At 35.0% G+C, this 288,358-nt stretch overlaps 2 protein-coding genes across 2 annotated transcripts; one reads left to right on the top strand and one right to left on the bottom strand.

Annotated features, from left to right (window-relative positions):
• Window positions 1-3,684: 3,684 nt before the first annotated feature.
• CysRS-m (cysteine--tRNA ligase-like protein, mitochondrial) lies at window positions 3,685-204,173 on the top strand. The gene is made up of 14 exons (XM_090393279.1): window positions 3,685-3,744; window positions 16,473-16,811; window positions 25,569-25,619; window positions 39,901-40,018; window positions 60,402-60,579; window positions 68,182-68,395; window positions 89,992-90,125; window positions 96,719-96,850; window positions 118,459-118,597; window positions 126,037-126,256; window positions 139,709-139,820; window positions 154,887-154,999; window positions 168,725-168,808; window positions 203,912-204,173. Exons 2-14 carry the CDS (start codon window positions 16,543-16,545, stop codon window positions 203,999-204,001), a joined length of 1,854 nt encoding a protein of 617 aa, XP_090249405.1. The 5' UTR covers window positions 3,685-3,744; window positions 16,473-16,542; the 3' UTR covers window positions 204,002-204,173.
• Window positions 204,174-218,658: 14,485 nt separating this feature from the next.
• LOC150106682 (uncharacterized) lies at window positions 218,659-284,692 on the bottom strand. Its single transcript, XM_090393280.1, has 2 exons — window positions 283,475-284,692; window positions 218,659-224,862 (listed from the first exon to the last, which is right to left on the bottom strand). The coding sequence occupies exons 1-2, from the start codon at window positions 284,630-284,632 to the stop codon at window positions 224,548-224,550; spliced, it is 1,473 nt and encodes a 490-aa protein (XP_090249406.1). The 5' UTR covers window positions 284,633-284,692; the 3' UTR covers window positions 218,659-224,547.
• Window positions 284,693-288,358: the final 3,666 nt, after the last annotated feature.

Below are 288,358 nucleotides of genomic sequence, written 5' to 3' on the forward strand. Positions count from 1 at the left end.
TGCCTACTCGTCCACTTAATTACAACTAAGTTTATACCCCCCTCCTGACCTTGGTTACGCAGTCTGATACGACCACTCTTAAGAAATCTCTGACCACTTTCCAACTACTGACATTCTTTCCTTGTAGCTTCTCAAGCCATGGCACTATTTCAAGATGATTCCTGACTCTCTAATAATCACTAGCCTTATAATTGAACATAAATCCCTTCTTGAAAGAGAATTTCACGTTTGGCATCTTCCCAGAACAAGACTACATGGCCACTCTCTCCAAATAGAGGTAGGGTATCAATCTTGGTTATAGATGTATCTTTTAATATTATTCCAGATATCAGATCAACACTCTCAAAACGCTTTCCCTCTATAACATGATGTTTCATGCAATTAAATGTAATTACCTATTTTTCGCCTTTTATGAAGCACTTTTTTGTACCTAAAATTTATCTGGAAATTAGGATGCGTCCTATAAGCAGAATGCGTCTTATGAACCAGTGTGTCTTATACACCAATGTGTTTTTTTGTGTATACCCAGTTACGGTGCGTCATCGCCTGTCAGTTATACCAGATCTGTTTGAATAGTTGCCCGGTCTTTAGCGGTCACGCATTTCAACTAGTAATAAATACATTATTATATTTAATTTTTTTATAACCCATGGATTCTACGAAGCACAGACATAGCTATACAATTGCGTTTAAAGTACGCAAAAAAGAATGGCAATAAGGCAACATAGTGGAACTTTAGGCCTCTGCCAACAGAAAAAATGGTACGAACTTGGAGGAAACAAGAAAAGCAATGAATTGAAGCAAATTCTAAAAAAAAAAAAAAAAAAACCCACAATTCCGCAAAATGGTCAGAAATGGAAAATGAATTAAACACTTGAATAATGGGTCAAAGAAGTTCGGGTTGCTGCATATCTACAAAAATGGTTGTTCAATGAGCAAAATTATTGGCAACATAAAGAAATATCATCAATTTTACAGGGTCGCCATCATGGTGTTTTAGAGTTACGAAGAGAAATGATTTATGCATGTGTGCATTATTATACGTTAGATCCGTGGTTCCCAACCTTTTTCCACTTGTGTACCCCCTTTTAAGCCCATTTCTAAAAATTGTACCCTTTGTTTTTAAAATAGCGGTATTTCATTATTGTTCCATAACTAACGTTTTTCATTTTGTTTACTTTACATGTTTTTCCGCCATTACTGATTATTTTTCGTGTACCCCTGAACTGCCCAGCAGTACTCCTGGTGGTACGCGTACTACCGGTTGGGAACCGATGTGTTAGATTTCTAATGATTTGATGATTTTTAAGAATAATTTATATATATATATATATATAAATTGTAATTAAATTTATTATTATTATTATTATTGTTGTTGTTGTTGTTGTTGTTGTTGTTGTTGTTGTTGTACGAACATTTCCATGTACTCCGAAGACCCACAGTGAGAGACCCAAACTCTCCATACAATCTATCATACCGCTCACTGAACCCATTTACAGATAAAGTACAGTACTCACAAATGATACTGGCAACCCGTTCAACCCATTTACAAATCTCCAAGCAAAAAAATCTAGTCTTCACACCCCTACTAACCACACCTTTATTCGACGTGGCCTCTTGCGTTGAAACATTTCCAAGTGTTGAAACATTTCCTCTACATCACTCCTATAAAAAAACCCTTTAAGCAACTTAAATGTTTCTATCATATTCCCTCTCTTTCTCCTATCAACCAACTTCTGCAATCCACACACACACACCCTGAATCCATCGTCATAGAGAACATTCCACAGACCACTCGCTATCTTGTCACTGGCCTCTGAATATTCTCTACTACTTCATAATCTCGAAAAAATCCAGGAGAAAAGACTTGAGCACAGTAATCTAGATGTGGGTGTATCAAGGCCTTATATAGAGGAATAACAACTTCATCTTTACTTGTTAATGTGTTCTGCAATAGCCAAGTAATCTTATGGGTTACTTTTGCACCCTTAGTAATATTTCCTCTAAACTTTAACTCTCTGCCTACCACCATCCCTAAATCTCTAGCTTCATCTATTTCCTAGAGTACAGTGCCATCAATGTGATACATGATGATTATAATTATATTATTTATAATTTATACTTTATTATCATAATAAATATGAATAACTTTACATTTCTCCACATTAAACTGACACCAATTATCTTTTGCTACTGACAGCCTATTTAAATCGTCCTGCAAGCTCTCCACGTTAACAAAATTTCCTTGATTAACTATTACTCTACCTAATTGTACGTCATCAGCAAACAACTGAATATTTCCTTTCAGGTTATTTCCTATACCATTATGCACGAATTAAACAGCAATGTCCCAACATCGAACCTTGCGACACTTCACTAATCACATGTTTTCTGCTCGATTCTCCCCCTGCATATCATTTTCTGATATCTGTCCAGCAGCCACCCTCTTATCCACTTAACCACTGTTATATCCATCCCCATTTGTTCTAATTTGCGTAAAAGAGTTCCGTCTGATATTCTGTCAAACGCCATGTCAAAATCCAGCAGAATTATCGTGTAGCCATTTCCTTTATCCAACTCTGCTGTTACTTTATTATAAAAATGTAGTAAATTATTTCGGCAGGACTGATCCTTTAGACAGCCAAGTTTTCCCTTCATACAATATCATATTTTTATCCACCCATTCTTGAATTCCCTTTATGATCAATTTTCACCAATCAGAGGCATCTTAGTTATGGATAGCTCTTCTGATCCTATGACCAGGTCAAATACTCCTACACCCCTAGTCCCTCTCCATCTCATGCTGCCTCAAGTAATTATCTCTTAGTATGTGTATATATTTCATTTCCTTCCTGCCATGTGATTCTTTCTTCCTTCCAGCCTATATCCCCATAGTGAAGTCCCCCATAATAATAATAATTAGACCTGTACTCATTGTATTAATTTGCTGATGCATGTCTTCCAGATCATCCGTGGACCTCCGTGGCCTATAGCAACAACCAACTGCATATTTTGTTTTACTGGCCTAAACTCACCAGATTGCACTTCAAATGAACAATCACCCTCCCGCTTATCTGCTATTCTTTTTGGCTGCAATTCATCCAATATCATTAGCAGTGGCATGCCTACTATATGTGCAATGTGTGCAACGCACACAGGCGCCAGGATAGTAGTAAAGGCGCCAAAGAGGAGGAAATACTTAAAAAAAAAAGTTTTTTTAAAGTGATTTTTTTATTGGCGGGAGAGGGTAGGGGCGCCAACTAAAGTTTTGCACACAGGCGCCGGACACTACAGGCGCGCCCCTGATCATTAGCAGTTCCCCTCTTCCCCATTGTATTTTCTCTATCTTCCCTGAAAATACTAAACCCTTCACATTCTGTCCTTGTAACCACATCAACTACTTAGTCAAGTCTCACTGCCTATAACTTTTGGCGAGGCATAACCAATGCCAAAAACTCGTCCCTCTTGTTCCGGATACTCCTGGCATTAGAATATAGAAACTGCAGCATTATCTTTAATTTACTTTTCGCAATTCAGAATGATGAATGGACAATAATTGTCTTCCATTTATCAATGCATGCTGCTTGTTGCTTCGAGGTGATATCCACTGCTAATAGTCAAATTAATTGAAAATATAACAATGCGTTTTAAATTCTCATTTCTGGAAGGGCGCTGTTTTCTCATGTCACATATTGTACATAAGCTGTATTTGGTTGATGGCTAGTTATTTTGTGGCGATATAAGGTGAAATGACGTAATGTAACTGATTTTTTTCTTCCTTCCTCCCCTTTTAGCAGTGGTATATATAGATATTAGGAATTAATTCATTGATAGCCGACGTAAGAATCAAGCACTATGCTTGCAAATGCTCTGTACTTCTTGGGATGTTTTCTCGTTTTCCTCTTTCTCCACATGGCACTGATGTGCTGCATATTCTGAAACTTTTCGTGTGTGTAGTTAAATAAATAACATTAAGGAGGTTTATCAATTTGGTAAAGGCTTACTTTACCAAAAGTAAAGGCAGTATGACCTGATGATAGGAGCTTTTTTTTTTTAATATGCAGAATTTAAAAAGATACTGTGGAAAGCGTGAAATTAGTTTCCCAATTTTTTGAACAGGAAAAGCGGGTTATGGAAAAATGCAACTACCAAAACTGTGGAAACCGTTTCCTAAATACTTATCCACGTTCTCTTCTTTATATATATATATATATATATATATATATATATATATATATTAAAAAATACAGACGCATTCTTTCTAATTGCATTTTTAATAGTTTTACATGCTTTATAGATGCTTCTTTCTGCAGGTCAGTTACTATTTAGTTCTTTAATTTTGATGTAACAATATAGAAAACAGTGGTGTATAAAGTAATATAAATAAGAATGAAGTGAACTGGAGCTTCTCTAAGACTGGCCTGTTTCATTCGTCCACTCTGGTTTCTTTCTCCCATTGGATTATAGTTAAGCTGACCATATTTCTTTGAGACCAAAACAGGAGATTGGGATGGCTAAAACGAGACGGGGGTTATGTAATATTCTGTATTCATGAAAAAGTAACATATTGAGCTTACCATTATTCTTCAGTGACAGAATCCATACAAAAATTTAGGCAGACTTACAGTCCCCCCTTTATTTCATGATGTGCCATGAAAATTTCTCCAATGAAATGATCTTGCACAGCAAATTTCGGTCTTTCAACACCTTATCATATAAGAAGTGTTATCATAAGACTTCTTACACTCCATCACACAATTTTGTCTGACAACTAACATAGCTCTCATTGCCTCTAACATTTAATCTAGATTTCTCCTTTGACCACATACTGTTCATAACATAAAATAATCTCTCAACAGATGCTGTACTTTCTGGAAGACAAAGAATAAACCCTTCAATATTACAAAAGTCTTGAAAGTCTAGGCGTTTTTCCTTCATTTCAGAAAAAAACCTGTCTCCATCTATCAGATATAGGAATGTTTTCGTTACTCCATGTAACCAACTGCCTCACAGTTATAGATTTCATGAGGGTCAAATGATCCACAAACGATTATAAGTTATGAATAATAATTTATGATTGACCAATATTAAAGTATATTTATAGTTTTTATTAAAAATGGGACAAAATTGACATTTTTATTAAAACGACGGGGACGGCAGGGAAATGTGAAAAAAAAAATACGTATAGTCAGCCTATTTATAGTTCATCTTCCTGGCTACTCTTACATGGTCTTCCTAATTTGTTCTGTATTTTTCTGTTGTTTGAATTATTGGTATTTGGTTTAGGTTTTTCAGTATATTTTCATTTCACATTTTACTTAGTCTTGTATAACAATAACTTGCTATTCTTCTCATATAGTTCATTTTGATTGCAGTGATTCTTATCTCTTATTGTCTGTTTATTCTGGTTTTACTATGTTTATATTACTATGGTTAAAAATAGGTTCAAGATGGCTTGGTATATATATATATATATGTGTGTGTGTGTGTGTCTTGGTTTTATTGACTATGAGAAAGCCTTTGATTCACTTAAAACTTGTGCAATACTTAAAGCATTATGAAACCAACAGTGGAGGAGCCCTACATCAGAACCATCAAATCAGCATACACCAATGCCACAGCAGCAATTTATTTTAATGGAAACTGTCTACTGTGGGAATACAGAGAGGTATAAGACAGGGTGACACAATATCTCCAAAATTATTCACAGCATGCCTAGAAGAAATATTCAAACTTCTTGATTGGGAAGGGAAAGGTCTGAAGATAAAGAGAAGATATTTAAGCCATTTACACTTTACAGATTACATAGCTATCTTTACTTCAACTGCACATGAATTACAGATTCGTATCCATGAGCTCCAAATTGCTAGCAGAACAGCAGGCCTAAAGATAAACCTGAAGAAGACCCAAGTTATGCTCAATAGCTATGTCCAACCAGAAATAATAAAAATCAGTAATGAGGAAATTAAACAAGTAGATCATTACATATACTTAGGACAACAGATATCAATGGAACAAAATATCATGGATGAAATTAAAAGGTGCACGATGCTTGGGTGGAAAGCATTTGGAAAATTGCATTCAATATTCAAAAGCCAACTACCATTATGCCTGAAGAGAAAAGTTTTTAACCAGTGTATTCTTCCTATACTGACATATGGCTGTGAAACATGGACACTGAATGCAAAGGAAATTCAAAAATTAAGAACAACACAATTTAGTATGGAAAGAAGTATGCTTGGTATCACAAGATTGGATCACAAAAGGAATACATGGATAAGAAATTAAACCAAAGTCTCTGACATCATAGGAAGAGTGAAACATCTGAAGTGGCAATGGGCTGGTCATATTGCTTGAAGACAAGATCAGCGATTGACAAAAGAAGTACTGGATTGGATTTCACATGAAAGGAAAAATGACCACAACACCGACCTAAATCACTGTGGATTGATGATATCATCAGATTCGCAGAAGTGACATGGAAAAGGAGAGCCATGGACAGAGAGTTTTGGAGTAATCTTGGAAAGGCCTTCATCCAGCAGTGGATAGACAATGGCTGATGATGTAGAAAGTATTTTTACCTTGGGTATAATAAATGTTAAAAATACCAAGCAATTTTAATCCTGGTTTTACTCCATTTCCCAAGTAAGTAAACAGACAAACAAGTTAAGTTTGCGCCTGCAAGTGATGCAAATCTAGCTGATCCTACAGGTAGTGCAAGACCAAGGCAACTCGTGGTAAAGGTGGCATAAGCTCTGATCACTAATCTTAATATTTACCCTTAATGCCAAAACACATCTCCAAGAAGGGGATGTATGATGTTTTGTATTTGCCTTTAATACAAAACATCATACATCCCCTTCTTGGAGATGTGTTTTGGCATTAAGGGTAAATATTAAGATTAGTGATCAGAGCTTATGCCACCTTTACCATGAGTTGCCTTGGTCTTGCACTACCTGTAGGATCAGCTAGACTTGCAGGTGCAAACTTGACTTGTTTGCTTACTTGGGAAATGGAGTAAAACCAGGTTTAAAATTGCTTGGTATTTTTAATGGCTGATGATGATGATGATGTATATATACACAAGGGGATTATGGACTAGAAAACATGAAATTATTTTTACCAGGTGTATGGATAGGTATCTAAATATTCCTATAGTTAGAAAAAAAAATGCTGCTCGAAAGCATAAAATTGGCTACTATATTTTTACAACTCATTATGAATGGATCACTACTGTTGACATTTTGAGTGGTGGGTAATGTGAACTTTGCCCTTCAATAATGTTGACAATAGTATTATAAAGAATGTATTTCAAATATAGCATTTTTCTATAGGGACTGACATTAATGAAAGCAGTTGTAATATTTTTGGATTCCTCCTGTCATGAAGTGTAGCCGCGGTGTTTAGATTACTTTTTTTTGGGGGGGGGGGGGAAGACTAATAGGTGCTAGTGAAACTGGTAACATATTTTTTCAATCAGATTTTGCTTATTATTTTTATGGGACTAATTGTGGGAGAGCAAGCACACAACCCACTCAATGTCGTCTACTTAATCCTCCAACTACACACTGCACCATTTAATAATAATGCAATTTTGTTTTTTTGATTCCTGGTGCCTTGAAAACACGAATTTTGTTAATCTTAAAATTTTATAATAGCTACTTATAGGACCCAAAATAAAATATCAATTTGCTTTTCATCTTATGTTACAAGAATATGATAGTTTTTATAGTCTAAAAACCATCACTACTCAAAAAAAAGTTATTAAATAAATTGCTGTTCTCTGAGAACTAATGTGTACGACAGTAAGAACAGATTCTACCTATTAAAGTTTCATGTAAAGAGAATCTAGAAAGTACTATGCAGGTAAACATGATACTTATTTGCATGTTACTTTCTAGATTCTTTGTGCATGTGGATAAGCATGATACCTTGTGATTACAAGGTTATTATTGACCTTTAGCTAAGTTTCATCACATTTGTCTGCTAATGAAGTGAGTTAGGTGATGTAACCGACAGGGTTTATCATCTACAAAAAAGGCAAACTGGCCAGAGAACATGCATAATTAACAAACATAATATTTGGCCTTGCGGTGTCAATTGCTTCAGCCATAATTGCTAGTGACTAATAAGATAAGGTTGTAACATATTGAATGGCTGCAATACATGTAGATATTTCGTGTGTGTGTGTGTGTGTGTGTGTGTGTGTGTGTGTGTTGATCTAACTGTCCTTCTATTACTTTGTTGATGAGAAAAAATCACTACTCTAAACCTCTGGTTTAAACTATAGGCCAGCCTCGTTGGCAGAGTGGTTAGCATATCCACTCTCCATCCATCAGGCTGTGGTTCTGAATCTTACTATGGGACAGTGATGTTTGTGATTGTAGGTGGAATTCTATTCTTCTATTGTATATCCAGTGTGTAAAACCATTGTCCCTCTTATTGAATACTGAAGTGACTTGAAAAAAGTTCCATGTTTTGGTTTCTAGGCAAGGTTTCCAGATTGGCTAGGGTTGGCCGAGTGGTTAGGTGTATCTGCTCTCCAGCCAAAAGGCTGCAGGTTCGAATCACAAACATCCATGCCTATGGATGTTTGTGATTGTCTGTGAAATTACTAATAGGGCAGTAAATGGCATTCATGTAGATCAGGGCTCTCCAACCTAAGGTAATTGGAGGGCCGCATTTAAAAAAAGATTTATCTGAGGGCCACATCCACTGCATATCTAGTAGTTAGTGAGACAACCTCGATAGCTGAACAAACTAATCGTGCACTCACATTCCCCATGAGTGCCCAGAACATGACATTAGAACAAAACAGTGCAAGAACGCTTCTTTGACACATCTAATATTTGAAAAACAAGTGGGTATGTAGTGATGTAAAAACACCAAATAAAATAACCAACATCAAGATTATCAATTAGTGATAGAATTAAAATATCTAATATGCATTCGGTTCAAATTGTTATTTTATTTTTTCGCTCATGAAAATCAAAAAACCCACAGGTGGGCCGTACGAAATCGCAATGAGGTATGCATGTGGCCCGCAGGTCGTGTTTTGGACAGCTCTGATGTAGATGATGCGGTTCGCTGTCATTGGTGGATTGGATTGAGTGGTGGAGATGGAGAGTTGTAGAGTAGGTGCCTTCCCTCAATGAGTCTTTGGACTCCTTGGAGGCATCAAATAATAAGAATAATAATAAAAAATATTATTATTATTATTATTATGGGCAACTCCAGGGAGTCCCCAAATCATGTTCATCACAACTATTCGACATTCATACAGTATCTATCATACCTTGCCTTAAACTCATTCACTATCACAGCATCCACCACAGACTCTGGCAGCCCATTCCACTCATTCACCACTCTAAAAGTAAAGAACCCAGCTCTGACACCCTTACTAACCACACTTTTGCCCAGCTTCCATGAATGTCCCCTAGTCCTCCCACAACCAGCCCTGTTCTCAAAAATATCTTCTGAATTAATTTTATAGAAACCTTTCAGTAATTTGAATGTCTTCTCTGCCTATCTGCTAATTTTTGCAACCCACAAATCCTCAACCTGTTCTCATAAGGTTCATTCCACAGACCTGCTATCATCTTGGTCACTCACCTCTGGATCCTCTCAACCTCCTCCCCATCAAGAAGAAACCTAGGTGACCAAATCTGGGCACAGTAGTCGAGATGGGGTCTTATCAAGGCTCAATACAGAGGAACAATAACATGCTTGTCTCTGCTTGTCAACGTATTCTTCAGCAACCAAGTGATTTGATGAGCTGATCAAATCAAAAATAGCAAAATATATTATTATTATTATGTAACACCTCCAGGGAGTCCAAAGACTCATCGAGGGAGAGTGTGCCAACAGCATCGAGCAATTGATCCCCTTCCAACTACTAACCACGCTCAACATATAAAATGAATAAAAATAGAAAAACAAAATCCTTAGCTCACTCATAATGTTAATGTACTGTATATTTATGACACAAAGATTATCATAAGTATACTAGTATGGCCAGAGGACACAGATCGATAATAGACTGTATAATGGTAAATAATAAATTAGCAAAATCTGTTAACCGCTTCCTGTTAGTCTCATTAATTTGATTTCCTCCATGCTGGTTGAGAATTATGAAAGCTAAAGAAGACTGCTTCAAATTCAGTCTTAAAATGCCAATATAAAGATGTTTTTAAAAGAGAGTCAAAAACTTAGCAGAAGATATACAAATCAGTGAATCAATTGAAGAATGGTTAAATATTTATTGTATTTATAAAACTTGTTGCATTTGAAAGCTTAGTAAAAAGAAAAGATGGCATTGTAAAAGAGGTCTTAAATAGCTGGATGGGCATATTTCTAGGATTACAGAAGAGAGAAAAAATGTTTTCTTGAGGTATTTATCAACCAGGTCAATTAAAAATACGATTGAATCTAATAGAAAAAAAAACATAACTAAAAGAAAAGTGAGGGAAAGATACAGAGAAAGCTAGAATTTCATATCTCATTTAGAGAGAGAGAGAGATTTAACAGAATTCATTCAAATAACTTATATTATTCCAAATTGAGAAACAACAGAGAATGTAATAATCAATGTGATTGATAAAGCTATGGTATTTTCAGGATTTTTGTCAAGGCTTACAGATTTCTTGAATAAGAATGAGATAGAGAACAACCACCATAATTCTGGCAGAAGGCTATAGTTATTCCAGGATAGATATAAATAAAAGGCAACTGCAAAGACTGAAAATTATTGTGGAAGAAGTCTTCTCGATGCTGGTTACAAATTATTATTATTATGATTCAGACCACCATGGAGTCACAGGACTCTTTGTGGGAGGCCCACCCTAAAAACTCAGTCTATCATGCCACTCCTTGAACCCATTAATCATTCATACTCTCACCACTCTATCAGGCATTTCATGGTTAATCCATCCTCCATGCAAAGAAACCACTCCTTATCCTCTTGTTCACAACTTTCTTTTGTAACTTCCAGCAATGGCCCTTGTCCTCACTCCTTCCCCCCCCCCTCCCGTTCCACCAAATGAAAGAATTCCCCAGTGTCAACCATGTAACTACCTCTCAACACTTTAAAAGCCTCACTCTTATCATCTCTCTTTCTATTTACCAAACTCTACAGTCCACATTCCCTCAGCCTATCCTCATAACTAACATTGTACAGTCCATATCATCTTTGTTATTTACCTCTGCACTCTTTCCACAGATAATTTATCTCCTTCATATTCTGGGGACCAAATTTGAGTGCAATAGTATAGATGTGGTCTGATCAGTGCTTTGTACAATGGAATGACAACTCTTTTATCTCTGCAGGTCAAACGTCCTTCTCAGTATTGCAGCAATCTTCTGGGTTGCCTTCACCACCTTTGCAATATGTTCCCCTGAATTTCAGGTTTCTATCATTCATCACCCCAGATCCCTTGCCTTCCTCACTTCCTGCAGTACAGTTCCTCCAACAGAGTATGTAGCCTCCCATTGATGTATCCAAACTTCAAGATTTTACATTTAGCTGCATTAAACTGATACCCCATTCATTTGCCAATCTGTCCAGTTTATTAAAATCCTCCTGTAGTGCTACTACATCTGCACTGTTACTAATAACCCTTCCCAGCTTCACATCATCTGCAAACAACTGAATATACCCTGAAATCCATTGACAATGTCACTGATGTAAAGGTTAAACAATATCAGTCCCAGTACTGAGTCCTGTGGGATCCCACTTGTAACCTTCAACTTCCTTGATATCACTCCCTTATACATAACTATGATACTATCAGATAGCCAATCCTGAATCCAGTTCACAAACCTGACATCTAAACCCACGTGCTGCAACTAAAACATCAGCTTATCATGAGGTACCCTGTCAAGTGCCTTTTGTAAAATCAAAAAAAAAAAAAAAAAAGGCAGAATATGCTTTTCTCTCATCAACTGCTGTTGCCACTTTATTATAAAAGGCATTCAGATTACTAAAATAAGAGAGTACCCCTTTAACAAATCCATGCTCACTCTTGCCGATAATATTACCCTTATCTACCAAATGCTATAAATGATTCCTCACTAATTTCTCCAAAATCTTAACAACTGCTGATGCAATGGTACTATCTTACCCTCTTTCCACTCCTTGGGCACCTTTCCCATGGCCAGACACATCCACTAAAAAGCCTAATTAATGTCAGTTTCTTTAGCACATTCTCTCAAAAACTTGTGGCAAAATCCCATCCAGTTCTACTACTTTATTGACATTCAAATTACTCAGTATTTGAAGCACTCTTCTTGCACTTCTAAACCTCGAACCTGCCCTATCCCTCTAATATTAAACCCACTTCTCCAGGATAAAATATCCAAATAAAGTGTTCATTGAACAACTCTATTATGCCCTTTACATCAATCATGCTATTCCCATATTTATCCAACAATGTCATTCTTCCATAATCATTTCTCCTCCTACTGGCCACATAATGAAAGAATTCTTTAGGATTTTCTTTGGATCTCAGGGCTGGTCTTTTCTCATCTTCCAGTTTTGCTTTCCTTATCATACTAAGTCACTTAGGCCAGGAGAGTGACCATAAATGGTCACTCTCCTGGCCCGAGTCTTTTATTCTTCATGCATCTGTTCTCCACCCCTCTCCTTATATCTCTTCCATAACCTCTTTTTTTTTTTTTACCTGCAATTCCCATTTGACATTGTTTGTCATCCACTTTACACCAAATTCTGTTCTCTTCTTCTCATGGTATACAGCTTACTATTGCTGCTAATAAACATTTCTTCATGAGTTCCCAAACACACATGATATCTCTCCCTTCCAATTCCTCCATCCATGGAACTGTCCTGAGCTGATATCCAAGACTATTATAATCATCTGCCTTATAATAATTCTGCATACATTCCTTTCTCTTTGATATGTCTATTCATCTTCCAAGTCAAAATCACATGGTTACTCTCTCCAACTGGGGGGCAGAGATACCATCTCATTTATAATCAAATCTGATGCTATGACCAAATTTAAAACTCTTGAATTCCATGTGCTTTCTACTACACATTGTGTAATGCATTTGTCCTTCAAAAATTACAGAAATTTCATTCCCTTACTACTACATGCAGTTTCCTCTTCCCAATTTATAGTACTGTAATTAAAATCTCCCATTACAATCATTCTTTTTGCACTCGCCAAACTCAACTGCCTAAACATTTCCTGCTCTTCACTCTCTATGCTCCCTGGCTTATAGCAACACCCCACTAAATATCCTCTTCTGCCCACCTCCTTCACACTATATGCTTTCAAAATCATTAGCGCCATTGCCCTCTAAATCTTCCACTCTTGATGACTTCCTGTCCACTCTGAGGGCACAGTAAGTCATCACTTATTGTAAGCATTACTCCACCATCACATTTGCCCTTTCTATCCTGTCAAAAAATGCTATACCCTGCTACTTCTGGTCCTGTCAGTATATCATCTTCTGTCAACCATGTCTCAGAGATCCCAAATAATCTTTAGACAGGCTGATGCGATCAGCACTACAAATTCGTCTCCTTTATTCTGGATACTCCTGACAGTATAAAGAATCAAAGCGTTGCCACTGTTTCTATACCTATCATTATCCCCTTCTAACTCCACAGGATTCAGCATTGCCCGATGTATTCCCTTCTCGCAAGTGCCTATGCCCACAAGAGGCCACTCCCTCCTACCATCCATCCTGATATAGTTTCCCTGTATTGGCACACTGACTCATTCAGAAAACAGCAATCTCTCTCTCTCCAGATGCCTGCATCCTTATTCAAATACAAGCCATCTCTTGCATGCAGTTCTTTTATGTTTTCAAATGCCTTCCAAGCATCCATGTTATCCAAGCCTCTCTTTTGACACATTCTGGCTATTATATTATTTGTTATTGATGCTCTTCTCTGCAGCTCTGCATTATCATACCTGGGTAACACACTCACTATCTTCCCTCCCTCAGTTTTCTTCTGTACAACCTTAAGCATGAACTTAGATCTCTTGCCACCTGATTCACACTGTCTCTCAAGTTATTCATACCCACTATCACAATCATCTCATCCACCTTTTCACCTCTCTTAATTTTCATAGTCACACTATCTATCATTCCTCCAGGCAGACACTCCTCTGGCATTCCATCTTATACACCTTGGATCATCGAGTCTCCATACATTATACCTCTTACCATTCTGTTTCTTCTTGCTCATCCCTCATTCTCTCTCCTCTAATTCTTTCTTTCTTTGTTCCTCCAGTTACCTGTTGTCTTATCTCTTCATCCCTGGTTCCAGCACCATCTCACCTTTCATTCCCTCTCTTTTACTGGTTATCCTATTCTCTTCCCCTTCTATTATTCCCATAACTCTCACTCTGATTTGCTTTACATTTGTTGTTTCCATTCACCTAATCTCATCTTTCACACTTCTCAACTTGTTCCTGATACATTCCACTTCTTCTTTCAGCATATCTCTCTCTCTTTCTCTCTGCAAGCTACCTACTCTTGCTCGGCATTCATCCTCCCAATTAACACATCTTCATAAACTTCATGATGTTTCAAACCTACTACATTCTATACTTTTATTTCATTTAGATATTTTTTAAAATATTTGATATTATTTGATTTCATATTTATTTTATTTAGATATATAAATATATTTAAAAATTATAAAAAAACAACAACTAGAGAGTCATTACAAAGATAAGATAGGTGACAAATCACATGAATTCTGTAAGAGCAGATATTGTGCAGAGGGTTGCTTTTCTGTGAAATTTCTGTTTGAAAAGCATAAAGAATTCAACAACTAACACAGATAGCATATATAGATTATAGGAAAGACTTTGATTGTGCAAACAGAAATCTACATTTAGAAACACTTACTGATGATGAAATCCCAAACCAAATAATATCAATCTAAAATCTTTATTGATACAACCTCATAGCAGTCAGGTTTGGAAATGAAATATCAAATTGGAAAGTAATAAATCATGGCATCTGACAAGGCTGCCCTTTATCACTACTACTCTTTAATTTGTATATTAATGATACAGCAGAAGATTTGAAGGGGGAACATTCAGTTGTTTGTCTTTGATGCAATATTAGGGAGGACAATAGTTGATAAAGGTGATGTAGATATCTTACAAGATGTTTAAATAAATTGGCAGTGTGGACAAAGGACAGTTGTTGTCAATTCAGTGTTGTAAAATGTAAGGTAATGCGCTTTGGAATGAAAAGATTACACGCTTCATATCATATTGATGGTATTAGTTTACAGGAAGTTGATTAGGCTAGGGACTTGGGGATAATGGTGGACAGAGTTTAAGTTCAGAAGACATGTTGGAAAAGTTAGTAAAATAGCTCAAAGGATCTTGGATGCTGAAGAGCACATTAATAAGTAAAGATAGAGTTTAATATTCTTCTTTATAAGGCTATGAAATATGTTGACTGCTGTGCATAGATTTGGTCACCTGCATTTCTTGGGGATTGGGAGGTGGTGAAGAATATTCAGAGACGAGTGACCAAGCTGATAACAGATCTATGGAATGTTCCCTATGAGGATAAATTGAGAGTGTGCGGGTTGCAGAGTTTAGCTGACAGATAGACGGGGATATGATAGAAACTTATATAAGTTACTAAAGGAATAATCACAGAAGAAATTTTTCAGTACATGGGGTGTAGGGGAAAAGCAAAGAGTCACACTTATAAGCTACTATCTAAGAGTGCTGTTAGTAGGATGTGGTGAATGAGTGGAATGGATTGCCAGAGAGATGGTTGTGAGTGCCCCAACAGTGAATAAGTTTAAGGAGATGTATGATAGGTATTGTGTTAATGGATAGATGGGTCTCCCATGATGAGTCTTTTGACTCTATCCCGTGCCCATATAAATAATAATAATAGTGTATTGTTCATATTTCTGCAATATCCCAGTTTCATTACGTTTGACCTTGAGGAACATAATTAAATATCCATTAAAATGAAATAAACAGTTGTCATTGGGCAAGATGTGAGTGTTAATTGGCATATCATAATTCTTTAGCTATTGAAAGAGCTCTTTCAATAGTGCAGCTGCACTATCTAGTGTAATTTTTTACTTATTCTATTTAAGTATATTAATGTTGTGAATAAAATCAAGAAACATATCTGTTTCTTGATTTTATTCACAACATTAATCATGCTATGATTTTTCTAGCATATCTTTGTAACTGTTTGAATGTTGATGATTGAAAATTTGTATTTCAAAAATAGTTTTGAAATAATGTTTTTTATATATATATATATATATATATATATATATATATATATATATATATATATATATATATATATATATATATATATATATATCTTTTTAGTTTTATAAAAAATTAATAAATAAAATTAGCAATTTTTATGAACATATAATTTTGTGTCATTTCTGATTACAAATATGGATAGTTAATAAAATATAAGTGTGGTTTCTTTATAAATAGGATTCCAGTGGCATCAAGTAAATTTTATTATTTTCTGAATTAAAAAACAAACAGCAAAAAAAGAAAAAAAATGTGTGTTCAGAACATTAGCCATGGTCGTCTGTTTTTGACATTAAAGAAGAACAAGATTTCATGCTGTTGGTCAGCTTTAAGGTCTTGGTTAAAACTATGTCGTTATATATCATCTACAAATATAGTTTCATGTAACAGTGAATGGACAATTGGTAAAACAGTTCAATGGGAGCAACCACAAGGTTTTGAAACGGGTATTCAAGTATACAACACTGCAGCTCAGAAGAAAGTACCATTAATTCTACCCAACAAACATTTTGCTACTTGGTAAGTTTCTTTTACATGTATAAGTGTTGTTGGTTATTATTCATAACAGTGCTTTATGGTATAAACCATACCAAGAGAGGAAAAAAATATATATATAATTATTGAACTTGCTAATATTTTGCTAGTTTTCTACCAGCATCTTCAGAGCACAAGTTATAGCTGTGATAAGCACACAGCACTCAACTAGATAACTGCAAAAACAATTCAGATTTTAACTGAAAAAAATGCCCTAACAAGGTACCCTCTAGAGGCTGGATAGCCATAAAGTTAACTTAAAGCAGAGGCTATCTGGTCTCAGAGTGACTATCTTTGGCAAATTAATGCAGCCATACTTGTTGGGATTGAGGGAGTGTTTCGTTGTCAATGCTGATTCATAATATAAATTTGTGGTATGCAGTGCTTATTATTATTTTTTTTTAATTTTGATTCCTTTTTCTTAATTTTATATTTTTGTTGCCATATTGTTGCAGATAAGTGCAGTTCTATTCTGTAATTAATTTTTTCAAGAACTGAAAAAAATTAAAAAAAAAAAAAAAAGTAAACAAAATGTGTGTTCTGGCATGTATCAACTAACCTTTGTTAGAGCGCCCACCTGTTAATGACATGATCATGTTCAAACTGTTTTGCATTAAACTAAACATGACTAGAATAGATTAATATTATGCTGGCTACACATTCATCTTATTAAACTTTTCTTTTCTTATTGAAAATTTAAATTTCATAATTTTGTATGTATATTGGATTCATATAACTAAAAATGTATTAAATAATTAAAAATAATTAATAATTAAAATAAAAAAAATTCACATGTTTTGTAATTTATGATAATGCAATGTTAAAAAATAAACACCTTTATAAGTATTCATGTTTAAACGAAATATTATACCTTCTTACAAATGGCCTTTTTCCCGAGAGGGAGTATGCCAGTATTACTAAAATTTTAAAAGAGTACTTGGATATTGAAATTTTGGGAATCTCTGATCTACATAACATAGCCAGAGTATTGGTTGATGTATTGAGTGTTTGGTTTAATTTTCCACAGAAATTGGCTAATGGGGTGGGAGTAGGGATAGGAAATCCATTGCAGTCTCATCTAGCTTGTATATTTTTCCTTTCCATGAAAAATAACAGGAATAAACGATGAATCTGAATAATTCAAATATATCAGAGCTTTGGTCAGAGGTGCATTGGTAAACAAGGAAGTAATGTCAAAACTGACCATAATGTCAGAATCTGTTAGGATTGGATTTTTTTATTAATGTTTTAAAATGAAGGGCATTTTTAATGGTGTGAGGTAGAGGTGGGCAAGACAAGATATTTAGTGGGGTGTTGCTACAGACCCAGGAGTACAGAGGGTGGGGACCAGGAAATGTTTAGACAATTGAGTTTTGCAAGTGCAAGAAGAATGATTGTTATGGGAGATTTTAACTACAGTAGTATAAACTGGGGAGAGGAAGATGCATGTAGCAATAAGGGAATGGAATTTCTGGAATTCTTGAGGGACAAATGTCTCAGGCAACAAGTAATAGAGGGAACAAGCGGTTCAAGAGTTTTGGATTTGGTTATAGCATCAGAGAAGTTGATAATAACTGAGATGACATCTCTCCCACCAGTTGGAGAGTGACCATATGGTTTTGACTTGGAAAATGAATAAACATGCAGGAGTATCAAAGAGACGGGAACGTATGTGGAATTATAAGGCAGGTGATTATAATAGTGTAAGACGTCAACTTGGGGAAGTTTCATGGGGGGGGGGATTGGAAGGCTGGGATATCATTAGTGCGTGGGAAATGATGAAAGAATATTTATTAGCAGCAATGGTAAGTTGTATACCACGAGTGAACAAGAGGACACAATTTGGAGTAAAGTGGATGTCAAACAATATTAAACAGGAATTGCAGCAGAAAAGAGACTGTGGAAGGAGACAGGAGAAGAGAAGATGCATGAAGAGTATAAGACACAAGCCAGAAGAGTGACTAGTATGGTAGGGAAGACGAAACTGGAATATGAGAGGAGATTATCCTAAAGATTCAAAGAAAATCCTAGGGAATTTTTTAGATATGTGGCTAGTAGGAGGAGAAATGACTGTGGAAGAATGATATTGTGGGATAAAAATGGGAATAGAGTGACTGATGCAGTGGACATAGTAGAATTGTTCAATGAACACTTTATTGGAGTATTTCATCCTGGAAGCGTCAGTTTTAATGCTAGAGGGATAGGGCAGGTTCAAGGTTTAGAGGTACAGGAGGAGAGTCTGTTTCAAATACTGAGTACTCTGGATGTCAGTAAAGCTGAGGGACTGGATGGTATTTCACCATGAGTTTTGAGAGAATGTGCTAGGGAACTGACAATGCCTTTGACCTGGCTTTTCAATGAAAGTTTGGCTGCTGGAAAGGTGCCCATGGAATGGAAGGAAAGTAAGATAGTGCCATTGCATAAGGGCGGTAGCAGACTGGAACTGTCTAATTATAGGCCAGTTTGTGTGTCATCAGTAGTTATTAAGATCTTGGAGAAAGTAGTGAGGGACTGTATACAGCACTGGGCAGATGAGGATAATGTTATCTGTGAGAGTCAACATGGATTTGTGAAGGTCGTTCTTGTTTAAGCAATATGCTAGCCTTTTATGATAAAGTTACAAGAGCATTACATGAGGGAAAGGCATATACTGCCATTTTCTTAGACTTAGCAAAGGCATTTGACAGGGTGCCACATGATAAGCTGATATTTAAGTTGCAGCACATCGGTCTGAATGTCAGATTGGTCAACTGGATTCAGGATTGGCTGTCCGATAGGTATCAGAGAGTTGTGTATGGTGGGGCAGTTTCAAGGAAGCAGAGGGTTACAAGTGGGGGGTCCCACATGGCTCAGTACTGGACCTATATTGTTTAACCTTTATATTAATGACATTGTCAGTGGATTGCAAGGGGATATTCAGTTGTTTGCAGATGATGCGAAGTGGGGAAGGATTATTAGTAATAGTGCAGATGCGGCACCCCCGCAAGAGGATTTGAATAAGCTAGATAGATGGGCAAATGAATGGTGGTATCAGTTTAATGCAGCAAAATGTAAGGTCTTGAGGTTTGGGAAACATCAATGGGACACTGCATGCTCTATGGGAGGAGTTATACTGGAGGAAGTAGGGGGAGACTAGAGATCTGAAGTTGATGATTAATAGAAACCTGAAATTTAGGGGACACATTACAAAGGTAGTGAAGGTAACACAGAGGATTGCTGCAATAATGAGAAGGACACTGCCCTGCAGAGATAAAACAGTTATCATTCCGTTGTAGAAGACCCTGATCAGACCACACTTGGACTATTGTTCTCAGATTTAGTCCCCAGGATTTGAAGGGGATAAATTAACTGTGGAAAGGGTACAAAGGCGGATAACAAAGATGGTTTCAGGGCTGTACAATGATAGTTATGAGGATCGGCTGAGGGATTGTGGACTGCAGAGTTTGGTGGATAGAAGGAGAGGTGATATGATTGAGACTTTTAAACTGTTGAGAGGTGGTTACAGGGTTTACACTGGGGAGTTCTTTCGCTTGGTTGAACAGCGGGAAGGAGTGATGAAAAGAGGCCATCCCTGGAAGTTACAAAAGGAAACTGTGAGCAAGAGGGTGAGGAGTGGTTTCTTTGCATGGAAGGTGGTTGAACCATGGAATGCATTGCCTGATGGAGTGGTGAGAGCGAGAACGGTCAATGAGTTCAAGGAGTGGTGTGATAGACTTTGTGTTTCTCGGGAAGGACCTCCCATGATGAGTGTTTTGAATCCATGGAGGCCTGAATAATAATAATTATAATAATAAATGAGGAAGAATTGCCTGTGATTTGGATGAATGTTTGGCCAGTTTGCTGGTGGGACTGTCGTTGTTGTCAGCTATTGGAGACCCAGGGGAAGATTGGGTTGCTTGTGACATTTTAGAAACCACATATATCTGGAGTGGTTTAACATGATAAGGATTGCTTTTTTTTTTTCTCCTTAGATATAACTTTTTTTTTAAAAATAATTTATACAAATTTGCTTTTGAAATTTGTTAGGATCCCAGTGAATGTGATAAATTATTATTATTATTACCCAAGCCCCCCATGGAGTCAAAGACTCATCTAGGAAGTCATTTTATCATACACACTGCTCATCATACCATGCTTTAAACATACTCAAATTCTCTGCAGACACCACACTCTCAGGCAAGGCAATCCAATCATTCACAACTCTGCATGAAAAAAATCTGCTTCTCACTCCCTTACTCATAAATGTGATATGTAGAGGAGTATTTACGAATATTGCTTATTTTTGCTACTATATTCTGTTTAATTTGCAATGGCAGTTGCATTTTCAGCTTTGGTTATAATTATTTTTGTGTTGCTATATAACTTTTTAGTGCTAATATTTCTTTAGGTGGAATGTTGCTCTGGGAGGTTTTTGGATTTTGTCAGAATTCTGGCCACATCCAAATGAATATTATGATCCGCTTTGTGGTTATCCAGTCCCTATAAGATGTCTTGTTAGGGCATTTTTTTGTTACAATTTGAATTGTTTCTACAACTATCTAGTTGAGTTCTGTGTGCTTGTCACATTTGTAATTTGCGTTCTGAAGATGTTAAGATGTTTCTACAGTTGCCTAGAAGCCAGCAAAATATTAGTAAAAAGAAAGATTTCGGTATTGCGACCACATGTTTATTAAGATACATAAAAATAAACAAACCGACAAGGTTCGTTTGTGTTCGTTTGTATGTCGTTTGACTTACATCTTCAGGGGTTAAAGGTAACTAAAAGTTTAAACATAAATGATTAAATTACTCAAAATAGTCCATTCTATGATGTTATGGCCATCAAACTGATGGCCAGATGGGAAGATCAGGGGAAATTTGTATGAACGAACACCAAAAAGATGTACAAAAAAGGAGAGAACACAAATCAGGCCTAACATCCCACACAACTTCCACTGGCCATAATGTACCCTGGCCTAAAACGAACATGTCCTATATTGAAAAAAAACTGTTTCACAAGGAAATTTAAAGAAGCTGCTAATATGCTTAGAATTCCAATACAATGCAACAAAAACCATAGCCTATTTCTACACCAAGTTTGGTCAGCATTGATAAAAAATATACCTGTCAAACCTCGGACAGTGTGAATGTGAACAATAGAACGTGACAACATCCAGTATTGTTCAAACTTATCATGCACAGATTCTGAATTCGGATTTTTTAATTTAATGAACAGTTAGATGGCCATAACATCATAGAATGGACTATTTTGAGTAATTTCTCATTTCTTGTGTTTAAACTTTTAGTTACCTTTAACCCCTGAAGATGTAAGTCAAACGACATACGAAACTTGTCGGGTTTGCTTATTTTTATTTATCTTAATAAAGATGTGGTCGCAATACCGGAATCTTTCTTTTGAACTGCTAACAGAAACCTATGCCTATAATTATAAAATATTAGTCAGTTCAATAAATTAATTATATTTTTTTCTCTAGATGTTGTTTATACTGTGAAGCACTGTTATGAATCTTTTATATATTATTATAGTTATTACTTTAAATTTTTTAGGAAATGATAGAGTATACTAAAATATTAATTAAAAAACTTCAATCAATACTTTCCTATATTTTGGTAATGTTACATTGCCATCTTCTGGGAACATAAAACTATGATATGGTGATAGATTTAGTGTAATCTTTTAAGAAGGTGGGGGAGGGGGTTGTAGTTATCTGGTTTTAATATTTTCTTGATTTTTTGGGGGTTGTAGCCATTGGCTAAGAAGGTGTTATTAATTTTGCCCTATATAGGGTTTTTATAATCCTATATTGTTGTAAGGGGGGGGGAGGTGTGATTGTTGGTGAATGTATATACCTGTATGGATCGGTTGTCTGTAAACAGAGAAAGCAAGGGATCCATCAGGCTGGTGTGTAATCAGAGTGTCTAGAAAAGGGAGAGTGCTGTTTTCTTTTTCCAAGGGGAACTGGATTCTGGGATGTTGATAGTTTAAGTGTGTTAGGAAGTTGTGGAGTGTGTCTAAGCCATGTGGCCAAATAGAGTACATATCATCCACGTAGCATAGCCAGACACTAGGTTTTTTGTGGGGACCTGAGTTTTCTTCTATTATAGTTATATTTCCACTGATCTAGCATGTATACTAAATTCTTTCCCATACCTATGGTCTATACACACACAACCAAGTCTATCATAGCTATTATCCTCAGTATGTTTTCTACCTAGTCTAGCCTAAATACTGTTACAACTTGAACAGTGCATAAACCTTTAATCTCTCACTAAATCGTTTACAGCTTTCAGCACATACAAACCAGTAGTTAAATTCTAAACGAATAAGCTCTGGGGGGGGGCCTTTAAAGTAAGGATCATAAATGTGACTATTGCTAGATTGTCGCAACATTTTCTTAAAATTTTATTTATTTATTCTGGTGGAGTTAAAGTTATCAGGCCTTCTTTTCCACACTACCAGAAACATTAAATACAAATACAAATAGAGATACAAATACAAAATTAAAAATTAATATAATACTTCTTGCATATTAAAAGATAATTAAATTTAAGATAACATTAGGTTATATGATACACAATGCAAAACACACGGCACGTAATTTCGTGAACTAAAGAGTTCTGTTCTTCTACAATGTGTCACAATGAATTCTCACTTTCTTCTAATAATTGCTTCTGCACTTTTGTGAGATTTGGTATCTCTATATTTGTAAATTTTCTTTCTAAGTTGCTTTTGTTGGCATTGTTTAGACCCTTCCCCTTTAATACATATTAATCCATTTATCCCTCTGATGCTAAGTGAATACCTTGATGTGAAGAACTTGCGTCTAGGGTCTGTACCTCTGCACATGTTATACACCCCAAGCCTCCGTCCTTACAAAATAACCAGTTGTATTTACCTTTGAATGCTATCCACTGGTCAAGTGTCCAGCAAGTCTGCAAATCTTTCCTTTCGTTCAACATATTAATATTATCACATTGCAACTGATGGGAATCCTGTGTTTCTGTGGATTCGTTAGACTTCTTTCTCTTCAGAAACTACAAATTAAAAAAAAAATTATAGTTATGATACTTCCACTTGTTTTGTATTATCACTCTCATCCAAGCTATTTTTCTGTTTAAAGAAAGTACCAATGTACTTATCCATAGTTGAAATAGTAGGCTTACGTAAACACAAAAATATTACACGATTTCTTTGTGCTTCTCATAATCATGAGCTCTGATAAACAACTGCTAGTTCAATTGTTGGTTAGTGACAGTGTTGCCAACCAGAAAAGACAAAATATCGCTATGAGTCTGTCAAAATTCTGCTACACTACACTACACTGCAATAATGTTTGCTTGTCAATCACTGAGACAATGAGAAGATAACGCTGAGAGAGAGCTGCTTGTACAATGAATCCTAATTTTTTTAAAAACACAAGATATTTTATTTTATTTACATTTAAATAAGTGATTTTTTTTTTTTTTTGTGTACCTCAAATGTTCAAATAAGTGTCAGCCATACTAGCAAGTGTTTCTGCTAGTTTAGCTAGAACATGTATATTCTAACAAAAAATTATAACTTGATTTCCTTCATATCTTATTAATATTATCGCATTAATAATTAATGCGATAATATTAATGTTATTTTCATTTGTTTAATGTATATATTATTATCTGCACATACTGACCATATAATATTACTATTATATGGTCAGTATGTGCATATTAATTCTCATTAATGTATAAGACACTGTTAAAATAGAAAATATTTAAATTTAAGAGTAGGCGAAAATATTTTAGTTATCATTACAAGTACTAAATGTTTTCTAAAAATTTTTCTAAAGATGTCTTTGAGCAAGTTGGATGGTTCAAATTAAACAAGTGAAGTGGAGATAATAAAATATATAAATGCTCATGCCTTACTCTGGCATGAGCATATAATAAAAGTTTGTGTGTGAAGTATCATCATAGCCACTCTTTCTAACACTGCTCTTTTTTTCTTCCTTTCAAATCAGTGAGACCTCTGCTGCTTATGCTACTCTTCCTTCTGGCATAGTAGATAAGCTTATTATAACTTTTTAAATCCAGAGTTTAATTAATATATGGTAAGACACAATTGTGGTATTTTGCTAATTAGACTCAAAAATTAGTTCTCTTTTTAATGTAGGACAATATACGCATCTCTTAGGATGTGTGTATTGCTTATAGTGAAGTCAGCATCATTAATTATAAAATACCTAGTCATGATGCACTTCATATGCAAATTTTTGTTGTTTGCTTATACTGAGATAAATTATAATTGCAAACCAGAATATAATTTCTCACTAAGTAATTATATTTTCTAAATATTTGTAGAATGCTTAAAGTTGGCTCTCACTATAGCAGACTTGAAGGGATTGCAGGAATAGTTTATTATAGTGAATTTCTTTTAGTATTTTGTACCTATGTAGTTTTGGTTAGGACTTATCAGTAGTTGGTTATAGCATAATGAGAATCACCTGTGTTAAGGAGCCTTATTTAATTTCCTTTTTAATATTTCTCTTATAATAAAATTATAACTTATATCAAAATAAATGCGCTTTTGTTACTTTTTTTGATCTTCCTAAAAGAAGGGGAAAAAAATTGTTTATCCCAAGATGATTTTCTTCTCCCTCCATTAATTTTTTTTATCCGGAGCTAGATGTTATTAGTCTTTCTCTGTGTCTCTTTTATTTAGATAATTAACAATTGATTTTTGTCTCCTTGTTTATTTTTTCATAGGTACATGTGTGGACCTACTGTGTATGACGAAGCTCATATTGGACATGCATGGTCAGTATGTGCATATTAATTGTCATTAATGTATAAGACACTGTTAAAATAGAAAATATTTAAATTTAAGAGTAGGAGAAAATATTTTAGTTATCATTACAAGTACTAAATGTTTTCTAAAAATTTTTCTAAAGATGTCTTTGAGCAAGTTGGATGGTTCAAATTAAACAAATGAAGTGCAGTTATCCCCCCCCCCCATTATGACATGATTGGGTCCTGAAATTGTCATTTAAGTAGGCCATCATAAATGGAATAACTGTTACACAGACTGAACATCACGAATTGAAGTTTCATTCCAGAAAACAGTTTTGAATTATATAATACTTCACTGAAATATACTCATAGGATGCATTCCATAGAGCTCTCATAATCTTTCACTTGCCTCTGGATCTTCTCCACTACCACTTGATCCCCCATGGAATTCAGATGACCAGATCTGCATACAGTAGTCCAGATTTGGCCTTATTAATGTTTTATTTGGATGGAGTGGGGGGGGGGGGTTTGCAGTGAATTATCTTGCTCTCTTTCCACTCCATTGACACCTTCCCACTACTGAGGCTGAAATTAGATAGCTTGGTCAGACATGGACTGATATGTCATCTAATCCTGTAGCTGTGTTCACATTGAAGTTCTGCAATATCCTGAGCATATTCAATTAATCAGCCACTATTCTCCCATCAGTTAGCCACATTGGCCATTGCAACATCACCACCTAGATGGTAGACTCTTGCACAATGCTCACTCAGTAATTCAGCTATTTGATTTGTTTCTGTTACCTCTCTACCATCAACACTTTTTGAAGTCATTCCTCCTTTTACTTGCCACATTGTGAAAGAACTCTTTAGCCCCCCAACCGGCCACGACGTCTATAGACATTCAGCTAAATCTGGATACGAAGCTCTAACACCCATTGAATAACATGGATAGGAAGTGCAATTTGGTGTCACTATTTCATCCACATCGGCCGGTAGGGAGGTTAAGATTTCTTTTGGCTTCATCAGCTAGCTTTCTCTCATAATTACCTTTGGCCTTCCTTACCATACCTGTCACCCTTCTTGACTGTGCACTGTACTGCTTATCACTGTTTTCTTTATACTCCTTCCACAACTTTTTCTTTGTTTGCATCTCCTGCTTAATGATACTATTCATCTCTCCCCATCATCATCATCTCTTAATGATACTATTCATTCACCAACATCCCCCCCCCCTCCAAGTTCTTATGCCATGGCACTGATGAAAGCTGACTCCTCAGCTGGTTATAATCACCTGCTTTATAATGCCACATATATCCTTCTTAACAGAAAATTCTTCATATCTGGCAATCTCCCAGGTCAAGACTATATGATTGCTTTCTCCAAGTGGAGACAGAGTAGATATGTTGGTTATAGTTAAGTTCTCTGATGCAATGACCAAAACCAGCACTTTTGAACCTCATGTCTCTCCATTACATGCTGTCTCATATAATTATCTCAGCAGCTATATAAATTCAATTTTCTACCCTTCCTGCCACCATTTCTCCTTCCAATTTATGTCCTCATAGTTTAAATCCCCCATAGTAATTACTCAACCAGCACTCATAATGTTAATTTGCCAGTGCATGTCATCTGAATTCTCTGTTACCCCTGGATTGTAGCAGCAACAACCAATTATATAGTTTGTACTGTTGGTCTCTGTCTCACATTAGATAGCCTGAAATGAACTGCCCTCTACATCCATGTTTTCCTGATATACTTCAACTCTTTTTGGTTTAAATTCCTCTGCTATCATTAGCAAAACTCTCTCTCTATTTTGTTTCTTCTCTCCTCTCTGAGGATGCTGTATCCTTTGCATTCTGTTCCTATGACTATATCATCCTTGGTCAACTAAATCTCACTAATGCCTATAAGTTGAGATTTGGCCAAGTTGAGCTAACTGATGCCAAAAACTCCTTGCCTAAACTAATATCTGAATACTTCTGATATTAGTATACATAAAATGCAATCCACTCTTCATCTTACAACCTTCTGTACACCTTATCTTGTGTTTCTTATCCCACTAAAGTTAAGAATCAGGGGTGCTACATTTAGCATCATGTGATCACTTTTCCATTTATTTGCCTATAGGTTGTCTGGACCCATGCTTACATGCATTCTCCCCCTCCTCCCAATTCTAGTCTCCCTGATTGTAGCTCTCCATCTCGGCTCACCTCTATCTACTGTGGTAACAGACTCGCAGCTTTTACTTTCTCACTCTTCTTTTTCGCTTGCACTAGCAACGCTTTCATATCTTCTTGCCTACTACACTTGTAACCTGCTAATAGCAAAATAAACATCTCTTTCACCTTCACTTTCTGCATCCTTACGGCATTAGTAACATCATTAATCTTAGCACCTGAAAACACAATTTCTTGCACTCTCCTTATCAATAAATTACCATACAAAATTCGATCCTTATTCTCATGCTTTTGCTCTTTCATACTCTACTTTTTCTCACCTTGTATCTTGCTCTCTTCTTTCACTTCTGTGCCATATCATTTGCCAGGTGTTTTGTCAACCACATCTGATACTCCTCATTCTCTCTCTCTCTCTCTCTCTCTCTTGCCATATACCGAAAAAAAAAAAAAGTCTTCAGTGTCAATCCTATAAAATCCCTCTAATAATCCATATGCGTCTATCATATCTCGTTTTTTCTGCCTATCATCTACACAGTCTTGCCATAAAAATACTGTTACAACCCCCTCCATGCTGCCCACAGAATTGTGCAAGCCCAGTTCCATTAGTGGCATAGTGTACATTCACATGTTTATCAATAGAGAGAGAGATGTCTAACTGTATTGGTTAACATGCAGTGGGAAGATTATGAGAACTGTGTAACTGTAATGGCACTCACAAGGTTGGAATGCAGCCACCTGTTATTTTCAATATGACAAAAACACTCAGGATCAGTAGGGCGTTTATGTATTGGAATATTAACCATTATAATGATACAGAAGATGTATCTGACTACCAAAAAATACGTCGATCATGCTACATTAGGATACAACAGCTTGTGAGGGATGTAAAGGTATACCTCTGCTGTAATCCTGTGAGAACATAGGAAGTGATGTTGCGAGAGATGAATGTTTTGCAGAGAATGATGTCACGTGTACTAGCTGATGACCTGGGGATGAGAGCTTATCATCATTTTACTGGACACTTCCTGACACCACAACTTATGAGGGTGGTCAGAAAAGTTCTTTCCCTAACAATAAAAAAACGAATTTATAATTTCAAAATTATTTTTATTTTTCAACATAATCTCCCTTAAGACTAATACATTTATTCCAGTGATGTTCCTGCGCCATTATCCCATCTCTTTAGTGGTTCTCAGTAAGATCTGCAAAATACCCCCCCCCCCCTACAGCTGCAATGACCTCTTGATTTGAAGAACAATGCTGACCAGCGAGGAAGAGTTTTAGTTTTGGGAAGAGATAGAAGTCAGAGGGAGCCAAATCTGGGGAATAGGGTGAATGTTCCAACAATTCATAGTGCAGATCCTTTAATTTTTCCATTGCCAAAACACCTTTGTGGGCAGGTGCATTGTCCTGATGAAAGGATGATTTTTTTCTTCTGCAAACCTGGTTTTTTCTCACGAATTTTTTCGTCTAGTTTGGTTAAAAGATCGGAATAATATTCACCAGTTATTGTTTTATTTTTCAAGATAATTAATAAACAAAATGCCTCTAGCATCCCAAAACACTGATGCCATGACCTTTCCTGCTGATGGAAATGGAACCAACTTTGTCTTCTTTGGCACTGAACAACTGGCTTCTGTTCACTATTTTGGCTGCTGTTTGGATTGTGGTGTGTAATGGTGAATCCAAGTCTCATCCATAGTAATAATTTGATGCACAAAATCGGTTTTATTCTTGTTAAAATGCTCCAAGCACTGTTCAGTGATTTTCATGCGAGTGCGTTTTTGATTTTGATCTGCTGTGAACAAGCGCGGCACCCATTTTGCGCAAAACTTTTTCATTTGCAATTCTTCATGCAAAATATATCCTACACTTTTTTTGAAATGCCTATAGTCTCAGCAATTTCACGCACACTGATTCGCTGGTCATCCAATACCATATTGTGCACTTGATCAATGATTTCTCATGTTGTTACTCTTTTTGGACATCCTTCATGTGGATCAACTTTAGGTCAGTACGGTCACGTTTAAACTTCGCCCATTTCTTAATTGTTGAAAATGAAGGAGAAGAGTGCCCATGAAGTTCGAATGAATTTCTTTTGGTGTTAAACCTTCTTTTACAAAGAATGTTATAACTGTAAGATACTCAATTTTATCCATTTCAAGGGATACAGACAACACTTTTGCTTCAGACAGCTGTATAAAACAAACTACTTGATAGAATGACTTGCAATTTTGCATCGATGCTTATCTAAGATGTACCAACTTAGAAAAAAAAAATCTTGCTGATAGTGTTGCCATCTATGGTCGAGGCTGGGAACTTTTCAGACTATCCTCTTATATTGCAGAGGGTGATAAATTGAAAGGCACTTCTTTGGCAGTACATGAGCAACAGACAGAGATATCCTCTTCACAGAGATGAGAAGTTTCACCACTGAAGAGTCATTTAACCTCCAAAACAATCAGGTATATGCTCTGGATGGTTACACAGCACTTGCCATAGTACCTAGGATTCAGAGAGGTCATTACTCTGCATCAGTGTTGGTTTAATGGGTGACATATTGGGGGGGGGGGGGTAATCCAAGTTTCATTTCTGTAAGAAAGGGGTCAGATTCTCTGCCAAAGTGTATCAAACCATGCTGGAACCTGTGGTATGGCTTCTGAACGACACCGTTTCAATATCCGAGGTGTCAAAGGCACATCTGGAAAAAATATCTTAGAAGAGTAAAACAGTAGATATAAAATATTGGAATATTGATAAGTAATAGACCAATTTGGAGGAAAATTGTTGATATGAAATTAATAATAATGTAAAGTTAATCATGTAGTTCATAATAGCCTTGAATACCTCTTGAGGTCCATATCAAGAAATTGATTGATGACGATATGTTATTAGAAGAACACGTAAGATTACAGTAATAACTTTTTAATTAATAAGGTACAGATATTTCATACTAAAACTAATAGTACATCTTCAGTGTCACACAAACAGTTATAGGAATGGAATACAAGTAATGAACATTCGGTGGATCACCTATTAAAATACAATTGTTGCCGCATGCTAGGAAATGATAGAAAATAATTAAATATATATAAAAGATAATTGTTTCTTTTATTGATTACATAAAATAAGTCTCCCAGATCTTTGAGAGAGAGAGACAATCATTTTAGTTTAAATTCAGTCGGTGTAAAATAGTTTCACAACTTTCTTTAAGAAGGCGTTCATATTTGAACCTGCATCAAATGGGGAGAATAGTTTTATTCCACTGGATATTATGAGTAATGTTAATACTGTGTTGACCAGACTTCTGATGTTTATTGTATTCAATATAATATTGATGTTCTTTAATTCTTTTTCCACAGAACAGCCAGCTTGTCCAAAATTAGAAACATCACATTCACATGGTATTTGGTAAACTCCAGCCAAAAGATAGCGATGACAGTTTATCTTTCATAGAAGGCAATAAATAGGAAATTTTGTTGATAGGAACATACGTGAGAATCAACAAAAATTCTACCTATGGGTTCTGAGATTCTTGTGAAGCTATTTTACACCGACCGAATTTAAACCGAAACGATTGTCTCTCTCTCTCTCTCTCTCTCTCTCTCTCTCTCTCTCTTGAAGATCTGGGAGACTTTTATTTTATGTAATCAATAAAAAACCAATTATCTTAAATATTAATTAATTATTTTCTATCATTTCCTAGCACACGGCAACAATTGTATTTTAATAGGTGATCCACCGAATGTTCATTACCTGTATTCCATTCCTATAACTGTTTGTGTGACGCTGAAGATGCACTATTAGTTTTAGTATGAAATATCTGTACCTTATTAATTAAAAAGTTATTACTGTGGTCTTACGTGTTCTTCTGATAATTATACTATGCCACAGGTACCTCTAAAAATAAGGATGATGATATGGGGAATGATTTGTGGGAGAATATCTAGTTATTTGCTGATGATGGAAACTAGAGATGACACTAGTTAGTAAAGGTGATGTGGATATCCTGCAAGATGGTTTCAATAGATTGGCACTGGGAGCAAAGGATAAGGTTGTCATTTTAATGTAGTACTTTGGGATGAAGGGATTACAAGCTATATTACACTGAGAACTGGACTGATGGAAATTGATGAAACTAAGGATTTTGGAGGTGATTGACTGGGAGTTGAAGTTCAGAGAGCATTTTGCAGAAGTGGACAAAATAAACATAAATAATAAATAAGCAAATAAAAGTGTACTAAATCATGTTTATTGGAATCTCCAATGGAATTTAAAGACTCAAGTTTCAACACATGAAGCCCACACTAATCAGAAGACTGTTCTAGAGCAGGGGTCTCCAAACTACGGCCTGTGGGTCAGATGCGGCCCATGATATGATTTTATCCGGCCCGCCAATTGGATTGATTTTTCATAAGAATCTGCGAAGACAAACACGGGATGTTGATAGATTTCAAATGCATTAATTAAAATTGTGTTCAAAATATATTCCCGAATAGCAAAAAGTAACCGTAATCCAAGTTACGGTTTTTCTGACTGTAAAAGGCTGGTTAAAATGGACTAACGAAGAAAAAAATGTAAAAGAATTCAAAACGAAATAAAAATGTTACATCCGAATAAACTTTTTTTTCAACGAAAAAAATTTATGTCGCACGAAATAAGAACACTTAAAAAAGTTGGTAAAAACACGGTTAAAATGAACTAACGAGCAAAAAACGAAATAAAAACAAAATTTCCCGATCTGTATTCATTGACAGAAAACTCGAAGTTATACAAAATTAAAAAAAAAGTTGCATGTAAATTGTCGTGTATATTCGGTTGAAAAACTAACGGCTAGCAAAAATTTAAACAAATTGTTTCATGAACGGAAAAAAATGAATTCGGCTATTTCAAAAAAAAAAAAAAAGTATCAGTTCGTGCGTAGAAATTGTCGTGATAAGATTTTTTTTGATCATCATCAAATTCCTGACATGTACCCTCAAGGGGTGTACAGGATATGATATTACTACATGAAAAATTTACATCATTACTAACCTCTTTTCTATAATTTTCCTCCAAATCAATCTATTACTTGTCAAGACTCCAATATTATCATTATCAGAGCTTATATTTTTATTGTCTAAGGCACATTGTACCGTATCAATCCACCTATATCTCGGTCTTCCTCTGGGTCGTTTTCCTGCCAACCTGGCAGAGAACACTTGTTTTGCTAATCTTTCCTCACCCATTCTGTTTAAGTGACTATACCACCTGAGATTAGCTCTGCTAATGCATTCCTGGATGCCGACAATGTCAAGTTCTTTCCTAATATCCTCGTTTTTAATATGATATTGCCATTGATGCCATCTATTCACGCCTCTAATCTTTCTCAGGTCTCTCATATCTGCAGTCTCTAGTCTTTGGTCAAGTGTTTTACTTCTGACCGAGCTCTTTATTTTTACAAAATGTTTTTTGAAATACAAAAAATTTTATAATTATTTATAAATTTATTCTCTTTTATAGGGTTAACATGGATAAGAAAAAGAAAAGTTGATCGTGAATGTTGTGTGTTTAATGAAGAATGGGCGTAAAATTCTTCTTCATACAATCGAACTTGAAGGATAAAGCTGTATGTCTCATTTGTAAAGACACTGTTGCTGTGCTGAAAGAATACAATATACGCCGGCACTATGAAACAAAACACGCTTCAACGTTTCTGCAATTTAGAGAAAAGGAGCATTCAGATAAATTTGAATCATTATGTCATTGTTTGCGTTCTCACCAAGGCTTATTTATGAAAGAAAACTCAGAAAATGAAGCCTTAACCTTGGTAAGCTACAAGGTTGCTTATGTGTTGGCTAAAAAAGGAAAACCATTCATCGATGGCAATATCATCAAAGAATGTATTGATGGAAACAGTGGCCGAGTTAGGCCCAGAAAAACTTAATATTTTAAAAATAACAAGTCTTTTGCCAAATACTAATGCTCGTCGGGTCGAAAATATGGGAAATAACATTATCCAGCAAGTTGTAGGCAAAGCACAATGTTTTAGTCGGTATTCTCTCGCACTGGATGAATCAACTGATGTTTGTAATACCTAGCAACCCGTAGTATTTTTTGTGGCATTGACGATGAACTTAATGTCACACAGGAATTAGCTTCACTCTGCAGCATGCATGGTACTACAACAGGAGAAGATATCTTCATAAAAATTCAAAAAACACTAACAGAATATAGAATATGATTTGGACTGGAATTGTCTGCAGTGCGTGACAGTTGATGGAGGAAAAAAAACATGTTTGGTATAAAAATGGGGTTGGTTGGGCAAATCACAAAAGCTTGTGAGGATGCAGAAATATCAAGACCAATGTTTCTTCACTGTGTTATCCACCGACAATCACTTTGTGGAAAATATGTTGATATGAGCTGTGTCTTGAAACCTGTTATTTCTATGGTAAATTTCATTCACTCTCATACACTTAATCATTGCCAGTTTTTCATCTCAGGAATGAAATTGATATATTTCTCACCGAGAAAAACCGTTACGAACCACTTTTATCATATACCAAGTGGGTTTGGAAATGGGTATTTTTTGCAGATCTGGTGAACCACATGAATAATTTGAATTTAAAGTTACAGTGTGAAAATTAGTTTGTGATTTATTATCTCATATCAAGGCATTCAGAGTAAAGTTGATACTTCTGGAAGGCCAGGTTAAAAATTGTAACTTTGCTCATATGCCATACTGTGCAGAATTGCATAAAAATGGTGAAGCAGAATTTCCTTTCTTGTTTGCAAATTTAGTCATTTCAGATCTTAACACTTTCATTGCCAAGCTGAAAATTGGAATTTCGTGTGTTGGCCAAATTTTTTTTATTTTTTTATTCAGTTAGTAACGTCCACGTGATAACGCGTGATCGGCCGTTTGGTGAGAACTCGCATCGCGTGATATCGTTCATTGCCAAGCTGAAAATTGGAATTTCGTGTGGTGGCCAACTTTTTTTTATTTAGTTAACGACATCCACGCGATAACACGTGATCGGCTGTTTGGTGAGAACTCGCATCGCGCGATTGGCAACGAACGTGTTAAACAACAATTTCAGAAGCGATTTGATGATTTGGACACCAATGCTGGGAAGATAAGATTGTTTCAAAATCCGTTTGACTGTGTTGTTACTGATGTCCCAAGTCAACTTCAAATGGAAATTATTGAACTTAGACAAATGAACATATTAAAGATAAATACAAGGAAGGAAACTGGATCGATTTTTATAAATTTCTGAACTCTGAGCAGTTTCCAAATTTGAAGAAATTTGCTTGTAAATTTATCTCTATTTTTGGGACAACGTATCTTTGCGAACAAACTTTTTCCCGAATGAAATATATAAATATATATATTAATAATACATTAATTTTGCCCCCCTCCCACACACAGTTGATCCTCTTCTGTCTGAAGGTATAGAGTACTACAAAGAGCATGCTACTTCTTTTGATCTCTAGTACCTTGGCATATTCTATCTTACTTCTCTCTCTCTCGATGTATTTTGGCTACTTCTCTCCTATATCTACTTAGATCTTCCTAAAAAAATCATTAAAAATACATCACTAAGAAGATATGTCGTTACGTTATCAGACTAAAAAATACACTGTTCCTCTAGCTAGACACAAACTGAGAAATGTATTCTTCTCATAGAGTTCCCACTCTTGTGTGCTCACTCACGTGCATGCACACACACACACATATCAGGACATGAGCCATACAGGGATATATTTGCTTTTATGAACCAAATATTCTGTGTATAGTGCTCAGTTTCATAAAAATACTTTGCAAATTAATGAAAGAATGACATATGAATAATCCACACACACACACACACACACACACACACACACACACACACACACACTAAATAATTTGCTCCCAGATAATTGAGAGAACATTGTGTTTTATTGTCTCTGTCTGTTTATGCATGTGTTTGTCTGTTTGTGTATGTGTAAAGATGACATGAAAACTCAGTTATAAATATATTCTAGATGTCTAGAGTTGATTACTTTGAAAAAAGTTAAATGATTATGAAATAGGCAGCAGCAGAACAGTGGTAAAAATATCCAGCAGGTAGCTATTCAATGAGTGCATCTCAGTATTAGAAGTAGAAACATCTTTCTGAATGCGAAACTGTAGCTGTAGTGTAGGACTTCCAACCAGAAATGTTCAAATATACAGGCAAATGTTTTATGGTATATACACTGCATACTGCTGAATGATGATTAGAGTAGAGCTTTCATAGTATCTACCTATAAATGGAGAAAAAACTGAACACGAGAATTACAGAGTAAGTTCTTTACTTGAGTGTTCCACTTAGAAGAAATTCAGTATGTTTATTCAGATAAAAAATGTCCTGAAGACTTGAAATGGGCTGTCATTATCATTGTCTCCACTTCTCCATCCTGATATTTGTTTGCATTTCACTATTTAATATCGCCTGCTATTCAAGAAGATTTTCCTCATATTTTGTTTTGAATACTATTTCTACTTTTTCTTTTTCCTGATATTATTGTCTTGAATATAACATAGCATCTTGTATTTGTTGCTTAGAAAAATCTCTCCTGCTTTTGTCACCTTCTTCATTTCTGTAACACTTGTTATATCGATCTGGTGTTTATACATTTCTTCTGCTACTTCCATTTATTTTCTATAAATGCTTCTTATATTGATTATGCTAATCTTGAACTCTGCTGGTGAGTTCAAGATTAGCATAATCTTGAACTCAACTGGTGGATAGAAATTACTAACAAGTAAATTAACAAAAGTTAGGCCATAGATTCCTCAGAGATAAATTAGAACATAAACCATATTGTTCATCATCAGTATATGAAATAAGAGCTGGAATTGTTGCTTATAGTTCTAAAGTGAGAGTTTGCTGGAGAACTTGAAACAGAATTTATGTAGATTGAATGTGTGATGTCCATATTCTTGCGATTTTTAGGCCACCGTTATGGTTTAGATTAGGATGGTTGATTAAAATTTCATAGGCTTCCTTAAATTTGTGTTCATACCAGGTTTTTGTATGATATAAGGAACCGATACTTTTCCAGTTTGGTGTAGAGTGTTAAGAGTGTGATCTGAGATGTCCAGTTTACCAAAATTGTTAAATTTTGTGTTGGTTGTGTTCTTTTTTTGCAGATTGGAATGGTGCATTCACTTTCAATATAAGGCAAGTTATAGGTGCACTGAATTCAGTATACCCTAGGGTGGACTTTAGAAGGGAATCCTTAGAGTTGAATGTTTTTTTTAATTATAGATGGTGTAATCTATATTCTTTTCATTTTTGGATATAGTTTTGTGAAGAATTTTATTGATGGTGTTTTTGCTATAGCTATTATTTTTAAACATATTGATAATAATCTGTAATTCTTGCTTAAGAGCTTGCTCATTCGATCAAATTGTTATATCTCTGTTTTTGAGGGTATTAATGACTCCAAATGTTTGTCAAGTGTGATGGTAAGAGTCAGTATGTATCGGCCACTACGTGTGAGATTTCGATCCTACACAGACTGCCTGAGGAAAGATGTGACAAGTACATCCAGGAAAGAAGTAAGTTTTGATTTAGATTATTCATATTTGGTCTTTGTATATTTAATAAACACAAAACTTATTCTTATATAACACCATCTATTTAATTCAACTATGTACAAGAATGCCTACTAGTTTCGCTAGCCTACTGTCTAGCTTTGCCAAGACTAAAAAGGTGAACAAAAAAATAATAAATGCAAAAAACAAACAACTAATACAGAACCGTTTACAATGGCTAGTACACCAAATTTAACAGTTCGCGTGACAATGTGTAGCGAGATGCTTCAGTTATTATTGTGAACACGTTACATAGTTTTTAGCATACTGTAGTTCCACTAAACTTAATGAATTAATCAGATTTTTCCATATATCTTTTAATACTGCTCCTTGATTTCAGTTGAGGTTGTTTCCTGTTCGTAGGACCACTGCTGCTTCTTTGAATATTCTGGATCTGTAATCATCCTCTATATATGTCATTCAGCTGTTTTCCCAGTCTATCACGTGGTTAGAAGTTGAGAAGTGATGTGCCTGAGATATCTGCTCTGTTGTGATTAACATCCCCAACGTGTTCCTTTTGTCTAATTTCCAGGCTTCTTGAAGTTTGGCCAATGTAGGAAAGTTCACAAGTACATGGTATTCAATAAACACCTGCATATTTGAAAAATGGAACGCTATCTTTAGGCGATCTTAAAAATTGTCTAATGGTTGTAGTAGGTTTGAACACAACTCTGATGTTGTAAAGCTTTAAAATTCTAGCTATTTTGGTGGAGACTGAACTAACATAGGGGATGACAACTGATAAAAAGTACTGAGTAGCTATTCTATGTTGTTGGAGGTTATTTTTATAAAGCAATTTGTTGATTATGTTCGAAGGATAACCATTTTGAGAAAGTGTTTTCGATATTTGAGAAAGTTCTGTACGAACATCTTCTTCATCTGTGACTATATTTTGGGCTCTATTCCATAACATATGGATGATGCTGTATTTTTGTGTATGATGATTGGAAGCGAAATGCAGATACCATCCAGTATCTGTTGGCTCTTTTTATATATAGTAAGTTTAAAATTATCATTCTCTTGTCTTTTGACCAGAATGTCTAAAAAAGGTAGTTGTTGATTATTTTCCAACTCCAAAGTAAATTTGATTTTGTTATGAAGCGAGTTGATTTTATTTAAAAACACATATAAGCTTTCTATTTTTTCTTTCCTAATGATAAAAACATCAACGTATCTCCACCAGATTGATGGTTTTGGAACAATATTGGCTAGAATTTCATTCTCTAGTTTTTCCATGAACAAATCCACACGTGGTGGTGACAGGGGACTGCCTATGGCCAGATCCACCAATTGTTGATAAACGACGTTGTTGACTTTAAAGAAACTGGACTTCAGGCAGTGATTGAAGAGTTGTGTGATATCTCTAGGAAAGAGATCCTTTATAATGTTAATGACCTCCTCAACTGGAACGTTCGTGAATAATGAGACCACATCCAAACTGGCCATTGTCTGTTTTTGAAAGCCTAACGTTCTTGAGTTTCTCAACAAAGTGTTGAGAGTTCTTCAAATAAGACTATTTGTCTGATTTCTCCTTTAAGTAGGTTGGTAGGTATTAAACAGATGGTCTTATATAAGAATAAGTTTTGTGTTTATTATAAAGTAAGTTTTGGTTTTCAGTTTCAGTGGCAAACTGTATGCATTCATGTTGTTTGTTCTGACTGCCAAACTTTAAATGCATTCCTCAGCCACTGGTAAACCATTGAAATTGAAAACCAAAACTACTTCCTTTACTTGGATACATGTCACACATCTTTCCTCATATAGTCTATCCCACACTGTTTGCCATAAGCCCAGACATATCGGCCAATACACACATGCTGACTCTTACCACCATTTTTCACAAAAATTTGGAGTCATTAACACCCTCGAAAACAGAGTTATAAGGAAGAGAAAAGTTTAGCAAAACAGTTTGATGACAGTAAAAAGATCCAGAATAAGACCAGTATCTAGATGGATTGATGCAGTTAGTAGTGCCTTAAAAGACCAAAAAATATATAACATGTTAGGTCACCAACATTGCTAGGGATCTGACAAATGCTAAATTAATTTTGACAGAAATTGTTGATGGGAAAACAGCAGTTATGTAAACTTACTTATGTAGTACTATCATAATATTCTCTACATGTATCTCTTGATGAAGAATGTCAGCAAATTATAATAATTATCATAAATGCATGTATTAAAGTAAAGAATCTTCTGGTATTCTACAGAAAGATTTCCCTTTTTGACAAAAGCAAACGAATAACCTTTCTGCTGATTTCTGTGTATTTACTGTGCACTTTTGGAAAACCTTTACATTTTTTTTTTTTCAGTTTGCCTGGAAATGTTTAGCAGGTAGTGGTGGTAATGAAAATCATTCCAAATAGAGGCTAATTAGAATGCCCTTGGCATTTTTCATTATGATTAAGAATTCTGTATAAAAATTATAAAATTATACTTCCAAATAATCCCAATACAGAAGGATGGTGTTTTTTGAATCCATACTTGATTTATTTAAATATCCTATATTCTATTTGCAGCACATATGTCAAATTTGATATAATTAGAAGAATACTTGAAAAATTTTGCAGTATAGATGTTGCATTGCTAATGGGAATTACTGATGTAGATGACAAGATTATTCACAAAGCACAAGAGGTAGGATTATTATTTTCTTTTTTTAAGTATATAGTGTATACAAATATATGATGAAGTCAGTTGGCACAGCATTATATTTCAGAAAGCAACCACCTAAATTACAGCACTGTGGGGTCCTCCTTTGACCTTGATCACACTTTTTACTTTTCTATGCCTACTCTTCACTAGTTTGTAATAACATCAGTCAGGTATTTTGAATCTTTCTTCAGCATGGCCAACAGTCTATATATTATTGTGGGTCATGCTGGTCTAACCTTAACCCAACATGCTTCATTCACACGGTGTTCTGTTAGGTTGAGAGTGTGATTCTGCAAGTCATTCGAGATTTTGCACATGGTTTTCTTCATTCTGTGTAGCTGTTGTACCTTCAGTATCACATTGTCATGATGGAAACCTGAGGATTGCATATCTAGAACTGTCGCATGTTTGCTAGTGTTCATCATTCCAGACAATACAACCAGATGTCTGAGACCATAGCAGGAGAAACAGTCTTGATCGTTATATTTCATCCTCCAGATTTCACAGTTGCTGTGGCACTTGGGTACAAGATATATCTAAAATTTCTGCTACAGTTTCTATGGGACTGAGACTGTTACATAGAAACTGCCTCTTTACATATTGTCCTATTACTAACTCGAGGTCCCTGTAACTTCTCTATTCAATTATTTTCGCACCAGACTGTCAAGATTTCTGCCACTCCCTTTCAATCAAGAATGCAATCTGTCACTTCAGCCAAGCATTTCTCAGATAAAATTACTCATTACTCTCAAATTTCCTTTGGTTGATAATTTTGCCTATAGTTAATTTTATGTGGCAGTCTTCTGCCAGCATCATGAATTACTGATATGGCATCGTATAATAACTGTTGAATCAGTAAGTTCTTCTCCATTTGCTACCAAATGGAGAAGAACATTATACAAATGTATACATTTGTATATTCAACTTAAGGGATATATTTGCCTGATACAGTCAACTCTTGCAATATCGAACATTGCTATAACTCTCAAAGGATTGTTCCCATTTTCTTTCACTTATTTAATAGAAATGGTTGCAAAAGTCATTTAGATAGAATGAACATATTCTTAAACACATAAGAAAAAGCTTAATTCATTTGTGTAGTTGTACTGTTAATTATTGGATCTTCACATTTTTTTCAGGCAAAACTGCATTGCATTACCAATACAGTGCTTTGTCCCTATTTTATAACACCACCTTTTTCATTACCTTTTTTTTTTACCACCAGTTTCACTGTATTTATAAAAATGTGGAAGAAAATCTTGTAAGATATTTTGATAAAAATCTTACCACATCAAAATGTGGTTAAATTTTTATCAAAATCTTACATTTTGATAAAAATGTAGAAGAATGGCATATATTGTGCCCTTTAATTGGAAAATAACCGAGTTCAGGTCTTGTCATGATGAGAGGAATCTTTATATGGACTTTTTTCAGTTGAAAGTGAGTTAGTTGATCTCATATGGAGGTAGCAGGATTTTTTTCTCCCAGAAACTTGGGGCATTCATCCTCCGTCAACAGAACCATCTATCATCCACTATTGAGTTTGCAATAGATGCCTTTGTGTGTTGATTGTAGTTGTATTTAGTGGAGTCCTCAGATTCCCTGCTGGTGTCACATAATAATAGAAATAATATTTTGATAAATTATGTAAATTTTGCTGTATTGTCAGCTTACATATATATCAAATGAAAAGTAATGGGTGTAGTTAAAGAACTGTCTGTGTTTAGCATACATAATGATAATAAAAGAACATTATGTACTCTTTCTCTTTTAGAAAAACTGCTTACTGAATATATATGTATTCGCTTGGACATTAGTTTAGCCCATTGGAATTTTTACTTACACTACTATATCTCATGCGATTTTCATTGTATAAACAGCCTGTCAGTCTAGTCATCACCTGAATTTCTAATTCATTTCCCACTTACTACTGTCTTTGCATTAAACGATATGCACTGCACTTTGCATTTATTGACTAATAAGTGAGAGCAGTTTTATTTAATGTCATGTCTGTGGCTGTATTGTTAATTATCCTGCAGTTTATTATTAATATTAACATTAGACCTGCATGGAGTCAGAGACTCATTGCTGGAGGTACACAATGTCACAAACACAATGCTCATCAAACTATGCTTTAAACTCATTCAGTATGTTTGCATTCACAACCCACACTCAGGCTGTGCATGCCACTTACCAACCACTCTGCATGCAAAAAAAACTACTCTTTACTCCTTTCCTCCACACCCTCCATATACAGTTTCCAGGTATGGCCTCTTGTTCTACTGCCTCTCCAATTCTATGAAAATTTCTTTCATGTCAACCTGATAACAACCTCTGACTACCTTATGTGTCAATCATATCCCCCTCCCTTCCCTCTTCCTGCTCACGAGGCTCTGCAATTTACATTATCTCAGTCTGGCCTTGTACTCCACATTCCAAGACCACTTACCACCTTCATGAATCTTCTCTGGACTGTTTCCAACGTATCCTTGTCACCATGAAAACTCAGCAACTAAATCTGTGCATAGGCCTGATCAAGGCCTTATACAATGGCATCATAACCTCTTTATTTCTGCATGTCAGGATCTTCCACATCATTGCATTGCAATGTGATGTCTTCACAACTTGTGCAATGTGGCCCCTGACCAGATCTCTTATCTCCTCTACTCCTTTAAAGTTTCCCCACCAAGTGTATACTTTGCATCCCATTGTTGCTTACCATCATTGCTTTAATGTTTGACTATTAAGCTGGATAACTAGGAGGAACCCTCCTCATACCCTTTTAAGGGATGCAGAAAACTGAACATGGCTTCTGACCTAATGTCCTTTTCTCATCTTCTCATGGTGAGCCCTATTAGGTATCTATCTACTTGGATAATGAACGAATGAGGATATGGTTGGCGATTTGTGATTTACCCAATCAGATTATATTCTTATTAGCTTAAACCATAATACATAAATGATGAGACACCATGACAAAACTGCATGCTGCAGGGGCATCACTTAATTAAACAAGGCCCCCTTTGTTTTTGTCAACATTAACAGAGTTTATGATCCCCACCATCAACATAAGGAGCATCAATGAAAAAGAAATGGAACTAGTAGAAGATTGGATTGGATAAATTTGGATTTATTTTGGATTGGATAAATATCAGATCCACATAAGGTGTTACTGAAACAAAGAAGACCAAAACAGGTGAGACTCTTTCTAAACAACAAATATAAATCATTATATTCAGGCAGTAATGAACAGGGAAAAGGAGTAGCTATAGTATTCAACACTAAATATTAGAATAGTCTTCTTGAATGGCAGACAATATTAAGTAGAATGATGTAGTAAAATATCAGAACAGGGAATTCGACAGTGAGACTTATTTGTGTATGGAGTCACACAGAAAGTTCTACTAAGGAAGAAATGGAGGAATTTTTCAAGGCATTACAGAAAGCAGCTGACACGATGAAAAGGAAAAAGTTGGTCCTTGTTGGCGATCTAAACAGCAGAGTAGAAAATGATTATCAGTGGTGTAAACTTTTTTTTTTTTTTTTGGAAAATTTGGAGAAAGAAGCAAAGCTAATAGCTCATTGTAAATACCTGCTAGATATCTGTTCATGACATGGAATAGTTATTGTTAATGCCACGTTCCAACATAAAAGTGTGCACAAATTCATATGGAGAGGAGATGCATGAAATAAGAAAAGTCTTGTTGACTATGTTATTGTAATAGTGGTTCTCACATTCAAGACAAAAGAGTATACAGAGGATTTGAAATTTGAAGTTATCACCATTTAGTGTTAATCAGGATAAAATTGAATTTCATATTGAAAAGAAGAGTAAGAATGTTTTAAAACAAATCAGAGTTGAGCAGCTTTCAGAGATGAATTGTAGACTCAAATAAACAAACATTATTCAAGAAAAAATGAAAGATTTTGAAAATAAGAACCAATCCTTGAAGATTCATTGGAAACCCCAGAAAACATTGATTGGTCAGCTAGAGAGAGGCATGTGTTGAGGTTATGTGATATTACCAGATTTCCATGGTGGCATCAGGAAGTTAAAGAGTTAGTCAAGGAAAAGTAGAAAGCATATCAAAAGTTCCTGACTCAGCTTACAATCTTAGAGAATACAGAGAAAAATATAAGAAATGAAGCAGTGTGTAAAACTAGCTAAAGAAAAGTCCTGAGAAGAAAGACTTTGATAAGAACTAATAAAATAGAGATCATCAGGGGCAAAATATCCTAGAGACCATTGAAAAAAAAAAAGCTTAGAAATGGAGGAAAGAGTATTAGAAGGAATCAGAGATAATGAAGGTGAGATGAAAACTGCAGATGAAGATATTCAGTTTTCATCTCTGTTTCAAATTAGACAACTTTGAAAGATTCCTAAACAAAACAATTAGTGACAGGATTTTGGTGCAGTACCCCAAATATGAGAGCAATATTCCATGTTTGGGCACATTTGGGATTTGTATAGAGTTAGCAGATATGAAGTAGTGAAAAAGTACACCAAGTTTTTTGGCAGCTGCAAAAGCTATAGTTGAAATATATTTGTACCAGGAAAGATCGGAGGTGTAGGTCGGTCCAAGAAGGGAAATCTGATCATGTTGGGATATCTGGGTATTGTTAAAAGTAAGGGGAAGGGATGTATGCTCTTTCTTGCAAGAGATCTGACATGACTGAGTTTTGATGGCATTGAAGTCTACAAGGCTATCCTTGCCCAGTTGGGATATAGCTAGGGGATCAGAGTTCAGGCCACTGGTCATGGGCTGAACTCTGATCTCCTGAGCACTTGAGGATTCTGATACTTAGCACTACAGGGTTTGTCAAGCAAAAAGGAAAAATGGATTCTACTGTCATTGGCAAAGCTGTGGAGTGGATTTGTGAGAGCAGATCATTTATATACAAGAGGAAGAAAGTGGGCAAAAAGAATGGAACTCTGGGATACTGATACTTGAGGATTCTGATACTTAGCACTACAAGGTTTGTCAAGCAAAAAGGAAAAATGGATTCTACTGTCATTGGCAAAGCTGTGGAGTGGATTTGTGAGAGCAGATCATTTATATACAAGAGGAAGAAAGTGGGCAAAAAGAATGGAACTCTGGGATACTGCTGCATTAATGGGGAAATCTGAGGATAGGAAACTATCCACCATGACACATGGGGAGCAACCAGTAAGAAAGTTGGCTATCCAGTTGCAGAGTGTGAATGGCAATCTAAGTAGGCTCTTGTATGAAACCCAATTAAATACCTTGGAGATGTTAAGGACAACTACATGAGTTTCTCCAAATTTTTCCATGGCTTGAGTGCAGAGGTGGGTGGTGGAAGCTAGATGATCAGCTGTAGATTGTGAATGGCAGAATATGTATTGCTGATCACTGATTAGTCAGTTGGTCTTTAGGTTGTTCAAGAGTTGATTGTTGATGTAAATTTAAAGAGAACAGAAATTAGAGTAATTGGTTGGTAGTGTTGTGTCCCAATTTACGATTTCTACTCTAATCTTACAAATTCCTTTTTATCTATATTCTTCTGACTTCTATGCCCGAGATTTTACCAAAACTTATACCAATATCTAAGTTATTGCTCCCCGTAGTACCCCTAATATTTGTATTTATACTGCGCCTTTTGGGATATTTAGTTTAGGATATTACATACATAAACAAGGAGAAAGAACTCAAATATATCTGAAAGTGTAACTATTGCAGTCGTGACACTTAACTCGATTCTCAACTTAAATTTTCCGCGTGACTAAGTACAATATTTTCAAGTGGTTATCAACTGCACCATTTATGTTGTCATAAATAGGGAGAAAGTCAATCTCGAATATATCTCTTAGTATTTAAATATTATTGCAGTCGTGACTCTTAATCTCTTTCCTCAACATTAAATTTCCGTGATTAGGTACGATGATTTTAAGCGGTGCATTGGATTAGCAACATCAGACAACTCTTTTATCATTGAACAAAAGGTTTATTAAGTTTCTAAACATGGTACAATTCAAATACTAAACTAAAATACTTATAGACTAACATTAAATTATTACAAGCAATATGGCTATTTGTGATTATGCCACCATACACATTAATTCATAAATTCACCTGATGCGAACAAATTAGATCAATTCACACTATCTGATTATTCATACTGAAGTAGATTAACAAATTATTCACTGCTAACACATACTTGTGACATTTCAATTATTTTATACATTACCTTAGGCATTCAATTCTTAGGATTACATAATTACTTAATTCACACTATTCCGTTATACCGTTAATTGCACTAACACACAATTATGGCATTTAAATATCTTGTGCATTATAACAGACATGCAAAAATACCTTAGGACTCTTAATCATTCACAAATCTTTAACACTAGTCAATCTACACATAACACATTCTATCATATACTAAAGTCCTAGTATAACTTCAACAGTTCTATATTGGAATCATGATACTTTTCACAGACAAATTTCTAGCTAACATAGGTTATGATTTACAGTACCTTTCTTGAGCTTTTCGTATGGGCCTTTATTCTTTTCCAAACGAACCTCTGGTATAACTTCTCGTAACTCTGGAATACTTTAACACACATATATTTGCTCTACTATCAGCAACGAGGACATTGATCTCTTTACAGCTTTCTGCTTTGCATAGTTATCACTAGCGTCGAAACGAAGAAGATCCCTCCTTTTCTAGGCCTCTATGGCAAATTTTCCTTTGCTTCCTACTCGGGAAAACGGGAATCGAAATCCCGCTCACTTTCGTTTCCGTGTTGTGACGAGGAGATATCACCCCTGTCGCCACTCAGGAAAACCCTGTGAACTCCACCAGAACCAAAACCAAACTCCAAGGCCAAAAGCGACTATCCAAAAAGGGTTCCCCTGGGGGGTTACCAACTCTTTTATAGCTGCTTCCCTAATGGCACCTTTTCTTACTTCCTTTCTCCTCCTTCTACTTGTTTTTTTTTTTATCATCGACCAATTAGGGTGGCATTTTCCCACCAAACGTCATTTGATCGGCAAGCCCGTTCTCAATGTTTCAATCCGGGGATCGGCCCTAAGCGATAGCTTTGCTTTTCTTGTGCTAGCCTGATTTAATCCCCTTTCAAACTTTTTCTATGAATTCTACTTAATAACTTAATCTCTCACATAACGTATTTTATGACTCACCCATTTCTACTTATTTACTTAACTCTCTCATTTTTAATCGTATTACAATATTAATCTATACTTTCCTTTGTTAGCTACTTATTTAGTTAGAATTCCTTATTTTAAGTCATATTACAATATTAATACATTCCTTCCTTTATCAGCTACTTTAACAACAACCCTTATGTTTTTTACATTTTACTGGATGCAAGTAATTTTCCATTAAATAATTCATTTTTTTTATGCAGGGGTTTTAATTTATGATATTTATTCTTCATGTTACACCATGATAGCTGAGAATACTATATTCCTAAGATATCAGGTGTAACAGTAGTTTGTTGGTTGATTTTTATCACCTTTCTTTGGGATATGCTGAATTTGGGCCTATTTTCATGTTGTTCTAGTAGCAAACATAACTGGTCAAACATAACTGGTAATTAGTTTAGATGGCAGCGTGACGTTGCCGAAATATAGAAGTTATTTATTAAAGTTATCTTTAATTAATATACTTTATACGCGTTGTTAATTCCGTAAACTAATTACCAGTTTCATGTTGTAGTGTAGATGAATAGGATAGATTGAAGAGGCAATTGAAGAGAACAAGTGTTAGTTGTAGGGGCACAAGTTTTTAATACAGTAGGTGGGATACTATCAAGACAAGATGCCTTGTTTCTGTTCAGGTTATTAAGGATTCTTTCTTGGAAGACTATAAGTGACATGGAGAGAGCATCAGAATTGAGGAACTTTTCCCAAGTCATCAATGCAGGAATTGGAAGAGAAGAGTGATGCAATTAAATTCCTTGTCTTTAGGTGAGGTACCTAGTATCATCCAGATTTGAAAGTGGTGGAAATCTGGGTAGTCAAAAGTTATACCCAATGGCCTTCGCAAGGGACCAGAAAGAGCAATTGCCATTTGGGCAGAAGGCAAATTTGCAATTTGCCCTTTCGAAGACTGATGTGGATTTCATGATGATTCATGAAAATGAGGTTTAGGAGCTGTTGCATAACCTGGATAAGAATTTGTCTATAGGAACAGATGGAATATCAGCCTGTTTGCTAAAGGAATGTTCAGCCGAATTGGATAGGCTTTTCACGCTTTTGTATAACTTGAGTCTCAGCTCAGGAATGGAAGGAATGTATGATAGTTGAATTGTACAAGAGTGCTGCAAAAACTGATGTGTCTAGCTACTGACCCATCAGTATCTCTGGTGTGGTAGTGAAGATTTTAGAGAAGTTGGTAAGAACTAGCACACAGAAATGGGTAGACAAACAAGCTATACTCTGCAAGGAGCAGCATGGGTGTACTAAAGGAAGGTCATGCTTTAGCAATTTTCTTATATTTCATAACAATGTTATGGCCGAGTTGGATAAAGAGAATGGATACACTATGATAATGTTGGATTTTTCTAAGCCATTTGATAGGATACCATACAAAAGACTGTTGCATAAACTGGAGAATATGGGATTGGAATATAAACTCTTGACTTGGATCGGGGGATGGTTGACAGATAGATATCAAAAAGAGTGGTATACAGTGGGTGTGAATCTGCCAGATTTAAGGTGACCAGTGGTGTACCTCAGGGTTCGGTCCTTGTGCCATTATTGTCAAATCTGTACATTAATGACATCAGGCAGGGTCTAACATCAGATGTGCAATTGTTTGCTGATGATGTGAAGATAGGCAGGGCAATCAGGGATGCTACTGACATTCAGCACTTACAAAATGATTTGAATAGGCTGGAAATTTGGACTAACGAAAATAGCTATCAGTTTAATGTTAGTGCGTGTAAAGTTATGCACTTTGGCATGATTAGAGTTCCAGCAGCATATTTATTATATTAGCATGGCTATGCTACAAGAAACTGAGGAGGCAAGGGATCTCGGCATATTGGTGGATAGGAATTTGAAGTTCAAAGGTCATATAGCAAAAGTTGCAAATACAACTCATAGGATAATTGCGATATTGAAGTGAACCTTGACATGTAAGGATAAGGAAGTCATTTTGCCTCTTTATAAGGCTTTGATAAAACCACCTGGATTATTGTATGCAGATTTGGTCTCCTGGGTTCCAAGTGGATAAAGAAGTTGTGGAAAGGGTGCAAAGAAGAGTTACAAAGATTAAGGTCTATAAACATTCAGATTATGGGATTTAGATTATGAGGACAGATTGCAAGCATGTGGATTGCAGACTGGTTAACAGGAGACAGAAGGGGTGATATAATAGAGGTCTATAAACTTTTGAATGGGTGTTATGGGGATATCATCTGATGAAATTTTTCATTATAAGGTGGGGGAAAGAACATGGGGCAGGCATCCATCGAAGTTAAATTTATTTGCAGTCAAGAAAGGGGTAAAAGCTAGGTTTTTCTCCCAGAGAGTGAGTGAGTGGAATAGTTTCCTTTAGGGGGGGTAGTGAATGCATCTAGTGTGAATGAATTTAAGGGAAGGTATGACAGCTGGTTTGGGTGATTTATAGCCTCCCTCGATGAGTCCTTGACTCCCTAGAGGTGTCAGATAATAATAATAATAATAATAAATGCCCAAGTGCTACCCTTTATGCAGAAAGAACTGTGCAATATGTAGTTTGAGCAGTTAAGGTGGACAGTGATTGTTGAGGTTGCCATTTGGGGTTCTGATAAGAATAGTAATTCTGGTTTAGATGACTAAGTGGTGATGATCATTGTTTATATTACTATTTAGGCCACGAATGTTGGTGAAGTGAATATGGAAACTTTTTTTGGTAAGAATTAATGTTGGTGGGTTGTTTGGAGTTTGTTTTTTGACTGGATTTTTTTAACTATTTTTTAGGAGAATTTTTTTGATCCACAGTCAAGTCACATTTCTGTGGGTGGTGATCCATTGTATGTAGCGAGGAAGAGATAAAAAGGAAGAGGGACATGCAATGATAGGTTACAAACTTTCAAACATGCTGCCCACATGAAGGAAATTTGGTCTCTTATCCATGTGGCCTTGACAGTTTTTCCTGCAGCCAATGTATTTGGCTTCATCCAGTCACTAACTGGTAAAATACGTGACTGGATTTGTTGCTAGCTGATTGGGAAGCCTCCAGAATTCGTTACTAACTGGTTCAGTCCCATGCACCAACCAAGGACTGGTCTGCATAACTGTTTTACTATTGTACTCTCAAATGGAAGAGAGATTGTTTGCAGTCTGGAGTCCCCTACAGTATGATTAGCATGTTGTTGAAGTATCACTCTCACTGCATGTGGGAAGAGAAGGGGGACAGAAACTGGAACTCTTGTTCTAGTGACCAAACATGGCTTCAGCCACTTCAGGTCTCTAATAAGCAAGTGGTGGTGGTATTTCACTGAGTGATGAAATACATCTACAACTTAGAGGTGGAGCCAACATTTCCTCCAACTTGGGAAGGTATACTTTTGTGTTGGCATTGCATAACCAGGTTTGTCAGAGCTCTGAAGTAGTAAAAGCTATCAAAAACCCATAATGTGGAAGGGCAACTGGAGTAGATGATTTTGACCAGAAATGCTCAGATATGGAATTATAAAAGTGTTTCATTGGCTACACTATATAATTCAGGAGGCCTGGTCAGAGAATGGAATTCCAGATGATTTGAATAGAGCTCTCATAGTACCCATCTGGAAAAAAAAAAGGAAAGAAAACTGAATATGAGAATTACAGAGGAATTTCCTTAACAAGTGTTTCCTTACCAAGGAAAAATTGTGGAAGGAATGTTTGCAGTGTTGCCACTTTAGCTCTTTTGGAGCTAGATCTAGCTCTTTTTTCCTTCCCTAGCTCCAAAAATTTTAATCTAGCACCTAGCTCCAAATCTAGCCCCTTCAGAACTAGTTTCAGCTCTTTTTAGTTGTTTTTATAACTTACTATTAAAGAAATTGTTTTAAAAGTTTTCCAGATGTTCACATTTGATAAGGAATTGTATTGTACGTTTGGTGGGAGCATTGTACATGTTTCAAACGCATGATGACGTCAGTCAGTCTGCCATTTTGTCGCCTTAAAGTTGATAGCACTGCTACAAGTTAGTCTTTGCACAGTTGATCGCTAGTTATAATAGCGAGTGGGAAGTTTACAAAGACTGATCGTAATTCGTTGCAGTAAAGAAGTAGTAAAAAAGAGTTGTATACCCTTCTTCAAAAATGAGTAAAGAGAAAAATAAAGCTTACAAGCAAATATTTAGGAGGGAGTGGTTGCAAATGGGAATATTTAGTAAATGGTTGTGTGACGTTCCTGGTGATGCTAAAAGGCCACTGTAAGTTTTGCAGATGTGCTATAGCTGCTAAATATTGTCAGCTTGTAAAGCATAGTGAAACTAAGAAACATCTTGCCACAGTTCTATATAAGGCTGTTCCTATTACAAATATGCTTGTGAAAAAGTCTGATGAGACTGCTAACTTTGAAGGTAGATTAGCATTATTTCTTTGTTGTCACTTATCATTCAACAGTTCCGATCATCTAGTAGATCTTTTCCAAAAATATCATCCCAGACAGTCAAATTATGCCAAAGGTAAAAATGCACCAAGCTAAGTGCTCTGCAATTGTAAAGAATATTCTAAGTGAGCATTTTGAAGATCTAATTGCAGACATTGGAGATGAAAATTTCAGCTTGCTAATAGACTAATCAAATGATATCACAGTGAATACGATTTTAGGGATGGCCATCATTTATTATAGCAAGAAATTCAACAAAAGTATGCATACATTTCTAAGCATGGTGGTTCTAGAAAAGTGTGATGCTAGTGGTATTGTGCTGCACTGAAAAAAAAAAGAGCTCTTGGCCAAGAAACTGGACATTAAAAATCTCATTGCGATTGGTACAGACAATGGCAATGTTATGATTGGTGTCAATAATGGCGTTTATGAACAGTTGAAGGCATATATTCCCTCCTTAATTTTAATTAGATATGTATGCCATTCATTACAACTGGCAATGTCTCACACTTGTGCAGAATCTCTCCCAAGAAAATTAGAATTTTTCGTTGCCGAAACGTATAAGTGGTTTTCACATTCTTCTTCAAGATGAATAGCATACAAAGAGCTGTATCAAACTATGAACAAAAATAATGCTCTTCTGAAAATTGTAAGCAATTGTGAAGCAAGGTGGCTCTCCATTGAACCTGCAATAGACAAAATTCTCAGCCAGTGGTTGGAATTAAAAATTCACTTCGAAGTCGTGAGTGTGACTGAGAAATGTTGCAAAGCTCAAATTTTGTGGGAGATGTACAAAGATGAAAGGAATCTGTATCTTTTATTTTTACATCCTGTTCTAGTTCAAGTTCAGCAAGTTAACAAAATTTTTGAATCTAACAGTGCAGATAAGATGAGATTATTTGAAGACCTTTCTCATTTGATTTGCTCTATTGCTAATATGTTAGTGCTACCATCATCCATAGTCGACCCTCTAGAGCAGGGGTCGCCAAACTTCTTTGACCGTCGACCCCTTCAAGAGTTTCTTGACTTTTTATCGACCCCCCTCTATTTTACTATTACGTAATTATAATAGGACAAGCAAAAAAGATGCTTATGTGAGTTTTTAGATTGTTTATTTTATAGTTACAGTATTTATTGTATGTATAATATAGTATATATTATTATATTGGCTTAACGTCAAAGGGATACGTTTTTGTTTTTAACGTCCTTCTTAACATTACATATTTGATAGGAGGGATAAATAATATATAAAATATAAAATTTAATTTAGATAACAAAATAACAATAATACAATCTTCCTTACATATATGAAAATAAGACTTTTATTACTTAGTATACAATTTACTAACGTTGTAAAGGGTGTGCTTCTTTGCCGGGCGGGAACCACTGACATTTGTTTATTGGTAAATATGTTATTTTGGCCTACTTGATTGGCTTCCGTAAGTATTTTCATGACCTTTCTCCATCTTATAGGTTTTATTCATGTCACTGTTCCCACGATTCACTCTTAATTGCATTGTCATTCAGGATGGAGGTGATCTAAGTTAACTGAATTAAATATTACCCATAGATTGATGTCTTATATTTTTCTATCTACCCCTGAGCCCGAATTGACCCCCCCCCCAACAATGTTATATCGACCCCTGGGGGTCAATATCAACCACTTTGGCGACCACTGCTCTAGAGTCAGAGATTGATGACTATTTGGATCCTAATCCAAATTTTGGTTACAGATTTGAAAGAAAAATTTCAGAGTTGATGATAAAAAAGAAAATAACGCAAAATGATGAGTGAAATCTTAGAAGTAGAGCAATACAGTTTCTTCTTGGTCTCTTCAAACAGCTTAAGCAAAGGTTCCCTGAAAACTTGAATATTTTAAGAATGATGTCTTCTTTTTTTGTTGACAATACCTTAAAACATATAAAAGAACCTATTACTCCCATCTTAGAAATAATCCTGAAAACAGAAAAAGATGTTGCTGCTGCTGCATACCAGTACAATACTATCCACTTAAATAAATGGACAAATATAGAAAACATGAGCTATTCTGGACTGAAGTATGAGAATTATTATTATTCAGGCCTCCATGGAGTCAAAAGACTCATATCGTGGGAGGTCCTTCCTAAGAAACGCAAAGTCTATCAAGACTCATCGAGGGGAGGTTATCCCCCCCCCCCAAGAAACACAAAGTCTATCATACCACTCCTTAAACTCATTGACCGTTCTCACCACTCCATCATGCAATACATTCCATGGTTCAACCACCCTCCATGCAAAGAAACCACTCCTTACCTTCTTGCTCACAGATTCCTTTCGTAACTTCCAGGGATGGCCTCTTGTCATCACTCCTTCCCGCTGTTCAACCAAGCAAAAGAACTCCCCAGTGTCAATCCTGTAACCACCTCCCTCTCAACAGTTTAAAAGTCTCAATCATATCACCTCTCCTTCTTCTATACACCAAACTCTGCAGTCCACATTCCCTCAGCTGATCCCCATAACTATCATTGTACAGTCCTGAAACCATCTTTGTTAACCCCCTTTGTACCCTTTCCACAGTTAATTTATCCCCTTCAAATCCTGGGGACTAAATCTGAGAACAATAGTCCAAGTGTGGTCTGATCAGGGTCTTCTACAACGGAATGATAACTGTTTTATCTCTGCAGGTCAGTGTCCTTCTCATTATTGCAGCAATCCTCTGTGTTACCTTCACCTTTGCAATATGTCCCCTAAATTTCAGGTTTCTATCAATCATCAACCCCAGATCTCTTGTCTCCCCTACTTCCTCCAGTATAACTCCTCCCATAGACTATGCAGCATCCCATCGATGTTTCCCAAACCTCAAGACCTTACGTTTTGCTGCGTTAAACTGATACCCCCCCATTCATTTGCCCATCTATCTAGCTTATTTAAATCCTCTTGCAGGGCTACCACATCTGCACTATTACTAATAATCCTTCCCAGCTTTGCATCATCCACAAACAACTGAATATCCCCTTGCAATCCACTGACAATGTCATTGATATAAAGGTTAAACAGTATAGGTCCCAGTACTGAGCCCTGTGGGACTCTACTTGTAACCCTCTGCTTCCTTGAAACTGCTCTACCATACACAACTCTCTGATACCTATCGGACAGCCAATCCTGAATCCAGTTGACCAATCTGACATCCAAACCCATTTGGTCCCCAGGATTTGAAGGGGATAAATTAACTGTGGAAAGGGTACAAAGGCGGATAACAAAGATGGTCTCAGGACTGTACAATGAATATAAAGATGCATCTGGAATGAATCCATTTAAAGAAATTGCTCAGTGTGCAATAAATTTATTAATACTGCCAAATTCTAATGCGGAAATTGAACGAATTTTTAGTTCCATGAATGTAGTTAAAACTAAATTAAGAAACAAGATGGAATTGCCAATGCTGACAGTTATTTTGTCAGTCAAGTATGGCCTCAGCCTTAACAACAAGTGCTGTACAGACTATCATTTACCAGCATCTAAACTTAGTAATATTGGAATGATGGCCACATATAATAAAGCTGAAAATCTAAGTGAGAATATGGATGAATTAAGTGCAGAACCACATGGAAGATGTATTTAGCCACTTATATGCAAGTATCACTTCAACTTGAATAAAGTAAATAACTTAAAAGTATCAGCTACTACTTTTAAAATTTTAGCTTCAAATTTTTATTTTTAACTCCTTTTTTTAGCTCTTTTTTTTTTAATATTTAGCTGTTTTTAGTAATTTTCATTTGGCAACACTAGATGTTTGGTGAAGAACAAGCTGGATTCAGGTCAAATAATGGGTTGTCAGAATCAGATTTTCACTTTAAGACAAATAATTGAGAGATCATGGGAATATTACAAGAACCTGTATTTAAGTTTGGTAGATCTGGAAAAGGCATATGACAAGATGCCAAGAGAAAAGCTGTTGAAAATGATATTTTTTTATATATATATATATATTTTAATATTTCTCTCGCCAACGAAACATTGTTTGCATACAGTACTGTATATTTGCAAAGTACAAAACATACTTATAGTATGTTTTGTACTGTGGGTGGACTAAGGACGTTTTTTTTTATCAATTTTATATTTTTTTTGTATTTTTAATTTATTTTTTACATAGTCCAGACACCTTGCTCTAGGGACCAAACTTGGAGCTCTTTCAAGCTATTTCAGGCCTTCAATAAGTAGGATGGTGATTTCACACTGGGTGATGAAATTCATTTCCCACCTAAAGTTATGGTAGCTTGCTTAGTCTTATTGTTACAGTGCTGTATTAAGTTATAAATCAGTATTTAGAATTGAAAGTACAGGAAAATACTTGGATATTAAATCAGGTGTGAGATGAGGATGCACATTATCTCTACTGTTATTCATCATCTGTCTGGAGAATATTATGAAGGAAAATGGTATGAAATTTGATAAAAAATTAGATATGTTAATATTAGTGAAGATGAGATATTAAATATGGAAATGGACAACAGTTGGGGATCAGTTCAATATATTTATATGGAATAAGAGAGAAAAATTGCACTAAACTAGCAATATACAAGACAGTGTTCAAACCAATTTTAACTTATGGATTTGAGAGTTGGGTTAGAAGTAAAACACTTGATCAGAGATTAGAGACCACAGATATGAGAGTTCTGAGAAAAATTAAGGGAGTGAACAGATGACACCAATGGCAGTATCATATTTAAAACTAGGATATTAGGAAAGGACTTGACATTGCAGGACATTCGTTAGCAGAGCTAATCTCAGGTAGTATATTTGCTTAAACAGAATGGTAGAGGAAAGGTTAGCAAAACAAGTGTTGTTTGCCAGGATGATAGAAAAAAGAGCCAGAGGAAGACCAATATCATTGTTAGCATTCAGGAATATGTTAGCAGAGCTAATCTCAGGTGGTATATTTGCTTTAATAGAATTTGAGCATCTTATTATTACATGACGCCTCCAAGGAGGCCAAAGACTCATTAAGGGAAGACACCTACTCTACAGCTCTCTGTCTCCACCACTCAATCCATCAACTACAGCGAACCACATCATCTACACCAAAACCATCTACTGCCCACTACCACCACTAGTTTTTCACTGACAATCACAAACATCCATGCCCACAATCCGCAGCCTTTTGGCCAGAGAGTGGATATTAACCACTCAGCCAACCAGGCCGAATGGAAGAGGAAATGCTATCAAAACGTATTTTTTACCAGGAATGTAGGAAAAAGACCCAGAAGAAGACCAATATCTAGGTAGATTGATACAGTAAAAAGCACCTTAGAAAGTCGAGATTAATCTGGAGGAAAATTGCTGATCAGAAGTTAGTTATGGTGTTACTTTTTCATGTAGCATCATCATAATATCCTGTACACCCACTGAGGGTACATATCAGGAATTTGATGATGGTGGTTAGCACTAGTATTGTGATAATGAAATTCACATATCCCACACATAATAAAAAAATAAAATAATAAATAAATAATAAAAAAAAGATACCTGTTAACTGGCTTGTATTTTGTTGGATTTTGAATTGTCATCTGCAGAGCACAGTGACTTCTTATATACAGCACAAACAAAAATGAGTATAAGAAACGGTTTAAATTGTAATGACAAAAGAACTAAAGTTCTATGGTGTCCTCTAGTATTGTTTAAATTATAGAAGTTTTTATTTTTATTTTATTTTTTTTACAGTTGTGTTGAAGTTGATCTTAAGATGTCTTGTAACTTCTATATAGAAGATATTATATACACCATCATGGTACACTAGTTTTCTTCTATCTAAATCCTGTGCAAAGAGATATCCAAAGCATAGTTTTTCAGTCCTGACTTGCCATACTGATGGTAGCAAATGTATTTCTAGTATTCTCCAAGACAGATACACAGCTTTCCTGTCCATCCATAGTAGGCCAAGTTAATAACATGGCACTTCAGGATGTGTACTTCCACTGATAGAAGATGGAGTTTGTCCTTTGGGGAATGGATCAAAGTTCCTAGTTTGAATGTGGTGTGAAGGTTATATTTCATTAATTTTATTAGTACTTTTTTTTTTATTAGTACTTTTTTTTATTAATACAACAAAAACCGCAATAGCAAAAATACGTAGAGGTGTAAGACGGGGTGCTCTCTTTCACCCATATTGTTTAATCTGTACATTGAAGATGCAATAAATAAACTGAAAGAACTAATAGAAACTGGAACTAAGATAAATGGAATTGATATTAACTGGCTACGGTTTGCGGATGATATAGCAGTTTTAACTGATAACGAAAACAAATTAAAAGCCACCCTAACAAAGATGGAAGAAATCTTCCACAGTACAGCCTAAAAATTAATTATAAGAAAACAAAATTATTAATTACAAGTAAAGCAAATCAAGTGAAAATAAACCTGGAAATAAATAATAACCTACTACAACAGGTATCCTCTTTTAAATATCTTGGAAGTCTTATCACAGAAGATGGAAGAAACCAATCAGATATTAAAGCACGAATAATCCTCGCCAAAAAAGCATTCTATAACAGAAGAAACATTTTTACTAGTAAAGGACTTAGCATCCAACTCAAAAAAAAAAAGAAGAGAGGCTAGTGAAAACATACATATGGAGCATTGCATTATATGGTTGTGAGACCTGGACTCTAACAAAACAAGACATGAAAAAGTTGGAGGCATTTGAAATTTGGTGCTGGAGAAAGATGATGAAAATTAGTTGGACAGAAAAGAAAAATAATGAAGAAGTTCTGAATATAGTTCATGAAGAGCGGTCATTAATGAAACACATCAATAAGAGAAGAAAAAGCCTAATTGGACACCATTTGAGGCATGAGGACTGATTACAGAAATAATGGAGGACTGTAGAAGGAAAGAGGCCACGAGGCAGACCAAGAATTTCATATATAAATAACATAATGATGCTAACTGGTGCTAAGAGTTATGAAGAGATAAAAAGGAAGTCGCAAGACAGGATGTTGTGATGTGATGCTATATTTACCAATTTTCGGATTGATGCACCAAAGAAGAGAGACTAGCCATTGGCCAAAAAAGGAACAAATAGCCCTACATCTATGAATTTGTTTTGATGATCCCTTACTGTTGGACTAGATGATGTTCTGATTGTTTATGAAGTATCTTCCTCTGTGTGTGCGTGCATGTGTGTGCTTTCTATAAATAGATGGATTATGAGTGAAGAAAATGAAATCAAATGAAAGAAGTGTGACTGTGTGTCAGGAAAGAGTAGACAATTGTTTAATTCCTTTTGTAATGCAAAGAATATTTAATGATGTTGGCTGTTTTTTAGATGGAGTAAAAAAAAATAATATAAAGTATCTTGCCCTCCATGGGGGACAAATCATCCATGTAGGATAGACAAACTAATGGTTTGAAAGTGACTGTGCTCCATATAAAAATTAGCCAAAGTGGAAGAGAGGGAGGAACCCATTGCAGTACCATTTTAAGACAGTTATTTTAAGATAAATTCTAACACAGCAGTTATTTAAAAAAATTCTATTTATACAGCATTAGAAGATTTCCAATTAGGACTTGAGGGCTTTTGTCCATTACAGTTTGAGCTGTTTTCGTTATTGCTGTGCATTGTAACAAGTACTTGTGCTCTGAGGGTGCTGGTTTGAACTCACTGAAACATAAGTCAATTAATAAATATCTCTTATATTATTTATTGTTTTAATGTGGTGTGATATCGCTTCAAAGTAGAGATGAATAATATCCAGTGCTAAAGCCTGTCCATAAAATTGGCTAAGTGGTAATTACATCACTAGAAGAGACTTTTGGACCATGCATGTTTAGAACAAGAGAAAATGGTATATTTTTTATTTTAATCATTTAACAAATATAATTACAGAATTGGAGGAAATTTTTCACGTATATTTTTATAATGTTTTTCATTTCTTTCATTTTATTATAGAATGAAATGTACAGTTAACTCTCACTAAAGCAAACACTGTATAGCAAAAAAAATAAAAAGTCTCAACTAAGCCCCACAGATATAATATTATTCAAGAAAATTCACTATAGCAAACTATTCTGAGGTTCTATAAATTAAAGATGCCAAGAAATTATATTCTTGATTTCATCCTTTATCCAAGTGTAAGCAAATAAAATATGCATGTGAAGAAGTGGCCTTAGTATCCTATAATATAATGCACATATCCATGCAGACACGTATAATGCTATGCATTATGGGAAGGGCTACTACCCAGACTGGTTTTGACCTTTATTGAGGTCTCATTAGTGGGAACCAGACCCAGAAGCGATACCAAAGTTGAAGTAATGCAGGTCATATTTCCATATACAAGTAGTTAAAAGGTGTCATACCTTATTACTAAAATACTCTGAATTAGAGATAGATGTTGAAAGCTTTTAAGGCAATCGATGTGAAGTCATCAGCCTCTATGTACAAGCTTAATCGTAAAGTTACTTCATGTACGAACTTTGTTTGCTTACACTTGGATAAAGGATGAAACCAAGAATATAATTTCATGGCATATTTTAATTGATAGTATAACCAAGTGAAAAAAACTTTCAACATCTGTTATGAGGTTCTTACAGAACCTTTTTTTGCTATTGCAAGAGTCAGTTGTATAGCTCTTTGCTCATAATCAAATACTGATTAAGCATTGTTCTGTTCTGCTTGCATTACTCATACACTTTTTTAATGATGTATTATTGTTATGTGTTACTGATTATTATTAAACTATATTGATTACTTTGGTCTGTGTAATAGCTAGTTTTGACAAACTATAATATATACATTTTTCCCATGTCCTTTTTAGTTACAAGTGGATACAGAGAGTTTGACTCAATATTATGAACAGGAATTCTTTAAGGATATTCACATGTTAAATGTTCTTCCACCAAATATTGTTACTCGTGTTACTGATCACATTCCTCAAATTATAGCCTTTATTGAGACCATAATAACCAAAGGATTTGCTTATGTTACTAATAATGGTAAGTTTTATAATAATAAGAAAAAATTCTTTATTTTTAACACGTTCACTGCCATGCTCCTCAGGCATAGTTTGTTCCCACACGCCAAGCGCTTTTGCGTCTTCAAGGTCACTACGAGTAATCTCGTAGCCGGCTTATCAGACAGAATTTTGTTTCATACGCCAACTACGAGTAATCTTGTATCACCCCCACCCACATATTACATGCGCTGACGAATGTGTTTATTGTGTCTAGTCTCTAAAAACCTTGAGTTTCGCCATGACCAGTAAAAGAAAACTTACTGATAAAGAATTAGAAATTTATGCTAATATGAGCGATGATGAATTTAATGAATTCATCATCGCAAATGGAAGGATAAGAGGGCAGTTCTTTCCATTTCAAATATGCACAAATTTTAAATGGTTGAATTATATAGCATAGGAGGTTGGTAATCGACATACAAGTATATTCATAGTTGGCTTCTGAGGCACATACATAATATACTATATTTAGTTGAAATTATTTCCCTTCTATCAATCCCCCAGACATGCTCTCCACTTTATTCAGAATTCAAGGGCCAAATTAAGGTAATTATACTAAGGGTTAACTCATGTTTGGCATAGGAGGTCGGTAAATTGACATACGAGTATACTCGTAGTTGGCTTGTGAAGCTCATGTATGAACTACAAGTATACTCATAGTTGGCAGCGAATGTGTTAATTAATGTAGTTTGCTTTCAGGTATGTTTTTAAGTAGTATAACATATTGTTTAGTATGTTTTCAGGTAGCATAAAGTGATGTAGAGTCTGTTTCAAGCAGCATAACATTATATATATTTTTTAAGTAGCATCAGGTATTGCAAGCAAACCCTAAAGATGGAGAAGTTTTCTGTAAGTTTACAACTACGAAAAAACTTCTTAAAAAATTGAGTTAGCTCAACATTTTGTTACCTGTATTCGGATTGTTCATATAAGTGTGTGTGTGTGTCGTTTCCACAAATGTCGTTTCCACAAATGACTCATATCACTTTAGTGCTACATGTAAGTTGTTTAGGCAAGGGTTGGGGAAGAAGGAAACTATTGATATTTTTCTTGAATAGGTGGAGATTATTATGGAATGCTTTGTGAGGAAGATTGTTCCAGAGAACACAGGTTGATGGAATAAAAGAGGAGAAGCATATCTGGTGAATTTTTCTATTAGACTGTAAAAGTCTGTTAGGCAGCTACTCGTATTTTAACAGGCCCAGTGGAAAGTGATGGAATGATGAATGACAGTTTGGCAGAGCAATGTCTATAGAAATACCTGTAGGTGTCCTGTTTTTCATCCCTATCTTGAACAAGCCCACAAGAAACTTAAAATTGAGATGAATGGTCAAATGCTAAAGATTTGAAATAAATTTTAGATTTAAAGATTTTAGATCTAAATTTCAGATCTAAAGATTTAAATGCTAAAGATTTTGTCAAATGCTAAACCCAAACCCTAAAGATATGAGGATCATATTGGATAGGACCCTGACATTCTATCAACATCTTAAACACTTGCTATTAAACTGGCATCCCATAACAATATAAGTCTGTAGCTTGCTGCACATCATGGGGAATCCCTGCAGATGTGCTCCAGACTAAAGCTATCAGCTTGGTCTATTATGCCCCAGCCAAATATTGTTTGGCCATATGGTTGAACGGCACACACACATCTCCAAGGTCAATATCCAAATCAACACCAGCATGAGAATCATGAGGGGTACAATGATTCTGTCTTTGATCTCGCTTGTTACTCTTGACAAACACTCAACTATCTCAGAACTAGACAAGGTAGGATTGTAGCATGCTTGCATTGTTGGGGCATCATTCTGACTCTGGCTTGCGATTGCAGAACATTAGCCCAGACAGTGACTCACATTATGTATGAACCCAGTTTACAAGTCTTCTCTGGCAGCCTACTGGAACTAGTGAGCGTGTTGACGAAGCAGCTGAGTGGCTAATGAAATTAGACATAAACATGTGATTCAAGTGAAGACTCAATGTGCAATTATGTGTAATGGTTTATTTTTACACACATATGTTTTATATTTCATATTCTATTTCTTAAGATGGCATTTAATTTTTATTATACCTTGTACCTGTTCTGGTGAACTGGTGCACTCCTATATTGTTCTTACTACTATAATAAGCCAAAAGACTATTTTACCAGCGACATAAGTTAAGTTAAAAGGGAGATGGTAAATCCTATATTTTATAGCCGGGTACGAAAGTACACCAGTTCAGCAATTCTGTAGTAGAGGTATATGTAAGTTCGGTTCACTTAAAACCTTGATATTCCAGTTCTACCTACTCACTGATAAGACCTCAAAGAAGGTTGAAACCGGTCTGGGTAGTGACCTCTTCTCATAATGTAAAACAGTATATATACACCTCTTGGGTGCTGTGTTTTACATTATGAGAGAATATTAAGGTTAGTGATGGAGCTTGCTCCACCTTTGCTTGGTGTTGTACTACCCAAGTGATCACTTACACTTGGGCTCGCCGATAGTTTTTTCGGTATGAAACTCTATGGATTCGATGGATTTCGATCCGAGTTTCGTACCCGCTATAAAATAAAATGGGATTCACCATCTCCCTTTTAACTTAGTATTATTCCTTTTTTTTTTATTGCATTACTCAGATTAGTTCTTTTTATTATTTTTATCATCATCATGATAAAAATAATAGAAATAACTTTTTATTGCTTGTCAAGGTAAATAGGACTAGAGTGGCTTGTTCTGGCCTTAGAAGTCATTTGAATCTCTTAAGAGGACGTCCTGGTTTTTTTTTTTCATGGTTGTAATTTAAGGCTTGTTTTGGTAATCATTTATGTTTATATTTTTTAATTTTTTCTATTACTGATTCCTGGTTTAATTCTTTCGATAATTTTTTAAAATTTCTTTTGTGATTGAATAGAGTATACTTTGCAGTTTTTCTCATGAACTTTATTTCAGCTGTTATTGATCTTTGTTTGTCTTTTTGTTTTATTGTCCAGATTTCACTTCCATACAAAGGACTGGTAGAGCTAACGTATTGTATACTTTTAGTCTGGTTTGTTTTTGAACTAGGTTAGGTTTAAATATAGAATTAATTACACCTGTTATTTTTAAATATTTTGCAATTTTTAGGTTTATATCTTTTTCTTTTTCATATGTAATCATACATCCTAGGTAGTTAAATGAATTCACCTGTTCTAAAATCTTATCTATTACTATTCTAGTTCTTACTGGATCTTGTCCCTTAAAGTCCATTACTTTTGATTTTTCTGTTGATATTATCATTCCATTATCTTTGGCTATCTCATTTAAATTTAAAATATCTTTCTGTAAGTTATCTTCAGAATTTGTAATTATTATTTGGTTATCAGCAAAAAAGGAGTGTATTTAAGTTCACACTAGGAGAAAGTTGAATACCTTGATGGGAATTTTTATTCCATTTTATTATTATTTCATTTAGATAAATATTAAAAAGAGTTGCTGAAAGGGGATATCCCTGTTGGACTACTTGGTTTATCTCTCATATTTGTATTTGATTATTTTCATATATACTTATGATAGCTTTTAGAATATTATTTGGTATTTGTCTTTGTTTTTAATATGTTAAAGAAAATTCTTCTTTTAAATTTGTCAAATGTTTTTTCAAAGTCAATAAATGTAATATGTGTTATTAAATTGTATTCTTTTCTTTTCTCTATTGTTAATTTTAGGCAAAAGGCAGCCAGGTCTATACATGATCGTCCTTTTCTAAATCCATTCTGTACTTCTAAAATAAAGTTTTCAGAATATTTTATTAGTTTGTTATTTAAAATTCTGCTATATATTTTATTATTATTATTATTATTTAAGCCTCCATGAAGTCAAAAGATTCATCGTCGGAGGTCTTTTCTAAGAAACACAATTCTATCAAGACTCAACGAGGGAGGTCCTCTCCTAGGAAACACAAAGTCTATCATACATTGATGGACTTTGCATTGCATTTGAAAATGCATTGACCGTTCTTGCTCTCACCACTCTATCAGGCAATGCATTCCATGGTTCATCCACCCTCCATGCAAAGAAACCACTCCTCACCCTCTTTCTCAGTTTCCTTTCGTAACTTCCAGGGGTGGCCCCTTGTCATGACTCCTTCCTGCTGTTCAACCAAGCGAAAGCACTCCCCGGTGTCAAACCTGTAACCATCTCTGAAAAGTTTAAAAGTCTCAATCATATCACCTCTCCTTCTTCTATCCACCAAACTCTGCAGTCCGCACTCCCTCAGCCGATCCTCATAACTAACATTGTACAGTCCTGACACCATCTTTGTTATTCGCCTTTGTACCCTTTCCACAGTTAATTTATCCCCTTCAAATCCTGGGGACCAGATCTGAGAACAATAATCTAAGTGTGGTCTGATCAGAGTCTTATATAATGGAATGATAACTGTTTTATCTCTGCAGGTCAGTGTCCTTCCCATTATTGCAGCAATCCTCTGTGTTACCTTCACTACCTTTGCAATGTGTTCCCTAAATTTCAGGTTTCTATCAATCATCAACCCCAGATCTCTTGTCTCCCGTACTTCCTCCAGTTTAACTCCTCCCATAGAGTATGCAGTGTCCCATCGATGTTTCCCAAACCTCAAGACCTTACATTTTTCTGCATTAAACTGAAACCCCCATTCATTTGCTCATCTATCTAGCTTATTCAAATCCTCTTACAGGGCTACCACATCTGCACTATTACTAATAACTCTTCCCAGCTTCGCATCATCTGCAAACAACTGAATATCCTCTTGCAATCCATGGACAATGTCATTGATATAAAGGTTAAACAATATAGGTCCCAGTACTGAGCACTGTGGGAACCCCACTTGTAACCTTCTACCTCTAAGATATTGCTCCACCATACACGACTCGCTGATACCTATCGACAGCGAATCCTGAATCCAGTTGACCAATCTGACATCCAGACCCATGTACTGCAACTTGAATATTAGCTTATCATGTGGCACCCTGTCAAATGCCTTTGCTAAGTCTAGAAAAAGGGCAGTATATGCCTTTTTCTCATCTAATGCTCTTGTAACTTTATTATAAAAGGCTATCATATTGTTTTAGCAATATGCTAGCCTTTTATAATAAAGGCAAGCATATTGCTAGAGTGCCCCTTCACAAATCCATGTTGACTCTCACAGATAACATTACCCTCATCTGCCCAATGCTGTATACAGTCCCTCACTACTTTCTCCAAGATCTTACTAACTACTGATGACACACAAACTGGCCTATAATTACACTTCCAGTCTGCTACTGCCCTTATGCAATGGCACTATCTTACCTTCCTTCCATTCCATGGGCACCTTTCCTGCAGCCAGACTTTCATTGAAAAGCCAGGTCAAAGACACTGTCAGTTCCCTAGCAGATTCTCTCAAAACTCATGGTGAAATACCATCCAGTCCCACAGTTTTACTGGCATCCAGAGTACTCAGTATTTGGAACACACTCTCCTCCTGCACCTCTAAACGTCGAACTGCTCTATCCCTCTAGTATTCAAATCAACTCCTCCAGGATGAAATACTCCAATAAAGTGTTCATTGAACAATTCCACTACGTCCTCTGCATCAGTCACTCTATTCCCATTTTTATCCCATAATGTTATTCTTCCACATCCTACTGGCCACATAGCTAAAAAATACCCTAGGATTTTCCTTGGATTAAGAGCCACTCTTTTCTCATATTCCAGTTTCACCTTCCTTACCATATTAGTCACTCTCCTGGCCTGCGTCTTATATTCTTTATGCATCTTCTCTTCACCTGTCTTCTCCTTATATCTCTTCCATAGCCTCTTTTTCGCATGCAGTTCCTGTTTAATATTGTTTGTCGTCTACTTTACTCCATGTGTCCTCTTCTTCACTCATGGAATACAACTTACCATTGCTGCTAACAAATATTCCTTCACAATTTCCCAAGCACTAATGATATCCTGGCCTTCCAATTCCTCCCTCCATGAAACTTCCAAGTTGACGTCTAAGACTATTATAATCACCTGCTTTATAATTCCACATACGTTCCCATCTCTTTGATACTCTTGCATGTCTATTTATTTTCCAAGTCAAAACTATATGGTCACTCTCTCCAACTGGAGAGATGTCATCTCAGTTATTATCAACTCTTCTGATGCTATAACCAAATCCAAATCTCTTGAACGTCTTGTTCCCTCTGTTACATGTTGCCTAAGACATTTGTCCCTCAAGAATTCTAGAAATTCCATTCCCTTATTGCTACATGCATCTTCCTCTCCCCAATTTATACTGCTGTAGTTAAAATCTCCCATAACAAGTTCAGTGTTGACATATTCCATACTGAAATGTCTCTCTGCATAGTTTTCTGTAGCACTGTAGCACTGGTGAATTTCATTCTTCTTGCACTTGCCACACTCAACTGTCTCAACATCTCCTGGTCTCCACCCTCTGTGCTCCTTGGTCTGTAGCAACACTTATACTTAAACCTCTAGAATTGTTAACATCTCTACTACCTTTTTTTAAAGATAGGGATCACAATTGCTTTTTTCCATTCTATTGGTGGGTTACTTGCTGAATAGATTTTATTTAAAAATAATACGAGTCTTTCTTTAAACCTTATTCCTACATATTTATATATAATTCTGAATCTAACTTATCTTCTCCAGGTGATTTTCCATTTCTTGTTTCTTTGAGGCTGATTTGTAATTCTTCTTTAGTTATTTCCTTTTCATTTTCATTAAATGTTTGCCAGTTATCTTTTTTTAAAATATTTATCTATCCACAATTCTGTATAGAAATTCTTCTAATTTCATTTCGGTGTTTAATTTTACATTTTCTTTAGTATCTGTACCTAAATATTTCAAAATCTTAATATACATTGGGTCTTATTTTGGAGGCTTTATGCTTAATAGATGCACCGAGCTACAAGTGCTGGAAAAAGGGACTATGACTGGTGAATGATATTGCAATGAAGTTCTTCAACGCCATGCTCGATTGTTCCATGTTGCTGTAGATGAAGAATTCATATTTATGGATGACAGTGATATGCGAGCAGTGGAGATAATTCTGGAGACCAAGGATATTAATCAAATCGAGTAGCCCAGCATTGGGATGCAATAGGGAGATGCATTTGTGCTCGAAATTCCCCTCCAGAAAACAGAAGGCCTTATCGTTGCTCTGAAGGAGGAGTGATCCAGTTTGCCTCAAGAACTCCTGAATCACTTGGTGCTAAGCATGGAATGACATTGTGAGAACTGCATCACAGTTCAGGGTTGACATATTCCATACTGAAATGTCTCTCTGCATAGTTTTCTGTAGCACTGTACATTAATTCCTTAACCATGTCCTTAGGAAATTTGTAACTTTTGCCAAATACATATTGCAATTTAATTTGTACAAAATTTATAACAATTTTTTTTTTGTAATATAAGTTATTAGTATGCTGGCAATAAATTTATGTCCACATTTGGTTGTAGTCATGAAATTTTTTTCATATTCAGGTAAAAATATGGTTCGTCTGTTTTTTGCACACCAGTGTGTGTGTTTAACAAAAAACACTTGATTAAGCTGATAAATGTTTTAATATTACTTAATTGATAACTTATAGGAAATGTGTACTTTGATGCAAACAAGTATGGAAGACATGGGAAGCTCTCAGCTATCCATTTAAATACAAAAACCTATGGACCTCAAAAACCTGAAAAGCAAGATCATAGAGATTTTGCTTTATGGAAAGCTAAAAAACCTGGTGAACCATGGTGGGATTCACCATGGAGTCATGGTCGTCCTGGATGGCATATTGAGTGTTCAGCCATGGCAAGGTAAGAAAATTAATTTTATCAGTAGCAGAACTAAATATTAAATGATTCATTTACAGTGAATGGATATGTTAAAGGAAAAAATCTTAGAAGTGTAGCTATTTATCCCTCACAAAATGTGATTCAAATGTTCTTATAAGATCCATATGAATTTTATTCAGTGCTTTAAAAAAGATTATATTTCCCATTTTATTTCTGACATCTATTCTGATGAAAAAAATAAGGTGAGCTCAGACTACATGATTGGATTTATAAATGATAATGGGATTAGGCATCAGACAGATTTATAAGAAGCTAAGTTACTTTGCTGTGACAGGCCATTGAGCTTAACACAAAAGGGCGAATGGGATGTAATTCATGTGGTTTAGATGACAGGTACAGTTTACTTTCACTATAGAAGCTTCTAGGGATTGCAGAATAGTTTATTAAAAGTGGACAATGTGCTATAAAGAATTTCTCTTAGAATAGAGTTGCACCTTAGCTATATATTATGAATTTATATGATCATATAAAAGGGCTTTTCAGTCAAAGGTTTTAAGTTGATGATCTCCCAGCAACCCAGATTTTTCTCCATCCTTGCAAACAAACCAGCTAGCGCAATATGTGCAGTTGGTAGACGTAGTAGACTATAGAGATATGCCCTGTCCTAGCAAAATTAGTTATATCAAAGCCAAGTTACTTGGCTTTGATATTTTTGATACTTGATATTTGAATTTGACAAAATGTCAAATTCAAGTTGTGGCCTGTCAAATTCAAATTCTCTGTCTCAAAATGAGAGACAGAGAGAGAGAAAAACTTCTGTATTAAAATTTTCTTGATCATATAAACATGAATATATACCAAAAAAGAATGGAAGGCAAGCATAGTGATCTCGATATTCAAAAAAAAAAAAAAAGTTTAAAAGGAAACCAACTAGTTGTAGAGGAATTAGTATTACGAAGTATATACTAAAATAGCAAACAATTTTGAACAAAAAAAATATGAGAATATCAGAATCTTTTTAGAAAAGGATACTCTATAATAGATGTAGAAACATATCTTTTATAGATTATGAAAATTTGATTAAGTTCTCAGAGTCTTTTATCTCATGTATTAGGCTCAGATATCCTCGATGGTCCATTAATTTGGCTTCATAGAAACCTGATTAATTTTTTGATAGGCTGGTTAAGCCTGTCTACACAGTATTCTCAGGCTGAATTTTCTAAACTAGTATGACAAACCCCCCCCCCCCACAACCACCTCTGTATGAAACTAGCTAGCTTTTTCTTCTTTTAGTTGAAAATTCTTTATGACAGTTCTTCATATCCTAGACATATCTAAATCCAGTTTTTTTTTTTTTCTTTGATCAAACTGCATTGTTACTGTTGACAAGCATAGCATAGTGCTCTTTTTGATATTGCAAAAGGGACATATATTGTTCAATAAATATGTAAAAGAATTATGCCTAATACTTTCTTACAAACAGTATTGAGCATATATAAAGAAAATAAACGAAAAACTATTTGTAAATTAAGCTGTACAGCAAGGGTGATTTCTTTCACCAGAACTATTCAATATGTATAAATATTTATATGCACATATATTAATACTCTGAAATACTTCAAATAATTAGGGCGTAGATGTATTGTTTTTAGGTGATTGGCTGATATTATTAGATATAAAAAGTAATTTAAAAAGAGCAATATATAATTTAAACACTATAATAGAATTTATTATAAACTTTGGTTAGCAGTAAAATAGATAAAATAATAGAACAGATCAGTCAGTATTTTTAGTTACTTGGATGTAAATATCATATGAAACAACAACAAAAAAAAAAAAAAAAAAAAAATCCAAAATAAAAACATTGAAATTTTTACAAGTAATAAGCTTTGTAAACAAAACTCTTAATCCTAATTTAGTGCAAAAAAATTCAAAACAGTATTTTAGTAACACCAAATTACTATGTGAAAGGGAAATTTAAGCTTAGGGTAGGTTAGATCAGTTTATAATGAAAAAAGTAAGGAAAGTACTTCTTTTGCACTCAATGAAATCAGAAATAATTATAAGCTAACCTAACCTAAACTAACCTGGGTGTCGCATGTCGAACCAGAGTGTAGTCGTAGTTTGTCGTGGCCAGATTGATGGAGATGAAAGATAAACGTTGTTGTGGGCCGAGCTTAATGATTATGGCCAGATAAATGAGGATAACAAATAAAAGTTGTTGTAGGCAGATGAATGGGGATTATAGATAAATGTCGTTGCTGTACCTCTTTCCTCATCAATGGAGAAAAACACTGATCAGTTCCTCTCTGATTTTGTACCTTAAGTCACATGTTGTCATTTATATATATATATATATAAGAAGCGATTACAGACAGACATTTTCAGTGCACGAATGCACAATTTCGAATGCAACTGTTAATCACTTCGTAGACAGATGAATGGGGACGGGGATTGGAGAGAGCTAATATCCCCATTCATCTGTCCATGGCATCAACAGCGCTGACATCCCCATTCATGTGCTCATGGATGTTAAGTTAGGTTAGTTTATAATGATTTCTGATTTCATTGAGTGCAAAAGAAGTACTTTCCTTACTTGTTTCATTATAAACTAACCTAACCTAACTTAAGCTATTATAATTTCTATTGAGAATGAAATTATATACAAAACCTATAAACATGTTTTTATTACATTTACCAGACTCCTCTAGAAATTATTCACTTTAACCAGTTAAAGTGATTAATTCTAATTATTCACTTTAACCGGTAATTATTAATAATAACCGGATTTATCACTTTAACCATACCATATATATATATATATCGATCAGAAGTTAGTAATGATGTAACTTTTTCATGTAGTACTATCATAATATCCACCCCCCCCCCCTGAGGATACATGTCAGGAATTTGATGATGATGAGAAAACGAATTCTGGGCAGACCTCAAAAATGCTGTTAGCTTTATGAAAAGAAAAACAGATTAAAAGGCCTATATTTTTGAATAGTGTTATGATGATTTAATCTGAAATTCTCAATGAAGAAGCAGACTCATTACAGAGGGTCCACAGTAATCATCGTCCACACAATACTTATCATACCTTTCCTTAAACTCATTCACTGTCAGAGCACTCACAGCTACCTCTAGTAATCCATTTCACTTATTATCACTCTCCAAGCAAAAAATCTAGTTCACACATCCATGATAGTCTTACACAACTTCCAGGGGTGATCACCAGTTCTCAGTAGTATCGTGGTGTAGCCATTTCCTTTATCCAGTTCAGCTGGAACTATTATAAAATGTTAGTAAATTACTAAGGCAGAACCAACCTTTTGCAAAGCCTTGATACTGACTCTCGAATATTATATTATTCTTCACTGATTCTTGAATTCTGCCTGTAACACCAACTTAAAACACCTTTATCATTTTAATTATTTTTATCAAATAATTTTCTCTTACATAATTTTCATTGATTTGTTAGATATATAACATCTTGAATATATAATTAATGTAATGCAGGATAATTAAAAATTTAAATAAAAATTTGTGAAATTATTTGGGAGAATATAAAGTAATGAAGATGTCTGTTAATAAATTTTTGTGTTTTGTTTATCAAAGTTCATCCCAAATTTGTGTTGTGAGAAACATTGGCTTATCAACTTTACGCTCATGTGGTCATGTATATGGTACTATGTTGTCTGAGGAATTATTATTATATGATGCCTCCAGGGAGTCCAAAGACTCATTGAGGGAGGGGCACCTACTTGTTAACTCTGTCTCCACCACTCAATCTACCGACAACAATGAACTGCAACTACCATCATCATCTACACCAACACTATATGCCACCCATCACCGCCACTAGTATTTTCACAGACAATCACAAACATCCATGCCCATAGCAGGATTCAAACCCTCAGCCTTTTGGCTGGAGAGTGGATACACTGACCACTCAGCCAACCAGGCTGGCATATATGAGATGAGATAAGATTATGAATTTTTTCTGATTGCTTACATATACGAGGGTGGTCTGAAAAGTTCTTGGCCTCAACCATAGATGGCAACACTATTGGCAAGATTTTTTTTTTCTAAGTTGGTACATCTGTCATAAGCATCCATGTGAAATTGCAAGTCATTGTTTTATACAGCTGTCTGAAGCAAAAGAGTTGTCTGTATCCATTGAAATGGATAAAATTGTGTATCGTGCAGTTATAAAAATTCTTTGTAAAAGAAGGTTTAACGCCAAAAAAAATTCCTTTGAAATTCATGAAAGTTTATGGGCATTCTTCTCCTTCATTTTCGATGATTAAGAAATGGGCTACTGAGTTTAAATGTGGCCGTACCAGCCTTGAAGATGATCCACGTGAAGGACATCCAAAAAGAGTAACAACAACAGAAATCATTGATCAAGTGCACGATATGGTATTGGATGACCAGCGAGTCAAAGTGCATGAAATTGTTGAGACTATAGGCATTTCAAAAGAATGGTAGGATATATTTTGCATGAAGAATTGCATATGAAAAAGCTTTGCACAAGAGGGGTGCCTTGCTTGCTCACAGCAGATCAGAAACACACTCGCATGAAAATTTCTGAACAGTGCTTGTAGCATTTTAACAAGAATAAAACTGATTTTTTGCATCGATTTATTACTATGGATGAGACCTGGATTCACCATTACATACCAGAATCCAAACAGCAGTCAAAAAACAGTGGACAGAAGCCGGTTGTTCAGCACCAAAGAAGACAAAGTCAGTTCCATCAGTAGGAAAGGTCATGGCATCGGTGTTTCAGGATGCTAAAGACATTCAAGATAATTAATAAATTATCTTGAAAAGGATAAAACAATAACTGGGAAATATTATTCCGATCTTTTAACCAGACTAGATGAAACAATTTTGTGAGAAAAGACCCGATTTGCAGAAGAAAAAATCATCTTTCATCAGGACAGTGCACCTGCCCACAAAGATGTTTTGGCAATGGGAAAATTAAGGTATCTGCACTATGAATTGTTGGAACCTATTCCCCAGATTTGGCTCCCTCTGACTTCTATCTCTTCTCAAAACTGAAACTCTTTCAGTTTTGGGAAGCTGATCAGCTTTTTTCGTTCTGTCACTGAAAAAAGCTGACCTCGCTGGTCAGCTTTTTTCTTCAAAACGGTCATTGCATCCGTAGAGGGGTATTTTGCAAATTTTACTGAGAACTGCTACTGGGATGGGATAACGGCTCTGAAGCATCGCTGGAATAAATGTATTAGTCTTAATGGAGATTATGTTGAAAAATAAAAATAATTTTGAAATTATAAATTCATTTTTTCATTGTTAGGCTGAGAACTTTTCAGACCACCCTTGTATGTGGTGAAGTTGTCTGCAAGGATAGAAAAATAAGAACGCCATGGTGGACATAAGAAATTAAAGAAACAGTCCTGGAAAAGAAGAAAGCATACCATATAATACCATATAATTTTGAAATTATAAATTTGTGTTTCATTGTTAGGGCCGAGAACTTTTCAGATCACCCTCGTATAAACATTGGATAGTCTTAGGTAAGAAAATTTGATTATAGTTTTGTTAGTACCATCAACTTAAATTTAAACTCATAAGAATACATTTAAATTCTAATTTAATGTTTATCAAGACCAGTTTTTTGATTGCTAAACTGTAAGAGATTGAGGAGACCTTAAGCATCACAAAAAAAGGCCAAATTTTGGACATGAGTTTTGAAAAGAACCTCAAGGTTTCAGCTTGGAAATATAATACTAAATGGATCAAAGCTGTATAACTGAGAGGAGACTTCCACATAGCCTTTAAAGGACTGCGGAGAACCGACCAGGGCTTCTGACCTAATGTCTAATCCTCACCTTCTTGTGTTGCACCCTGTTGGGTATCCACCTGGATACTGAACGAATGAGGATGGGCTGGCAATTTGCGATTTAGCTGACCAAATTGTAATTCTTATTGGCTAAAACCAAATTGCGAAATGATGGTACAACATGACAAACTTTCATGCCGGCTTGGGCATTGCCCGGTTAAACAAGGCCCCTGTTGTTTTCACCAGGGAACCAGGGTGAACAGTGAAAAGTCAGCTACTGGAACAAATCTGAAAAAACACCCCAACTCAACATCACCAGAGTTAAAGATCACTACTATCAACATAAGAAGCCTGAATGGCAAAGAAATGGAGCTAGCTGAGGAATTAGATAAGTACCAGATTGACATAATAGGGGTGACTGAAACAAAAAAGACCAAAACTGGTGAGATCTTTCTGAGCAATAAATACAAAATGTTATATTCAGGCAATGACAATCAAGGAAAAGAAGGAGTAGCCATTGTATTCAACACTAAATATGAGGTCAATCTTCCTGAATGGCAGGCAGTCTCAAGTAGAGTGATGTAGGCAAATATCAAAATGGGAAACTTGACAATGAGACTTATTTGTGCCTATGGTCCCACAGAAGGTTCTACTAAGGTAGAAGTGGAGGAATTTTTTGATACTTTAGAAAAAGCATCTGACACAATGAAAAAGGAAAAGTTGATCCTTTCTGGGAGATCTAAATAGAGTAGGAAATGATTGTCAGACATGCAAAAATATATTGGGAAAATTTGGAGAAAAGAGCAAAGCTAATAATAATGGCAAATATTTGTTGGATTTCTGCTCAGGACATGGACTGGTTATTACTAACACCATGTTCCAACATAAAAATGTGCACAAATTCACATGGAGAGAAGAGGCAAGAAATAAGAAAAGTCTCATTGACTATGTTATTGTTGATAGTGATGTTTTCTCCCTTGTGCAGGACACCAGAGGTACAGAGGATTTGAAATTGGAAGCGATCACTATTTAGTCTTGAGCAGGATAAAATTGAATTTCATATTGAAAAGAATAACATGTAAGAAAGTTTTAAAGTGAATAAAAGTTGAGCAGCTCTCAGATGTGAACTGTAGACTAAAATACACAAAGATTTTTGAATTAAAAATGAAAGAGTCTGAGAACAGGAACCAAACTTTAGAGATTCAGTGGCAAGCCTTGAAGAAAATCTTGATTAATTCAGCCAGAGAGGCATGTGGTAAGGATAGAAAAGTCAGAACTCCATGGTGGACACATGAAGTTAAAGAGGCAGTGAAGGAAAAGAAGAAAGCATATCAAACGTTTCTGGCAAATAAGTCAGCTTGTGCTCTTAGAGAATACAGAGACAAATGTAAGAAAGCTAAACACTGCGTAAAACTAGTTAAACAAAAGTCATGGGAGGACTTTGGCAAAAACATAGAAAATAAATATCAAGAAGGTGGCAAAATATTTTGGAGGTTGTTGAAGAAGCTTAGGAATGGAGGAAAGAGTACTGTAAAAGGAGTTAGAGATGATAAAGGTGACATGAAAACGGGAGAAAAACATATCCTTGAACTATGGAGTAATTACTTCGAGAAATTGCTAAATGAAACAAGCAGTGATGACAGCACTGTGGTAATAAACACTGACAAGGCATGCAGTCAGGAATACATATCCATACTTGAAGTAGAAAAAACTATGAAAGGCTTAAAATGTGGAAAGGCAGCAGGAGTCTGATATTCGACCAGAAATGCTGAAGTATGGTGGTATAAAAGTCTTGCAGTGGCTGCACTGCATAGTTCAGAAGGCCTGTACAGAGGGACGAATTCCCGATGATTGGAGTAGAGCTCTCATAGTACCCATATATAAAAAGGGAAATAAAACTGAATGTGAGAATTACAGCGGTATTTCCCTACTGAGTGTTTCTGGCAAGATTTATGCCAGTATACTTGAGAAGCAGTTGAGAAGAATTGTAGAAGAAAAGCTTGGTGAAGAACAAGCTGGATTCAGGCCAAATAGAGGCTGTCAGGATCAGATCTTCACTTCACAACAAATAGTTGAGAAAGCATGGGAATATAACAAAGATCTCTATTTGAGTTTTGTAGAACTGGGAAAAGGCATATGATAAGGTGCTAAGAGAGAAGCTATTCAATACGCTACAGTTATATGGTGTCAATGGGGCATTATATCAAGCAATACGTAGTCTTTGAGTTGTAAGTCAGCAGTTAGAATTGAAGGAAGTACAGGAAGATGGATTAATGTTAAATCTGGTGTGAGACAAGGATGTATATTATCCCCTCTGTTATTCATTATCTATATGGATCACATTATGAAGGAAAGTGGTATTAAACATGATATCAAAATTGGAGATGTTAATGTCAGCTCTTTGCTTTATGCGGACGATGTTATACTTATCAATAAATCCACTACGAGTGTGCAAGATTCCTTGACTAAATTGAATAACTGTTGTAATAGATATGGTATGAAGGTCAGCAATAAAAAGACAAAGACAATGAAAATAGGCAGAAGCTTTGAAAATGTCGACTGCATTGTGAACGCAGAACCTGTGGAACAAGTAAAACATTTCACCTACTTAGGCACAATTTTTAGTGAAGATGGTAAATTAAATATGGAAATAGACAACAGAATCAATAAAGCTGGTATAGGAAGTTAATTGAATAAATTCATATGGAATAAGAGAGAAATTAGTCGGAACACTAAATTAGCTGTATACAAGACAGTGTTCAAACCAGTTTTAACTTATGGATCTGAGAGCTGGGTCAGAAGTAAAACACTTGACCAAAGACTAGAGACCAGAGATATGAAAATCCCGAGAAAGATTATAGGCATGAACAAATGGCATCAATGGCAATATCATAATAAAAATGAGGATATTAGGAAAGAACTTGACATTGTCAGCATCCAGGAATGTGTTAGCAGAGCTAATCTCAGGTGGTATGGTCATTTAAACAGAATGGGCGGGGAAAGATTGGCAAAACAAGTGTTCTCCACCAGGTTGGCAGTAAAATGACCCAGAGGAAGACCAAGATATAGGTGGATTGATACGGTACAAAGTACCTTAGATGACAGAAATATAAGATCTGATAATATTGGAGTCTTGACACGTAACCGACTGATCTGGAGGAAAATTGTAGATAGGAAGTTAGTAATGATGGATGTAAATTTTTCATGTAGTACTATCATATCCTGTACACCACTTATGAGGGTACATGGCAGGAATTTGATGATGATGATATTTGGTCATAAATGAAATTCTTTATTATGCCTAATACAGCAAAGGTAACCTGCAGTTACTTTAAAAACCTGAGAATAGTAGCATTTCCTCAGTCTTTGCATTGAGTCTCCTTGATTTTGCACTACTTGAGAGCTTCATAATTCTGTTTTCATAGTCTTTCAAGAAACAGCTTTTATCTTCCTTTATCAGACTCTGTAATAGAAGAAATGTCATGCTCAGCCGAACCTGGTTTTTCAGGTTTTGTAGTAATGATATATTTTTATTTTAGTGTTCTTCCAGATGGCTGGATGCTAGTCTTCCCATTTTACTTGTGACAGACCACAAAAACATGGTATTTGATAAACAGCATAAGATAGAAGAAGCAGCTTATTTTTGGAAGAACCTGGAAAAGAAGCAGGCTTCCAAACTGGTTAAAATGCCACCTTGAGATTTATAGAACTCAACAGTGTTCTGAGATGCCTTGAACATAAATGACAGCGATTCAAATACTCTTTCCTACAGAGAGGAATGAGGTATGTAAATATGGTTTGTTTTTTTTTTTTTTTGTATAAAACTGTTGTTCTGACCATTAGATAGGAATATCTCTGATTAGGTTTAATTCTTGTCATAGTGAATGTATGGAATAGAAGGTTTGAACCCAATGAATGAACAAATGTCTGTATGATGCTAGATTTCTGATATGGATAATAATATGAAGAAGCATATATATAGCTGTCTAAGGCAGGACCCACCTTTCATGGATATAGATACGTGTATCTTTTTACAAGTATCTATTTGTAAACTGTAGGCTATATTTGGTTTTCTTAGGATTAGTAGGTTCAAGAAAAGAAATCGATGATTAAATTTTATTTTTCAAAGTGATCTGGGATGATCCTCTGGTGTATAGAAATTATGCTTTTATAAGAAGGCTTATATCTTCCATGGAAATTATTTATATTGCAAATATATAATCCACGAATCTATACTACACAAGAATGGGGATGGATGTTAGAAAGGAAATTATCAGATAGACAACATTGTACATATAGTGGGTTCGCAAAGGTTGGGTGGTAGTTGAACCCTTTGTAATACTTTTAACTTGTTTGTATAATTTATTAATTTCTACATGAAAAATAACTTATGTTAATTGTAAACTCAAAAAACTTAATGATTAACTGAAGAGAAATCCTTTGGTAACAATTCTACATCATCAACAAGTGTGATGTTTGAACTGATCATGGTATCGAATTTAGCTAGATAGTCAAAAATATTCTCAAATAAATAAGTTCACTTTGAGGAATTGGAGTTTATTATAATATTACTTGAGAACCTGTTCTTCCGATGCAATGAATTACACCAGTTGACCACTTGCTTTGCCATCTGTGTGTGTAGAAATAACATATTTAGAATTGCGAGCTTCTTTTATTTGAACTGTCTGAAAATTTTATGTCAGTCAAATATCTTGAAGTAGCTGGTTTCATAGGGAGGTGGCAAGGTTTATTTATTTCTTAAACTTGACAAGCAAGCCTGAGAATGCATACGTTGACAGATAGGATTAACTGCCCTCTCAGATCATTAATTACTGTTCTCTATAAATGTTATTGTGTATGGGATTCATTGTAAAAGTTTTACATATTAAACTACCATCTAAAGAATAAGAATAAATTATTACACTTGATATTTCAGCTTTCATGCTATTGAGGTCACTTCAGGATGATATACAATATATATACAATATATACAAGATATACAATATATACTCCTGAAGATACAGCAGCATAAGCTTCTAAGATATCAACAGTAAACCATTATAATTCTGTTCACTATTTATAAGATGGGCTTGTCTCTTAATGGAGGGAGGGGAAACATAAACAAAATCAGAAACCTTTGTGTTGAATATTACTCTTGAAAGAAACAAAGTTAAATAATCATCATCGTCATCAATTTCTTGATATGTATTCTCAATGGGTGTTCAGGCTACTATGACAGCATTGCATGATTAAGTTTACATTATTAATAATCTCCTATCAACATATCTAACATTTCATTCTTCTAAGAAACTTCTAACTGAATCCATCCACCTAGTTTTGGTCTTCCTCTGAGACTCTTTCCTGCTATCTCGGCATAAAACATCTGCTTTTCTAACCTTTCCTCACCTTCTATTTAAGTGGGAGTCAGGACTAGATCTTGGCTCCCTTCATATGTTGCAGGAGGTTATACATGGTGTTTAAAATGATAATTAAAGTATATGGATTTGTCAGTACCGTTTGCTTTCCCAATAAATATAGAGGGAGCCTTGAGTCCTTTGAAGTGATTCCTACAAACATCTCTGAATTTTTGACACATAAAACACATGAGCTGTATGTAAATTTCATTATAAATTTGATATATGTTATAAAATACCATACTGTAAACTGCAGGCTATATCTGGTTTTCATGATCCATCTGAGAAATGGATCATGAAAATGTGGATGAAGACAGCTCTTCCAGTGAACCTGAAAGCATAGTATATTCTTAGGAATTAGGTCCAGATTTTCAGTTTTCAGTTATGTAAGTACTTCATTTTATAATCCAAGTGGAGTCAAATGATCTCAGGAGAGAGTTTAAAACAAGCTTGGTTTTTTTAAAAAAAAGCTTAAAGTAAGCTGCAAGGTTGAAACCTCTTGAAAAAAAAAAAAAGCCTGAAGATTACTTCATTTTAAGAGCATTTACATAATTTGGAATTATTTTTTTCTGAGTGGTGACTGCAAAATGCAGTCACCACTCAGAAAAAGTGAGGGTTACTCATTGTTCCAGCAAATGGGATTTTTTTAAGGATGTTTTTATAGATTAGTCTGAAGGCTTCTACATGCAAAATAAATGGGTTTCATGAAATATTGTTACTATTTATGTAAGTATAATTTCCAGACAAGACAAGATTTCTCTTCTTGGAATTACCCTGACATCAAGCCTCTCCTGGCATAAACACATCACAACCATTGCATCCTCAGCTTCTAAAAAACTAGGATTTCTCTTTTTCTCAAGACGTTACTTCACCTCTGAACAGTTATTAACCTTATATCACAAATCTGCCCAGCTGTTGAATATTGCTCTTACATTTGGAGTGGAGTCCCTAAAAGCTCTCTCAAAATGCTTGACTCAATATAGAGGAGAGCAATTAGACTTATTAATGACCCATCTCTTACCAACTCACCCTCCCACTTTCACACAGACATTTGGTTTCTGCAATATGTGTATTCTATAAATATTTCCATGGGAAATGTTCATCTGAAATAGAAGCAATAATTCCCCCACTTAGTACTAAGCTCTCGTTGGAACATGTGTTGTTGCTCAACATCCCTTTACAGTGCACCTTGAAGCCGACAGAACAAGTTTCTTTTCCTCTCCCTTCATCCCTGCTACTGCTGTATTGTGGAACAGTCTTCCTCCTGTTGTGTTTCCCAGGGAATGCAATATACAGTCTTTTAAATCAAATGTAAACAAGTTCCTCCTTTCTTAACCAACTACCCATATATGATACTAATGTACTATAGGTTGATCAACCAACCTCTCATATATGGGGCCCAACATGAAAAAAAAAGAAGAAAAAAAAAGATACTGATGCTAAAGAGTGCTGTTATGAAATTAAAAAATTGGCTAGTTTGACAGAGCTAAGTGCCAAAGAGAAAAACATTTTATATTCTTACCTGAAATCTGAAAAAGTTCTGCTACTGCTCCACATTATTACACTCTCTGCAATGACAAATTTTGTTATGGCTGTAAATAAGTGTTGTTTCCAGTTTTAGAAAGTAGAAGTTCTCAAAAATGAGTAATGCTAAGATAAAAGATTTTTTTTTTATTGTCCCACAAATTCATGCACTTTGTGAAGGACAACTTTTCTTTTTTTTCAGTGATATTCTAAATGATACTGAAAAAAAAGTATCATACAAAGCTACCGCTGTCAATTTTTAGGATCTGTTAAAAGTGACATTTACAAAGATTAGAAGAAATGGACTACAGGTATATAAAACAAAAGAGTGCAACAAGTAATTAAAAATCTACTTTTTTGCATTTACATTTGGGCGATTTTCTTTCTCTTAATTCTGCTTGTGTGTTTTCGGTGAGAAATATTGCAAATGACTCCATTTTTTTTTTTTTTTTTTTTTTTTTTTTTTTTTTTTTTTTTTAATGGAGCAATAGGACTCAGGCAGTATGATAGAACTCATATATGCTTACTGATTTTTTAATCAAACAATTGATATCATTTGTAAGTGGAAGACTTCAAGGAAGACTTAAAATTGCAAGTAAATTCACATACACTCATGTTCATAGAAAACTGCATCACTTTACATAAATATAGTTTTTAGTAGTTAAATGGTCATTTTCATTAGTTTATTATTTAAATATTTCATTGTATTGCATCATCTATCATTTCCATTGGTTTCTGTATAATGTAATAGTTGCTGCTATTGCATCAGAATTTTTTATGCTATAAATAGACAGCAGGAGCTAGTTTTTGCATTTTTGTGCTGAGATCACTATGGCTAGTTACGTGCAGTTAATATCTTGCAGAATAATCGTGATTCAAGCTTTGAATCGAGAAGACCTCTTCGTGAGAATTCCTCTCATGAAATAGCTAAATGGACATCCCTGTAGTCAATCTGCTATGGTACAGCTGCTGTCAAAAGTGAAGGAAACTAGATCTGCTGAAAGGAAGAAAGCCACTCTACACCACACCAAGATTGAGCTCTAAAGCAACTATATCTCAAAAACTGCTGTGTGTCATCTGGAGAACTAAAACAGGACCGGGAAGAACAAACCATAGTTGTGGCAAGCTCTGTAACTGTCAGGAGAAGACTCATTCAATGGGAACTGATAGCCAGGCACCCTAAAAAGAAGTCCTTGTTAACCAAAAAAATTAGATTGGCTCGGTTAAATTGGTGCAAAGAGCACGCCAAATGGACCCCTGATCAGTGGAAAAGAGTAATTTTTTCTGATGAGAAAAAACACCAATGGCAGACAGTTTGAAGATGATCAAATTCAAAAATTCAACCCTAACTGTCTGGTATCAACAGTCAATTTCTCAGCCAGTCAGATGATCTGGGGCTGCATGTCATATCATGGTGTTGGTCACTTGAATTTACAAAAGGTTCAGTGAATGCACAAGTGTACCAGAAAATTTTAGAATTGCTGCCTACTATCAGAGACCACTTTACTATAACAACAAACTGCATCTTTCAGGATGACTCTGCCCCCTTGTCATAGGATGAAAATTGTAAGTAATGCTATTATAACTCTAAAATGTACCATACAAATTGAATTTAGTACTTAAAAAAAAGCTTCAGTTTTTGTTGCAGGTTAATAAACAGCTCAGTGAACAGTCGATTCAGGAATTACCGTGGCCAGGAAACAACTCCGTTCTCAACCCAATTGAGAATTTGTGCATTTCAATCTACCAAATGGAGATTGAAATGCACAAGAAGCTGAAAACACTTTGGGAGCTCCAAGAAGCCATTATAAGGATATGGAACTATGAATTGATCCATCGGGAAATTGATTTTGTCAATGCCCTGCTGGTGCCAAGCTGTAATAAATTCAAGAGGTGGACCCACAAAGTACTAGATAGCAAAAAATGAATTTTTAGCTTTGAATATTAGTAAAACTGTGTAGTTGAACTAAATTTTGATATCGGTATTTGTTTTTCCAGTGAAAATAACACTGTCCACTCCATTTTGAAATATTTGCAAATTTTTCACGTTTGTTGTCATTTGCTAATTATGTCACATCTTGTACTAAAAAGAGCCAAATATTAATAAAAATGTTATATTACCTTCTTCATTATTTTTGACAAAATTATTGTGATATTATCCCTTTTCAAATAAGCATTCAAATTTAATTAACCAAAAAAAACATGGTTACATCAGGTAATGCGGTTTGTATGAACATGATTGTATACTATAGATGCATATGAAATGAACATTTGTGTTCTGTTATTTATAATCTATAGAGACAGTATACTTAAGAAAAGTAATATTAAATCTCCAAATTGGGAATGGTAAGCATAGTTATTTACTCTGTGCATAAGACTTTTTTTTTTTTTTAAATTAATCTACTACAAGTTTTCAAGTCTGTTTAACCAAATTAACTGCTCTGACAGATTTGGTATAAAAATCAGTAATGAAAAAAATGAAAATTATAAAAATAATCAGGAAAGTCAGAAAAATGATTCACATTCTGATTAGTGAATCTATTACTTGTCAGCACTTCAGTATTGTTGTTTCTAACATTTTGTGCTTCTAAGGCACTTCTGACTGAATCAATCCACCTTTAGTCACAAGTGACCAGATAAAGGTTCCTCACATCATACACGGGAATTGAATCCAGGTCTTTCCGACCAAAGAGCTTCGTCTATACTGACTAAGCTATGGAGGATCAATGTTCCATTCATCCCATATAATTGTAATGTTTTGAAAAGCTTTTCTTTGGTCACCTTGTTGTATGCCTTTTCCAGATCTATAAAACTGAAGTATAGATCTTTGTCTTATTCGCATGATTTCTCAACTATTTGTTGTGAAGTGAAAATCTGATCCTGACAACCTCTATTTGGCCTGAATCCAGCTTGTTCATCCAGTTTTTTTTCCACAATGTTTCTCAACCTCTTTTCAAGTATGCTTGCATAACTCTTATCTGGAACACTAAGTAAAGAAATTCCTCTTTAATTCTCACATTCAGTTTTATTCCGTTTTCAGTAGATGGGAACTATGTGAGCTCTACTCGAATTATCTGGAATTTGACCTTCTGACCAGGCCCTCTGAATTATGCAGTCTAGCCAATGGAAAAATTTCATACCTAGATATTTAAGCATTTTTGGTTGAATATGTCACATCTTGTACTTTAACCACTTGTGTTAAACATCTATGCCAGCTGCTTTTTCACATTTTAGGTTTCTGATGGATTTTTCTACCTCAAATATTGATATGTACTCCAATTTCCATTCCTGTTGAAAACTATTTACTAATGTTCTGTCACTGCTCATTTCATTTAACAGTCTTTCAAAGTAATTACTCCAGACATCACCACCACCTCTGGGTCTGGCTCCCACTGACTCGACCTCAATAAAGGTCGAAACCAGTCTCGAAACCCTTCCCTTAATGCATAGCATTATACATGTCTGTAAGGAGACATGCTTTGCATTATGGGAGATACTAAGATGTGTGGTGATGAGAGCTTGGCCCACCTTAACCACGAATTGCCTCAGTCCTCAAGATACTTCAAGCGCAAACTTTGTTTCCTTACACTTGGATAAAGGATTAAACTAAATTTATTATAGTCTAACAAACGGGAAAAAACTTCCAACATCTTTCTCTAAATCCAGAGTAATTTAATGATAAGGTGAGATACCTTTTGGCAACTTGTATAGGTAAATATGACCTGTCCATTGCTTCCCCTTAGTATCACCAACTCTGGGTCTGGCTTCCACTGATGGGACCTCAATAAAGGTCAAAACTGGTCTGGGTAGTGGCCCTTCCCTTAATGCATAGCATTATACATGTCTGCAAGGAGATGTGCTTTGCATTATGGGAGATACTAAGACAAGTAGCGATGAGAGCTTGGTCCACCTTTACCACGAGTTGCCTCAGTCCTGAAGATACTTCAGGTGCAAACTTTGTTTGCTTGCACTGGATGAAGGATTAAACTAAATTTATTATATTTTAACATCTAGGATATTCTTATCTTCAGTTTTTCATGTCACCTTTATTATCTTTAATTCCTTTTATAGTACTCTTTCCTCCATTTAAGCTTTTTCAATTACCTCCAGAACATTTTGCCACCTTCCTGATATATATCTTCTGTATTCTTACCAAAGTCTTCTCATGACTTTTGTTTAGCTTCTTCCACACATTGCTGAGCTCTCTTACATTTTTCTCTGTATTCTTTTAGGCATCAGCTGATTTATTTGCTAGGAACTTTTAGTATGCTTTCTTTTTTCCAAGACTGCTTCTTTAACCACTTGTGTCCACCATGGTGCTCTTATTTTTCTATCCTTGCATACCACTGCACCTCATGCCTCCCTAACTGAATCAGTCAATGTTTTCTTCAGAGTTTGCCACTGAGACTCCAAAGTATGGTTCTTGTGTTTGAAGTGTTTCATTCTTTCTTCAATAATGTTCATTATAGTGATGAACCAAGATAATTTCATGCACCAGGCAGACTGTGTGTGATGCCCCTAAGTTTATTTTATTTTATTTTATTTTTTTATTTTTTATACTTAAGTACTTTCTAATAGTAAGTATAAGTTTTTTTTTTCAAATTATTAATAATTTCATAACTTCAATATTTTTACTTATCATTTTTATTCACTCAGATATACTACATAAGAAAGAAACAAACAAAAATGATTACAAACAAAAATTATTGATTTTACACTGTAATTTTAATTTAATCAATTATAATTTAGATATATCTTTATTTTATTGATTTTAAATCTGCAAAAGTTTTTATTCTTTCACAATCTATTTTCTGAGCAACAGCATTTTCAGTAAATAACAAGGCTAAAGAATTTAATTTCTCATTCCCCATTGTCAATTGCAAATATGTTTTGATAAGTTTTAATTTGCTAAAACTTCTTTCAGCTGTTGCTGCCATTATAGGAATTGTCAGCAAAATTCTCAGTGTGACTCATGTATTTGGAAGTATATTCTGCAAATTGCTTGCTTTTAAAAATTGTAAAGTTTCTAATGGCAAATTGATGTTTTCCAGAAGTCAACTGTCATTTTTGAATTTGAAATTTGCAAATCATTATTTTGCAGGCTCTAAGGCCCTAGTGCTGGCCTTAGTTTTGGTGTCCCCTACCTTTGGTACCCCGAGTGGGTGCCCAGTCAGCCTTCCCCTTAATCCGGCACTGTTCATATAATTGAGTCTACAGTTTATCTGTAAAATTTGCTCAACTTTAATTCTTTTTAAAACTCTTTTACATACAATTCTTTCAATGTGATATTCATTTTTATCTTATATAGAAGTGATGATCATTTCCACTTTCAAATCCTCTGTATGTACTCTTGTATCCTAAAACAGCATGAAGATATCACTATCAATAATGATATATTCAGTGAGGCTTTTCTTATTTCTAATGTTTTTTCTCCACTTGAATTTGTGCACGTTATGTTGGAATATAGTGATAGTAATTGACTAGTCTGTCTCATGAGCAGATATTTACCATTATTATTAGCCTTGCCCTTTTCTCCACATTTTTCCAAAATGTTCCTAATATGTCTGGTGGGATTAATTCCTACTCTGCTGTTTAGATTATCAACAAGGACCACTTTTTCCATTTTCTTTATGTCAACTGTCTACTCTAATAGCTCAAAAAAAATTTCCTACACTTTATCCTTTCCCATTAAAGAAGTTTATTTTGCATGTTTGGTGTTGAATGTTATTACCATTACTTCCTTTCCTTGATGATTATTGTCTAAATATAACATCCTATTACTAAAATAAAAAGGCTTCAGTTCGGCAATGCAAAATTACATAAGCAAAGTGGATATTAGATCCAGCATTATTTCAAAGCTGAATGTAGAAACTATAAAAGTTTCATAAGGTAAGTTCGAAACAGCTGTCAGGCCAGTGAAATTATCAAAATGGACCAATAAAAGGCAAATATATAAATGCTTGGGTGACGCCTACATCTTTTAAGTAGTCCACACTAAGGCATTTCATGAATGCCGGGGAGTACCTGTAAGCTCTCTAATCACCTTACCTTTTGAAACTTTCATAGTTTCTACATTTGGCTTTGAAATAATGCTGGATCTAATATCCACGTTGTTTATGTAATATAACATCCTATGCTTATTATTACATAAGATTGCACCTGTTTTTGTTGTCTTTGTCTCAGTAATGCCAATTATGTTTGTGGTATTTTTCCTATTCTTCTACAAGTTCGATTTCCTTTCCATTAATACTCCTCTTAGTGTTGGTTCCTATCTTCAGTTCTTCTTACGGGTTTATTCTTCTTCTTCTCTAGATTTTGAGTTGGAGTTTGTTCCAATTGCTAACTTTTCACTGCTCACTATGGTTCCTTGACAAAAACATCAGGACCTTGTTTAACTGGGCTAAGTCCCAACTGGCATGACATGCTGTACCATCATATGTTTAAACCAATAGAAAGTGCCATTTGTCGGCTAAGTTCCATATTGATAGCTCATCCTTGTTTGTTTCAGTACCCAGTGGATACTTTCTAACAGGAATCACCACATGAAGGTGAGCATTCGACATTATGTCAGAAGCTAATTGGTTTTCTTCATTCCTTAAAGGCGATCTTGGAGATCTCCTAACAGTTATTTTGCTAAGACCCTTAAACGACCTGTAGAATTAAGTGCTAGTTATAATTCATGTTGTAGATTAAATTAGAGTAGATTAGAAAGCCTGTGTAGCTCAGTTGATGTGGTGTTTGCATACCACGGCACTTGACTGCATGAAGGAAGACCTCTTGGTTTCAAATCTAGTCGGTGACTAGAGGAAATTTTTGCCGGTTAGCTGAGTGGTTAGCGTATTCGCTCTCCAGCCAAAAGATTGTGGGTTCAAATCCCTCTGTGAGCATGGATGTTTGTGATTGTCTGTGAAAAAGAGTGGTGGTGGTTGATGATGCTGGTGTGAATGATGAAGGTAGTTGCAGTTAGTGGAGTGGTGGGGACGGAGAGTTGTAGAGCAGGTGCCCTCCCTCAATGAGTCGTTGGACTCCCTGGAGGTGTTATGTAATAATAATAGATTTAATGGAAATGAAGCACAGCACAAAGGAATAAAAGTTTAATTTCATTCCTTTGTGCTCTGACAAAATATTTCATCCTAAAATACATCAATATTTTCTGTCACAGAGATATCATTAGGATTTTTTATTTATTTTGCTTATTTATTTATTATTTTTTTGTTGCTCCCAATCACAAAAGGTTATTTGCTGCAAATACATTTTGTACTGTGGGTCGACTAAGGATTTTTTCTGTTTCTATCGATTTTGTATATTTTTTGTATTTTTAAATTTATTTTTTTTTGTAGTCTGGATACCCTGCTCTAGAGACCAAATATGGAATTTTTTTTTTGTGACTTCTTGCTTCCAGTAAGCGGGGAGGTGGTCTTACACGTTGATGAAATTCATCTCCCACCTAAAGACATCACAAATATCCATGCCTACATTGGAATTCAAACATGCAGCCTGTAGGTTGGAGAGCAGGTATGCTAACCACTTGGCCAACCAAGCTGGATATAGTATAAGTAAGTGAAAAGAATTAGTTAAGGGCCTGAAGTTCTAGTAAAGGTGCCCTCTCTGTTTGTAGGTAGTAGTGTTAGTTGTTGGACAGAAGGTCTCAAAATCAGTTTCTCATATCATGAGGAGTTTCACACATCAGTATTTATTTAGGCTAGGTTGTGTTTTAAGAGTAGTTGCAGATTTCAAAAAAGTTTCAGTGAAGTATAGCAGTTTTACTCTATTTAATTCTGTGATGACTGGTATCCCTGGCCATTGATGTAGTTATTTTTTATGTTATCTTTTTTTTTCTGTATTTTGTTATGTTCTAGGTAGATGTTTGTGTTTTTCCAGTCTGTCTATAACAAACCAGTTTGTGAGTACAGGGAACTTGTAGACTTCTGTAACTTGCGGGGGGAGGGTCATTCTTTTGAGAAATGAGTAAGAATAGCTGCCTTATATGGGATTTAAAAACTATATGAGGATTGCATTTCTTTAGAATTCTGGCTATTTTGAACACTGAAATCCCTCCACAGATTTCTGAACAGTAAGCAGATTGCTACTATTCTTCCTTATCTTGGTATGACCACTCACTCCAAATCAGACTAATCACTATTTTCAGACTAAAGCTGTATGGACAAGAGTTTTAGTCTACCCTTTTAAACATTTCTTAGGCTTTTGCATAAAAATGAAGTTATAAAAATGAATAAATTAAAAACATATTAAGAAATTCAACAGTTTAAGCTGTGTTATCTTTATGTTTGAAACTAATATATCCACTTTATGCAAATCTCACCCTGAGAAGGTTGTAAACCTATCATACATTAATACTGTTTGCTAGATTAAGATTCAGATAATTTAGAAACCATAATAAACAGGGTGATGGTGGTTTCATATTGAGCAGTGAAATTCATCTACTATCTTGAGTTTATTGCATTTCATATTTATTTATTTTTTTATAGTACTGTTTCATGTGGGTATATAATGCGATCTGTTAATTGATACAGAGGAATTTAGCAGTAAACCCAGTAAAATGTGCATAGATCACATTGGTAAAATGTTAGGAATTTAAAAAAAAAAAAAAAAAAAAGAGAGAGAGACTTATCCAATACAGTTTGTAATAAAAAAATTACTTTATGGTCATAAAAACAATAATTCCATATTATTGGTTTATACCCACATATTTAAAACCTGAAGAATGATTAATCATTTCGAATAAATGATTTTTGTATTAATCTATTTCCATTTTATGTATATGCAAATTTTATAAAATCTTAATATGTTTACTTTCTAATGCCTTTAAAAAAATAAAGTTTGTACATTAAGACTCTAATTGTTTCTAGCCACTACTTTGGGCACTCAATAGATATCCATAGTGGAGGAATTGATTTAGTATTCCCTCATCATGAAAATGAATTTGCTCAGTCAGAAGTCTATCATGATAATCCCCAGTGGATTAATTACTGGATTCACACAGGTACATTTAATATTTAAAATAAATGCACCATATTATTAGTATTATTATTAGCATAAAATCTCCATGGAGTTACTCATCACAGCAGGTCCTCACTATCAGGCATGCACGTATACACCATACGTCTCCATAGCTCATTCGTTAACGATGTTGCCCTTTGGTTGGAAAGACATGGGTTTGAATCTCATCTAGGACATGGTGAATCTTTATAAGAGCTTTTCAACTAAAGGTGACTTACTAGCTGGTCTCAGAAGTGGTGGAAGGATTTTATCCTCCCATAAACTTAGTTTTTCTTTTTTCCCTCAAAACAGACAAACCAGTCAGAGAATGCATGTGATTTAAAGACAAAAATTATGATACAACAATAATAGCATTATATTGGTTTCATAAGGTTTCACACAGGCAGGTATGGCACTACCTGCCTGTGTGTGCCTCGCAGTATTTATGTCATCATATGCCAAATAAATAAAATGTTCATCAAACCATGCCTTAAATTCATTCACTGTTTTTGAATTCATCTTTAGACAATGCATTCCACTCACTAGTCAGTCTCCATGCAAAAAAAATTTTCTCCTCTGGTCTTGTCTACCTTTGGTCTCTGAAAAGTATGCGATGACTAATTTAAGAAATCTTGTTTTGTAAATCAAGAATATTGATTTTAATTGACAAGAATATTACAAATTGTTTATAAAATAAATATTCTACTTATTGGAAACCTGAATTAGCTTGAAAGAGCTCCATATTTGGTCTCTAGAGCAGGGTTTTTGTATTATCTAATTCTTGGCTCCCAACCACCATACCAACAGCCTTTCTTAGGTAGGATTCACATAAAAAATAATTATAATAATATTTATGTTTCTGAATAACAAATTTGCTTTGATCAGTATACTCTTGATCAATATTGAAAGTTAAAAAGACATGATATCCACAATTAATCACCAATAAATGAGAGTGACAACTAAGATTACATTTACTCCTCTAACGTGAGCTTGGTAGAGTCTGGATTTGATTTACTTGGTTTAACTGAATATCATAATAAAACAAAATTCCCACTGCAAGTAAATTTTAGGTGTGAATTGAACTTCATTATCAGTGTGAGATCACTGTCCACTTTTTTGGAGGCCTGAAGTGGATTAAGTTGAAAAAGTTCCATGTTTGGTTTCCAGATTTTGTATTTATTTATTTATTTATTTTCCATAATGTAAAATTAATAGAAAACAAAATCGTTACCCCTCCCACAGTACTAAATGTGCTATAGGTTTACAGCTTTTTTGTGGGCATGAGTCACATAAAAAAAAAATAATAAAATTGGGTTATAGACTGTTGGTATAATACAGAATTACAGCTTAAACTTATCATTTCAAAAACATGCATTCAACCATATGGTATGGATGTATATCACCTGTTATTGATCATGGTTCCTCTCACTAGTCAGTCAGTCATGAAAGTAATACTTGGTTATTATTGGAAAAGCTTCAAAAATGGAATCTTTGGATCATTGATTTTTTGCATATTAGAACCTATAGGGAATTGTCTCTGGATAAGTGATTCTCTTAAAATACTCAAGAGAGAGAAATAGCGAGTGTGTGTGTTTGCATATGTGCACACACATGCATGTATACATGTAAGAAAATTGAAATTTTAAAAATTATGATTTTATACAGTAAACCCTTGCCAAGCACAGATTTGCAGAATGCGATTTTGCACATACACGTTATCTTAATTGTTTCCATTTAATTTGTCCAACGCTAGAATTTCATTCATATGTGGTAAGGTGCAGAGCATCAGCCAGCAACCCTGCTTGGCGCTGCCTGCTAGCTGAGTGACCCAGGCCGAGTTGCGATCATTTCACTCACGTTAGCAGAGCTGTAATCATGTATTTATCAGTGTTTATCCTCTTCTCCTTTTGCATTTTTATGTCTTTTAATTTCAAAAATTCAATATGACATCTAAGAGGAAGAATGAAGATGATAAAGCAGCAAAAAAAGACGCTAAGTTTTGACACTATCTCAGAAAATTGAAATTTTAGATAAGTTGAAAAATGGTACACGTGCTTCATCGCTTGCAAGAGAACTAGCTATAAACGAATCAAGCATAAGAACAATACGGGAGAATGAAAAAAGATTCGGTCTAGTGTCAAAGTTTCAGGTGATACTTCGGCAAAGGTTGCTCAAGTTTCAAGAAGAATTCCGCAATTGGAAAAGATGTAAAAAATATTAATAGCTTGGATTGACAATCAAGTAAATGAAAAAGGCTCAGTTGTGGATGGTGTTGCTATTCGAAACAAAGCTTTAGATTTGTTTTCTTTCATTTTAAATAAAGATGGCCAATTGTCAGAGAAAATTGACTTTCAAGCAAGCAAAGGTTGGCTTGAAACCTTTAAGCATTGTTTTAATTTACTCAATGTAAAGCTTCAGGGAGAAGCTGGCTCTGCAGATAAAGAAGCAGCAGAGAAATTCAAACCCCAATTTTTGAAATTCATTGAAGAGAGTGGGTTACGTTCCGCAACAAGTTTTCAATGCGGATGAGACGGGCCTGTTTTATAAGCGAATGCGACAACGAACCTACATCACAAAGACACAAAAGGTTGCCCCAGGTTTTAAAGCTTTTTCACTTTGCTTTTTTGTGGAAATGCATCAGGCGACTTCAAGTGCAAGCCTCTGCTCATTTATTGATCTAAAACGACTCGTGCATCGCAGGGAAAACATTTTGAGCAATTGCCCATTGTGTGGAAGTGGAATAGAAAAGCTTGGGTAACAAAAGCCCTCTTTAATAACTGGTTTGAAAATTCATTCATTAAAGAAGTCAAACATTACTTAGAACAGCAAAACCTGTGCTTTAAAGTTCTCCTAATTCTCGATAATGCTCCAGGACACGATGTTGAAGCCCTCACAACATTGCATCCAAATGTAGAGGTTTTATTCCTTCCACCTAACATCACTTCCTTAATCCAACCAATGGATCAAGGGATCATAAAAACATTCAAAGCCTATTATGTCAGGCATGTTTACACCTCTGCAAATAAAGCACTAGACGAAGGAAAACACGACAGACTAATGGCATTTTGGAAGCGATTCAACATAAGCCACTGCATAGAAATGATTAAACTCGCATGGGAACAAGTGAATTCATCAACATTGAATGCTTGCTGGCATCAGCTCTGGCCAGAAGTTGTCAACAATTTTAAAGGATTTCCATCGATTGAAAATGAAGCCAAAGAAATCATACAAATTGCAAAAGCAATTGGCGGCAAAGGATTTTCAGATATGGAAGAAGGAGAAGTCAAAGAATTATTCGAGAATGACGATTGAGAAATGATGAATGAAGAATTGGATGATCTTGTATCACCAGCCGATAGTGAAGAAGAAGATAAAGTGCCTTTAACTTACAAGAAGTTAAATGAATTGTTAAAAAAGGCACAGGAACTGTCTGATTTTGCAATGGAGATTGACCCAAATGAAGAAAGAAGAGGACACTTTATGAAAGGCATTGAAAAACTCTGCGCTCCTTACTGCGAAACTTTTAAAGAGTTGCATCAGTCATTGTCCCAAGCAAAAATCACTAGATTTTTAAAAAAATAATTGTATGATGTACCTACTTATTAAGCAGTAATAAAAATCCTTTCAATTAACATTTGTTTCATTTTTCCCTTTTAATTACAACAATATTTAGGTTATACTTTCTTAATTTGAACTATGCCTAACACATTTTTTCCATAGAAAGTTAACTTTACGGAACGTGATTTTGCCGTGCATGCAATGTATTAATGACGTAACCCCCGCGTTCGGCAAGAGTTTACTGTATATATATTTTTATGTTGATTATCATCTTATTTTATCTGTAATATGATAAATTCTAATACAACATGTAAAAAACTTATAGAAAAATCATGACTTTGCCACTTAAAAATAATCTCTGTGTGGTGGGTCAACAATAAAATTAATTTTGACTAATTACTTTTTGTGAAATTAACACAAATTAATGACTCAGCACAACATCTTATTTTCTGCAATCAGAACTAGTTTTTTTTATTTAATAGTTTACAAGTTGTTTTGTCAATTTATGTAATTGTGCAAATTAATATTGACTCATGATTGAAATGAGATTTTTTTTTTTTCTGCTTCATTGTGTATCTTCAACACTTAAATATTAGGATCATTAAACTATCGTCTAATTCATTCCTGTATTGTCTTCATTGCATTAAAATAATTTTTTAAAAAAAAATGAGCTACAACAGCAATAAATACAAGCAGATATATAATCATTATCATTATGAGAATGATTAATGAATACACCTAATCCTATATATAACTTTACAGATATAAGGAAAAGCAGTGATGTGATTGAGACATAAAATTTAGAAAGTTTTTTCATTTGGTTATAAAGTGTATCATACTTGACAAGAAATTATATTCAGTTTTAATCTTTTACTCAAGTGCAGGGCTTCCCAAACTGTGGGCCGTGGTCCCCTTGGGGGCCGTAGGTTTTGTTGAGGGGGGGGGCCGTGAAATAATGAAAACAAATTTAAAATCTTTTAAGACTAAGTAGATTTTTTTTTATCTTTTAAGATAAAAAAAAATCTATGTTTAATTTATATTTAGAAACATATTTAATTTTTATTATTTATTATTTCTTTTTTGTTATTTTTTTATATTTTAATGGAAAAAATCACACATTGGTGCAGGTTCACAAATTTTGCTTCCTGCATAATTTAGGCGCTTAATGAATATTAGTAAATATATGCTTATTCATATGAGTTTCATTTCAAAGCAGAAATCTAAGAATTGCAGTTTCAAATATTTCACCTGATATTGGTGTAGCAGTATTGAAACACATCCATCATATTAAATTATTATTAGCCTTCTTTGAGGTTTTTAATTCTTTCTTTATTACTAATCGTTTTACGTTTCATGTGCTTGTACTGCAAATGTACAATAACAATGTATTTATATAAAAATATGAGATAACATGCCATGTCAAATGTGTATGTAAGATGCTAAAAATGTAATATTTGCATTTGATTTTTGCAATATTTGCTGTGTATGTTTTGTATTGAATATAAGTAAAATAAATACTATAATAATGTCTATATATTATGATTTTTTTCGAGGGGGGACCGTGAAATATTTTAATTTTTCCAAAGGGGGCCCTGACATCCAGAAGTTTGGGAAGCACTGCTCAAGTGTAAGCAAACAGTGTTTGCGTGTGAAGTATCTTTATGCCTAGTCTACTTGTATATAGAAGAAGTTGATTTCGCATCAGCTATCTCATTATCCGATAATACAAAGCATTATATATGCCATTGCATTATGGGATACCAAAGCAATTGATATGAAATCAATCCTGTATACTAGTCAGGAAGATACTTCATGTGCAGTCTTTGCTTACTTACACTTCAGTAAAGGATTAAAACAATAATATAATTTTTTGTCAAGCATAATATACTTGTAACCAAGAAAAAAAAAAACTTTCTACAACTATTACTGGTCCAGTATATCTTAATAATATGGTGATACACCATTTTCCCTTGCATGTGTAAAATATATGACTTCTGCATTGCTTCCATTGATGTGGTTTTCATTAGATGTGGTTTCCCACTGAAATGGTTTTGATCATTGCATTATTTAGATGCTTACCAATGGCATGCCACCTACTGATGTGGCTAAAATGATGATGAATAATTGCCCTAGGAGATGATTCTTGTTGGCTCCTTGCAGAGGTTGGTGTTTGGCTTGGTAGTAGGATTTTGCTTGTCATTGGGTGGAACTGAAGCTTTTTCACATATTATCTATCAGAACCACTGCTGAATATTCTGGATTGATCAAAAGTAATGAGTTAGAATGATCCTTTTAGGTCATTCATTGAGGTTAGAATGATCTGAAGGATCACCTAGGTTTTGGAGACCATTCCTGTACTTACACGGGGAAACTGGTCTGGTTAGTCACCCTTCTCATAATGCATATCAATACATTATGAGAGACTTTGCATTATGGGATACTGAAACAATTAATATGAATTTAACAGCCTCTACATTCAGGTATACTAGTTGTGAAGACACTTCACCTACATTTTATTTGCTTACACTTAAGAATAAAGGATCAAAATAAAAATATAATTTCACATTAAGTCTCCTCTGATACTTATAAGTTTCTGAGGCATTTCTTGCATAGAAGATAAGTCTGAAAACTTATTAGTTTCCAGTACTTAACTGGAATGATATTGAGATTTTTTACAGGGTAGGAATAGTCATCACAGTGAACATTATACACGTGTATATACAAGGTTGAAGGAGCAATGAGAAAAGAAGGTATTGCAGAGTTGCACATGAATGGAATTCATTATTAGAAAGAATGCCATTGCATGAATAAATATTAAAGGAATTTAATGTAGCAAAGTATAGCAGTGGCATTAATTTAGTCAGAAAAGACCTTTCAGAAGAATGAAATATCCTGAAACGCTTAAAATTGATATTTGTACTAATAAGTGTTAATTTTTGTCCTATGACTTGCTTATTATTATTATTATAACTGATCACTTAGCATGATCAATAAATTTAGTTCATCATTTACAGCATTTTTTAAAACAATTCTTTGCAGGTTATCTCCACAAATTAAATGATGTGAAGATGTCAAGGTCGCTACAAAATACGCTTTCTATAAAGGAATTTTTGAAAGAAAATTCTGTAAATGATTTCAGAATATTTTGTCTTACATCTCCTTATCGCCACAGTAAGTAAAACAAGAAAGCTTTAGGGAATGAAAAGATTAATACATTTTTTCACTAATTATTCTCAGGATAATTATTCACTATAGTAATTTGTGTTTAGTAAAGGAAGATATGTTTTTTTCAGAGCCAGATTATTGGTAAAAGCATACATACATGCATACATAAAGATTATACAAGAAACACACACACACACACACACACACACACACACACACACACACACACACACACACACACACACACACACATCAGTTAATCAAAAAGGTTTGTGTGGTTTTTCATAATAAAAATTAAACAACTGCAGAAATTTTTATGAACTGTTTTATTCATTAAAATAAGCACAATCTACAGCTCTTTCCAAACAAGATAAAAGTTTGTAAATTCTGCTTTTATAAAACGTTTTGTATTTAGAAGTAATAAACCTAGCAACCTCCACTTCAATCTCTGTTATTTTATTATGGAGCTGCGTATTTTGTATGTAATTATCTAGTGCAAAAAAAAAGGTGATAATCAATCACTTGGAGAATATGGAGGATGAGGGAGTATCTCCCATCCTAAAGCATATATCTTCTCATGGGTATGTTTTGCAGTATGAGATTTTGCATTGACCTGCAAGAATAGCACTTTCTTCTGATTAACTAGTCCTGTCTGTTTCTGAAGTAACACATCCTGCACACACACTCGTTGCATTGAGTAGATCTCAGCTGTAATTGCTTGGCCTGCAGTGAGAAACTCATAGTGGACAGTACCAGCTCCAATCTACCACACAACGCATAGTCTTCTGGGGATGAAGCGGTGCCTTTGAAGTGTACTGAATTGTTTCATGACAACCAATGATAAGTTTGTTTCCTGTTAGAGCACAAGATTCATGGCTCATTTTTATGATGTGAAAGAAGTAAAGAACAAAATGATAGCCAATGAAGTTTGTTATCTAATGATGCATGTGGGAGCCATTTGCTTAGTTTCCTCGATTTTCCCAGTTGATGCACATTAAACATTTGTGAAAGTCCTTGACATGTTAATGTTGAATTATTTTCAACAGTAGCATGTAATTCTTCATTGTTAATAATGGAGGGTCTTCCTCAATATGGTACATCAAGTGATTCATCACCAGAAACAATTTTTTAAACCATTTTAGTGCAGTACGTTCTGCTACTGCATCTTTTCTAAATGTCACGCATGGGATGCTTCCGAAGTCTTTGAACCGAATTTAAATTCATAAAGCAAACAAGTCTGAATTACACCAGATACAACTGACATTTTTAAAGGGTTCAAAGTCACAGAAAAGAGTACACACTAAGTTATAGTGCACCAATTGACTGACGTATCTGTGCCTACATGAAAAATTCTGCAAACCACTACAAAATAAAATGAATCAAACTATTGCTATGCTTCAGCAAGCCTTTAGGGACAATGCTTTAGGTAAAACACAAGTCTACCAGTGGTTTTTCCCATTTCAAAAATGGGAACATGTCAGTTGAAGACCAACCACAATCTAGCTGAGCTTTAACAAGCAGAAATGATAAAAGCAATCAAAAAAGAATTAGAGATAATAAAGGTGATATGAAAACTGGAGAAAAAGATATCCTTGATGTATGGAGTAATTATTTTGAAAAATTGCTAACACAGCGGTAAAAACAATCAACAGACATGCAATCAGGAATACATTCCATACTTGAAGTAGGAAAAAAAGCCATCAAAAGCCTGAAATGTGGAAAGGCAGCTGGAGTAGATGATATTTGACCAGAAATTCTCACGTATGGAGGTATAAAAGTCTTACAATGGCTGCACTGCATCGTTCAGAGGACCTGGACAGAGGGATGAATTTCAGATGATTTGAGTAGAAATTTCATAGTACCCATATGTATATTTATATAAAAAGGGAAAAAAAATTAAGAGTGAGATTTACAGAGGTATTTCCCTACAGAGTGTTCCTGGTAAGATTTATGCAAGTATACTTGAGAGATGGTTGAGAACGATTCTGGAAGGAAAGCTTGGTGTAGAACAAGCTGGATTCAGGCCAAATAGAGGTTGTCAGGATCAGATATTCACTTTAGGACAAATAATTGAGAAATCATGGGAATATAACAAAGATCTATATTTAAGTTTTGTAGATCTGGAAAAGGCATATGACAAGGTGCCAAGAGAAAAACTATTCAAAACACTACAGTTGTATGGTGTCAATAGGGCATTATATCAAGCAATACTTAGTCTTTATTTGAGTTGTAAGGCAGCAGTTAGAATTGAAGGAAGTACAGGATGATGGTTTAATGTTAAATCTGGTGTCAGACAAGGATGTACATTATCCCCTCTGTTATTCATTATCTGTATGGATTACATTATGAAGAAAAATGGTATTAAACATGATATCAAAATTGACAATGTTAATCTCGGCTTTTTACTTTATGCAGATGATGTTATACTTCTAAATAAATCCAGTACAAGTCTGCAAGATTCCCTGATTAAATTGAATAACTGTTGTAATAATTTAGTATCAAAATCAGCAATAACGAGAAAAAGAACAATGAAAATCTTAAGAAACATTGAAAATATCAACTGCATTGTGAATGGAGAACCTATGGAACAAGTAAAACATTTCAGTTACTTAGGCACAGTTGTTAGTGAAAATGGTAAATTAAATGTGGAAATAGACAACAGAATGAACAAAGCTGGCATGGTCGGAAGCCAACTGAATAAATTTATATGGAATAAGAGAGAAATTAGTCAAAACACTAAATTGTGTGTATAGAAGACAGTGTTTAAACCAATCTTAACTTATGGATCTGAGAGCAATGAGATGGCAATTTGGGATTTAGTCGACCAAAATATAAAATGATGGGACAACATGACAGAATTTTATACCGGCTGGGAGTTGCTTGGTTAAACAAGGCCCCTTTGTTTTCTCCAGGGAACCAGGGCAAATAGCAAAAAGTCAGCTACTGGAACAAATCCTAAAACACACCCCAAGTCAACATCACCAGAGTTCAAGATCAGTACTATCAACATAAGAAGCCTGAATGACAAAGAAATGGTGCTAGCTGAGGAATTGGATAGGTATCAGATCGACATAATAGGGGTGACTGAAACAAATAAAAAGGCAAAAACTGGTGATCTTTCTGAGCAATAAATACAAAATGTTATATTCAGGCAATGACATTCAAGGAAAAGGAATAGCCATAGTATTCAACAGTATATATATATATATGAGGCTAATCTTCTTGAAAGGCAGGCAGTCTCAAGTAGAGTGATGTGGGCAAATATCAGAATGGGGAAACTGGACAGTGAGATTTATTTGGGCCTGTGGTCCCATAGAAGGTTATACTAGGGTACAAGTGCAGGAATTTTTTTAGAGTTTAGAGAAAGCAATGAAACAGGAATACACAATGAAAAAGGAAAAGTTGATCCTTGTTGGGGATCTAAATAGAGAATAGGAAATGATGGTCAGAAATACAAAAATATTTTGGGAAAATTTGGAGAAAAGAGAGCAAAGTTAACAATAATGGCAAATACCTATTGGATTTCTGCTCAGGACATGGACTGGTTATTACTAAAACAATGTTCTAACATAAAAATGTGCAGAAATTCACATGGATGGAAGAGGCAAGGAATAAGAAAAGTCTCATTGACTATGTCATTGTTAATAGTGATGTTTTCTCCCTTGTGCAGAGGATTTGAAATTGGAAGTGATCACCATTTAGTCTAGAGCGGGATAAAAGTGAATTTCATATTGAAAAGAACATGTAAGAAAGTTTTAAAGCGAATAAAATAAAAGTTGAACAGCTCTCAGATGTGAACTGTAGACTAAAATACACAAACGTTATTCAAGAAAAAATGAAAGAGTTTGAGAACAGGAAGAAAACCTTGGAGATTCATTGGCAAGCCCTGAAGAAAACACTAATTGATTCAGCCAGAGAGGCATATGGTGAGGTAGTCTGCAAGGATAGAAAAATCAGACCTCCATGGTGGACACAGGAAGTTAAAGAGGCAGTGAAGGAAAAGTAGAAAGCATATCAAAAGTTCCTGGCAAATAAAGTCAGCTTGTGCTCTTAGAGAATACAGAGATAAATGTAAGAAAGCTAAACACTGTGGTAAACTAGCTAAAGAAAAGTCATGGGAGACTTTGGTAAGAACATAGAAAATAAATATCAAGAAGGTGGCAAGATATTCTGGAGGTTGTTGAAGAAGCTCAGAAATGGAGGAAAGAGTGCTGTAAAAGGAATTAGAGATGATAAAGGTGAAATGAAAACGGAAGAAATAGATATCCTTGAAGTATGGAGTAATTACTTCGAAAAATTGCTAAATGAAACAAGCAGTGATGGCGGCACAGTGGTAAAAAAAAACACTCATTGGGTATTCAGTCAGGAATACATATCCATGCTTGAAGTAGAAAAAGCCATCAAAAGCCTGAAAAGTGGAAAGGCAGCAGGAGTAGATGATATTTGACAGCAGGTTTTTTCCTCCTGCAAGCAGGCAAACCAGCCCCGTGAACACACGAGCTACAGCCACAGGATATACCTGGAGGCATAGGGCTAGTCACCTTATCCTGGACAGGTGCAATTTAGAAGAGCTTAAGTAAGCTCTGTAACAGGCCAGTAGGCTTAATACGTAGTAGGGAGAATACTATAGGGTGAGTATGAAGTTGGGTTCTAGTTATAAGCCATTTTTTTTCTTCAGATGCATCCATATCTTTTGTTAAACCATTACTTGGAAGGTGTGCAGTAATTTTGGATGGAATGTTGAATAAAGTCCTTCATGCTGATAAGGATAATTTTTGTGATTCCCACCCATGAAAGGTTATTAGTAAACATGTAGCACATTTGTACCATGGGTGGGCTTAGAGCAGACAGATGTTTGGATCAGAAGTTTATGATCAATTCATTTATTTCTAACAAAGTTCTCAAACCTCTGTAGGTTAAAATTAGTTTGAACACACTCTGGTCTACTTCTTGTTTAGTGCTTAGCAGTGCTTTTTGTAAAACATTCAATGCCTGTACTCATTCTTTTGCAGGAAAGAATTTAAAATTAAAACGATATGAAAACTAACAAATTATTTGCTTACAGTGGCTGCACTGCATAGTTCAGAAGGCCTGGACAGAGGGTCGAATTCCAGATGATTGGAGCAGAGCTCTCATAGTACCCATATATATATATATATATATATATATATATATATATAAAAAAAAAAAAAAAAAAAAAAAAAAAAGGGAAATAAAACTGGATGTGAGAATTACAGGGGTATTTCTCTACTGAGTGTTCCTGGTAAGATATATGCAAGTATACTTGAGAAACAGTTGAGAAGGATTGTGGAAGAGAAACTTGGTGAAGAACAAGTTGAATTCAGGACAAATAGAGACTGTCAGGATCATATTTTCACTTTATGACAAATAGTTGAGAAATCATGGGAATATAACAAAGATCTGTATTTAAGTTTTGCAGATCTGGAATTAGGAATTAGAGATGATGAAAGTTGTTTTAGAAATAGGATGTTTTGGAATAGGAATAACAAATTAAATATTGTAGCACACAGTTGATTAAGCATAAATTTATTGTACAAATATGCAAAAAAAATATGTAAAATGTTTGAAATAATTTTTAATAAAAATTTTATAGAGCAAATATCTTAGCAATAAACAGTAAAAAATGCAAATTTCATTAAGTGATTTGTTGGATACTAGGTAAACTTGTTAAAAGTTAATGAATATTACAAATTTCTAAATGTACCACATCTGTATGTCATGTCACTGTTAATAAAGGTGTCAGTACACCTGGTGTGCAATGTTGTACTGACACCATTGCACACCATCCTAAAAAAAATCACCACTGTTTCAGCTGATGTCTTTCTTATTCTATGCGAATGTATTTAACTATATTCCAACCATATCAGTTTTCCTTATGTTGTTATTTGTTTCCATATTTAATGTGCTATCTTTATAGAAAATTGTGCCTTAAATAGGTGAAATATTTTACTTATTTTATGCTGTTTTCTTTGTTCCTGATTATTTTTTTTCCTTTTTTTTTTTTAATTTTAATCTTTTTGTTGCTGACTTTCATACCAAATTGGTTATAGCAGTTATTCCATTTAGTTGAGTCCTGAAAATTTTTACTGGATTTATGTTGTATAATGCTATCGGGAGGCTTGTATCCAGCTATGGATGAACAAGGTAACATCATCAACATTAAGTAAATAGCTAAGTTGAATATCTCTGATTTTGATCAATGCCACTTTCCTTCATAATGTTAACCATGGATGATGAATAATAATGGAGATAGAATGCACCCATGTGTTACCACCCCTGATTTTACATCCATCTTCCTATATCTCCATAAATTCTAAAATATACTTATTATATATTGCTTTGAATAATATTCCATTTATACCATATGATTGCAGCATTTTGAATAGCTTTTCTCTTGGCACCTTATTATACATCTATTCCAAAATTTAGATTATTGTGATATTCCTATTCTTTTCTCGTTTGTTTTTTGCAAAATCAAGATCTGATAGTCTCTGTTTGACTTGATCCAGCTTCTTCTTCTTCAAGTTTCTTTTCCACATAATTCTTAGTTTCTTTCCCAAGTATACTTACATAAATCTTATCTCTAATACTTACTAGCAAAGTTCTTCTCTAATTTTTCACATTTACTTTTATTCCCTTTTTTTGTACATGGATGCCATGAGAGGTTTACTCCAGTCATCTGAAGCCCAATCTTCTGAATAATGAGTGTAGCCACCATACTTTTATACCTCCATATTTGAGCATTTCTGATCAAATTTTATTATCATGCAACTCCATGGAGACCAGAGATTATCATAGGAGGTGCATAACTAACCATTATTCACAAAATACATGTTGTACATATTCTTGAACTTATGAGGGTGGTCTGAAAAGTTCTCAGCCTAAAGATGAAATAAATGAATTTATAATTATAGAATTATATTTATTTTTATTTTTCAACATAATCTCCCTTAAGACTAATACATTTATTCCAGTGATGCTCCAGCGCCATTATCCCGTCCCTGTAGTGGTTCTCAGTAAGATCTGCAAAATACCCCTCTACAACTGCAATCACCTCTCGATTCAAAGAAAAATGCTAACCGAGGAAGTGAGGAAGAATTTTAGTTTTGGGAAGAGACAGAAGTCAGAGGGAGCCAAATCTGTGGAATAGGATGAATGTTCCAACAATTCATAGTGCAAATCCCAGATCCCAAAACACTTTTGTGGACAGGTTCATTGGCCTGATGAAAAATGATTTTTTTTCTTCTGCAAACCGGGTCTTTTCTCATGAATTTTTTCGCCTAGTCTGGTTAAAAGATCGGAATAATATTCCCCAGTTATTGTTTTACCCTTTTCAAGATAATTAATAAACAAAATGCATTTAGCATCCCAAAACACCGATGCCATGACCTTTCCTGCTGATGGAACCAACTTTATCTTCTTTGGCACTGAACAACCAGCTTCTGTCCACTGTTTTCACTGCTGTTTGGATTCTGGTGTGTACTGGTGAATCCAAGTCTCATCCATAGTAATAAATCAATGCACAAAATCAGTTTTATTCTTGTTAAAACGCTCCAAGCACTGTTCAGAGTTTTTCATGTGAGTGTGTTTTTGATCTGCTATGAGCCAGCGTGGCACCCATCTTGCACAAAGCTTTTTCATTTGCAATTCTTTGTGTAAAATATATTCTACACGTTCTTTTGAAATGCATATAGTCTCAGTGATTTCATGCACTTTGACTCGCCGGTCATCCAATACCATATCGTGCTCTTGATCAATGATTTCTGGCATTGTTGCACTTTTTGGATGTTCTTCACGTGGATCATCTTCAAGGCTGGTACGGTCACATTTAAACTTGGCAGCCCATTTCTTAATTGTCGAAAGCAAAGGAGAAGAATGCCCATAAACTTGTATGAACTTCGAATGAATTTCTTTTGCCATTAACCCTTCTTTTACAAAGAATTTTATACTCAATTTTATCCATTTCAAGGCATATAGACAACAATTTTGCTTCATACAGCTGTATAAAACAAACTACTTGATAGAATGACTTGCAATTTCACAAGAATACTTATGACAGATGTACCAACTTAGAAAAAAAAAATCTTGTCGATAGTGTTGCCATCTATGGTCGAGGCCGACAACTTTTCAGACTGCCCATATATTTACTGACAGAGCACTCATAATTACCTCTGGCAATCCCTTCTGTTCATTTTCCACTCTCCTTACATATAGTCCTCCTGTCTCTATAGTCCACACAATCTTTAATGCCTTCCCCTTGTTCCCCTTCTTGTTATTGATCCTAGTAACATAAAACTCGTTTTCTAGCATATCCCTTTACTTATCACAATTTTATTCACTTGCCTCTGGATCCTCTCCACCACTTCCTCATTACCAAGGAATCCAGACAGTTGTAAATGTCTCACCTATGGCTGCATCAGAGCCTTATAAAAGGAAGAATAACCTTCATTAGTGTTGTCAACTGTTTGACATTTGTTTCATTAGAAGCCAAGTTATAGTGCCAAGAGTGACAGTGTTTTGACGAACGGTTGGTAGTCATGATATTCTTGCCATATGTGATGAATTCTCACTATCAGTCGCTTCAAAGTTTCGAGATAAAACTCACACCATTGACCATTTGGCCAGGTGGAACGAATTCTTTGTGGATAATGCCCTTGGAATCATAGAAACAAATCAGCATTGTCTTTACTTTTGACTTCTCCAAGCGACTTTTTTTGTTTCGGATGCCCCTCTTCTGATGGTCTCCACTCAGCACTCTGGCACTTTGTTTTAGGCTCATACTCAGGACATCATGTTTCGTAACCAGTAACGATCATTTCAAGGAAGTTTGAGTCCCTACAATAGTTTTATTGAGGTCCTTGCAGTGTTCAATTCAATACATTTTTTTGGTCGTCGGCAAACTTGTGGGGAACAAATTGCAAATTCAATTTACAAAGGCCCAAACTCTTGGTCAAAATGTTGTGCACAGTTGATTTTGGAATCCCCAATTCATCTTCAATCAATCTCATGGACATTTTTGAGTTTTCTTTGAAATCACACACTTTTTTGGATGTTAGCTTCGCTCAGTCCAGTTTTTGGACAGCCCAGCTTTTCATCGTCCTCAAGCGTCTCACGACTACTTTGAAATTGCTTAAACCACTCGTAAACTTGAGTACGGGATAAGCATTCATCACCATATGCTTTTTGAAGCATTTGATGAGTTTCTGTAAAACGTTTACCAAGTTCAACACAAAAGTCAATCGCAGCTCTCTGTTTGAAACGCATTTTCCATGTTTGTCAAAACACTGTCACTCTTGGCACTATAACTTGGCTTCTAGTGAAACAAATGTCATAAACAGTTGACACAACACTAATGAAGGTTGCCGCTTTCGACAACAAAATGCAACAGGTGGCGCCACTACTTTCTTCTATTTTTGAAAAGTTTGGTTTCTTTTTGGACAAAGGGTGTATAATAAAAAGTTATAATTAAACAGTATGGTCCTTGATAATAATAATTTCCCAAATTTTTAAAGAGATGCTTATACTTATGGAACCATCTATGTAGTAATTTTTTTTTTCATATTTACGAATTTAAGGACACAAAACACACGTGTTGAGGTGATTATTTTACTTATTATTAATAAAATAACACTTGACGTTTCGACCCCTGTATTGAGGTCATCATCAGAAGCACTTTAAGATTACAAAAACCAGTTATTAAATCTACCAACTATTACTTGCCATAAAGGATTGAGAATCACATTGATATTCTGATTTTTTGGTTTCAAAAAGACATCTTGAATTTTGTCTGAATTGTCATTAAGCTTAACAGAATGAGCTTGTGGATTTTGTGATCTCTGCATCGCTAACAATTTGTCCATATCTTAAATAGCATCAGAATACTGTTTTGTTTTTGTTGACTTTAAAGAGGCTGATCCTATCATGTGTTCCTTTAAACAAGCAATATCTCCACCTTCATATGTCTGTAATTTTCATTTTTATCTATGGATCAGTATTGGTGCATTTATGCAAGTGAAACCATGCATAATGTGAATCCAGTCATGATTGAACTCAACTATAGCACATGCCAACACCAAAAATTATTAAAGTATACGAATACAAATACACAACACGCCATATTCAATAGTAAACAAAGTGAAACTGAGAAAGGTATATGCATGTACCACATGGGTTTGTCAGCCTTGTGGAAGATGTTTAAGTTGCATGTGAGTAATGTAGGCATGTTAAGTAAAATTTTTTCAATGGCCTTTTCAGGATAATTTGTGTAAGTTTGTTTTTGCATGAATGAATAAATAGCAAGCCTTTCACCTCATCACTTGCTTATTGCTCTTTATGCCTATAAGGTGCATGAGGCCATGAGTTTTAGTGTGCCATCCTCTTCGGTCCAGTGCTACTTCTTTTGGTCTCCTCCAGCTCGACCATCCTAGTTTGTTTCATTCTTCGATTACCATCTGGTGGCATGTCATTTTGGATCTTCTCCTCTTCCTTTTACTATCAAGCGCCCATGTTAATGCTGTTCTTGTGTTTTCCGATGTTGGCATTCTCAATACATGGCCTATCCATATCCATCTGCATTTAACTCTGTTGTAATGAGTTTGGTTTTTGTTTTGTTATGTATTTCAATATTTGAGATTTTATTTGGCCAGTAAATTTTGAGAATTCACAAAGATATTTTGTTTGGAAGGTATCAATTTTATTTTCTTGTTTGGTTAATTTCCATGATCCACTTTCATAAAGTAGCAGATTTAACAGTTGAATTAAAAATTTGCACCTTTAAGTTTGTTTTTATATTGGGTGGTTTCCAAATTGTCTGTAAATTTTAAATGCGTAGCATGATTTTTTTTATTCTTATTGCATTGTCCTCGTTGGTACCACCTTCCATGTTGACAGTTTGCTCCGACGTTATTGAAGGTGTTTGTCACTTCTACTTGATTTCCATTTATAAGGATTGGGTCATTCTTTTTACTGTTGATTTTTAATACTTTGGTTTTCTTCTCATTGATGTATAAGCCTATTTGTTGAGCAGTTTCCTCTAACTTTGTTGTCTTAATTTTCATGTCTTCAAATCCAGATGGTAGTAGTACAGTATCGTCAGCATAGTCCAAATCTTCTAATGTGGTGTCAATGCTCCATTTTATTTCAGTTTTCAGGGTATGCCGCATTATCCAATTTATGACAATGATGAAAAGTATTCCAGACATGGCACAGCTTTGCTTAACACCAGTTTTGATGTCAAAACTTTCAGAAATTGTTCCATTTAATAGAATTTGTCCTAAACTTCCATCATACTAATCTTTTATGATATTTATTATTTGTCAGGATTTTGTCCATAGACAATTGATCTATGCTGTCGAATGCTTTTTTGCAAAATCAATAAAATTGAGATATATAGTTGAATTTAGTTCAAACACTCTGGGCAATTATGTTTCTAAGAATAAAAATTTGTTCAGTGTGCTTCTTCCATTTCTAAAACTTTCTTGTTCTATTTCTCAGTATTTTCTCAGTGCTGTTTTTTATTCTATTTATTATGATTCTAGTGAATATCTTTCATGGTACTGACAATAGGCTGATTCCTCTCCAATTGGTGCAATCTGTAAGATCATCCTTTTTTTGGAATTTTGAGTATTTGTGATTCTTTCCAGTTACTCAGAACATTCTCAGATGCCATATGAAATTAAACAGTTTATACGGTATAGTTGCCGATATTTTTAGGTCAGCTTTGAGCAATTCAGCACTAGTGTTATCATTTCCACTTGCTTTTCTATTATTTTAGACCTTGATTACTTCCATGATTTCTTGCTCTGTGATCTCTCCCATGTTTACATCAAATTTGAATTCATTTAGTATATCTCTTTGAAAGGGGACTCAATATTTGGATTTATAGAATTGTGTTTAACATTTAATAATTCTTCAAAGTACTCTTTCCATCTTTGTTGGACTTCTTGTTCTTGAGTTAGTAGTTGAATGTTTTTATCTTTAACCCCACATTCATTCTTCTGGTATGTTCCTCCAAATTGCCTTATAATTTTATAAACTTCTCCAAGATTTCCAGTATCATTTGCTCTCTGAGCAACTTCATCCAACAGCTGATAGTAGTTTCTCTTGTCATTTCTGGTGGAGCGCTTCACCATCTTATGTACTTCTTGGTATTGCTTCTGATATTCTCCACATAATCTTTCCAACTTGGAGTTATTTATTTTCTCTTTTATCTTCTTCCTTTCTTCAATTAGTTTTTATGTATTTCCTGTAATCCATTCTTTGTGTGACTTCCACTCTTATAATATCTTCTGCAGTTTTGTTGAAGACTTCTTTACACTTTTCCCAGTTGGCTTCAATCTTATTTTCCTCATCATTTTTATTTGATTCTTCCAAAACTGAGAATCTGTTCTTCAGTTCATTGGTAAATTTCTCTTTTGCTTTCTTTTCCTTCAATTTATCAATATTGTATTTAATTTCTTATTCTTTCTTAGTTTTGAATTTCTTGCTAGCTTTAATTTAAGTACTGTGGTTAGCAGAATATGGTCTGAAGCTACATCAACTCCTCTTTTGACCCTTACATCTTGTAATGTCCTCTTGAAAGTATTACATATAGCAATGTGATCGATCTGGTTTTTTTGTTTTTCCATTAGGGGAGATCCATGTTATTTTGTAAATTTCCTTATGTTTGAAGATACTACCTCCTATGATGAGGTTAATTCACACAAGGATGTAAAAAGTTCTCCATTTTCAGTTTGTTTGTTCACCACTCGCTTCATTTCCTATAGCATGTTCATCATCTTTCTTTCTTTTTCCTACTTTAGCAGTCATGTCTCCTATCAAAATTAATAAGTCCTGTTTCAGAACTTTTATCAATCACTTTTTGGAGTTGATCATAGAATTGGGCTTTCTCCATTTCTTCAGCATCATTCGAGTGTGCATATGCTTGTATGATAGTCAATTTCATCAACCTCGAGAAAAATCTAGCTTTAATTATTCGATTATTTACTAGGTTCCATTCCAGCAGACTTTTCCTTGCTTTCTCACTTACAATCACTGCAACTCAACAATATATAACACTGTAACGCAAATCAACATAGACATTCATTGGTGGTGACTTTAATGCCAAAATAGGATGTGGAAAAGAAAACAAAAAGTGTATAGGACCACATGGCCTGGGAGAAAGAAATAGAAGAGGAGAGAAATTAGCTGAATTTGCTGCAGCTGAACAACTCTTTATCATGAACACTTTTTTCAACAAATTCCCAGGAAGAAGATGGACTTGACAATCACCGAATGAAGACACAAAAAATGAAATTGACTACATTTTAATAGACTGTAAAAGACTGGTACAAAATGTTGGTACAATAAGCGAAACATACTTCAACATAGATTCTGACCACACTCCTCAGAGCCATTATAAGAATAGACCACAAAAAAGAACAACATATCAGGACAATATCAAACCACAAAAGACAACCCAAACAAATAGACTACCACAAGTTCAGGAAGCATAGAAGAGACCGAATGGACTATTAACCACGTCGCTGTCAATATGGATAAAATACATCACTCCTCTACACTTCGTATCCATCATATGTTTCAATGTAATATTAATTGGATTACAATTTTAATATGCACTTCGCATCCATGGTAACCTGGATATATATATGTCTTGGCTGGTTAGGTGGTTAAGAACTGTTACATTAATGATGACTATATTGACTTTATTAATAAATTCAACGAGTGCAAGAAAAAATCAGAAATTCCTGTGAAACAAAAGAAAAGAGAACGACTCTTATCTCAAACTATAAAACTACTGAAAAAGAGAAAAGAACTGAAGAAATCTGAAGAAAATTTCCTAGAATACAAAATTATCTGTAAGTTACTAAGGAAAAGAATTCCAGAAGACTACAAAGCTTTCAGGTTACAAAAACTAAGAGAAGTAGTGCAGGCAAAAACCAGCCTGAACAAATTAGAGAAAGACTTAAATTTTAAACAGCCAATTCCATCTGTTTTACAGGATCAAAATGGAGAAAAACATACTAATAGAAAAAGGATAGAAGAAATTGTGCAGAATTTTATAATGATCTCTATGCAACTAAGTGCAAAGTTTCAGAACCTATCATTCCAAAAACAAGCAATATACCAGATGTACTTCCAGAAGAAATAGAACATGTCCTTAAGAAAATGAGTAAAGGTAAAGCCTCAGGACTACCAGATTCACATAGTACTTCAAAGAAAGAAAGATTCCAGAGGAATGGAAGACTCAAAAACCATACTTCTGTTCAAAAAAGGGAACAAGGAAGACACAAAAAACTAATGTCCAATCTCTCTACTCTCTCTCACATATATAAAATCATGAACAGAGTAATACTGAACAGAATCTAAAAACACTCAAAGACAACTCCAGTAGAGAGCAGGCAGGATTCAGAAGAGGCTTCTCAATAGATCATATCCAGGTCATTTCACAACTAACAGAAAAATGCAGATAATACCGAATCCCTCTATGTTTCCTCTTTATTGATTTTAAAAAAGCATTTGATACCATAGAACACAATGCAGTTATCAGTGCCTTACTGGAAATAAATGTGGACCCTACTTACATTCACATAATAAAAAAAATTAACAAAAATCAGACCACACAAATAACCCTATTTGATCAACCTATAAATATAGATATAAAGAGAAGGGTCCGTCAAGGCGATCTGATCTCCCCAAATATATTTACCAGCACTTTAGAATACATTCTGAAAAAAAAAAATAGACCTAAACGGTGGAATAAGCATAGATGGTGAAAAACTACAAATCCTTATGTTTGCTGATGATCTGGTACTGATATCCCACAACCCAAAAGACCTAGAAGAAATAGATGAAAAAATATACACAAACAGCAGTAAGATAGGCTTAGAAATGAATCTAGAAAAAACAAAATGGATCAAAAACATCTATACAAGTGACAGTCACCTATGTATTGATAACATCCCTATAGAACAAGTTGACTCCTATAATTACTTAGGACAGACAATAAAAATGAATAGCAATTTATCTGAAGAACTAGCAAAAAGAAAGTTGCATGACTAACATTCAACAGACTAAAAGAAACACTTACTGATCCAAATCTTGACATCTCTGCAAAAGCAAAACTATTTAATAGTGACATTCTTCCATCACTCACATATGGATCAGAAACATGGAACACGACAAGAAAAGAAGAACAGACTCTCAGAATAACTCAGCATGCAATAGAACACAGGATTTGTAACATCAGTAAAATGCAACATGTTAGAAACACGGAACTAAGAAAGAGATCAGGCATAAAAGATGTGGTAACTGCAGTATATGAAAGCAACATGAGATGGGCAGGTCACATAGCCAGACTCAGGGATAACAGATGGACATATAGAATGCTTAGCTGGCAACCAAGAATAAAGAAAAAACCAGGAAGACCACCTACAAGATCGGAAGATTCACTAGTGAAATATATGGGTATGACATGGAAAAGAGAGAGCGGCTCAAGATTGAGATCATTGGAGGCATCTTTGTGACCTGCACTCATGGAGAAATCCGGAGTGAAACACAGGTCCATCAAGGTAAAATATATATATATTAACTATTTTGCTGTTTCAACCTATTTAGACTCAATTTTTATTGAGGATGACATATATATACACCACACACACACACACACACACGAAGAGGGGGTTGGAAAGTTCTGATAGAACAAAAACCTAGAACAAAAATTATATTAAAACAACTGATATAACCACACTGCAACAATCCAACTTCACACCAGTATCCATAAAATATCAATTGAAAAAGGTGTCCAACAAGGAGACTCTATTACCCAAAATCTTTACAGCAGTCCTTCAAGAAATATTTAATAATATAAATTGGACAAACCTTGATATAAAAATTAATAACAGAAACTTAACACACCTAAAATATGCAGATGATATCATAATTTTTGCAAACACTCCAGAAGACCTTAACCATGCTACCGGCCAGGGCGTATATATATGTCCACATTTCTATGGATGTGAAGTGCATATTAAAATTGTAATACCATTGATATTACATTGAAATTTATGATGGATACGAAGCTTTTGAGGATGCATATTTGATCTTTAATGGCCGGTAAGGTGGTTAATATAATGATAGAAGACCTATATCATGAAAGCAGAAAAGTTAGTCTAAAAATAAACAGAGAAAAAACTAAAATCATGTTTAATCATTTTGTAACACCAAAAAATGTAATAATAGAAAACAATTTCTTGAAAAGAGTCCCTTCACACACACACACACACACATATATATATATATATATATACTTAGTTCATCTCATTGATCTAAACTGTGGACCCCAAAAGGAAAGAAATAGAAGAGTTCAACTTGCCTGGAGTGCATTCAGAAAATTGAAAAGCATTTTTCAAAACAATGATGTCCCACTCTATTTAAAAAGAAGACATTTAACCAATGTATACTTCCAATCATCACATATGGTTGTGAAACTTGGTCTTTAACAAAAGCACTGACAAATAAACTAGCTACAACTCAAAGAAAAATGGAGAAGCTGATGCTAGGCATCACATTAAAAGATAAGAAGCGAATCACCTGGATAAGAAGCCGGACTCATATCACTGGCATCATTCTTCACCACAAGTGACTAAAATGGAAATGGGCTGGACATCATGGACCACCATACTAACAAACTGGATTCCAAAAGAAGGGAAACGAGGCTAAAGACATCCTAAAAGAAGGTGGAGTGATGAATTGTGAAATTTTGTTGGGAAAAATTGGTCAACCATTTCTCTACTGCATGTTTGTGGTAAGATTTATTTCTCAAGTATACATGAGAAACGGTTGAGAAGGATTGCAGAAGGAAAACTTGGTAAAGAACAAGCTGGATTCAGACCAAATAGAGGCTGTCAGGATCAGATTTTCACTTTACAACAAACAGTTGAGAAATCATGGGAATATAAGAAAGATCTGTATTTAAGTTTTGTAGATCTGGAAAAGGCATATGACAAGGTGCCAAGAGAAAAGCTATTCAAAACACTACAGTTGTATGGTGCCAATGAGGCAATACTTAGTCTTTATTTGAGTTGTAAGTCAGCAGTTAGAATTGAAGGAAGTACAGGATGATGGTTTAATGTTAAATCTGATGTCAGACATAGCTGTACATTATCCCCTCTGTTATTCATTATCTATATGGATTATATTATGAAGGAAAGTGGTATTAAACCTGATATCAAAATTGGAGATGTTAATCTCAGCTTTTTACTTTACACAGATGATGTTATATTTCTAAATAAATCCATTACAAGTCTGCAAGATTCCCTGACTAAACTGAATAACTGCTGTAATAAATTTAGTATGCAAATCAGCAATAACAAGACAATGAAAATCGACAGAAACATTGAAATATCAACTGCGTTATGAATGGAAAACCTATAGAACAAGTAAAACATTTCAGCCCTTAGACACAATTTTTAGTGAAAATGGTAAATTAAATATGAAAATAGACAGCAGAATCAACAAAGCTGGTATGATTGGAAGTCAACTGAATAAATTTATATGGAATAAGAGAGAAATTAGTCAAAACACTAAATTAGCTGTATACAACAGTGTTGAAGCCAATTTTAACTTATGGTTTAAGATCTGGGAGCTGGGGTAGAAATAAAACACTTGACCAAAGACTAGAGACCACAGATATGAGAGTTCTGAGAAATATTAGGGACGTGAACAGATGGCACCAATGGCAATATCATATTAAAAACGAGGATATTAGGAAAGAATGATATTTTTAGCATACAGGAATGTGTTAGCAGAGCTAATCTCAGGTGGTATGGTCACGTAAACAGAATGTGAGAGGAAAGATTAGCAAAACAAGTGTTCTCTGCCTTGTTGGCAGGAAAAAGACCCAGAGAAAGACCAAGATATAGGTGGATTGATACAGTAAAAAGTGCCTTAGAAGACAGAAATATAAGATCTGATAATGTTGGAGTCTTGACAAGTATAACAGATTTGGAGGAAAATTGTAGGTAGGAAGTTAGTGATGTAAGTTTTTCATGTAGTACTATCATATCCTGTATACCCCTTGAGGGTACATGTCAAGAATTTGATGATGATATATATATTTTTTATTTATTATTTTTAATTGAACTTTTTTTAAAATAAAAATATACATTTTGAATGACTAGAACAAAAATCTTTTCATTTTACAAAATGTTTATTAAAAGAATAAAAAAGGGATTATAAGATGTATAAAATGTATAGCTGGCCTGGTTGGCCGAGTGGATAGCATATCCATTCTCCACCCGAAAGGCTGTGGGTTTGAATCCCGCAGTGGGCATGGATGTTTGTGATTGTCTGTGGAAATAATAGTAGTGGTGGTAGGCAGTAGATGGTGTTGGTGTAGTTGTGGTTGATGGAGAGTTGTAAAGTGGCTACCCTCCCTTGATGAGTCTTTGGACTCCCTGGAGGTGTTACGTAATAATAATAATAACAGAAATGTATCAAATAAGAAAGGAAAGTGTCTCACTTCCAAGTTTCTTGTTTTCTGTAATACTAATATTCAAGCACCAATGAGCTTTTCAATTCACTGACTGATGGATTTTAGTTTTCTCTTTTTTTTTTTTTTTTTTTTTTCTGTAAAAATTATAAATGATATCCTTAGCAACAATGAAGAGGAAATTACATATTCTGTTTTTTTTTTCTGGTCTGTGTATAGTAGATATTTAATAGTCCTCAAGGGTGTGCAACTAATTACAAGTGCTAGTTGCAGTATCAAGGGCATATGTGATGATTGCTTTGTTTCCAGGATAGGTCAGATATGTATTCCAAGGACCTTGAATGTTGTGCAGAAGCTATTGATTCTTTCATTCGGAATTTGTGGAGGTTTGTTAGAGTGTCAGATGTCATGCCATAACCTACACCATATGTGTGCATTTGGTTTTTGTACACCTTTACTTGTAGAGGAGATCCTATTAAAAGCTGGTGGCATAACCTACAAAAGCTGGGTGGCATTTGTAGGTTATGCAGATAGAGATAGATGTGCATGCAGAAGTGATAGAGTTGTAAGTCAGCAGATACAACAATTTAATGAGATACAGGAGGATGATTTGATATGAAGTTAGATGTGAGACAAGGGTACACAGTATCTCCACTGTTATTCATCATCCATAAGAGTTGCATTATGAAGAAAAGTGGCATTAAACCTGATATCAATATTAGAGATATTCAACACTTTAATTTATGTAAATGATGTTATTCTGTTAAATAAATCCAGTACAACTGTGCAGGATTTGATAACTAAATTGAATAATTGTTGTAATAAATTTGGCATAAAAAAAGAAATAAAAATACGTAAATCATATGCAGGAACATAGAAAACTTCAACTACGTTCTAAATGGAGAACCATATCGAACAAGTGGAACATTTCAATCTGTTTAGGCTCAATTTTTATTGAAGATGACAAGTTAAATATGGAAATAGATAATAGAATAAACACAGTTGGTATTTTAGAAAGTCAACTCGTTTTCAAGAGGAATAAGGATGTACTGGAGAGGGTCCAGAGAAGGTTCACTAAGTCAGTGACAGGTCTATGGAATGTGGGATAAAAGAATGGATGGAGGGAATGTAACTTGCACAGCCTTGTGTATAGAAGGAGAGAGGATATGATTAAGAAATACAAGTTGGTGAGGGATTGTTACTGGATTAATGTGGAGGAGATTGGTGAGTGAAATGCATTGCCTGAGAGTGAGGTGAGTGCAGAAACTGTGAATGGGTGTTTAAGGATCTTAAACACAGTTTGATGATCTTTTTGCATGAATGTGTGTTGGTGGACCTCCCACAGTTCGGATTTAATTCCTCATGGAGGTCTGATGTTAATAATAATAAATTTATGTGAAATAAGAGAGAAATTAGTCAAAACACTAAACTAGTAGTGTACAAGACAGTGTTCAAACCAATTTTAATGTATGGATCTTAGAGCTGGGTTAGAAGTAAAACACTAGATCAAAGACTGAAGACAACAGATATGAAAGTTATGAAAACAATTAGAGGAAGTGAACAGATGTCATTATCTCAGATAGTATGGTCACTTTGAACAGAATGGGAGAAGAAAGGTTAGCAGAATAGGTAGTATTTGTTGTCAGGATAACAGGTAAAAATAAAATACTCAGAAGAATAACAAGATCTAAATGATTGATACAGGAAAAAGTGAAGAAGCTCATTGGAAGACTGAAATATAAGATATCTGACAATACAGGAATCCTGACAAGTAAAAGATTAATTTGGAGGAAAATTGTTAGTTAGAAGTTAGTAATAATGTAAACTTTTCATGTAGTGCTATCACAATATTCTTACATCCCCCCCCTCCCCCCTGAGAGTTTGAGGAATTTGATGATATGCTTCATTGATATGATACTAAGATAGCAAGAGATTTGGTTGTTTAACTATCGTGTCTAGGAATTTCCCTGTTTCCTGTCATTCATGTTCATTCTTTTTGAGAGGATTGCTATTTAGAGAACATTTTGCTGGATGCATTTTGTTTGAGAATTACATTGCTAGAGCCTTTGTCCTTTATATGATGAGCATTTATCGAAAGCCTTTTCTTGTAGAGATTTGGATGTTTTTCTTATTTTGATTTTAGGGTTTTTGATTCATTTGTTCCATACTTTGCTTTTTCTCAGGAGTGAAGTTACTTTGTGATACTGTTCTGTTTCTAATGAATATTCTCTGAGTTGGGGTCTGTTCCTGTTAGAGGTGCAAGGCCAGTTCTTTCTAATATGACCCTTTTGGGGACATTAAAGCAACGTGATGAGATGGATAAGTAGATGGATATCGTGTGCATGATTCCATTTTTGTTAATATTGATCTTTGGCAGGCTATTTAGTGTATTATTCATTAATGCTTGTCTTCAGAAACTGCTATATGAGGAAATTTAAGCTGTGTGATGGCTGCCAACAGTGAATTTTCCAGTAACTGAGCCACATATCTCATTATTAGTCTTCGGAGAAATTGATTGGGGGAATGATTTGATACTCTCACTTCAGTCAGTGCTAGTGCTATTGGAGTTGCATCTAGGTGATGTGAGACAGTTTTTTTTTTTTTTTTTTCACTTAGCATACATTATTGTTTATAAGACAGTTTGTAAATCAAAATTTAAAAAAAAAAATCTCAGAGAGAGATGTGGGGGAAACCTATGAATTACATTTGTCACGTAATGGTTATTCCTTTACTGTCCATAAAAATCATGCACTAGTGTGCATTAGACTTTAGTTTTGTTTGTGCTATGAATTTTATGCATGAACTAGTTCATATAATTGTTCAGTGTGAAGAGTCATTACTTGACTCTTCAAACTGAACATATAATTGTTCAGTTTGAAGAGTCATTACTATCATCATTAGATGATGATATTGGCCAAGTTAAATATCATACTTTATTTTAAATACAGTATAATATTTTATATATGCTCTTGCTTTTTATTGCTAGAAGATTCTTTTCTGTATATTATGAGGCTTTCTTTTTCAGTTTTGCATGAAAACTAGCTAACAGGAATTCTAAATGTTATTTTTGATGTCACTTTTTTCCCTCCTCTCTATTTTGCAGATGTTGAATATGATGAAAAAATACTAGATCAAGCAAAATCTTTTCACATAACACTACAGTCATTTTTAAGTCATTGTGAAGATTATGCTAATGGCAGAGTTCTTTGTGGACCTGTGAGTGAAGCCGATTTAATGGAATGGTAATATATCATTTATTGTGTTAATCTGTTAAATCGCAGTTTAAAAAAAAAGTAAAATTAAGTAATTATAAAAATTTTAAATAATTTTTTTTTGTCATTGATGTCGATTAAAATAACTAATAGTATTGTTTTTTATGTTTAATTTAAGGTATGTGGATGTCGAGAATCAAATTAAAATTTAAATTTTTTAAAACTTAGTTCAGATTTAAATTTATTTTAAAATCATTGATATATTCCTGAACTGCTGATAACTATTAGCATTTCAGTTCATTGCATGCCACCAGTGTGCTCTAGCAATAAGACATCAATCACTTAGGAATTATAGCACTTGGAACTTTTCAAAACATCTCCCATCCACTATCCAAAGAATGAACATTTTTTGTAGTAATCGACTTCATAGCTGGTTACCTTAATAATTTTTAATAGGAGCTACAGAAAATATACAGGAAGAATGCAGTCATGAAATTTAGAAGAGCAAGTGGGATAAAATAAGCTGAAATGCTTATTTTTATGTTTATATGGATTAAATTATATAGTTTATATAGATTTTATATATATATATATATACACATTAAATGTTTATATAGAGGTATAAAAATTTTACAGATTGTATTGCTTTATTCAGTAGACTTGATCAGAAGATGAAATCTCAGCAGAGATTCTCACATGCCAGTCTACAAAAAAGAAAAATGAATGTGAGAATTATAGAATATCCTCACCAGAAATTGCACTTGCAAGATTTATACAGTATGTATTATATAATGATCTTAAAAATGCTGAGGGTAGGAAGGTAACCGAATCAGTCGATGTTGTGGAATTACTGAGCGAGCACTTTGCAAGAGTATATCATCCAGGTGGTGACTTTGCAGAAATGGAAGAACCAACAGCTTATACTGGAATTGTGATGAATGAAGTAGAGGTAACTAGTCTATTACAGAACCTCAATGTCAATACATCTGTGGGATTGGATGGTATACCAGCTCGTGTCGTACGTGAAGCGGCCAAAGAATTGTCAGTGCCCTTGACCATTTTGTTTAATTTGAGCCTCAGGACTGGGTCAGTCCCAGGGGGTGGAAAGAGGGGAAAATAGTTCCACTGCACAAAGGTGGTTCCAAGGCTGCTGTTGAAAATTACTGGCCAATCAGCATAACAGGAATCATTATCAAGGTCTTAGAGAAAATAGTCAAGAGGAAAATACAAGATTGGATAGAAGAAAATGGGATACTGTATTGGGGACAGCATGTTTTGTGAAGGGTAGGTCATGCCTCAGTAACTTGCTCACGTATTATAACACAGTGACGGCTGAACTGGATAAGGGTAATGGGTTTACAGTGATTCTACTGGACCTTGCTAAAGCCTTTGACAGGATACCACATGGAATTCTAATCAGTAAATTGCAGCATATGGGAATGGACATAGGGTTGGTGAGATGGATAGGAGGGTGGTTGACGGAGAGATATCAGAGCGTGGTTTACTCAGGAGTAGAGTCCACAAGACGGCCTGTGACTAGTGGTGTGCCACAAGGATCTGTTCTTGGACCACTGCTGTTTAATTTGTTCATAAATGATATAGGAAAGGATCTGAGAATAACAGTTCATTTGTTTGCGGATGATGCGAAGTTGGGTAGGGCAATAGTGAATGCAGATGACATCAAAATTTTGCAGGATGATTTGGATAGATTGGAGGTCTGGGCTATGGAGAATGGATGTCACTTTAATGTGGCAAAATGTAAGGTTATGCATTTTGGGGTGAAAAGATTGGAGGCACTGTGCTCCAGGTGGAACTGTGCTCCAGGAAATTGATGAGGCACGAGATTTAGGAGTGTTGGTGGATAAGGAATTGAAATTTAGGGGACACATTGCAAAAGTGGCCAAATCAGCTCATCAAATCACTTGGTTGCTGAAGAATACGTTGACAAGCAGAGACAAGCAGGTTATTGTTCCTCCGTATCGAGCCTTGATAAGACCCCATCTCGACTACTGTGCTCAGATTTGGTCACCTAGGTTTCTTCTTGATGGGGAGGAGGTGGAGAGGATCCAGAGGCGAGTGACCAAGATGATAGCAGGTCTGTGGAATGAATCGTATGAGAACAGGTTGAGGATTTATGGGTTGCAAAAATTGGTTGATAGGCGGAGGAGGGGAGATATGATTGAGACATTCAAATTACTGAAGGGTTTCTATAAAATTAATTCAGAAGATATTTTTGAGAACAGGGCTGGTTGTGGGAGGACTAGGGGACACCCATGGAAACTGGGCAAAAGTGTGGTTAGTAAAGATGTTAGAGCTGGGTTCTTTACTTTTAGAGTAGTGAATGAGTGGAATGTGCTCCCTGAGTCTGTGGTGGATGCTGTGACAGTGAATGAGTTTAAGGCGAGGTATGATAGATACTGTATGAATGTCGAATAGTTGTGATGAATATGATTTAGGGCCTCCCTCGATGAGTCTAATGACTCCCTGGAGGTGCCCGTAATAATAGTAATAATATAATACAACATGTATTATACTTCTGTAGCGCTGTTTCTGAATTTTAAGATGACCTTGAGTCATACCTTAAACCTTGACCATTCTCTACATGTGGCATTATTATTAGGCTGTTATATTAAGTGAAACTAAATAATCTTGTATCCAGATATCCTGAAATACCAACAAATATACCAGTATTTGGTTTTGAGAGTATTTCAGTGAGAATTAAAATGAAACTCAAAATATCCAATAAATGATCAGTTATAGGGTGGTGCTCAAGAGTTCTTGAGGCACATAGTTTGCTCACAGGTGCAAACTGATGCGTCTGACTATAAACCTATCAGTATCTCTGGAGCGATAATGGTGAAGATTTTGGAAAAGTTGGTAAGAGCTCACTATTAGAAATGGGTTGAGAGAAAATCTATATTTTTCAGTGAAGGATTTGAGTAACTTGCTCACATTTTATTATATATATTTTATTATATTATATAAAGATACAACTTTTGGACTTTGCTAAAGCTTTTGACAGGATATAGCATGGAAAGCTGTTACATAAATTGGAGGATATGAGATTGGATTATAAACTATTAGCTTAGAGAGGATGGCTGACTGAACAGATCTCAGAAAAGTGGTTTATAGGGGATGGGAGTTTATAAGATTTGATGTGACCAGTGGTTGTACTCCAGTTCTTGGTCCATTGTTATTCAGTTTTTATATTAATGACACTGGAATGGATTGACAGGAGACATATATCTGTTTGCTGAGGATGCAGGTAATCAGGAATGCAAATTGATCTGCAGTACTTGCAGAATGATTTGAATAGGCTGAAATTATGGACCTGTGAAAATGGCTGTCAGTTAGTAAATATAAAGTTATGCACTTTGGTGTGATGAGATATCCAGTGACTTGTTATATTGGTGGGATTATGCTAGAAGAAACTGATTGGGTGATCTTGAAGTTTAGAAGCTATATAGCAAATATTGCAAATGCAACTCAGAGGATAATTGCGATGATGAATTGAACATTGATATATGCAGATAAGAAAGTCATTTTACCACTTCACCAGACTTTGATAAGACTTTGTCTGGTCTCCTGGTTTCTGAGATGATGCAGATAGATTTGAGAGGGTGCAAAGGAGAGTATTAAAGGTGATATCCAGACTGTGTAGTGTTGATTATGAGGAGAGATTAAGAATTTGTGGACTGCAGACATTAGCAAAAAGGAGAAAGAGGGAAGTGATGTGATAGACTTCAAGCTTTTGAGAAGGTCATATAGGATGCCAATGGATGGAATTTTTCATTTTTTTTAGAGCTGGAGAGGATAAAGAGGATGAAGAAAGGCATGAGAACTATGCTTTTTTCTCATAGTGCGTGTGATTGGAATTGCTTGCCTTTGGAGGTGGTGAGGGCAGGTGGTGTGAATGAGTTCAAATAAAGATATGAGAGCTGGCATGGGTGATATGTGGCCCTCAATGTGTCCCTGACTCCCTGGAGATGTCTGATACTAATTATCTCATAGTGAAAATGACCCTTAATAAGAAGATGGGCTTCAGTACCCATCAGCTAGTGATTTGATTTCAGGTATATGTCCTACATCTTGGAGATGTAGGACACTCAGTTTTTAACTTAGTGAGCAGCAAACATTCAAAGGTAACCTACTTCACCTTCATGAAGAATAATTGTTTGACAAGGACAATTGGAGTATACCTGTAAGGAAAATAAGAAAACATTCGATTTAAAATCCAGTAGTCTCATCATTACAATCCCCACCATATCATACAACCCAGAATTTTAACTAGTATGAAGGATTTCTAATAATGCCAATAACTAAATTCCTATTAGTTCTCAATTCATCTTGAATGCTAGAGAGAAAGAAAAAACTTAGAAGGATTTTATTTTTTTTAAATCCTTCTAGAGTTTTCTAGAAGGATATGTAACACAGTAACTTTTTTGAAATTTTTGATAAGCAAAGCCATACCTATTCAGTTTGAGATAGTGCTGATAGCAGTATGGCTCACAGATTTCCATAAACAGTTATTTGACTTCTGTGTAAAGGACAATTTAGCTTCTGCACCACATTTTATAGTGGGAAATAATGCCATTCTTTGATAAACTAGACTTTTCTAAACGAAATGAGCGTAATTTTTATGTTCTTTTTCTGCAATTTTTATTTTTATTGAATGATTATTATTATTATTATACAAACACCTCCTAGAGTCAAGACTCATAATCCATTTTGACTATAATTAGAAAGATCAGAAGAGCAAGATGTCCTGATAAGATAAAAAATAATTTATTCTTGATCGAGGATAAGAAGATAGAGAGTGTTTATTTGCTGCTTTGTACAAAGTTCATGGCTGAAATTCTTTAATGTGCCTTCTGGTTTGAAGCACGGTCCCACATATTTGAGATGAAGTAAGTAGGATATGAATACAGGACGTTTGGTATTTTAAAATAATTTTCATGGCTTACACATGTAAGAATTTTATTCAAAAACTGCAATATATTTCATCCAATGTTATGTGATTTTTTTTTAAGACTGCAGCTGAAATATATATATGATTACAAAGGAATAATTGTAAAAAATTGTGTAGATAAAAAGTAATTCAAAATAATCATTATACAGGGTGTTCGGGATAAATTTGACAGTTTCGTAAGGAAAAAGAAAATCTTCTTTGTATCTATTAAATTTAATGAATTGACAAAAAAACATTACAGGCAGAGTTAATTACAATACTATCAACAAGATTTACTCAAAATAACCACCATTAGCATCGATCACAGCTTCAATTCTGCTTCGGAACCTCGAACAAGCTGATGCTACAGTCTCCCTGGGAAGGGCCGCAAAAACTGTTTTAATTTTATCCATTAACTGGGCTTTTGTATTACTGGAAGTGCGATTGGTGTCTTTTTCAACTGCGCCCCATACAAAATAATCCATGGGGTTAAGGTCTGGGGAGTTTGGAGGCCAAACATTTGGACTGGTGAAGTCGTAGAAATTTTCAGACAACCATTTTTGACTTTTCCCAGAGGTGTGGCAAGGGGCCGAATCCTGCTGCCATACATACGGCCTGCCATTGGCTACCCTTGTTATCCAGGGCTTGACTACAGTTAGCAACTCCACGAACAAAGCCCGAATTCCAATGCCAGGGTTCTTCAACACCTGTTCCTGCAGATTTGCGAGGAATTCTGCTGTACGAACGCAATCAGATCGTCTGCTAGGGATCTTTCTTCTTGCTACATCCTCGTAGTCACCATTGCAAGTCTCTAGTTCATGCCTGATTGTTTTTACTGTATTCAGGGAGCATTGGGCAGCAGTCGTAATATCCTTATTTTGATGGCGGGCACGAATCATCATGATACAAGTTATTCTCTTCCATGATTCAGGTGGGTTCCAGCTATCCATCCTTTCTGACATCTTGTATATGAATGAAGAAGGGTCCAAACTTTTAAACGAAGAGAAGTGTGTGTTAATACATGTAACTTACGGAAAAATATAATTAATTATAAATATGTCAAATTTATCCCGAACACCCTGTATATAATCATATTTTAGCTGCAAACAAGACATGAGCTAATATACGCATGATTTATGACTCATTATTGTGATGATTCATGTTTTGAAAGTAGTTAATGGTCTTGATGATGGCTACATAACATTTAATGAAATATATCAGAGTTTTTCAATAAAATCTTGTATATTTTTTGTTTCATCTGCAAGCTGTGAAAGTTATTTAAATATATCTAGTGCACATGTTCCATTAAAAGTATTTATTTACACCATTTGGATGTAGTGGCAAGTCTATTATCACTGAGATGTTGATGCTCATCTATGTTACAGAACCTGTTTTTGCTCATGAAAATATGGAAATGTTATATTTCTTAGTCACTTGGTCACTCAAACAAAGAAAACTATTTTATATCATAGAGAAACCATATGAAAAATATCTCCTCCTCTTCAAAATATCGCCAGTCTTTCATAATCACATATCCTTTTTGGTGTTTATTTCTTAATACAGATTATAAGAAATTTCAAGCCATTTCACAATATTTTCCCATTTAGATAGTACTAGCTTTGCTCTAAAAAGTTAAGGCTACATTACCATGTTGGCTGACATCTGAAACCAGATATTTTGATTATATAGTGAGCATTAATACATACCTATAGGATTTTGTCCATACTATATATGGCCAAATGATAAAATAGAAAATAACTAATTTATTTCTAAAGGCACTCCTAGTTTATTCTTTCTAGAAGACTTCATTGGGTGCATTACACATAAGTGAAAAAACAGAGATACGTCAACGGATTGCTCGTATTTGAATGAATTCTTGGATTAGTTGCATTGTTCTCGTGAAGTGGTCTTGCGACTGCCGTAGCAGAAGAGTAACAATCAGAATAAAGAGTTTATAAAGCAGAACACTAGGATAAGTTATTTTAATTGACAACACAACATTTCATCCTAATTGCACAGGATTTCTTCAGGTGTAAGAAAACTAATAGACAAAACAATAAGGACTGACAAAGATGACAACTATTATGCAGTTATAGAAGAGACTGATGTTATTTTAAAATAACATATATAGTTTTCCAAATCATAAAGCTACTAAGATGAAAGCAAATCATGCTCCTAGTTGAGAGATGCCCATAGCAAGATTGATACCTGTAATTAATGATTTTTTTTTTTTAAAAAAAGCAGATCATATCATTTTTAAAAATCTATTTTAAAGAGTGTTCAGAAATTTGAAGTTCTCAGGCATGGTTTTATATTTACTTGCTTGTTTCATTATGTTTACTTTTTTTATAATGTGTCAATTCAGTAAATCTTTGTTTAGTGCAAAAATAGTTCATTCTATTACATATTTTTATGGAAAATTTTATTCAAAATATTTTTAATTTTTTTTCCAACTTTTACTTATTTTAACTTCCTTAGATATTTTTTTAGGATTATCAAGTAAAATAATTTATTTTTTTAGCCTAGAGGAAACTCGGACAATTGTGTGTGATGCTCTTCTTGATGACTTTAATACATCTGAAGCACTAATAGCTTTAATTAACTTGGTTACTAAAGTTAACAAACAGTTACACTCTCCTCACAAAGGTTGTGCATCTCGAAGTGTAGGTACAATAGTTGCCTGTTCATCATATGTCGAGAAGATCTTTGATTTATTTGGCATTGAATTTAAAACTAGAAAGGTAAAATAACTTCTGATAGTAAAATCTTGCTCACCTAGCATTCTATAACCTAGCATTGTCTAGTAGCCTAGTATTTAGTTTCTTAACTTATATTTAAATATAGATTAAATATAAGTTTATATAAGTATTTATTTATATACATTTTATGGCATAGGATTAAACATGAAATGATGTAATGAAAAATTTTCTTAGTAATCTGATTAATCACGATAGTACTATTTAAACATGTCCTATTTATATAAATTTTTTGAAATTTCTATACAAGTATATTTAGCATAGTTATGGAGCAGCCAATAAGTAATCTTCCTGTTTGGAGAGTGGTGAGTGATTGGAATGCTTTGCCTGAGAGTGTGATGTGTGCAGAGACAGTGAATATATTTAAGGCACAGTATGATAAACTGTGTGTATAACAGTGGACCTCCCACGATGAGTCTTTGACTCCATGGAGGTTTTTATAATAATAATAATAATAATATCTTTCAAATCTAGTAGAAGGAAAGGGTTTACCTTAAGGAATTGTAGGTAAACTGGATAGCTTAGTTGTTGTTCAGAGGAGGGAAACTTATCCTCCATAATAACTCTTCCTTCTGAAGATGACTGCTTGATCAAAATACACACCCACCCACACACACATATACACGCACACATACAGAGAGAGAAAAGATTCTTTTCTGCTCATCATACTTCATAATTCTTTAGGATCATTTATGTGATTAAAAAAAATGTGTGTGTGTGTGTGTGTGTGTGTGTGTGTGTGTATATACAGGGTGTTCGGGATAAATTTGACATATTTATAATTAATTATATTTTTCCGTAAGTTACATGTATTAACACACACTTCTCTTCATTTAAAAGTTTGGACCCTTCTTCATTCATATACAAGATGTCAGAAAGGATGGATAGCTGGAACCCACCTGAATCATGGAAGAGAATAACTTGTATCATGATGATTCGTGCCCGCCATCAAAATAAGGATATTACGACTGCTGCCCAATGCTCCCTGAATACAGTAAAAACAATCAGGCATGAACTAGAGACTTGCAATGGTGACTACGAGGATGTAGCAAGAAGAAAGATCCCTAGCAGACGATCTGATTGCGTTCGTACAGCAGAATTCCTCGCAAATCTGCAGGAACAGGTGTTGAAGAACCCTGGCATTGGAATTCGGGCTTTGTTCGTGGAGTTGCTAACTGTAGTCAAGCCCTGGATAACAAGGGTAGCCAATGGTAGGCTGTATGTATGGCAGCAGGATTCGGCCCCTTGCCACACCTCTGGGAAAAGTCAAAAATGGTTGTCTGAAAATTTCTACGACTTCACCAGTCCAAATGTTTGGCCTCCAAACTCCCCAGACCTTAACCCCATGGATTATTTTGTATGGGGCACAGTTGAAAAAGACACCAATCGCACTTCCAGTAATACAAAAGATGTGAAGTTAATGGATAAAATTAAAACAGTTTTTGCGGCCCTTCCCAGGGAGACTGTAGCATCAGCTTGTTCGAGGTTCCGAAGCAGAATTGAAGCTGTGATCGAATGCTAATGGTGGTTATTTTGAGTAAATCTTGTTGATAGTATTGTAATTAACTCTGCCTGTAATGTTTTTTTGTCAATTCATTAAATTTAATAGATACAAAGAAGATTTTCTTTTTCCTTACGAAACTGTCAAATTTATCCCGAACACCCTGTGTATATATATATATATATATATATATATATCAATTCCTAGAGAATTTTAAACCATTTTTTGTGCATAATTGAGCATTACATGATTTTATTCTATCATCACCTTCCAATATTGGCTACTGATTGTTTTGATTTTACAATGTTTATTTATTTTTCCATCACTTATGCTGTTTTTTCACTTTTACATTGTATTTATACAATGGAAAAGTAAATAACATGTACAATTTTAAGTAAATATGTAAAATTTTATATTCATGGTCAACCATGTTTCTACTCTAAACAGAAGGAACAGCTAGGCAATTCAACATACCTACAATTCCTTAAGTTAGGTCATTCTTTCTATTAACCTAAAAGATATATCATTGGTTCTGTTCTCAGTCTAAAATACTTTAATTGCATCCTACGACTTAATCATGTATATTTGGTATTGTCCAAAAGATTACTTAGGAATACTTTATAATATACTAAGCTTTCGATATGTACTTTCTTGTATAGAATCTTAACAGTTGCAACATGAGCCCCAGGTTCAAAAAATTCCAAATAGGAAAATTTTATACTTGTTGTATGAGGGTGGTCTGAAAAGTTCTCAGCCTAACAATGGAAAAAGGAATTTATAATTTCAAAATTATTTTTATTTTTCAACATAATCTTCCTTACGACTAATACATTTATTCCAGTGATGCTTGAGTCAGTATCCCATCCCTGTAGTGGTTCTCAGTAAGATCTGCAAAATATCCCTCTACAGCTGCAATCACCTCTTGATTTCAAGAAAAACGCTGACCAGCGAGGAAGAGTTTCAGTTTTGGGAAGAGATAGAAGTCAGAGGGAGCCAAATCTGGGGAATAGGGTGGATGTTCCAATAATTCATAGTGCAGATTCCTTAATTTTCCCATTGCCAAAACACCTTTGTGGGCAGGTACATTGTCCTGATGAAAGATAATTTTTTTCTTCTGCAAACGAGGTGTTTTCTCACGAAATTTTTCATCTAGTCTGGTTAAAAGATCGGAATAATATTCCCCAGTTATTGTTTTACCCTTTTCAAGATAATTAATAAACAAAATGCATTTAGCATCCCAAAACACCGATGCCATGACCTTTCCTGCTGATGGAACCAACTTTATCTTCTTTGGCACTGAACAACCAGCTTCTGTCCACTGTTTTCACTGCTGTTTGGATTCTGGTGTGTACTGGTGAATCCAAGTCTCATCCATAGTAATAAATCAATGCACAAAATCAGTTTTATTCTTGTTAAAACGCTCCAAGCACTGTTCAGAGTTTTTCATGCGAGTGTGTTTTTGATCTGCTATGAGCCAGCGTGGCACCCATCTTGCACAAAGCTTTTTCATTTGCAATTCTTTGTGTAAAATATATTCTACACGTTCTTTTGAAATGCATATAGTCTCAGTGATTTCATGCACTTTGACTCGCCGGTCATCCAATACCATATCGTGCTCTTGATCAATGATTTCTGGCATTGTTGCACTTTTTGGATGTTCTTCACGTGGATCATCTTCAAGGCTGGTACGGTCACATTTAAACTTGGCAGCCCATTTCTTAATTGTCGAAAGCAAAGGAGAAGAATGCCCATAAACTTGTATGAACTTCGAATGAATTTCTTTTGCCATTAACCCTTCTTTTACAAAGAATTTTATAACCACACGATACTCGATTTTATCCATTTCAAGGGATACAAACACTTTTGCTTCAGACAGCTGTATAATACAAACTACTTGATAGTATTACTTGCAGTTTCACATGAATGCTTATGACAGGTGTACTAACTTGGAAAAAAAAAATCTTGCCGATAGTATTACCATCTATGGTTGAGGCTGAGAACTTTTCAGACCACCCTCGTATATATATATATATTTATATATAATTATTAATAATTATCCAGAATAACCTAAGAACTTCATAAAATATTTAAATGGCCATATCTGTGATGAACATTATCCAAAGTTAATGCCAATGATACCTGTGGATGTACCTGAAATTTTTTATATTGAAAACCAGAATTTTTCTTACTGTATTTTCTTGGATATATCCACCCAGTAGATATGTTTTTTGAATTTAGTGTACATCTTATTCATTACTTTCACTTTTTTTGAATGCTGATTTTGTATCATTACAACTTCCTTCTGCATGCCTGTGCATTATGGCAGTGTGCAAGGGGATGTTAGTTTATGAAGTTTTGTATATGTGATTCCCACATCCTGTCTGCTAAGAAGATTTATTTATGATCCTCTACGGTATTGAAAAACAAGATAAGTATAATCCTTTCTTTCATAACTTACACGGTGATCAGAATACATTATGGAAATAATGGATACAACTGCCATGTTAGACTAAAACTTTTAGTTTAATATAATATAATAGTATCAGCAAACTCTGATTTTGTAACCTAATAGATAATAATAATAACAGGACTCTAGCTTTGATGTGGTGAGGTTTTTTTTTTAAGCACCAGAGGTCAGGCAAATAGTTTTAATGGTTGATCAATAACTTTAGCATGGCATGTAGATTGTTAAGTTGGTGCATGTGTGTGTTATTTGAGCCTTTATATTATTAGCTATATTATTATTAGTAGTAGCAGCAATACAAGAAAAAACCTCCAGGGAGTCAGGGACTTATAGGGATGCCACATATTACTCACACCATGTCATACCTTCTCTTGAATTCATTCATGCTATTTGCACTCACAGCCTCCACATGTAAGCCATTTCAGTCATACACTTCTCTGTGAGGGAAAAGTCTACCTCTCACCCCTTTCATGAATGCATTCATTCTCAATTTCATTGATGTCGTCTCTCCATCTTCCATAAAATGAAAAATTCCATCTACTGGTATCCTTCCTGTATGAGCCTTTCAAAAGTATTGTAGGTCTCTATCATATCGCCCCTCTTTCTGATGCCTGCTAGTGTCTGCAGTCCACAAATTCTCAATCTCTCCTCAGTATCTGTATTCCACAGTTCCATCATCTTTAAGATCCTTCTTTGCACACTCCCCACTGTATCTGCATCATCTTGGAAACCAGGAGACTAGGATCTGCACACAATAGTCCAGATGAGGATGTATCAAAGCTTTCTAAAGAGGCAAAATTAACTTCCTTATTTACATGTCAATTTTTGTTTCAGCATTGCAATTATCCTCTAAGTTGTATTTGCAATTTTTGCTATATGACACTGAACTTCAACTTAACACGTTGACTGCTGTATGAATCAAATATGATTCACACTACTTTTTTTCAATGCGTTGCGTGAATCATATTTGATTCGCATAAAGATTTTTCTTTCAGGCCACGTAGTTCGCCTGTGATTCATATCTAAATGAAATGCTTATGGGTAATGGAAATTTGGGGCCTGGTAAACAGGTTTATATAGTTTGCGCAGTAGAATTTCAACTACATATACAATAGGTGGCCTATTATAGAAGTAAAAAAAAATTGTAAAACAAAAAGAAGTTGGCTTGGGGATCACAAAATTTTTTAACATTATGGCAGTCAATGTGTTAAACCTATCTCCATATGCAATTTTCTGATATCTAATAGAAAGCCAATTTCCAGTTCAATCCACTAACCCAGTATTTAAACTCATTCATTGCAATTGAAATATCATCTGTTATTATGAGGCACCCTAACAAATGCTTTGTGAAATCCAGAAAAATGATGGTATATGCTTTCCCTCATCAATTTCCCTTGTTACTTTGTTATAAAAAACAACTAGATTAATAAACAAGAGCACTCCTTAACAAATCCATGCTGACTTTCTTTCATGAATAATATTACCATCATCTGTCCAATTCTGTATATGAGCTTTTTCTAATTTTCCCAAAAATCTTAATAGCCAGGAGAAATATAAATTAGGTTATAGTTTGTATTCTACCATCCCTTAGGGACTTTCCTTTTGCAAGATGGCTACAGCTCGATGGCATGTTACCTTAACACATCTCTTTAAAATATGTGGAACTCTAACTGTTATCCAATCCTACTGCCTTACTGACATCCAAAGTGCTCAGTTCAAAACACTGAGCACTGTGTTTTGAACTGAGAGTGCTTAGCATAAAACCTACCATATCAGAATCAAATGCCCTATTAGAGTGATCATTAAATAACACTGTGTTAGAGCAGTGCTTCCCAAACTTCTGGATGTCAGGGCCCCCTTTGCAAAAATTAAAATATTTCACTGCCCCCTTCAAAAAATAATAGAGAGATATATTATTATAATATTTATTGTATTTATATTTGATACAAAACATACACAGCGAATATTGCAAAAATCAAATGCATATATTACATTTTTTGCCTCTTACCGTTTGGTTCTGAAGACGATGCGGGCTGTTCTGGTAAAATATTGAAATACTGTCCTTTTTTTTTGAGTCTGTTTCTGCTTCTTCTGATTGTTTGCAGGAATTTTTTTTATTTTTTATCAGCCACTTATCCATCTCAGGGTTAAATTTTTTAACGTAGAATAGATCAAATAATATCACCACTTACTGATACTGGCACACCACAGACTGATAACATGAAATTAGTGAATATTACCTGAATAAGGGAATCCCCGAACCATGAACATTTTTCTCTTTTGTGACTTTTCTCCCTTTAAGGTAATTAAGCCTAACGTGAAACAGACAGCAAAGGCAGGTTATTAAAACGTGCATATGATTGGTGCGGTATTAACAAAAGATCGCGCAACCGAAAGATAAAAGCATAGCTGACAATTGAGTTGAAATGCTAACTCTCTTCAGCCGAATTCCATATGTGAAACTGCCATAACATTCATTATATATATATATATATATATATTACTTAGTTTTAACACTTTTACGAATTTTAACACGTTCGGTTGAATTTTATTGCTGCCTTGGGAAATCGAACTCGCACACATTTAATTAATAACAATAGTTTTTAGTTAGATACTGTGTTTGCCCATGCAACATATGGTTTTGTTTCAGTCTATACAGCATAGTTTCTGGTTGAGGGGACATGTGATTCATTAATTAGTGTGTTTTTATCCCAGTTGTCTCTAATTGCACTATTTGTTGAGAAATATATTACATAGACTCCTCATACCTCATTCACTGGCATAATAAAAGTACTTGTTTTTATTGCCTCTACAGTATAGTGGCTGTTAGAGAAGGCAAGTTATTTACCACTGCAAGCGAGTTACTATCTCCCCACATGAACTTGTTTAAGCTTTTTTTCATGTGTGAAGTATATGCAAAACTTTTATTAGTAACAGAAAACTAGCTCAGATGACAGTGATAATATAAAATGAGTTTTGATATGTATATAAAGTCAATATCAACAGTCCCTGATTATGAACGGGTGATGAAAGGGACAGGAAGATTTGGAGCTTCCCTGGAGCGCATTCGAAGTAAATACAATTAACCACTGCTTTGAAATGAAACATATGAATAAGCAATATTTACTAATACTCATTAAGCGCTGAAATACGCAGGAAGCAAAGTTTGTGAACCAACACCAGTGTGTGAATTTTTCCATTAAAATATAAAAAATAACAAAAAAGAAATAAAAGTTAAATACGTTTCTTTTAAAATAAAAAAATCTACTTAGTCTTAAAACATTTTAAATTTGTTTTCATTATTTCATGGTCCCCCCCTCAACAAAACCTACGGCCCCCAAGGGGGCTGCGGCCCACAGTTTGGGAAGCGCTGCACTAGAGCATCGTCTTCTCTATTGGAGTCATTTCATTTCTTCTCCTACTGACATAATGAAAGCACTCTTTGGGATTCTCTTTAGTTTGCAGTACTAGTCTCCTCTCAGTTGTAATTTTTCCTGCTTATTACACTAGTCACATCCCTAGCTAGAGCCTTATATTTCTCATGCAATTTTTTTCCATAACCCCTTTTTTCATCTGCAGTTATTTTTAATTTCCTAGTCATCCATTTTATTTCAAATTGCTTAATCCATTCAGTAATTGTGCTAAAATATAGTGCAGCCATTACACAACCCTGTCTTACACCAGTCCTTTTCAGACTATTCTAATGTTGTTGCTGTGTAGTAACACAATTTTTATTTTCTTTATACTTATTTTATTATTCTAACATTATTCATCAAGAATGCCATAACTTGTAATAATCACCTAATGTCTTATTGTCAGTACTGTCAAAAGCTTTGGCAAATCTACAAAACATAGTGTTACACCCTGATATCTTAAGAATATAGAATTCTCAGCTATCATGGTGTAACATGAAGAATAAATAAATTAAAAACCCTGCATAAAAGATAATAGATGAATTATTTAAAAGAAAAAGAAATATTCTTGCATCCATTAAAATATAAAGGTGTTTGGTTGAACTAACTAACAAAAAGAAAGAATATATTAATGTTGTAATATGATATAAAAGAGAAAATTTAACTAAATAAGGCAGAAAAGGATTAGTCATAAGAGATGGTATGTGAGAGGCTAGAGAATTAAATATTAAGTGAATTCATAGAGAAATTTTGGAAAGGGGATTAAGTTAGAGGCTAGCACAAGAAAAACAACAGAAAATCGCTTAGGGTCAATTCCCGGATTGAGACTTCGTTATGGGCTCGCCGATCAAAGGACATTTGGCAGAAAAACGCCACCCTAATTGGTCGGTAAAGTTAAGTCAAGGAGGGGGGGGCGGAGAAAAGAAGTTAGAGAAGGTGCCATTAGGAGAGAGGGTTAGACCCCCCCCCCCCAAAAGGGAGACTCTTTTTGGCTTTTGGTTTTGGTTCTGTTCCAGGAGAGTTCTTCGCGAGCTCTTTCGTATGGATTTCACGGTGTTTTCCTGAGTGGCGAGATAGGGGTTATATCTCCGTCGTCACAACACGGAAACGAAAGTGAGCGGGATTTCGATTCCGTACTTCCTATGTAAGAAGTGAGGAATGCCATATAGTCAAAGAAAAGAAAGCATATTCTTTGTGTTTCAACTCCAGTGTCAACTACGAGAAAGGGAAAGAAGTAAAGAAATCGATGTCCACGTCGCGAGTGGTACAGCCGTTATATAGATGATTCAAAGTGTGTCCTAAGTTACGAGAGGTTAAGACCGCATAAGCATAGTTAAATTCCAAAAGGAACGTAGGAGAAACAGATTATCGGAGAGGTTATACCAAGATAGTTCGATCAGAAAAAGGTAGCGGCCCATATGGAAAATTCAAGAAAGAAAGGTACTGTAAAATATATCTCGTGTTAACTAAGATTCGTCTGTATTAGTTATCATTATTCTAATACTGAACTGTTGAAGTGACCAAGAAAACAATACTAGGACTTTAGTATATGACAGAATATAATGAAAGTAAGCTTACTAATGTTAATATTATATGAGTAATTAAGTGTCCTGAGAATTTTGCATGTCTAATATATTGTATAAGAAAGTTTAAATGCCATAGTTATGTATCAGTGCAGTAAACGGTTTAGTTAATCTAATTAAGTTTGGATAGTTAAATAGTGTGAATTAATCTTATATGTCCGTGTCAAATGAATTTATGTGTTGAATGTGTATGGCGGCATGATCGTAATACCCATTATAGGATCATAGCTTAATTATTTATGATAAGCTAATGTCAGTTTGTAAATATTTAGTATAGCATTGAATTGAGTAATAACTAATATTTGAATTGTACCATGTTAAGGAATTTAATAAACCTTTTGTCCAATGATAAAACAGTTGTCTGAAATTGCTGTCCAATGCACCACTTGAAAAATTACGAACCTAATCACGCGGGAAATTAATGTGTTAAGAAACGAGATAAAGTGTCACGACTGCAACATAGTTTCACTTTCAGACATATTTTAGTTCTTTCTCCTTGTTTTTGTATATAATATCTTAAACTAAATGTCCCAAAAGGCACAGCATAATACAAATATTAGGGATACTAAGGGGAGAATTAACTTAAGTATTAGTAATAATTTTGGTGATATCTTGAGCATAGATAATAGTAGAACATAGATAAGTGGAAATTACTAGATAGAATAAAAATCGTAAAATGGGACACAACAATAGGTATAAGGAGATTCTGAATTCTATATTATGTTCAATTATATTCCTTAAAGTAAAATACATGTGAAGTACAATAATCTAAAACCAACTTGTTCATGCCTTAATTCTTTTGTTTCATTTTTAATTCTATTTATCGAAATTTTAGTATTGTTAGTATTATTATTTATTGGTCTCCTTTCAGTCAGAAGACTCAAATTGCTTCAATGCACAAGTAGCACAGTCATGAAGTTATTTCATGTGCAAACTTTGTTTGCTTACAGTTGGATGAAGAGGAGAATATATTTTCTTGGCATCTTTAATTTATGGGAAGCAATGAGTCTGACTCCACAATACACATCATGCAGTTATACCTTATCTTTGAAACGTTTAGCATTGAAACACTCCCCATTCACTGTGGAAATTCAGTTCACTCATTCACCACTCACCGTGTTAAAGTCTTCTTTTGCATCCCTGAAAACTGCATGATTCTTGTGCAGTTTTCATTCTTCCTGCCACTTTATTTCTCCTTTATCTATCTGATTAGGCCTCTCTCACTAACCTGTATGTCTCAATCATGTCACCTGTTCTCTTCCATCTGCCAAGCTCTACAGAATATCTATATTTTTTAAATGTGGCTCCCCCCCCTCCACAAAACCTTTTTGAAAACTTATGTTACATTCATACTATAGGTAGGCTGAGAATTTTTTTTTTTTGCATTTTTATTAATTTATTTTATTTTATTATTATTATTTTTTTTTTGGAGTTTTATTTATTTTCACATAATTTGGAAACCTTGCTTTAGAGACCATACACGGAACTTTTTCAAGCCACTTGAGGCCTCCAATAATCGGGAGTGGTGGTCCTCACACTAGGCAATAAAATTCATTTCTCACCTAAATTTCCTTAATCTGTCCTCATACTCAACTTTACAGAGTCCCGAGAGTCTTAATCACTCATCTGAACTTGTTTCTTTATCACCTTGTCATTTTGAGTGCCTCAAACTAGTTCTTTTTTCTGAGTTTAATATTGGCCACTTGTAAGTGCCCATCATGCCTACTGCATGAAGCAAAGATAGTGACAACTAATGATAGCAGAGTATTCAGTTCTCACCATTGCAGTGCAGTGTAGTCCAACACTGACAAAACCAACATTAATGTGAAGTGCCACAGTTGCGGACTAGATATCAGCAACACAAAAAAAAAACCTCCTTGTGTGTGATTTCTGTTGTCATTGGTTGCACACTTGCTGTGCAAATATAGATGAATTGGCACATAAACTGCTTACTAATGTGATTAGCCTTTCTTCTGCCTACTGTGCTTCTCTTTGGTGAAATAACTCTTAAGCATGGATTAAGAGTTATTTTACAGCCTAGAGCAGCACCTCATCACTGTTAACGAGACTCTCTCTCCTGCAAAAATCAAAACACTGGAAGCTCGACTACTTGATGACCAGTGCTTCACTGTAAATTCATCCTCTGCTAATAATACACCAACAAACTTCGCAACCTCATTGTGTCATTGGTACACGACTCGATCAAGGATAAAAATAAGAAGCTCGCCATCATTCTCACCTTTCATATAGAAATTGTCCTAAAGGATGATATCATTAAGTTAGTGAATGTAACTGTGATCCCAGGAAAATCATCAGGTGCCACTGGACAAACCAGACAAAAGAACAGATGGAACGAACTTCTTGTACCTTGTAAAAGTGACCTGTGCCACACCGATGAGCACATCAGATTTAATGATGGCATCAAACAACAAGTTGAAAGGCACTTCCTCCCAATTGTGTATATGAGCCTGCTCAGCAGGAACAAGGACATCAACTTTGTGAATAACTAGGAAAAAAATGCCAAACTTGTGATGATGGTTGGATCATTGACTACAAAAAAAAAAAAGTAATATTAGTGCAGAATTCAAGTGCTACTACTAGCTACTATGAAAAGCAGAATATTGACACTGCATAGGAAACATACATGATTCAAGTGGTGAATAACAAAATCAAGTGTTCACTTCCATCCTCAGCCTATAAATCCTACCTACTTTTCCTGACAGAAACTCAAATTTCAACCCCCTAAAGTACTACTTATCTCAGGTTTCCCAGCTACGCTCTTTGAACTCCTTTTGGTTTAAGGTGGCATCTATGCATATGTTCAGTCCGATACTCTGCCAGAGAGCATCCAACCTAGAATCACATGACCTTGATCTTCTTTGTCTGAAAATCTCTCTACCTCACTCAGTCAAATTCATTGTCTATCTCTGTTGCTCTTCCAATGCCACCAGCCATTCTGAACTTTTTGACTTTCCCCTTCTTATGGTGATTTTCCCAACAGTAAAGTTATCCCCCTCAGAGATATTAACGTTCACAACACTAACTGGCTTTCCTCCTCCAATAGCACAGGACAAACAGATAGAGAGATGCTTTCAAACTCCATTAGTTTCCTTCTTGTAGTCATTTCACTTGGACATAGTTGCACTGACTTGGGAGCATCATATTCCTCCAATTTATACCACCTACAAACATGTGACTCATTACATAGTACAATGCAATGCACCTTGACCATTGGGGGGGGGTGTCCATTGACTTCTCTCCACGCAGTATATGTATAATGGGAATTGAATAAGCAATTTGCTATTGATTGGTAGCAGCAAGTTATATATAGACGATAGCAGAATCTCGGAGAGGAAAGTGACTAGTGACATGCTCCAAGGGATCTGTTATAAGTACATGACTCAGAACAGATCCCTTGGAGCAGTTATGAGTCATTCACTGTTAATTAGATGTATTTTATCTTCATCATAACAGATTTGTAGAATCAACTAGTGTGTTTAATAAATTGACTTTAATTATTGCTTTTTAACTTGTATGCTAATGAAATTGGGAGAGGTTTTAATGGGGATATGCAGTTATTTGGATGATACAAGGTTGGTGAGAACTATGAGAAGTACAGTTGATGTTGCCTTACAGGCAGATTTGAATAGATTGTGTAAGTAGGCAAGTAAATGGAATGTCTGGTTCATTGTTGAAAAGCATAAAGTTTTGGAATGCAGGATGGGATGATGGGTGGTAATATATTGCAGGAGATGGGGAAGATATGGAAATGATAATGGATAAGGATCTGAAAATTAGAGTACATGTTACTAAAATTCTGATGATATCATGATGGATTATGGCAATGATGCAAAGACATTGACATATAGAAAGAAAGAAATCATGGTTCCCTTTTATAAGGCTTTCATCAGGTTGCATATGGATTACTATATGCTGATTTGGTTACTTAGTTTTCAAGTAAGTAACCACATATTGGATATATTGGAAAGGGTCCACAGAGGATTGACTACAGCAGTTTCCAGTCTCTGGAATGTGCCAGTCTGTGCAATATGTAGAGCTTCGTGGCCAGTAGAAGGGGAAGTAATGGAGGCGTATAAGTTGGTATTAGATTGTTAATATTAATGTGTGAAGCAATTTTTCTAGATCAGGAGTGGGTAAGCAGTCACAGAACATGAGACCATCCATGGAACCTGTATAAGGAGAGAGAGAGAGAGAGTGTGTGAGCAGGTTTTTTTTTTTTTTTGTATGGAGGTGGTTGTGAGTGGACTGCATAGCCTTGAAAAGGTATCGAGTGCAGAAACATTTAATGAGTTTTAAGGCACAGTTTGATGAGCTTTGGGAGAATATGACCTCCCACAAAGTCTTTTAACTCCATGAAGGTCTAATGATGATGATAATAATAATAAATCTAATTGGTATTACTTGCACTTATTGATTAATTTTAACTCAGAATAATGCATTTTTCTATTCCTGCAGAAACTTCTGTCATCTAATGATTATTATGCAAGAACACTACTTCAAGTTATGGATGGCTTTGTAAAATTTCGTGGAGAGGTGAGATCATGTACTGGTAAAATGAGGAAAATAGGTAAATTTTTCACATACTTGATCATTACCATCACAAAAAAAAAAGTTTTGCTCTTATTGATGTCATTTTTTAATTTATATGGTAAACAATAAAAATTATAAACTGGAATTATCATATATATATATATATATATATATATATATTAATAAGAATAGTGTACTGTTAATTAGATATATTTCATCTTCATAACAGATTTGTGGAATCAACCAGCGTTTTTAATAAATTGACTTTAACTAGCTCTGTCATATATGAACATAAACATCCTGTCCATTTTTTTTCAAGATGAAATCAGGCCTTCTGATCATGTGCTAGAAAGATACTTGGTTGCTACATCTTTCGAAAATATAGTATAAAAGAAAATTTATAGAAGCATCTTGCCATCATCAACAACCCAAAATCTCAACAGAAATGATTGTCTCAGAATTTCAAAGATGCACATTCAGTACCTTCAGTAAGCTACATTACCCACACTGCCAAGATAATGAGACTTCAATGGGTGCATGAAGTCTAGATTCATAACAATGAATCAGAATGTACTAAATACAATTTCTTGTAGGTATGTTACAAAACTTGCTTTAAAATGTGAAAGAATTTCTTTCACATTTTAAAGTGAAAGAAATAAAGTGTTTCTCCTTTTTTGTTTACTCTTGTGACAAGAGTGAACAAAATGGTGGTAATGAATGTGAGTTGGAAGAACTTAGATGAGCATTAGCGAGAATGAAAGAGTGAAAAAATTGTAGAGGATGAAATTAGGATGTGAAGAAGCAGTACACAAATGAATGAGAGAGAGAGAGCATTATTATGGAAAAGCAGATGTCAAACATGCATGGAGATTAAAGTGCCAGAGCTTCCAGTAAAAGACATGTTTTCTGAGTGGTACAGTGAGATAATAACAGAGGCTAATTTCCATGGAAAGAACGAAGGAGAATCAGTTAGTGGTGGTTCTGAGCAGAAATAACTTGAGAGGGGAGAAAAAGGATATTGAAAGGGAAGATGAAGGATAATAGTATAGTTGGGCAAGTGGTTAGTGTGTTGGTCAAGTATCATAGTACTGAGGTTACAGAGAAGAGCAAAAGTGACAAATAATATGGTGACCAAGGCTCTGCATTGCAGTAAGTAGAGATGTGTTTGAACTGTGAAATGTTTGAAAGTTTTTTCACTTGGTTAGACTATAAATTACAGATGCCAAGAAATTATATTCTTGGTTTAATCCATTGTCCAAGTGTAAGCAAATGTCATTTGTGTGTGAAGTATCTTCACAACTGGGCCACTTTTATATAGAGGCTAATGACTTCACATCAGTTGCCTTAGTATCCCATAATGCAAAGCATACCCCCCCCTTTTTTTTCAGACATGTATAATGCCATACATTGTGGGAAGGGACCATTACCAAGACCAGTTTGACATTTATCGAGGTCTCATCAGTGGGAGCCAGAAGAGATACCAAAGTTAAAGTAATGTGGAAATCATATATTTTCCATGTGAAAAGGTGTATTACCTTATTATTAAAATACTTAACCAAACCTTAACCAAAATTCAGCTCCTTATTTCATCCTATGATGTAATTCATTCATTAGCTGGATCACAGATAGAAATTAAAAGATTTTTCATTTGGTTAGACTATAAATTAAAGATTCTAAGAAATTACAGGCCCACAATGCAGTATTATACACGTTCAGAAAGGTGGTGTGTGCTTTGCATTATGGGATACTAAGCCAATTAATGCAAAGTCATTAGTCCCTATATACTAGTAGGCCAGTCATAAAGATACTTCACATGCAAACTATGCTTGCTTACGCTTGGATAAAGGATTAAACACGAATATAATTTCTTGACATCTTTAATTTAACTATAATCTCAGTTGAAAACTCTATTACATGGAAGCTAGAAGAATGCTTGGGCAGAGGATTAAACCAATAATATAATTTCTTGGCATCTTGAATTTATAGTCAAAGCAAGTGAAAAAATGTTCAACATCTATCTGTGATCCAGAGTATTTAAAAAAAAAAAAAGAGAGAGAGATACACCTTTTAACTACTTGTATGGGAAATATATGACATTAAATCACTTCAACCTTGGTATCTCTTCTGGGTCTGGCTCCCACTGATGATATTTTAATAATGTTCATCTTTTGGGTTTGCTTGCTTCCTAGGAATAGAGAGGCTCTACTTGGTGGTGGGTTTTTTATCTGTCACTAAGCAGAATCGCTGCTCAGTTTAGTACTGATCCTTTAGGATCACTCAGTGAGGTGATCTTATAGATCACTTACCATGGAAGAGTCTTTAAGAGCTAATGAATTATCAATATTGTAGTATTTTCTCAGTTTTCCGTTGTGTTGTTTTATGTACAACATCATACAGCTCTTCTTTTTCAAATCAATCCAATGTTCATGTTCCACTTTGTAATTAGCTATTATCACCACTGATGATGGCCTTAAATAAATAATATTACTTATCCCTTGTGTTTATTCATCTTGATTTAAGAAATTTGTTTTCTTTATAATCCAGCTCTCATCCATAAGTTCAAAATTTGTGGAAAATGGGGAACTGGACAATGAGACTTATTTGTGCCTATGGTCCCACTTCTACCTTAGTAGAACCTTGGAGAATTTTTTGAGGCTTTAGAAAAAGCAACTGACACAATGAAAAAGGAAAAGTTGGTCCTTATTGGGGATCTAAATAGCAGTGTAGGAAATGATTGTGAGACATACAAAAATATTTTGGGAAAATTTTGAGAAAAGAGCAAAGCTAATAATAATGGCAAATATTTGTTGGATTTCTGCTCAGGACATGGACTGGTTATTACTAACACCATGTTCCAACATAAAAATGTGCACAAATTCACATGGAGAGAAGAGGCAAAAAATAAGAAAAGTCTCATTGACTATGTTATTGTTGATAGTGATGTTTTCTCCCTTGTGCAGGACACCAGAGTGTACAGAGGATTTGAAATTGGAAGCGATCACTATTTAGTCTTGAGCAGGATAAAATTGAATTTCATATTGAAAAGAATAACATGTAAGAAAGTTTTAAAGCGAATAAAAGTTGAGCAGCTCTCAGATGTGAACTGTAGACTAAAATACACAAAGATTATTGAAGAAAAAATGAAAGAGTTTGAGAACAGGAATCAAACCTTGGAGATTCAGTGGCAAACTCTGAAGAAAACATTGATTGATTCTGTCAGAGAGGCATGTGGTGAGGTTGTCTGCAAGGATAAAAAAATCAGAACTCCTTGGTGGACACAGGAAGTTAAAGAGGCAGTGAAGGAAAAGAAGAAAGCATATCAAAAGTTCCTGTCAAATAAGTCAGCTTGTGCACTTAGAGAATACAGAGACAAATGCAAGAATGCTAAAACTATGTAAAACTAGCTAAACAAAAGTCATGGGAGGACTTTGGCAAGAATATAGAAAATAAATATCAAGAAGGTGCAAAATATTCTGGAGGTTGTTGAAGAAGCTTAGGAATGCAGGAAAGAGTGCTGTAAAAGGAGTTAGAGATGATAAAGGTGAAAAAGATATCCTTAAAGTATGGAGTAATTACTTTGAAAAACTGCTAAATGAAACAAGCAGTGATGACAGCACAGTGGTAAAAAACACTGACCAGGCATGCAGTGAGGAATACATATCCATACTTGAAGTAGAAAAAGCCATCAAAGGCTTGAAATGTGAAAAGGCAGCAGGAGTAGATGATATTCGACCAGAAATGCTGAAGTAAGGTGGTATAAGAGTCTTACAGTGGCTGCACTGCATAGTTCAGAAAGCCTGGACAGAGGGGCGAATTCCCAATGATTGGAATAGAGCTCTAATAGTACCCATATATAAAAAGGGAAATAAAACTGAATGTGAGAATTACAGGGGTATTTCCCTACTGAGTGTTCCTGGCAAGATCTATGCAAGTATACTTGAGAAACGGTTGAGAAGAATTATGGAAGAAAAGCTTGGTGAAGAACAAGCTGGATTCAGGCCAAATAGAGACTGTCAGGATCAGATCTTCCACTTTACGACAAATAGTAGAGAAAGCATGGGAATATAACAGAGATCTGTATTTACGTTTTGTTGATTTGGAAAAGGCATATGACAAGGTGCCAAGAGAGAAGCTATTCAATACGCTACAGTTATGTGGTGTCAATGGGGCATTATATCAAGCAATACTTAGTCTTTATTTGAGTTGTAAGTCAGCAATTAGAATTGAAGGAAGTACAGGAAGATGGTTTAATGTTAAATCTGGTGTGAGACAAGGATGTACATTATCCCCTCTGTTATTCATTATCTATATGGATCACATTATGAAGGAAAGTGGGATTAAACGTGATATCAAAATTGGAGATGTTAATGTCAGCTCTTTGCTTTATGTGGATGATGTTATACTTATCAATAAATCCGCTACAAACCTGCAAGATTCTCTGACTAAATTGAATAGCTGTTGTAATAGATATGGTATGAAGGTCAGCAATAAAAAGACAAAGACAATGAAAATAGGCAGAATCATTGAAAATGTTAACTGTGTTGTGAATGGAGAACGTTTGGAACAAGTGAAACATTTCAGCTACTTAGGCACGATTTTTACTGAAGATGGTAAATTAAATATAGAAATAGACAATAGAATCAGCAAAGCTGGTATAGTAGGAAGTCAATTGAATAAATTCATATGAAATAAGAGAGAAATTAGTCGGAACACTAAATTAGCTGTATAAAAGACAGTGTTCAAACCAGTTTTAACTTATGGATCTGAGAGCTGGGTCAGAAGTAAAACACTTGACCAAAGACATGCAGATATGAGAGTCCTGAGAAAGATTATAAGCATGAACAGATGGCATCAATGGCAATATCATATTAAAAACGAGGATATTAGGAAAGAACTTGACATTGTCAACATCCAGGAATGCGTTAGCAGAGCTAATCTCAGGTGGTATGGTCACTTAAACAGAATGGGCGAAGAAAGATTAGCAAAACAAGTGTTCTCTGCCAGGTTGGCAGCAAAACGACCCAGAGGAAGACCAAGATATAGGTGGATTGATACGGTACAAAGTGCCTTAGACGATAGAAATATAAGATCTGATAATGTTGGAGTCTTGACAAGTAACAGACCGATTTGGAGGAAAATTGTAGATAGGAAGTTAGTAATGATGTAATTTTTTTCATGTAGTACTATCATATCCTGTACCCCTTGAGGGTACATGGCAGGAATTTGATGATGATAGTTTAGTGTTTTGGATGATTCCTCTCATATTCCATATAAATTTATTCAACTGATCAGCAACCATAGCAGCATCGCTTATTCTGTTGTCCATTTCCATATTTAATATCCTATCTTTCATAAAAATTGTGCCTAATTTGTTATATGATCTATAGGTTCTCAATTCAGGATACAGTTGAGGTTTTCATTGTTGCTGATTTTCATACCAAATTTACCACTGCTGGTATTCAGTTTAGTCAGAGAATCCTTCAAGCTTGTCTGGATTTATTTAGAAGTGGATCATCTACATATAACATCTCCAATTTTGATATCAAGTTTAATTCCACTTTCCTTCATGATGTGATCCATATAGATGATGAATAGCATGGAGATAACATGCACCCTTATCTCACACATGATTTAACATCCAACCATCTTCCTGTGCCTCCTTCAATTCTAATTGCTGTCTTACAACTCAAATATAGACTTAAGTATTGCTTGATTACAGCTTTTCTTTTGGCACCTTGTTATATGCCTTTTCCAGATCTACAAAACTTAAATACAAATCTTTGATATATTCCCAAGACTCCTGCTGTTTATCTTAAAGTGAAAATTTGATTTTGATAACCTCAATTTGGCCTGAATCCAGCTTGTTCTTATCCAAGCTTCCCTTCCACAATTTGTCTTAACCATTTCTCAATTATACTTGCAATTCTCCTGTAATTCTCACATTCAGGTTTATTTCCCTTTTTTATGGATGGATACTATGAGAGCAATACTCCAATCATCAGAGTTGAATTCCTGACTGAATCCTCCAGTCAGGAATTCAACTCTCTGACCAGGCATTCTGAATTATGTAGTGCATGGACTGCATAATTCAGAATGCCTGTAAAACTTTAATACCTCCATATCTACTGTAAAACTTTTATACCTCCATATTTGAGCATTTCTAGTCAAATATCATCTGTTCTACATTTTGTCTTTCCACATTTTAGTTTTTGAAGGCTTTTTCTACTTCAAGTATTGATATGTGTTGCTAATTGCATTCCTGTTGAGTGTTTTCTATCACCATGATGTCACTGTTTGTTTCATTTTGAAATCTTTCAAATTACTCCAAACATATATCTTAAGTTTTCATGTCACCTTTATCATCTCTGATTCTTTCTGCACTACTCTTTCTTCTATTTCTAAGCTTTTTCAATAGCCTCCAGAATACTTTGCCACCTTCCTGATATTTATTTTCTATGTTCTTACTAACATCTTCCCATTACTTTTGTTTAGCTAGTTTTACACAGTGCTTTAGTTTCTTATATTTTTCTCTGTATTCTCTAAGATTACAAGCTAACTTACTTTCCAGGAACTTTCAATATCCTTTCTTCTTTTCTTTCACTGCCTCTTTAACTTTCTGAGTCCCATGGAGTTCTGATTTTTCTATCCTTGCACCAACCTCAACACGTACCTCTCTGGCTGAATCAATCAATGCTTTCTTCAGGGTTTGCCAGTAAATCTCCAGGAAATTGAAAACAAGAACTAAACCAGGGTTTAGTTCTTGTTTTCAATTTCTTTTATTTATTTTTTTTAAGTAACTGTTGTGTATCACGTGGATGAGGAGAAAGTACTAGAACTGTTGCACAAACTGAATTAGAATTCTGCAATAGGAACTAATGAGATATCAGCACAAATGCTAAAAGAGTGCTCTGCTGAACGGCTATTCCTTATAAATTATATATTTAGTTGAATCCTTTATCCAAGTGTAAACAAACAAAGTTTGCGCCTGAAGTATCTTCAGGACTGGGACAACTCGTGGCAAAGGTGGACTGAGTTCACATCACTTTCCTTAGTATCCCATAATGCAAAGCACATCTCCTTGCAGAAATGTATAATGATATGCATGATGGGAAGGGTCACTGCCCACACTGGTTTCGACCTTTATTGAGGTCTCTTCAGTGGGAGCCAGACTCAGAGGTGATACCAGGGTTGAAGCAATGCAGAAGTCATATTTCCATATTGCCAAGAAGTCATATTCCAAAAGGTTTCACACCTTATTGTTGCCCCAGTCCTGAAGATACTTCAGGCGCAAACTTTGTTTGCTTACACTTGGATAAAGGATTAAACTAAATATATAATTTATAGCCTAACAAGTGGGGAAAATTTTCCAACATCTTTCTCTAATCCAGAGTAATTTAATAATAAGGTGTGACACCATTTGGCAACTGGCATATGGAAATATGACTTGTGTATTGCTTCAACCTTGGTATCACCTCTGGGCCTGGTTCCCACTGAAGAGACCTCAATAAAGGTCGAAACTGGTCTGGGTAGTGACCATTTCCATAATGCATAGCATTATACGTGTCCGCAAGGAGATGTGCTTTGCATTATGGGATATAAGGAAAGTGATGTGAACTCAGTCCACCTTTGCCACGAGTTGCTCTGGTCCTGAAGATACTTCAGGCACAAGCAAAGACTATAAATATATAATAAAATATAATAAATATATAATAAACAAAGGCTAGACTATAAATATATAATTTATAGTCTAACCAAGTGGAAAAAAACTTCCAAGAAGTGGCTATTCCCTTGATCAGGCAATATAATTTGAGTCTCAAAACAGGGAAGACCCACAGGAGTGGAGAGAATATATGGTAATTCCATTGCACAAAGGTGGTGCAAAGATCATTGTATCCAACTATCGACCAATCAGTATATCAGAAGTGGTGGTGAAGATTTTGGAAAAGTTTGGTCAGGGCTTGCATTCAGAAATGAGGTAACATAGAATCTCTACTTTGCAATGAACAGCATGGGTTTACTAAGAGAAGGTCATGTTTTAGTAACTTGCTCACATTCTATAATAATATTACCACTGAGTTAGACAAGGGGAATGTATATGCCATAATACTTTTGGATTTTGCTACAGCTTTTGAAAGAATACGGCATGGAATACTATTGCATAAATTGGAGAATATGGGATTGGATTATAAACTATTGGCATGGATAAGAGCAGGGATCAGCACCCTTTTCAGACTCGCAGGTCACATTCAACTTTTATTTTTAATAATCGGGCCGCAAGCATTTAATGAAGTGAAAATAGTGAGTGAAAAAAATACTTAAGTTATCAATTTTTATTATATCAATAAAAATTACAGAAATATTTAAAGTACGAGATATGAAACAAGCATGAAAATGTTTTTTTTTTAACAAATATATATCCTCTGAAAATAATAGTTGGTGTTATTGAATTATATTAAAAGATGGACCAGGGAATGCAACTGGAAAAGTGCGCCAAAATCTCGGTCGTTGTCAGATGAGTCACCTGTGTTATCTTCACACATGATGACCCACACAGTTGACTCGTGCCAAGTTGCACGCCGATATCACGAAGTATAGGTATAAAATTATTTTTAATTTATTATTTATATTATAAAATGTATTATTTAAATAATTCAACATAAGGGCCACATGCCATGTAAGTATGGTCAACCTTTGATGGGCCGCCAGTTGTCGACCACTGGATAAGAGGATGGCTGACTGACAGATATCAAAATAGTGATATATGGGGAAGGGGAGTGTATATCCGCAAGATTCAAGGTAACTAATAGTGCCTCAAGGATTGGTCCTTTGTTGTTATTCAATCTGTACATTAATGACATTGGATTTGACATGTGCTATACAGCTATTTGCTGATGATGCAAAGATGATAGGGTAATCGGGGATGATGCTGATATGCAGTACTTGCAGAATGATTTGAATAGGCTGGAATTGTGGGCATGTGAGAATGGCTGTCATTTCAATGTAATTAGATTTAAAGTGATGTACTTTGGTGTGATTAGATATCCAATGTCATATTAAATTGGTGGGATTATGCTTGAAGAAACTGATGAGGCTAGGGATCTTGGAGTTTTAGTGGACAGGAAGTTGAAATTCAGGGTTCATATAGCAAAAATTGTAAATACAACTCAAAGAATAATGGCAATGCTGAAACGAACCTATACACATAAAAATAAGGAAGTCATTTTATCTCTTTAGAAGGCCTTGATAACACCTCACTTGGAGGTCTTATCAAGACCTCTCATGCAGGTCTGTCTCCTGGTTTCCATGGTGGTTTTGATACAGTGGAAAGAGAGAGTTCAAAGGAGGGTGTCAAAAATGATATCAGGATTATGGAATACAGATTATGATGACAGAATTTGTACGCTGTAGACACTAGCAAACAGGAGAAAGAGGGCTGATATGTTTGACACTTACAAACTTCTTTCAGAAGTTTGTAAGTGTCAGACATTCAGAATTTCATTCAGGTTATACAGAATTTTAGTAGATAGAATTTTTCATTTTATGGAGGGTGGGGAAAGGATGCAAGGACATCCATGGAAATTGAGAATGAATTCTATCAAGAAGGGGGGGGGGGGTAGGGCTAGATTTTTCTCTCATAGAGTAATGCATGATTAGGATGGATTGCCATTGGATGTTTTGTGTGTGTGCCAATAGCATGAATGAATTCAAGAACAGGTATGACATCTGGTGCAAATAGTATTGTCTCCTTTGAGTTCCTGACTCCCTGGAGGTCTCTCTTAATAATAATAAGCAGATCAATCTGTATTTCATTCATATCTGCATATTTAAGTAGTGCAAACCAGGCAACTTTGCTGCTGAAGATTGTATTCTCATAAGGAGATTAATCATGTAAAAAAAAGCAAGCATAGCAATAAATTTCTTAAAAAAAATGAAACTCAAATATCAAACCACATTGCAAGACCAAGTCAGCAGTGATGTTAGTGAACAGTAGATGGTATTGTGTAGATGATGATGGTAGTGGCAGTTGGTGGATTACATGGTGGACATGGAGGGTTGTAGAATAGGTGCCCTCCCTCGATGAGTTTGGACTGCTTGGAGGTGTCACAAAATAATAAGAATAATAATAAGCTTTTTAAGTTTATATAATTTCAGTTATGAAATAAGCATGGATTTTAATATACTCTATTTCCATTTATTGAGGATTATTTTATATCACTGACTTTTAAGCTTTTCTTTGATAAAAAGCAAAAATAAAATTTTTGCTTTATATAAATATAATTTAACTGTCAAATGTTAAAAGTAAAGCCTGGGGGCTTCAGTTTGGCATATGGCATTGGAGCTTATGAAAACATAAGCTTCTTATAAGCACTCAAGTAAATTTTCAAAATAAAGTTTTTTCTATATTTGACTGTAAAATACAAATGTATTCATAATATCCTCTATTGTAGTTTATTTATTCCAAATTAGTTTTTTTCTTTATACCTGAATATTTATTATGCACTTACCGAGAGTCACTTATGATGAATTTAACTTTTTAACATAGGATTGCTATGGTGTATTTAACAGAAGGTTATTTTTAAGATTTCTGTAAAGTTATGATAGGAATGAACAGTTTGTAACATTTATCAGGCTAGTGAAACCTAAATCAGTACACTAATAAAAGGCAAATATATGGTTTCCTGTATAGAGTTCATATGCTTTAAATGGCCCAAGCCATGGCAACTTCATTGCTGAAGGTTATGTTCTCATAAGCTCTCTGGTAAATTTTCCAAGTTTCGTTCTATGTGTGGCTATAAAATATGATTGGATCCATAACATCTTCCATTTCAATATGATAAAACTGTCATTAAATTTTATAGGAACCATTTATTTAAAAAAACAATGAAGCATGAAAATCACAACAAATATTGCATTTGTTTCCTCAAATAACAATATAAAAATATTTTAATGGATCTTTTATTTTAAATTGTGAAATATAGAGAATGATTATAGATTTATTAATCAAAATGAATTTGCTATAAGTTAGGGTGTAAGAAAATAAATATTTTGGCATTTCTGGGATAGGCCTGTGTCTGCTTTCTTCATAAATATTTCTCCTTCTGAAAAAAACTGATTCAGTGAATTCACTGATAGTTGGTGTGAAAAGAAATTTTCTCTCTGTACTGCAGAATAAGTTTTCATTAGCCTTGGAATTCTTTTTTTTTTAGTATGGCTTGTTATCCAGCCACTTCAGCCATATCGTAATGCAAATATTTTTCATGTTTGTCATCTGCATTACACACACACACACACACGCACACACACACACTAGGGGGCTCCCTCCCCTTGGCGCCTATGCTGCCCAATCCCCCGAGTTCTGGGCTGGTAAGACAAAAAACGTGACATAAAAATGTTTCAAATTTCGGCTTATCTTTTTTATATATATAGAATAGATAGATATATATATATATATATATATATATTTTTTAGATTTTTCATTAACATCAAATAATGTTTGTGGTTTTGGTGGATTTACTGTAGATTCTAAGTGCTGACTTGTTTTGTTATTTCAGTTTCATTTTTTTAAGAAATTTATTGCTATGCTTGCTTTTTTACATGATTAATCTCAGATGTGTGCTTCCTTTTTCCTGTATCACTCAGATATTTTGTTTTTTGTGTGTTTTACATTTTGCAAAGTTTGAATCTTCACATAATCATAAAATTTCCTAATATTGTTTTTTTATTATTATTTATGGCCACTCTTCCATATTTTAAGACAAATTTTAATACTTCATAATATAATCATCTTTTAAGACTGAATAATATAAACTAAAATAAAAACACCAAAGTATGAAGTGGCACAAGATAAGAGGAAGCTTTTTCTGATACATATGACACATGTGATAGGAATTTTTCTGCTTTGGCTGTTACAAATACCAAATCTTTCTACTGATTCAACTGAAGCCGAATATCTGAAAAAACAAAACTGGCTGAATACTGAAGCAAAACTTAATATTTGGGGCATCCATAGTAGTATAAGCGTATGATTTGAAAAGAAGATGGAATCATTTGAGAGACCTGGGCTTATTTGGTCAGGCTTGGCATTGAGCATTTATTTAGCATTACTGTTGTTTGGTGGATGAGTGAGCAATAGGGAATGTGCTGCAGGATGAATTGAGAGTGGAAAGATTAAAAGAAATACAGATATTTAAGTGTGTGAGAGAGACAGGTCGTTAAAGGACATCTAAGTACAGTAATGGGAAGGAGAGGTATGTGAGGTTGTGGACTGGTAAGCCAGCACAAAGGGTATCAGAAATAGGATGTGGAGAGTTTGTAGCATTGACTGGTTCACCCAAGAATTATTGGCATATGCAAAACTTGGTATAGGCAGGAATAAAAAAAAGAGGGATATAAAATCTTTTGGGAGGATAGGCAAGGATATTTCCTTCCTTACCATGTTGGTGACCTTTCTTGACTCTGTCTTATATGGTTTAAGCTTGCTGATCACCTTTCTCCCTTTTATGTCCTCCACAACATTTTTGCATCTCCTGCTTAATGATATTACTGATCCATCAAACTCCTTTGTGATGTTTCCTCCTGATCCTTTGGTATACATTTGATATTGCTTTTTTCAGATAATACTTAACCATCTTCCCATTCACTTACATTCTGTTCCTGTAACTACATCAACTGTCAGCCAAGTCTCACTAATGCATATAACATTTGAAGAGATTGCACCAAGCAGTGCTATAAACTTCTCCTAATTCCAGATACTTCCAGCATTGATACACATAGACTGTAGCATTATACCTTGTATTGACTACCTCCTTCAATTTTGTCGCCAGACATTTTATCATATTGTTTACCTCCTTAAGTTTATGTACATAATTGAATTCTGTTTATGGCATTTTAGTGAGTTGTCCATTAACTTGATGTTTTTATATACTCCTGATTTTATACGATTTTTAAATGATTTTATATACTACTGGTGTTTTGACAATCTTAACATTATGGATGCTTTTTGTAGTAGTCTGAAGTCAACTTTTAAGTTATATTGTTGTAGGATTTTTGTTATTTTATCTGTAACATTTGTGATGCAAGGTAAGGAAACTGTGCCTTTGTAGTCATCTGGTTGTTGTCTTGGAGCATGAAATGGTTCATTCATTCATGCTACTATGGTAATTTTGATGTTGTAACCATTTTTAGGAGAATGTCTTTAATATAATTATATATATATATTTGTATAACCATTACTAGATATAGTAATATCTCTTTCTTTGAGAGTTTTGATATACCTCTCTCTTCTGTGCTGAGTGATGGTAGGAACTAGCACTTCGATACCAGTCTGTATTGAACTGCTTTCTGTAAACTTCAAAAGTAAGATTGCTATGATGTTCAACTGAAATTAGATCATCTAGGGAGGAAATAGATCTATTTCTTTCCCCTTACTCTGATGTGAATTTTGTTGTTTAAACTATTAGGGAAGTCAATGATGCTGTAGAGGTTTCTACTGAGTATGGCTAAATGATGAAAACATCATCTACATATCTTACCTATGATCTAGATTTGGTATGGGTATTTCTCAATTTCTATTGATGGATAAACAGAAAAGAGTTGATATGATTGAAACTTTTTAAGTTGGCAAGAGTTTTATTGGGCCAATATAGAGAGGATAACATTGTACATAGAGTGGAGAAAGGAGAAATTTCTTCTTTACCACACTTACAGTGAGTGTGTTGAAGAAGAAGGTTAGGAGTAGATTTTTTACGTGGAGAGCAGAGGACAAGTGGAATGCATTGCTGGAATATTGTTGTGGCTGCTAAGAGCCTGAATGACTTTAAAGTTGAATGTGATAAATATTGTATGTTGTTGGCTAAGTATGACCACCTGTGATGAGCTGATTGATTCTGTAGAGTCAGTTATCTAATAATCCTTATCTGCACCTCTCATACAGCACTAATGTGTTATAGGTACTTCTTGTACCTCCCATGTATGGGATAAATATATTAAAAAAAAAAAAAGCCTAGTAATAATAAAGTTAATATTAGCAACAGAATTTTTAGGTTTTTTATAATAATAGGTCTGAAAATCTTTTTAACTATTGATTTTAAATCTATGCTCATTATAATTTAATGTGGTGACTGAACTCTATCAATCTGGTGAATAAATTCTTTGTTATCAGAATAATGCTAGTTGCCAAATTGCCAGGTATAATTCAGCAGTTGGCATTTATTACAGTAACAAGGACAATTATTAATGCTAGCAAAAAGGGCTCTGGGGGTTATTAGGTTATTGTGAATAATTCTAGGTGTAAAATCTTCTTGATATAATTTTTTGAATAATGGGACTAGCAACCACTAACCTAATATTTCTTCATTATATTATATTAATGTTTGGAAGCAGGATTTTACATGATTTCTATCAAGAGCATTAGAAATGTAAACTTTATGACTTTCGAATTTTTTATTTATTTATATCCCCCCCCCACATTAGACAGTTTGCCTTAGTGCAATGTTGTTTTAGCTTGCCATTTTTAATTGTGTTAGTTTTTTTTTTAAGGTAATTAAAATTATTTTACTTAGAACAGTAGTTGTCCCACAAATTTGTTATAATGAATGCATAAAAATTGGTCCAATTTAAATCAAAAGGAGAAAAGGATAAACAAAATGTTTAACCTGACATTTTTACTTTGCTTATTTTTGGTCATTCTTTGTATTCAAAATAATATCTGGATCGAATTCACAAAACTGCTTCTTTTTATTTTGACACTCTTAAACTACCATACTGAATTTCATGTTATAATTATTTTTGCAAGGAATTGAGTCATCCAAAAATTTTAACATAATTTTTGATTTAAAGCTAGGATATCCATAAACTGTTTTCTAAAAAAATAAACAGATGATTTTTGATAAAAATCCTTTCGATTTTAAAATTCATGTGGGTATGTTAATTTCCTTTGGGAAAGGCCTTTGTCCAGCACACTGTCTAGAATAGAAAGTTATAGAACCTCTACTACTAAAATGGTTGATGATGATGTTAATTTCCACAAGATATGCCACTGATTTGTATAATTTATTATATATTTAATCTTTTCTAACATTTATCACTTCATTTATATATTCAGAAAAGGCAGCAGAACACTCATCTAATTTTCCAGATCCAAAGGAGATTGAAGTACTACAGAAAGCATGTGACAGTGTTAGAGATGAATTATTTAAGGCTGGAGTAAAAATCAAGGTCAGTTGAAACTAGAATTGAAGTTCAGTTTAAGATATTAAGTAATTCATTTTAAGTTTCAAAAAAGGAAGGAAAATGGAAGGGAGAACAAATCAGAAAAATTTTTTGCAAGACTAAGTAATATGTTCCCATTTCTAAAGTGGGTATGGTCATACCACAGTTCCATAATCTGTTATTTGCAGCATGTCACACAGGCCTGCATAGTTCATGAGATCTGAAAAGGTTATTCAGTAATTCTGTTAGCTGTTTTTAAGTAAATCAAGTACACTGAGCATGAAGACAAGTTTTTCCCTATCATGCCAGCAAAGTTGGTCGATTGGTAGAACCTCTGCTACTAATGGCTCAATCAAAAAGTTACGCAAGTTTGAGCGCAGTTAGTAGTTGGAAGGGAGTCAATCGTTTGATGCTGTTGGCTCATACTCTCCCTCGATGAGTCTTTCGGCTCCCTGGAGGTGTCACGTAATAATAATAATAATAATAATGTACTGATTCTTTACCAAATGGCATCAACTCTTTTATTTGTTTATGTTTGTATAAAATGTTAAAATAATATTTTATTCTGTTGTAATGGGAAAGTCAACAATCATATATTATGAAAGTGTGCAAGTTTGCAAATGAAGAATATCCGAGACTAGGAAAAAAAAATAGTATAAGTGGTCAGAACATCACTGGGATGTGTCATTCTGGGTCTGTTTTTTTTTTTTGAACACATTGTTTAATTTGCAGTTCTGCATTATGTCATGAAGAGCTTATGTGATTAATCTAGACATATTTTATATCTGTGGTAGTTTGATGAAAAAAGAAAAGGCAGAATATTATCTTATTATTCATAGTAAGATAAAATGTGGGGCCAAAGTAAATTTTGCTTCACATCTTGAATAGCTGATGAAATAGATCAACCTAAAAGAATTCTCTTTCTTTCTTTCTTTCTTTTGCTATTCATTAGTGAGACATGAACCAAAAAGTCATAAAAGATTGTTGTTTTTGTCTAACCAGTGTTCAAGGCATACTATGAATAGAAAGACATTTCCTATCCAAATCTTCTCTGTCTGTATAATGTCATATTTTGATTCATGAGCATCACCTGCCTATTCCTTCCCATCTAGAATCACTTAATAATACAGTTGTTTTATCTGATTCAGATGTGATATTAGCATCATCAATAAAAGTCAATCTTATTAGCCAGGAAACTGAGAGTGAATCACAACTGTGCACACAAAGCAAATTAAATAATCTAATGAGAGATTTAGGTCCATCAAAGGATTCTAATTCTACACTAATCGCTGGGATCAAGACTCAGAGAACCTTGTTTCAATGAAATTTTCTTCATAAAGAAGTTGTCAGAATGAATTTATACCATACATTTGTTTTGTAGGAAGATTCGCTAATGTATTTCAGCAATATTTCTAGACTTTATCTAGTTTTAGTATGAAAGTATATGATTTAGATAAGTCATCTGTCTTAAATCTCATCTAAATGTCACTCCCATCTAAAACAAGCTTGAAAGCTTCATTATGGTAAGTTATGTCTCTACAGTGTTAGTGTAATAGCATTTTAACCTTCTTCTTAAGGTCATCTGGGGTATACATATTTATATAAGGAGACAAGCTGCACAGTATGTCATAGTATCAGCAATTTAACTGATATTGTGACATACTGATTCTGCTTGTAACACATTACCAAATGTGGATATAGCTTGATGGAGCACCACGAATGCATTAGCAGAGAAGTGACAGTTTCCCTCATGCATATTTTCCAGTAGGTGAATAGGAAAAGGTGGATTTGTGCAATGGTCCTCTTAATCACCTGACCTATCTCCATTGGACTTCTTCCTATGCAATTATCTCAGATTTAGAGTGAGTCTCAAATATGCAGTAAACTGAAAACATGGCAGTAGCTGATAAAGTGATTAAAAAAAAAAAGTTACTAAGACATCATAAATGAAATTGTCCATATGCATTGGGAATAGTTAGTGGAGCAATGTGTTGTAGCATGCTTGCAGATGCCTAATTTGAAGTCATCGTAATCATGGAAAGTTAATTAAGCAATGTTATTAGCAGAAGAATAAAATTACAGTACATTACTTTGACATAGTAATTTTTGTAAAATGGGTACTTTTTCTATAATATGATAATGCTGTTGAATTGACCTAGAGTATATGGACTTTTCTGTTTAAAATGATCTCTAGAATACACTATAGAAGTTTGATAGTTACTTTGCAGAACAATATATATATATATATATATATATATAACAACCATGTGAGATGATTAACAAGATGTTCCTAGATTGGGAAAATTTCCACTAGCAAAGAAGCAGTTTGCTCTAGTGGAAAGTTTGGTATAGTAAATTTCTTTCATCATAAACTGATGCTATGAGAGACTTGGGCCAGGACTTTTCAGTAATTGGTTATAGTGAGTGAATTCACTATAACAGCATTTGCTATAGTGAGGAATTGACTGTCTTATCTTTTCTATAAAATGAGAGGAGTTAGAATCATTATATATATATATATATATATATAGAGAGAGAGAGAGAGAGAGAGAGAGAGAGGAGGTGGATTTAGTGTGTTGATGGTTTTGTTCCAAAAGAGCATATGTGGAGCATAAAATGTGAGCCTGAGGGACAGGTATTTTAATAGGATCTAGCTTTTGGGAAGATTCTTTAAATTTGCATTCATACCAAATTGTCTTGGTATGATGTAAGGAACAGGTATCTTTCCAGTAATTTCTGTATGGTGTCCAGGGCATATCAGAAGGACCCAATTTTTCCATAATTATTAAATTTGATATGTCATTTGTGTTCCTTTTGCAAAATTGGAATTGTGTGTGTGGATTCACCAATATATGGCAAGTTACAAGTGCATTGGATGTGATACATTCCAGGGTAAACCCACTGGGTTTACCCTGTGTGTGTGTGTGTTGGGGAGAATCCTTGCAAGAGTTAAGTATGTTCTTTGATTTGTAGAGGTTTAAAAGTGATATCACAGTTGTATTTGTGTATATTCTATTTTTTATTTTTTCTGATATCCCTTTATTGCATGGAATAGCTATGGTTTTATGGTAATCCAGACTTATTTTTAGTTGTAGTCTTGTAATGAATTTTATTGATAGTATTTTGCTGTAGCCATTATTTTATAAAAGTATTGCTGATAACTTATAATTCATGCAGGCTTGTCCATTGGAGAAAATGATTGTTATTCTGTTTTCGAGGGTATTAATGACTGCAGATTTTTGTTTTGGGTGGTGGTACACATTTATGGGGTGTAAAGGAGTGATGAAGGGCAGTATGTAGCTTCTCCCATTCAAATGCTGACTTTGTCTTCTCATTGTCCATCCTTTTCTGAAAGTACAAACGAGACATTGATGACTAGGTATTGGCAGTATAACCTTAGGCAGTCCAAGTCCTAACAGCAAATGCTGTTAGGACTTGGACTGCCTAAGCTTACCCAGCCAAAGAAAAGCCAGATGAACTATCAAGGAAATGACAATGATTCAGGAAAAGGTAAACGAAAATGAAAGAAGGAATATATAATGAAAAATTGCAACCTGGAATGTAAGGTGCATTGCATACAAAGAAGACGAACTTGATGAACAATTAAACCAAGCCAGTATAAAGATATGTATAGTAACTGAAACAAAGAAAAAGCAAAAAAGGTACCAAAGGAAAAAATATACAAATCTATAAAAAAAAAAAAGAGCAAAAGCAGGTATAATGATACACAAATCTATGAAGAACAATATTATATATTATAACTACTAGACTGAAAGACTAATAGAAATTAGACTCAAAACATTAAGAAGTCACATAACAGTATTTGGGGCATATGCACCAGAAGAGGGTAAAACCTTTTACTAAGAACTGCAGAAAGTTATAGATAAAACAGACTTTACTACTAGCAGCTAATGTATTGTAAATGTGTAAATGCCAGAATAAGAAAAAAAAAAATACAAGATAAACATAGGGAGATTGGGTGAAGATACATGTAATCAGGATGAACACAAACTGTGACGTTTTGTCATTTATAATATTATGAGAATAATGAATTCTGTATTTAAACATAAAGAGATGCATAAATATACATGGTTAACTAGAGGATGTAAATCATTTATTGACTACCTTATCACAAATTTTAAATTAGCCAAGTTAATCCTAAATATGAGAATGGCTTTGAATTAAGCTCTGAACATTACTTCATATGATTTTGGCAAAAATTAGATTTAAACCAAAATGGCTAAAAATAAATAAGGTGGAAAATAACTATCAACAGAGTTACAAACTTTCTTCATTACAAGATCCCTATACTAGGCAACAGTATCAGAAATGCATAGATTTAAAAACAGAAACCACACATGAATCAAATGGCATAGGAGAGGAATGGGAAAATCTGAAACAAATCCAGACAAAAGCAGCAACAGAAAGCTTAAGAATAAAGAGTATCTGGAATAGAAAAAGAGGACTACGAAACTGGGACATAGGCATAGAAAAGAAAAAAATATATATATATTAAAATAAAAAAAAGTCACTAGAAATGTCTCAATTCCAAGACAGTAGAAGCAAAAATAGAGTACAAAAGAAACAGTGCAATTACAAAACAAGAAGTAGAGAAAAAACATAGAGAGAGAGAGATGGAACAAGTTTGTAACTGAACTAGAAAAGGATGCAACTAAGCTACAACCAACAACCTACAGAATAATAAAATACATGAACAAAGAAATAAAAGAAAATGTAAAAATACAAACAATAGATATGGAAAAATGAGTAATTTATTTTCAAAATCTCTGGACTGATGATAATAAAGAAGTAAAATGTGATACAACAAAGAATGATCTAACAGAAAATATTATGATGTCAGAACTAAAAAATACAATAAATAAGATGAAAAATAGGAAAACACCAGGAGAAGACAATACGAACATGGAACTCTACATGTTTGTATTTCAATGCAGGTGAAAATTTTAATGAAAGACTTCTAAAATTCTTTACCATGGTCTGAATTTCTGAAAAACTCCACTCTTGGAAAAATGCACTGGTTATTCAAATTTATACAAAAAGGAAATAAAGATGACTGCAATGACTATTGGGGAATTAGTCTGCTAAATGCAGGAATATTAAAAAAAAAACTAAACAGTATTGTAGAGAACAGAATAGATTCTGAAAAAGCCAATCTTGCATAGACTCAATTTTTGCTCTAAAAATATTAATTGAAAAGCGAAGATAATTTCACAAAGAAACACGTGGTCTTCATTATGAAAAAAGCCTTTGATAAAATTAACAGACAACAGTTATTTAAAATATTATTATTATAACGGTGTCTTGATGGAGTCAGAAGACTCATTGCATGAGACCCTACATTGACACAAACCATTATTCACACAATACTTATCATACTTCTCCTTAAATTCATTCACAGACGAAGCATTCACAATCACCTCTGGCAATGCAGTTCACACATTCATCATCCTCTAAATATACCAAACCAGCTCTTACAGCCTATTCAAGAAATATAGACAGGAAATAAAATAGCAATCAAATTAGAACAAATATAAGAATGGAAAGACATGTCAATAGGGATATGGCAAGGATGTTGTACCCTATGACATCTGCTTTTTAATATATACATTCATGTTCATAGAAACCGCATCACCTTACATAAATATAGTTTTTAGTAGTTAAATGGTCATTTCATTGGTTTATCATTAGATATTTCATTGTACTGCATCATTTATCATTTCCATGGGTTTCTGTATAATGTAATATGTTGTTTATTTTTTAACGGTATATATTAGAACACAGAAACTAAGTGAATAATTAATTTATTAACTTATTGCTGATATTTCCCTGGTTATAACACCAGCGAAATATCAGAAATTCTTAATAAACATAAACTACGCACTACATTCAGACCATGTAGCAAATTAGCAACCCTTATCTGCTCACCAAAGGACAGCACTCCCCCTTTATCACATCCAGGAGTCTACCAAGTACCCTGCTCATGTAATCAAGCCTACTGTGGTCAAACAGGAAGAACTGTGAACATCAGCAAACACAAAAGATACGTCCGGAATTATCACTATGGCAAGTCGGGCCTAGCAGACCATGCTCTCGATACCCCTGCACACAGGATCAACTGGAAAAACACAAAAGTACTGCACAGAAGCTCTTACAAGTCAGAGAGATTGTTCTTAGAGGTGACAGAAGCCCTGAAACACACTCCAAATCTCAACAAATATGGCTGTATTAACTTGCCTAAGATCTGGGAGACAGTCATCTTAAGAAAAAACTAGATTTTTTTTTTTCAGATAGAGGGCGCCAAAAATCAGGACTCTAGTCTTTGTGTTGCTGCTACAATTTTGTTTAACTATTCCGTTGATTACACCATGTTGTTATAATCTCACATATTGTGACAAACTGTGTTTTTGTGCTTTGAAGATGCTGGTTATAACACCAGCGAAATATCAGCAATAAGTTAATAAATTAATTATTTACTTAGTTTCTGTGCTCTAATATATATCGTTAAAAAATAAACAACATGTTCGACGAACACATAAGTCTGTCCACACTTATAATGTAATAGTTGCTGCTATTGTATCAGAATTTTTTATGCTATACGTAGACAGCAAGAGCTAGTTTTCACATTTTTGTGCTGAGATCACAATGGCTAGTTATATGCAGTTAACACCTCACAGAAAAAGTGTGATTCAAGCTTTGAATAGAGAAGGCTATTCCTCTCATGAAGTAGCTAAAAGGGTGTCCTGTAGGTAATCTACTGTGGTACAGCTGCTGCCAAAAGCGAAGGAAACCAGATCTGCTGAAAGGTAGAATGGGGACAGGAAGAAAGCCAATGTATTATTGTCTTTTTTGAAAGCCAATGTATTATTATTGACAATAATGGACTGTCAAAGGGAGGATGTGTGATAAGTGCATCCAGAAATGGAAGTATGTTGTGGTTTTTAACTTCATTGGTAAACAACTTGTGTTGTTAATTCAGGTGGCTGAGGAATGTAAAGTTTGCAAGCTTTGGAGCCAAATAACAAAAATATCAGTATATCTGAACCAAATTTTGTGTTTTAAAGTAGAGATATCTAGAAGACATTGCTCAAAAACTTCCATGTAAAAGTTGGCAACTGGAGAGAATAGTAGTGAGCCCATGGCCATACCTTGTTTTTGTAGAAACTTTCTTTTAACCAGATGTCAGGCTAGCATGACATGTTAATGGTTGATCAAATTACTGATGCATTGCATTCTGTGTAGATTGTAATGTAGCTTGTTTCTTTATATATATTTGTGTGTATATGTATTCCAGGTGGCTTTAATAGGGTCTAAATGTTGCATAATTCTCTTGGTTTATATTAAATTAATTACTCTAACACAGTGGATGGTTGTCTCCATAATTTACCGTAATGAGTGTTGATCACTGTGTAATAACTAAGAAAGAAAGTATTTTCATAATCCATTACATGGAGATTTGGCCCACAAGCAATCACTCCAGTGAGCTATGGGTTTCTTTTTTTTGATCCGTCAGCTGACATTTTTTAAAAATATGTTGAGGCAGCAATCTTATTCTCAACCATCAGACTGAAAACAAGAAATTCATTAAAGCATTCTGCATTTATGCTCTTAGAGAAAATTGGAGAGCACATTCAAGCAGCTTATAAAAACACTTAGCACTTTCTCAAAATCAGTTTCTAAATATAAATCTGAACTTTCTAGTTATATAAATCCTGATATTTGATGTGCTGAAGAGGATTACCAACATCTCAGCTAAATGCATTCTGTAAATGAATGAAGAAAGCCTTATGGTCATTCACAGACTGAAACAACAGCAAGATTTAAACAGCCAACATACAAATGTAACCAATTTAAATATTTCTTCATTAGTGAATTACCATAAACAAATATGAGGAAGAACATTCCAATCTGCATTGAGAAAAACCTTTTCTTAAGTATGCTTGAATAAATCTTATTTCCTGGAACACTCAGTAGGGAAATGCCTTTTTTACACTAGTGTCCAAATCCAAAACCAAAGGATGAACACTGTTTCTTAAGATTGCAACCACAAATTCAGATGAATCAGATTGTGGCAATTTGTATAACTGACGATTTTGATGGGTACACATTCAAATTTTCAAATTGCGTGCAAAGGGGTCATTGGTAGCATTCAACAGGATGAAAGGCCAAAGGCTATGCTAAACGAAAATATGTTTGAAGGAGGCTCTTTTTGTGAAGGAATGAAGTTGCAGATGTTTTGTAATGTCTCAAAGACATCATCTAGATGATTTCACACAGGGAAGAATTATTGGAAAGCTTGAAAAAGGCCGCAGAATTACTGATATTGCCAGAGAGTTTGGAATCTTGCATAGTGTTGTATCCAGGCTCTGGACAGTGTTTCAAACCACTGGAATGTGTTCTATTCCAAACATTTGCTAAGAGGTCATCCTCACTCTACCACAGAACATGAAAACAGATTTTTGGTTATAACAGCAAAACATAATTGGCACACCATGCCAGGTCAACTTGCAAGTCAGCTCCATCCAAGCAAATGTCTAAGTTCATGAATATCTTGACAAATGTGGCAAGACTTCTGGGAAAAGTAAGTCTTAAGGCCTGTAGTTTGTGTCCCTTTATTCATAGCTCATTGTAGAGCATGTTTTCAGTGGTGTTGTATCCATAAAAATTGGACAAGACACCAGTGGGCTAATGCACTCTTTACAGATGAGTGATTTTAGTTTTTCCTCCTATTCTAGATGACACTTAGTCTGGCATGAAAGTGATTCTGCTTACCATCACGAGAATGTTCTCGAAAGGGATAGATATGGTGGTGCTGGGGAGGCATTATACTTAATGGATGCACCAAATTACAAGTACCAGAAAAAGAGACTCTGACTGGTGAATGATACTGCAACGAAATCCTTCGACATCATGTTCAATTGTTCTGTGGTGCTGTAGGCGAAGAATTCATTTTTATGGATGACAATGCCACCACATTGTACACGAGAGTGGAGACGGGATATTAATCAAATTGAGTGGCCAGCAAGCTCCTACGATCTCAGCTCCATAGAACATACTTGGGGTGCAATAGGGAGGCATATTGACACTCGAAATTCCCCTCCAGAAAACAAACAAGGCCTTATCCTTCTTGCTCTGAAGGAGGAGTAGGTCAGTTTGCTTCTGAATCATTTGTTGTTAAGCATGGTATTACATTGTGAGAGCTGCATCGTAGTTCAAGAAATATATTATATTCCATACTGAAATGTTTCTCCACATAGTTTTCTCTAAGTACTGTACATTAATTCCTTAACTTTTGTAACGTTTGCCAAAAACATATTGCAATTTAACTTGTATGAAATTTATAACACATTTTTTGTGTAATATAATTTATTAGTATGCTGGCAATAAATTTATGTCCACATTTGGCTGAAGTCATGAAAATGTTTTCATATACAGATAAAAAAAAAAGCATTCGTCCTTAGCTTTTATACACCAGTGTAACTGCTTTTCCACATTGTAGATATTTCATGGCTTTTACTACTTAAATTTTAAAAGAGGTATACCGTGAGTAGACATATCGATACAAAATTAATAACGGAAAACTCACGTACAAAGATTATTTAATAGTATAATTTTCGCTTGTGTGTCACAGGTATCTTCAGTACATTTTAAGCTGAAATTAAACAATAACTGACAATTCCAAAAAGCGCCACCTAAGTAGCTGGTGTAAGATAACTAAAAAGGTCAATAAATTTCCTAACAAAAAAAAAAAAAAATGTATACAATAAAAAGTTAGGAAAGATTAGCTGATTTATAAAGTACTATCTCCCATAAAGGGGATAGACGTAAGCTGTCAGATCTATTTAAGTTAGGAGAATGAAGTAAAGTTTCACATGTTTCTTTATAAAGGTGTTCCATTTTAGATCTTCTAATTCTTCGCCAACCAGATGGTAATCTACATTTCTCAGTCTATAGAAAGAAGACTTGTACAGGCCATTATATCCATGCTGAATATCATCACCATCCCAGTCAAAAGGCAGGAACTATTAAAACACTGGTTCATCAGGCCCACTCCTTTTGTTCTTCAGATGATCTTTTACAGAAAGAACTGCAATATATAACTTCTTCCTTTCTATTTAATGGTTATAAGAATTGCTTTATTAAAAGAGCTTTGAGTAGTTTTAATGTCTTCCTCTTCAAATATAGAAGAAATAACGCGCATTCCTATCCCTTATGTACAAGGCATTAGTGAACGTATAGCAAAAGTTTTAAAAACCACTGAATATTTTTGTTGCCTTTCGACCGTTTAGAAATATCTCCACCTTTCCCACTTCTCCTAAGGACAAGCTTCCACATCTTAATTATCCAGGTGTCTACCAGATTCCGTGCTCTTGTGGATTATCTTATTTCGGACAAACAGGAAGATCTGCCTCTATTCGGCTAGAAGAACACCAATCTTATATTGAATACTTTAAACCTGAAAAGTCTGGACTTGCTGAACATGCCATCTTCACTAGACATAGAGTTCATTGGAAAACGACAAGAGTCCTTCACAAAAGTTGGTTCCTCATGGAATGCCTTTATAAAGAAACATGTGAAACTTTACTTCATTCTCCTAACTTAGATAGATCCAATGGCTTACATCTATCCTCTTTATGGGAGATAGTACTTTATAAATCAGCTAATCTTTCCTAACTTTTATTGTATACATTTTGTTAGGAAATTTATTGACCTTTTTAGTTATCTTACACCAGCTACTTAGGTGGCGCTTTTTGGAATTGTCAGTTATTGTTTAATTTGAGCTTAAAATGTACTGAAGATGCCTGTGACACACACAGGCAAAAATTATACTATTAAATAATCTTTGTACGCGAGTTTTCCGTTATTAATTTTACTACTTAAAGTATTGACATGCACTCTGATTGCATTCCTCTTAAATACTTTTTACTACTGTTCTGTTGCTGCTTGTTTTTCATTTAACATTCTGTCAAAGTAATTAATCCAACATCCAGAATATTTTCAGTTTTTTTTGGCACTTTTATCATTTCTGATTTCTCTTACAGTACTTCATTTCAAAGATTTTTCAGTAGTCTCCAGAACATCTTTGTGATATTTATTTCTATTTTGTTTATAGCTTATTTTTTTCCTCGGATACCTGCTTGACTTACTTTGTTTGGTTACAAAGTAAAGTATACTAAATAAGGAATTATATTCTTGTTTTAATCCTTTACCGAAACATGAGCAAACAAAGTTTGCACATGAAATAACTTCAGGTCTAGGCTACTTGCATATGCAGGCAACTTTACATCAAATATTTTCTTATTATTATATCCCATAATGCAAAGCACTTCATTTCAGACATTTATATTGCTATATATTATGGGGAGATCATTATCCAGATCAGTTTGACTCTTACTGAGGTGTCAGCGGGAGCTAGGCCTCTCAAGACATTGAGAGCTAAATCAATGCAGAAGTCATATTTTTTTATCTACAAGTTGGTGTATCACCATATTATTAAAATACTCTGGATGACATTGTTCCTTTTCAGCAATCCAGTGGAATTTCAAGAAATGATCAATTAAATGAATAATACAGAAATTAAATAGAAAGGATTAAATATAAACAAAGACAAAAGAAAAATCTAATAAAATAATATAAACAAAACAAAAATAAATATAAACAAAGACAAAACAAAGAACAAACCAGTATTTGACTTGGTAGCCTCTTATGTTTATCTAGCTAAAGAAAGATCACAGTAAAGGGAGGCTGTGAGGAAGATGTTATACAAAGAATTCAGCTTGGCTGGGTAGCCTTTGGAAAATACTGTAAAACAGTTAAAGGATATATCCCAGTCTGTCTTAAAAGAAAAATATTCAGCTTTGTATATTTCTGATTATGACATATGGAAGCTAAACATGGACTTGACTAAAAAAATTGACAGCAAAGTTGAGAACTATTATCATTTAAGAAGTGTAATACTTGGGTTAGAACTCAGACCAGGCTTAGAGACATTTTGACATCCATGAAATGATCCAAGTGGCAACAGACAGGTCATATATTGCAAAAAGTAACACTGGAAAATGGACAAAGATGATATCTGAATGGTACCACCAGAGACAGAAAGAAATCTATATATAGCAAGGCCAAAGAGATGTTGGGAGAGTGAGACTAAAGAGATGGTTGGTACTCCATGGTAGAGAAAAGCTCAAGGTAGGATAGAATGGAAGACTTTGAGGGAGACTAGTCACAAAACTGGTCATGAAATATTTTTAGGCTATCATTAAATCTGATCCACCTCTTCATGATTACCTTGATGGACCTGTGGTTTCGGTCCGGATTTCTCCATGACTGCAGGTCGTAAAGAGTCCAGCTATTCCTGTCTTGGGCCTTTCTTCTCCATTTTCTTCCAACTTTCTTAATCATTGGGTCTTCCCACCTTAAGGCTGGTCTTCCAAGTTTCCTTTTGGTATCTCTCGGATACCAGTTTGTAACCCTGATGTAGATTGTTTTTATTATATCTGTGAGTCCAGACTTCTTCCTGATTTCTGTGTGTCTTATGTGGTCTATTTTGTTTATATTGCATATTCTTCTTTCTGTTGCACGTTGAGTTGTTGTTAAGCTTTGTTCTTCTTTTAAAGTTGTGTTCCATGTTTCACTGCCATAAGTTAATGCTGGTAAGATATGACTATTGAAAAGATGGGCTCTTATGTCTATATCTATGTTTTGGTTGGTAATTGTTGATTTTATTTTGTTGAAGGCTATCCAAGCAGCTCTTTTTCTCCTTGCTATTTCGTTTGATATATCATTATTCATTTTTATGGACTGGCCGAGGTAGATGTATTCTTCAACTTTTTCGATGGTGTGAGATTCTAGAGTGATTGTATGATCTTTACAGTATTTGTTTTTCATCCATCTTGTTTTGTCAGGGTGTATTTCCAATCCAATTTTTTGGCAGTTTTGGCTTATATTATTCAGCATTGATTCTAAGAGTTTGGGTGAGTGAGATATTAATACCACATCATCGGCGAATAATAGGATATTTAATATTTCACCATCAATGTTTATTCCATCTTTCATGTCAATTTTTCGAATGATGCTGTCCAGAGCAGATGTGAAGAGATTAGGTGATAAGACATCACCCTGACATACTCCTCTACTTAAATTAATTTTAATCGGATGATTGAAAAGGGTGCTATTATATTTGTTGTGCTTTCTTTGTAGATATCTTTTATGAGTTGGATGTATGCTTTTTCTTCGCCTTGTTCTATTAAAGCTTGGAATACTGCATTATGCTCCACAGTGTCAAATGCCTTTTTAAAATCTATAAAAAGAAGACAAAGTGGAATCTGGTATTCTCTGCATCTTTCTGTTAGCTGAGTAATAGTAATGATATATCTCTTCATGATATATACCAGAAAATGAAGATGGGCCACATATTTCTTCCAATTTATTCCATTGAAACCAAACTTGGTACATTTTGCATGGGTTCTACCCGACTTTAAATTTTTAAATATCTATGGTTACAAAAATAATTTTTGGAATCAATCTCCTTTTATTGGTCATTAAAAAACTGCTTGTAAAAATATTACTTTTTAAACATCTTGAAAGTAGAATTTGCTGATATAATTATGTTTGTGATAATTTATGAAGTTGTAGCAGTAGACTTTATATTTTTACAATCAGGAGAGAGAGAGTCTTTATTAAAATTGAAAATTTCATTGTGATTTCTTTTAGGATGCAGTAAAGCCTTCATGGTATCTCCATGAAATCAGATCCTTTGAAGCAATAAAACCAAGTCTTGCTAAGCGTGATAACTCAGTAAGGAAACTGCATGAAGATAATTACCTTTAAATTACTTTGTTATATGCATACAGTGTTTTTTTCCTGGCGGTATGCAATGGTACGCGGTACCAGCACCTTTTTTCTTAAGTTTTTAAAAATTTGTGATTTATTGAAAGTGGTAAATTTATTATGAATATTCTGGTAGATGGTACTGTGTTCACGAATTGATTTTCAGTTTTGATTACTCATAAGTTGGTACCTCAGTGTATCAGTTCTATATTCACTCTGCAACAGGCAGGTGTTCACGTGAGTTTTGAATTAATCCAAGTTAAATCAGTGCAATCACTGTTTAAAATGAGTAAAATAAGTAGTTACTTTATGCCAATGAGTAAAAAAAGAAGGCTGAAGAAGCAGAAATTGTTGAATCTACTTGTAATCCTGTAAAACAGAGAACTAGCAATAAGTTCATCTGCTTTCTTTAAAAGTCTGAAAGAAGCTGTTGGAAAGCGCCTGCTTGAAGGAGATGATGCTAATTTGCCTGAATGTGTTAAGATTTTAGATTCCAAGTATTGGCCAGAAAATCCTGGGAAGCATCTGACATTTGGTGAAGCTGAAATTAAAAAGTTAGCCCGCAAATTTCGCTTAAATGAAAGAGAAGCAGTTCATGGTTTCCGTGAATATCTTCAAAAAAATAAAGTCCCGGATACTACTTCCTTTAAAGCACACTTTGGGCACAATTGCAATATCTTCCAGTGAATGTGAAAGGGGTTTCTCTCAGGTGAATCTTATAGTAACTTTATCTAGGTCATCTCTGCTTGTATGGACAACTTCTGCACTAATGTTCATCAGTATAGTAGGACCTCCTCTCACTCAGTTCATCCCTAGCAAATATGTGGACTCATGGCTGCTCTGAGGTCATCATTCTGCAATTGATACCAAAAGCAAGAAGCGATCCAGAGACGACGAGGACATCAGAGGATATGTTGAAAGTGTGGAAGTTGCTGTAATAACATCTTCATGGTGAGTACCGGCACCTTTTTTCCCAGAAAAAAAGCACTGTATACATATATGCCATTCAGCCATGAAAAGTTGTAAAGCTTATATACGAGGAGGGGATCTGGAAAGTTCTGATAAACACCTAGAACAAAATCATATTAAAGCAATTGATATAACCACAAGAAAGAACATACTAGTAGCAGTGTTATGAAGGTAACTCATATTCTTATGTCCTCATATGTTCCTTCTTGTGGTTATATAAGCTGCTTTAATAATATCATTTTTGTTCTAGGTGTTTATCAGAACTTTCCAGACCCCTCCCACTCCCTCATAGTACATTAAGGTTTTTGTCTTATATGATTATATAAGATTATCCGATTACTGAAGATAAGAACTTAAAAGGCTTCAAATTAGTATTGGAAACTATTAAGCAGAAGATAATGAAAAGGATGTTTATTATTATTAAAATAGGAATGGATCCAGTTGATTTTCACTACAGCAAACGCTACCATAACAACCTCCCCCAACTCATAATAATAAACCACTGAAGAGTTCTGACCAAAGCTACATAAGCTTAATGTGCTACAGTGAGAGTCAACTCTGTGTATTATTCCTTTCTTTCTTATAAGATAACTTTGCATTTTTCTCTAAGCACAAAAATTTTTATGCTTAAATTTAAAAGATAAAGTGCATACCAAAAGAATTCTCATGAGATCAACAGCAAAATTAGTTAACTGTTAGGTACTCATTATAGCAAATCCATAAGGACTAAAGAAATAGCTTGTTATAATGCATTATAACAAACTACTGTTAATCTGAACTGTAGAAAGCTAACTAATATGTTATGGATTTAAATGTTAGTTTTCTATAGTTCAAATTAACATAAACATGCTGTACTTGCCAATTTATGCTATAAATAAATGCCATATGATAAGGCCAAAAGTAAAAGAAAAGTAGTAAAAGAGAAATATTCTGCATTTTTCATATTGCATTTTTCTCTAAGCACAAAAATTTTTATGCTTAAATTTAAAAGATAAAGTGCATACCAAAAGAATTCTCATGAGATCAACAGCAAAATTAGTTAACTGTTAGGTACTCATTATAGCAAATCCATAAGGACTAAAGAAATAGCTTGTTATAATGCATTATAACAAACTACTGTTAATCTGAACTGTAGAAAGCTAACTAATATGTTATGGATTTAAATGTTAGTTTTCTATAGTTCAAATTAACATAAACATGCTGTACTTGCCAATTTATGCTATAAATAAATGCCATATGATAAGGCCAAAAGTAAAAGAAAAGTAGTAAAAGAGAAATATTTATACCATTGTATCTTTGCTATAATATATTCTTAGTCCAGACCAAAGCCTCATAGCATCAGTAGTATGCTTAAGGAAATTCACTATAGCAAACTTTCCACTTTAAAAAACTATTGCTTTAGCTCCTATGAATCTGTTATAGTAAGAGTTAATTGAATTAAGCACTGAAGCAATCAGGCACTTATGGTGCTTGCTCTTAATTAACATGTTAGCGTCAGAACATCTGGTAGAAGATATCATCATCATTATCATCAAATTCCTGACATGTACCCTCAAGAGGGTGTACATGATATTATGATAGTATTACATGAACAACTTACATCATTACAAGGGGGTGCTTAAGAGTCAAAGCCGTATAAACTGAGAGGAGACCTCCACATTACCTTTAAAGGAATGCAGAGAACTGATCACGACTTGATCTAATGTCCAATCCTCACCTTCTCATGGTGCACCCTGTTAAGTATCTACCCAGATGCTGGATGAATGAGGATGGGCTGGCAATGTGAGATATAGCCAGCCAAATTGTATTCTTATTGGCTTAAGCCACAATATAAAATGATGGTAAAAGATATTTAAAAAAAAAAAAAAAAAAAGAAGAAGAATTACATTGAAATGGGGAAAAAAACTAAGTTTTCATATATACATAAACGATATTATGTAATAAATTTAGTTTAATCCTTTATCCAAGTGTGAGCAAACAAAGTTTGCACCTGAAAGTATCTTCAGGACTGGGGTACACCAGGGCAACTCGTTGCAAAGGTGGAGCAAGCTACCAACACTCCTATCTCAGTATCTCCTATAATGCAAAACACATCTCCTTGCAGATATGTCTAATGTTATGCATTAAGGGAAGGGCCACTACCCAGACTAGTTTCGACCTTTACTGAGGTCGAATGGGAGTTCATGTCTCTCATCATCGGCCTTTGGAGAATAAAGCATGCTGAGGGTCAGCAAACAGTAAGAGAGGAGAATAATGAAAGATAGAGTAGGATAGTAGGAGGTAAAAGAGGCCTCAGTCAACCTGTTTAGCCTTATATGGCTAATTGGTCTGTGACACATATTCTCAATTTATCTGTTAAAAAAAAAAAAAGAAAATTTAACCATAAAAATTTTGACTAATAGTTCACTTATAAATTTATCCTTAATAATTTCGTCAGTTATCTATGAAGGAGATCCATTGACCTGTTTTGAAAACAGTATTTTCAGTTAGAACTTTTTTTTTTTTTTGGCCCGGGAGATGCCGCTCACAAGGAGCAGCACTGCCTCGCAGTAAGCCTTCGCAGCCCAGGTTCTCAGATCTACCCCCCTTATTTTTTTTATTTTTTTTATTTATTTATTTATTTTTTTTTAAATTACATAAAAATCAAAGGACTTAAGGTCCGGTCAGTTGAACTGAAAGGGAACAAAATAAGGAACTTGCAGACCTGGTACCACTGGGACTTAGAATGGGGTAGAAGACTGGTCTGGGAGATGCCGCTCACAAGGAGCAGCACCGCCTCGCAGTAAGCCTTCGCAGCCCGGGTTCTCAGATCTACCCCCCTTATTTGGAGTAAAGGAAACCGTGCCAGCGAAAGCTTTGTGGCGAGGAAGAACAGAGTGGTTGTTGCTTTTCCTAGGGAGAGTTAGGTGGAGTTTTGGAGATACTAAAGAAATATACAGGGCTTGATGCGTCCCTGTATAAGAAAGCATATTTTCGGTGGTTTGCAGTATTTGTTCACAAATTTAAAGTCGCCTAGTAGATGTCTCTCTTGTGCAAGAAATTTAGGAAGGTAAAAAAAGAAACCTTTCCTTATTCCTGCATACATTAAATTTGCGTCCTGTACCTGGGATTTTTTCCGTACCTTCCAGATGTGATACTTTAAGACGTTAATTAAAAAAATGGCGAATTTTTGGGTCTTGTTGACTGGTGGCGGGAATTGCAGGTGTATGACCTCTTCTAGTGATAGCATCGGGATTCCCAGTGCTGTGCTCAGTCTTTGCCAGACGCATTGGGCTGGTGGGCAAAAATAAAAGAAATGCTCCACCGTTTCCACGCCCCGGCAGACATCACAAAAGGGATCGCACGGACTGGGTACGTACCTAGATTTAACCTGTTTCACCGGGAGCTGCCCATAAGCTATTTGCTAGGCCAGATCCCGATGAAAAGGCTGTCCCCAGCTATTCTTGATGGTTTTAAAGAGAATTTCATTGTTTGTCCCGAGGTTTGGTGTATCACGCCTGGAGAGTTGGAAGAAATCCCAGTATACTGCTTTCGGTTTGTGTGTGAGGATTTCTGTTCCTTTGTCTCTAAGTACTGTGAGTGATTTTACTAGTGTGCGGTACCACTTGGGCACAACCCTTGCACGGGGTCCAGCATAGTCCGTGGTTCCAAAGAGGGGGAGGAAAAGTCCTATAAAATATCTAATTAGGAGGCCTGAAATATGGTTTGAGTTTAGGGCCTTCCGTACGGTTTTGAATGTATTTGCATAAAGCAAGCTTTTGAGATCAGGCAGAGCGTACCCCCCTTCTTCATGTTTTAGTTGCAGGTATTGTTTTTTAACCTCATGTTTTTTTTTCATTCCAGAAGAAATCTATGAGTTTTTTGGATAATTGGTTTTCTTGTAGCAGTGTGATGCCTGTGATATTGATTGTGTGCATCAGCATTGGGGTAATGATTGTTTTTATCACTTTTGATAAAAACAATCAAAAGTGATAATTTTGGAAATTTTGGAAATTTCCATAAAAGGAGAAAAAGGTCAGTTTGAATAGACTTATCTTTTCCGTACTTATTTCCTGTAATTTTTTAACTGGTAAAGCTAGCGACTCAGAAAAGGGAACTCCTAGTATTGTTAGCGGCTGCGTATGCAGCGCTAAACCGTGGGGAAGTCCGGTGTTGTGGAAATTTCCAAAATTTTTGATTTTGGTTTTTTGTGCATTAACTCGGAGACCACTGACTATGCTGAAGTTTTGCAGTATGTCAAGATAGATGCAGATAGACTCAGAGTCTCTGAGTGTGGCCACTACATCATCTGCATATGCTACTATTTTGCACTGTTTGGAAACTTGGGGCAGTGGAATACCATTAATTGCAGGGGTGTTCTCTATTCTTTTGATGAGGGGTTCTAATGCTAGGGAAAAGAGAAGGGGGCTTAGTGGGCAGCCTTGCCTAACCCCTCTCTTTATACGGATTGGTTCTGTCAGAAACCCATTAATAGACAGTTGTGTCAAGGCCCCCGCGTACATATGTTTAATTGTACGCCGAAGTCTCGGGCCTATGCCTACTTTTTTTAGGGTGTCCTGCAAGTACGTGTGGCTGACGCTGTCGAACGCTTTTTCCAGGTCGGTGGAGAGAAGTGCCAGGGGGTATTTTCTTTCCTTGGCCAGTCTGATTAGGTCTCTTAGCAGGAAGAGATTAAATTCCATAGATCTACCTGGGATTCCATAGACCTGTGAACTTGTTATTATGTTTTCTATTCTGCCCTTAATGCGTGTACAGATAATTTTTGCGAAAAGTTTATAGTCTAGGTTAGTTAAGGAGATGGGATGCCAGTTATTTGACAAGGTCCGATCTCGGTCTTTTTTGGGGATAAAGATTGTATAGCTCTTAGCGAATTCCTCGGGGATGTTTCCCGAAGTGAGGAATTCGTTAAAGATCTTTACTAGTGCTGGCAGTACAAGGTCCCAGATAGATCTATAGAATTCTATCCCCAGTCCGTCTGGCCCTGGGGTCTTTTTTGTCTTCGTCGTTTTGCACGTGGCTTTTATTTCAGCTGCAGTTATCGGCCTGTCATGCAGGGCGCTAAGATGCTCAGGAAAACGTTTGACGTCCCACTCACTGAAGTCAACCGTGCCCTGCTGGTCAGCGAAGATGCCGAGATACTGCTGGTGAAAGTGACGGAGTATTTCATGGGTTGAATTTAGAATCTGGCCTTTCTCCTTGATCTGGTAAATCGTTCTTTCATCGTTTGCTGCCACCTGTTGTTGATTGTAGAATGCGGCGGAGGGTGTTTCCAAATTTCTGAGATAGAGTCTCGTGTGAAAGTCGAGGTCATCGACTCTACTCTGCCGCTCTTGCTGCAGCTCTATTTCTACCTGTCTGATAAGATGTCCGCAGGGAACTCAGCTCCGTTACCAGCTGAGTTACTTGACCGGTACCAGCCGAGTTCCCTGTAGAGATCCCTCAGCCGTTTACGTTGTTGGTAGACCCTTTCGCGCCCACATTTTTGAAACAGTTCCTTAGCCTGCCACTTAAAGTGCAGCCAGTTTTCCCAGTCCCAGTTGATGTTTGTCCATTCATCACAGAGTTTCTGTAGCTGGTCGCTAAAAAGACTGGGAAAGGTAGGAGGAAGCCTCCAAGGACCTCTGGCTGTTTCCATAATCTCTGGGAGTGTAATTTTTAAAATGACCAATTTGTGGTCTGTTGACATGTTGTGTGCTGTGGTGTGACGTGTCCTTTGAACATACTGTTCCAAGTTTTGGGACACGTACACCCTATCTAGTCTCGTCGATATCTGGCCACGGCACCACGTTGTTTCTACCTTCAATGGGTTATTCCTCCTCCAGACATCGACGAGATCAAAATTTACACAGCATCTTTTTAGAGCGGCGGTTCCGCCGGTTCCAGAGTTTGCATTCCCGCCTACTTTGTCCAAACGTGTGTCTCCTTGATCTGGTAAATCGTTCTTTCATCGTTTGCTGCCACCGCTTCTGTGGTATGGGCTGTTCGGGGCGTATACTGCAACAAGCCGGATGGTACGGCCACCGTACTTCCAGTCTACCGTTATTAGACGTCCCATGGTGTCCTTCTGGACGTTGAAGAACCCCCCCGGGATTGGGGTGCGAATTAGTATCCCCACCCCTCGCGAGTGAGCATCCCCAAAGCACCAGTAGCTGGTGACTGGGTAGCTTCTCGAGAAGTTCTCCACGTCCCAATGCTTATAAAAATGGGTTTCTTGAATCAGGAGGATATTAATTTTGTACCATAACATTAGCTTCCAGACAGTGCTTTGTGCGAAGGGGTTGCGTAAACCGTTGGTGTTTAAAGTGGCAATTTTAAAATCCATGTTGGTATTTGGAGGAAGGGGGGGGGGGTGTTGTCTGTTTGTTGCTCTACATGTTCCACCTGTGATTCACTATCGGAGCTGTTTGGAATATCCATAACGAGGTCGTTTTGAAATTCCATTTCTGTGATGCTATAAATGTCCGTGCTGCAGATATGTGAATGGGGTTCTGCAGGTTGGTCTGCTACTGGGGATAGGTTTCCTGTCTTTGTTACCGCCTCCTCAAGGGGCTGGGTGCCTTCGCGTTGGCTTGTAGTTTGGATGTTGTCCATTTCATCTTCTGACGAGAGTAGGCTGCTTTGTTTAGCTGTTTTTGCCTCTTCTGTTTCTGCCTCTCTTGTGCGCTTTATTGGGGCGCTGGTTGTTACAACTTCTTCCTCTTTGCTGCGGGTTTCGAAGTTGGCTGTTTATTTCCTTGATGTGGCGGGTTGCCCTGCGTGTCTTACCCGTTACGGGTTTCATGGAGGTTGTGTTTTCTGCTAGTGTTTCTTTTTCAGTCTGTTGCCGGAGCTCTGGAAAATCGCTCCCTGATCGGTATTATGGTCCTTCCGGCTGCTTCTGAGAGTGTTCTGTGCGAGCACATGTCCACTTTATGGGTCAAGTTCCCACATTTAAGACAAGCTTCTGTGCAATTTACTATTTTGTGCTCTGTTGATTTGCAATTTCTGCACTGTAATTTTGGGTATTCTACCCCTAGGTGACCCTCAGAGTTACATCGGAAACAAAATCTTTTAACACCTGGGTAGTTAACCATGACCCTTGTTTGGCCCACTAAAATGAAGTTGGGAACTTCCTTTTTCATATCCATCTGTATTTCAACGTCGCCTGTTTTCCAGCCTTTGTAATAAGCATGTTCAAATGCTTTGATACTAATAATATCGCCCCATTGGCTAAAAAATTTCTTGACGTTGTCTTCATTCTCCAGGTATTCCAAGGGAAATCTAGTTATTCTTAATGTTTTCCGTAAACTCCCTATTAAATAAGGTTTGATCGTTTGTCCCGCACAAGGAAAACCCTCTAATAATTTGCTTCTTGTTTGGTCATTTTTGACTACAATTTGGAATCTTTCTTTTGAGTACGGTGTGAAACCGTATGTTTTCTGCCCCTACTGTATCAATCAGAGCTTTCACTAACGTCCGCTCATCTGGGAGCCGCTTGACTTCGATGCCAAGCGTTCTAGTTCTGGGTAAGAATAACGGCATTGTTGGGGGAAGACCTAACTACTGGCTGTAGAAGGGGGGGAGGGGTAAAGGAGGGCAAAGTCGGGGAACGCCCGGTGTCCCTCACAACAAGCGAAGAGATAGCAGAAGGAATGGGTAAAAGAGCCAATAATAAGAAAAAAGGTCTTACCAAGGCCGAGGTACTTCTGTAGAAAGTGAGCATGGAGCTCTCTCTTCGGGCCGCAGGAACTGGATCCTCTTTTGGACTGGAAGGCACAGGTTCTTTCTTCTTCGAACTGGAACTCTCTTTCACGTCTTGGCGAATAAGGTCTCTTCGGTGGGAGCCAGGCCCAAGTGGAGATATCAGGCAGAAGCATTAGCAGGTCATCTCTACCTATAGGAGTTGCCAATTGGTGTGCCACCCTTTTTTTAATAAATTACTCTGGATTTAGAGAAAGATGTTGAAAGTTTATTTTTCACTTGGTTAGAGTATAATAAATTTAGTTTAATCCTTTATCCAAGTGTGAGCAAACAAAGTTTGCACCTGAAAGTATCTTCAGGACTGGGATAAGGTGCACACCAATTGGCAACTCCTATAGGTAGAGATGACCTGCTAATGCTTCTGCCTGGTATCTCCACTTGGGCCTGGCTCCCACTGAAGAGACCTCAATAAAGGTCGAAACTAGTCTGGGTAGTGGCCCTTCCCTTAATGCATAACATTAGACATATCTGCAAGGAGATGTGGTTTGCATTATAGGAGATACTGAGATAGGAGTGTTGATAGCTTGCTCCACCTTTGCAACGAGTTGCCCTGGTGTTGTACCACCTTACCCCAGTCCTGAAGATACTTTCAGGCGCAAACTTTGTTTGCTCACACTTGGATAAAGGATTAAACTAAATTTATTATACTCTAACCAAGTGAAAAATAAACTTTCGATATTATGTAAATCATCTAAATTGATTATTTCTGATTATTGAAAACATTTAATACAGAAGTTATAAAAGGTAACTTTTAATGATGGAAGTTATATTTGGTCTTTTTTTAAGATTAACACATACTATTTGAATTACAAGACCTTAGGTTTTAATACACATATATACAAAAACATCTACTAGTTTCGCTAGCTGTAACTAACTAGCTTTGTCAAGACAAGCAGGTAAAGGAACTACTAGTAAATGCAAAAAAACAAAGGAATGCAGAAATCGTTAACAACAGTTAGACAAAATTGGAAAGGTTCTAGTGGCATGATATGCATGAAGCGTGAAGAGTCAGTCATTTTTACAAAGTCGTATTACATAATTTTTGTAATTACATAATTTTTGTCGTAATGTAGCTCCACTAAACTTAATGAGTTAATCAGATTTTTCCACATATCCTTTAATATAACCCCTTGGTTACGATTAAGGTTACATCCTGTTCGTAGGACTACTGCAGCTTCTTTAAAAGTTCAACAACTGTAATCCCCTTCTATATATGGCATGGAGCTGTTATCCCAGTCTATTGCGTGGTTTGAAGTTGAGAAATGATGTTCCAAACCTGAGGTGTCTGTTGTGATTCTCCTACATGTTCTTTCTTTCTAATTTCTAGGCTTCTCAAAGTTTGGCTTATGTAGGATAGTCCACACGTGCATGGCATGCTATAAACACCTGCATATTTGAAGAAATCTACGTTGTCTTTAGGGGGATCGTAAAAACTGTCTAGTGGTACTCGTCGGTTTAAAAACAACTCTGATATTATAAGGCTTCATAATTCTAGCTATTTTTGTGGAGACTGAGCCGACATAGGGTAAGACGATGGATGAAACGTATTGAGTTGCTATACGTTGTTGTTGGAGGTTGTTACTGTAGAGAATTTTATTGATTATGTTTTGAGGATAACCATTCTGTGATAAAGATTTAGATATAAGGGAAAGTTCTATACGTACATCTTCTTCTTCTGTGACCATATTTTGGGCTCTGTTTCTTAGCATATCTATAATGCTGCATTTCTGTGTATGGTGATGATTAGAAGAATAATGGAGATACCGTCAAGTATCTGTGGGTTTTTCTATATAAGTTTGATATGTTCATTCTCTTTTCTTTTAACTAGTACATCTAAAAAGGGTAGTTGACAATTGTTTTCCAATTCTAATGTAAATTTGATTTTATGATGGAAAGAGTTAATTTTTTGGAGGAACTCATGTAAGCTGTCTACTTTGTCCTTCCAGATAATGAACACATCGTCGACATATCTCCACCAAACTGATGGTTTTGGGTTTATTTTAGCTAGAATGTCATTTTCCAATTTCTCCATAAACAAATCTGCACGTGGTGGTGACAGGGGCTGCTCATGGCTAAGCCTTCTAATTGTTGATAAACTATATTGTTAACTTTGAAGAAATTGGACCTGAGACAGTGATGGAATAGTTATGAGATATCACTTGGAAAAAGCTCTTTTGTAATCTCCATGACTACTTCAACTGGTATGTTAGTAAACAAAGAGGTAACATCAAGACTTGCCAAAATGTCTGTATTGGATAGATTGACATTTTTAAGTTTCTCAACAAAGTGTTGAGAATTTTTTTATATAAAAATCCGATTTTCTGATTTGTTCTTTTAATAGGTTTGCGAGATGTTTGGCTAGTAGATATGTTGGGGAGAATCTGCCATCTATGATCAAGTGGGAGTGGAACTTCATCTTTGTGTACTTTGGGTGCACCGTAAAGGCAAGGTGTTATAGGATGTAAAGATTTTAGTTTTCTTTTTAACTCCTGAGGCCATCCTTCCATATTGCGAATCAGAAGATTGGTCTCGTTGTGGTTCTTCATGGTTGGATCCTTATCTAAAATTTTATATGTGGACTGATCAGATAGTAAAGTATTTATCTTCCTAACATAATCTTTGGTGTTCATAATGACTGTGGAGTTCCCTTTGTCTGCTTTAGTTACTGTTATGTCCTCGTTTCTTTTTAAGTTCCAAATTGCCTTCGTATCTGAGGGAGTGGTATTCTGTTTCGGTGGTTTAGCTGTAGAGAGGATGATAGTACTTTGAAATCTAATTTCATTGGCTATTGTCTCTGGGAGTGGATAAAGACCTTTCTCAATGTTACATATGAAGTCCATTCTCTACAATAAAAACCGCCAACAACAACGTATAGCAACTCAGTACGTTTCATCCATCGTCTTACCCTATGTCAGCTCAGTTTCCACAAAAATAGCTAGAATTATGAAGCCTTATAACATCAGAGTTGTTTTTAAACCGACGAGCACCACTAGACAGTTTTTATGATCCCCTAAAGGTAACGTAGCTTTCTTCAAATATGCGAGTGTTTATAGCATACCATGCACGTGTGGACTATCCTACATAAGCCAAACTTCGAGAAGCCTAGAAATTAGAAAGAAAGAACATGTAGGAGATGTTAATCACAACAGAACAGACACCTCCGGTTTGGCACATCATTTCTTGACTTCAAACCACGCAGTAGATCAGGATAACAGCTCCATGCCATATATAGAAGAGGATTACAGTTGTCGAACTTTTAAAGAAGCTGCAGTAGTCCTATGAACAGGATGTAACCTTAACCGTAACCAAGGGGTTATATTAAAGGATATGTGGAAAAATATGATTAACTCATTAAGTTTAGCGGCGCTACATTACGCCAAAAATGATGTAACGCGACTTTGTAATGACCGACGCTTCATGCATATCGTGTCACACGAAACTTTCCAATTTTGTCTGTTGTTATATGTTTCTGCATTTCTTTTTTTTTTTTTTGCATTTACTAGTAGCTTTTTTACCTGCTCGTCTTGACAAAGCAAGTCAGTTACAGTTAGCGAAACTAATAGGCATTTTTGTATATATGTGTATTAAAACCTATGGTCTTGTAATCCGAATAGTATGTGTTAAGGTAACTGTTAAGTTATAAATAAAGGATGAGACTTGATACTAAATTTAATGACCTTGCATTGTAGAACTATAAGGGTAATTTGATTAGGCCTTTCATCCTTAAGTATTATACAAGGAGCCAAAAAAAAGATGTATGTTATGATAGAAGAGAGCTCCAAATTTGGTCTTAGCATGATTAAATAAAATACAAGGATTGAATTATTCCCTAAGGTAAGACAAGGTCAGAGGACCTAACATACATTTTTATAGTACTTAAATTATTAAACTTAAGAGGCTTGTAGTAGCCTTCTCTTCAGTAGATTTCATCCATACTAGTTTTTGAGGTACTTGTGCCATAGAAAAAGCAGTATATGAGCATCTAGACTCAAGAGTTTATTGATAAAATATATAAACAAATATTTTGATCTTAAACTTACAGATCATCTTCATTGGAACTGATAATTCACAAAAGGTAGAATATAAACAATGGATTTCAAAAGAGAATAAGAGAAACATTCTAGAGTGGTATAGTGTAGTATAGATAATCGTCATCATCATTAAATTCCTGCCATGTACCCTCAAGGGGGTGTATAGGATATGATAGTACTACATGAAAAATTTACATCATTACTAATTTCCTATCTACAATTTTCCTCCAAATCAGTCTGTTACTTGTCAAGACTCTAACATTACCAGATTTTATATTTCTATTGTCTAAGGCACTTTGTACCGTATCAATCCACCTATATCTTGGTCTTCCTCTGGGTCGTTTTCCTGCCAACTTGACAGAGAATACTTCTTTTGCTAATCTTTCCTCGCCCATTCTGTTTAAGTCCATACCACCTGAGATAGCTCTGCTAACGCACTCCTGGATGCTGACAATGTCAAGTTCTTTCCTAATATTCTCGTTTTTAATATGATATTGCCACTGATGCCATCTATTCATGCCTCTAATCTTTCTCAGGACTCTCATAGCTGTGGTCACTAAAACACTTGACTAGTCTTTGGTCAAGTGTTTTACTTCTGGCCCAGCTCTCAGATCCATAAGTTAAAATTGGTTTGAACACTGTCTTGTATACAGCTAATTTAGTGTTCAGACTAATTTCTCTCTTATTTCATATGAATTTATTCAATTGTCTTCCTACCACACCAGCTTTGTTGATTCTGTTGTCTATTTCCATATTTAATTTACCATCTTCACTAAAAATCGTGTCTAAGTAGCTGAAATGTTTCACTTGTTCCACAGGTTCTCCATTCACAACACAGTTAACATTTTCAATGATTCTGCCTATTTTCATTGTCTTTGTCTTTTTATTGCTGACCTTCATACCATATCTATTACAACAGCTATTCAATTTAGTCAGAGAATCTTGCAGACTTGTAGCGAACTTATTTAGAAGTATAACATCATCTGCATAAAGCAAAGAGCTGACATTAACATCTCCAATTTTGATATCATGTTTAATACCACTTTCCTTCATAATGTGATCCATATAGATAAAAAATAACAGAGGGGATAATGTACATCCTTGTCTCACACCAGATTTAACATTAAACCATCTTCCTGTACTTCCTTTAATTCTAACTGCTGACTTACAACTCAAATAAAGACTAAGTATTGATTGATATAATGCACCATTGACACCATATAACTGTAGCGTATTGAATAGCTTCTCTCTTAGCACCTTATCATATGCCTTTTCCTGATCTACAAAACTCAAATAGAGATCTTTGTTATATTCCCATGATTTCTCCACTATTTGTCGTAAAGCGAAGATCTGATCCTGACAGCCTCTATTTGGCCTGAATCCAGCTTGTTCTTCACCAAGCTTTTCTTCTACAATTCTTCTCAATCATTTAAAGTATACTGGCATAAATCTTGGCAGAAACACTCATTAGGGAAATACCTCTGTAATTCTCACATTCAGTTTTATTTCCCTTTTTATATATGGGTACTATGAGAGCTCTACTCCAATCATTGGGAATTCATCCCTCTGTGCAGGCCTTCTGAACTATGCAGTGCAGCCACTGCAAGACTTTTATATCACCATACGTCAGCATTTCTGGTCGAATATCATCTACTCTTGCTGCCTTTCCGCATTTTAAGTCTTTGATAGTTTTTTCTACTTCAAGTATGGATATATATTCCTGACTATATGCCTATTGAGTGTTTTTTTACCACTGTGCTATCACTGCTTGTTTCATTTAGTAATTACTCCATACTTCAAGGATATCTTTTTCTCCCGTTTTCATGTCACCTTTATCATCTCTAACTCCTTTTACAGCACTCTTTCCTCGATTCCTAAGCTTCTTCAACAACCTCCAGAATATTTTGCCACCTTCTTGATATTTATTTTCTATGTTCTTGCCAAATTCCTCCCATGACTTTTGTTTAGCTAGTTTTTACACACTGTTTAGCTTTCTTACCTTTGTCTCTGTAGTCTCTAAGAGCACAAGCTGACTTATTTGCCAGGAACTTTTGATATGCTTTCTTCTTTTCCTTCACTGCCTCTTTAACTTCCTGTGTTCACCATGGAGTTCTGATTTTTCTATCCTTGCAGACAATTTTACCACATGCCTCTCTAGCTGAATCAATCAGGGTTTTCTTCAAGGCTTGCCACTGAATCTCCAAGGTTTGGTTCCTGTTCTCAAACTCTTTCATTTTTCCTTCAATAATCTTTGTGTATTTTAGTCTACAGTTCACATCTGAGAGCTGCTCAACTTTTATTCGCTTTAAAACTTTCTTACATGTTATTCTTTTCAATATGAAATTCAATTTTATCCTGCTCAAGACTAATTAGTGATCACTTCCAATTTCAAATCCTCTGTACACTCTGGTGTCCTGCACCAGGGAGAAAACATCACTATCAATAATAACATAGTCAATGAGACTTTTCTTATTCCTTGCCTCTTCTCTCCATGTGAAATTGTACACATTTTTATGTTGGAACATGGTGTTAGTAATAACCAGTCCATGTCCTGAGCAGAAATCCAACAGGTATTTGTCATTATTATTAGCCTTGCTCTTTTCTCCAAATTTTCCCAAAATATTTTTCTATGTCTGACAATCACTTCCTACTCTGCTATTTAGATCTCCAACAAGGACTAACTTTTCCTTTTTCATTATGTCAGTAGCTTTCTCTGGAGCTGCAAAAAACTCGTCCACTTCTACCTTAGCAGAACTTTCTGTGGGACCATAGGTACAAATAAGTCTCATTGTCCAGTTCCCCATTCTGATATTTGCCCAAATCACTCTACTTGACACTGCCTGGCATTCAAGAAGATGATCCTCGTATTTTGTGTTGAATACTATGGCTAGTCCTTCTTTTCCTTGATTGTCATTGCATGAATATAACATTTTGTATTTATTGCTCAGAAAGATCTCACTAGTTTTTGTCTTTTGTGTTTCAGTCACCTCTATTATGTCGATCTGGTACTTATCTAATTTCTCCGCTAGCTCCATTTCTTTGCCATTCAGGCTTCTTATGTTGATAGTACCGATCTTTAACTCTGGTGATGTTGAGTTGGGGTGTTTTTTCAGATTTGTTCCAGTAGCTGACTTTTCGCTGTTCGCTCTGGTTCCCTGGCGAAAACAACGGGGACCTTGTTTAACCGGGCGACGCCCCAGTCGGCATGAAATTTTGTCATGTTGTACCATCATTTTGTATTTTGGTTTAACCAATAGGAATACAATTTGGTCGGCTAAATCCCAAATTGCCAGCCCATCCTCGTTCGTTCAGTCTCCAGGTCGATACCCAACAGGGTGCACTACGAAAAGGTGAGGATTGGACATTAGGCCAGAAGCCCTGATCAGTTCTCTGCATTCCTTTAAAGGCTATGTGAAGGTCTCCTCTCAGTTATACAGCTTTGACCCTTAAGCACACCTAGTATAGTATAGATAAGACTAATACAAATCTACAATATTAAAAAAAAAAGTCATTGTTTATCATTTATTTGGATCATACTTTCCCAAATTTTGGTTAAAAAAACAGTTGTTCCATTTCAAGTTATGGCAATGAAGTAACATTTTGGCACTCTTTTTGAATAAGTGCTTAAATTTAAAATGCCACTGATATAAAAGAATGGGTCTTCCATCAGAAGATTCTGTGGTTAGTTTCACTCCATGTTGAGATAGACCACACTTTTGGAGTTTTTATTTTTTATTTTTTTAATAGAGAAAATAGAATTAATGCAGTTGTATTCTCTTCTCAACAGAGTAGAATGTTCTGCTTGTCCAGAGTATGAGAGAAGACAATCACAAGGAACCTGGTAAACAAATGGGAGGGAAAGAAGAAACTGTTTATCCTTAAGTGTGAAAGGTAATGTAGAGGAAATTTATTGACAAGAAAGAAAGTAGGCATCAAGTTATAATTTTTTAAGATCCCTGAAATTGTGTCAGAGATTCCCCTGTGTATAGGATCTGGGAATTTTTTGTCAGATCAGTAGTCATTTAAGGTCACAGGGATTGGAGCAGATGAAGTATCTCTATTAAAAGACATTTTGATGATGCTTACTTTTAAGGATGGATCATAAGAGTTATTAGAGGTATTTGCCTGTGGAGGTAGGTCTCTGATATACTGAAGTTGTCAATATGCCAGATGGAGAGCAGGATGTCTAGGAAAACTAATTTTCTGTCCTTTGCTTTCTCCATGGTGAATTTGATTTGATTCACATTCAAATATTAGGCTTTTTACTCAAGATAAGAAGTATAAATCAGGTGGAAGTTAGATGAAGTAGTAACGTTATATAGGAGTGGAAAAAAAAAATTGTAGATGGTATATATATCAGGAGAAAAGTGAACAGCAACCTCACAAGCCATGCAAAATGGGTAATTAGTGTAGTAAAAAAGGCAAAATCAGATTATGAGAGGAAATTAGCTGAGCAGGCTAAAGGAAATCTCATATAATTCTTTCACCGTGTGACAAGTAAAAGGAAGAACGACTATGGAAAGATAATCTTAATGAGTAACTGATGGTAGAGAAGTTTCTTATTTATTTATTTGTATGGGGTTCCCCCCATTCCTCATCTGTCCTTTAGGACTGATTAGGGATTAAGCATGTATTTATGACTCTAAATCCGTGTATATTTGTCTGTTCTGAGGGATGAAAAAACTGAGTTTCCAGGTAAAAAAAAACCCCTCTACCTCCATATGAGATTGGCTAACTGACCTTTAGTCGAAAGAGACCAGATAAAGGTTCCTCATGTCATGGACAGGAATTGAACCCAGGTTTTTCCAGCCAAAGGGCTTCGTCTATACTGACTGAGCTCGTGGTAGAGAGGCGACAGAAACACATGAAATAGTTGAGTTACTTGGGCAACCACACTGCAAGGGTCTGTCATCCAGGTGAAGATACTGCAGTGACAGATTTGGGGAACAGAGGTTGATGAATTGGAAGTTCCTTAGGATGTTTGCAGAATTTCAATGCAAATACAGCCATGGGATTAGATGAGATATCAGTTTGCATATTAGAAGAATGTGCAATAGAATTGGCGTTGCTTCTGATGAGGCCATTTAGCTTAAGTCTCAACTCTGATGAAGTTGTAAGAGGTGATGTTGGAAATACAGTTGACCCTTGAAGAATGCAGGTTTGAATTGTGCAGTTCTACTTTTATGCGTTTTTTTTTTTTTTAATAAATATATTGGAAATTTATTTTAGAGATTTCGACAATTTGAAAAAACTCGCAGATGAACCGCATAGCTTAGAAATGTCGAAAAAACTAAGAAAAGTTACATATGTCATGAATGCATAAAATATATGTAGCTACTAGTCTATTTTATCATTTACTACCATAAAATATACACAAATCTATTATAAAAAAGTTAAAATTTATCAAAACGTATGCATGCAACCACTTACAGACCGGACACGGCCATTCGCAGTCAAGGAGAAATGTAAAGATTCAGTATTAAATCATAACTGTATAAAATAAAAAATTATAACTATTCATTCATTAGTGTATAGGCTAGACTACTGTGAAGCATTCGTATCAATTGCACTAGGCTACCATAAAGCAATCATATTGCTGCTGCTTCGTTATCAATGTATGAATCATTATACCTGTAAATAAATATGAATAATTTTTTTTTTTCATGTTATCTTTTCATTTTTGATGTCTAGTGTTAGTAATACATATAACATCTACAGTATTTTGTATCACATAAGACAATATTGATGCAGATAATGATAGACATTCAATTTGTCTTGTAAACATACAATGTAAACTTACAGTATCAATAAATACAGTATAGCACAGCACTGTAAATGTATTTACACTTCCTTATGATTTTTCTGTAATAACATTTTCTTTTTTCTAGCTTACTTTATTGTAAGAATATAGCATATAATACATGCATAGCATACAAAATGTGTTAATCGACTGTTTATGTTACCAGTAAGGCTTCCGGTCAACAGTAGGCTATTAGTAGTTAAGTGTTCTCTTCCCTCAAGAAACTCACAGAGGGGGATGGTACTGCCAGACCTTACATCCATGGCATGAAACTCATCAAAGAGACACCCCCCCCCCATGATAAATATGGTAGTACAATATTTACTAAAGAAAACTTACTTCCATTGACTTAATGAACAACAGAAACATTGAGATTATTACAATCACAATTTAAAATATCTCAATCACCTCAGTTTATAAATTGCCAGAAGAAGCTTTCTCCTTCCCCAACATCCTCCTCAATAATAATGCATGTGACTAACATTGTATTAGATGACTTTAACAGCCATAGTATTAACTGGGGTTACACAAAGTCCAATGAAGATGAAGAACTTGGTAAAAAATGGGCTGAAAACTTTTCTCTAACCTGATACATAATCCAAAACTCCCTGCATCTTTCAGCAGTGGCAGATGGAAGCAGGGATATAACCCCAATCTCATATTTGTTAGCTCAAAAATATCCAACACTTGTGTAAAAAAGGTTTTAAACCATTTCACATACTTAACATAGACCTATAATGCTTCAATTCAGCCATTATGCCTAACACAGTTCCTTACAAATGATGATTTAATTTCAAAAAGCTTAATTGGAAGAGTTTCATGGAAGATCTTGACTACTCCATAGGGCCAGTCCCTCCAAACCTTCAAGAGTATCCCCAATTCATAAAAATACTAAACACATTGCCCCCCCCCCCCCCGAGGATGCTATACATACCACATTCCAGGCCTTTCCAGTGATATGCCCAGTATGCTAATTACTTACAACACCAACCCCTTCTCAGAGGAGACTATCCATGCAGGAGAAAAATTATGCTCTGAGATGGCAGAGGAAAGGTGTTCCTAATGGAAAAAAGAAATAGAAGCCCTTGATATGACTCATAGTAGCAGAAAGGCATGGAACTTTATCAACAGAATTAGGAAGGATTTCACTAAGCCATATGAGCATCTACAGGTACCAGCTAATCAAATTGCTCACCAGCTGCTGCTGAATGGAGAATTCCTTAAAAAGCACTCAAAAAGTAAGATATTTAGAACTCCAAGTGAGGAACAAAATATGATTAACTCAGATTCACGATCACTGAACTCAACGCTGCCATAAACCTATTAAAACCTAGAAAATTTGTAGGCCTTGATGATATCTGTAATGAACAAATTAAATTAAATTAAACATTTTGGATCCAAGACTAAAGAGTGGTTATTAAACCTATACAACACTTGCCTCAGAACCCAAGGATACCTACTATCTAGAGGCATGCTAAAGTGGTGGTCTTTCTGAAATCAGGGAAAACTCCAACCGAAGCAAAAAATTACAGACCTATATTACTACTCAGCAACCTCTTTAAACTCTATGAACGATTAATTTTTGAATAGGCTACAACCCCTAATCGAACCTCATCTTATTTCTGAGGAGGCTGGTTTTAGACCAAGCAAATCCTGTACATCACATATTCTCAACCTCACTCAATATATAGAAAATGGTTGTGAGCAAAAACTAGCCACAGGAGCCATCTTTGTAAACCTAACTGCAGCATATGATACCATAAACCATCTCACACTCAGAAGTAAAATATATGGAACATACTTTTCCCTGGAAAGTATGTTATTACCATTATTTTTCAACATCTATGTTAATGATATCCCCATCTTTCTAGGAACTAGAAATTTTATCTATGCTGATGACCTTGCCATAGCTATTCAATCAAAAAATTTCAAGTATATTGAAACTACTCTATCACATGCCTTAAATAGTCTAACCACATATTATAGCAGTAATCAATTAAAACCAAACCCCTTGAAAACACAGACTGCCCTTTTCCACCTTAACAATAAGGAAGCCAACAGAAAGCTACAGATTTCTTGGTAGGGCTCTAATATAGAACATTCCTGAAACCCAATCTACCTCTTGTGGCTCTCAATCGCACTCTTTCATATAAAACACATAGAAAAAACAAAAGTAAAAATTAATGCAAGAAACAATATACTAAGAAAGCTTACTTTCTGCAAATGGGGTGCAGACCCTAGCACACTGAGATCTTCTGTCTTGGCCCTTTGCTATTCTTCAACTGAATATGCCTGCCCTGTATGGTCCAGATCCTGCCATGCTGAAAAATTTGACCCAGCACTGAATGAAAGCTGCCGCTTAATTACAGGATGCCTGAAACCAGCACCACTAAGAGACCTATATACTTTGGCTGGTATTGCTCCTCCTTCAATTCAAAGATCTACATTCTCAGCTGACAAAAGAACCAAACAAATGAATGATGAATGCCACCCACTATTTGGCTAGACTACAGTGTCCTAAAGACCAAGATCCTGACATAGCTTCCTAGCAACCGTTGAACCTAAAAACCTTCCAGAGACAAGACTTCAACAGTGGTTTGCACTATGCCCTGAGAATAATACTGATATTTCAACAGCTGAACATCTTCCATGTGGTGCCCACTTGAACTGGAACATTTGAAAAAGCCTCAACAGACTACAAACGACACCTCATCAAATGGGGCTACCTCACTGGACCAGATAATTGGGAGTGTGGGACAACCCAGTCCATGGAACCTTCTTTCTTGTCCCCTTCTTCAATCACCTTGCACAAAAGAGGACCTTATATTCTGCACAGAAAGAGCAGTTGATTGCACAAGATTCTGGAGGAACATCTGACCATATTCATTGTATATAACTTATGTATAGTTTCTTTTCCTTCATATTTTACTTATTATTCCCTGTATAATTTACCTACTAAATTTAAGCTGATCTCATTTGTAATGTATCCTAATTTGTTGTAAATAATGTTGTACCAATTACTTACTACAGTACCACTTGTGTTTGGATACGAAATAAATAAGTTAAGTGTTTGGGAAGTCGAACATTATACATGGATTTTCGAACAACGTTGGGGGAGAGGGTCAGCATCCCTAACCCCTGCATTGTTCAAGGGTCAACTGTAGTTTCATTGTATATAGGAGGAGCCAAGACAAAGGTAGGAAATTATAAACCAATTAGTACAATGTTTCTCAACCTTTCATGTATGCCTCATTTTTTAATATTAGTTTTTGTGGCATCCCCCCCCCTTTGCAATTCTTGTGTTGAGGCACTGACAAAACCCATAAAAGTTAGCAAAACAAAAAAAAAATAGGAATTAATTTAAAATTTTAAACATTTATACAAATTTAAATACATCATCAAATCTTTCAAAAATTGTATAGATCTGGCATCACTGAACAGACCGTTAAATCGTATCGGCCTTTTGGAAATATTCACAATTTCATCACAGGAAGTGTCGAATGTTCTGGAAATGTTTCTGCGAGTATAAACAAGGCTTGAAATGGCAAGACGGCAGTAACACTGCAACAGTGACTAACAGTGAAAAGTCAATGGTCGGTGTTATTTTACTCCTATTTGTAATGACTGTGATGCACGGTATAAAAACAGTCTTTTCTAGTGTAGAAAAATGAATAAATTTTTAATTCGACATAAGTAGCATCTGACAACTGTGGAGTGTCGACATCAACAAATTCAGGTTCACAGAATATCACTGCAAAAGTAAAATCAGAAAGTATGCAGCAAAATATTTAGATTTTGGTTTTACAAAGACTGAAGTAAATGATGAAGATCACTGTGTTATTTATTTGAAAATTTTGGCAGCTGATAGCATGAAACCGAATAAACTTAAAAGACAATTGTATGTTAACAAGCCTTGAGAGGCCTTTGCTGCCAAACTGAAACGTTTTGTAAAGCAAAAATCTAGCATTAAAAAACTTTGTCTGTAAATGAAAAAGCTTGACTAGCTTCTTACAAAGTTGCATGTAAAATAGCTAGGTGCAAAAAGTCCCACGCTATCAGAGAAGACCTAATTCTGCCAGCTGCGATTGATATTGTGGAAACTGTGCTTGGAGGAAGTTTTACTAAACAACCACAGTGCATACCTCTATCAAAGGATACTATTGTTCAGCGAATTGGTGATATATGTGAAGATATGCAATGTATTTGGGCACATTGCATGATTCATAGAGAAGCTCTCGCTGTAAATGAGTCCTGGTCTAAACATTGTGTTACCAACAGTTATAACCGTGGTAAATTATATAAAAATGAAACCCTTAAAATGAAGACTGTTTTCTGAACTTTACAAAGACGTAGCTGGAGCGGAATGTTCAGCGTTACTATTTTACTGTGAGACAAGATGGTTATCACATGGAAAATGTTTACAACGTGTTTACGAATTAAGAGACAAAATAGCAATCTTCTTGGAAGAGGAAAATCATGAAGCAGAGAAATTTAGAGACCACTTATTTATTGATGAAATTGAGCTACTTGGTGGACATATTCGAGAAACTAAATATACGACCTGCAACCCCAAGTAAAAAATACACACATCTTAGAAATGAGTGACAATGTTAATGCTTTTCGTAAAAAAAACTAGAGTTATGGAACAAAAGGGTAAAGCAACAAAAATTAGAAATGTTTGCAAATGTGGATGAATTTATCAAAACCTACAAAGCAGAAGAGTAACACATCAAAGTTTTATTTGCAACTATTGAAAATCATTTAACAATGTCAACGAAGAATTTTAGAAACTATTTTATAACCGATGACAACATAATGGCAATGTACGAATGGGTTAGAAACCCACTTCAAATTACCCCTGAAGATTTCTCAGTTGAAGAAGAGGAACAATTTATAGACTAGTTGGAAGTTTTTTCACTTGGTTATACTATAAATTAAAGATACCAAGAAATTATATACTTGGTTTAATCCTTTATCCAAGTGTAAGCAAACAAGGTTGCACCTGAACTATTTTCAGGACTGGGGCAACTCATATATAGAAGATTATAACTTCACATCACTTGCCTTAGTATCCCATAATGCAAAGCACTTTAATTTATAGTATAACCAAGTGGAAAAACTTCCAACAACTACCTCTAATCCAGAGTATTTCAATAATAAGGTTTGGCACCATATAAGAAAATATGACTTCTGCATTACTTCAACCTTGGTATCACCCCCTGGGTCTGAATCCCACTGGTGAGACCTCAATAAAGGTAGAAACCAGTCTGGGTAGTGACCCTTCCCATAATGCATAGCATTATGGGATACTAAGGCAAGTGATGTGAAGTTATAAGCTTTTATATACGAGTTGCCCCAGTCCTGAAAATAGTTCAGGCACAAACTTGTTTGCTTACACTTAGATAAAGGATTAAACTAATGTCAAGCGGCAAAAGAGAGACAATTTGCATCTAAATCACTGTTTGAATTTTGGGTTGGTGTTGATGACGAATTTTTTTGCACTAAAGTCAAAAGCTTTTCGTGCACTTTTGCCCATTTCCAACATCTTACTTTGTGAAATCGGGTTTTCTTCAGTGACTGCCTTAAAAACAAAATATAGATCTCAGTTAAATATAGAAAGAGAACTAAGACGTCAATTTCCAATGTTTTCCAAAGCCATTAATTTTTAGATTCATTGTTATTGTTCAGTTTTAATTAGTTGCTCGGTATATTTTGCAATATTGATATGTTCCTGTAAGCGTAACTAGTTTATTCAATACAGTGGATTTTATTATTTTATTTTCAGAGTGTATTTTATGTTTTTGTGTCAGTAAATGCTTTTGTTTCAATAAAGTAATTTTTCATTTTTCCTTTGATTTCCACTTTCTTTGCAACCTCCCCCCCCCTTTTTTTACGTATTTCACCCCCCCCCCATAGGTTGAGAATAATTACTGAATTAGTGTCTTGGCTTGGTAATGGTAGTAAAGGTATTTGAGAAGTTGGTCCAAGACAAAATTCAGGAATGGGTGGATAACAATCTTGCTGACAGACTTAGGTGTTGGATGTTATTGATAACTTATTTTAATGCTATTACAACACCAAACAAAATACTAATTTATAAATCTCTCTCTCTCTCCAATCCTCTGTGTTCATAGTAGACCAAGCCACAAGAAACTTCCTACATTCCAGGATGTGCTAGAGAATGAAGTTTCTCCTTAGGAGAGTAGATCAAATTGCAAACTGCCTTATTTTTCTGGATTTCAAACCATCTTCATAGCAAAACATGTTATTACAACTTACACGTGCTAGTGAGCAAGTAAAACAATTTAATTTGTAATGGACAAAAGATCTAAAGTCCTAATTTGGAGCACTCTAATGTTGTATAAAAGAAGTTATTACAGTTGTGTAGGAATTGATCTTGTAATGACTCTCCCTCAAACTTTTTGCAGATTTAATGAAGCCATACTTGTTAATGTTAAAAGATTGCTTTGTAGCTGTTGCTGACTCAAAAAATAGTCTCTCTCTCTCTGATCTGTAATGACTTCTATATAGCACATTGGTTTTCTTCCATCTAATCCTCTGTGAAAGGGTATTCAAAGCATGGTCTGCCAATCCTGACTCTTCATCTGGTTCATAGTAGACCAAGCCACAAGGAACTTGCTACATTCCAGGATGTGCTAGAGGATAACGTTTATCCTTAGGAGAATAGATCAAATTGCTAATTTGGTGTTTAAAGGTTATATTTTATTAGTACTTTGTTATTTCTTATTAGTACAAGCAGCCCTCGGTTTATGCCTCACTTCCGTTCCTGAAAAAAACGGGCGTAAAATGAACCCAATTTTAATGGGAGGCACAAAGTTATGTTCTGCGCAGTCAAAAAATATGCACATGAAGTATGTGTAAGATTATTATATTTAAAGCTTTGATAATACATACATATACCTTTGTTAAAATAAAATTATTACTAACGAAAACAAAACAAAATTATATATAAAAAAAGATATTACATATTTCTATGTTGAAGTTCCTGGTTTCGGATCACCTGCTTTTTTTTTTTTGAAAACGTATCCATTGTTAACTGCCTAGATTTTCGTTTTCTTTAAGGAGTTTAGTGTAAGGTCGAATAGATGCGATTACACTCTGTTTCCAATCGTGGTCAATTTCGCAGAGTTCATCAGTCAATGTCTCTATAATTGCAAGGATACGCTGTAAATCAGTCGTTTTTATATCTCTCAGAGGACCTCCTTCGTTTTCTTTCTCCTCCTGTGGATGTTAACTTAATTGTTCGCCTAAGTCTTCATTGGAAAGCGGTTTATCATGGCTCTCTAAGACTTCTGTCACATCTTCAGCTGTAATATCATCCAGTCCCACCTCTCGTGCAAGCTTGGTAACATCTTCAATAACATTCTCCTCCTGCTCGAATTCCACGAAGTCGTGCATAAATGCTGGAAGAAGTTTTTGCCATGTTCCTTTTAAACACTTTGCTGACACTTCGTTTCAAGCTGCCTTGATGTTAATGCCCTTCAAAATATTGAATGACCGCCAATAGTTTTTAATAGTTTTGCCTGAAGTGTCCAAGACTCTTACCATTTCCATAAATGTTATATGGAGGTAAGAGGCTTTGAAGATTGACATAATTCCCTGATCCATTGGTTGAAAAAGCGATGTTGTGTTTGGGGGCATGTAAACAACCTTGACATCCAATGGTGTTCTTACTTCAGCAAGGTTTTGAGGATGTCCAGGGGCATTGTCCAAGAGAAGCAATGCCTTAGCTGGCAAATCATTTTCTTTACAGAAGCGAAGCACAGTAGAACAAAAATAATTTGTGTACCAATCTATAAAAACGTCTTGTGTAACCCAAGTTTTCTTGTTCCATTTCCAAAAGACTTGCAGCATGGCTTTGAAGGTGCGTGGTGTCTGTGAATGGTACACAAACATTGGTTTAAGCTTCAAAGTTCCGGAGACATTTGCACCCAACAAAAGCGTAAGTCTATTTTTGTAGCTTTAAAACCTGGAGTGGAATGTTCTTCACAGGAAATGATGTGTGATGGCAATTTTGTCCAGTAGAGCCTAGTCTCATCAACATTAAAAATGAGATCAAGAGGATAACTTCCTTGTTCTACACAGTCTTGAAATTCTTTAGGAAAAGCAGCCGCTGCCGCAACATCTGCAGTTGATGCCTCACCACATAATTTGACATTATGGCACTTACTTCGAGACTTAAATCTCATGAACCAACCTTTGCTTCCTAAAAATGTTTCTTTGCCTCCATCTGTCTTTTTAAGATCCTCAAAAGTTGTTTTTGCTTTCTCAGTTATAACAGCTTGCGTCAGAGGAATGTTTTTCTGATTCAAATCATCCACCCATAATGATAATAATTTTTCCATTTTTTCATGAAGTTTACCTCTGCTATAACTTACATGTTTTGCATTTAGTACTGCTTGTTGCACAGACTGTTTTATTCTATCTGCATTTTTCGTAATTGTAGTAACAGTCAATGGAGGTAAGTTCATACTTCTATAGACATTAGCTCGTGTCTGCCCATCTTCCATTCTTCGAATCACCTCCTTGTTTTCAAGTGTGATGGATTTCTGCACCTTCTTAACACCAAGTTCTACTAACGTTTCTGCACTTCTTTTATCAGACATGGTATGTAATTATGTACTTTATCAATTTAAATACGTATGTATGTAAAAAAATTCAATAGAACAATTAGGTAGATTAAACAGTAAAACTAGGTTTGATACATATACATTGTAGTAGCTCGGTAAACACTAAAACACTAGAGTGCCTGCTAGTAAGAAAGCATGCACAGGCATCCAGCGTTATTGTGAATCGGCATAAATTGAACCATTGTAAACCGAAGGCTGCCTGTACTTTGTTAGTATTTCTTATTACATCTTTTCAGATGCATTTTGAATATATGGAATAAAGGTGTTGTTCTTGTATATTATATTTGGGGAGAGGACCATGTAGCATTTTATCTATTTTGTAGAAGCTGTAGCCATTGGCTAAGAAAGTATGGCAAAGACAGTTGAGTTCTCTGGAAAAGGCTGCATCATTAGAACAAATAGCCCTGATTCTGTGTGCATGTGAGTGTTTTGAGAATTCATGCTGTTGGGGCTGGATGATAATGTGATTGTTTATGTAGATATTTTCCAGTGTGTGTGTTGGCTTTCTATAAATGAAAAAAAGATAGTGAAATCATCTTCAAGGTGAGCGACTAATGTATCAATAAAAGGCAACACAGTTTTGATTCTTTTGTATTGTGAAGTGAATTTTGGTGTGTTGGCTGTTAAAATAAGTTACAAAAGAATCTTTGCCAAACGGCATACACATCATTATCATCACTGAGCCATAAAGAGCTGTTTGTACAGTTGCAAAACAAAAATGAACCCTCTCGGTGGAATAGACTACAAGCAGCTGTCATAACAGCTGCTAAAAACCAAATCAATAAACAAGAAGAAAGAAAGAAAAAACCATGGATAACACAAGAAGTAATCAACCTTATCGATGAAAGAATCAAACAGTTATGCAGGAAAGAAAACTAGATAAATAGGCAGTGCACCAAGAATTACAAAATAGGAACAAAGCCAGAGAAGCATTCCTTAAAGTGAAAGAACTTAACGGAAAAACAAAATGTACACAGTCTAATAGCATCAAGGACAAAGATGGAAACAATCATTGATAAGGAAAAGATAAATGGAAGATGGATGGCATACATATAAGATCTCTATGATGATAATGGTAACGTGATGGATGATTCACGACACCTTAAGTTAAACATAACAACAGATACTGCTCTACCGACAAGAAAGGAATACATAATTAAGAACGTCCTAATAATAAATCCCTTGGGTGTGATAATATCCCTTCTGAGCTGTTGAAAGCTTTGACTGGCTATAATAACTATTTAGTGGAATCCGTTCAGGACATCTACAAAACAATAGAATTACCTGAAGTTTTTACATCTATCTGCATACCAATTCTAAGAAAATAATGCACAAAATTGCAAGGATTACAGAACTGTGAGCCTAATATCCCATGCATCTAAAATTATTTTAACCATTGTTAACAAAGAAATTGAAAGAGCCTTAATCGGTGAATTGAGTGAACAACAGAAAGGCTTAAGCAGAGGAATGGGAACCATTAATGCTATCCTGGAACTAAAAATACTAATAGAAAGATCACTTGAAAGAAATAGGAACATTTACATATGCTTCATAGACTTTCAGAAGACTTTTGACCAGGTAAAACATAATAAAATGTTCAATATATTAGATAAATTAGACATAGAAGATCATGTACTTAAGATTATAAAAATGATTTACACCAAACAGAAAATGCAGCTGTTTAACTCTGAGACTTCTGAAGTGAAAATAAAAAGGAGTTAGACAAGGTTGTATCCTTTCACCAAATCTATTTAATATCTATAGTGAGACAGTGATGAAAAAGATTAAAAAACAAAATATAGGAATCAGTATCAATAGTATAAAATACAACAATCTTAGATATGCTGATGATACTATTCTAATAGCAGAAAACAGAAACAAATTAAATAAATTACTGCAGCTACTAATTGAAGGTAAAGAGATTTATGAAAATCTCAAAAGAAAACAGCTCTGAGCCATAAATATTCATAAACAATATGAAAATTGAACATACAACATAATACAAATATTTAGGCACCTACTGTACTGCAGATAGAAAGCAAGATAAAGAAATAAACACAAAAACAGCCATAGCTAAAGATGCTTTCTGGAAAAATAAAGATCTGCTCAGTTTTGTGGGTATCAAGACAAAGAAAAGAATGATAAGAACTTTAGTGTGGCCAGTTTTCACATATGGAAGTGAGACCTGGGTATTCAAATAGAGAGTAAGACAACAGATAATGGCCTTTGAAATGTGGTGCTATAGGAGAGCTCTGAAAATCTCATGGATAGAGATCTTTATTACAGGAAATGATCCAGAGAAAGATGAGATTGGCAAGACGTGTACTGAGAGGTTCAGCAGGACAGAGGATACTAACAGTTTTAGAAGGAAAAATTATGGGAAAAGGATCAAGAGGGAAAAAATGAAGGACATGGCCTGAAGATATAAGATCATGGACAGGTTCACATGGCTCTGCAGAAACAAAAAGGAAAGCCACCAACAGAACTGGAAGGACACGGTGCTGCACCCTCTCACTGAAGAAGCTATGTGAAGAGAGAGAGCGCCATAACTACTGATGGAAATTTTTCTATTCCATCTGAAATAATTAGAGTGGAGACAACGTTGGAAAAATGAAGAGATGTCAGGTGGTAACAGATCATCTGTAGGTTCCAGGACTTCATCTATAGAGACATTGGTGAACAAAGAATGTCTAGACTAGCTAAAATAAAATGTCTGATAACATGATAGAAATTTCATATAGTTTCTGAACAAAGTCTTCAGAGTTCTTTATGTAAAAGTCTGTATATGTCTGGTATGGTTTTTTAATAGATTAGCAAGATGCTTGGATAAAAGATATGTAGGTGAACTAATACCATCCAACGAGGAATGCCTACCTCGTGTACCTTAGGTGCTCCATATATAGTTGTGGAGTTAAAGGGTTCATAGATTTCAACTTTTTCTTACGATTAAGTAAGCATTTTATGTAAAAGATGTCTTCATGATTTGTCCAAGTAGGATCATGGTCTAATGGAGTATCAGTTAAGTAGAAGAATCTGAAAGCAAGAATGAAATCTTTGACATGAAGCCAGCTGTGTCCATGATGACTGCTGCATTGCCTTTGTCAGCTTTGATAATTTCTTATTTTCCCACAATTTATATAGAGCTCTTTTTTCTGAGGTATTGATGTTGCTTTTTGGTGAGTTTGATGTCATTATATAGTGCAGAGATCACAACTCAGGTGAGGTTTTTCATTTTTCCAACAGACACCATAACATTGAATGGAATAAGGGCTCCTTGCCTTACATAGAAAACAACTTTACTGCTGGCAACATAAAAGAATGTAGCTAAACTAGGTAATCTTTTCACAAGGAACTTAATCAAGGATCAATCTTATGTGATATTTGGAAATTACTTATCAGATCTTTCCATATATCAAACTAACTTTTTAGGCAACTATTTGCACACAGTGTTGAACAATAGCTATAGTACACCCAGGGGCATGCCAGTAGTGTCCAGCGCCTGTGTGCAAAACTTTAGTTGGCGCCCCTATACCCAGTAGCACGCCAGTAGTGTCCGGCACCTGTGTGCAAAACTTTAGTTGGTACCCCTACCCCCCCCCCTCCAATAAAAAAAAATCACTTTAAAAAAACGTTTTTTTTAAGTATTTCCTCCTCTTTGGCACCTGTGTGTGTCGCACACATTGCACATATGGCCAGCGTGCCCCAGAGTACACCCACACTTCATAGAACCAAGTCTGGCAGACTGCCAAGAATAGTCAATTCATGCTGAAGGGGAGAAAGAAATAAAGGATGTACAAATTGGTCACCAACATGCAAAATCACATGCTTTATGTGTAAAATTTTCTGACTGTTATACAAGAAAAATAGTTACCACTTTAAAAACTACAATGTTCATAAAAGAAAAGTTAATTTTCTGACGTGTAATAATAAGCACTCATCCCACAAGACAGAAATGGATTCTCCTTCTGACATGCGCAGAAGTGTTGAAGAGTCTCGCATCTGTGGGTGTACAGTAACCCACCTCCCATGTGGTTTCGTTTCAGCTTATATTGTAATGATTCCTACATTGCTATTTTAGTAATACTATAGTTTGCGTTTTCCTTTATTGTACTTATTTTTAAACCCAGAAGATGCAAGAATTAGTGGCAAAACTAGTATGTTTCATTTTCTACGTGTTTACAAACAAATAAAACCCAGATTATTTTATTTTATAAGAGTATGGTTAGTAAAACCTCAGGACTATATTTATCACTTGAAGAAAGGTGAATGAGTGGAATGGTTTGAAAAAGTGTTGAATGCATTCAAGGAGAGGTATTATGTGGATAAGCTGGCCTCCTACAACGAGCCTTCGAACTCCATGAAGATTCTCGTGTAATAATAATGATGAGGAGGAATGGCATATTTTTGTATAATATGTTGGGATGAGGAAAATCTCATTGTTATAAACTAATGTGGTCATACTAGTCCTCCCAAAATCATAGGTTTATTACTTGGGGAAAAAAAAAAAAAACAGACTTCCCAGAGAACACATACACATGTGGTCGAAATCAAACATAAATGGATAGATGCATGGCCAAGTCATGCTTTACATGCATTGACAACTGAACACCTTAGGTTCTTGATGTGGGATGATTGAATGCCTCAAAGTCAGAATCACATCTAGCCACTTCGACGATATCGTTTGTGCCTTGCACATTGAAAGGCAGGTGTGGCATGCAGGCATCTAATTGTCTGCAGACAATGTAGGTACTGGTCTTGGTGTCATGCACCATACTGCAATCTACACTAGCCTCAAAGAATTAGCTGCTTTTACTATAATTCTTACCAAACTCTTGAGGGTGCATGGCAGGAATTTGATGATGATATATTATTTTCTCTATATGAATAAATTTTATTCTGCTATCAATATTGTAAGACAGTTCTATACATTACCAAGAATGCACTTAATAGGTCATTTATTTATTGTATACTGTGGATCTGTGGATAATCACTCATTGCAGATCCAGGAGGTGAGGTATAAGGATAGTCACTCTCCGTCCCAAATGAAAAACTTATGTTTCTTTTGGACAAGGGTGGAGTCAATTTTTTTTGTTGATGTATTATTTTTAGTTACATAAGCAAGAAACCTCATTTTTAAATTATAATATAAATTGCTCATGTTGTTTATCAGTTTATTGCATCCCACTGCCAGTAAAGCCTCCTGTCCTAAATTTCTCCACTCTTCTCTGTGATGGTCACGATTATGTCTCTCTATCCATTTCTCTTTCTGGTGCAAATAGTATATCAGAATCTATCAACTTTCTTTTAAGAGATATGGGGCTAATCACCTTTCATCTATAGGCCCAGTGTCCAGTAATTATTCTATTCCTTTGGTTTTTCTAGACCAGGGGCGGCCACAATGTGGCTCAATAGCTGCATGCAGCTCTTCACTCTCTACCAGGAAAAAATAAACAAAAAGAGGGAGAGAAAAACAGGGTTAATAAAAATTACTCAAAAAAAAAAAAAAAAAAAAAAAGTTCGAAATACATTAAATGAAGTTTACTTTGAATGATTAGAATAATTTTAAAGTAAACACAATAATTTTAGTTATTTACTTGTAGAGGCCTTCCTTGTATCCATTTTCTTGATCAATGTAAACTTCTTAAAATTAGGTGTGTAATTAGTCAAAGCAGCTCTTACAAACTTGTTCAAATGTTCATAATTTAAAACAGATCTATATTTAGATTTAATAAATTGTAACTAACATGTTGCGGCAGGCAGGCATAGTTTCTGCATCCCTACCACCCACCTCGCCATGCGCACCCTGTACCATCGCATCGGTCAAAGGTTGCGGCTCTAAGTCTTACTGGAATTATTTTGGTTCCAAAAGAACACGTAGTTGGCTACCCTCTGTTCTAGACTGTATTTTTGAAGTCTTGTGTATTATCATAGGATATTATTTGTTCCAAAAAGATGTTCATTATTTCAGCATGTATTCGTTGTTCATACTATCAAGCATGGTAGGAAAGTTTCAGCTATTATTATTTCTGTGCAATTCATTTGTAGTCCTGCCAGTTTGCTTGTAATATTCAGTTCATTTATCATCTCACAATCACTGGGGGTCTTCTGAAAAGATGGCAGTTTCTGGAATTTGAAGTTTGCTTTGTTTCTTGTCTCGAGTTGGTCTAAAGCTACTGAGTAAGCAGATGCTTACTATTGCTGTAAATAGCGTGGATTATTTCAAGAAAAAAAAAAATGTGGGGATATTAGGGCCCACCTGTTTGTGAAACTGGTGGGCCCAGATCTCTGAATGGTCTATACACTTAAGTGTATATTTAGCAGCAGCTCACTTGACCTTGTAATATGTCCCCTCTGCTTTGACTAAGTACTTTTTTTTTTCCTTCAAATAAAGTTCACACGGAAAGTATCTTCACTACTAAGATACTTGTATAATGAGGCTAACGACTTTTTAGCATTATGACATATTAAAGCAATTAATTTACCTCATCACCCTCTATATGTACAAATAGTCTAGTTGTAAAAATACTTCACATTAATCTTTGCTTACTCTTGGCTAAAGGACGAAACAAGAATAGAATTTGAAAGAGAGATAATTTATTGTAAACATGTTAAGTTTCTTAACATTGCCATTTTTTAAAATTGATTATTTTGCTGCGTGATATGTTTATCATCATTAGCCTGATAATTTGCTTAAGATTCTCAATATAGCCAAATCATTGATTCGGGTTTTGTGTACCATAAAAGGTACTACCATTTCAGACAATAAATATATAGTGTTAGGATTAGGGACCATGAAATGGTGGCACTTGTCAGCCATCTCTTCACTGGATGCCATTCATAATTGGTAATAGTTTTGGGCCAGCTCTCTCTGATATCTGGTTACTAGTGGAAATTGAACTGCCCCCTCGGTCTCCAAAAGTTAGTCTCCAGTAAAAAACATTAGCAGATTTGTTATTTTTTTATTTATTTTAACGCTCACCATCGCTAATTGACACCTGCTAATTAGAACGTGACGTATACTTATTTCACCTGTTAGGATTAAATTCACCTGTATATGCTGTTAATTTATAAAATTTTACTATTCATAACCAGTCACATGTCATAAGTTGCTATTCATAGCAGATTGTTCTGATATAAGAGCTCTTGAATATGGCTTCTTTAATTGGCTCTTGGTTTTAAAATCATTCTTGGCATTACTGTTTGTCATATACGTTGGGAGGGGCTTTACAGCCCCCCCCCCCACTTACATGAGTACACTTTGATTCTTTATTTCATATTATTACATGATTCATGCTATATTAAGAAAACATAAAAAGCATAAAAGCAAAAACAAATAATTGGTTTTTGCTAATTTCTTTGTATTTATTTGCATTTTCCAAAAATGAGCAACACTAACTAGCCTGGTTAATTAGGTGAGATGTTTTACTGCATTAGCAGAATTTCAAAACTTAGTTTTGAGATGCAACAATCAGACTTAAATTTTAAAAATCCTATTTTTATATTATTAAATTAATAGCAGAAACATGAAATGTAATTCAAATGATCACAAGTATTATTTTTGTAAGACCCTTGTATCATCAATAAATGGCAATGTTTTTGCAGGACTCTAGATTTTTAAAATATTAAAAAATGATAGTAAATTTTTTTTAACTTTGTAAAAATATAAAAATAACTTATTTTTGCCAGAATGAAGCCTTTTAGGCTCTTTATTCGAGTATATTAGTAATTTTTTTTAACTTGTCTGTAATCATTACACAAAGAAGAGACTATATATGTTTTGTTAATTCTGCAATTCCACTATTATAATCTAAAAATATTTGTATCTGATAGACAATTACTAACCAAATTCTGTTGTGATATATTTTTTCTTCTTTTCCAGGAACATTGTAGTGAATTACAGAGGCTGCATACCAGTGCTTCACATCATTCTCAAAATGAAGGGAAAGAAAGCAAATTTCTTGGACCATAAAATAGTAGCTAATGTGTATATTCATGCACAATTTGCATGTATAGTACACTTGGTATATTTGAAAAGTTTGTCTTTAGAATGAAGGGGCATGGCTGCTTTCCATCAGTAATCGTGATAAAGTAAATGTTGAATTGTATAAAGAAATAAATTAATAAAACTTTTTTTTTCTTCATCTGTTTCAGTAATTTATATATAACAAAAATATAAATCTTATTCATTATTCGTAAGCCAATTTAGAGCAGAATGAGGTAAATATTAGGACTTGTAAAAAGGGTATAAGGATTACTGGAATGGAGGTAGTGTTAATGTTAAGGAAAGATTGGGTGATCATGTGGGAGTGGTGTCTGATTCAGAGCACTAAATGTATTTACTACACATAAAAATAATGTTACCAATCCTACTGATGTTCATGTCAGGATGAACAATCTAACTCATATCCTTAATTTTTGTGTCATAGTTTAGTTGCTTTGGCATATTCTTAAACTGTCACAACCCTTAGTAACCACAGAACAAAACAATTATATAACTGTTTTGAATTTACAAGTTTATTAATGCTGAATCACTTTACTCAAAACACACTGGCCTGAATAAGACATCGTCATCTTATTGTATTCAATTCTCACTTTTTGTGATTCTCATTAGGAACTGCAAACTATTTTTGTGGTCCCTATAATTTATAGGGATCACAAAAATAGTTTGTTATAGTAGACAGTTAACTACAGAAAATTTCCTTTAGAATACTTTTGTGCCTATGGGACTTTCTGGTAGTTTGTTAGAGAGTTCATATTTCATACTACCTGTTTTGTGACTATCTGCAAAATCTACAATCAATCCAAGAAACACAACCAAATCTGTGACTATTTGTTGTCCTGGTTGAGCAAGTGGTGCTTCTGTGCTTCAACCTATAAATCTTGGGTTAGAATCTTCCCTGCTTACAAAAGGCCTGAAGTAGCTTGAAAAAGTTCTTATGCTTGGTCTCTAGAGCAGCTTATCTGACTCTCAACTCACCAAGTACAAGATGTTTACAAAATCTGTATGATTTACATATATTATTGCATAGGCATCACTCATATTGAGTAAGGAGGGCAAGATATTCCAGGAAGTGATGGCAATTGGTTGGTGGTTTGATGGCAAACATTTATCTCCCTTTTTTGGGATAGGCATGTTAAATGCTTGTTTCCATGTTGGGTACCAGTGAGCAGAGAAGATTGTAAAGACAATAAAGGAGATGTTAGCTCAGGATCACAAAATTTGAGTACAATTGGATAAATGCCACCAGGACCAGAAGACTTTTCAGTGTTTCTTTTATATAAGAAACACTGAAAAGAAATACTAAATAACTTTTACAAGTTATTTAGTATTTCTCTGATATCTATTTTGCTGAAAAATCAAGGGAGACATATGTTCAGTATCTGCATGATATGAGGTGATATGCTTTGGACAAGATGCAGGCGTTGGAGGAAAAGCGTGATGTCAGGTCATCTTTATCTTCACGTGCAGTAATAGTGATGGCATCTGAATGAGAGAGGTGGAAACACCAGTGAACAGAAGTTGCATCTGATGGCCTTTGCAAGGGACTAGATGATGCAGCTTCTATTTGGAGAGGTGAGTTTTCTGCTGATGGTTTTTTTTTTTTTTTTGCATCTACTGCATGCTTCAGCACTGGCTAAGTATGAAGCTGGAGTTGTTGCAAGCCACTTTCAGTAAGCTGTTTTTTTTTTTTTTTTTTACTTCAGCTGCTATGTTATATCTTCTGCTAGATACCTTCATAGTGCCACAGGACAATTTTGGAAGCAGTTGAAGGAAGGGCATTCTGTGAATGACAAGACTTGCTAAAGATTGTGATCTGAGTTCCTAAGAGGAGAAATGCCTGGCTGACTGAAAACCCTGCTTTGACTGACGGATTCGAGACTATCTCTGATGGCTGGCCTGTGGCACTGCCATTTTAAGTACCCTTGAAATGGAGGCTTTGGGTATCTAAGCATGTTTGTGCAAGCCCTTGGAGAAAGAAAGGGAGGACAACAAACAGAAACTAGAACCCTTGCTCTGGAGGGCCAATATCTATCACTTTGGGCCTCTGGTAAATAGGATGGGGATGATGGTCATCTACCACCTAATGTGTGTTTAGTTGGTATTTCCTCAACTAAGATATTCTTTTCAGCAAGAATGTTCATTGGGTATGCCAAAGATCCATTTGTGGAAACAGGCCAACCATGGAAAAGCAGGGTTGACTTGACAGGGAGGCTGTATATATATTGCATGCAACCTGCTCATTAGTGGCCCACTAATGGGCTGCTTGGATAAAGAGTTGTAGTCTTAAATAATATAGTGGTATACCAGTTAATGTGCATGGAAATAAAAAATTTTAAAAAAATACTTCTACACTGATTTAGCTTTGAGTATTTCCACAGTCTAGTTTGCACCCTCAATAAAGGTCAAAACAGGTCTGGGTAGTGAGCCTTCCCATAATGCATAGCAATATACATGTCCAAAAGAAAGCATGCTGTGCATTATGGGATACTGAGACAACTGATGCAAAGTCAATAGTCTCTATATACAAGTAGCCTAGTGATGAAGATAGTTCACATACAAGGATTAAAGCAAGAATATAATTTCTTGCATAGCATAAGTTTTTTATTTTTTATTTTTTTTTTAAATAACGAAACCTGTGGTGCGTTCATAATTAGAAGAAACACACGTATAAACCACAGTGAAAAGTATTTAATTGTAAATATTTCATCCTAAGTATCTTAGGACATCATCAGTACAGTATTTAAACAAAATTAGGAATAACATACAGTTAGGGTGCATGATTACAATAGAATCTCATGAAAACGTGCTAAAGTAGTACAAAAAAAAAAAAAAAGTTAACACAATTTTGTATGATAATTTCCCATACTTTAGGAATAGTAAGAACGTCGTTGCGGTTTAGGTTTGGTCTGTGTAGTAGGGCTTCAGAACTTTCTTTGTATAAACGTTCATGTTTAAATAAAGATCTATGTAAAAGTTTAGCCTTTTCCCAATGGATCCTATGGTTTGGATTTTCAATTCCGTGTTGAGAGAGGCCAGATTTCTGCGGTTTAAGAAGACGAATGTGGTCTTGATGTTCCGAGATGCGTTTCTGAACAGACCTACCTGTCTGTCCAAAGTAAGATAATTTGCATGAGCATGGAATCTCATAAACACCAGGTAACATCAAGGGTGAGAATTTGTCCTTAGGAGAAGGTAATAAGTTGTAAATTTGGTTGATAGGTTTGTAAGTAGTGGCAAAATTGTATTTCTTCATAATTTTAGAAAGACATTCTGAGATGCCTTTAACGTAAGGTATGGGAATCCTATGCACTTCTTCCTGTCTGGTTTGATGTATGCAGAAGTGACTGATGATTTTTTGAGTTGTTTTGGGATTATGAAGGTTGCTACATTCACAATTCTTCTGCTCATCATCCGTCTCAGAAATCTGGCATTATTAAATCACTAGTTTCCAGAGCACACAAATTCTGCTCCTCTGAAGAATCTTTAAACCAGGAATTAGAAGTTATCAAAAATACAGCCATCCTAAATGGATATAATCCCAAAACAACTCAAAAAATCATCAGTCACTTCTGCATACATCAAACCAGACAGGAAGAAGTGCCTAGGATTCCCTTACCTTACGTTAAAGGCATCTCAGAATGTCTTTCTAAAATTATGAAGAAATACAATTTTGCCACTACTTACAAACCTATCAACCAAATTTACAACTTATTACCTTCTCCTAAGGACAAATTCTCACCCTTGATGTTACCTGGTGTTTATGAGATTCCATGCTCATGCAAATTATCTTACTTTGGACAGACAGGTAGGTCTGTTCAGAAACGCATCTCGGAACATCAAGACCACATTCGTCTTCTTAAACCGCAGAAATCTGGCCTCTCTCAACACGTAATTGAAAATCCAAACCATAGGATCCATTGGGAAAAGGCTAAACTTTTACATAGATCTTTATTTAAACATGAACGTTTATACAAAGAAAGTTCTGAAGCCCTACTACACAGACCAAACCTAAACCGCAACGACGTTCTTACTATTCCTAAAGTATGGGAAATTATTATACAAAATTGTGTTAAATAATTAAGTTTTTTTTTTTTTTTGTACTACTTTAGCACGTTATGCACATTTTCATGAGATTCTATTGTAATCATGCGCCCTAACTGTATGTTATTCCTAATTTTGTTTAAATACTGTACTGATGATGTCCTAAGATACTTAGGATGAAATATTTACAATTAAATAATTTTCACTGTGGTTTATACGTGTGTCTCTTCTAATTATAAGTTTTTTAGATTTTGTCACTGGGTATTGTTTTAATACACTTTTTTTTTTTTCTCCACTAATATTTTCATATTTGTGTCTACAATCCACCTCTGAAAGCTAGTTGACTTTAATTCTTTACAGAACTTTTGAATGATACATTGTTTATCCTGCTTAAAACAATGGCAACTACTCCCTAATTCAAATTTCCTCTATGTCCTTGTATTGTATTTTGAACCACTGTCAATAAGATTTTTTTCACTTCTTGTTTGTTCACTCTATGTGAATTTTTGTACACATTTATGTTGGAACAGGATGATCATAAACAAGTCCATACACTAAACAGAAATTCAGCAAGTATTCACCATCAGATTTACTCCTTTCTCCAAGTTATCCCAAAACATTTCTATAATTCTTGTGTGGATGCAGCAGCAGAACCGCACATAGTGTTGTACAGTGCTGCGCCCTTGTGCAAAACGTTTTTCAGCACCCCCATAAAATAAGTTTCCATGAAAAAGTTTACTTTGTTAAAAGTACAAAACAGTTTATATGCATATAAATAAAAATAAATTTTATTTAACAGTAGTAGAACATTGTAATCACTGATATTCATTAATAAGGAATTTTGAATAATAAAAATTTTCAAAAATGTTTATTTCTTAATATATAAATACAACAGAATATATATATATAAACAAAAATTACTTTTATTTTAATATAAAAAGAAATATTACATAACAAAGATAATTTGGAGATATGCTTTTAACTATATAACAATTAGTATAAATGTAGATTTCAATATAAAAAGAAATATTACATAAAGATAATTTGGAGATATGCTTTTAACTATATAACAATTAGTATAAATGTAGATTTATTTTACATATTTATCCGTCTTGCTTTAGCCGCCACAAAATTTTTAATAATATCTTTAATGTCTAATGAATCCATAATATTATTTTCAATTGATATAATTGATAAATCCGTTAGACGCTCTCCGGACATTGTTGACCGCAAATAAGTTTTTATTAGTTTCAGTTTTGAAAAACTTCTTTCCCCTGATGCTACGGATATTGATAATGTTAAATAAATACGCATCACAATCGCAGTATTCGGAAACGTGTCGGTTAATTTATTTTCGTATATATATAAAACATCCTGAGCAGCCGACTCTTTTTTTAATAAAACATTGCAAAGTTTTTAATTCCTCAAAGTCATACCATCAATATCACGATTGTCGCTCAGTTTTAAGTGCAAATCTTTACAATGTTTCATTAAATCTTCATCGCTCCAATCTTTTAATTTGTTAATGTCTCTTATAACTTTAAAGTCCTCGCTATGAGGACTTTAAAGAGTATTTAAGAGTATGAATCTTTCCGTGACTGAAGTTAGTGTCGTGTCTAAAATCGCGAAGAAAAAATTTATTTTAAAATTTTGTTTAGGATCATGCGTTGGCTCATCTGATGCTTCGTAACCAAACATTTTTGTTTTTGTTCTTTTGCGAATGTATGGAAAAATAGGATCAATATTAAGATCGTTTGTTCTTTTGCAGTTCTAATATTTTCAAAATATTGGTCTGTTCGCGAGTATTTAATTCTTGTATAACATAATCAAGATTTTCTGTAATTTCTCCTATATCAAATGTCGGATTCTGCATTATTTTGCTTGCAACATTTACGAGACTTAAGATTTCGTACCAAACATGAACAGAGCAAATAAATTTAAACGAATAAATCTTTGAAATTAAGTTGTCTGCCTGAACTCTAGAATCGATATCTTTAGTTTCATCTTCCGTAATATCAAAAAGAGCCTGGTAAATTTCCTTGATATTATTTATAAGTGGCTTTATTGCTTCTACTTTACTTTCTCACCTCGTAGCAGAAAGTGGTTTCAAATTTAAAACACGAATATGTTTTTTTAATATATATAGCCCAACGCTTCACAGATATTGAAAAATAATTATATAATTCCTGTATTACCCCCCAAAAATTTACAGTTTCACAGGATATCTTAGCTGCATCATTAACTACCAAATTTAATGAATGAGCAGACAGAATAAAAAAAGCCCTTGAATTTATTTCAAGGCTATTTTTCTGCAGTCCATTATGTTTGCCTCGCATATTTGAACCGTTATCATAAGCTTGGCCACGTAAATCCTAAATGTTAATATTCAATAATTTTAAATAATTTTTTATAAATTGAAATAGTCCTTGCCCAATGGTATCTTCTACAGATTGAAAACCCAAAAAATGTTAATGAATTTCTGCTATATTTGTATCTTTATTTTGATTAACAAATCTAATAACAATAGATAATTGTTCTGTGTAGCTTATATCCGGAGTAGTGTCAAGAATTAATGAATAATATTTCGCTTCTTTAACCATTTCTAAAATTTTTTGTTTTATAGCTTCAGAAATTATACGGATGATTTCATTTTGTATTTTATCACCTAAATAATGAGCAATGTTCCTTTTTTGTGTGTTGTTTGGATGCGATGCAAGCGTTCTGCCATTATCGAATCAAATTTAGCGACAGTTTCTACTAACTTTAAAAAATTGCCGTTATCATTTTCAAAAAGTTTTTGTGAAGAACCTCTAAAAGCTATACACTGTCTTGATAAGTATTGTATTATGTAGATTAACCGTTCTATAACAGATTGCCAATATTTTTTCACGGTTTTGTATAATCTTTGTGTGCAATCAATAATGCATTTCTTAATCAACGACATTTTAAATTCGCTGTATTTTGAACAGTTTTTAATGTGCATGGAACTTGTCTCGTGTATTTTTAGTATATGACTCAAATGTTGCCAATCGTTACAACAGCATTCGTTAGTAAGGTGGGAATTTTGACTACCAAATATTTTGCAATAATAACAGAAAACTAAATTTCGCGATTCTGAATAAACTAAATAACTTCGTAAAAGTTTTTCTCCATTTGCTAATGTTCGATTATAGTATGAATCGGAAAACTTGCGACCAGATATATCTTTGGGAGATTCTTTATTAACTACTTGATGCGGGCAATGCTCAGCTAAACAATCTCTAACTTTGGTAGTTATATGTTTCGGCCAAGTACCTGGATCATTAATATTAAAATTTAAAGTTTCGTGTTTCCCTGAATTGGAATCCAATATTTCTTCTGCTGCAACTTCTGTAGACAGTCCAGTCAGGCCAGTTTCATTTTCGCATGTAACATTTGTTTCTTCATAGTTATCTTGTGTCCTCTCTTTTTTCTGTTCTAGTAGAGCTAAACGGAGTACTTGCTTCGTCGGAACTTTCTGTTTTTCGTTTTTTATATGGTCCTGAAGTTAAAAATTTATTCAGCGATCCAGCCAATTTATGTTCCAGTTGTACTAGTCGCAATTGTCTTTTCTTATTTTGTGCACCAGATAACTTCTTTGGCTTTTTTCCCCGACATCTAGGGGTTAACACACTTGGTTAGACTTTAAAATAAGAAGAGCATTAAAAGTTGTCGACCAAAATAAATAATAATTTCTGAAATTTTCCCTTAAGCTTATTTTTTAACCCCTTAACCGACTATTATTTTTTAAGGTGAATGGCCCAAGACTGAACATTTTTTTTTTTTTTTTATTACAGAATTTACTTAAATATAAAGAGCTAATAAGCTTCATTTCGGCGATATAAACAATATTTTAAATTAAGGGGATATAAAATCCACATTGTTTCAAAACCGAATGAGAAACTCAAAGATTGGAATCAGAGAGTTTCATGCCGAATATAGTAAAGTATAAAGTATCGGCGAACCTAGCGTGAGCTAATGCAAGTGACCCCTAGTACGTAGTACGGTACCGGACAACTCGTTGCAAAGGTGGGGAAAGTTCAGATCTTTATAGTTTACTATATTCGGCATGAAACTCTCTGATTCCAATCTTTGAGTTTCTCATTCGGTTTTGAAACAATGTGGATTTTATATCCCCTTAATTTAAAATATTACAGAATTTGATTTTTTAGATGTTTTGAATAATAAATATGCTTACAATTTAGGTATTTTTTGAAAATTAACATGTAGAGATATTAGCCACTGATTGATTTCTCATTGATAATTATTTAATATTTTTTTGCATTCTGGTAATTGTTTAAGAAATTTCTAGAATATTAAAATTATTTATTAATGAAATTAGTAAAAGAACCTCAACCCCAATGCCTTCCAACAAGAACAAATATATAAATAAATCTCTTATTGAAAATTATTTATTTTCTAGACGTCTACCCAACATAACATAAAAATCTTTTGTTTTTAAAATAAGATAATTAAGTAAAATGAATCAATTTAACTGATTTTCAAACTTAGCAAAAATATATGTGCTTACTTTACTTGAATAATAATCCAAATTCACAAAAAAATTTACTAAACAAAAGGCAACTGCACAGTAACACTGTTACTGTAACGCACAAAATGAAATGATGCAAAAATACACCAAAAAAGTATCAAGAAAGGGCCAATTGCAGTATGTGTAAACAAGCTTAGATCATCTAAAGAGTTTTATAGGTCATAAATAACCTATGTTTATTAATTTAATTCGAGCCGCGTAAGCCTGACGCGCCGATAGTCTACCGCGCATATTATACGGGATTTTTAGCTATGGTCCCTCAGCTGATTAATATGTTTATAATTTATAAACTATTATGTTTAAAATTTTATTTCTCTATCAAAAATCCAAAAATAAGTAACAATTAAAATCAAAGTCAAAAATTGTCCAGTCACTTACACACAGAATACACAAACTCAATTTGTTTCACATTCAAAATTGAAATGACGCTGAAAAAAATGTAAGTAGTGCATATTTGGATAGACGCTATTTCGTATCCAAATTCGAAGCGGAATTTAAGAAAACGAACATGTTTCAGACTAAATATTTTTGGATAGATCAGTGTTTCTGGAACTTCAGATATCCGTGTACCCCTCTTTAATTTTCATTATTACCAAGTACCTTTTCAAAATAATAATAAATATATTTCAGTGTAAATGTCTGTTTTATTTGAATTTAGATGTACATTTAAACCAAAAAAAATGATTTATTTTTAATAGAACAAAATTTATAAAGATACTATACATTTTTACTTAATATAAATAATTTATCATCAATGAGTGGAGTGAAATTGCTTATTTCTATATCTGCTGTATTGCTCTCTTTTGTGCGTTTTATAAATCGCCTTTAACCAATGAATCATACTTAACAATTTGAAAGCTAAAAAATTTACCGTATTTACACGACTATAACTCGCATATAAAATATATACACGTTTACACAAGCATTCTTGTGTAAACGTGTATATATTTTACTACCCAAATAGTCATCTTCTTTCCCATTATATCAAGCAAAAATTAACAGTAATTTAAGACTTAAGATATATAATGAACAATCCTTGACAAATTACTAATGAGAAGTGAAAGATGTGCGCGATTGTAGACCAGTAGAGAAAAAGCAACTATTAAGAAGTGCATATGATTGGTGCGGTATTAATAAAAGATCAAACAATTGAATTGCTAATTCTCTTAAACCAATTTCCATATCTGAAATGCATTCACTATATATTTCTTAAGTTTTAACACGTTCATGACGGGGTAGTGTCAAGCAAAACCATATGTTGCACCTGCAACATGTGGTTTGCTTGAGTGTATATAGCAGTTTCTGTTGGAGGGAAGATGTGATTCATTAGTTAGTGTTTATATTCCCAGTTGTCTGTAATTGCACTATTTGTTGAGAAATATATTAGTCTGCAAATGTCTGTAAACCTTATCCAGTGACATGATAAAACTAATTGGTTTCGTGTTTCTGCAGTATAATGGCTGTTGGGGATGGCGCATTGTTTAGGGAGCAGGGAGCGAATTATCGCTCCAATGTGAAATTTGGGGTGATAGAGACTCGCAATTTGAGTAGAATTCATGCATAATATAATTTTATATATATATATATATATATAGACTATAAAAGTTTATGAAATTCACATCGTATGATACTTTATGGGTTGTTTCCTTAAGTATCTAATAAATGGGTTCTAAAATGTTTAGTTTTAGTATGTACGACTATAATTGTTTTTATTAATAAAATAAGCACATATTTAACTGTCAATGGGGAATGACGCCTTTTTTTATTTGGTAAACTAAACGCTGTATTTTTGTAAAATATCTTGTTGCCATAATATGGCTGAACAAGCACTCTTATTAAGTAGCGCCGTGAGGCAGGCTGCCTCTATGCTACATCCTGTCAATGGTAATTGGCAAAGCACAGCATAAGAATGAATTCACAGTCTGTCATAAACTAACAATTTCCACTAAAAATATAATAAACAATCGAGAATATTTATAAAATTTTCGCCAAGTCGATGCTTACTCTGTGAAATAAAATCTGTGGTAATATTGATAATGTTTCCCTTCAAACAAATTATAATAAAACTGGTGATGTATTAAGTTAAAAATGTTAGATTATGAAGAATTCATAAGTTGACTGATTTAAAATTTCATTTTTATCGCATTAACTATAATAATTTGTAATTGTGTCATTTATATAATACGATATAATTCAAGAATAAAAAAATTTATATTTTTTTTATTATTTCTCGCGGTGAAATGGCACCCCTATTTTCAAGCACCCTTGTGCGGCGCACAATCTGCACAACGGCGTGGCCCTGGTGTTGTATACCCCCCCCCCCCCCAATGCAAATCCATTAATATTTAATACTATGATCATCTGGAATTGCTAATCTACAGAATAAACATGGAGCTTTTAAATTAGCCAGGCTGATACACACTGAGTGACATTTCTCTACCACATAATGACATTTAAAACATCCATATCAAGAATGGAATTCAAATGAAGGTTTTTTTTTGTTGTCGGAGAATGAATACACATATTATAAAAGATTATTTTAAAAAAAAGTAATCTGGATTTTGTCAAAATTTGATGTAGTATTAGTTTAAATATAAATAAAATATTACAAGAAATTTCTGCAATTTTAAGTGCAAATAGTGTTTAACAGTGGTAAATATTGAAAGTTTTTTCACTTGGTTATACTATTAATTAAAATGACAAGAAATTTATGTTCTTGGTTTCATCCTTTATCCAGATGTAAACAAAAAAAAACAAAGTTTGTGCATGAAGTAACTTCGCTACTGGCTACTTCTAGAGGCTAATGACTTCACATCAATTGCCTTAGTATTCCATAATGCAAAGCACATCCTTATGGATATGTACTGTCCGACCATATATCCGAGACCCTAGTCTGGTAATGTGCCAAGAAGAGTTAATTCATGCTGAAGGGGGAGAAAGAAAGGATAAAGGATTGGATAAAGAGTGTATGAATTGGTCACCAACATGTGAAATCATGTGCTTTATATGTAAAATTTTCCAACTGTTATACAAGAAAAATAGTTACCACTTTAAAAACTACAATGTTCATAAAAGAAAAGTTAATTTTCCCACATGTAATAATAAACAACTCATCCCACAAGACGAATTGATTATCCTATTATCAGAATGGATTCTCTTTCTTCTGACATGCACAGAAGTGTCTCGCATCTGTGTGCGTCCAGTATAAAGGGCTACTACCCAGACTGGTTTCAACCTTCATTGAGGTTTCATCAGTGAGAGCCAGACCCAGAAGGTTGAAATAATGGAGAAGTCATAATTTCCCATATACAAGTAGTCAAAAGGTGTAGCACCTTATTAGTAAAATACTATATAAAATAATTTCAATCTTGGTATTTCTTCTGGGTGTGGCTCCCACTGATGAGACCTCAATAAAGGTTGAAACTGGTCTGGGTATTGTCCCTCCCACAATGCCTAGCATTATTGGATACTAAGACAAATGATGTAAATTATTAGCCCCGTCATGAAGTTACTTCATGTACAGACTTGGTTTGCTTACACTTGGATAAAGGATGAAACCAAGAATAAAATTTATTAGCATCTTTCATTTATAACTATATATTCATACGTATGCCACAGTAATTAACTTTTTAATAATATGTAAATATTTTGTCTTAAGTATCATAAGACATCATCAGTACAGTTATAAACAACAATAGGAATTACATTAAAAAAAAACACATTAGTGTGCATGTTTACATTGGAATCCCTCTATGTATACAGTAGTGTGTTTAAGTACTAAATACCATTGGGCTGTAATTAAATTAAATAAAAACTGATTATTTTATACAGTTGAGGATAACAATTTCCCAGACTTTTGGGATGGTTAGACAGTCATTACGGTTAAGAATGGGTCTGTGCCGTAAGGCTTCAGCACTTTCTTTATACAAATACTCATGTTTATATATGGATCAATGTAGTAGCTTGGTGTGTTGGCATTTTCACCTCCATGTTGTACAAGACCAAAATTGTGAGGTTTGATAAGACAGATGTGGTCTTGATGTTCAGAGATGCGTTTATTTACAGATCTTCCTGTTTGTCCATAGTAAGACAAGTTACAAGAACAAGTCACTTTGTATATGCCAGGTAGCATCAGTGGTGAGATTTTGTCTTTTGGAGAAGGTAACAAATTGTGAATTTGATTTATAGATAGCAGCGAGTTTGTATTTCTTAAAATTTTTGACACGTTCAGAAGTGCCTTTGATATATGATATAGGAGTCCTGTGGACTTCTTCAAGTCTAGGTTGATGTTTTGGAGGGTGGTTAATAATTTTTTCAGTTGTCATTGGATTAAATCCATTTAGTAAGGCTGTATCTTTAATAATTTCCGATTCTTGTTTTAAATATTCTTCAGAGGAACAGTGTGCTCTGGACACCAAAGATAAATGGATTTAATCCAATAACTCAAAAAATTATTAGCCACCCTCCAAAACATCAACCTAGACAAGAAGCTCATAGGACCCCTATATCAAAGGCATTTCTGAATGTTTGTCAAAAATTTTGAAGAAATACAAACTCACTACTACCTAAACCAAATGCACAATTTGTTACCTTCTCCAAAAGACACTCTCACTACTGATGCTACCTGGCGTATTCTTGTAACTTGTCTTACTATGGATAAACAGGAAGATCTGTAAATAAATGCATCTCTGAACATCAAACTTCACAAATCTGGTCTTGCACACCATGGAGTTGAAAATGCAAACTACAGGATCTAATGGCAACACATCAGCTACTACATCAATCCATATATAAACATAAGCATTTGTATAAGGAAAGTGCTGAAGCCTTACGGCACAGACCCAATCTTAACCGTAACAACTGTCTAACTATCCCAAAGTCTGGGAAATTGTTATCCTCAACTGTATAAACTAAATTTATCAGTTTTAATTTAATTACAGCCCAATAGTATTTAGTCCTTAAACATGCTACTCTATACATAGAGGGTTTCCAATGTAAGCATGCAAACTAATGTGTGTTTTTTTTTAATGTAATTCCTATTGTTGTTTATAACTGTACTGATAATGTGTTATGATACTTAAGATGAAATATTTACATATTATTAAAAAGTTAATTACTGTGGCATATGTGTGAATTTATAATGGTGTATATTGTGTACACCAGTATGCTGAAGGTTAAAAAAGATATAGATATATTTACCTTAAACAATTAGTAACTTTAAGGAAAAGCACAATGATGAAATAAATAGAAAAATCATACAAGGAAACAAATAATTTTTGATGTATACAGATTATCTGTTAGGAGATTTGTCTTTATGTTTAAAAAGAAAGCTGTTTCTTTATAAAAGTTACTTAAAGTGCTTACCTGTAGGAACAACTAAAAACAGGAAAATGGGCTACGTGTGGCCTAAAGAGCCTTGGAGAGAAGAATGCTCCACATAACAAAGGAGTATAGAATTAGAGAAATAACTGGAGTAGAGGATATTATAAAATCCTCTACTGTTGTAAAGCATGAAAATGGATGGCCATAATAGCAGATGAGAGATGAACAAAAAGTACTGAGTAGACACCAAGTGAAGGAAAGGTGGTAAGAGAACAAAGGCTTGACATGAGATGATGGAACAACTAAAAACAGGAAAATGGGCTACGTGTGGCCTAAAGAGCCTTGGAGAGAAGAATGCTCCACATAACAAAGGAGTATAGAATTAGAGAAATAACTGGAGTAGAGGATATTATAAAATCCTCTACTGTTGTAAAGCATGAAAATGGATGGCCATAATAGCAGATGAGAGATGAACAAAAAGTACTGAGTAGACACCAAGTGAAGGAAAGGTGGTAAGAGAACAAAGGCTTGACATGAGATGATGGACATTAACTAAAGAGAGAAAGAAGATATCTTTAAAATACCTTGTATGCTTTAAAAATAAAAACTTTTTTTACACATTAAATTTAATATTCTTTGTTACTGCAACTCTTTATGTGGTAAGAAATTTAATGCAAAGATGTTTTAATGATATTCTTCAATTTTATTTATGCTAAATGTTATCCATCAATACAACGTCAAATGCTTTCATTATCTGATGAATCTGAACAATGATAGGAATGCATAGCGAATTAATTGGCACCACTATACTGTACACAATATTGAGGAATTCACACAGCTCTAAAATAAATCGGAAATAATCAAATTTAACATAGCTATAAATTGTGCTTTCAAAAAACAAACTTGTTTTTTGAAAGCGGTAAAGTAAAGGTTTACTTTACCACTTATTTAGTGGTCAGAATGGCTTGGAATGACCTATGCATTAAGACTAGTTTTATAATTTTTTTCAAAAATTCCACTGAGAAATAAAAATACTTACAATAAAGTCCTTGTAATATATATCTAACAGTCATCAAAATTACAATTATACTGCAATAATATTTTCTACTTGACTTTGCTCTACCTACAGTATCATAGGTTTTCAATCTTGTGTGTATGGAATTTCTATGATATATTATAACTTATAAAACATGTTACTTAAAGCAACTGCAATATTGATACTACTTCCTACTAGCACATTTCTCAAAATTGTTTAATGAAAACTATAAAAAATGAGGGTACATATAGTATGAAAGTTATATTTTACCATATTCTTCTTAACCGTTTTAAATTGCACAGAAATTACACTTTGGTAAAATAAATAAAAATAACCCAAGAGAATTTAGAAAACCCATGACTATTTAAATTCTAAATTATTGATAATGATATCAGTTATCTGAGATGCATACCTACCACATCATAGTTAATATTCCAATAAAAGTTATTAGACCTTGATTATGGGATATTTTAAACTAAACTCAGTGTGATGTTATAAAAGATGAAGATAAAATTAATAAATTACAACTTTAAGGCACATATAAAAATGATCGTATTGTGACCTAAATCTGACATTATACATATGCAGTGAATAGTTTGCCAAAATCATATATCATGATTAATCACATACATTTTTACAGAGCTCAAAACTTATCCTTTGACAATACTTAGTAAACTGCAGATGCCATTCTACACCTGAATTTAAATGGTCCCAAGATCAATCTAGCACAATCCGATAAATGTGGATCGACGAAGTACAATATAACTTTATGCAGTGTAAAATTATTAACATAAACAGAAAATAATATCATGATCTTACTAAAGGAAGAGAGTGTACAAATGTAATGTGAAAAGAATGACTAAAACCATCTTCAACCTGAATATTCCACTCATATTATACTGCTTTTCTGATGTTTGTAATGACTATACTTCAGTTTTTATTTAGCATTACTATTTTATTCTGTTTTGCCAAATCAAATGATTGCAGTTGGGCCTCTTTTTGTGTGTTTGTGGTGGTGGGGGGCTTAATCTAGACCAAAATTATTTTATTATTGAAATAATCGCTGTCATTTGTATATGTAAATTAGTGATTACTGCAGTGAAATAAAAACTACTAGGACATATCACTTGAAATTTTGTGGTCTATTTGTTAGAAAATGGGCATCAGTTATTATTTTCAAACTTTCTAAAGCAAAGCAGAAGTTATATTTCAGATGTTTAAAAATTACAGAAACTGTATGCTCTCTCTTTTCCAAAGAATATGAAGTAGGTGACAGTTTTTATATAAATATAGGATACAAATGAGGCCTTTATGAATAGTTATGATTTCCCAGGGAGATTTAGTGTGTTCCAGAAATACAAAATTATATATGTAATTTAGTTTTCTTTTTCTTTTGACACTAATGTACTGGATTTCTCACAGTGACACTTATAACTACATGGAAGTTTGGTGATATAACAGCAATAATAAATGATCTACATAAATAATATTTACAAAAGAGAATAAAAAATAATTAAACCCAAAACATCAAGTATATCTTTATATCTATTATGGTTCCAAAAAAAAAGTTATCAAGTTTGGGATGATTAAGAATGCTTGATGTCTTGCTTCTTAATTGGTGTCATAGATTTTCTTATTAAAATTATATTATATTATAACAATTTTTAACTACTTTGAATTTCTGAATTGAGGCAAACTTCTTGGTAACTAAGAATTTCATATGGATTTGGGCTTTCCATTTTTTTCTATGAAACTTCATTCTATTAAGCCTCTTAACACAAATTCTACCCATCACTTAGCCTAAAGTGATGGGTAGGATTTAATGTACTATAAACTGAAGCGATGGCCATTCATAAGCTAGTTATGGAAAAAACTGAGTACTGTTTAAATCTTATAATTATGGTGTGAATCAAAAACATAATAAAATTTCATTTCTTTTGTCAGTACAGGTACACCAGTTTTCTGGCAACAGATCCTTTAGTCTGGACAAAATGACTATAGTGCACTTGAAGTTCTCATGACCACTGGAGTTGAAACAACCATGGTGCAGAAACTGTATGATACTTACATATTGATTTTTACGTTTATGATATAAAGAAACAAGGAGAATTTTTTTTTTTTTTTTTAATGCTGAAATTCTTTGCAAACAATGATGTCCAGAAGCCATGGCTTGATTGATGATAGGATGGTTTCGACAATTTCAGAGTGATGGGGCAAATTTGTTGGGTAGCATCTCAATGAAACAGATTAAATTATTCCACAAAGAACTTAAATTAGAACATAAATGTGACTATAGTGGAAGATGGCTTCAAAAGGTTTAAGAAGCGTCATGGAATTTCCATGCACTGTGTGTGCGCGCGTGGTGAAAAACAGTATATAAACCACAAAGGAGCTACTAAGTATGTAGATAAATTTGTAACTGACAACACCTCAGTCCCAAGAAAGTGTATAATGAGAATGAAACTGCATTATATTGACAATGAACACTGCAAAGGACATTAACAGCAGAGGATGACAAAGGGTCCACATGAATCAGATAATCTAAGGATAGTGTTGAAAAGTTTCTGTGGCTGAAGCACAAGCTTATCCCAGTGCTGAACTTGTGTGTGAGAAAAAAATTGTTTATACAGTGTGCCTACCATCAAACTGTACAATCATTATCCAACCCTAAGATCTGGGAATATTATACTCTACAAAGGCTAAGTATTGCCCATTTTTCATAAAAAATAGTACCTGAAAGAATGTATGCGTCAACACTAAGAAAATGCTGGCATAAGTTGTGGGTAGTCTTGATGTTTGATAATTATCTTGATGAAAATATTGGCAATGACTTGACAGAATTTGATGCATCACAAGATAAAGAAGTTGTTCATGAGTTACCTGAGTATGCAAAAAAAGTGTTACTAGACTTGATGCCAAGGATAAAGCAAGCAGACTTAATAAAGAAAATCTGGCCAAGTAGACAAACATTGATGAAGAAACACCTGTTGTTCACCACTATACTGACTGAAATTATTTTGTTCTAAATCCTGATAAAAACAAGTCATGATGAAACTGATGTAGAGTTGCTTTCACAAGTTACTTTACTTGAGTTGGCAGGCAAATTAATAAAGATATAGAGAAATGTACCTTTATAATGGAACAACAGCCAATGAATTTTTATTTAATGTATAAAAAAATTGCACAGGGAAAGATCAAAGTAGATGAAATGTCTAAAAACAGCTTAGAAGAAAGAATGTCAGAGCAGTAGGTCCATACCTGAATAATTCTGTGGCTTAAAGTACCAAAGATGTCCCCCCCCCCTTTGCAAAAAACATCACAGATATTATTATTATGGGAAACTCAAGGAGTCCTTAGACTCATCAAGGGAGGCCTTAAACATCATGTCCACACAACTATACGACATTCTCACAGTATCTATCATACCTTGCCTTGAACTCACTCACTGTCATAGCACCCACAACAGACTGTGGCAGCTTATTCCACTCATTTACCACTCTAAAAGTAAAGAACCCAGCTCTAACACCCTTACTAACCACACTCTTGTCCATTTTCCATAGGTGTCCCCTAGTTCTCCCACCACCAGTCCTGATCTCAAAAATATCCCCTGAATTAATCCTATAGAAACCCTTTAGCAATTTGAATGTCTCAACTTTTCTGCCTATCAACTAATTTCTGCAACCCACAAATCTTCAACCTGTTCTCATAAGGTTCATTCCATAGACCTGCTATCATCTTGGTCACTTGCCTCTGGATCCTCTCCACCTCCTCCCCATCAAGAAGAAACCTAGGTGACCAAATCTGGGCACAGTAGTCGAGATGAGGTCTTATCAAGGTACAATAACTTGCTTGTCTCTGCTCATCAAAGTATTTTTCAACAACCAAGTGAGTTGATGAGCTGATTTGGCCACTTTTGCAATGTGCCCCCTAAACTTCATCTCCATATCCACCAACACTCTCAAGTCCCTGGCCTCATCAATCTCCTGGAGTACAGTTCCACCAATGTGGTATACCGCTGCTAATCTTTTCACCTCAAAATGCGTAACCTTAAATTTTGTCACATTAAATTGACATCCATTCTCCTTAGCCCAGAACTCCAATCTATCAAAGTCTTCCTGCAAGATTTTGACATCTTCTGCATTCACTATTGCCCTACCTAACTTTGCATCATCAGTGAACAAATGAACTGTTTCTCTTAGATCCTTCCCTATATCGTTAATGAACAAATTAAACAGCAGTGGTCGAAGAACAGAACCCTGCGGCACACCACTAGTCACAGGCCGTCTTTTGGACTCTACTCCTGAATAAACTACTCTCTGATATCTCTCCATCAACCACCAACCCTATATCCATTCCCATATGTCGTAGTTTACGGATTAGAATTCCATGTGATATCCTGTCAAATCCCTTAGCCAGGTCCAGCAGTATCACTGTAAACTCATTACCCTTATCCAGTTCAGCCGTCACTGTGTTATAAAACTTGAGCAAGTTACTGAGGCATGATCTACCCTTCACAAAGCCATGCTGTCCCCTGTACAGTATCTCATTTTCATCAATCCATTCCTGTATTTTTCCTTTGACTACTTTCTCCAAGACCTTGACGACTCCTGATATGCTGATTGGTCGGTAATTTGCAACAGTAGTCTTGGATCCTCATTTATGCAGTGGAACTATTTTCCCCTCTTTCCACACCTTCGGGACTAAACCAGACCCCGAGACTCAGATTAAACAACATGGTCAAGGGCACTGATAATTCTTTAGCTGCTTCACGTAAGACCCGTGCCTGTATACCATCCAATCCCACAGATGTATTCACATTAAGGTTCTGTAATAGACTATTCACCTCCACTTCATTCATCACAATTCACATATAAACTAATGGCTCCTTCATTTTTTCAATGTCACCACCTGGATAATATACTCTTGCAAAGTGCTCACACACCATGAAAGGGTATAATTAATGGGCCAGTAGTGCAATGATGAATATTATTATGACCCCCAGTGGTCTGGCTAATACAGCAGGGTTCTTGTACAATGGGTGCCATAAAATTGGGTGGTGTACCTGTAATAGTAAAAGAAATTAAATTTTGTTAGTAATTATTTCTAACTTGATGCCATTGTTAAGAAGTTATGAAATAAAGCAGAAATAAAGAAATTATGCAATAAAATTAAACCACCATGGATTTCATATCTTTCTTAAACTGATAAATATAAAACTCTTCATCAACACACACAAAATCACTACAGTGGAGAAACCAGCTAATTTCATTTCACAGTATTCTGTAATGAATCTCTTATAATATTAAATTGGATTCACAGTGATATAAATTATTTTAAAAACCATTATAATCACAGCCTTGAAATTTGAAGACGGCATATAATTACCAACCTAGTGTCTTAGAATGCACATAATTTTTACTGAAGGTCTTGAAAAAGAAAATTAGAGATGTTTGCAATTTATTTATTTCTAGAATGCTTAATATCTTCCCGGTATATGATTTTGGCGTTATACAACAAATTCCATTCCCTAAGAAAACATTATCCTCATCGTTGCCATGCATGTGTCCTAATACTAGCAGAACTTGGTTTTGAACTCTTCGGCCTCTGAAGTGAAGATGCGGAACCTGACAATGTACCTGCTTTCCCAGCAGACTGCAAACTACCTAAACTTGACCGAGAAGATGATCGTGCAGAGCTCCTACATGATGACACATGAGGTGACAACCTACTTGCAGAAGTTGGTCTTGAGGATGATTTAGATGAAGATGGTAAGCTGCTTAATCGTTCAAAATCCTGAAGTAGATAAGTACGGCTTAGCTCTCGAGATGGCTTCGCTGCTTCCAATCTTTTTAATAAAGCCTACAAAAAGTAATTATCAAACTAGTCATATATATATATGTATGCAAGAATAAAAGGACTGCATGAATAATTAAAACAGCAAGGAAATTTTAGTTCAGAATATCTCACTAAAAGAACTTTCTGCAGCCAATTATATAGATTTATCATGGCTCAAATACATATAAAATTAATTTTATATATACTGGGATGCAATTCATAATGAATACAACTAGTTAATATTTATTATGCATGGAATTAATCCCTCATGTATGTTTGCATAATAGAACATACATGAGTGATTAATTCCATGCATAATAACTGTCAACCCTCCAATGAGCATTTTGCTATGTGTGTGTCTTACTTTGCTGCATAGAAAATGACCATGTTACATGGAAGAAGGCTTAAAGAGCATGCTATTACTATATCAAACAAATTATTAAATATACATGTGGTAAACTTCACAATTTTTTCTTTATATGAATCTCACCTACAAAAAAAGTTGCAAACCTATTTGCATAGTAATGTGGATGGACTAAGGGTTAGATAATTTGGTTCTCCTGCTCTTGAAATCATATATGGAACTTTTTTTCAAGCCTCTTCTGGTTTCACATTCTCTCTCTCTCTCTTCTTCTTCTCATGGCAGGTTGAGTTCCTCAAAGATGAATTTTTGCCATTTTTCTGTCTGCTGTCTTTTTATGTAGTTCTATTATGGAGTTTAAGTGGGTGCTTTCTTCAATGTTGTCAATCGATTTCTTTCTTGGTCTTCCTCTGCTGGGCTTAATAGGTTTCATATTAGGTGACAAAAATTGCCTATCCTCAAAAGATGTTCACAAATCCATGCTTACTCTGGAATTTAAACTTCTCATATTAATTATCATTAAGGGAGACTTCGAGCAAGTTTGGGACTCATCAAGGAAGGCCACATATCACCTACACCAGTTTTCCTATCTTTTTCTTGAATTCACTTGCACTGATGATAGTGTTGCCCAACACTATTGTTAATTTTAAATGGCATCTGTTAAAGAGTGTATGACAGACAATTACCACCATCACATGGACTCTAATGCAATATATTATTGTCTGAAACAGCATACATTTCATGGTCAATGTGCTTGAGTTTACAGGATGAAAAACCCAAGTTTCCAGGAGAAACAGCCTGCTTGCCTGTGACAGAGATCAACCAGTCAAAGAAAGGATCAGAAAAAGTTCCTCTAGTCCACAATCTAGCACTATAGATGCAAATGTCATTTTCACAGGGCTACACAGGAAAAAAAACTGTTACATGAGCTAATGTTGGAAAAACGTTTCTGTAGATTTGCTAAGCTAAATTTCTTTAAATTGAGAGGACATGACTTTTTTTTTTTAGCAAACAAAAGTTTTCTGTTACGAGAGCAATCATGAATTTTTTGTCCCTTAGCCTTTGCACTTTGAAATTCAAACACCTGCAGGAAATGCAAATGAGATTAAGAGAGCCACAGTAATGTTGTCTGGGATCTTCATCTACCATCTGTATTTTCAGACTCAAATTGCATCATTTTTTTTTTCTCTCAGAACATGAAGTTGAGAGGGAAATTGAAAACTCATCGAAAAAATTATTTAAGCTTTGCAATACAAATTTCTGTTTTTATTTCTTATTTTGCTTGTTTCTTTTCTTTTTTTTCCATTTTAACTAAGTGGTCATCATTACATTTTAGTAAAAGTGACAAATTAAAAATTGAACAGCCTTACAGAAAATGCATCATTCAGCTACACATTAACATTACTTAGACTATTATAAGGGTAAACAGAAAAGCAATGTATGTTCTTAATACTAGTGAGATACTTTTCATTGTAGTAAATGCATAATAGACAGCTCATAGAAAAAGTTTACTCTTACAATTCCCCCCCCCACACACCTCCCATACACACACATCTGATATTCTGTACAAGTGGATACTGCAAAGAGAAGCCAAAGTGTAAAATATTAGATGATAATAAAAACAAAGCATCTGGAAAAAAAAAAACAGCGTTTGAATTTTTAGCCTGTGACAGATGGCTGATGTGGACAGGAAAGGAAACTTCACATGGAAGAAACTGAAAAGACTAATCGGAATGCAGTTTTCCTATATGTGTGAGAGAGAGACCTGAGAGGAACTCAAATATCATAGTTTCTTTTGGCATATACATACCAACTGCTCTAAAATGATGTGAGAATTTTTTGCAAATAGAAACAAGTGGTGGCTCTATGAATCCATTTCAAAATTTTAATAGTAAAACAAATATCTTCTTGGTGTACATGTTGTTGTTATAATGAACATTTAGTAGATTAATACAATCTGCTATATTCTAAAGAAATTGTACCTAATCATAATTTCATACTAAATATTTAACTGCACTTTGCAAAATAGCAAAAAACTTCAGCATGTTTAGTATTAAATAATTTGGTACTATGTAGTTTTATTAACAAGTACATATAACATTACAGGTGCATAAATTATTAAGTCATGACACTTAATAGACAAGAAAATAAAGTGCAGGTTTATGTTTACTGTAAAATGGGCACAATTAAGATCAGTGGCATTCATGGGTGTGTGTGTCAATCATACAGTGAAGCTAAAGCATCATTGGTGCAGTGGAAAATGTATTTTACTCTTCGTGTAAAGTGGTAGTTATTACTATCAAATCTTAACAAAAATTAAAACTGCCCAATATCTTTCCTGAAGTCTTAAAAATTAAGTTCATTCAATCAGATGGGCACAATGAAGCTAACAGGTGTTGGTGGTTTAATGAAATATCATCCAAGTTGGCTTCTTTATATTGTTCCATGTGCTGGTCAGTTAAGGGAAGGAGCAAAGAGATCCCATGATAACCCATATCTCTGCAGGTCAGCACTGTTTCAAATTTTTTCTTTTGTTTTGCTTCAGAGGCTATGTAGAAAGCTATGCATTCATATGGATCAACATAGGTGATATTGTAATTATAAAGAAAGACACTTTGAAAGTTTTTTTATCCCTTCCCCAATAAGCCTTACATCTGACAGTGAAATTCAAGTAATTTAAGATTTTCACAAACATCCATGCTACAGAGAGAATTGAAACCACAGTCTACAGGATGGAGAAGGAGCAGAGAATACTTTCTACTTAGAGTAATAAGAAGTGATGCTGATTTTTCATGTTAATAATTGGAAGATGTTAGTTACACTTTGAAGTCCAGAAGTAAAAAAGTAAATTAAAAAGTTTATAGATATTATTATACTGGTGATTCCATGGAATCCATAAACTCATCAAGGAAGGCCCTATGCATTATGCCAAGCACTATCATACATTGCTTTGAACTAGTTCACAGTCATGCCACCCACAACAAACTGGTAACTTATTCCACTCATTCACCACTCTCCAAGCAAAAAAATCTAGTCCTCATACCCTTGCTAACCACACTCTTTTTCAATATCCAAAGATGGTCCTAGTTCTCCCACTACCAGACCTATTTTGAAAAATTTCCTGTGTTAAAAACCTTGCAGCAATTTGTATGTCTCAATCATATCACCCCTTTTCTGTTTGTCAGCCAATTTCTGTAATCTACAAACCTTGAATACCTGTTACCATCTTGATCACTTGTCTCTAGATCCTCTCCAAATATATAATTTAATAATGAGTATACACATAATTAAACTATGTAGCAGTTTCATGCAGTAGCGAACAGCAAAAATTCCCACTTAAAATGATGTCACCCAATACTCTGTTAAGGTTGCTTTTTCTTTTCACAATACAAATTATGTATTCATCAAATTCTTTCCTGCTTCTGTAGAAATAAAACCAATGTAATAATGTTTTTTATTTCTTTTTTTTTTTTTTTTAATTTTGTTCTTTCAGGATTAAATCCAGTATTTTTATGTAAATTACTAATGAAAAGTGTAAACCTATTGTACTTAATACCATGGGTGAGCTTGTTTGTTTTACGTTTAATGATGCTATGGTCATCCTGCACAGTACACAAGATAATAAATAAGAAGCATATACAGATATAAAAATCAGTATATAAAAACAAATGTAATATATAAATAAATAAAAGAGTAAAAACAGATATAAAATCATTGTAGAAAAACAAATGTAAAAGGTGTGCAGAAACAGAAACAAGATATAAAAAGGAGTATAAAAAAGTATACTCCTAATACTAATAAAGTACAAAATTTGTAAAAGAGGGTATACATCGATACTCTATAAAAATATAAAAACAGGGGTGACACTTGATAAACCTGATAAAATCTGCCTGAGTGTACAGTACTCAGACAGATTATGAATGTGATTAAAATAATGACTATTTCATTGGCAATATGAGGACAATTGATTAAAACATGAGTGATGGTTACATCACTCAGAGCAACTCACATGCACGGCATCCTACCTCAATAGGAAGGAGCATGTAAGATGACTGACCTATGTACAGCAGAGAAAGAACTTCTTCTTTATGGTCTGGTCCTTGCCACAATTTGATTTCAGGCTTAATTTGATGGTGCTTATTATTAGTCTTTCTATTCCATGATGACTGCTACTGGGATAAAAGTTTGTCCCAGTGGAAGTCATCATGGAATGAGAAACATGCTAACCTAGCTGCAGTATCTGCAGATTTCCATTATTCCCAATGTTGCTTGGAATCCACAGACGGTACATGTCCAAATATAGCTTCCATAACTGAGAGAGGATGTTGATTTCAGAAAGCACTGGATATTTCTGCTGTTCTAGACTTCTTAGTGCCTGTAGAGAACTTCATGCATATGAATGTGCTATGCATCTCTGGTAACTATGCAAACTCGAGTCACCTACAGCTCAGCAATATAAAGTTGTTACATTTTAATGGGATCTGAGCAAATATTATGCTGTCTGGAAGACAACAGATGATCCCACTCAGGCCTCTGATTTTAAACTATCAGTGCAAATAGCTACCAAATCAGAGGCTTTAATTCTAAGTTTAAAAGAGCTACTGGTAGATAACATGAGGGGGCAGAAAATTTGTGCAGCCTGCAGAGGGAGAAAAGCTCCAATTAGTGACATCTGTGCTATGTTGTCTACCCCAATATCTAGGGATTGTAAGAGAGCTTTTATTTGCAAACTAAAGGGTTTATATCAGTCTGACAGATGTACAGATTCTCCCACCATGGAAAATGGTCACATGAGATGGTCTAGCAGAGATTTTATTTTCATAGCATATAATAGAGACCACTGGTGATGCTGAAGCAACAAAGGTGGTTCATTTGCTTTGACATACAGACTAGAGATCAGTGAAGTTCATAATGCTCCAGATGCAGTACTTATGGCTTGCTGGTAAATAGGATCTAGCCATTGCAGGTTACTCTCTTTAGCAGAAGCACAGACTTGGGACCCATAATCAAGTTCTGATCTAATCAGTGCCCTGTATCCAAGTGAAGCAAAGACATCTGTCAGCACCCCAAGAGGTGGAAGATAGGGTGCAAAGGACATTGATTACTTTATCGCACTTATTTTGCAACTGATATATGTGAGGAAGTAAAATGAATTTCTCATCAAACATAAGCACCAAGAACTAGGCTTCTGTGCAACTGGGATTAAAGTTTGTCTTAGTCTGAGTTCTGGGTCAGAATGAAGACCATGTCTGCAGCAAAAATACAAGCAAACTGTCTTCCACTGATAAGTCTGAATCCATTTTGAAAGATGTTCAATGGCTTAGCTGTCTTTCCATGATCCTCATATTACATGAATGATAGAAGATAATAGTCATCCACACAAAGAGCATTACTTACAGATGGAGGAAGTAGTTCAGTTATCGAGTTAACTTTAATTGCAAAATGGGTGATGCTCAAAACTGAACCTTGTGGGATTCCCTCCTCTTGGATATATGGGTCAGGAGAGCAGTTCTCCTTCAAACTTGGAAAATTTGGTTGCATAAAGTGTTTACAATAAAAAAAAAAAGGGGGGGGGGGAAGAATCCCTCTGAGATTAAAATTGTGTAGATCTTTCAATATTCCAAATCTCCTAGGAATGTCATATGCTTTTTACATATCAAAGCCAATACTAAGTGCTTGCATTTAAGGAAGATATCTCTGATGGATGCCCCCAGCCAGAACAGATATCAGTTACAGAAGCCGGATTGTGTTCTGTAAAAAGTTGTTTCTCTCCAGAAATCGTAAAAGATGAAAGTTAACCATTTTTTGTTTTAGCAAAAATCTCCCATAGTGTGTTAGCAACTATGCATCCATTATGTTTGAGAGGATAGAGAGCTGGTGGGTGGCATATCCACCTTTCATTTCCCAAATTTTATCCCATACTTTTCGGTTCTTGGTTGATCTTGTTACATATTTATATTGGATCCAAGATTCTTACTGACTCTGACAACAGGTATATCTTGCTTATGTTAAAGCATACTTGCTCGAAGGAACTGCAATTGTTTGCACCTTGTGTAATACACTCTGACACATAGTTCACTGCATCACTGATACTGTCGCAGAATCAAATTCTGCTAAGATGGGCCACTCAGATTGCTCAGTTTTCCATCATGATATTTGTGATGTAGTATATGATTGCCCGTGTAAAAAGGTTGATATTACAGGAAAATGGTCACTCCTAATAAAAGTTGTCTTCAGCTTCCCACTTGAACAGTGGTAAGAGGGATGGTGAGGCAGTGGATGTTCAGGTGAGCATGTGGAAGAAGGTGTTTCTTCTAATATTCGAGAGGAAGAGATTACTGTTGTCGAACATATACTAAAACTCTTCCTCTTGTGTTAGTTTGTTTGGTCACAACCCCAAAGAGTGTGTGTCCATTTAAATTTCTCATTAAAAGGGGAATGATAACTGCAATATGACATCATCAAGGTCATCCTGAGAGATATTTGTTGCAGGAGGAAGGTAGATGCAGCACACTGTTATAAGAGTTCTGACTAAGAATCATTCTGTAATGCCAGATTCTCACCAGGTTTCAGGTATGTTTCCTGAAGGCTTCTTGAAAGCACACCGGTTTATACTTCTGCAAGAGAACTCTAACATCGTCAATGTTTTGTCAGAATCCAAAACAATTCCATTGGTAGAAATGTTTTCATTATTTCTTTTTTGGTGGTATCATCTGGCTTCCCATGTTGAGATGCTTTGTTTTCATTAGCCTTGGATTTTTCCTTTTTGGAAAATTGTGGATGGTCAGTCCGTCATTTCTTCTTCTTCTCGAAAAAATCCAAGATGGCATCAAAATTGGACTCCCTCTAAGGCACTTGGTTTATTAATTGTTTTATCCTCCTGAAGGGGAGTGGAAGTATCCATATCATTTGTTAATGGGGTCATCTCTTAAAGATCTGGAGGCAAGCCCTTGATCCTCTGTGGTGCACATTCCATTATTTTTTTTTTAATAAGAGGATTTTCATAAGAATTCATAAAAGGATTTCAGTTGCCTTCTCACAGCATGAGACCAGATGTTGCTACTACTTTTTGTGGTATACTGCCTCCTGATGAGTGATGCATTGCTTTCTTTATTTTTTAGGATCAACTTTTCATTCTTCCACATTTGACATGCTTGGGATACAGGGTACAGATGATAGACTCACAACAGGTAGTTTGAGAATGACTATATTACTGACATTTCAAGGTAGCACAAAGGATTCAGGATATTGAGTCTCACTGGGCAGATGAGAGAACTTGCTTTGATTGGTGTGTTGAAGGTAAGGATGATGCTCCTGGTGGGAACCAGGCAGCTTTCCCTATGTAAGAGAATTATTCGTATGGCTGTCACTCCTTGGTCCTTGTTCAGAGCAGATCTCCTCATCAGGAATATCGAGGAGATCCCACTTGGATATTACAATTCTAGAAAAGGTTATGGTTTTGTGTGTTGGGGGGGGGGGCTAAGGAAACCAGGAGTGGTATTCTCCAATAGATGTTGCACAAAGTAACTTTTCAGATTGTTTCACTGTTGCTACCTCAATAAGAATATCTCCCAAATTTCTCTGGCAAGCAATGATTATGCTCAGTAATGGAATGCCAGGGCTACTCCAGACACCATACCAGCAATACAGTAAGCCATGTCCCTGGACCATGGAAAGGAGAACTACTGCAACATCATTGTCCCTTGCAAGCAAGCCCAGCAGCCAATTAATCCTGGCTGGGTCATCAAGGGCTCCCATTCAACCAAAGCAGAGGCCAAAGTAGTGCGAGACTATGATGTTCCCCTTTCTGGATGTCGATAGGTTGCACTGCAACAGTGAGATAAGTTCTACTACTCCATTCTACTACTCAGAAGAAGTAGAACGAAAAATGAAGAAAAGCATAGAAGAAGAATAAGAACAAATAACATGGAAGGTCCCCTCTGCCAAGAACAGGTGCCTCACATGGAGGGACCACAATAATTTGGTATAACAGTGGGACAAGTTTAAAAAAAATTGTGGCAGACAACACAAGGAACTAAAGTCCTAATTGGTGCCATCTATGTTGGAAAAAGAGAAAAAAACAAGTATTAATTAGATCTTCAAATGACTGGCCCAGATTTCTGGTAAATTTATACAGCCATATTTGTTGAGGTTTCGGGTATGTTTTAAAGCTGCTGTTGATTCCAAAAACAATCTCTCTGACTTATGACTTCTGTGTAGCACTTTTGTTTTCTTCCATTTGATCCTGTGTGAAGGAGTATCAAAGGCATAGTCTGCTAGACATCCACCTTGGTGAACATAAAAAATACATTTAGTACTATTGTTAAGGCAAGGCAATAATTTTTTCTCATCTTCCTTTAGCAATGTTCAACTATCACATCTGTTCAGTAGTTAGAGTTAAAAAGGGTATTGATGAGGTAGGTTTTGTAACTAACTGTATTTTATTGTCCTTCCAAAGTGGCTATAATCCCTGAAGGGCAACAGTTGCTTTAGCAAGGCATGCTTTGATGTCATGTTTAGACTGGCTAGCTCTGTGTTGTACACTTCCTAAGTAGGTGAATCTGTCTACTTTTTCCAATTTTTCATTATTAACTGAAAATTTAACAGTTATTGCCTGAAGACATTGTTTTTCTTTTATGAATGCTGATCTTTAATCCATAATCACTAAGTGCTTTAGAAACTCTGTCTGTTAATTCTTGTAACTGATGTTCATTCTCTGCTATTAGGTCCATGTCACCAGCAAATCTGAGATTACTGTTTTTTTTTTTTTTTTTGCTAAAACTGTAATTCTAATACCACTGTTTTCCAGAGCTAAGTTTATTATATATTCCAAATAAAGGTTAAAAGGGATCAGTAAAAGTATGCATGCCTGATGCACACCTCTTTCCATTTTGAAAGGCTTGCTATAGTTGCCAATGATCTCTATTAACATTTCTGAGGAGTTATAATTAGGCATACTATTTTATTATCTATTCCATATTGGTTCAGTATTCTCCACAATGCCTCACACCATACTGAATCAAAGACTTTCTGATTATCCATAAAATTGTGACATAGTATTTTATTATGTTCAATATATTTTTCTCCTATGAGATGTATTATAAATAAATGATCTATTGTACTCCTGCTTGGTTCTCTGAAAGTATACTTCTATTTTCCTCTCAGTCCTAAAGAAGTAAGATTTTTTTAGGAAAATTTTGCTTGGATGACTGATAGTTCTATAATTACTACATTTTGTACTATTCCCTTTTTTAGGAATAGAAATCATAAGAGGTGTACCAATCTTTAGGCCTTGATTCATTGTTCCACACATCTTGGCAAATTTTGAGCAGGACGTCTATGATAGATCCCCCCCCCCCCCCGTTTTCAGTAGTTCTAAGTTATTCCATCTATGCCTGGTGATTTTCTCATCTTCAAAGAATAAATTGCCACTTCTATTTCTGCTCTTAAAATAAGGAAGTCTCCTTCATACAATGTTATTTGTATTATGTCTTCAAGGTTAGCTGAGTAATCATGCCAACACTGCAAGAATTCATCCTTTCCAGTCAAAAGCTTGCCATTTTCATCCTCAATTGACCAATTTATGTTAATGAAGAGTTTTGTTAATCTCCTTATCTTTTGGAAAACACTTCTAGGGTTGTTTCTTTGTAGTTCCTCTTCAATCTTTCCACATTCATTTAGAATCCGGTTGGTTTTAGATGTTTTAATTTCGTTTAGTGCTTTACATTTTTCCTTGCCTATCATTAATACTTGTTTCTAGTGGATTTTAAGGTTCTCCTTTGATCACACAGTTGTAAAATGTCTTCTGGGATGAATTAATTATGTGGGATTTGTACTGTTTTCTGATATGAGGTGATTCCAACTTTTGCAAGTTTCTACACCCTAACTGAACTTGTGTCATCTGATATTAGCAGTACCCTCCTCCTCTCTTCTGTCATGTCTAAAATATTATTCCCTTTACACTTGATTCCATTTACTACATCTGATTCTGAGTCAGATTTCACTAATTATAACAATTTTACAACACAACATATATCCACTAAAGCAACAAACTCAACCACTTTATTTTGTGTTCCTAGTATTTGTGTATAAACATAACAAATTAGTTTCTTGCTTTTTCATATACTTACATCTGCAGTCTGCTTAGTTTGATTGGGTAGCAATCACTTTTCTGTTTCCAGACATACTCAAAAATGCCCAAAGCTTAGTCCATCCCTTCAACAGATTCATAACCATGCTCACTGACATCTGTATCAGTATTGTCACTTTAGTTGAACTTACGCACATTCTCAGCATTCCTCTCTAGTTTCTCTTACTCTTAGGACTTATGCTAATAAATAATTTCTCTAGGCACTTGCAGGCCATCTCTCTTATACAAGTTTTTTTCTACCACCAAACTCATTCCACACATCCAAAGACCCATGCCATTTTTTCTATATAGCCTTGCACATTGAATGATTTACTATCACAGCCCTCCTTCTTAACTCACTACTATCATATCTTGGTAATTAACGATTTGTAATTTTTCACTTTTCTTTCTTGTTTCTTCCATCAAGCCTTTCATACTATATTTATCACTGCTTAAATCATTAGTTCCAATAAGCACTACCATATCTTTTATTTTTATTTTTCTGTTTCTCTTTGTCTTTCTCACATCCTTTACTTTAGCTCTTCGGGAAGCTTGATATAGTGACTCCATCATGAAACTCAAATTTAATTATTGAATCACCATACCATATTACTTATTTTTTCGTATATTCTAATATAAGAAAAATTTGTGCTTCCCTTCCTCTTATTGTTCTTTACTTGTCTTAGTCTTTGTAAACGTTTTTCTGCTTTAACTAACTCCTTCTGATTTTTGAATAATTCCTTTTAGTCTGGAAATTTCATATGTTAATTTTTCCTTGTTTATGAGATCAATATAAAGGTTCTTGTTTATGGGTTCTATGTTACTAGCTTTCATCATTACTTATATCATGCTAATATCTTGCTTCCTATATACAATATGACTGTTTGAGCTACCTGAATAAGTTTCAGTAGCAAGTATCTATGCATAAAATCACATTCATAACACTACTTCCAAACTAAGAATGCTGATTTCACTATTAGTTGCTCTAATTATCTAGTATAATTTTCTTTCTTTTTTTTTTTTTAATATGAATCTCATCCACAAATAGTTATAAACCTATTGCACATTAGTACCATGGGTGGGCTAAAGGCTATATAATCTGGAAATTCTGTTCAAGAAACCAAACATGGCATTTTATCAAGCCACTCCAGGCATCCAATAAATAAACAGGGGGGGGGGGGGTCTCACACTGGTTCATGAAATTTATCTATCAGCTAAAGACATTCACAAACATCCATACCTACAGTGGGTTCAAATCCCGCTGTTGGTATGGATGTTTGTGAATTGCTCAGCTAGAAGAACTAAGAAGAAGAACACACACACACACACACACACACATATATATATACAAACTCCAACTCAACATCAGCAAAATTGGCATCATCAACATAAGAGGCATCAGTAGAAAAGAAAAAGCAGAAGAACTGGATAAGTACCAGATCAACATAACAGGTACTACCAAAAACAGCAAGATTTTTTTAAGCAACAAATATCAAATGTTATATTCACATAATAATGATCATGGAAAAGAAGGTATACTTATAGTATTCAACACTAAATAGAGGGAAAATCTTCTTGAATGGCAGGCAGTATCAAGTAGAGTGAAGCAGGCAAACATCAAAATGGGGAATTGGACAATGTGACTTATCTGTGTCTATGGTCCTACAGAAGATTCTCTAAGGAAGACGTGAAGAAATTTTTACAAGTCATTAGAGAAGGCGGCTAACACATAGAAAAAAGAAAAGTTGGTCCTTCACAGAGATCTACACAGCAGAGTAGGAAATGATTACTAGACATATAGAAATATTTTTGGAAAATTTGGAGAAAAGAGCAAAGCTGATAATAATGGTAAGCACCTACTGACAGAACATGGACTAATCATTACTAACACTGTTCCAATATAAAGATATGCACATGGAGAGAAGACACAAGAAATAAAATCTCAGTGACTATGTTATTGTTGATTGGTAATATCTTCATATACAGAGGATTGGAAATAAGTGATCACCATTTAGTTTTAATCATTATAAAACTATCATGCTGAAGAGAAAAAAAGAAAGTTTTAAAAAATAAAATAAAATTTCAGCAAACCTTCAGAGATAAACTGTAAACTTAAATATGCAAATATATTCAAGAAGAAATGAAAGAGTTTAAAAACAAGAACCAAATCTTACAATTCATTGAAAAAAAACTGTGGAAAAAAAAATTGACTAATTCAGTCAGAGAGATGTGTAGTGAGGTTGTCTGCAAGGATAAAAAAAATCAGAGCTTCATGATGAACTCAGGAAGTTAAAGAGGCAGTAATAGAAAAGAAGAAATCATACTGAAAGTTCCTGGCAAGTAAGTCAGCATATACATCTCAGAATGCTCTGAGAATAGAAAAATGTACGAAAGCAAAGCAGCACGTGTACAGCTAAACAAGTCATTGAAAGACTTTTGTAAGAACACAGAAAATTATACGGAAGATGACAAAATATTTTGGAGACTATTGCAAAAGCTTAGAAATGGAGGAAAGTGAAAGGAATCAGATATGATAAAGGTGATGTGAAAACTGAAGATAAAAATATTCTAAATGTCTAGAGTAATCATGAAACAAGCAGTGGCAGAACAGTTGTAGAAAACATTCAAGAGGAATGCAAAAAAAACCCATCAAAACCTTAAATGTGGTGTAGATGATATTCAATCAAAAATGCTCAAATATGGAGGTATAAACGTTTGACGGTGGCTATCCTGCATAAACCAGAAGACCTGTTCAGAGGGTTGAATTTCAGATGACTGGAACAGAATTTTACTTATCTATAAAAAGGGGAAATAAAACATTGTGAACATTACAGGACTTTCCCTACTGAGTTTTGTTAGTAAGATTTATGCAAGTATAGAAGAGGTTAAAAAAAAATTGCAGAAAAACAAACTGGATTCAGGCAAAATAGAGGTTATCAAGATCAAATTTTTCACTTTAAGACAAATAGTGAAGAAGTCATAATAATATAACATGGATGTGCATTTGTGTAAATCTGGAAAAGGCATATGACAAGGTGCCAAAAGAAAAGATGTATTAAATTCTATAGTTATATATGCAAATCGGACATTGTATCAAGAAATATTTAGTCTATATTAGTAAGTCAGAAATTAGATTAAAGGAGATACAGGAGGATGGTTTGATGTTAACTGTTCTTTGATCTTTACTGTTATCCATCAACAATATGGAGTACATTATGAAGGAAATTGGCATTAAACCTGGTATCAGAATTGGAGATGTTAATCTTGACTCTTTACTTTATGAAAATGATGTTATACTCCTAAATAAATCCAATAGAAGTCTGCAGAATTTACCTTTCTAAATCGAATAACTGCTGCAATACATCTGGTATGAAAATCAGCAATAAAAAGACAAAGACAAATTGAAAATAGGCAGAAACACTGAAAAACATCAACTGCATCCTGAATGCACCTATAGAACAAGTAAAACATTTTAGTTACTTAGCCACAATTTTTAGTGAAGTGAAGAGAGCAAATTAAATATGGAAATAGACAACACAATTAGCAAATCTAGAATAGTAAGAAATCAACTGAATAAATATATATATATATATATACAGCAATCCCTGAATTAATGCATCTAATGTGTTCTTTTAAACAGGTGCATTAATCGAAAATGCACTAATCAAATATAATAACCTATGGGAACATGTATAATTTGTTCCTCAGATTTCTTTTTTGGCCCTTAATTTTTTTATAAAAGAATTAGGGTATGTCTCAGGGCCTAGTTAAAGGAAAACCATGAAGCTGAAAGACAATAAAACATATTATTATTATTATGGACAACTCCAAGGAGTCCTTAGACTCATCGAGGGAGGCCCCAAATCATATTCATCACAACTATTCGACATTCATACAGTATCTATGATACCTCGCCTTAAACTCATTCACTGTCACAGCATCCACCACAGACTCTGGCAGCCCATTCCACTCATTCGCCACTCTAAAAGTAAAGAACCCAGCTCTAACACCCTTACTAACCACACTTTTGCCCAGTTTCCATGGATGTCCCCTAGTCCTCCCACAAACAACCCTGTTCTCAAAAATATCTTCTGAATTAATTTTATAGAAACTCTTCAGTAATTTGAATGTCTCAATCATATCTCCGCCTATCAAACAATTTTTGCAACCCACAAATCCTCAACCTGTTCTCATAAGATTCATTCCACAGACCTGCTATCATCTTGGTCACTCGCCTCTGGATCCTCTCAACCTCCTCCCCATCAAGAAGAAACCTAGGTAACCAAATCTGGGCACAATAGTCGAGATGGGGTCTTATCAAGGCTCGATACAGAGGAACAATAACCTGCTTTTCTCTGCTTGTCAATGTATTCTTCAGCAACCAAGTGATTTGATGAGCTGATTTAGCCACTTTTGCAATGTGTCCCCTAAACTTCAACTCCTTATCCACCAACACTCCTAAATCTCGTGCCTCATCAATTTCCTGGAGTACAGTTCCACCAATGTAATAAACTGCTGCTAATTTTTTCACCCCAAAATGTATAACCTTACATTTTGCCACATTAAATTGACATCCATTCTCCTTAGCCCAGACCTCCAATCTATCCAAATCATCTTGCAAAATTTTGACATCATCTGCATTCACTATTGCCCTACCCAACTTGCATCATCCGCAAACAAATGAACTGTTCCTCTCAGATCCTTTCCTATATCATTAATGAACAAATTAAACAGCAGTGGTCCAAGAACAGACCCTTGTGGCACACCACTAGTCACAGGCCGTCTTGTGGACTCTACTCCTGAATAAACGACTCTCTGATATCTCTCCGTCAACCACCCTCCTATCCATTCCCATATGCTGCAATTTACTGATTAGAATTCCATGTGGTATCCTGTCAAAGGCCTTAGCAAGGTCCAATAGAATCACTGTAAACCCATTACCCTTATCCAGTTCAGCCGTCACTGTGTTATAATACGTGAGCAAGTTACTGAGGCATGACCTACCCTTCACAAAACCATGCTGTCCCCGATACAGTATCCCATTTTCATCTATCCAATCTTGTATTTTCCTCTTGACTATTTTCTCCAAGACCTTGATAATGATTCCTGTTATGCTGATTGGCCGGTAATTTTCAACAGCAGCCTTGGAACCACCTTTATGCAGCGGAACTATTTTCCCCTCTTTCCACCCCCCTTGGGACTGAACCAGACCCGAGGCTCAAATTGAAAAAAATGGTCAAGGGCACTGACAATTCTTTAGCCGCTTCACGTACGACACAAGCTGGTATACCATCCAATCCCACAGATGTGTTGACATTGAGGTTCTGTAATAGACTAGTTACCTCTACTTCATTCATCACAATTCCAGTATAAGCTGTTGGTTCTTCCATTCCTGCAATGTCACCACCTGGATGATAAACTCTTGCAAAGTGCTCGCTCAGTAATTCCACTATATTGACTGATTCGGTTACCTCCCTACCCTCAGCATTTTTTAAAATCATTCTGCCATGAACATTTTTCCTTTTACTTGCAGAATTATTATTCAGATTCAGATTAATATTCAGAATATAAATTTATTATTCTGCTTCTTAACAAAGAATTGAGCTAACGTAGTTTGGTGGGCATTCTGTTTCTTTTTTTCATACAACTGACAGTATAGCCCCATTGCCTCTTCTGCAAATTTTACTGGTTCTCTCTTCACCAGGGTCTCTAAGCATTGCTGCTTAAAAACTTCGATTTTATGAAAACTATTCTCAAATTGTTTCTATGAAACCTCTTTGGGCTTGTCAGTGATTAAATTTTCTTCATATTCTTCAGGATCTTTCCGCTGTGCATCTAAATTTAGCAGGTCGGAATCATTCAACTTCTCAGAATGAGATTTAATTAACTTAGATTCATTTGAAAAGCCTCTAAAATCATTTGAACAATGTGGAAGAATGCGCTACCAAATGGCTCGCATATTGCTAGCAGTAATTTCATTCGGCTTTGCGACTTTATAATCAGGCTGATATTTCACTGATTTGGCTAGAAAAGTCTTGGAAGGCATTCACTTCCAAAAAAAGGCTGATTTCATCGACATTAAATATTTGTTGATCACAATAGTCCCCTTCTTACACAATTTTCTTCAAAATCTCTGGATATCTCCTTATCTGCACTTGCAGCTTCGCCTGTGATTAGAACATTATGTAAGCTATTTCTCTTTTTGAAATGCTCAAATCAGCCAGCACTAACGTGAAATTCTTCTTTTCCATCTTTGATAGCCCTTTCTTTCCAGGTTACAAAGAGACTTTTGATTTAATAAAGCCAGTGTTTAGCGGGATTTGTTTTTGGTTACAATCTTCGATCCATGTAAAAAGAAGTCTCTCTAATTCAATCATTATAATACTTCGATTTTGAGTGCATGCATGATGAACTTGAAGCACCCTTACCTTTCTCTTTGTATTCAGCAGTTGATTCACCCATTTTTGTTTTCTTGTCCTATCTTTGCTCTGGACTCGCCTTGTTCATTTATCATTATTATTTCAAGGTTTTCTTCCAATCAGATTACTTTTCGAATCATTTTCAGACTTCTCTTTTTTGCTCACTACTTCTTTTACTCATGATTAAACGTTAGGAAAATAATTTAAAATAAAAAAGTAAGGAAAACAATTGCACAAGATATGATCAACAAAATGCTATATAAACAAACGACATAAATTTTGGCAGTAAATTTAGAACACAGTGTAGTATGCCATGTAAAATGTTTCAATTTTTATTTCAAATTTGTTTCACGTTTTCAAATTATTTCATCCTGGTGAGTGATTTTTTAAAAATAGTTAGCCATAAAAAATGCATAGATCGAAAATTTTTAAAATCTGTAACATTTATTTTTAAGATGTATATAGGCGCACTAATCGTATTTGGGTATAAAAAAAAAAATGCCGCACTAATCGGGGGCGCATTAATCGACGGATTGCTGTATATGGAATAGGAGAGAAATTAACCAACCACTAAACTAGCTGTATACAAGACAGTGTTCGAACCAGGTTTAACTTATGGATCTGAGTTAAGAATAAAACACTCGATCAAAAGACTTAGATGCCAATATATAAGTTTTGAGAAAGATTACAGGAATGAAAAGATTATCAATGGCAGAATTTTTACACATGGGGATATTTAAAAGAAGGAACATGACATTGTTAGCATTCAGAAGAGTGTGAGTAGACCTAAATTCAGATGTATGGTCACTTAAACAGAGTGGAAAAACAAAATTTAGCAAAACAAGTGTTTTTTTGCCAGGATGGCAAGAAAAAAGACCAAGATCTATAATGTGTGATACAGTAAGAAATGCCTTATATTAATTAACAGAAATATTAAAAGATCTAACAATATTGGAGTCTTGACATATTAATTTTGAAGAAACTTGTTGATAAGGAGTCAGTAACGATATAAAGTTTTCACGTAGTATCATAATAATATCTTGCATGCCTCTGAGTATACATATCAGAAAATCAATGATGTGATAGTATATACTGTATATATAGATATATAAAATAAAAGATATTGTTTAACAAGAATCTCCTAATCAGCACTTTCTTTTCTAAGCGAACTAAAAACAATATACACTTGATGATATTGAAAGTTTATTTTTCACTTGGTTAGAGTATAATAAATTTAGTTTAATCCTTTATCCAAGTGTGAGCAAACAAAGTTTGCGCCTGAAATTATCTTCAGGACTGGGGTAAGGTGGTACAACACCAGGACAACTCATTGCAAAGGTGGAGCAAGTTACCAACACTCCTGTCTCAGTATCTCCCATAATGCAAAACACATCTCCTTGCGGACATGTCTAACGTTATGCATTAAGGGAAGGGCCACTACCCAGACTAGTTTCGACCTTTATTGAGGTCTCTTCAGTGGGAGCCAGGCCCAAGTTGAGATACCAGGCAAAAGCATTAACAGGTCATCTCTACCCATAGGAGTTGCCAAATGGTGTGCCACCCTTTTTTTTAATAAATTACTCTGGATTTAGAGAAAGATGTTGAAAGTTTATTTTTCATTTATTTGAAAATGGCTAGAGATGACCTGCTAATGCTTCTGCCTGGTATCTCAACTTCGGCCTGGCTCCCACTGAAGAGACCTCAATAAAGGTCGAAACTAGTCTGGGTAATGGCCCTTCCCTTAATGCATAACATTAGACATGTCCGCAAGGAGATGTGTTTTGCATTATGGGAGATACTGAGACAGGAGTGTTGGTAGCTTGCTCCACCTTTGCAAGAGTTGCCCTGGTGTTGTACCACCTTACCCCAGTCCTGAAGATACTTTCAGGCACAAACTTTGTTTGCTCACACTTGGATAAAGGATTAAACTAAATTTATTATACTCTAACCAAGTGAAAAATAAACTTTCAACATCTTTCTCTAAATCCAGAGTAATTTATTAAAAAAAGGGTGGCACACCATTTGGCAACTCCTATGGGTAGAGATGACCTGCTAATGCTTCTGCCTGGTATCTCAACTTGGGCCTGGCTCCCACTGAAGAGACCTCAATAAAGGTCGAAACTAGTCTGGGTAGTGGCCCTTCCCTTAATGCATAACATTAGACATGTCCTTATTAAAACACTTAAGGAATAGAACAACGTAGTTAAGAATATAAATTAAATTAAATTAAACTTTAATAAATATTTTCCGATATTTCGGCAATGTCACATTGCCATTTTCTAAAGGAACTTACAAAAAAGTTACGTGCACGTAGGCACTACAACACAGAAACTGGTAATGAAAAGATGAAGCTATTGTTCTCCTAACAGTCCTGATGGTGCCCTCTAGCGGGCTAAGTAGGTGTTCTTGGCCGTTGGGCTGAAGGTCTGCAGATGTAGGCCTCCCAAATTTGGGGCAGTCGCATACACTCAAATTTGTTGAGGTTTGGAGAATTTCTCAGAGCTGAGGCTGATTCCATAAAGAGTCTTTCAAATTTGTATTTGCTAAGGTGTATCACTGTAGCTTTCTTCCACCGTATTCTGTGGCGTGTTCGGAACACAAGGACTACATCCGTTTTCACAAATACAGTCATTCTGGGCTTGCGGACCATGCTCTGGATACATGCCACAGAATACGGTGGAAGAAAGCTACAGTGATACACCGTAGCAAATACAAATTTGAAAGACTCTTTATGGAATCAGCCTCAGCCCTGAGAAATTCTCCAAACCTCAACAAATTTGGGTGTATGCGACTGCCCCAAATTTGGGAGGCCTACATCTGCCGACCTTCAGCCCAACGGCCAAGAACACCTACTTAGCCCGCTAGAGGGCACCATCAGGACTGTTAGGAGAACAATAGCTTCATCTTTTCATTCCCAGTTTCTGTGTTGTAGTGCCTACGAGCACGTAACTTTTTTGTAAGTTCCTTTAGAAAATGGCAATGTGACATTGCCGAAATATCAGAAAATATTTATTAAAGTTTAATTTAATTTATATTCTTAACTACGTTGTTCTATTCCTTAAGTGTTTTAATAATGCATAACCAACGTATAAGTCTGTCTACGAGAATTAGACATGTCCGCAAGGAGATGTGTTTTGCATTATGGGAGATACCGAGACAGGAGTGTTGGTAGCTTGCTCCACCTTTGCAACGAGTTGCCCTGGTGTTGTACCACCTTACCCCAGTCCTGAAGATACTTTCAGGCGCAAACTTTATTTGCTCACACTTGGATAAAGGATTAAACTAAATTTATTACACTTGATGTTATGTTTATTTTTCAGATGGGTTCAAATCCTGGCATGGGTATGGACATCCACCACCACCATCATTGTGATTGCCTTTAGATATGAAATGAATTTATTTCACTGCCAGGTATGAGATCCCCCCCCCCCCATCACTTATTGGAGGCCTGAAGTGGCTTGAAAACATTCCGTGTTTGGTCTCTAAAGCAGAGTAACTGACACATCTTTCTCAGGAAGATTCAATGTTTTTAAAGCTACAGAAAGATATGGTTTATGTTATATTTCGTATTATGTGGTCACATTTAAATGGAAAACAGACCCCACTGAGGTGCTAGAAAGAGAAACCAAACTTTTTTTTGTTGTTGTTGTTTCAATTACATAAGACCGAATTTGATAGCAATTGTTACTTAGCATGAGCCTATTCTTCTGTGCTCATCTTCTTACTAGCCACCTTGAAAAGAGGTTTATGTTTACAGTGGGTAAGCCACAACTGTAGGGTCTCCCGCAATGAGTCAGAAGACCCATCCTGGGAGACCCTACACACACTAACCATTATTCACACAATACCTATCATACTTCTCCTTAAACTCATTTATAGATGAAACACTCACAACCACCTCTGGCAACACATGCCACACATTCACCACCATCCAAGCAAAAAATCTAGTCCTAACACCCTTGAACAATTTCCAGGGATTACTTCTCGTTCTCTCCATTCCTGCACTGTACAAAAACACCTCATCAGTATCAATCCTATAAAAACCCCTTTAATAACTGATATGCTTCTATCATATCTTCTCTCATATGCCTATCAGATAGTTTTTGGAGCCCACAGACCTTCAATCTATCCTCATAGGAAACATTTCATAGACCTGCAATGATCTTTCTCACTCAACTCTGGATCCTTTACCACTTCTTCATCACCAAGGATTCCAGGTGACCAGATATGCATGCCATAGTCCAGATGTGGCTTTATTAATGCCTTATAAAGTTGGAACAATAACTTCCCTATCCCTGCTTGTCAGTGTGTTCTTCAACAACCATGTAATTTCATGTGCTGTTTTGGCCACCTTTGCAATAATCCCCAAGTCCCTTGCCTCATTAACTTCTTGCAGTTCAATACCATTAATATAGTACAAAGAATGTGATCTCATCCTCCCAAAGTGCATCACCTTACACTTAGCCACATTAAACTCATAGCCATTTACCTATGCCCATACTGCCAGCATATTTAAGTCACATTGCAAGATATATACACATACATTTGAATTGACTATCGCTCTTCCCAATATCATTAATGTACAAAATAAACAACAGAAGACTAAATACTGAGGTACAGCACTAGTCACCCACCTTCTCGTGGACTCAGTTCCTCCATAAACCACTCTTTGATATCTGTCCATCAGCCATCCTCTAATCCAAATCACCATCTTCAGATCCATTTCCATTTGCTTATCTGCAGAGTTTCATGTGGAATCCTGTCAAATGCATTTGCAAAGTCCAGCAATATCACCGAGTAAGGTTACTTTTACCACTGTTACTTTATCATAGTAAGTAAGTTACTAAGACAAGACCTAGCCTTCATATTTCCCCTTATAAAGTATCATATTTCTGTCCACCCAGTCCTGAATTCTAATTTTTATCAATTTCTCCAAAATCTTAACCACCATTCCTAATATGCTGATGGGCCTATAATTTGCTACTTCTCTCTTGGAGCTTTCCTTACACAGTGGGATTATTTCCCCCTCTTTCCACTCTACTGCAACTTTACCAGAACTGAGGCTTAAATTAAACAGCTTGGTTAGAAGAGGTGCTAATTCTCTTGCACATTATTGTAACACATGGGGCAATATGCCATCTCACCCTATGGTAGTGTTAGCATTAAGGTTCTGCAATACACTAAGCACCTCTATTTCTTCTATCTCTACACCCTCATCGTCAGTGACACATTTGGCATTGCAATATCACAACCAAGATGGTACACTTTTTGCAAAATGATCACCAAGTAACTCAATTATTTGATTTGCTTCTTTTACTTTCCTACAATCAACACTTTTGTAAAGTCATCCTTCCATAGTTATTCCTCCTTTTATTTTCTACATAGCAAAAGAACACTTTAGGACTTATCAACTAGCTTCCTCTCATAATTAGCTTTGGCCTTCCTTACCATACAGGTCGCCTTCCTTGCCTGTACCTTGAACTGCTCATGAGCATGCTGATCACCTTTTTTTTTATACTTCCTCAAATTCTCATACCACAGCACACTGCTGAAAGCTGACTTCTCAGCTTGTCATAATCACCAGCATAGTAATTCTACATTTACCTCTTCTTAACAGAAAATTCTGCACTTTTTATAATCTCCCAAGCCAAGACCACATGACTGCTTTTCCAAAATGGAGACAGTGCAACAAAATTGGTTATTGATATGTTCTCCAATTCTGACCAGATCCAACATTTTCAGACCTCTTGTCCCTTCCATTACATGCTGCCTCAGGTAATTTCTCTTAACAACTGTATACACTCTAGAACAAGCATGAAACTTTTTTTCCAAACCACTTCAGACTTTCATATCCAATACACATTGGATATGAAATTGAATATGAAACATTGGTGGTCTCACAATGGGCAATAAAATTCATTCATTTATCTAAAGCCATTCAAAAACATCTGCAACTATAATGGGATTCAAGTTGCATCCTGTTTGTTAGAGAGATAAGACGCTATCTATTTGGACAACCAAGCCAACATCTGATAATAGCCCCATTTTGTCATTCTACAATGTGCAACATAAGCTATATGCAATATAGTGAGAATAAGTGAGACATGGTTGGAAGAGGACGACATCCTGACAGGAATAGAGATGGAAGGGTATGATGTGTTTCGTGAGGATAGAAAGGGTAAAAGGGAGAGGGGGGGGAGTGCTATTGATGATAGAGAAAGAGTTATGTCCATACAAAGTAGAGATGCAAGAGGGAAATTGCCAGTGGTTTTGAGGCAGTATGGTGTGAGATAGAGGTGAATGAAATCAAATACTTGGTTGGATGTTGTTATAGACCAGGAAATATGGATGGTGGTGATAATGAAATGTATAATCAAATTAGCCAAGCAAATAAGAAAAGGGTGATCGTTATGGGTGATTTTAATTATGGCAATATAGACTGGAATGATGAGATAGCAACTGGAAGTAAAGAAAATGAGTTTGAGTTTTTGAGGGATAACTACCTCAGACAGTATGTAACAGAGGGCACGTGAGGATTGAGGATCTTGGATTTGGTCATCTCATCAGAGGATGTAATTATAAATGAGGTGTCAAATCATCTACCAATTGGCGAGAGAGTGACCATGAGGTGATTACCTGGGTGGTTGCCAGCAGTGTGAGGACCTCTGTGAGAAAAGGGTATATATAGAACTACAAGGGGGGGAGGGGTATTATGAAGAGCTCAGGAGACAGCTTGTGGGTATAACATGGAATGAGGAGTTAGCTGGAAAAGAGATCAATGCAGCTTGGGGGATTTTCAAAAACTATCTAGTAGATGCAATGTCTAAATATATTCCACGGGTGAGAAGGTTAAATAAGGTAGGTGTGAGATGGATGAATAAAAAGATTAAGCATGCGATACAGAGAAAAAGAGCATTGTGGAGGCAGCATAAGAGAAGTGGAAGTAACCAATTTCATGAGGTCTACAAAGACCAGGCAAGGAGGGTGACTTGGCTGATGAGAATAGTTAAAGAGAGGTATGAACAGCAGTTAGCTAATGAAGCCAAAAAGAATCCTAAGGAGTTCTTTCGATATGTAGTCAGCAAAAGAAAGAATGATTATGGAAGGATGACATTGATTGGAGAAAATGGTATAAAGACAGCTGTTGCAGAATGTGTGGTGGAGATACTTAATGAGCAGTTCATACAGGTCTTTCTTTCAATCTTGTGAATGTGACTTCATGGAGAGATTGAGAGCAGTAGATGATGGGGAGGAGAGACTGACTGTAAGTGAGCAAGAGGTGTATGGGGAATCGAGTAAGCTAGATGTTAATAAGGCTGTGGGACTTGATAATATATCGCCACGTATTCTGAAGGAAGGTGCCAGGGAGTTGACACCTGTCTTGACATATTTTTTTTAATAGGTGTCTTGCACTCGGTCAAGTCCCTAAGGAGTGGAAGGAGGGCAAGATTGTGCCACTTCATAAAGAAGGCGATCAAACTCAAGCATTACACTATAGGCCTATCTGTGTGCCAGGTGTTGTAGTTAATTTGTTGGAGGAGCTTGTGAGAACTAGGATCCAGAGTTGGGTTGACAATAATGGTATCATCTTTGATGGACAGCATGGATTTGCTAAAGGGAAGTCATGTTTTAGTAATCTACTTATTTATTACAATAAGGTGACTGCTTCCTTGGACAGAGGAGAAGGATACACAGTAATATACTTGGATTTCGCAAAGGCTTTTGATAGAGTACCTCATGATAGGTTGACAGTCAAACTAGAGCAGATGGGGTTGGATATTAGATTGCTGCATTGGATCGGAGACTGGCTATCTGATAGGTATCAACAAGTTGTGTATGGGGCAGTGATATCCAGGAAAAGGAAGGTCACTAGCGGAGTGCCTCAAGGATCTGTTTTAGGGCCATTACTGTTTAACTTGTATGTTAATGATATAGGTGAAGATTTGGATGGAGATATTCAGTTGTTTGCAGATGATGCAAAGTTGGGACGAACCATGAAGAGTAGTGAGGATGTTGTGACCTTGCAGGAAGACTTGAATAAATTGAGTGATTGGGCACGGAAATGGGGATGTGAGTTCAATGTTGCAAAATGTAAGGTTTTAAAATTTGGAAAACAAAGATGGGATGCAGAATTTATGCTTGGTGAGGATACATTGTTGGAGGTGGAAGAAATAAGAGATCTGGGAGTGATAGTGGATAAGGATCTGAAATTTAGGGGACACATAGACAAAATTGTGAAGACACAAAGGCTTCTGGGAATGATGCGGAGGACACTGACGTGTAGAAGTAAGGAGATTCTTGTTCTGTTGTATAAGGCTTTGATTAGGCCACACATGGACTATTGTGCCCAGATTTGGTCACCTAGTTTTCAGAAGGATGAAGAGATGTTGGAAAGGGTCCAAAGGCAACTGACTAAGGTAGTTTCTGACCTCTGGAATGTCGAGTATGAGGAAAGATTGAGGAGATGCAATTTGCAGAGTCTGGTGGACAGGAGGAAGAGGGGAGATATGATAGAAACCTAAAAGTTGGTAAGGGGTTGTTATAGGATCAATGCTGGAAAAGTTCTACAGAAAATAGTGGGAGATTGGGGGAGAACCAGAGGTGATCCCTGGAAACCGTATAAAAAAGGTGTGAGTAGGGGAATGAGAGGCAGGTTTTTTTTCATGCAGAGTTGTAAATGATTGGAATGCATTGCCTGAGAGTGTGGTGTCTGCAGGGAGTCTGAATGTGTTCAAAGTACAGTATGATGAGCTGTGTGTGTGAGATAAAAGGACCTCCCAGATGAGTCTTTGACTCCATGAGGTCTTGGGTAATAATAATATCTGCTATGCACTCTTTTTTTTCTCAACTCAAAAATTTATCCTGTCACAGTAAAATAAGGAATATGGTAATGAGAAGTTCTCATACACATCCAAATGCTAATAACAATGTGTGGAGGCTTAGAGTACTGACAGATTATTCTAATTTGGTTTACAGCTTTGCATGCCACTCTGATATCATCACTCTAAGATTTTGGAATTTTTTATGGAGACTGCAGCTACAAATGGCAGGATGACTCCTCCATGAAACTACTCGAGATTTTCTAAGCATTTTTCATTCTTTGGGAGTGCATCTTTGCTGTTTGAAATTCTTGTCACAATGCTTGCTTGTTTTAGATTTATGGCCAAAGCAACTAAGGCTATAGGGCCAGTGTAATCTTCTGGACAATTTGCCTGCAGGGATGAAAATCCCTGCCACATCTGTATCAACACTAACTGACCTTGTTCAACTGTATAGAGCTGGCTCCTTTACTAGTGACATTGCATGTAAATGTACGTACATATGTACATGCTGTGTGTGTGTGTGTGCGCGCGCGCACGTGCGTGCACACACACCTCAACAAAAAAAAACAACCGAGAACAGTGAAGGTGTCAGCCATTCTTTCTAATCAAGCAAGAATGCATCTTCGAACTCCTTCACTGTGAAAATAGATGGCTAAATAGCAATTATTCAGAAAAATTAGGACTTGCTACCATATTATCAAAATGTCATCACCAATACCATATTCAAATTATTTGTTTCTGTGATAAATTATTAGCCCCTGAGATTCAGTCTTCATGGAGGACTGAATCCCCATGCATGCACGCACTCACGCATGCACGCATGCACGCACTCACGCATGCACACAGGTGTGTGTGTGTGTGTGTTTGTATGTTTTTCAGAGGAAGGAGGGAGATTAAAGCAATCTCATGGGAAAGCATGAAACTTGAAAATATCTTTCCACAAAAAAAAGACTGACTTTACATAATGGATTTTCCCCCCTTTTATGACAGAAAGCTGATGGAAAACAGTTCTTCTCATAATATTTAATATTGTGAGAACTGTTATTTTATTACTATTCTAAAGAATTACAAAGGAAATTCATCAAAGGAATAAAAAGGATATTGTAATATCCTTTTTATTCCTTTGATGAATTTTATTCCTAGTGATTGTTATATGCCTAGTGGTTTGTTACCCACTTAAGAGGGGAAGTAATAAAGCTCTTGACAGCCAGAACTTTATTTTCCTGTAGAGATTCTCACTACAACAGACCATATGACAGAAGAGGTTTCTGTGCATAGCTCATCTTTGCACCGACCTTTTTAACACACTAGTGGATAAGAGGTCAAAAGCACTAATCAGTTGTAGGTCCCTTAAGAGTTGTAGAACTCTTAAAGCAACCCCTAACTTGATTTTCAGCACAGAAACAAAAAATTAAAATTAAAATATATATAATAATAAACAAAAATGCATTTCTACTGTGCAAAATACAAGAAATATAAAATAAAGTACAAATTTCAACAACCTTAATTTATGGGGGAAAAAAATCCAATATTTGTATTTTTATTGTTGGACATTATCTTAGTTCTTATGTACAAGGTGTGTTCAAAAAAAGACCAAACTTTTGCTATAAAGAGTTTATTGCTCATTTTACAACATTGTAAGCACTTCCCCTTCAAAGTAGTCCCCTATGCTGGAGATACACCGTTCCCAACATTTCTTCCATTGTTGGAATGCTTCCTGGAACGCACCTTCTGTGAAGGCGAGCGGTTCGCTTATTGCATTTTCCTGAATCTCCTCTATGGTTTGGAAACAACGTCCTTTCAAAGTGGTTTTAAGTTGTGGAAACAGGAAAAAGTCAGCTGGGGTTAAGTCTGGAGAATAGGGTGGATGGGGCACAATGGATATCTGATGTTTTGCTGCATTGTCATGCAACATCCAAGTCTGGTTTTCCCAGAATTCAGGCCTCTTCCTGCACACAGCATCCCTCAAATGTGCTAAAACTTCCTGGTACAACTCTTTGTTTACTATCTGACCATGTGGTACAAATTCACAATAAACAATGCCTTTCCAATTAAAAAACATAACCAACATCACCTTGATCTTTGACCAACTCATCCATCGACGATTAAACCACTCACAGCACTGTGTTTGACTCATACAGTCCTCCCTGTATGCTTGGTTAAGCAATTGAAATGCATCTAAAATTTTTACCAAGTTTGCAGCAAAATTTTACACACACATTCTTCAAGCTCTTTCATTGTCACTAATCTAATGAGCAGTTTGTGCACGTGCTTGAGTTACATCAGCTAATGTAACTTGATGACTAATGCTCATAGAAGAATGGGGCAAATGGCAGTTTGTTGTCAAAACCTGCCACTAGGTGTGCTTGGTAGCTGCAGTGCTATTTAAAAAGTTCGGTCTTTTTTTGAACACGCCTCGTATATACAACTATTTTCATAAGCTACAAAGTGAGCTAAATTTAGCATTAAAATTCTAAAATAAAAGTTACTTTTAGAAAAGCTTTAAAAAATAATGCATACAGCCGTAAAACGTTCAAAGTATCTCTTAACATACTAGGGCATCATGAGTTACATATATATTTTTAAAATAATATGATAATTTGATTTCAAATTATTTTGTATGAAAATACCTCACATTTTTGCAATTCCATGCTCAAAATTATCAGTAATGGTGAATAACAATTACTTAGTAAAACATTACATATTCATGTAAAATAAACATATCACTGCACTTTCATTAAATATTTAGTGGATGCAATGCTGAATGGGATCAGTGCAAAATGAAATGCTGGACAATGTGTCAGAGTGCAATATTTACTGAAATACACCAAAATTATTGTAAGATGTTAAGAATCAAACATCATGTTTATCAATAACAGATATTTTTGGAGGAAATATTTATATAGGATATGTTTAATTACTTAAGTCAAATGCAAGTAATACCATCCTTAAAGTGAGAGAATAAATTAACAGCATATGAATCTTTTTTAAGTTAGAAAAAAAAAAAGTAAACAAGAAAATCCCTTCACTGGAATCCTCACCTTGATAAGGTGAAGGGACTTGCATGTTTCAAGGATGTATTGAGCTACAAGGGTGGTTCCATAAGTTTCTGGCCTGGCTAACTTAGAAGGGTGATAGAAAACTTTTGAGAAGAGGTAGTAGTCACTGGGTGCTAGATCTGGGCTGTAGGGTAGGTGTTTCATTCTCCTGGAAACTACAGTACTTCACTGCAGTCTTCACAACAATAGCTATGTGGACTGGAGCATTGTCATGAAGCAGGAGAACATCATGACTCAGCATTCCTCGTCTCTTCTTGTTTATGGCATTGCGCAGTTTGTGCAGGAGTGAAGCATATGTTGCATTCACAGTGGTATTCCTTTCCTTGAAGTCAATCAAGAGAATTCCCTGGCAATCCCAAAAGATTGTTGTCATGATCTTCTTGGTGGCCAAGATCTGAGCCACTTTTCTTGGTGGTGCTTTGCCTGGTTTGTGCCACTCCATGGATTCCCTTTTGGAAAGAGGAAAGGACCATGGTTTCATCCCCAGTAACAGTGGATTCCAGCACTACTCTGATTCCCTTGGCAAAGCTCTAAAAACTTTCAGGAACAGGTCACATGATACTCCTGAATTGAAGAGAGAAGCCAGGGCAACCACCTTGCACTGACCTTCATCATGCAAAGCTTCTTGTGAATAATGCAAAAGATGGTTGTTATAGAAAGCCCCAATCTTGCTGAGATTTCTTTGAGCTTCAGCTGTCTGTCATTGAGCAGTTTCTCCTAACAAGAGAGACATTTTCCTCAGTTCACTTCCACAGGCTGACCATCATGAGGATCATCTTTGATGCTCTCTTCCTAGGTGAAACTGTTTAGTCCATTCCTTCCTGGTGGAATATGAAAGAGAAGCTTCCCCATAAACACCATCCAATCGCTATTTGATAATTGGAGAAAGTCCTTCTTTGAAGAAAAAATTGATCACAGTGCAGTACCCAATTTTTAACATTACAGCTACTTAGCATGTCATGTGTTAGTCAAACGAGTGCCTCCAAATGAATGACGCAGATAGAGTGTTGAAACACACATGGTGTTTTAAAATTGGCGTAAATTTTGTATGTCAGGCCGGAAACTTTTGGAACCTACCTCGTATGTCAGCAGTAGTGTATTCTACCAGCAGGGACTCACAAGCCAGACGGGTCAACAGTCAGCTGTCTCTGTCCCAAGGTGTAGAGACAGCTAACGAGCTTACTTGGTTACTCGGACATGTTCTGAGGAAGAGCAGTGTAGGCTGGGTAGGAACAGAGGAGGGTTACCTATACTTTTGGATGGCAAGAGTGATAATATCAACTATGGCCTTCCACAGCTCTAGTTAGATGGGCTACTGCCAATTCTTTCCTCTCTAATTTGTCATTTGGGGGGGGGGGGGAAGAGGATCCATCCCTCCAATTAAAATCATGAATATGCTACATACAAGAATGAGCCATAGCATCTGGCATCACTGGACTTTGCAATCCCTAGAGAACCTGGTTCAGTAGAGAAACAGAGCAATTGGAATGGATATGCTACTCTGAAACAAAATAATAAAAAGAAAGTGAAAGAACATTAATTTCATGATTGCTACATATAGTGTATGAATATTAGCAGATGATAAAAAGGTAAAAGAACTGGAATATTTGCCAGCCTGGTTGGTCAAGTGATTAGCGTATCCACTCTCCAGCCAAAAGGCTGCAGTTCGAATCCTGCTGAGCATGGATGTTTGTCATTGTCTGTGAATATACTAGTGGTGGTAGATGACGTTGGTGTAGATGAGATTGTAGTTGCGGTTCATTGTAGTTGGTTGGTGAATTGAGTGGTGGAGGCAGAGAGCTGTATAGTAATGCCCTCCCTTGATGAGTCATGTAATAATAATATAGTAGTTACCTCGACATATGAACTTAATTCGTTCCTGACTGCGGTTCGTATCTCAAAAAGTATGCATCTCAAAATCCAATTTTCCATTATATCTTATGGGAAATCAATTAATCCATTCCCAGATTCAAAAATTCAAAAAAAAAAAAAAATTCAAAAAATAAAAAAAAAAATATTCTCTTCACTAAATGAAGAAAATGCAAAGAAATGGAGGAATGAGAAGGAGCATTTTTACACTATAAATATGCATTTTGTATACCATTACATATTAATTTTTATTTATGAAATCTTTGGTTTTACATGATTAGTATGAAAATCATCTTTCATTAAATTGTAAAAAAAAAAAAAAAATCAATTTTCTTGTGGCTGGTTTTGTGGTTCAGGAGTTTTCAATTTGTCATCAGTTGCTTCTTTTTGTCTCTTAGATTCTGACTGAATCTGTCGTTTCTTTAACATCCTTCTAAAGTGATTAATGACATTGTCACTGAAGATATTGTTGCCTCTAGAAACAACACCTTGATTTGGATGCCACTTGTTAACCAATTCTTACAATTTGCCCCAGTGCTGCAAGATTTTTTTACATCACTTGTTCAAATTGCTCCCTTTTTGTTGCTGTCTTCTTCATCCTCTGAAGACATTTGCTTTTCCTCCTCATCCCTTTCTTTTTCCTGCTCTCTTCTTAACTCCTGTAGCCCTTCAGTGGTTAGCTCAATGTTGTGCTCCTCCACATCTGCTTCATCAACTTCCAAATGAATGGTCTTGCCCAGGGAGACAACTGTATCTACAATGTCAATTTCGCTTTCAGGTCCTTACAATGCAGTTCCTTGAACACAGTTGGGCCATAACTTTTTTCCAGGCTGATTTTAGAGTTCTCACAGAAACATCTTCCTATGCCTGACTAATAAGATGCAAACAATGAAGAATACTGAAGTGATTCTTCCAGAATTCCCTGAGGATTAATTCTGTGTTGGTGATAACTTTGCAACATCTTTGGAAAAGAGCTTTGGTATAAAGCTTTTTGAAGTTGGAAATAACATACTGATCCATTGCTTGTAGGAGTGATGTGGTATTAGGAAGCAAGAACTTAATTTTGATGAAATTAAACTCTTCATCCAAATCTTCTTCCAACTGTGGTAGATGTGCTGGAGCATTGTCCATTATAAGAAGAATTTTCTCAGGAAGACCCTTTTCTTATAGATACCGTTTCACTGTGGGAGCAAAGACCTCAGTCATCCACTCACAAAAGAATTGCCTGGTTACCCAGGCTCTGCTGTTACCTCTCCACATAACACCAAGTTTGTGCCCGTTAACTTTCTGCTTTTTAAAGATTCTAGGATTTTCAGAGTGGTAAACCAACAGAGGTTTTATCATCAGGTCACCACTAGCATTGGCAGAAAAAAAGTAAAGTTAGTCTGTCTTTCATTGACTTGTATCCTGTCATTTCCATCTCCTCCTTAGTGATGAACGTTCTCTTGGGCATTTTCTTCCAGAAAAGTCCAGTTTCATCGCAGTTGAAAACTTTGTTCTGGTCTGTAACCTTCTGACTCCATCAGTTTCTGAAATTCCTTTGCGAACCTTTCAGCAGCTTCTTTGTCAGCACTAGCACCTTCTCCATGTCTAACAATACTATGGATGTGGTTCTATTCTTGAATTTCTCAAACCATCCTTTGCTAGCTTTAAACTATTTGCCGATGTCATTGCTACTGCTAGTGGATGGCAAGTTCTGCGAAAGATCTTTGTAAATAGTTTGAGCTTGTAAACAAATCATGTTTTGAGGTACACTATCTCCTTTCAGTTGCATGTCATTAATCAAGACGAGTAGTAAAGTTTCCATTTCTTCCATAACTTTATTTCTTCGAGATGACACGATAGGTACTCCTCTGGCAACATCCAGTTCCTTATAGAAATCTGCTTTCTTTACAATTGTAACTATGGTGGATTTGGACAAGTTATACTGATTGCACAGATCACTTTGCCGGACTCCTTTCTCATATTTTTCTACAATCTCTTTCTTAATTTGTATTGTGATTTTCTTCTTCTCTTTTTTCTTAGTTTTCTTTGGCCCCCATGTTGAAAATAATATACTGATCAGTGAGATGATGCTTATCTGGTAGATTATTCAGAAAATAAACTTGAAGCTACAATAAAACACGTCACTTATAAATAAAAAGAAATACATACAGTACACATAATAAATACAAACCTGAAAAAAATCTTCATGAAGTGTATTATTTGTTTACACAAATACCGAAATAGATATACAAAAAAGCAAATACATGTAGCGTTCATCGTATTTCAGATAAATACAATGTAGTAACAACAATCGTTACACTAGAGACGGTTCAGCGAGCTCAGCTAAACGTGCATAAAAAGTTAAAAAAAAGTATAATGTAAAACAGGCTTTAGTTCATTTGAAAAGAAAAGCATCATGGTTCGTATCTCGAGTCTAGGTTTGCATTTAGAGGTTAAAATGGGATATGAAAAAAGTTCATATGTCGAGCGGTTCGTAAGTCGAGGTACCACTGTAATATGATATAAGCAAAATGAAAGAATATAATAGGCCTAAGTGAAGTGAAAAGAAAATTAGAAGAATGTATAACATTAAAATCAGGAAACGTACTTGAATGGAAAGGATCAGATGATGTCAATTACAGAGAAGTAGGTTTCTTTATAAACAAAAGCATAGCAAACAAGGTTACTAAATATGCAAGAATATCAGATCAGACAGCATATACCATGGTACAAATATCAGAAGAGAAAACCATTAAAATAATACAAATATAGGACGACAGAAGTCTACTGCCAAACTACCACTCAATCAGCACTACCTCATTCCTCACCAAAATAATGGAGAAATCATCATAGCACTTCTCCACTACCTAGAGGTCCACCAGTATGGATTCTGCCATTCAAGAATGACAGAATCCATACTGATACAACTGACCTCTTAGTTTACATTGCCCACCATTAGAAATATGCCATGGAAGGGAATGGAGACACCTGTGCTGACACTCTTGATATTTCCAGAGCTTTTGACTATGTCTGACACTGAAGCCTGCTAAACAAATTGTTTTCTTTTGGTCTACCTGCTGCCCTCTGTAATTGGATAGCTAAGTTTCTCTCTGTTTATTCACTGAGTGTCATGGTGGATGGCTACCTCTCTTTGGGCTTCTCTACCGACACAGGAGTACATCAGGGCTCTATCCTATCACATACTTGCTTTCTCCTATAAATAAGCGACTTACTCTCAATCACCAATAATCTTAAACTAAAAATAATTTCCATATATTCATAACTAAGCTACTTATACAGGGTGTTCGGGATAAATTTGACATATTTATAATTAATTATATTTTTCCGTAAGTTACATGTATTAACACACACTTCTCTTCATTTAAAAGTTTGGACCCTTCTTCATTCATATACAAGATGTCAGAAAGGATGGATAGCTGGAACCCACCTGAATCATGGAAGAGAATAACTTGTATCATGATGATTCGTGCCCGCCATCAAAATAAGGATATTACGACTGCTGCCCAATGCTCCCTGAATACAGTAAAAACAATCAGGCATGAACTAGAGACTTGCAATGGTGACTACGAGGATGTAGCAAGAAGAAAGATCCCTAGCAGACGATCTGATTGCGTTCGTACAGCAGAATTCCTCGCAAATCTGCAGGAACAGGTGTTGAAGAACCCTGGCATTGGAATTCGGGCTTTGTTCGTGGAGTTGCTAACTGTAGTCAAGCCCTGGATAACAAGGGTAGCCAATGGTAGGCTGTATGTATGGCAGCAGGATTCGGCCCCTTGCCACACCTCTGGGAAAAGTCAAAAATGGTTGTCTGAAAATTTCTACGACTTCACCAGTCCAAATGTTTGGCCTCCAAACTCCCCAGACCTTAACCCCATGGATTATTTTGTATGGGGCACAGTTGAAAAAGACACCAATCGCACTTCCAGTAATACAAAAGATGTGAAGTTAATGGATAAAATTAAAACAGTTTTTGCGGCCCTTCCCAGGGAGACTGTAGCATCAGCTTGTTCGAGGTTCCGAAGCAGAATTGAAGCTGTGATCGATGCTAATGGTGGTTATTTTGAGTAAATCTTGTTGATAGTATTGTAATTAACTCTGCCTGTAATGTTTTTTTGTCAATTCATTAAATTTAATAGATACAAAGAAGATTTTCTTTTTCCTTACGAAACTGTCAAATTTATCCCGAACACCCTGTATATGGAGGCTAGTGACTTCACATTAATTGCCTTAGCATCCCATAATTATTATTATTATTCGTGACATCTCCAAAAAGTCCGAAGACTCATCGCGGGAGAACACCTATTGTACAACTCTCCGTCTCCACCATTACACCGAACCTCTACTACCAATCATCTACATCAGCACCATCTACTGCCCATCACCACCACAGCTAGTATTCTTTGTCTGTAAATTGCGTGTGTTCTTAAGGGCCGATTTGTCTGTATGCGTGGATGAAAAACCAGAGTTTCCGGGAGAAAGAACTCTGCTACCTCGGTATGAAATCGGCTAACTCACTTTCAATTAAAAAAGTCCATATAAAGATTCTCCCTGTCATGATGAGACTCGAACTTAGGTCTTTTCCATTTGAAGGGAGCAACATACCATTGTTCTTCCAATTGCACTACGGAGGCGCTAAAAAAATTATCCTCCCTGGATACTCATTTTAGTCACCTCGTACGATATGCATGGGCTACTGTGGGGCTATTCTTATCCCGACCACCACTTTCATCAATGAGAGCCAGACCCAGAAGAGATACCAAAGTTGAAGTAATGCAGAAGTCATAGTTTCCCATATATAAGATGTATATGGAAAATATGAAAATAGGAAATAAAAATGTGAAATATGAAAATTTCACCATATACATGATGAGACCTCAATAAGGGTAAAAATTAATTGACTTAATAGCCCATAATGCTGCATAGCATTATGGGATACAAAGGCAATTAATGTGAAGTCCAGCCTCTATATATAGATAGCCTAGTTATGAAGATACTTCATGTGCAAACTTTGTTTGCTTACACTTTCAAAAAGGATTAAACAAGAAAATAATTTTTTACATAATATAGAATGCAATCTATCTGGACTTTCTAGTGACGATGCTAATAAACTTTGTTTTGAAGTTGCGACTTCGTTATTTAAAAGCAAATTACCTCCACTCAATTTATCAAATGCTGAAATCAAAGGGCTAACTTCTTTAAGAAGAGATAATAACATATCTATTTCTAAGACCGATAAAAGAAAGGCTATTGTAATCAAGAATAAGACTGATTATGAGACAAAAGTATCCAGTCTTTTAGAAGACAGCTCTACCTACAAAGAGATCACGCATAATCCTACAAATTCTCAAATTAAACAATTAAATAAATTATTTGATGACATCATCAGTTGGGACCCAAATTTTGTGGATAAATTATGAACCTACTTTTGAAGAACTCCCCATCTATATGGTCTCCCGAAAATCCATAAAGAAGGCTATCCAGTACGACCAATCGTGAATTGCATTGATTCTCCTACTTATCGAATCGCAAAAGTCTTGTCTCATTCTTTAAGTGCTGTCACTGGATATTCCAGATCCTACATAAAAAATTCAACAGATTGCCTTGAAAAAATCAAGGATCTAAAAATCAAAGAGTCTGAGTTGCTAGTCAGTTTCGACATTGTATCTCTGTTTACCAATATTCCATTAGCCGACACAGTCAAATTATTATATGAAGATTACCCTCCAGATATTGCAAAGATTTTCAAATTTGTTATCTATTCAGGTTATTTTAGTTGGAAAAACAAGTTATACAAACAAGTTGAGGGTACTGCCATGGGTAGCCCTTTGTCTCCACCTTTGGCTAACTATTTTTTGAAACAATTCGAAGAGACTATGTTTTCATCCATTCACCCTCAGCCATCTCTTTGGTATCATTATGTCGATGATGCTTTTGCCATTTGGTCACATACTGAAGATGAGCTTTCCACCTTTCTACAACAGATAAATAGCCTTCACCCTCGTATCCAATTCACCATGGAAAAGGAAAATTTTTGGAGTACCATTTTTGGACATCCTGCTTACTCGAACTACTTCTGGTACCTTATCTATAAGCGTCTTTCGAAAACCCACATTTACTGGCAGATATATTCATAAAATGTCTGCTCACCACACATCTCAAAAATTTGGCATTTTTAAATCTCTAATTAATAGAGCACATAAAGTTTGCTCTACTCCAGAAATCTTACAACAAGAACTATCCATCATTAAAAAGTTAATGGAATCTAATAATTACCACTTTAATCAAATCCAACAGATAATTGAATCTTATGTTCCAATACCTAAGGTTTCTTCAACAGTCCGCAAAGTTCCAATCCCCCTACATTCCAGGAATCTCAGAACCTATAGTTAGAATTTTAAAAAAGTAACAATTGATTCCCACGTATATTCCTATCAACAAAATTTCTTCCTTATTGCCTTCTACAAAAGATAAACTGTTATCTCTATCTTTGGCTGGCGTTTACCAAATACCATCTGAATGTGATGTTTCTTATTTTGGACAAACTGGCCGTTCTGTGGAAAAAAGAATTAAAGAACACCAATATTATATTGATTACAACAAACCTCAGAAGTCTGGTCTAGCACAACACAGTATTACCACTAACCATAATATCCAGCGGGATAAAGCTATTCTCCTTCATAGATGCAGGTTCAAATATGAATGCCTCTTTAAAGAAAGTTGTGAAGCTTTTTTACACCAATCGAATTTAAATCAAAATGATTGTCTTTCTCTCTCGAAGATCTGGGAGACTTTTATTTCAGGTAATCATTAAAAAAAAAAGTCTTAAATGTTAATTATTTATTAATTTCTTTCATTTCCTAGCTCGTGACAACAATGCATTTTAATAGGTGATCCACCGAATGTTCGTTACTTGTATTCCATTGCTATCTGTTTGTAACACTGAAGATGTACTGTTAGTTTTAGTATGAAATATCTGTACCTTATTTATTAATTAAAAGTTATTACTGTGGACTTGAAAACCATGAAATAGAACAAGTTTACTTCATATGTATATTTGGGCCAATTGTTATCTTTTGAGGAATGCCAAAGAAAAGAGATTCAACGAAGAATTCACCTTGAATGGATGGCTTAGGGGAAAATGAGAGACATATTCAGAAGTGACATCCCTATGAGTCTAAAAAGGAAAGCTTTCGACTAGTGCATACTTCCTGTCCTAACATATGGAGGAGAAACACGGACTTTAACAGAAGCCCTAAACAAAAAACAATACAACATCGCATGGAAAGAAGTATGCTAAAAATAACATTAAGAGATAGGAAGACAAATATCTGGATAAGATCTCAAACAGGTATCATGGATATTGTAAAATACATTAAACAGGCTAAGTGGAGATGGGCTGGCCATATTGCCAGATGCGGTGACGGGAGATGGACTAGAGAAACAGCAGTGGAGACCAATGGATGGAGCAAGACAAAGAGGAAGACCGAGAAGAAGGTGGAGAGATGAACTGGAACAAATTGCAGGAGCGAGATGGATAGGAAAAGCAGAAAACCGAGTGATCTGGAAAATCAGGGGGAGACCTTCGTCCAGCAGTGGACAGAACCAGAAGGATGAAGAAGAAGACTGTAGACTTACGTGTTCTTTAATAATTATACTATGCCACACGTACCTCTAAAAATAAGAAAATAACTTCTCAATGTCTTTAATTTAACCATAAGCACAGTTGAAAACACTATTACGTGGAAGCCAGAAGAACAGGAAAAAGGAAAGGGTATTCCAGAAATACAAAATTTTGAAATAGAAAAAGCAATGAACGATATGAAAAATTAAAAAATGACAGAAGATGGAATTGCAATAGAAATTATGAAAGCAGAAAGAGAAATATTAACAGTACAACTAAAAAATCTATTTAATAAAGGTCTAAATGAGAAAGATATACCAAACACCTGTATACAATGCTATCATGCCACTATTGTGGGTAATAAGAAAAAATATAAAAATTACAGACCATAAGCTTGCTATCACAATTAAATAAACTGTTTATAAAAATAATGTCAAACAGAATAACCACATTATTCTGAAGAAATTCATGATGAATTTCTTAATGAAAAATTATTCATTTTTCAATGACGATGAAGCTCAGCATAATGAACAAGCCGGATTCAGAAGAGGTTTGGCAAATAGACCAGACATTGGATGAACTAAGAAAAAAATGAAGAGAATACCACTTACCTTGAACTTATATTTTATAGATTATAAAAAAAAGCATTTGATTAAGTTGAAAAACAAGCAATCCCAATAGCAATGACAATACATGGAGTAAGCCAAAATTATATACAATCAATAAACAAAATGCAGTGGTGTCTCGTAGTTCGTATTTAATTCGTTCCAGAAACCCATTCGAAGTCTGAATCAAGATTTTACATAAGAAATAATGGAAAGAGAAATAATCTGTTCGCATATTCAAAAAATTTCAATTTTTTTTTTTATTTTATCTATTTTAGGTTTTTTAATGTTAATAACTTAGAAAAAATTAAACAAAATAATCTTATATTTATTTTAATTATTACAACATAAAAATAACAGTGAAGAATATTTTTTTTAATATAAAAATCACAAAGATGAAAATAATGCTCCCGTTGTTAAGCGTCTTCTTTCTGCTTCTTAGCTGGAGTTGAGAATGCTGATTCACGTTCTCTTTTTTATGCAGAGAAGAATCTATCTGATGTTGTTTGGTGTTGATGATTTTCTTTGATATTTTTAAAATAACCCATCACGTTGTCACTGAATAAGTTGATATTCCTGGTCATTACTATCTTATTAGAGTGCCATTTTTCCACAATAGCTTGTGTTCTAACCCAAACAGAGAACGATTCTTGAAAGTCGGCATTGGAAATGAATCCTTTGGCATCCTTCTCTTCCATAAAAATTTATTTTTCCACTTCTTTTTGATGTTGATTGTGAAGATGTTGAAGTTCTTCTGTGCTGAGTTCGGTTTTATGATCATCTATTAACTCCTCTACATCCTCATCACTCACCTCTAATCTCATAGCTTTACCCAAAGACACAATTTCATTTACGACAGACTCTTCTTCACAGCTTACTACTTCACTGACTGAAATACAATCTGGCCAGTTTTTTCCAAGCAGAAATCATTGTTTTAATGAAAAATTTTTCCATGCCATGATTCGACGATCCTTGAGCAATGAAGAATGTTGTAATGCTCTTTCCAAAATTCTTTAAGAGTCAGTTCTGTGGCATTGGTTATTTCAAAGCACTTTTGAAACATAGCCTTAATATACAGTTTTTTGAAGTTTGAAATCACTTGCTGGTCCATGGGTTGTATGATAGAAGTGGTATTGGAACACAAAAGCTTTATCTTGATGAAACTGAATTCATCAACTAAATCCTCCTCTAAATTTGGGGGATGAGCAGAAGCATTGTCCATTACTAGAAGAGCTTTTAATGGTAGATTTTTTTCAGTAAGATAAGCTTTTACAGTGGGAGCAAATTCTTGATAAATCCACTGAGTGAAAAACTCTCTGGTAACCAACACTTTTGTGTTGGCCCTCCATATAACACCAAATTTGCTCTTTATAACATTGTTCTTTTTAAAAACACGTGGATTTTCAGAATGGTAAACGAGCAAAGGCTTTATCTTAGTCTCCACTAGCGTTACTACAAAGCAGCAAAGTAATTCTTTCATAGGTTTATATCCCGGTGCCGTTTTTTCTTCTTTTGTGATACAGGTCCTTTTAGGCATTTATTTCCAAAAAAGATCTGTTTCATCGCAATTAAAAACCTGTTGAGATACAAATCCCTCACTATCCATGTATTCCTTAAAGGTTTTTAAAATTTGTCCACTTCTTCTACATCGCCACTCGCAGCCTCTCCGTACATGACAACACTATGGACCCCAGTTCATTTTTTGAATTTATCGAACCAGCTTCTACTTCCTTTAAACTTCCCATTTTCAGTATTGGTCTCTGGTGGGCGTTTCTTAAGTTCACTAAGCAGATGTTTGGCTTTCTCACAAATAATTCTCTCAGTAATAACGTCACCACATAATAGTTTCTCGTTTATCCACACTAAAAGGAGTTATAACGTAATCTCTTGGAGGTCAATCTTGTCACACCTTTAGCCACATTTGCTGCTTTTATTGCTTCCTTATTCTTAAGAATGCTACTTATCGTTGAGTTTGACATTTTAAATATCATCGCCAGATCCGTCAAACGTGTGCAGCTTTTGTTTCATGATAATTTCTTTTTTCATCTCAATTGTCGATACTACAACTTTTGTTTTAGGTTTTGTTCTTTCTATATTCTTGGATGCCATGGGCAATAAAAAAAAATGCCAAAAACAGTTAAAAATTCTCTAAACAAACGTATACGCAATGACTAGGCTGTGTAAAGTAAGGGACACACACTGCGCAGGCACAGGGAAGCTAGTGAGGGAAATCAGTGGGGGAGAAGCCTGCCCAATGGTGTACTGAAACTATCTAATGCTATATGACTCTGAGTTCCTGGACCTATAGTTCGAACTGTGAATCAAATTTCTTGAGTTCTGAAGCGTTTGAACTCTGGAACATTCAAAGTACGAGGCACCACTGTATATGAAAAAAGCAACTGCTAGTTTCCTTATATAGGAACATAGCAGCCCATTCCAAATAAATAAAGGAGTACACCAAATACTATTTTGCCCGAATTATTCAATGCAGTATTTGAATATGACCTAAGTGAACCAGATTGGAGTGACAAAGGGATTAATATCAATGGTAAAAAACTAAATCATTTACAATGTGCTGATGAGATACTGGAGTCATAGCAAACAAATGAGAACTAAAATAAATGATGAATGGATTAAATACAGTATTATATGAAGTCCAGGAGCTCAGGTGACCAGAACAATAATATATCACCCTGAGTATTATATTTAATCCACCAATGAATGACAGAATGTTATTAAGATATTATGCACATATTTAGAGAATTGTTGAAGAGAATTATCTAACTGCAAAATAAAAGCATAAGATTTCTCATGATTGAGAAATCCCACTCACAGGTATCTAATAATGCAACCTGTTACTTCTTAGTGAATTTCAGTGTCTTTAATATCTATTCTATATTTCATCTAATCTGAAATACATTCCAGGCAACTCTTCATTTACAAGGATGCATATTCAGAATCCATTCTTTTTGATTTGCTCAAAATTTACATGCCTACATTACTGTATACATTTGCTGTTTTCATTACTCTCAAAATTCTAATAACTACTCTGATGTCATTACATACCTCTGCAGTATGATTTTCTGCACTCCAAATACCTAAACAGTGAGGTCATCTTCCTTGAGTACTCTGATACTCACAACTCAAACTAGAAGAAATGGTTCTTTCTTTCAAGGTTGCATGGTGGTCAGCATTCATTCGGTAGAATTTATGGAGACAGAAACACGTGTTAGAGCAATTATTTTACTTACAATTAAGAAAATAACACTTGACATTTCAATCTCTATATTAAGGTGATCATCAGGAAAACATGAGCTACACAACACTAAATCTGTTTTGTTAATTGTTTATACTAGCCCTGACCTCTGGTGAGAAAAAAAATATGTAAATAAACTAAAATAATTAAATTAATTTTTTTACATAAGTATAATAATATACACAGGATAATTTTTTAATTTTTTTTTAATTAAAAAGAAAAATTTTGCAGTGAAACTACATCGAATGCAACTCTACAGTCCTGTTATCTTAAGATTTTCTGCCATCATGTTCTGGACACTATATAGGTTGCAGGTGGGTCTTCCAGATTCTTGGAATTACCAAGAGATCGAAACGTTAAGTGTTATTTTCTTAATTGTAAATAAAGTAATTGTTGTAACAAAGGTTTCTATCTCCAAAAATTCTACTAAATGGAAGAAATGATATTTGTGATTGGTCAGCAATGATCTAACGACAATTATCCATCTATCCACTAGTAAATCAGATCTCTTTCCAGATATAAAGTAGATGCAACGTCCTGATAACTCAGTTCATAACCAAATTCGAGTTTCTTTTTCTAAAGCATATGTCTCCATCCAGTCTTATGCCATTATAGTTGCATATGACAGATAGAGTTATCTACTTCTTTCCCTCATGATCTCATTTTGTTCTCCTGATCCAAACACCTGATCTGAACGAATAATGAAATAATTCTTTCCAGAACAATGACACCTTCATATCCCATCCCACCCAAAATTCCCGACCACAATCTAAGCCTTGTTTATCCAAATCCAACAAGGATACTAATAAGGCAGTCAAAGAAAAATATTCGACAATAACGGGTGTCTCAAGACAAAATCTCCAGCATCACACTCAGCCTACACTGCAATAGGTTCAAAAAAAAAAAAAACTAGCAGCAAATTCATATTCAACTTGAAAGGCCAAATGTACAAATCCAGTTAAAAAAAAAAACAGTTGAGCCTTTTAAAAATGCTAAGAAATTATATTCTTGGTTTAATCCTCTATCCAAGTGTAAGCAAACAAAGTTTGCACCTGAAGTAATTTCAGGACTGGGCAACTCATATAATAGAGGCTAATGACTTCACATCACTTGCCTTGGTATCCCATAATGCAAAGCACATATCCTTACAGACATGTATAATGCTATGCATTATGAGAAACATCACTATCCAGACTGGTTTCGACCTTGATTGAAGTCACATCAGTGGTAGCCAGACCCAGAGGTAATACCAAGGTGACATGTATAATGCTATTCATTATGAGAAAAATCACTACCCAGACTGGTTTCAACCTTGATTGAAGTCACATCAGTGGTAGCCAGACCCAGAGATGATACCAAGGTTGAAGTAATGCAAAAGTCATATTTTCATATATGAGTAGCCAAAAGGTGTCATCAAACCTTATTATTAAAATACTCTAGATTAGAGATGGGTGTTGGAAGTTTTTCCACTTGGTTATACTATAAATTAAAAATTCAAAGAAATTATATTGTTGGTTTAATCCTTTATCCAAGTGTAAGCAAACAAAGTTTGTACCTGAAGTAATTTCAGGACTTCAGGTGCAAACTTTGTATGCTTACACTTGGATAAAGGATTAAACCAAGAATATAATTTCCTGGCATTTTAAATTTATAGTATAATCAAGTGGGAAAAACTTCCAGTTGAGCCTTTTTTTTTGTCCTTTAGCAAGGCTACTGTTCGTGCTTCTATTTCTCTCTTGTATCCAGGTGGCACAAATGTAGCACTGTAAAAAAATAAGGCTATCTTCCTGACATCATTCTTTGCCTTCAATATTCTGCATAGATGACCCTGGTAAATCATTTCCCCTTTATTCCAAAATTTCTCATTGCCTGCTCAGATATTCGACCACAAAGGCATCCGAAAACTCCTGAATAGCATAGATACCAATAAGTCTTCTGGTTCTGATAATATTTTCACTAACTGCACTTAAAATTAACACCTATACTATTTGTTCCTGACAATCTTTTTTATCAAGAGCAAATTTCCCTGTCATCTGCCCAACAATATAAAAGCAAACCTATATTCCAGCCTATCCCAAAAATGGGAGAATCGATAATCAAACTACTGTCCCACTGCTCTCATCTTATTTCTATTGAAAATAAAAGAAAAAGTCATCAATAACTTGCTTTGCCACCTGTTTGACCATCAATTAGTCAGTGACCACCAATGTGGATTCCACCACTCTGAACAACAGCTGATCTCCTAGCGAACATCACTGAACACAACAATGTTTTCTTTGAGAAACTTGTATTGTCAACATTTCCACAGCATTTGAATCCACTTAACCAAACTACCATCTTTTCTTATGGTCTACCTTCCAACCTTTGCAACTGTGTCATACTAGATAGCTTTCTATCCTTGGATTTTCCAGCAATGGTAAAGTATCCACAGGTTAGTGAGAGATCATTTATGTATAGTGAAGAATGTGAGCAAAAGTACAGAACCTGAACTCCTATCTTAAGTTTTGCCAAAGAAGGCACAGCCTATCCCTCTTCTTCATTTGAGAAACCTTGTAGTGAACTCAAACATTTCAAGCCTCAAGATCTTATGTAACTAATGTCTAAACATTGATCTCTGTGGCATTCTACAGTAAGGTTAGAACAACCTTGTGAACTTCAGTGCTACCAAAATCCAGTTGCATCTTATTTCTTGTAAGGACTGTACCTCACTTCCCAACCGTATCTTTGAAAACATTCAAATCTTCAAGAAAAATCAGATTTCTCTACTTTGGCTGACTTAAACCAGTGACTGTTTCAGGTACAAATATATCTCATCAATAGTCCCCTATCCCCTCAGCCTCCAAAAAAACTTGCTGTCCTTTTTTTGCTCAAAAAAGACACTACTTTTTACCTGCATATCTGCTAACACCTGTAGAAATTCTAAATCTGCTGATTCTTAGAATACTCTCTCAGAATTAGGGGTGGTGAACCAAAGACTTCCTCAAGATTAATAAGTGACCCCCTATCTCATAAACCTACTCCGTCCACTTTTCATAGGTATTCTGTTTCTACCTTAAGTCCTAAACCGCTTCCTGAACCACTGTCCTGCCCAAACTGGTATCCATCATTTGTCTGCATACTGGCTGACAATGGATGCTTTCTCTCAAGATTATGGCATTAATAATAAGGGTGAGAAGTGCTTCTAGTGGAACTGTGAAAACACTCAGAGTTTATTATTTATTCCATTTTCCATATATATATATATATATATAATTTTTTTTATGACATAGTTAAAAGGTGAATACTTCTTTTTGAATATCCCATATATAGAAATTAGCATGGATTTGTATACTTGAAGAACATTCCAAAATGTGAGTAAACTCTGAGTGTTTTCACGTTGCCACTAGAAGCACTTCTCACCCTTATCATTAATGCTATAATTCTGCAGCTACTCATAGGGCAGGTGTATTTGTCAAGCACTGCACTAGCAGAACAGATTCAGCTTATGAAGGAATGATCTCCATGAGATGACAAGAACATTCCATAGGAATGCTGGCACATGCAGAGTTGATTATATCCTATAGTTGCTCCAGGATTGAATATAATGGATCCCTCACAAACAGCTCATTCTAGCTCATCCAAATTGTGACCAAGTAGGTCAGTATGTTTGTACTGACCACCTCCTTTTGCTCAGCAGAAATGCTGAACAAAAGGAGGTGGTTGAGCATTTCTGACTGCAGCAACATGTGTTCACTGGGCCGATTTGCCTGTTCTGAGGGACAAAAAAAAAAACCCCGAGTTTCTGTGAGGAAAAAACCTTCTACTTCCATATGAGACCGGCTAACTCACCTTTAGTCAAAAGAGACCAGATAAAGTTTCCTCACATCATGGACAGGAATTGAACCCAGGTCTTTCTGACCAAAGGGCTTTTTTTTGTCTATACAAACTGAGCTACGGAGGCTCAGTAATGACTAGTCCATATCCTGAACAGAAATCTAGCCGGTACTTACTATTATTATTACCTTTTGCTCTTTTCTCCAATTTTTCCCCAAAAACAGTTTTGGGTGTCTTGTATTCACTTTCTACTCTGCTCTTTAGATCACCAACAAGGACTAGCTTTCCTTTTTTGTGTCGGTCATCTTCTCTCGTGAGTCAAAAAATTCCTCGTTTGGTGTTCATCACATCATTCCACTTGAAACTGTCTGCCATTCAAGATTATCTTCTGAAGATAATCTTGAATGGAAGACAATTTGTGATTTAGCTGACTAAACTGTATTCTGCCTTAAACCAAAACAAAATGATGGAACAATATGATGAGATGTCATGCCAACTAGGAAGTTGTCCAGTTAAGGAAGGCTGTTTTTATCAGGGGAACTAGGATGAACAGTGAAAAGTCAGCTACTGGAACAAACACAACATCGACAGAATTGAAGATCAGTACCAATAGAAAAGAAGTGGAACTGGAAGAAGAATTAGAGAAGTACCACATCAAAATAATTGGTGTTACCAAAAGAAAGAAGACAAACAGTGAGAATTCTCTAAATAATAACTACAGGAAGTTATATCCTGATCTTAGTTCTTGTTTTTCAAATTTCTTCATTTTTTCCCCTTGAATAATATTAAGTACCATACAATAATACTGAATACTACAAATACTACAGAACAAGAAATACTCAACACTAAGTGTTGAGTATTTCTTGTTCTGTAACTTAGGTCTACAATAAAAAACTTTTTTTTTGTTTATTTATGTTTTTTTTTTTATCTAAGTTGCTCTTTATGACAATTCCGAGAATTTTTTGGCTTCTTCAGTACTTCAACTTTTTGATGAGAGCATAAACTAATATATAACTTGACTACTATAGCTTCAGAACGGTGTCTCAGCATCAAAATGCTGAGGAATGAGGTCAACCATGTAGCCATGCAGAATGAAGTTAGTCTTTTAAGAATGAAAGCATCAGCTTTGAACTTCCTGAACTAGTCAAGTACAGTCAACTAGTCACAACATGCAGGCTTTTGCTTTGGACAACTTTGATTACAGTATACTGAAGTCAAACCAATACAATAAAAACTTTTGAATTACATGATTTTAGTAATCATTATAAGTGTTCTTCAAAGTGGTTTGTGGCTTACTAATGGGTCAAGAGGTTTCCTTAGTGGGCTGCGAAAAAACTTTATTAGTAAATAATTTTTTAGTTTGTAGGTTTTCAGATTTAAAGTTAAACTAGGAATCCTCTGCTGGAAGCCAGTAAGCAAATTGATACTCGGGTTAGAGAGCATCTAAGTCTACCAGCAGATATGTTTTACAAAAATCCATGTTATGGTGAGATACAAATTCGATTATTTAATTATATTTGTATAATAACAAAATGATTGGCTTATTATTATTATTTTGGGGAGAAATAATAATAATAACAAAGATCATTGTTTTAACTTGCAAAATTATGTAAAACCTATTTTATCACTGAAGGAAAATACCCAACTGCAGCAGGCTCCTTAACTGGATTTTAGTTACATGTCCACTGTACAACTAAAATCCAGTAACCACGTAATAATTAGTTATATATCGTGTTTACTGCTGCCATCTTTATTTGTATCTTTGTGTTCAGCATTAAATATAGCTCTGCAGCGCATAGTAAAACACTGGTAATAAATTCTATTTCATGCTTTTTTTTATACAATTAGTAATCAGAATATTTAAATAAAAATTCATGTACTATTAACCCAATAGTGCTAACCTATAAAAAATATAATTTCAAAAATAACAAGTATGTGATAAAATAATATATAAAAACATATATTTTGTTTTTCACTTGTTTTTAGTGATCACTTACCTTAAGTAATGTCAGTGCTATTTCCTTTAGCCCTGTCTTTATTTAATTTGCTAACTTAAAAATAAAAATAAAAAAACACCAAAAACTTAATACTGATAACTGTCACTATTAAAATAACAATTATTTCTTGCTCAGATATTTTTAGCATGGATCTGTTAAAATGTGAGGTACAGTATCAATCTGGAAAATAAAAAATAACTCATCAAAACTATCATTTAAAAATTTTGCAACTCAAGGTACCTTTAGTTTCCCAATATAATTTTCATGTTTTCAGGCTTTTTTTTTCTTCCTTTGGTGATAACATGTTGAACAACAAATCATTAACATATTTTTAATTAAAAAATTAGCCTTAAAATGATAGGTTAACAATGAAATTAATTCTTAAATGGGCACCATAATATAATCAGTAATAGAACATAACAAGTACACAAGTTCCACATTAGGTAAAAAAAAGGTAGTAAACAAATATATACATAATGCTATACATATAGTTCTACCTGTACGACAGTGTTGACACTATATACTAAATGACTAAGTAAAAACAACAAATTGCTGAATGCAAGCAATAAATACATCACGAAATCTGTATTCACGAAATTGTCATATTAAAAATATGTTCATTCACGAAATTGTCATATTAAAAATATGTTCATTAATTAGCACTGCTGAAGGGAAAGTCAGCTACCTCTATTCTAGCATAGAAAGAAAATAATTTCAAAAAAGTAAAAATAAGTATTTTAAATTTTATTATTTTTTTGAAATCCTCTCACATGAATACCAGCACTCTCTAAAACAGCAGCAGTAGTCTATCACTGATGATGAATCCTACTATAATATTGTATTGCTGGCCTGGTTAGCTAAGTGAATAGCATCTCTACTCATCAGGCTACAGGCTATGAGGATTTGAACTGCATTTGAAGTATGAATATCTGTGAATGCCTTTAGTTGTTAGATGACTTTCACTGCTCAATGCAAGACCACCATCCTGTTCACTGGAGGTCTGAAGTGACTTGAGTTTTTGGTCTTTAGAGCAGACATTTCCGATTATCTAATTCTGAATCCGATCAGAGCATTAACTATACAAAAACGTTTACAATCTTTTATGGGTGAGATTCATGCAAATACATAAATTCTCGTGTCCTTTATTCCTCGAAGGGAGAAGATGAAATCTTTTAACCCTAACTTTTGGAAATTAGCAGACAGCCAGTCTCTATTCTTTGTCACTTGTAGCCAGCTACCAGTGATAACTAGATGATTTCAAGATGTATAGGTGATAACAGTAGACAAATCATAAGGTTTTGGAAAAGAGTTCTTATGGTTGGCAACTAGAACCTGTAACATTCTTCTAAATGTGTCTAACATTATACACAGTCATGCCATAAATAATGTTATGCCTTTGCACACCCCCACACTTCAAGCAGAATTGCACATGCTCAGTTCTGTTAGTGGTGTTGTATGCAGCCAATATTTGCATGTTTATCAGTAGAGACAAGGGAGCTTTGCATCTGGAATAGCACTTCACAAAGTTAGAAATGCAGCCACCTGCTATTTTCAACATGCTAAAAACACTTGGGATAAGTAGAATGCTTGTGTATCAGACTATTAACTATTATAATGACACAGAAGATGTATCTGACCACCAAAGAACAGATCAACTAGGATGCGTTAAGGCACAACAGCTGGTGATGGCTGTGAAAGCACACCTCTGCTGTAAACTTGTGAGAACATAAAAGTGATGTTTCTGATGACGTTTCATGGAGAATGATGTCACATGTCAAAGGCACAGAGATAGGAGATATCCTCTTCACAGATGAGATTTTCACCACTAAAGAGTGGTTCAACTGCCAAAACAATTCAGTATATATCCCAGATGGTCCAGCACATGCAATAGCACCCAGAATTCAGAGAGGTCATCACCTTGCATCAGTGATAATTTGGTGTGGGGGGGGGGATCAGGAAGTATCCAAGTTGCATTTCTGCAAGAAAGGGATCAAAACATCTGCCAAAGTATATCATTAAATTTTCCTTAGAATGTTTTGAAGCAAAAGATACTTTTTTTTTTTTTTTTTGCATATTTCAGATGTTATGGTAATGTTTAAGATACATATGTTAAATTTTTCATTTTTTCCCCCAAATAAAAAAAATTTAAATGTCATGATTTAATTTAGCATCTAACAGTATGGTTTTGTTCAAAGAAGAGAATGTGTTAATCTATATCATATCATAAAAGAAATTATTCTTAAATAACTTAAAATTTCTGAAGTATCTAGCAACATGCAGCTCATTGTGGAAAAACTACACAAACATTTGGAAGTTAATAACGCTATCCTAAATAATGCACTTCCTTAATCAGTATATCTCAGAAGCTATAATCTGCAGTTTTCTGAAGTAAATAATCAAAAATTTGCTTTTGTGAATCTAAGCCTCATAAAATATGATTTATCAGAATGTATAATTTTAGGCTAATACTGTTGCTAACCTATGCTGTAAAACTGCTGTATATATGAATAAATAAATAAACAGAATCAGTTTTGGTAAATTAAAAAAAACTCAATCATTATAAAGGCCTAACCTTACATTTACTCTGTAAAGATGAATGATCCTTTTCCATAAAAAAGTATTTTTACATCAATTTTTGTGAGTTTGTGGCATGAGAATAGGCTTGCATTCTATGCTCATGTCATTTAAATCTTGGCCAAAGTCAACATTTTATGTACATGGCAGACATGTGAGTAAGCAGTAACAAGGATCATGATATAGACATTTCTCATAGTTTTTTTGAATGTGGTTTACAAGAAATGTGAAAGGAATGGACTGTACTGTTTGCACATTGACAATATTCAAAAATGGAGTGAAATGCAGATCACGAGCAATCTAATGAAACAAAATTTTCCGATGAAACGTAAATAGGATATTAAACATAATAAAAAAAGCAACATACATAAAATAAGATAAAAATGAAAAAAAAAAAACTGAAAAAAAATAATGAATAAAATAAAGCAGAAATAAATGAAAATAAGAATAAGAGAGAAACTCGAGTGTATATGGATCATAAATTAGTAATAAATAATATAAGCAATATTACTTACATGTTACTTATCCATATATTTATGTGACCCATATATAAGTAATATACATGGATCACACTGCTACAGCATATGGCATGCCTGTGGTTTCATTTGTGAGACAATCTTTAGAGTTAATATACTATTTATCTTTCAAACAGAAGTAGTACATTATTAGAAAGAGATACAGATACAAGTTCGATCTGTTAGTAGAAATTAATTACTAAGATTGTTATAATTAATACTGATAATGTCACTAATACTATTGAATTCAAACGAAATTCTCCGAAGTATCTAACACTTCCTTTTAACTGCAGAGATCTTTTTCTATTTATTTTCAATTTCTGGTTTGAAAGTATTTGTACTAAACGTATTTTGATTTAAAAAAAAAAATCTACTTCATTCGTTTCAAAAATGAATGTAGATGAAATACAGTTTTAAGATAAATATTCAGAATATTAAAAATATAATTTATCCCCCCCCCCAAAAAAAACTAATTCCTAAAAACTGTTTCATTAATGAAAACAAAGGCATAATACAGTAACAGTACTCTACTAAGTTGTCCACTCTAGCCATCCTAAAAATGTATACAGCACATATGCATGTGTGTGTGAATGTTTACTATATGCAGGGCAGTTAATAAACAATTCTCAATGATAATGTGAGTCATCCAGTTCACATGTGCTCAAAAAAATCAAGCTTTGAGTCCATTATAAAAGTATATTGGAAATGAAACAATAACTGAAACTTATAAAGAATTAATATGATATAAAAGCAATACTCATTACATATCAGTGCACAATTGATAGCTTGTATAGTACTTGCCTGTGCATTAAAATTTATGTGTGTGTATTTGACTATTTATTATTATTAGTGACACCTCCAAGGAGTCCGAAGATTCATTGCAGGAGGACACCTATTGTACAACTCTGTCTCCACCACTACACCAAATCTCTACTACCAATCATTGACATCAGCGGCATCTACTGGCCATTACCACCACCACAACTAGTATATTTCTGTCTGTAAATTGTGTGTGTTCTGAAGGGCCGATTTGTCTGTATGTGGGATGAAAAACACGAGTTTCCAGGAGAAAAAATCCTGCTATTTATCAATGGAAGTAAACAATTGCTCAAATATAACTTCCATAGATTCTTTAAAAAGATGCATTTCAAAGTTTTTCTATGAGAATGGCTGGTATCCATGTCATAGTATAATAGATAGTCAACATGGAATTGGTTTGTTCAGTTTTTTCTCATGTTTCATGTATCTTAAATGTTCATCCTGTTATACATTTTCATATGTAGTCAGTATTTAGAAGTGCTCTAATGAAAATATATAACTAAAAAATATATATAAAAAACTGCTAATGATAAAAGAGAAATATGATAACAACAAAATTAGTTTAATTTTGTTGCCATCGTATTTTATTACAGGTCGGGGCTCTTATGCATGATTCACACTGATGGGTATAAATACCATCTTAAATCTGAGAGAGACATTACTCTTGCTCTGTCAAATTTTATTAGTACACCAATATGCTTTTTATATGTAATCAGTGTGAGCAAATTATTGTATAGTTCACATTATATAAATATTAGGAGCATATGATGAGAAACACGAAAAATCACTATTATTATTATTACATGACACCTCCAGGGAGTCCAAAGACTCATCGAGGGAGGGCTTACTCTACAACTCTCTCTCTCCACCACTCAATCTACGAACTGCAACTACACCAACGCCATCTACAGCTGACCACCACCAGTAGTATTTTCACAGACAATCACAAGCATCCATGCCCATGGCAGGATTCAAACCCGCAGCCTTTAGGCTGGAGAGCAGATACGCTAACCACTTGGCCAACCAGGCCGGCTATTAGATGATAAATAATAATAAACAATCATAAAAAATGATATATCAGAATGAACACATATACATGATTCTGGAGAAATCTGTCAAAATTGTGTGTGTGGGGGGGGGAATTCCTAGAACATTTTTAAGCAAAAAAAAAAAAAAGGTCCTACCAAAAGAAGAGTGATTTCTAATTAGTATTGAATATATAGCAATTGCAAGTAACAATGAGAAGTGTGTTAAAGGTTAAAATTTTAGAATTCAAAATTACAAATAACTAAATTTTTAATGAATATAATCTTAAAACTTACACTTAAATTGGAAAATCAATTACTTTAAGAAATAAACATCAATAAAGTCTTTATAATAGTTGCTGAAAATAATGAGATTCTACTTGGTTAAACATATCCATGCATTATAATAATGTTTCCTTGATTCTCTCTTTCTCTCGGTGAGTAATAATTTTGAATGAAGTCTGCAAAACAGTTTAATGCATCCATCAAGATTTTCATGTGACACCACACATCTAAATAGTCTAAATGGTCAAGGCTGAGAAGTCTACTTGCCAAAAGTTGGAATCCAACAAATAGTGATTTCATGTAACTGGAAACTTGCTGAGAAAAATGTGATGGTAGCTCCAGCATAAAGACAATATATGTACTGCCGTGTGAATAAAGGGACATCATGCAAAAGTCTTAGCAGCTAGTTTTTCCAAAAAATTAAAGTATGTTTCCTCACTGTGATATGGTACAATTATTTTTTTTTTTCAAGAAATCCACATATACTTATCAAAAACTGGAACTGGAACTGGAAATTTGTTTCAAGTGTTGCGAGAGAGTTTTCAACAGTCCATAAAGGCTTGTTAGAAGTATCGTTCACCCATTCTGAGTAAGCATTATAAATGAAAGAATAAATTACTGAAAAAGAGAGCCAAAAGGCTTCCCTTCGGCAATGCAAAATTATTCAAATTAAGTGGATATTGAATCCAACATTATTTCAAAGCTAAATAGAGAAACTTTTCAAGAGTTTCATGCCGAATATAGATAGAAACTATAAAAGTTTCAGCGGATCCAAGCGTAAGAAAACCTTTCATGACAGGAGCAACTCGTAGTAAAGGTGGAGTAAGCTCTGATCACTATCCTTAACATTTCCCATAATGTAAAACAAATCTCCTAGCAGACATGTATGATGTTATACATTATGGGGGAGGAGGGTCACTACCCAGACCGGTTTCGACCTTTTTGAGATCTCATCAGTGGGAGCCAGACCCAGACGTAAATGTAAATACTCAGGTTGAAGTGATGCAGAACTTATACTTTACCATATGAGTTGCTGAAGAAAATGTCACATCACAAAAGGCACCAAAAATTCCCGAAAAAGAGAGCCAAAAGGCTTCACTTCGGCGATGCAAAATTATTCAAATTAAGTGGATATTGACTCCAACATTATTTCAAAGCCAAATAGGGAAACTATTCCTAGGGTTGAGGGAGTCCAATACTCTCCCACCCCTAGACCCCTCCATCACATGCTGCTTTAAGTAATTATTTCTTAATAGGTGTATAAATAACAATAATAGACAAAATCCAAGAAAGAAGACTGCAATGGATTGGTCACGTGACCAGAATGGGAACAGAAAGATTACCATCTAAATCCTTGAATACAACGATAGAAGGTAAAAGATCCAAAGGACGGCCCAGAATTAGATGGATAGACAAAATAAAAGAGGGCCTGAAAACCAAATCACAACAAGCGACACCAAACTGGACAGAATTGTTCAGACTCTCCAGGGACAGAAAGAAGTGGAAAGAGCTCATTCAGTCTCATCATCGTCCACATAGATGATGGAAGAAGAAGAAGAAGAAGGTGTATAAATTCCATACCCCCCCATAATAATCACTTGACTTGTACTCATACTAATTTGGTGATGCATGTCTTCCAGATGATCTGTGGAACTCCCCAGCCTATAGCAACCAACTGTATATTTTGTCTTACTGGACTTAATCTCACACCAGACTGCTTCAAAAACAGCCACCCTTCCACCTATCTCCTATTCTTTTTAGCTGCAATTAATCTGCTATTGTCAGCAATACTTCTCCCCATCCTATCTTCCCTAAAAATACTAAATCTGTCACATTCTATCCCTTTTACTACATCACCTGCTGTCAGCCTAGTCTCACTAATGCCTATAACCTTTGACAAGGTTGCACTAACCAATGCCAAAACCTCCTCCCTCTTCTTCTTGATACTTCTGGCATTAGTATATAGAAACTGCAGCATCCCTTTAGGTCCCCCCCACCCACCTTCATTTCCTGAATTGACTACCCTATTCAATATTTTTGCCTGAGAGACTAGATTCCACACTTGATCATTCTCACACTCACTTGCCTCATGAGTGCCTTCACACAAACTCACTTGCTTCCACCCTATTTGCACTTCAGCATGCTTAGTGAACAAAGCTCTCTCTCCAGACACCTAACACCAAAACCATTTAGATGCAGTCCATCAGCATTGTACAAATCATTCTTTCTGTCAAACACAGACCCTACATCATTCCTTCTGCACAATATACATCAGCAAATTAGTACAATAAGTGCAGGTTGAGTAATTATTATGAGGGACTTTATAGAAATATACATTGGAAGTTAGAAAGATCACACGACATGAAGGAAATGGGATTTATTGAGAAAATTATCTGAGGGAGCATGTAATGGAGGGGAACCAAGGGTATGAGAGTACTGGATCTGGTCATAGGATCAGAAGAGCCATCTATAACCAAGGTGGCCACACTGCCTCCGATTGGGGAGAATGACCATGCTGCCTTGACTTGGGATGCTGTAAAATATGACGAATATGCTGTCAAGGAGTATATGTGGAGCTACAAGGTGATTATGACAAGCTTAGGAGGATAACTTCTGAGAAATTTTTATTTTCTGTTTCTTTAAGTAGCTTCAACAAGAGCATTTTTCTTTTTACTTCTAATAGGAGCATAAGTGGATATTACTGTCAAACAAGATTATAGTTAGAGTTACGAGTAGTCTCCGATTTTCTTTCTATTATGATAATCAAACCGCAATCTTTTCTTTAACAGAATGCTCACTCCTCCAGTTCTATTATCCTTCGAAGAACTTTGAACTCCATTATCATTTGTGGAACTTAGGGGAATCCTCCAAATTATGCTACAAATCCATCTAGAGTTTCTGAATGTGGACTATCTCAATGTTGACTTGTTCCATTCTTCTGGTTAATTTATAAAATTTCTCTTATTATATTTTAATTATTACACTTATTTAGACAATATAATATACTTGTTACGGAGAAAAATACAGCAATACTGAAATCTCCACATTGTTATTATTCATGCCCTTCCAGAGAGTCTGAGGGTTCAAGTAAGGGAGGACCCTTTTTTACATAACTCAATAAAGATGCTTTTATTAAGATATAATTGCTTTTTAATTTCTTGTATTTTTTTTTTCTGGTACTTCTGGAGAACTACACCATTTGATTTTAAAATATTTCTTTCTAGTCTGTCTGTTTAATCTCCCCCCCCCCCCCATGATTTATGTATTATTGTCCCATTTAAACCCAACTGTATATCTTATTTACAACATCAAATTTTATGAAATGTTGTGCTTGCATATTATATGTGAACACGCACAGATAAAATATTTATCTGTGCTTGTATCATATAGCACCAGGACAACTGCTATGTACTTATACAAGCAAAAATGAAATGGATGGAGAGAGCAATGCTCAAGCCCTTGACAACACATAAAAGTTGAAAATAAAATGCTGGAGGAAAAAAAAAAAAGAAAAGAAAAAGGTTCTAATATGCTATAACCAGTAGAATAAAAAACAAAATAAATAAATAAAAATCCCAAGAAGCTGCAAAAAATAAATATAAAATAAACAATCATACCTGCATGTAGTGGAATCCACTCACTGGGCTATGCTCTAATGCAAAAAAGCTTCAACTTGACATAAAAAAAAATGTGTACCCAAAATGATCTGTATTACAAATGTTCTTGCAGAAGAAAATTGAAAATGCTTAGCATGCTGACTACAAGTTAACTTACGGTCAGCAGTGTGTATCAAGATATGTCAACTGAATTATCTGATGTACTAACAATGTAACAACAACATAGTGGCTCCTGTGACAAGTTTATACATTAGACCAATGGCAGTCGACGTATTAAATAAACTGCCTAGGGGGGAGTTAAAAAAGCAATGCATGAACATGAAAATAAAAACGAAAAATAAACATAATCATGATGAACTAAAAATAAAATAAACTTAAAATGAAATCAAGGAGAAAGCCAAAAAAAATAAATAAATAAATAAATAAAAGGAGGATAAGATGGGAAAAAAAAAGAAGAAAGAACACAAGAAGCAATGACTTGAGGGAGGGCACTTTCCCTATTCTTAAGCAATGAAATAGGCAAAAGTTGTGTCTGGAGATAAGCTGTAAAAGAGAATTAAATGATCAAGGATAAAGAGTTTGAGAAAGGAAAAGTTCTAAAGAGAGAAAGATTTTCATACTATTTTGAGGTTTCCCCAAGTCTCAGACAGTTAAATTAATTCCAAAGGAATTAATTTAGAATTACTGATTAAATTAATTCCTCCTTCTTTCTGGTATGTATTAGGCCTACTAGCCTGTTCCAGAGCTAATTAAGCTCTTATAAGTCTTACCCGTTCCCAAGGATAAGGTGACTAGCACTATGCTTCCCGGTATATCCCGTGGCTGTAGCTCGTGTGTTTATGGGTTAATTCCAAATGAATTAATTTAACTGTCACAGGCTTATAATTCAAAGTCTAAATAAAATCAGAGTGGCTTGACATTAACAACTTCAAGAAATAATAGGCAATGATTTTTTTCATTGACAGGATATTCAACTAGTTCATAATTTCTAATATTGTGTTTAATACTTCCAATGTCATTTTTTTCTCATATGGAAAGAGGAGCAAATTGATTTTCCACATTGTCTAATACAGCAATCATAACAGATCAACAAACTGAAAGTTAAATCAATGTACATTTTCAATGGGTGTAACAGACGAAGATTTGTTGATTGTTTTTAATTTCATGCAGGAAAGGAAGAAAAGTGTGTTTAGTATCTCTGAATAATATAATGAATATGTTCTTTGTTGTTCTTATTTACAGACTGCTTTTCCCTATTTTTTTATTTTTCTGTGTTTGGCATTTCATAGTCATTTTACTGATTTTTCAAGATTTATTTTCCAACAACACTATCCTTCATGGCCTGCTTTTTCATACAATTTTTTATTTTTATTTCATCATTATATTTAGTTTTTGTTTATTAATTTATTTTCTTATTTTGTGTTCATACATTCCTTTTATGCCTTTATTTAATCATTATCAGTACTTCACTATGGAAGGACTGAGTGATTAAATTACTTCATGAAGGAACAATTTGGGAGGATAAAAAGAAATGGAGAGATTTGATCTGCCTGACCTGACAGTTTCTGTTGGAACAATTGTTGCTAAAGCAAGCAGTCCTCCACAAAAACTCCTTTGGCACATGTTTGCAACAGTACTTGTTGCATCTACTAAGGCCTTTCCAGTGATTTGAACTTGTCTCTTGACTTTAGAAAACAAGCAGTGATTTTTTTTTTTCCTCTTTCAAATTTCCTTCTATTTCTATTGAATGCATATTATGGCCATTTCAGTAAGGTGAATTATGTATTTTGATATGAGTCATTTGCCATACTGAATGAAATATTACAATGAAATGAACAACTTACCAAATTTTCCATTTCTATTTGTCTTTGCTGCCTCTGCCTATTTACTGATGATGATGGCACAACTGATGGATGTAACACTGGGTATTTTGGTTTTGGTCGAGTTTGTTGACCGACTATTTTTTTAAGCAATTGCTGATTTTCATGATCAATTTTTCGAACTTCTTCATTGGAGAATGACATATTTTTCCGTCCCCTGCTTAAAACGGGAATATTACATTTCCTTTCTTTTGTGGGTGTACCATTTTCTTGAGTCTCCAACTGTTTAATTGCTTTTAAAAGTAAGTTTAAATCAATCGAGTCACTTTCTTGACTTGAATCCCAGTGCACTTCATCAGAGAATTTCACATTTTCTTTTTTTTTCGGAGGTGTATTTGATGGCTCATTGTCATTTCCTAAAACGTTTAGTTTTTGCTGCTCTGAACAAGTTCCTTTTGAAGCGATGGCTTTGAGTTCACTTTTGGCATCATTTCTTGGTAAAGGACTGTCACGAAAATAAGGAGATGGAAGAGGACTTACACTTGTAAAGGATTCTGATTCTGATAATGAATCCAGAGAGTCGTCGCTCAAGGATGATATACCATCAGAATCTGTAATCGACATATTTGAAGAGTCCGAACTGCCATTGTCATCACCCATAGCATCATCGAGAGGAAGACAATCTGCAGATTTGGGTTTTTCCTGTTTAACCCTTCGTCCACTGCTTTTTTTATGTTCTGATAATTCTGGCTGATCATGAAGTGTAGGAATTACTGTTTCAATTACAGTTTTCTGCACTGAAGACCCGCTGTCATCGCTGCATGATACAGTAACGATTGGTTTACAATATCCCAACACCTGCGTAGGTCGCATATAGTTACCGGTCATCTGTATGTCCGTAAGCGGAGAGACAGCATTACAATCATTCATTATACTTGTTGAAGAAGTATAAGGTGATTCTGTTACGGACACAAAATGTTCACCATTTTTTAACGTACAATGCCTCATATCTACAGCATCTAGATTGTCACTTTTCTCAGCGTGCGATGCCCATCCACTATCGTGAGAATTATTGGCAATGTCATTACTAGGTCCATCACTTTCTTCAAAAAAATCAAAATCAATCTCCCCTTGAATATCGATGTCATATTCGCTAGCTCCAAGTCCAACCTTTACAGACATTGTTTATAACTTATTCTGCCACTTCATTAAATACCCAATTGTTTCATTAATGAAAACAACACAAAGTCATACCCATTACAGCAACACACAAGCTAGCGTCCATTAACCTTTCAACTAATTTAATGTCAAAAGCGCCATCTATAGTAGAGGTACATTTAAATTAGTTTAATTTAAAATATAAGTTTATCCAATGATCTTAGAAAAGTAAGCTTTTTTAAAACATCTTTTTTTAATTTTATATCGAAGTAATGAATCGCCATAATTTATTTATTTTTAAATGTATACTGAAATAACTCATATTATTTTACAGTGCATAATACAGAATTTATAGGTGCTGCGCATTTCCGATATTTTTGCGTTGTCATGAGATTGGTGCAGTAATGTGTGGATATTATAATCAGTTGGATCAGTTTGTAATATCGCCAAATTTCATGCAATCCCTGAATATTAGACGAAAGCGACAAGAACACGATAATGTTCTTGTCGCTTTCGTGCGCATTTCGTAGCATTACCAAGTTCTTGTTCTAGAATCATTCTTTTTCTGAGTAAACAATTTTTCACTCATAAATTCTACTTATCTGCGCCTAAATTGGAACAGACAAAAAAAAAAAAAAATCCTTTACTCAGTAACCAGGATCACACTTGTAAGTCGTTCTTCTTTCGAGCAAACATCATGGGGAATAAAGGATTTTATATGTTCTGTATTGTGGTTATATCAGTTGCTTTAATATAATTTTTGTTCTAGGTGTTAATCAGAACTTTTCAAATCCCCCCCCCCTCGTATATACTAAATAGCTGAGAACGGATGCAATTCATGCAGGAAAGTGCACATTTTTTATGCGATAGATCGAAGACTTGACATGCTAGCAAGTATTCTTCTGGTGAGATTGCAATAAAGGAAAGGAATGAAGTAAGCATTTAGGGTTGATGATCAGGAAACACATTAAAAAGTGCTAAGAACGAAAACTTATTGCTGCAATAATGAGAAATAAGTTGACAAAATTAAAACTACAACAAGACTTCATCAGGATTGCTGTACATGGATTTATTTAACTAGGTTTTAGGGAACTCGAGGGTGGTCTAAAATGTTCTCAGCCTCGACCATAGATGGTAACTATCGCAAGATTTTTTCTACTAAGTTGGTACATCTGTCATAAGCACCCATGTGAAATTGCAAGTCATTCTATCATGTAGTTTGTTTTATACAGCTGTCTGAAGCAAAAAGTGTTGTCTGTATTCCTTGAAATGGATAAAATTGAGTACCGTGCAGTTATAAAATTCTTTGTAAAAGAAGGTTTAACGCCAAACGAAATTTATTTGAAGTTCATAGAAGTTTATGGGTACTCTTCTCCTTCGTATCGACAATTAAGAAATGGGCTGCCGAGTTTACACGTGGACATACCTCCCTTGAAGATGATCCACGTGAAGGACGTCCAAAAAGTGTAACAACACCAGAAATCATTGATCAAGTGCACGATATGGTATTGGATTACCGGCGAGTCAAAGTGAGTAAAATTGCTGAGACTATAGGCATTTTAAAAGAATGTGTAGGATATATTTTGCATGAAGAATTGCAAATGAAAAAGCTTTGCACAAGATGGGTGCCTCGCTTGCTCGCAGCAGATCAAAAATGCACTCACATGAAAATCTCTGAACAGTGCTTGAAGTAGTTTAACAAGAATAAAGCTGATTTTGTGCGTCGAATTTTTACTATGGATGAGACTTGGATTCACATTACACACCAGAATCCAAACAGCAGTCAAAACATTGGGCAGAATCCGGTTATTCAGCGCTAAAGAAGACAAGTCTGTTTCATCAACAGGAAAAGTGTTTTGGGACGCTAAAGGCATTTGCTTATTGATTATCTTGAAAAGGGTAAAACAATAACCGGGGAATACTGTTCCGATCTTTTAACCAGACTAGGTGAAAAAATTTCTGAGAAAAGACTCGGTTTGCAGAAGGAAAAGAATCATCTTTCAATAGGAGAATGCAACTGCCCACAAAGGTGTTTTGGCAATGGGAAAATTAAGGGATCTGCACTATGAATTGTTGGAACATCTACCTTATTCCCCAGATTTGGCTTCTTCTTCATTCTATCTCTTCCCAAAACTAAAACTCTTCCTCACTGGTCAGCGTTTTTCTTCGAATCAAGAGGTGATTGCAACTGTAGAGGGGGTATTTTGCAGATCTTAATGAGAGCCACTACAGGGACGGAATAATGGCGCTGGAGCATCGTTGGATTAATTGTGTTAGTATTAAGGGAGATTATTTTGAAAAATGAATAATTATTTTCAAATTATAAATTCGTTTTTTCATTTGGCGGAGAACTTTCCAGACCACCCTCGTAGATACAGAGAAGAAAGTTCAGATTTGGTATGAAGCGAGAGATATCTGTATTTTGAGAATGTTAAGTAGAGAGTTTAGTAAATTGGTAGAAAAGAGAGAATATAATATTCCTACGATGTTCTGACAACAAATATAGTGACAATCAGGCCAACCCTTCAATTTAATGTGTAAATACATTAATTAACATGAACTGGCAATCTATTCTAAGTTTCCAACTATATATATTAATTAGCCATTAAAGAATCTCTATTTTCAAGGATTGTTCCTCATGAAGGGTCATGGCCTCGTTAATTTGAATTATGCTAGATTAAGAGGGATTTACTTGTTTGATCATTATCTAAAGGAATTTTCTCTAGACCATTTTCTGCTTGTTCTTCAGTTTGTCGATAGTTTGCACAGCTCTCCTATTAGTATTATCTATTTATCTTGAAGAATTATGTTTTAATACATCACCCATTCTCAGAAAAAATCTACAGTAGACAACTCATGATAATCCAAGAAAAATTATCATAGCTGAAAGCATGAACATGAAGAATGCAGAAATATTCTCTTGTATTGTTGTGTTATCTTCATCTGTCCACACTCTCCACAAAACACACTTGTCTCTGACAATGACAAAGTAGAATTTAGCTGCCTTTGAATTATTTTATTTGCTTTCTATTCGTTGTGTCAGTGCCGTATTTACGTATAAGCTAAAAAAAAGCTACAACTTCGGGCCTCTCAATCTGCGGGGCTTCAAATAAAAAACAAAAAGACCAGCTGGTGTAATTTAAAACAGTAGGGGGGCCTCTGGGTTTTGTATAGTTTAGGGCCTCAGCAAGTCTAAATCCGGCCCTGCGTTGTGTTATTCCATAAATGTTTATCATTGCCAAATAACTCGATATCCAATTTCAAACTGTTTCGAGTATGATCGATGTAAAATGCTGTGGTACCCTCATATAGTATGATCAAAATAATGCCTTGTAGAGCGCCACCCATTGACCTAAATACTATGAAACGTGGCAGGAATATACTGTACGTCATGTGGAAGCGATATCAGAGTGGGAGGGGGGAAGTAGTTCCAAAATTCATTACCAGGAACACTGTATGTTGTACTGAATATTGAGAAAGTATTTTTTCTGTGCATGTAAGAAGGAGAAAAGCATAAGCATAAAGCAAGCATAAATAATACATTTTTATATACTTCCATTATGCATTCATCAGCTTTACTGTTCAATCGGCTGTTCTTTCCGGTATGCCACAAACTGCATACTTTTGTACAATGTGTTAAATGACAGAACTCTGCTGATAGGGACTGATGTTGCGCACATGCTGCGTTATGCTGCCTTTCAGCTCTGGCAAGTTATCAGGATGATCCGGATAAACCCTGTCTTAGAGCCA

Source organism: Typopeltis vanoorti, chromosome 5 (genome assembly GCF_054136105.1).
Source record: "Typopeltis vanoorti isolate ZY-2024b chromosome 5, IOZ_Tvanoo_1.0, whole genome shotgun sequence".
Lineage (NCBI taxonomy): Eukaryota > Metazoa > Arthropoda > Arachnida > Uropygi > Thelyphonidae > Typopeltis > Typopeltis vanoorti.

Coding starts and splice junctions, on each gene's coding strand:
- CysRS-m (XM_090393279.1), top strand. CDS start 16,543: ATGTGTGTTCAGAACATTAGCCATGGTCGTCTGTTTTTGACATTAAAG. Junction 96,851..118,458: donor TACATCTCCTTATCGCCACA/GTAAGTAAAACA, acceptor TCTATTTTGCAG/ATGTTGAATATGATGAAAAA. Junction 155,000..168,724: donor AGGCTGGAGTAAAAATCAAG/GTCAGTTGAAAC, acceptor GATTTCTTTTAG/GATGCAGTAAAGCCTTCATG.
- LOC150106682 (XM_090393280.1), bottom strand. CDS start 284,632: ATGTCTGTAAAGGTTGGACTTGGAGCTAGCGAATATGACATCGATATT. Junction 224,863..283,474: donor AAATAGAAATGGAAAATTTG/GTAAGTTGTTCA, acceptor TACTTTTTGTAG/GCTTTATTAAAAAGATTGGA.